Source organism: Argiope bruennichi, chromosome 1 (assembly GCF_947563725.1).
Source record: "Argiope bruennichi chromosome 1, qqArgBrue1.1, whole genome shotgun sequence".
Taxonomy (NCBI): Eukaryota; Metazoa; Arthropoda; class Arachnida; order Araneae; family Araneidae; genus Argiope; species Argiope bruennichi.
The window spans coordinates 86015500-86248901 of NC_079151.1; the positions used below are offsets into that span (position 1 = coordinate 86015500).

A 233402-nucleotide genomic window follows, 5' to 3' on the forward strand; every position below is an offset into this window, starting at 1 on the left:
AAATTTCCTTGATTTTGTTCTGTACATACAAAAATAAAATTGTGTTTGTAGTATATTTAAATAAAATTAATATTGATATATGAGGTTTCTAGTGCTTTAACCTCTTCGTCGTCCGTAACGCGCCTATTACGTTCAAGTAAAACTTCTGCAGGATGGCCATAACGTGCTTCAAGCTTTCTTCTACATTTTAAAACTTTTAAACATTTAAAACGATTTGTAAATGTTTACTTGTTTGGGTTTTTATTTTTGTTTGTTTTAAAACGGCGAAAAACAGAAATTTTCACTGAAGGAGAGGATGGCGAAATAGTTAACAAGAATGCTTACTTTTGAGACACCCTGAAAAAAAAAAAAGAATGAAATCAATATTCAATTACAAGAAGATATTTTCGTGAAATTTATTTTTACTTTTTACTAATTTTTATACTTCTGGATGTTGGAGCATTGGTAAATTAAGAAATATTTTAAATATTAGATTGATTATGAATGAGTGTTCAAAAATGTATTTAAATCGGAGAAGTAATAATGGTAACAATTATTTATAAAAACAAGTGATTCAAATCGAACATCATTTAGATGTTGTTATGTTCATTCTTTTTTTACACAAATGACAATATCTCAAAGTCAAGCATTTAAAGGTTTATAATGAAAGGTTAAATGATTTTCATCGAGATTAAATACAGAATGAATATTTTAAGGATAAGACAAGTGAGTACCAATTCTAATAAATGCATCATGACATTGATAAAAATAACTTATTTGAAACTAAAAAAATATATGAGTCACATGCTAAACGATTGTAATAGCAGCAGAATCCTCTAAAGTTTCAATGAGTATCGGGTTTTTCGTATAAATTTTCTTCCAAAGGTATATGTAACACTGTAACAAACCATCTTAAGAGAAACAATGCTAAAGAAATTAGATACTTCTATTTCCAAATGAAATGAAATTTTTGTCATTAATTATTTTTCTGAAAAAATTCGCAATATTTAATTACATTAACATTCTGTTTGGAAGCAACACAAGAACTATTTTAAGGTAGACCTCGTGATTTTGAACTATGGTAAGATGAAACCGGAACAGACCCCTGCCTATCTAATATGAATTTCACACCAATTGATAGGCGTTCGTCCCACATAGTCAGATTTCTGTAACAGGCCGGGGCCTCTGAGAAAGCAGTAAAATCGTTTTAGGAATTGCTATTTTTCTGGTGAAGCCCCGAACAGACATGAGTGCTCGGCGGATCTTTAGTGGAATCGGATTTCGAACTTTCAACATTCCTGCCCCAAATCAAGATTTTGTTTGGTGACTGTCCGAAGTCTGTGCAACGGAAATGAATTAATCCTTGTCCATAATACAGATATCGAAAGTACTATGTAAAATTTTGAGTGCATCCGTTCATTGCGCTGCACCTTTCATAAGTTATATATCTGGTTGGAGAGATGGTTGTAAATTTATGGATTGTCTTTATTTTTATTTATCTATTTATATTTTTCAGTTTAAAATGCGATTAATATTCTACTTTCATTTGTGCCCCTAGATTTTCAAATAAACATTATTTTAAAATTAGCGGAATACCATCGTGAGTTGTCTCCCCAAAACTTTCTCGCTTTAATAAAGACGTTATACCAGAGAACGCTTTGCATGGCATTGGCGTACAATAGTACCAAATATTTACCTTTGGCGTAATTTTAGCATTTTTTCTGAATCAATGTGTCACCCTTGGAGAGTTATTTGGCGATTAATTCCCGGCATGCAGTCAATAACATCCAAAAATCAAATAAATATTTTAGATGTGCTTGTGGTGAAGCTTTATAAGCCAGATAACAGCTACGAGACACGAGTAATCACTTTTATCTTGTGGCCGTGTTACTCGGCTACGAACCCAAACATTGCGAGTTCGGTCCTTGCTATCGTCAATCGCTACATGTTTTTTCTAATCGTTTGAAACTAAAATTTGCTTGCTAAGCTACACTTTTAGTCACAAAATCCCATAACAAATTTAATATATTTAACTTATTGTGTTTTTGAGTTACTGCTATTGTATGTTTCTGAAAATACAAGCTGACCGATGATCTCCCCCATTGGATTTAGCTCAAAATTTGACAGATGTCTACACTATAGATTGTAAATGTGAACTATAGAATTTTATCCATCTAGCTCTTTTCGTTTTATAGTTATCACATTAACTTATAATCGAACAGCTCGATAGTCAGACTTCTCTGAACGAATTTTGATCAAAATTTGATAGAAATCTACAAGTTTTGTGTAAAGATCGTACACCAAATTCATCCGCCTAACTGAAAGCGTTTCTGAGCTATCTTTGCCACAGACAGATAGGCGGATATGTTCCAAAAATATGTTTTTCGAACTTAAGGTGGTCTCAAAAGTGGAAATTCGACAAAATCTTGATTTCGAATTTTTTTGACGATAACTATATTTCCTTTATACCACGTGTACGAGAAAGTAAAAAAACAAAAGTATTTAAACTTTTTGAAAATTAATATCGGAAAAAGATTATTTCCAAACAGTTTTCAGATCAAATTTATAAAAGAAATCTGGCAATTCTGTAACAGTACGGCTTTTTGTTGACAAAAACTATTGTTTATTACCTTATCATTTCTGTTCTATTGGAACAAACATGAAAATATTTATATTGCTGAGAGGTTGAAGTTATATATAAATTATTTTTTATAAGTTCCACCTAGTATACTATTTGTGGTTTCCAGAAAAATAACAGTACTATAGTTTTCTTTTTCCTGATTTGAGCATATTTTTTAAATATATAAGGTTTTCATATACAAAGCAGAATATATTCGAGTTGTACAGTTTTAATAGGCATAAAATTATTGCTATTCCCTTAATATCAACTTTTGCTATCTTTAATATTTTATATAATCCTTTTACTAAATTGCAATACTGTAATATTAGCGTTCAAACAGTACTTTTTTTTTTCTTTTTCCCCAGATTCTATTATAAAATGGAATCTGGAACTGTTGCTGAACTGAAACCGTTAATGAAAGAAAATTTAAAAGCAACTTTAATGTATATCATAAAAATCGCGAACGGCCTTTGAGTGCCTTATTTATCAACTATTTAACCCGAAATTATCATCATCGGCTTTTAGATTAAAAAATATTTCCGTCATAAAAATTGAACTTGGCATATCGTATTTTTTAGTTTAGTTCTTACGTATTGTTTAAATATCATGTGTGGTTTTGTTACTTCCGATTTTGAATTGTAAATAAACTTTAACTGTCTCTTAGTATCTGCCATGTAAATGTTGTAATAATTTAAAATTATTTAAATGGGAGAATACAGTTTAAAATAAATAACAATTTTCTTGAATACAATATGCTTTCTTATTGTTTTCATTTTAGTTTATTGTACTTGGACCGAAGATGGCTTTGCATCGATCTAAGTGGCTGTATGCCATTGCTGGCAGTGGAGTTGTTTTAGGATTATTTAGTTATTTTCATAATGAGAAAAAAACCGTAAAAATGGCTTGGACTACTAATTATGAGCCTTCAGTAAAATGGGACCATAATTGGGACAGGTAATTCTTTTCTCCTCATGTTTTTATCTCTTAGTAATTGGTGAAAAATTATGCTTTTTCAAGTTTAACCATTCTTTGAAGAAATTAAATTAAAGTTATTGAGTAATTTATTATATTGTTCTATAACAGACGATTATCAAATCAAATCATGTTTTAGTTAGCTATACCGTTCATTTTTATCTGTGATATTTTTAGATAATATGCAAAATTTTATTTCTTATCTAAAAGTGAATTTATTTTTTCTTCAATATACTTCCTTGCCTTCTTGAAGTTTCAGATTATACTTGAGTATAATACTTGTTCAGTATAATACTTGTAATTTTATGGTTGTAAATTTATAATTTTACTTATAAAACTAAATATAATTATAAAACTTGTAATTTTATTGTTATTTTCAATATATAGTGATACCACATTTTTGAAAAAATCGAAGAAATAAATGATTATATTGTGATCATGTCCAAAACTTTTAGGAATTTCCTATAAAATTTTTACAGTAAATAAAAACCAATTGCAGGCACAAAATTAATAGGGTAATTTTAGATTTAAAAGTTTGTAAAGCATTTTTTTAGCTTTACAATGAAGTATTTTACCATAATTTTTCAATAATTCATTGATATTCATAAATATTATATATACAGGGTGTTTATAAAGTCCCGGACCCATTTTGATGTTTAATAACTCATAAAATAATAAAGATAGATTTAAATTAATAACATAAATGGTTAAATAGACTCAAAAAGTTTCATGACCCTTGTCAATGAACTTCCACGTGTGCCCCCTTCGTCGCACGGAGAATATCAAGTCGATAGTCAATTTCACGCCAGGTAGCGACAAGCATGTCGGCATCCACAGAGCCATTTGCGCACTTTATGGCGATTAACAATGCCAGAAACATGAAAGGATGCTTCATCGGAGAACATTATGCTCTTCAGAAAATCAGCAGCATCTTCTATCCTCCTTAGCATATCTGTTGCAAAGGCCATCCTCCTAGGTCTATCGTTCGGTTCCAAAACTTGAACAATTTGAATTTTGTATGTATGCAGTCTTAATTTTTTCTTAATAACCTTGTACACCGTCGAAATTGGCATATCCAATTCTGTTGCCGCTGATCTCACAGATATTCTAGGATTGTGTAAAAATGTCTCTCTGACACGCTCAACATCAAAATCACTTGTGCAAGGACGTCTGGAACGTTTCTTATCTTCGATACTTCCAATTTCTAGAAAATTCTTTTTCCACCGCAAGGTGCTGTTTTTGGATGGAGGATCTTTTTGGTAAATTCTTCTGTAATTTCTCTGTGCTTGCACTATCGATTTCATTTCTATGAACCACCATAAAATCTGTGCTTTCTCTTGTGGTGTATGCATTCTCCTTAATATCCACTCGAATAAAACATCACATACAAAAGTACTACATAGAACAAACATATCAAAAGTAAACATAACATTGCAATAGTTGACAAAAACAAAAAGAGAGAAAAATGCAATTAATAAGCAGACAATATTTAGAAAAGTACAGATATTTAGACTGGAAAATGAAATTATCTGAAATTACCCACACGCGCAGACGATACTTACAAAAGTAAAAATATTCAAACCTGAAAAGGAAAATATATGAGTTATTCCATCAATAAATGTCATAAGTGTGTTTATATCTTTATTATTTTATGAGTTATTAAACATCAAAATGGTTCCGGGACTTTATAAACACCCTGTATATATATATATATATATATATATATATATATATATATATATATATATATATATATATATATATATATATATATATATATATATATATATTAAACTTTATTTTATAGTAACTTGGCAAATCCTTTTCTTTATTACAGAATTTTAATATTAATTTAACGTATGTGTGTTTTGGTTTATTTGCTCACTTCCAATATTTTAATTATATTATTTTACTAATTTTTTTCATTATTTCATGCTATATCTTTTCTGTTATTTTAGTCGTGATTATTCTAGTCTAGTGAAAGCTGATGATGACACTAATCAAAATGAAATCAATGAAAAAAAGACCACCGTTATGCCTACTGCAAGAAGACATATTTTCCTTATCAGACATGGACAGTATGATATTACAGCTAAAGGTGATTCTGATCGACGTCTGACTACTATAGGTGAGTTTCCCCGTAGAAATCACCATAAATTTTGTAGAATTTAAATTGCCCCCTCCCTTTTTTTGCCTCTAATTTTAACTTTCAATATCAAATTTTTGGGATCAATATATTTTGAAGCAATATTTCTGCATGATACTTCATTGCTATATAAATATTACAGAATAATTTTAACAAGTGTCTATTTTGTATTTTTATTGCAGCTTTGTTTTTATTAAATTATATTTTTAGGTAAAAAACAGGCTGAGTTAGTTGGACAGCGACTGAAGGATTTGAAATTCAATTATACCAAGATGATTCGGTCAACAATGACTCGTGCTAGAGAAACCTCTGATATTATACATAAATTTTTTCCTGATCTACCTGTCGAAAATTGTGATCTGCTAAGAGAAGGATTTCCTGTACAACCTGAACCCCCTTCAAAAAGTTGGAGTTTTCCTGATGAGGTAACTAATCCTTTCTTTTTGCTCTACTAAGTAGATAATTTGCTCTATTTACTCAATAAAAAAATGTAAGTTTAAAACTCTTAAGGAGAGAAACAAAATGAAGGAATGAATTGAGAAATGAATATATTATTTGGCTTAACATACAATTTAAATTGAGCTGCCATTTTTTTTCCCCCTTTGCTGCTGTATACATCATTAAACGGCTGCTACACTTTTAAAAATTCCATATTTTTTCACTCTAAATATCTTTTTAATAAAATTGCAAGAATATACTTAAGTTACAAATATCTAGTAGATTATTTCAGAAATTTGTTAAATTAGAAAACAAATAGGAAAGACACAGTTTCTTTACTATCAAATTTTTTGACAAAAAATTCTTCTATAATTCTCTAAAATATTATTATTTTATGCATATTTTAATATAAAATTTCATTACGAAACAAACTTAATGATTTGTACTTAACATATAACAATACACCTATATATCACTTATTATGAATATAAATATTTCAGTAATAAAAAAACATTACTGTTCTTAGTACTTTGATTTCTGAAGCAGCTTTTCTTAAAATAAAACTTGCTTCTTTGTTTTTTAAGCAAGAGAGAGAAGGGAGGGGAGGGGGTGAAGGAATAAAGTACTTTAAATGTGAGAAAAGAAAAATCATGGCAGTGATAGAAAAAAATGAAGTGAAGGTGCATGTTTGCTTTTACATATATCAAGCTCAAGACTTACTTTAACGAATCAAGCTACATTATGAGATAAAAAGAAACACTGCTCAATGTATTATATAATGTCTGCATTTCAATTTTCCAATATTAACACATAAAGAGAACTGAATAATAACTGTAAAAACTTTCTTGTTTAATATTTTGGAAGAATGAATATATAATGATTCTTTTACGAATAAAACTAAGCTGTGTGATATAATAACTAAACTAATATAATTTTTTTTGCATTTTATTAGGAACTTTATTTTATCAAATTATCACTGTATTATTAAATTTTTATACTTTTATTTACACTTGTATTTTTTTTTATTTACTTTTTTTTTTTTTTTTTACTAAAAACTGTTTCTATAGGATGGGATCTGGTAAAAACCAACTGGCCAGAACATTTTCTTCTACTAAGCCTAATGCACCATATATTTCGTAAAAATTTACACATTATTATGCAGAAAGTACCCTTTGCATAGAAATTACATTTAAATATTTGACATTAGATATCTTATTTTTAATTATGATTAAAATATTAAATTACTTTATATTTAATATTAAAAAAATATGTAATATTTTATTGTTTATAATGTTTAAATTAATATTAGATTATTGATGCAAAATATAAAGTCTTAAGGAAAAAACAACTGCAATATTTTTTTTAAAAATTGTAATAATTAGTACTTTAAAGCCATAAGAAAAAAAAAAATTAAAATGCAGATCATTGTAGAGACCAACATTACACAAATTATATTCATAGGCAATTTATTGTTGGGTTTTTTTTTTGTTTGTTTTGAGTATACTATGCATTTCTAAGTTTTTAGTAATCTGTTTTACCATAAATAATTGAATATTTTGTTGCTGTCATCAGAAAAATTCAGATCATTTATACATTTACATACTCCCATCTACTCTATGAAAACAAGAGTGGTTTTGTAGCCATGACTGCACAAATGAAACCAAGAGGATAAAGCCCTTGCTAGAATAATTTCTTATTCTAAATGAGAGATCATTATAACAGTCGCTTGAAAATGAGCATGTATTTCTCTTTACATTAGCAAAAAATTTATATTTACGATAACCTACGATTCACAGATACTTGTCCACTTCCATTCTGACTTTGGAGAGAGAAATATTAATATATGGAACTAATCTTCTGGAAAAAAAAGAAGAAAAAAAAAACATGGATTAGTAATGCCATCTAAATAAAAATAATTTCATTCCAAAATCTCGATGCATCCCCCACTTCGTGTCGGCTTTTGGACAGTTTCTACTGAAATGCAATTGTTTTAAGAAGGGTCATGCATTGGGTTTTAAGAAGAATCTAACCCAAATGCACATATGTATCATTCATCCTGAGGGGTTTGTGGAATGAAATTCTATTGATAAATTTTCGAAGGTATTGTATTCAACTGGACTGTTGAACTGTAGTTAATAATTCAACTGGACTGTTGAACTGTAGTTAATTCTATAACATCTATTTACTTTAGCATTTTAAAATACATATTTCATGTAACTTACAAAGATGAGAAATTCTGATGCATTTAATATTGTCTATTTTTGTATACAATTGTCTTGACAAATATTTCATATAGCTTTTACAATGTTTCAATTATGTTGTTACATTTTTTCGTCCTTCAGCTTTATATTAAAGATGGATCACGAATTGAAGCTGCATTTAAGAAACATTTCCATCGAGCAGATGTGAACCAGACATCTGACAGTTATGAAATTATAGTCTGTCATGCAAATGTTATTCGTTATTTCATTTGTAGGTAAGTATATATTTTCATTTTGATATTTTGTATTGTGCTTTTACAGTTTTGCATTTGAAGTGTAAAAAGCTCTTCATATAGTCATCAATAAGTATCATTTTAGCTAATGAGATAGGTGATTGTATGCAAAATAATACATAAGAAATATGCTATCTTTAATATTGCATCATCATTAGGGTCCTATTAAATCAATATAAGTAATGTGAAACTTCAAGCATTGCTGGGCAATTTTGGTAATAGTTTAAGTAAATGTAACAAAAGAAAAATTTTCAGAACAAAGTTTATTATATTTCAAAAAAATGAAATAATAAAACCGTATAATGTAAGAATGCTATTAAATTTTGTAATAATGTTCATGTACAATGTTTTTATATCAGTTTTTTTTCTCAATATCTTAGAAAGTTTTTTTTAAATTTGTTTAATCACTTTATCAGAAAACTTTAATGAGATTTATTTGATTAATTCTAAGAATAGAAGAGAGGGATATGACTCATAATTAAAAGGGACACAGCATGCTCTGAGAAGAAAACTGTTAGATTTTTTTGGCAGTTAAAAAAAGTTTAAAAAATTACATCTGATGATAACGGATTTTTTTAAAAAAAAAGCATTTGTTAATAACTGAATAGAGCTTCTTTAGTTTAAGAATTTTGTCCTTTTTCATGTTCTATTATGAAAAATAAATTGAAACATCATTATTTTATTGTTTAGATTACTGCAGTTTCCACCTGAAGCATGGTTACGATTTCAGCTACATCACTGCAGCATGACTTGGGTTGTTATAGTTCCTTCTGGTCGTGTAGGTGTATATGCTATTGGTGATAGTGGGTTCTTGCCTGAAGAGCTTATGACAGGATAATTCATGGTGCATTGAATTAGTTATATATCAGTCCTTTTCCAGTACTTTTGATACAGAGATATTAAATGACTTTACTTTTTTTATAAAATAAAATATCTTATTTGAATTTCTAAAATACAAATATATTTTAACAAATTATTTTGTTTTCAATTTGGAGTTTTATTTGGCATGCAAAATTTGACTAAATAATTATTTATTAAATCCTACTTTTATTAAAAATTTTCCTTTCGCATACTGCACTTTTACAATGTGAGTATTACTACTAATTAGTTTAGAATTTGATATGAAAACCTGTTAATTGTGAAAAGTTCATTTTACTTCTAAGTTTGAGAATTCAATTTTCCATTTGTTTGTTAAAAGAATTTAATATGTTCTGCCAGGAAAACATTATGCTGAAAGGTAATTAAATAAGATATGAGTATGCTGTAATTAATGTCCAGTGAACTTTCATAATTTAGATTTTTCTGTCTGTGTTACTAGCTTCATTCGCTTTTAAAGCAATTAGATATTCTTTCTCATATTATTCAATATTTTCTGTTTGTTTATTTAATATGTGTATTGATAAATAACTTTTTTCGTATTGTAAATATGTATAAAGGTATCTATCATTTTTGTTTTCTAATTCCTATATTAATCTTTTTTTATCTGTATTAAGTTTTAGCTTCATTTGGATAGTTTATTAGCCTTGCAACTCAATTGCAAAAAAGTCTTTTTTATTGAAAGAAATTACAAAAGTTTGATATTGTTTAAAAAAATTTCAGAAATCTCTATTAATTTCCTGAACATGTAGTCTGTCAAATAGCTGTTTGTAATTCATCAGTTGTAAAATATTAAAGTTAAATTAAATAAAATAAAGTAGAATTTTATGCTGTCAGGAAGATAAAAACAAGTACAAGCATTTTATTTATTTGTTTATTTAATTCCTGTTCTCATTTTAATAATGCTTCTCTAATAATGTTTCTTTTTTTTTTTTTTTTTTTTTTTTAACGTCTTGAGAATAGTATGTAATATTCATACAGGATGGTTTGAGCAATTTTTTTTTTCTGTTGTTGTTGATATATATTTAAATATTGAACATAATATGTCAAGTGTAGCAGAAAACAGAGAACATTATTTATGAAAGTACGCTTGCGTATAAACTCTTGAATGTAAGCATTGTTGTTTTGAAATGTAAATTATTAATGAAATAAGTAAAAGAAATTGTTGAGTTTCATGTGGTTGTTATTTTATTTTATTTTATTTATAAGTTTATAAATTTTTTTCTGTTCAATTTTTAAAAAAAATCTTTGAAATGAACATTTTTTTTTTAATTATCTAGTTATTTTTAATGTTTTCCTAAGAAAATCAACATTATATTTTTCATTGAAAATTGGTTTTTATACTTTTAAAACATCAGGATGTTTAGATCATTAAAATATTTTCCCAGTTTTGAATTAATCAAAATTTTATTTATATTTGCTAGTGTGGAATATTTTTTGAATGTTAAAAAGTTAACCATAAAAAATGAATCATGCATTTGCCAAATATCTAAAAAATCTTGTTAGAAATCATTAGGTTTTTGAAAACTGTGCTTTTTATGTTAATTATAGTTTGTTAAAACCTAAATGGAGATTTTATTGCAAAAATGTGTAGATATTGATTTAAAAAAAAATTCATTTGTATTAATGTTGGAAAACATTAATATAATAGGTCATCATTTCCGTTCCCTTTTGTTCTATTTACTCGGGAACTTCGTGGTTGTGATTTATACAGATTAAACCTATAGATTCAGTAACCCTCTAATTTTCTAAATTATTTCACTTTTTAATATGTTAAAAATATTGTATCTGCTGTGCTTGGAAGATTAGATTGTCCTGATTTGGCAAAGTTGAGCATTTCTGCAGCTCATGTGTATTTGGATATATTGATTGAAGCATACCACATACGTTATATAATCAAGAATTCTTTGTTTTTCAAATATGACTGATAATGAGCACATTGAAGGACCATGCAATTATGTGCTGTATTTTATGAGATGTCATAAATCATATGAAAATAATTTTTTTATCATTCTTTTGGTTTTCAAGCAAATATGTTAAATGCAATCTAAAGCTGTTGTTTCTACTTTTTTTACTATGGACTTCTTTATGTAAATAAAAGATAAGTTTTCATGAGATGTCAAACAGTAAATGTTAAAAAGGTGTAACTTTAATTTTACTATTAATATTGTTATGTTATAAATAATATTTTATTTATTTCAAAAGTGCTGAATGCATAATAATAAAAATCACTACTACATTGTTCTCCCTCCAGCGATATTTATTTCATTTCTGACATTTTTCAATATATTTTGCATAATTCATATATGTAATAGTAATATTTCAAATTTTTAGTTATTATTTATGAAATATACTGATTATTTATAGATATTTATGATTTGTATGATGATTTTTTTAAAGTGTGCATGTTATTTATAAAGAAAATTATGTGGGTGCTTATAATTTAATATTTTTTTAAATTAATAATTTTAAATTAAAAAGTTTTATAAAATATATTTTGTTCTCTTTTATGCATTAATTATATTATACACTTAAAAACCCTCCTTGTGACAACTATACGAAATTAAAAATTGTCTTAAGAAATATACTAGGTGATTTGCAAAATAACACATTTTTGAAAGTTTGATTATTCTTTTAAAAAGGAACAAGTTGAAAAAAATAAAAAGATTACAATTTTAGATTGTGGGGTAATTGAAATGATAGTAAATTATTGTTTGGTTAAATTTTATAGATATCAGAATTATTGCTTATTGAGCTAACTGTGGAATAACTGAACTATGTATTGTGGCTTCAAAAACCTAATTGATTCTTCAAATGATTTATTGCATTTCAGTTGTTTTTGTAAATTATGAAACATATATATATATTGATATTTTATGTCCACTATAATCAAGTTAATTTGTATTAATTACAGATGAAGATTATCCTATTTAATTAATTTTCTGAAAGACAACTTGTTAGCATCAGTTTTTATTCTGAATAATTCTGGTATAATATAAATTTATATTACATCTATCTTCTTAATTTCGTGGCAGTATAACTTTACTTTTTTATTCATCTTGTAAATTACAATTATATTAAACAGAATCCTTTCTTTGTAAAATTCAGGAAAAACTTGCACAATTATTAAATTGATATCATTAAAATGACAATTTTTTTAAAAATTTTGATACTGTTTAAAGTTTATTTTGTGCAATTATATTTTTAGAAGTTATCATGGAAATATGTAGAAATTCAGTTTAATTTTTAATTGAAATTTTTTAAAAACCATTTGAGATACATATTTCTTCCTTCTAATGTATATATATGTACTGAATTTGGTAGTTGCAGGTCAAATGACCTGGCCTGTAGGCAGCACACAAACACACACTGACATTCTTGTTTATTATTAGATAATGAAGACATATATAGCTATTATCTTTGCAGCTGACATATTTGCAAACACATAAGATTATTTTGCTCATGAACAGGGATTAATATTACCATATAATTTTGTACTGCAACAATAAAAACTATATTTTTTGTAAATTTTATATATGTAGAAGAGTAATTGAGTGATTCAAATTAATACAAATAATCTGATTATTTAACAATAGGCTTATTTATCGAAACATGCAACTTGTTCTAGATAGATTTATGATTTTTTCAGGCATATTGCAATTAACTCACACACCATTAGATTAATTAGAAAACGTTCAATTGTTCACTTAAATATCTCGGTTCCAAATAATTACAGAACGGCATTACTAATTATAAAGAGACAGCTGGCGACAACTGAAAACTATATTAAACTAGCTGCCTTTAGCGACCAACTCATTCACTGGAAATATTGACTTTCTTGGCTGTTACACCATTAACATGGAATGCATTTATTTCAAATTTCAAATTTTTCTTTGATAAGAATAAAAAAATATAAATAGTTTACTACAAATGCTGCTTGTAAAATTTTTAAAAAATGTATATATTATGAAATCAAAGCTTTGTTTTAAATATTTAAAGAAATCAATTTTTATGTTAATTTTAGCACTGATAAAAACATGATTAAATGGTTTGATGAAATAATTAAATTCATTGAAATTACATCATAACAATTAGGATTATCTGCCAAATTAAACTTATTAAAATCAGAAAAAAATGTTTGATATAAAATTGCCATAATTTAATAATTCCTTTTTTTGAGTTAGTGTTAAGATAATTGATACTATGAAAGACACCCAAAAATTTACTTAACTTTTAATCAGTCTATCTTTGACAATGACCTTCTTGTAGAGCACTTGTGTTAAATTTGCTCAAAATCGAACAAAAACTATCGATTTGTATCAAAAGAGGTATAAATAATCATCTTGTATATAGAGAGATAGATATATAGGCAGATTATTTAAGTTATCTTTGTTACCTTTTTTTTCCCCCTTTTCAGCAGTTTTTTTTTTCTTTCATGAATAATAATTACACGATTGTTTAATAATAATTATTTGAGCATAGATTATTTAAAGAATAATCAATTATTTGGTGACAAATATATTGTAAAAAGGAAAATTAAGATGCAGTTTTTCTTCATATCTGAGTAACTAATTCAATAGTTTACTGACTATTAACTACTCTACAGTCTTAAACTTACAGTTACGATTTAAGTTCATTATAATAAATTTTAAAATATCACTTTGACCAGAAAGTCCTAACTGTTTTTTCAATAAAATTAAGCTGGAATGTTGTGATGTGATGTTATTTTTAGTAAGCTATATTTTTCAATAAACCTAGCGAAGAATTTTGCTTTTTTGAAATTACTAAATAAGTATTAAATTTTTTTAAAAACGAAATCTTCTTATCGATACTTCATTTGCTTTACATCTTACTATTATTATATAGCTATAAATTTCTATTTTTGGTGGTTATAATCCATCGATTCCCATGCTGCGATTTTAAAACATAAATGTTATTAAATTTTTTTTATGATTAATCAATTATCTTATGTTCTAAAATTCAACATGGCATTTTAAGACACGAGTTGTATTAAAAATTAACTATGAAATCAGTTGAACAATGTGAATCCGTTACGCTGCTTGAAATTGAATAAAATCATAGTCATCAAATTAATGAGCATTTTAGAGAATCTCATTAATAGGTATATCATATGAAATTATATATTATAAGCTAGATATATCATAAAATATTTGAAATCACAACTTAATGTTTGGCCAAAACGTTGTATGATAATTTTTACTCAAAAATATTTAGCATTCTTTGTTTTAAAATTATGTTTAGTAATTGCAATTAGAATTATTGGAGTATTGATGATAAGATAATGAAAGCGGAAATAAACTAATTCTATAAAAGAAACGCATTGTAACTTCAGATTTGAAATATATATTTTTTTATTTCTCAAGTAATCTCCGTTTAGAACTTTTTACGAAAACCAAAGTGCTTATTCTTGGTCTTCGGTCTTATGCACAATTGTTTGGTCCTTTTAATTAAATGAACAACTGTATTTCAAATAGAATTCGTTAAGTTGACTATAAGTACATTTTTACTTTTTATTGAAAACGAGCAGCATGGTCATTTATTTTTGCACAAACAATCGTCATCGGGGCTAGATATGTTTAATACAGGCGTCACCAACTATTATTGTGCTAATCCAATGAAAATAGCTAATTGAATGCGATAATCTAGTAACATCTCGCGTTGGTATGAAAACATATTTAGGATTTCATCACCATAAGATTCTTCTCAGGCATGTTTTCAATGGTAATATTTGACCAAAAAAAAATTTCAGAAATTCACATCCCTGATATTGGGTATTTTTTCATAATTCATCAAAACAATTAGTATGGCTGTGTAAGAACAGTCTCCTAAAAAGGATATGAAAATATATCAACCCAAATATTCACCGTTAACATTGGAATCGAAGTCGCAAATGCAGGCACATTTTGTCAGTTAATTGCAATACTAAATTTTATAGTTTAAGCTATAGTTCCGAAAGGAATAATGTCAGAAAAACAAACAAAAAAGTATGAAGCACACTGTGATCTCGAAAGCCAGAAAAAAAGGCTTCTGATGGTCTCGGTTTTGGTTTCAGAACCTTTTCCATCGAGAATTTGTAAAATGTAATGGGACCCAGATTTTGTTGTCGTCATCCATGACTGATTTAACCCTTCGCCCTCGGATGGTGTCTCTCATCCACCATTCAAGACGGTGCATCATTTTTATTTATTTACTTTCCAATTTTGATTGTTAAAAACGCCTACAGAATGGTAAAAAGATGTCGATTAATTTTTCGAAGAAATTCGCTTTGAAACAATTATATATATTTATTTTTCAGAGTAATAAGTTAATCTTTGTATTAGGTGAATAATTATGCATCGAATTATTTTTCCGAGTGCAAAGGGTTAAAATTACGAGGTCTGCAAACAATAGACCTTGTATAATATCGAAATGGATGTTAATCTATCAAATCAATCAATCAACCACATTGTGATGGCATATACGAATGTGCGCGCGCTTCTCACCTTGCTTATCATCACCTATTTATTGATCGATATCGGAAAGTATAAGTTACTGTGGAAGTTTCTTCTAATTTTCGCCTGATTAAATATTTTACAACGCTATTATGAATGATTATATGAGATTGGTGGCACATGCAGCCGCTAAGTTCACAGGCAATCCTGCTGTTCTGTCTCCTTTACTCGACAGTTATTGTGGATGGGAAAACAAGAAGAGCCGCTTCTGTAGTGAGCCAACCAAAGCCGATAATAGCGTCATCCTGAATGTAAGTGGTCTTGTTATCGAGGAGGTCAAGGTCGAGTACGACGGTCGCCTGAAAATCCACATGCAACATGACAGCAAAATTTTGGGAGAGGACAACTTCAAATGGAGCCGAGATTGCACTTATGAATACAACGTCGATGATCCACTTGTTCCCCTTCTGGCAGGCTACTGGACCGACGATGAATTTCTGATAATTCAGGCGAGAAATAAGGAATCTCCATTTGCTGCGGAGTCGAATGTAGAAAATCTTCAGAACTTTAAATTGATTCCAATAGATCTCATAAATGTTCTGGAACCGGCATTGAATGTCCCTTTCCTGAAACAGATTATGAAATCGGTTAAGAAGAAATCTAGCGATGTCTACTCCTATGTTTGTTCCTCGACCGAACTATCGGAAGCAAACGATGTTCTTTCTTTGTTGACGTGCGTTCCGCTGACGGAAGATAAAAAGACGGAGTTTGATTTCGAAAAGCTGCGAACGGATCCTGAAACGATAGCTGAACATTCATCCCAGGAAGAATCCGATAAAGGAACCGATCAAGATAAACAGTCAAAAAAGAAGCCATCTAAATCGAAATCTAAATCTTAAGAAACCTTTTTGAAATATGCTTAAAAAGCAAACTTGCCTTCCGATTTAACTTGTCTGTGTCTTATAATATTTCTGTGTACCTGGAAATCTTTAGATGCTTTTTCAACTTGACTGGGATCATTAAATTTTCTGCTTCAATGTAAATTTTTTTTTTTTTTTCCTTGATGCTTGTTGGCAAAAAATGGCAAATTTAATTTTACTTCAGCTTAATATCGATCTTTAAAGACTTAATCGTTTCAATTTACTTCTTGGAAATTATTACACTCTTCTTCAGGATTTGTAAAACATCGTTCAAAAGTCTTATAGTCTGAATAGCACCTCTAATCCACGGATTAAGCATAATATGGTTGCATGTGCCGATTTTATCAAGCTGCATTTAATTTTGCTGCAATTATCGTTCCAAAGCTTTTGCAAATATTTATTTTACTTTGTAGGGCAACTCAAGATGTTATTGAGGATAAATGTTCAATGTGTATTGTATTACTCCGGCTTATCAAGCTTCTGAATTACCAGGCGGACAATTCAGAACAATATGCTTAATGGATGCCATAGTTTTGAGATTATACGACGTTTTACAAAAAATTGTGAAGAATACCAAAGTTTCTGAATATTGTTTAGTTACAGAAAAGCAATTCTGTGTAGTAAAATTCTATTTCAAAAACGGAACAATTCACCTATGTCTATAATCGCGAAATTTGTAGAAGCACGAATTACAGGTGTACTTGCGAAGTTACAGCCGGTCGTATCGACTGTCATTCGTGCCTTCTTGCTTCTATCAATTTGGCCTCCTTGGAAGAAATAAAATGTAAATGATACTTTAATAACGTTCTTTCTGCCTTCAAAAATCTATTTTTTAATATATCTTTTCTAACTTTCCGGGTGTTATATTGTTAACTTTATCTTGGTATTGAAATTTCAAATCGAATAATAAATGGAATGCATTAAATCGTCTGGGTTTTTTTTTTTTTTTTTAAATTCGAGCAAAACTTCTTATAGTTGCTGCCATGCATTTGATTATTAAAACGGTTAACTATTTTGAAACAAATCTTTCATTTCGTTGTATAGATTACTAATCTGGGTAGAACTGATTTAGCTAGCTTCTTGGTTCCTTTCTGTAGTCTCGCAAACTTTTCTTTTTATATAAGATGTACGTAAAATTCTAATTCGTAGTTTATTTGAACCAAACATTTTTTTCTTCCGGTTATTACCACTGTAATTGTCTCGAAGCGTTTATTATGCATCTTCGAAGCGGAATTTTTAAATTGGGAGCGTGCTCACTTTAACTCTTTTGTACGCTGCCGCTTCTTGTATTTAGCTCCGTGTTTTTTAAGAAAAGAGTATTGATTTTGTTAAAGTATGTTCCTAGTGTCAAATATTGGACGATATATTTTGCCGAGTCCACTCCAGAATATCATTCGACTAACTCGTTGCATTTTATTGCGTTTTTGTCATCAAAAACAATATTTCCAAAATTGATTTCCTATTCTGGGAGATGCAGAACATGGAAATTAATAAAGGTAATTGACAAATTTCCAACTAGGTGACTGTTTAGGATCGCTAAGTTGAATGGAGGATCACAATTAAGAAACTTTATTTTCCTACCCGTGAAATATATTTTGTGGGAAAAAGTGTACGAATGATTAAATTACATTGGCATTTTAACGAGTACAATTGGCCAATTTCTTGTGTCCTATTATGTTTTCATATCGTTAGGATATTTATAATATCGAGCGTCTATTTCAGTAACATTGCCAGGGGTGTTTTGTGCTCCGGGGAAACCCCGGAATTCCGGGGATTTTGAACTTCGATCCCCGGAAATTCCGGGGATCGTCGTTCAAAAGGAAGTAGGAATAATAATGAATTATTTATTTTGATCTGGGTAATTTTGTTTGCTTTTAAAGTAGAAAACGCAAGGTCAGTGTGTGTGGTGAAAACTTTTCCTTTCTTTCTCCAAAAGCAGTGATAATGCGTGAAAAGGGGGAAAAAACTTCTTTTTTGTTCTTTCCTTATTGCGAGTTATGACTCATTCCCCCGGTTCTCGGACATTCTCTTCTGGATTCTTTTTGGCAAGTAGGCGCGGCAGAAAAAAAAGGGGGAGATTTCGTTCGACCAGATGTGCGATAACGTGACTCTGGGTTCAAAGGTCTTATCTCTACTGGCGTGGCGCCAATAAGTAGAGAAGGGGGATTTTTCGCCGTATTAGCTATTTGTCATTGATCTCTTCGGAACTTTTTTTTCTTCGCTGTGTAAAATTTTCGTTTCATTTATTGATGCACGTGTAAATTTTTCGTTTCGCTTATTGAAATATTTTTTTATTTATGTACGCAAGAGAATTTCATTTAGAAATTTCAGCATATGAAACAGAAATTACCCCTTAAAAATTCATATCGAATTAGTTTTACAGCATTAGATCCAGAGCTAAGAGGTAAAACCAGTACAATATTAGCTTTTGAAAAATTATCATCTTTTATGTCCCATATTTTTAGTGATAATGAAAAGTCAAAAGTAGAAGCTGAAATAAGGTTATACCAGAGTGATATTGATATCAAAAAAGAAATGCTCTACACATCTGATGAAAGTGGAAATCAAGTCAAGTGTACAATTGATAAATATTGGTCTAAAGTTTTTAATTTAAAAGATGATTTCACAAATGATTATAAGTATCCTACATTGGCTAAATTGGTCAAAGCCTGCCTTAGCTGCTTCCATGGCCCATTAGTGGAAAGTGCATTCAACTTAATGGATACACTTGTCACTGACTATAGAACCTCTCTTAAGATTGATTCCCTAGATGCAGTGCAGACTATTAAATATGATTTAATGGCTTCTAAAGAAACCTCATGTGAAAAATATGGCTCAAAAAATCCAATGACTGATTCAATTCACAAAGATCTCTTACTGAATATGAACAGAAGTTGGAAAACATATCAAGAGGACTTAAAAACATGTATTTCAGATGAGTCACCTATAAAAGTCTCTGAAAAACCTTCTACATTAGCAGAAAAGCAAACTGCTTCTACCTCTGCATGTGCAGTTCTCGAGGAAATTTCTTCAACTGTAAATGAGGAAAATAAAAGTCAACCTTCCTGCAATTATGAAGTTCACCACAAAAGAAAGACAAGCCCACAAACATCAGAAAATAAAAAAAAAGCAGCAGAAATTAGATAATTTTTTTTAAAAGAATTAATTCAGGTAATTTAAAAGATTTGCATAAAATGTAGTAGTTTATATGTTTGAAAATTTATGGTTATTAATTTTGCAAAAAAAGTAATTCATTGAACTTTTATAATTAGGTCATTCAATACTTCATAATTGTAATTTTTCATTTCTCCCCCCCCCCCCTTCTCGAAACTCCAAAATGCCGGTAGTAAGTCCGTAAAAGTTTCCGGGGATTTTTTGGGGTCCCACAAACACCCCTGCATTGCGTACAAACATAGATGCTGGGCAGTTTGGAAGATTGGACAAAAATAAACTCAATATGCTAAAAATGTGCTGAAATATGAAGCTAAATTGATCACCTTTAAATGAGGGACCTTATAATATGCACTGCCTTGGACTGCAAAATAACTAAATCCGCCTCTGATCAAGGCATAGGAATTGAATTTTTTTTGAACTTTGAATACTCCCAACACTTTAAATATTATTGTTGTAATTGAACCTGTAACGATAAATAAAAATAAGTTTGTTAAAACTGAACGTAGGAAACGCTTTCTCGCATGTACTAATCTGCTGTTTTTTACACCATGAGAATTTTTATAGGCCGAGTTTGCTGTCTTTAAACTGTTATGTAACATTCGTGGTAAAAAGAATCGTTCAAAACTCTCTACAGGGCAGATCACTGGACTTAAGATATTTGGCATGTACTTATTGCTTGGGCAACAGTGCTTTAAAAAAAACAAAGAACGGAGACCTAGATTTTGATTTAAAAAAAATTATTCAATTCGTTAGCGTTTGCTTTCAATAGATTCAGAGATATTATTTCCTGGAAATCGTTTTCAGGCCACTGTAAAATTAAAAAATATAAGTTTTCAGTAATGCGAATTTTCTCCCAATATAATACTGGCAGTAATTTTAATAATTTTTTTAAAAAAAATCAAGCCCATTGTATAATTTTTTTTTTTCGTTGCCGAGTTTAGATTTACGAGTATTGTGATGATATTAAACGCATCATTTTACTTGGTAATACGTACTATAGAGAAAGTATAATAATCGTCAAAAAAATTCGAACCCGATATTTTGACGAATCTCCACTTTTTAGACCTCCTTCAGTTCGAAAAACATTTTTGGAAGATGTCCCATCTGTCTGTGATAAAGATAACGCTTCAAAAACGATCGGAAAACGAAATAAGATCAAAAACGCTTTGTTCTAAATGGATAAAATTTGTAGATTTCTATTAAATTTTCAGCAAAACCCACCCAGAAGTCTGTCTGTCCAGCTGTTCGAATATAATTTAACACAATAACTACAAAACAAAGAGCTAAATAGATAAAATTCGATGCACAGAATTAACATCTATAATCTAGATCCTTTCAAATTATCAACCAAATATAACAAGGGATTGACCGTCTGGCTGTCTGTACTTTCAAAATCATGTAAACATGATGACTCGCAACGCAATGACTTACATATATGTAACTCTTTTCACTCGGAAAAGTAATTCGATGCATAATTATCCACTTAATACATGAACTTATCCATTGCTCAGAGGAATACATACATGCAATTGTTTTAAGTTGAGTTCCCCTGAAAAATGAATCTACATCTTTTTACCATTCTATAGATATTTTAATTAAATAAATAAAATGTCAATGTTTCACCGTCTTAAATGAGGGCTGAGAGAAGACATTCGACTTCAAAGAGTTAAATATGGTATGGGATTTTGTGATTACAAGGGCGGTTTTGTGTCAAATTTTTGTTTCAGTCGGTTTGGAAAAACGCATCTAATCCCGATTTTTGGGTATTATTAATCGCCAAATAACTCGCCAAGGATTGCACGATAGATTCAGTAAAAATATTAAATTCTAATCAAAGATTAATATTTAATAACTATTGCACGCCAATGCGTATTCAAAGCGTTCTCTAGAAGATCACTTTTATTAAGAGTATGCGAGAAAGTTTGGAGAGACCACTCTATCTGGTATATATGCAAGTCATAATATGAATATATTTTAAAGAATAAAATATAGATGGCTCAAATCTAAAACATCACCGTGCTATAATGTTTAGATCAATTAGTGGCTTGTTAATGCTTTCATTTGACAGATGCCACTTCAACAATTGGAACTGTCATGATTTAGAAGCTGAGTCTTTTATTATTAGTAAGTTTAAATTTTATTTTCGCTAGATTTAATTTTGATTAATAGTAAAAGTAATTTTTTTTATTTCTGTTTAATAATTTTCTGTTAGTAATTTTCTCATATGTGGAATATATAGAGAGAAAAGTATTATAATCCTCGAAAAAATTCGAATTTGAAATTTTGACAAATATCCACATTTTTAGACTTTTTGCATCCAAAAAATACATTTTTGAGAATTGTGTGTCTTTCGTGAACGATAACTAAAAAATGTTTAGGATGAAATTTGGTACTTAGTCTCTATTCCAAATTTGAAGGTTTCTACCAAATTTTAGACGAAATCCATCATGAAGGAGTATATCTTTCCGGCTGCGCGAATATATGTACAGGGTAGTTATAATTAAACTCCCCCTATAAACAGCATCCTACAACGCAAACGGATTGCAACGAAATTTGGTATATAGACTATACACGAGATGCGCTCAATGAATATCGGAAAAAAAAATTAGTTCCAAAATGTCCACCAGAGGGCGCTTTTTCCGGAAAAACATTAATTTTAACACAATAAATGGCCAAAATGGAAACAAGAAACAATATTAACATTTGTTGACTAGTTTTTGATCACCTTGTCATCGAACCATATTGAATAAAGGTAAGGAAAAATAACAGTACCCTGTTTGTGAAACAGTTCAGTTTGCAGAAACAAGAACAGATTAGGACGAAATTGTACAAGAGGAGCAATTATTAAATCATGTCGAGGACGATGTAGGGTTTTTTAGTTTTAGTTATATTAACGTCCCGTTGTAAAGCAACACTAGGGCTATTTTGGGACTGACCTCGTCATTTTGAACCGCGGTCAGATGACGAGGACGACACCTGAGCTGGCACCCCCCTCTCCACACCACTCCAGCGGGAGGACGTTTGGCATGACGGATTTGACGTGCAACAGACCCCCTTACACGACGGTTCTTCGGTGGAATCGGGTCTCGAACCTGAAATCCTACAACTCACAAGCCACCACCACTTACCACCAAGTCACCGCGGCCCAGGACGATGTAGAGAAAAGTGCTTCATGTGACCATCCTTATTCGCCTGCAAAATTTCAAGTCGATGGTCAAGTCAAGTACATTTTTTTTTTCAAACAGCTATTAATGTTATTTTTTCCTTATCATTACTTAATGTGGTTCAATGACAAAGAGATAAGAAACTAATCAATAAATATTAATATTGTTTCTTTCCGTTTTTGTCGTTTATTATGTTAAATTTAATATTTTTTCTGGAAAAGACGTCCTCTGATGAACGTTTTGGAAATATTTTTTTTTCTCTCGAAATTCCATTAGCGCATCTCATGTATAGTCTACATACCAAATTTCGTTGCAATCCTCTCACCCGTTTGCGTTGTAGGATACTGTTTATAGGGGAAGTTTAATTATAACTACCCTGTACGTTAGTATGGTAATTACAAAACTAAGAGAGATAGATGGATCAAATTTGGTACACAGATTTAACATTTAAATTGCAGGTATGTATCAAATTTCTAATTAAATACCTCAAGGAATTGATCGTCTGTGGGTTTGCAATTTCATAAGCATGCAATCGCGATAACATTTTGACTCAAAAACGCCATGAAATATATGAAATTTGGTATAAAATTTTGTGACTACAATTCTGTATCAAGTTTTGGTTTTAATCAGTCGAAAAAAAATACACAAAATGCACGTTCGAATTTCTCGTACTTCTGCATTAATAGCATTCTATCGATTAATCGCAAAAAAATCTCTAAAAATCGCACTCTAATAGGCTCTTTTGTGACTATTGTTGCCAGGTAGCATACGATTAATAATACACATTTATTTGAAAGCAGGCGAGAAAGTTTCTTGGAGACAACTTGCATTAACATTCCTAATAATTCATGCTTTTACTGCAAGAAACGAATCTAACAGCTCAAAAATATTTTGGCTGAAATCCACAAGAAATAATACAGAATTAAAAATCTGTTTCGATATTTGCAGCTAGAAATCACAATTTTTTTCCCACGTATGTTTATTAGCTAAATACTTTAACTCATATTATTAAAAATGTAAACCATTCTTTAGAAAAGCTGAGTTCAAATTATCACTTCTATTTATTTATTTGGAATTTGAGAGGATTAAAGATTCTGCAAGAGTAAAATAATTTGGTATATAGACAAAATACTTTTTTAAATTCAAAATTAATTGCCTATTAATGAAAAAAATCAATTTATTCAAAAATGCAATTAGCTCTTTACTTAAAACATTTGATATACTAAGTTTACATGAATGTGGACTGCGATCCCTAATAGTAAAGTCTCGATTCCCAAGAGAGAGGGTTTTGGATTCAAAATCCGACTTCAGTGTGAATGTATGCGTGGCTGGTTCATGTAAAATCTGATTTCAAAGGTCAAATATTTTTTCGTTGGTATGGTGTGGTTAAAATAGGGATTCTGGGCGTCTCATCATCCAACTATGATGAATTAAATGACGAAATCCTTCCTCAAAATACTTATAATGTTGGTTTAAAACTGGACTTTAATAACTAAACTTAACATTTATTTTAGCTGTCACTGTCATAATGACTGATATTTCAGTTTGAGGGTTAAAATTCTGTTTAAGAAGGAATTATCCCTTTTCACATTTGGTTAATTAAAAAAAAAAAAAAAAAAAAAAACTTTGAATTTTTTACCAAATTAATTATAGTGGTACTAAGAATTTTTTAAATACTACTTAACGAGCGTTTTCTTAAAGGATCTTTTAATTATACAGAGACTGCAGTGGTTTGGAGCTAGAATTTAGAAAAGTTAATGGTTCAAATCTTGATCCGAACATAGCCACATACCTTTTCCATCTACAATAATGAAATCATCAAAATTGAATGGAATAATTAAAGTGCAATTGATTCAGTATTTATATTATAAATAAATGCAAGAATATTTTTTTAGTAATTTGTTGAATTATTTCATTTTTTCAAGATTTTTATTTTATTTTATTTTTTTCATGTTTATTTGAGTTTTTGCTTCCTATGTTCCGAGTATTGCAAAATTTTCTGAACAATAATTTCATTAGAGTATTATTTTATTTACTTATTTATTTGTTTGTTTTATAAAATAACTATGTATAAATAATTACTTGTGGAGGAGAAACAATAATTTTTAATATCTTTGTTAAAACATTTACCACTAAAAATTAGCAATATTTATAATAATATTTAATATAAAAGTGGCAGTCGTATTTTTTTGCAACATGCTATGCTTTTTGTTTGTTATAAAAATGAGTAATTTTTTTAATTATATATTTTTGCCAGTAATGTATTAAACAATGAATATAATACTAGACTTCAAGATAAACAAGATTGTTCGTTTGGGGTAGAGTTATACTGGGTTCCAGAACAGATCTACATGTTCAAATCGGAACCATGACAGACCATATTTATGGCAACATCATTCTGGAACAGCATATTTGTTTAGGGATGCCATGGGAAACAAGTGTGTCCTAAACAAGTGTTTGTTTAGGGATGCCATGGGAGATTTGTGTTAAGAATGACAACGTCCGTCCTCACCATGCAAACATCGCAAAAAAAAAAAAAAAAAAAAAAAAATGGCTTCAATCCAGTAGAGCATGTGTGGGGGATGCTTGGCCAATTAATTTGCAGCCCGTCAACCTCATTTCTACATGTCTACCGGAACTTAGGTGAGCATTGCTTGCAGAGTGGAGTAATCTTCCCCAAGATCAGCTCAATAATTTGATACTCAGCATGCCTAAGCGCTGTCCGGACTCCATTTCAATGTCTTGGAGACATATAGTGTTTTAATCATCATATCAACTATGTGAAGTTATCTTTGTGTAAGGGAAATGTTTTTTTTTGTAATTGCTCCAGGGAACAAGAATCGTAGTTATTTTTAATGATATCACACATTTGATGATACCATTAAAACCATCTTTTCTTTAATAAAATAGCTTTATGAATAAGTCACATTTGTTTTGTTTTGGAGCTGACATTATCCTTAATTTATGAATATGAGTGTATTTCAGCTAATGATTTTTTATGATTTAATTAAGTCGAAACGAAGTAATTTACATCTACTACGCACTTTAGCGAATTCTTTCATACTTTTCTACATTTATTTCATTCGTACTTTTTTTAACAAAAGGAGAACAATACAATTTAAGTTGCGCCGTAAAAAATATAAAGAAAAAAAGGCGAATCTTAAAAATACATCTTAGCAAATTAATAATAAAAAGTTAAGTAATGTTTTCATTTATTTATTTTAGATAATTTATTAAGTTTTTATGTATTTATTATATTTAAAATATTTATTTTTCAAAATATTATTCTTTCTGAAAGAATCACTGTTGTCTTAAAACTTATTCCGTACTATCGCGGTGAAGATAAAAGAATGAAGAGCTGACCAATCAAGAAAATATTAAATCAATTTTTTAAATCATGGTGAAAACTTATCTTATGCTATCGTTATAATGTTTTCAACCGAATAGTACGTATCAAAAATTATCAGTGTGAATCTTTAGAAAGTCACAAAATAAATAATGATTCAAACTATGTTAGAATGTATATATATATTTTTTAATATGAAGAGATTTACTAAAGAAAAAACACGATTTTTAGTCAATAAATTTTATTTTACAACACGTCTCATCAGACTTGTTCAAGATACATAAAACATCTGCAGTACAATATTTGAACTATATACAAACTTTGCATAATTATAATATTCTGATTCATTACAAAGTGCTTTACAAAAGGATTCTGGAAAATAGTGCACATGCATATAAAAATATAAATCTCTTACTGTACAATATATAACACATGCAATAAACAACTTTTTTTTTGGATGAATGTAGATAGCTTTAATAATTTTTTTTCTTTTTACATTTTTTCTAATATTGATTGCATTAACAGAAATGACTGTAAAATCAGGCTCATTATATGAGTTAAAAACACAGACACACAAATTACATTTAGAAATGAAGGATTTAATGCAAATTTATAAAAGCATTTCACTGAACTTTTAAGCGGAAAAGAAACTGAGAATTTCCATTTGATACATTGGTGTCTCATTTGCTTAAAAATTTCACATTAATTAATTCTTTAAAGTAAAATTATTTACTTCAGCGATATTATATATATTTGCAATAAATCCTTTATTTCTTAAGAAACAGAAGAACAAATCTTATATCTAAAAAGCTATTACTAATTTTAATTATTTTTATGAAACTTGTAGTTGCACACACATTAGAGGGTATTATTATTATTTTTTCATTAAAAAGCAAAACTTATAATGTAAGGGATACATCTTCAACAAATAACTAAAACTTTAAACAATAGAACAACACAAATTAAATAAACATTTAAATTACCACATACTTTACAAATTTATAATTTGTTTACGAAATATATTCTTCTTTTTTACAATCTTTTTCATAAAATTTCTCTTGAGCAAGATATCACAAATAAGTAATTTTACGACCTATCATAAACAAGAGGTCACCTTGAATTTCAATATTTGTTTGTACAAAATAATCACAAATATATTCACAGATTTCAAAATCGCTGCTTGATATTCTAATTAAATAATTCATTCCGATAAACTATAATATTCTATAATTAAAATAATATGCCACAAAGAATTTTGTTTCTACGAAATTACATCACAGTGGTTTCTGAATTTCTAAAGTCTTTAATTTTACGTTTTATAGAGACATAAACACATTGTTTATCTGAACTGATATTGAAGAGATATTTTTTAATAAAAAAAATTCCTGAAGTAAGTAAGACATTATTTTTAAAAAACTGACTACAACACAAATGACCTAAATTTCACTCATAGCGAATAGAACTCCAATGACTCATTTTCTGTTTTATTCCATATATAAATGGCAGTAAAAAAAGAAGATTGACTACCCAACCGTTTGGATCACAATTCACTGCACCAGGCAACCTTCTTCTATAAAATCCATCGAATTACTTTGCAGGCAGGTGTCAATGCTTGAAATGATTATAAAAAGTCCTATGCAGCAACTGTTGGCTACGCTTGAGTCGTTTGAATTGTTTGTCCGTTCGTTTTGTCTTCGGGCCTTTCTCCATCATAAGTCTGAAACATATTTATAAACTACTATAAATCAGTATACAAAATCCAATACATAAGCCAAACATATATTAATTTTAATTGGAAAAATAATAAAACAGTAAAAAATGCTACTTCAGCATTTACTAGGACCAGATTAAGCTTTTTTTAACCTTTTCCAGTCATTGAAAATCAAGTATTTTTAATGGTCTTAATTTAATATCTAAACAAACAATTTTTAAGCAATTATAGTAAGCTTCATGAAAAAATGTATTTGAAAAATGTAATGTAATTAAGAGGAGTAGCTTCAGTATATCGAGGATAACAAGTTCGAAAATTCAAATTTCGAAGTGGTTTTAAACATAATAGTAAAAAGAAATAATTGCAAAACTCTTTAACGAAATCTAAATAAACATATAAAACAGTTCTAGGGTTTTGATTTTTAAATCAACCAGGCAGCTTCAAACACTGATTTGTCAGCGAATTTGAATATAAGAAAATTTATTTTAATTTGATTATGTCCGAATACACGATTCTTGTAAATCATGTATTCGAAAAGTACCAAATTAGGTTACTCTGAAAAATATCGCCAATTTGGGGAAATCCCAAAAGTTGCAGAGTCTTTTAGGCCTATTTAATAATCCGGCCTTCATTATTTTGTTTCAAATTAACTTGATTGTACTATTTCGGATGGATTTTCTTATTTCTTAAATGAAATAAATGATTTTTATATTTCTTAAATGAATGTGATTCCATTCGACGATTACTTTGAAGCAAATTTTAAAATTGCTTTGCTTGTTTTATTCATAGTTTCTGCCCTTTATCTTTAGTTTGTTCCATTCAAATCCATTGCTGATGTTCAAATCAGATCGACAAAACCGTGATTGAAAAATGAGTTAACGGCTTCCAAGGGAATATTTCTGTTAGTGTTTTAAGTTTTGTTAAAACTGGCTACGAATTCTCTAAACAATAAAAGTCGAAAACTAGTTTTCCGTGACATAAGAATTACTCGAAACAGAAGATGGCCTAGTTACAGACTGTTACTTTTTATCCAAGTTGACTAAAACAAATGACAATTCCCTGTTTTGTTTGAAGCAGGAATTGTCTCAGTTTCGTTTAATCATGCATTTCAGTTATTTGTTTTAAATTAAAGAAACAATATTGTGTAGTGATTCTTGACAGTAATATAAGTTATTCTTGAAATAAAAGAAAAAGGCGAACAGAAGTTATTTGATATCTATTAATTATGGCATTAATTGGAAGCAGTGGATACGATTCTTGTTACTATTTGTACTTTAATTCATTATTTCAAGTTTCAAATACTACTTACTTTGTATGTAGGATTATCATACGCAGATTCTGAAGGGGTTCTCGAAATTGGAGCTTTTGCCGAGGCCTGCCTTCTCACCAAAAGAACCAACAGCAGGATGAAACCGAAAGCAGCAACAGCGGCCACTACAGCCACTACAACCAAAGCAATAAAGTAGGCTTTATTTTCTTCTTCGGTGCTGTCCTTACTTTGAAGCAATTCGGCCTGTTTTCCTGGAAGTTTAAAAAGATATGTAACACAGTTTTCTTAATTTGTTTTAAATTTCAAAATATAGAACATATTTTAAAAACAGTGCTATTATATATTGAAGGATCCACCATATATGGGGCGGTCTGTTATATGTTAAATCTACCATCACGGGACAAATGTTCTGGCATGGAAATCTAGAGTGAGTTGCAGAACCAAGTGTCATCCTCATCGTCTGGTTAAGACTCAAAATGATGAAATTCAAAATAGCACTCAAGTAGCTTTGAAACTGGATGCTAATCTAATTAAACTAAATTGTAAAAAATGAAAAATGAATCTGTTGTATTCATTAATTACATTTTTAAATGATGTTCTGTTTATGGTTTTTGATATATATTACATTAATTTCTTAATATTAGAATTTATCAACTAATTAGAGGCACAACATATTGAGATATTTATTTTTATTTCAATATATATAATAATGTAAAAAATCACTTGCGATTTTAAAGCTTATCCGAGTTATATTTGTCTTTTACTTTATTTGCTATTTTGAAATAATTACGCAATTAAGTATTAAAATTTTTTAATTCTACGCATTAATCAGATACACTGTAGCAGATGAAAGGGTTACGGAAAGATACACATTAAATTCACAAGATAGAAAATTGATTTAATTATATAGAAAATGCTTCATTGAAAGTAAACTCTAAAGATTGCTTACCATTTCCATGACTTTCATGACTAATTACATTATCTGATACGGATACATTGACTTCCGGCTTTGCTGGCTTTGTGATGAATTCTACCTCATTCGATGTCAAAGTTTGACCATTCGTCAAGTATAACTCTAACTGAGCTAAATATCTGAAATTTCAAAATAGCACCAATTAAAATAATGTGATCATAACAGGTTTCATAAGAGAAATATTAAAAGTCGAGAAAGAGATTTATAGTTAAAATATTTTTATTTGAAGGTGCCTACAATGAAAAAATATAGATATGAGAAAAGGTTATTTATCAAAGTATATTAAGGTTAATTTGCTTCGCATAATTTTATATATTTATTTGAATTATTGCACCCAATCAATCCAATATATATTTTGTATTAATAATAAATATGCAAAAAGGGAATATGAAGCAATGATTTTATTTTAGCAATACACTCATACTAAATTAATTAATTTAATTAATTATATTTAGAACGATTGTTAACGCTATTTAAATCGATGAATAGGATTGTTAATAGCCGAATGAATGGAATTATTAATAACCAGATATAAATGCAAGATAAAAAATTATTATATTTTATAGTTTCGTAAATTTGCAGTTTGTCAACTTTAATAGATAATTTCTAAACAATTTAAGATAGGCATATATTTTTCAGTTAAAGAAATAAAGTAAACTGCGCAAAAAAATTATATAATCGCAAAATTATATTAGTTAACACTTTGTTTTTGTCAATAAGTAAATTGTTGGAAAAACAACAAAGTCTGCATCTTTATTCAATTCCCAAGTCCTATCAACCCTATTTTATAAAATATTTTTGATTCTAAGATTTTAACCGAACAACTCCCACATTTTGCGACTAAACCTAGTTCAGTTATGAAGCTTTGAATGTTTTACATTATTTTAGGCCATCTCTCCACAAGGAAGATTTGCCAATCAAAAGCAGTTCTTGCAGGTAGCTGTAGTTGATTCGTTTAAAAGAATTAAGGCTTTATAATTCGATCCATTTTGTCGCAGAAGTGTGAAACATTTAAGATTTAAAATGTCAACGTGTGAAAAATATTTTATAAAATATAGATAATAGGACTTGAAAGCTGCTTAAAATTTAGAACAATCCACTTAACAAATAACATTTTAGCTACAGTCCATTTACTAACTCAACAATCCATTACTGATAACAAAAACAGTTCATTTACTGTCTATTTAACCGATCAACAGTCCATTTACTGACTATTTAACCGATCAACAGTCCATTTACTGACTCAAACAACTTAATTATTTACGCCATTTAAAGCCTTTTTTCAATGGGAACTATATAGGCTTATCTCTAATGGTTTAAAAATTTACTATTGAGTCATTATTAGAGTATGCATTCTGCATAAAAACAGATTTCTAAAGAAACAGGGTTTTTCTTTTACTACTATGTAAATGAAATTTATCTAAAAAGTACTCACTTTTTGCCTGGCTTCAGATGATCCAGCATTATGTGGTTGGATTTTGGAACTTTGAAACTGTAAGACTGCTCCCCATCGTTGCTTTTGTACATGATTTTTATTACATGCACGTACTTGGTGACGGGTTCAGGAATGCCAGCAAATGAGAATGAAGATTTGTCTGTTTCAATCTTATTGTCTTCAACAGCAACTTGTAAATGATAGTCTTCTACATGAAGAAATATGAAATAGATATCAGATGAATATCCAACGCAAAATAATCAATTTAATTAAATTATTAACAAAAGCATCATTTATTTTTCAGAAAAGAAATTGTGAAACATGAAGCATAATTAATGAGATAAATCTGAAGCTTGTGAATATGAGCTATGTATTTTGATGGTAGTGAATTAGCAGACATTTGCTATAATAGCAAATTAACGATAAAAAGTAAATTGAATGTATGAAGTCTATTCAATAAAGAATTATCATATTTTTTAAGGTGATTAAAAGATAAAGAAAAAATACATTTATATTATATGTGTAAAAATATAAATGAATAATGGACAAAGCAGCAGTAATGACGTCATTGCTGCTTTGGTAGTCAGCCAAATGTGCATTTTTTCAGTTTCGCTTAAGCCAAAAAATGTAACACGCGGGAAATACATTGAAATTTTATTTTTACCATTAAAAATCCTCAGCCGAAACTTGTATGATGCTGCAAGAAATTTATGGGTAGTTTTTCCTTCTCTACAGACTGGAAGGTGTTTTAAAAGGGAAGACAATCGATTTTAATGAAATGCAGCTTCGGCCATAATATGACCGCTCTATTAAAAATAAGCAGCATCTTGGTTGTGATAGTAACGGAAGATCATTGAATTCCATTCAGAAACTTATCAAAAAGACTAAATATTTCATTGAGAACAACTCACACATTTCTCACAATAAAATTACACACGACACATATTTGTGTATGGTGATATCCGAGACTATTCATCATTATTTTCAAATATCAACGTTACACGTCATCTCCATTCTCCTTATGACCCTGATTTAGCACAATGCAATTTTATTAACGCTTTAATACCAACTGTATTCAAAATTGCTCAGGTAAAAATCAGCAATTACCTTTCATTTTTTCTGCTGTCCTGAAACTTAAACCTTTGGTGGAAACTATCTTCGTCGGCAAGTCTTTGGGTGGGGTGAAAAGCACATCCACTACATAATCTGCAGATGGTTCAAGATCGTGCAAGAAGTAAGAAGTCACGTCTCTGTGAATCATCGGTGTTGTGATCCACTTGTCGTCAGCCTCGTTTTTCATCTTGTATTTCAACTGCAATGCGTAGATGTATTTCTTTTCTTGAGGCTCGAAATTCCTCCAAGAAATTCTCACAGTCTTCGAATCAATGACGTGGGCTTCTGCTTTGGGGTCGATCATCATCATGGGAGGGACTGTGGTTGTAGTGGTTGTCGGTGTAGTAGTAGTTGGTATTATTTCTAAAAGGAAATAAAGTTATCAAAATTATGATTAGATATGAAAAGAAAATTTTTCCAGTCTAAAGTAATGCTTTTGGATATAATTAATATATTTATATCAAGCGAAATATTTTTAACTTTTTTGGATATTGAAATGATACAATTTTATAAAAAAATCACGAGTGTAGTTATTGTAAGATAAATATTTATATTTCCAATAATTTCACATACAGTAATTTAACTTTAATAAAATTAATCCGATAGAAGTTTCAAATACAAAGGCAATACAGTTTTGATCCAAAAGCCAAAATTATTCTTTTCATAAAATATAGTCAAATTATTAATTTTAAAAGTACAAATTAGAACGTATTACTAAAATTCAATTTCCTAGTTCTCAAAAAACATTTATAGTAAAAATAAAATTAAAAGAAAGAAATTTATTTATGACAGATAATTGTAAATTCTAGCAAACTAATCTCGTTAGAATATTTTTTTTCTAATTTCAGTCAAAATATATCAAATGATATTTACTTTATTATTCATTAGACAAATTAAACTATCATAACGTTAACGATTGTTGATGAAATAAATCAAATGTTATTTTCAATTCCAAAAACTACGATCAATAGAATTTTGATATAAGCATGTGTAAACAATTTTAATATATTTTTTTTTTGCATCACAATATTTTATTTGTGCAATAAATAAGTGCTTTCACAATGAAAGTTCACATAACAAAACACAGCTTACCCTCTGGCATAGTGAGTTTAAAGAGTTCACTCTGAGGTCCACCTTGCAAAGCATCTATCTTAATCTTGACTTGCAAGAAGTAAGTAGTGTTGGGCCTCAAAGCATTTAGGATGTATTCGATGTTGGCACTATCGAAAAGTCTCTTGGGGCGGGAGAATTTCTGAATATGCCATTGGCTGGGAGGAAGAGTTGGGTCTGTGGTAAAGTGAAGTTCAGCGTGGCCGATGAGACCCACCAAGATGTTGGACAACGAGAATCGAACACGAACAGCAGTGGAATTCAACGCTACTACGTTCACATTATAAAGATCATGCCCTAGATGGATAGAATATACATATTTTAGAACAACATTTATTGGAATCAATATCCCATGTTAAGTAATTTAATACTCTCTGTATAATTCTAAATGGGCTATGTTAATGTATTACCTGACACAGTGTTGTTGCAGACCACATAAGGACACATGAGAGGATCCTCAGGGCTCACAATAACAGGTCGCAGACACTGTTCAGTGGGTTGGAGGAATTTTTCCGGAATCTGAGGACAGTTTCCTCGGCATTCGACTTCAGGGCTGCCCACTTCATTCAGACGACAGGAACAAAGCTTCTGTTGGGTGCCTTTTTGCACTTCCCACTGTTCGGATACTAAATATCTTGAACCTTGAAACATGCAGTAATCTAAAAAAGGCAAATAAAAAATAAGAAAATGTTCAGCTTTTCAAGGAAAGGGTGTTTAAAAATCGATTGTGTGTCACTTGCGCTCACTCATTAACTAGTACTATATGAGCTAAAGCATTAAAATGGCTGCTATATTATAAAGTTTATCTTTGTATATAAGATTTGGATCATTAACAAAGAACGACACCAGATAATCAATCAAAGTCAGTAATCAAAAATTGATATCTCGTGTCTCTGGTAATGGAATGGAACTTCCACGGAAAATGCCGATTTCCCTAATGAATGCTTTTTTGAAATGATACCGTCTTTTGGAAAATAATAAATAAAATTAAAGAAATTGTTCCTAAAAATTTATTAAAAAATACATCTATAATCTCGCCTTACCGAACATATTTATATAAATTGTTTTGATGTGCATAATATTAATTTAATCTAAAAAAATGGAATATAATTTTTAAATTTAATCTTTAAATCTCTTTCAAATTTAATTTTTATAACTTGCTTGATTTATTTAACAGAATGAAGCCCTTAAGAATCGATATCTTTTTAAATCATAAATTGAATTAAAGTATAATAACTTGTGATAATAATGTTATATCAATCTTAATCACTTAGACGAACATACTTGGAAAGTACCCAAACAAAAGCGGCAAAAATTTCTACTTGTGTTGAAATTTTTCGAATTTCCTGATTTGATATTCTTGCGCCATCTGGTAGTGTATTTTGTTTGCATGATCGATCGACAATGTTTTGATATAACTGTATCAATCAAAACAGGAAATTCAAAATTTTTCTATTTTGATTACTATATTTTTTTTCTTTGAAAAGCAGTAAAAATGCTCAGTAAAATATTATAAAAAGAATGATTCGATTTTATTTATAAGATTGATGATGGTAAGAAAGAAAAATTAAAACATCCGAAAAAAACATTTATTTTCTCTGAAAATTAAAATTTAATTAGATTGATAGTTGACATAGATTAATGTTATTAATGCAATGAATTTGACAACTTCATTAAAGATGATAAATTTAAAAAAAGAGTGATAAATAGTCACATCAGTATTCAGAAAGATTGCTATTTTCTTGTCTTGCTTTCGACATTTGTTTTCTGAACGAAGGGAGTAAATAGAAATATTTTAATTCTTTAACGAACACACAAGAATTCTTAATGAAAAAAAAAAACATCTTTTATCCGAACAGAAATCATACATTGTTTATTGTCTTGTGAATAAACCACGAATACGAACTGATATTGGTAATGCAAATAATAATTTTATTAATAATAATTCTATAATTAATAATATGTCATAGTTAATATGTCTATAATTAATTTTATGTCACTAAGACAATGCGATTAAATCTTATGTCTTGTTTCAGCTATCATTTTCATTTATGTTTTAAGATGACCTTGTTATTTCAGACTATTACATAAACCTGAACAATTAGGAGTATCATTTTATTTTATTTCAACATAATTTAAGGATTTTTTTTAGAATGCATCTTCTGTATAAAATGGGCTAGACAACAGTCTTTCCTAAAACTAAACAAGTATTTTCATGTAATTTATTTAAAAGGAACTTGATTTTAAAACCGTGTTCTAAGAAATATTAATGATTAAAAAACATGATTTAATTTATGATATGTTAATAGTTTAAAAACGAATTAATAAAACAAATTTATAATTTCTCTTACTTGTTTTCAACGGTTCCTTGCACATCCATTGTAAACAACAAGTGTCTCCATCTGGATGACCTTTGAAGGCAAGATTTGGTGAACAAGGTAGATTGACAGGAGGTACATCTTCTACGGGCGGACACCTGTTCTCACATGTCACATTGCCATTGACGCACACACATCCTGCACCGCATGGAAGGAGTTCGGTAGGTATCACTTGAAAGTTTTCGAATTTTCTGTTGCTGAACATGCAGGAACCATCTACATAAAAAAAAAAATCATTTAATATGAAATAATATTTGCAATACAATCATATTTTTTGAAATTTCATCACTATAATTGTTTTTGATTACCCATTATGTGATGACTTTTTTACTTTGCATATATATGCATATATATTACAGTCCACTCTCGAGTATCCGGCCTAATGTGGTGGGAGAGCTGTCCTGATAGGCCGGATTTCTACGAACTCATTCCTTTGCCTACCAATACCAGAAAACAAAGTTTTTATATCAAAACACGCTGTTATAATACGGATTTTCTCACTTCTTATTGAGTACTAAGCCCTCTAATTATCTCAAGCCATGTAGAATGTGAATCGGTTTTCTTACTTTTATTCCATTTCCATTATCATGTGCAACACGCCACTTTCTAATTTCTGTCCGATTTTTTTAACAGTCTCCCAATGTACTTTTCCCAACTCCTAACTCCTAAGTTATATTTTTTGCTGTTACACCAGAGTCTAGTCACTGTATAGAGTGTAATTTCTCCTCCATAGTCACTGCTACTTTTTTTCGTTTATCACCCATTTTAAAATCTTCTCTGTGGTGCACACACAGAGAGAGAGAGAGAGAGAAATTAAGCATACCCCAAGAACAATTACTTAAGTACTGGGCAGTTAATCAGGGACAGCAGCAATAATTGAGGTTCATTACACACTGACGAAACAATGGACAACGAGCAGAAAGTTGAATTTTTCCTGTCACAACATGTATTTTGCACACGACACGTAGGAGGATCCTAGCAGACGCCCGCTTCACATGCCTTGGCAGTGTTGTCAATGCAACATTGCCAAGGCATTGCCATTGCTTGTCTTCCTCATTTAATTGTGATAAAAGAAAACTAGGCCGGGTAGTATGGAAGCCGGGCAGTCGCAAGCCGGATACTCGGGAGTGTACTGTACGAATAAAAACAAAAAATAATCACCATTTTTGCACTTAGCTGGAGCACAGCAGTGTGGGGGAATGGGGAAGAAGTTGGGGTCAATGTCCCACTCCAGACAATTGCTGAATTCGGCCGAGAAGTGGTACGGACATTCAATGGGTGCGCAGCTCACATGAAGATCCTGACCACAGTGGCAGAGGGCAATGCAGCCATCGTGGAATTCTTGACCCATATCATACCTTTGCCCCTTGAACTCACATTGAGGTCTTGGCGGTTGTACGACACCTGAATTTCAAAGTGCATTTGAAAATATTAATAATTTATAGATGAGGTTATTTGGTGCTATAATATCACATTTACTAAACTATATGATTATTGTTTTTTATATTATTATATTATTTTGTTATATTATTTAAGTATGGTGTGTATTATATTTTTATATTGATACATTCGCTGAATATATTCAAGTACATTCAATATATTATATATTAGGCAGATAATCAAGTTCAACTGAAATCAGTCGCACTAATTAAATATGCATATAAATTAAAAAAATAAAAATTGATGGTATGTTTTTATCATTTAGATAACATTTGTTATAGAAAGAAATTAATCGAAAAATCCTTTTTTACATAGAAATACAAAAATTTTTGGATCTAGAGAACGAAAAGAAACAAATGTCAAAACATAATCAGAATTAAAGCAAAGATCGCAGTTAAAAAGAAAATGGATTTCAGATGAAAATAAAAAGAACATTAAGAACTTTCAGTGAAGGACTTTTGATTAGGCAGCTGGGCTGAAGAGGAATCGCAGGCAAGTTGATTAAATAATTCTATTTGTCTTGTGCCAAATAAATAAATTTGTGAAAAATATTAATGCCATGAATTATTAAGACTATAGTGCATTTATATTTAGTTATCAAAATCATTAATAAATGAACTAAAGGAATTTAGCATTATTATATAACTAAAGAAAAGGAAATTAATATATTGGAATACTGATTATTCATTTAAATGCTTATGCTATATTCTGCTTGATAGGCTCCGCAAACTGCTAATTTTCAATGTTATATTTATTAAAAATTTATTATTTCCTAAACATTATCATTGTAATAAAAGGCATTTCCAAGCAAGGAAATCATTAATAATTATGGCGAATTTTTCAAAGATTTTCTTAATCTATTTTTTTAATACTTACTTATAAAATAAATAAATACATTTTTACAAAATAATAATAATTTTTTTTAAATAAACCATTAATAAGTCATAAGTTTAAGTGTCTTAAAATTATTGACCAGATTATTAAAACAGGGGCCTCCTATGGGCTAAACTAGGGTCTGCCTGAAACCTCAAAATGCCTAAACTCGCCACTATTAGTGCGTCAGTAATCTGAGATAAACTTATTTACTACCAAACTTTACGTTTTTGGGCATTTTTATAATATTTCTTAAATATTCTATAATATTTTTTCTTCTATAATGGGTATAAAAGAAAATGTAGGAAAAAAGAATAATGAAAAAAAGAAATTGTAAAACTAAAAGAAGTTTAAATCTTAAAGTAAATCGTTTTTCAACAAAACTTCGATTTAAAAATCAATTAGTTTACTATCAAAATTTTCATAATCAATATAATTTTCCCCAAAAATAAAGTTTTTTTTTTCCTTTCCACAAAATTTCAGCAATATACACACAAACTTTTTTTACTCAAAAAAATGATAGGAAAATGAACAACAGTACAAAACCAGAAGGGAAACTTACGTCTTGGCGGTTCGTTGCAGACCACATATGGGCAACTGCAGGGTCCATCAGGCTTGATGAGCATTGGATGAGGACAACGTGCTGTGGGGATGTGAGCATTGGGGGCCAAGGGAGGGCATTCACTCTGGCACTGAATGCTAGTGCTGCCGTTGGCCAACAAAGTGCACCGACAAATTTTGGTCCTGCAACCGTCGCCCGATTCCCAAATATCGCCAACTCTGTACATTTCATTATGGTCAACAACGCACATATTCTCAGGAGCTCCTGAAAAGGTGGAAAATAGTAAATAAATTAGTGATTTGAATCTGAAGCCAATTACAATTTTGCAAATAAAAATTACAGAAAAAAATAGAATAATAATTATTTAAAGTTTTTTTTTTTTTTAGCTTCAGAATTTTAATTTCTGCATTGTAAAATAGAGATATTTTTTTCTTAAAATGTAACATCTAATGGTATAAAATAATAGTAAAATTAAAGATCATTTTTTTTAACTATTGCTAGGATAATTACTTGGATACTGTAAGATTTCTTGCCATAATAAAGAAGAATCTGTTTATGCTAATAAGAAAATTATACACCAGTTTCACAAAGAGATTTTTTTTTTAAATATAATATGATGGATTCAAAGAAGAAAAGAAAATCTACATACTTTAGATAATCTTTTTTAATTCTTAAAGAAAAAGCAATAATATTTCGTAATTGCTGAAACTAAAAGTTTATTTGTAACTTCTGCTATTTACAAAATACTATATGACACTCAGAAATTCTGATACACTTACATAGTTATTACATTATTGAAACATATTACCCATATTAATACTTACGTATAGATTAAAATACTTATTTTCAACTTTGTTTATATTTTATTAGTAGAAGGGACAGGATTTTAATCAAACTTATAGTGGTACAAGCCACACATATAAAACAAGAGACCTTGCATTCGTACCTGTAAAAGGCACACGGCCATCTGGCATCAGAGGTATCTTGCGGCGATTGCACATGGGGATAGTGCAACAAGGATCCTCTTCAGATGGTACCCAGTCACAGCCTTCATACCCAACAGTGTCGATATAGATCTCGCATCTGTCCTGGCATTCAATGAAACCTTTCTCACGGCAGATGCATTTGTGTTCGCATCCCTGATAGAAGATTTCACCAAGACTGTAGGACTGATTGTGATGGAAACAGCCTTGGAAGACTGTTTTCACCGCTGTAATTAAATTCATCGAATAAGTTTCAAATAGGTGAATATATATACAATGTTCTAATTTTCAGTTGAAATTCTAGAATTAAAATATGAGTTTAAAATCGTCTTTTCAGGATATCTTAAAATGCATAAATTTTTGAGGTATTAGTTAATTTGAAGAGGCATTTACGATTACTACTTCAACTAATTTGAAAGAATTTAAGAATAATTTCAGATTTTTTTTTTCAAATTAGGAGTTATTTAATTATTAATATTCCCATTGAAGATATGGCTTGATCCATTAAAAGGAAAAAAAATCTTTTGTGGCACAAATAATAAGGCGAATTAAATTCGGAATTATAAAAGAAATTCTCCCCTATGTTGCTGATGTTTGCTATTAAAACATAAAATTCGAAAAAAAGCGAATAATTCATTGTCATTCAATCATAACTGTGTTTTATTTAATTCAGTTGAAGTCACTAATATTGAAAAGTAAAGAGATCGTTAGAAAATTAACTATCCCTAATGCCTTGCATTCTTAACAAAAACTAAGAAAGAAAATTATAAATATCTGCATTTTTGTTGCCTGTTACTATAGTTCTACCAATATTAAAGTTAAAAGTATGTAAGCAGTTAGCTAAAATAAACAATAAATTTTAATAAATGTATTAACTAAAGAAAAGTCATGAAAATATAAAATTAAGAAGACGAATACAATTTTAACAATTAATTTGAAAGGCATCCATAAAATAAATCCTTTATATCAAGTCAGCCCAATTCTTTTTAATAAACGTCGCTATATGGGGATGCTGAATTTTGAAAAGACTGGCTGTTAAAGAGTTACAAATTATCAAAAAAAAAAAAAAATGAATCCATTGATTCATCAAATGAGGGTATTCTTTAAGAATGCACGTGAAGAAATTAACAGCAGATTTGCCGTACAAGAAATGACATCTGTGTTAATGAACAAGTATTACTGATTGGTTTAATGAATGATATTTGTGAATGAAGAGCTTAATAAATTAATTTGATCAGCTAATAATACAAATAAAATTACAAAATTTATTTTAGAAAAAGAATAGGCTATTAATGCAAATAATAGTATTTAAAATGCCTTGATTTTAACAGATTTTACAGTTTAGAGAAGTTTTTTTAACAACATTCAAGAAAAAAAAATTAATTTACTAACCGGCAGGAAACGTTTTAACATTAACTGTGTTGCTGAATTCAGCAATGTTTAAAGTATCAGATCCTTGATTCGCTTTTCCAACTTTTATGAAATAGTCGGTTTGGGGCATGAGATCATTGATGTCAAACTCAAAAACGCCTTGTTGCACTTCTGTCAGCTCATTCTGAGACACCAGCTTCTTATTCCATTGAGACAGGTCATTGTCGCTGTCAGAGGATTCTCGGTACCATACTTCAAATAAATCTCTTCCTACCATGGCGGGAAGTCGAGACATGGACAATGCAATGCGCACCCGTATGGATGTGCCATTTTGAGCAAGGGCAGTCATAATTTTCACGGGCAAACCTGTTCAGAAATATACATTAAATCTAGATGTGACACAGTAAACAGCTATAACAATATATAATAAAAATATTTCTCATTCAAATACTTCCTAGATAATACTGAAATATATTTTTCATTCACAATACAAACAATAAGTAAAAATTATATGAAAGCAATATTTGAATAATATCCTGCAAAGTTTATAGAAGGTAAGTTTCGTTAATAACATAAAACTAAAAGAATGTTGTTTCATTTGCTTTCTGCTTAGAATCGACCTCCAACTCAAAAGAAAAGGAGCAGGAGTCTTCAAAAATTGAGGCAATTAATTAAACAGTAGTAGCAACAAACACTGAAACTGAATTTTAAAATTAAAATTTATTTTTCAAACTGAGTTTCATCAAAAAATTTTGAAAAATCAACCGAAACAAAAACAAACAAACAGAAAAAAGAGATAAATATATAAAGAGGTACTTTTTTTCTAATTTTTTTTTTACTTTAATTCTTTTAATATAAGCTCAGACAAGTATTTTTTGTATGAAAATCTATTAATATTAATTTAACTAGCTGGCGCCAGTTTGCATCATATTGATACACAACAGGTCTTTTCATCCAACGATGCGCGCCACCGATAGCTCAAATCCTTTCAAAAATATAATTAAAAGAGCCGCTAAATGGAGAGAGGAAAAATCTCAAATGTTTCTCCCTGCATCAACGTGTTACACTCTTACTTTAACTTCAAAAGCAATATTGGAAAATAAAACATCAACTTTGAAGCATTTAGAACCTACCACAAAGAGGCAGCCTAATTGAGCCTTAAAACAGCTGAAAAGAAAAATGCACAGAAAGCATATTGATAAAGAAATAATTACCATCAACTTCTTCTTTTTCGGTGCTACCAGGAAAACTGCAGACCATGATCTTACAGCAATGATCATCGGGGTCTTGTACTTCTTTGCAGCTGGGTCCTCCTGCTGAGAGGATGGTGCACCGTGGCACACAGGATACATGTCCTCGACCTTCACAGGTACAGCGAGCCTCACACCCGTCCTCGAACGCAACGCCTCGATCGTAAGTAACATTGTTGAATTCACAACCGTCGAAAGGTATGGGGGCATCTGTAAAAAATATCAGATCGATATGATTCCATTGTGTAAATTTCTAGTCGATTTAATCCTCCAGCTGCTTACCCCGCGATTTCCGCGGGCTGCCACTCCGTCCATTCTCTGTTGCAACCCGCATTTTTCGCAGTTTAGAATGTTTATTTTTGCGATTACATATTTTTATTATATCATATTATAGCCGTGCAGCATACAGTATCAGTTCGCTTTGTTTAAAAAATATTTGAATTTATTCGCAAACGTCCCATCTAAATACTGATTTTTTTTTAAAAAATGAGTAATCAAAGGGTTAAATGACACATTCAGTGACATTTACAATTTACATCTAAATGAGAAATATAAAGAGTGAAAAGAAAAAAAGAATCAAATATTTTTTCTGTTGATAGTAAGATTAAACAAAGTATTAAAATCGAAACAAATGGTGCTTCATATCAAGTAAGAATTACTACATCATAAAACTGTATAAAAATGTTTTTAAAGTTCAGATTCACGAAAACCATCGAAATCTTTACAAAAAATTGAAATTCAAAAAAATTATATGTTAATTAGAAAAACTTAACATTTCGTCTAAAGGACCACCAGCTGATTCATAATATCAATGCGAAAATTTATAAATTAAATCTATGTAAAAATATGTTACGAAGCGATATTTTTTTAACAAATATTGATATTTAAAAAAGCTGCTGTTGATGGTAAAATTCAAAGCATATAAACGTTTATTATCAGGAATAAGTTTAAATTCTTAGTTAAAATTCTTATATTTCATTTAAACACGAAGTGTATTTAAAAGTAATTGAAAAAAAATAAAGAAAACTAAGCACCTTATTAGTTGTAAAATAGTATCTATTAGTAGTAAAATAGTATCTTATTATCAGTAAAATAGTATCGATATATAGCATAAAATGAAGTCATCTGAAAGAGTCTATGTTTGAAAGAGAAAAACTCGAGAATTACTTAACTGATATTGGAGATATTTGTACTATTTTTTAGGGCATTTATTGGGAAGGTTTTAGTATATTGAAATCATATCAAAATTAAAAAAAGTCTAAATAGTTTTGAATGTGTTTTATAAAAAATTGCTTTATAGTTATTTTTGATGATTTATAAATAAATTTTTATGTTTGTTTGTTGCGTGGCATGCCCATGTCACATTGAGTGGAGGCTAAACTTAAGTTTAAAGCTAATTTTTCCTCTTGGATGCTATGCCACGGGCAACGTTGTGCGGGTACTGCTAGTCTAAAATAAAATTCTCATCATATCAAAAGAAATGAATAAAAAACAATACCATAATTACAGCATATAATTATTGAATAATTCAGTTAATTATTATTTTTCTCAACATGGATTGGATTGGATTTGTGGGTTTTAATGGCGCAAGAGCCAATTCTGACCATACTGCGCCATTTTTTTTTTCTCAGCAGGTATTCCAATAAACATCATGAAAGATTTTTAATTACCTGAAGTTTGATTCCTCATTTCTCTACCAGATATTTCTTCAGTTTTCTCATCATCTGGTTTCATTTCATCTGCTCCGACATCTTGAGGCCTTCTATAATGGAAGTTTTCTTCGTCATCCGGCGCTTCTCCTTTCATAGTAGTAGTTTCTTCTTTCTCCTCCGGGAGTGCAGTTTTATTAGAAAGATCCAATTGGAAAGGAGTTTCGGTTGGAATAGCTTCTTTTGCGGTGTCGTGGCTTTCAGTTTCAAGTTCATTCTTAATTTCAGAGCTGCTGGATTTATCTTCTGGAGTGTTGGCAGTACTGTGGTTTTTCATTTCGGTGTGTTCTTTGTCATCTAAGTTTAATTCAAAGCCTGATCGGCTGCTCTGCGGTTCAGTGCTGTTTTCGGTGGAATTAGCTAAAAAAAATATATAATATCATCAATGAATTTATTCATAGACTTTGTGCTCATACTATAATGCTATGTAATGACTATGATAAATGTTTATATAAAATATGTATTGCTATGATTTCAGAAAATGAATGTTTTAAATATATATGGGAAAACACAAAACCATTAAAGTTTTTAAGTACAGTAAACTCTCAGTAATTTGGCGGATATCAAACTAGAGGTCCGTCAGAATAACAAAATCTCCTCATTAGTAAATGTTCATTAAAAAAATACATTTTAAAAGCAAAGCCCATGATTATTACATAAAATAATGTGTGAAATTATGCTGGGAATTATATATATTATCATAAAAAAGATTAACTTTTTTGTATGTATAATTACTGATTATTGTGGTTAATCAATTTATCACATTGACCAGTAATCACATTACGTAAGATATCGATATAATTGCCAGTAATAATGATTAATTGATTTATCCCATTTTCCAGTTAATGTGAATCCTTCTCGGCAATAATATTTCATTGGTTTATCAAATTATTCGGTTACTTTGAATAATCATTGGCAATAGTGATTAATCGATTGATCTCATCAATCGGTTAGTATGAATAAATGCTGGTAAAAATGGTTACTCATTATTGTATATTGATCGGTAATTGACCACTTAATCACATTGACCATAACATATATATTAAATTTAGCAAAATATTAATCAAAATAATAATTTTTATGTATGGTCCTAGAAATCAGCACGCAGTGACTTGATTTCCCTTCCAGAATTCCCATTTTCACTTTTAAAAAGGACGGATAACAAGAGGACGGATTATTGAGAGTAAACGAACACTATGAAGAATAGTAAAGTAGTAGGAATAAAAATGAATTGAATTATTTTTTTGTAAATGATAAAATGAATTTTAGATTTTAGAAGTAAAAGAAGATAATTTTAAAAAATTAATATCAAATCCTATTATATAATATGTGAAGGGTTAATGTGAAAGGAGAAATATAGAAATTTGAAGTCAGAATTACCTAATATGCATCCTGTTAAGAAGTCGTGAGGATTTCCTTCATAACCGTCCGCACATTCGCAAGACATTTTCTCTGATACACAGACAGCATTTGGTCCACAGTATATGTGTTCACAGACATCTGCAAAAATGGCGAGAATAATGAATATTAACTCAGAACAAAAAAAGTTTATTAAACATTATGTATATTCACTTCTCTAGTAAAATGCTTTTTTGTATAAAATGTAAAAAATATAATGAGTAAAATTTAAGTTCAAAAAATATACCGAGTATGAAGTTTTTGACAGGTATAAAATAAATAAATAAATAAAAATTACAATGACTACCATTTTATCAGTTAAAATATCAACATTCTAAAGCTTCTTCTTTCAGTTTCTAACATTACTTGAAACGGGAACGTAGTTGAACAATCATTAGTTATCAGAAATTAGAAATAAATTTGTTTAATAAAGCAAATTCTAGTATTTTAAAATATAAATAGGAAACACAAGTTTCAATGTATATAAAAATGTATAGGATATATTAAACAACCAATTTAGGAGGCTGTGAAAGATTCTTAATTCTAATTATGGAGTTTTTTTAAAAGATTAATATTAATAACAAAAGAAAACACTATCTTTTTTTAAAGAAAACAATCCCAATTTTTCTTATTAATTTTTCATTTAATAAATATAAACACGTGATATGAAATACTTATAGTTCAAATTTAATTTGAATTCCTCTGAATTCTCTCTCTCTCTATATATATATATATATATTAAGTTTACACCTTTTGGATAAACTGGATAGGCGTGGGAAATTTGAAAAATAGCTACTACACCATCAATTCAATCACAATGCAGTAATTTATTTCGAAATTGCAAATTTCGAAAATACAATATTTAAAGTATTTAAAATTATTTCTTTCTATGAATTATTTAAAAATATAGACGATTGCAGATTTATTATGTATCATTGCTCAATTCTGAGTGACTCAAAAATTTGTTCAGTAAGCTCAACAGTGCTCCTTCTGATTAAGGGTATCACAGTTCAAGGAATGGTTTAACTTCAATTTTAATACTACATTTCAGTACATCTCACCTTCTGGCATCAGTGGATGTGCACACACAGCTCCACCACACGAACTTGGACAACACTTCAGATTACCACTGCAGTCACCATCATGGTCACAGTCAGACAAGCATTTGGATTCAGCTTCGGAATCCTCAAAGATTTCCGGACATTCTCCTGATTTGTTTTTGGATTCTGAAAAGGCGAAAGCAGAGAACTTTATAGGATAAGTCAAAATTATATTGAGATATTATTTTAATCCAATACACAAAATAGAAACAAAATTATTTTTGTAGCCGTTAAATAAATATAGGACCAAATAAATGAATTTTTAGTTAATTATCCAATTATCTGGATATACGTTTATCGGATAAGGTCTGGTCCCAATCAATCTTGGTAACTGAAATTATATTTTACATAAGCTATACATGATACGAAAAGTTTTAAATATTACTAATTATTTTTTTATATACAAAATAAATATATTCGTTTTTTTGAATAAACAAACCTCCATTATCACCATAAAATTTGGACTCTGTGCATCTGATGGTGACACAGCAGGGATCTGATGGAAGAGGTTTCTCGTAACACAAGGGATCTGCATCTTTGGATCCAATCTTCACGTAAGGTGCGTTGCAGCGGGGAGTGCAGGAGGTCTCATTGTTTCCGTTACAGACGCAGCGAGCATCGCACTCGAGGAAGTACTCCTCTCCAACATTGTACATTCGATTGTCTTTCACGCATCCATCTGAGAAAAGAAGGAAATGGTTATTGTAATATTACGGAAAAATATGTTTAATTGTATTAAAAAATTGTTAAAATTCGTATAAAAATGCTTGTTTGATGTACACGAATTCGAAATGCTTTATATATTTTTTTTCAGGTTCTAGTCTCTTTTATGAGGATGGGCCATTGATTTTTAATGGTTATGCAATTTCTCTTTTTTGAAATAGCAATACCATTAGGATATTGTTATTATTGATAAAGAATAGTTGTTTTTTATTCATCTCTTACAGTCTATTCAAAGTAAGTCCATGAACCAAGAAATCATAAGGAAATGTAAGTTGGTCTATTAGCTAAAGGACTATAAAAATAAAGGTCTGACTTAGTAGTATCATATGAGGTTAAGATGCTTCCCTGAAGGACTATCAGGGGTAGCTGGCGTACAATTACGTTTCTATTGGAGGAAAGTTAGAAAAACCTCTAAAACATAACAAAATGCAAGCAATTTGTTGTTAACGCTCAATTCAATGCATAACAGTATTCGAATAATACTGACTGAAAATACTCAGGATCTATATCATTCAATCAGAAATAGTGTAAATCCACTAGGCCAGTGATGGCTGCTTTTTTATTGGTAATAATTAGTAATGTCACATGCAGTTTTCAGAATCATATAATTTACTCGCTTTTACATGTCGCATGCATAAAAACAGAAATACCTGCGGTGTATGCTGTGATCACTTCAGATGGCAGTTCTAGTTTATCATCTTCCCAAACGGCTACTTTCATGTCATACGGTGTGTTGGGTTTCAAATGCGTCACTGTTACAATAGTTTGAGTTCCAGCCTGAAAAAAAATATTGAAAAATTAATACTGAATAGTTTTTCTGGGTAAATTAACCAAAAGTTAGAAACAATAATGATAATTTAAGATTACAAAATACTTTGAAAATATGGTAATAAGATTAATTTCTTAGATATCAGAAAAATACTATTTATTCATTTCTCATTTATACATCATTTCACAGAAATCTCGCCTCTTTCGTGACCATTGTTTGGTAGTTTGTTTATAGAATGCTAGGCATGGATTATATATCCGATTTTATGCGAATTTTGATAGCAATATCTTGCCTTAGGAAATATCCACAATTGATGAATTAATAGAAGACAAATTATCTAGAGCTATTTTAAGAAATGATGAAAGAGAAAATGAAGAAATTATTCCTATTTCCGTTAAAGACACTATGGTCTCCACTGAAAAATTTCAAACTTGTTTGCCAAAGCACTATTTAAAAGAAAAAAAAAACCCTCACAAGCAATCAACACAACAGGCAACGATTTTTTAATTAAATGCTGCCTATCTGATTTCGCGTCAATCGTTGATTAAAATATGAAAAAATATAATTGGTATTCAAGACGTTCTCAATTTTAAAACAAATGCTTAATTCTAAAATGTAATTGTTCTTTTCAATAATATGTAAAATTATACTAGTATCATTTTTAAAAAATTAAATTATTATTTTCAAAGATTTAATGTTTGTAGCATTCAATTTTTATGAATCAAAGTTGTGTATTAAAATTTCTCTTATCCATCTTTCAATTTATACGTCGTTTTACATCATTTCCTTGAAATATGTATAAATGTTGTTTACAGAGTATCATTATTAAACTTTGAAATTAGTAAATCGATTTTTTGTTATACATACACATATTATTATAAATATATATATATTGGTATACCTATCAAACGAATGAAGTATCGAAATAACTTTCTACTTTTTTTTATAAAACCCTTATAATACAATGAGAAATACAAATGAAATGTGCTCATTTATTTGCATAAAATGTGCATGAAGACAAAGAAAATAAGTTATAAGAGAAAAAAACTGCTTCTATTTAGATTAAAACCGTTAAATTTTCAAAAATTATTATTAAAGTAATGATGCATTATATTGCTTCAAATTTTAGAACGAAGTATATCAGTCGTGACTCACTTGAACTTTCGTCCAGTCTTGGCTACTGTCACCCGATGGTTTGTATTCCAAGATATATTCTGAATGATAGCTGGGTAAACGGAAATCGTCCCAGACGACGGTCAGGGTGGTTTGGCTGCGTTGCTTGACCAAGATCTTAGGCATATTTCCAATAACATTCTCTAAATAATTTTTAAACACACGTTATTTTTACTTAAAAATCAACATATGTAGAAGGAAAAAAATTTAATGCATGAAAATTATTTTAGTTCAGTTTTTATTTCAAATTCAATATTCATTGTCTGGAAAGAAAAATGGAAAATTAGTAAAACTGTTAGTGAATGAGAGTTATGTATTTACTAAATGCTAACGTTATCGATGAAGTGAAGTAGAATATAGTATTATACACAATAAATAAAATGGGCAATTATATGTATAAATATATAATTATACGATGTTACTGAAAAAAATGGGAAATTGAAAATATTTAACTAATTAAAACATAAAGAATGTCGAAAAAGGAAATTGTAAGAATTTTGAAAATCGTATCATTCTCAAGGATGTTGCAGAAATTTGAAAATAGTAAAAAAAAAAAGTTGCACAGAGCTTGTAGATGAAGTTCTTTTCTTTAAAATCAGATTAAGAACTTTAAGTATTCACAACCTTCTTAACTTTCATCAATAATAAGCAGAAAAATCCGATTTTGTTTCGAAATTCGATACAGAAAGGATTAATTTTTTTTGATAGCGAATGAGGTAAATGTAACAGAAATCAATAAATCATTTGTGAAGCTCTTATACTGTAAATCTTCAATCATTCGAGTTCCAGCTATCTGGATCGCTTTGGTGGGGGGGGGGGGAGTAGGACTCAAACAATTTTTTTCTGAATAAAAGAGAAACAACTGATTTGTAAGCATTAGAATAATACGATGTAAGCAAATTTTAGTTATTTTTTTAATTGAAAACCTTATTTTTATGGTCTTTTTACCTCTCACTAGTCTTAATGAGTTTGGATAATTGAAGTCCAATTATTTATAAACATCGACATTTATAGATAAATGCTTTTAATAATTTTCGAAGAATAAAATTTACTCACAAATTTCGTTTATTTAAGAAAAAAACATATAAATGACGCAAAACTATTTAAATATGCGATTTACGAATCAATGACAATAAAGTATTGAAATTACTGAAATCTATTGATTTACATATAAAGGATAATCGGAGAGAAAAAAGCTGATAAACGTCACAAAAAAAACATCATCTTTTTTTTTTTTAAACTCATAAATGAAAATAAGGAAATTTGATATTAAAAAATACCTTTGGTTGTGAAAGTTGATATTTCTTGCTTTCCATCTTCTTCAACTTTCACGTAATAAGTTTTTCCTGGAAGAAGATTTTCTAAAATAGCAGGCTTGATACCCTACAAAAAGAAACCACAAATGTAATATAGTAATATAAATATTTAGAGATAGATTTCAACAAAATTCTTTTTTTAATCTTATTTGAAAAATATTAATGCATGAATTCTGTGCAATATTAATTCATGAATGATTGCTAAAAATGATTTTATTATGTATATATATTTTTCAAAAAAGTATATATATATATATATATATATATATATATATATATATATATATATATATATATATATATATATATATATATATATATATATATATATATCTTGTCCGAAATTAACAAACCATAATACAAACTACAATACAATACAATAAACTACACAATGCAATTAAAAATTGTTATTTTCTTAATTAAGCCATCGCTTATTCTAAAACAGTCACAAGTTAAGTCGTCTTCGGGATTGTCTTATAAGAATGGGGGGAAAATAAAGGGAATCATCTTGATTTTAAATATAATTTAAAAAATTGCATACCTATTTTAAAATGAATTAGTTTTTGATAATTATTCATTAATACTCTTTTCTTTTATTTACTTGTCATTTTTAAGGTTGCATTTTTTTTCATAAACATGTATTTAAAACAAATATTACGAGTTAAAACAGTTCGAAAAATTTTATTCTAAATGAACCACCAAGAATTAACTCATATTGTTAAATTATACAGTAATAGTCATTCTGTTTTATAAACACCAAAAATATTTTTAAAAAGCTTAAAAGACTTGAAAGTTTTATAAGAAAAATAGCTCTTTGTGAAAGAATCAGCTCATATGTTTTTTTATATTTAATCTCTACTTTGCCTGATGGTAAGTTACAATGCCATATGCTTTTTTTTTCCATTTTGCCAAAAATTTGTGCAGATCATCTGACGTCCAGCATTGGCATGAATTGACTCAATTAAAGTATTTTCTTTTGCTTTCACAGTGATCTGTCATGGCTGTCACTGTAATAACGTCTATAGATATATAATTGAAATTTTCAGCATTAAAATACGCTGTTCTGAAATAAATAAACAAAATATGAATATGTAAATACTTACGATAACTTTATCCCACTGCGTATGGATACCTCTGAATGCTGAAGTGTAATACACTAAAGCTTGTGGCTGGAGCTCTGATTCAGTTGATCCCCATCTTATTTTAGCAGAATTATGAGTGACATCGAAAACTTCGATAGATAATGGACCTATAAACGAATTTAACAAATTAATTTGCTAATTTAAAATGAAAAAATAGATATATATTGAAATTATGCACACTATTATGTATGAAAAAGCGAATCATATAAATCTAAAAAAATATAAATAACTAAATCACAAGCCTTAGAATTTTATTGTTTTGCTTGCATAATTTTCTTTTATAGAAGAAATAAAATAACGGCATATAAATAGGTATTTCCTTTTCTAATTTCATAAATTTATTATAACATGCATAGACCATCTTAAGATTATGTTTGTTAATTAAATTGTGTTTAATGTATTATTAACTTAATCATAATAACATTAACGTTGAAAATAACCATGCTCCTTAAGAAAAAAGAAAAATTTGTCTATCATTAACATACAAAAGATTCAAAAGAGAAATTGTATTTGATTGAATAATAATCAAGATGCAGTGATAACAATCAATGCTATCATTAATGAAATAAACACAATTAGATATAATGTAACAAACAAGCGACGTATATATATTACCGTAGTTTCCATACATTTATATCAATTACAAATAACCTCCTTTTCTTTACCGTTCTTGAATGCCCCAAATTTAAAATTTTAAAAAAAGTCTTCGAAAGTATCAAAAAAATTAAATCTTTGATGGATTTGATAGATATGTTTAGAATATCTACAATTACTTTTCACAAGGTCAATGATTTTTATGACTTAATTGTTGATTTTTTTAAAAAATCTCTGCTTCCTTTCTTTAAAAATAAAATTTTCTCAATATTCAACTTTACATTGCTAATTATTAATGAGGAATGTGGAACATTAATTTTGACGTAATCATTAGAGATAAAAACATAGACTATAAATTAATTTTCTAGATGGAAAAAGAAATTGGAAGAAGCTATTCATGGTCCAAAGCGTGTCTCTCACAACATATCGTTTATTTTGCACATTCACCAACTGAAAGTAGTGTAGGATTTAAATTTCATAGCGACTTTTAGGAAATCTAACTTTTGGAATCTCATCATTCCTTTCTGCAACTTCCAAAACAAAACATTTTTAGTAATTTTTATTTAATCTTTATTTAAATAGTAAATATGATAATGAATTGTAATTATCAAACATTTGACTATGGATCTAATTTACCAGAAATGGCTTCAGAATCTAGCGTATAAAGGCGTATAATCCGTTTCTAAATAAAAAAAAATATATAAAGTTTGTAAAAATTTTTTTAACATAGTACAAATATTATTAAGCGAAATTTACAAGGACTGTTGAATTGTGAATTAACATTGGTCAACAAACTTTTTATGTTACTTAATGCCTTCAACGATCCAGAAAACCTAGAGATAGGAAAATATGAAAAATAGTGAAAAGAATATTGCTCTTAAATTTAAACGGCACTTGATTTTAATTTGAATATATTCATAGTTATGACCTTATAAAATAAAACAAAAGTGCAGAATTAAAACTACAGTGAAAACATAGCAAAAAAAAGTCTAAAAATAACTTTCTCCAAAAGTTATGGGATCTCTAGACAATTGTTAACTTTGCCTATTTGATAATCCGGTTATGAGTGGAAGCATTCCCCAAGATGCAAAACAGAAAAAGAAATATCCATAGAGTTCTGCAAATATTATTATGATACAGTAATCTTAACTATATTATAAATGACAATATGAAATCCATAATTTATTTTCTAAACGAAATAATTTTTTTAAAAGTATAGGAATAATATTTAAACTAAATAAAAAAAAAAAAAAATAGAAAAAAACTAAAAAAGAGGTAGAAAAGTTAAAAACTTTCTTGTTTGTTGAACAGTTTTGAAAAATCTCGATCTGCCTTCCTCCAAATCCACACAGTAAAAATAGTATAGTGAAAAAAATTGTTGAAATTGAAAAAGCATGAAACTGAAGGATACAATCTCATAGTTTATTGTGAAATTTTAGGAAGATTTTTAAGAACTGTTGAATTATAAATCAGCTCATAGTGAATTTATTTTTTTATGAAATGTTTAAGCTTAAAATTCCAGACAAATAAGCTGCAATAAAGTGGGTACATTTTTTCTTTAATTCATTGTTTGATTTGTAAATCAAGCCTTAAAAGCACAACCTTTTATGTCAGTAGTATACAATTATATTGATTCACATTGTATTGAGCATTATAATTTGATTCGTGTTCCAGAAAAACATCAAAAAAATGTAAGTAAAATAATGTTATAAAGTGTATTGGAAATCGAAATGAAACAAAACATCTTTTCGTAAGTCAAAGGAATAACAGATGTAATAAGAATATAATACAATATAACCTAAGAAAACCTTTGTTCTATTATATCTACTTATTTTATCTGATTCTTCGCTTAGGCAAATAATTTTTTTTCTCTTTCTTTAGATGTTATCAAGTCTATTACTATCTCATGTAGCAGGAAAAAAAAGTCCTAAGAAGGGTTTTTAACAGATTTAAGATTGAGTACTTCTTTGTTTTACAATGTTTTGTAAGAATTATCTAAAGTTGAAAAATCAACGAAATCACTTTCGTAGCTTTTATCATGTCAAATTTGACTCAAATTTCTTTGCACAAAGCCATAATTGTTTTTTTTTGTTTGTTAGTAACGCTATAAAGCTTAGGGTTCAAAAAAAGAGTGAAATACGGAACAATAATAATTTAACTGGTAACATCCCTTGCAGTAATTATATGTATTTCCAAAATACTATAATTTCATTTGATATAATGCTTAAGGCACATTCAGTCAGGCATATTATGCACAGTTCCGATTAAGTGCCTCATTTCTATACAATTTGATAGACTTTAATAATATTAATTTCATTACTTTTTAAACCTTTCTTCCCTAGTCATTAATTTTTATTTAAAAGTTTCATTAAGAAACACTGATATTTTACTGTATAAATTGTACATGTTAATGAAATGAAATAATTTAATTACAATGTTTTAAATTTTCATAACAGAATGGATATTTTAAATTAAATGAAATCAATGGAAGTGGCAAAAGAAAAATTGTTTTTAATGTACCAATAAAATTCAAGTTATTTAGATAATAACTTTCTGAAACAATACTCCAACTTAAAAGGTACGAAAGGTAAAGTTTAACGCGAACTTTAGATAGACAAGACTCTGTTTAAATCAAACAGTCCTGCCTGTCTATAAACAGGGCTCTGTTTAAATCAAACAGCCCTGTCCGTCTATAGATAGGAACTCTGTTTAAATCAAACAGTCCTGTCCGTCTATAGATAGGAACTCTGATTAAATCAAACAGTCCTATCTGTCTATAAATAGGGCTCTGCTTAAATCAAACAGTCCTGTCTGTCTATAGATAGGACTCTGTTTAAATCAAACAATCCTTTCTATCTAAATTTCGGGTTAAATTAATTACGCTTTATTTGATTTAAACAGAGTGAGCTTATCTTATATCTTCAGAATTTATTAATGTAATGAAACTTGTAGGATGTATATATACCATACGGAAATTTTGAGTCTACATTTAATTGTATGATTCTGATTCCTCCAATATTTAAAAAACGATAATCGGTTTTTAGTTGCCCTTTTTACGCTAGATTGAGTGAAGATATTATAAAGGGGGGGGGGGGATTGATTTTCAGAAATTATTAAGCTAATGGAACATGTAGGATGTATATGTACCATACGGAAATTTTGGGCCTACATTTAATTGTATGATTCTGATTCCTCCACCATTTAAAAAACGATCAACGTTTTTTAGTTGCCATTTTTATACTAAATTGAGTGAAGATATTATAAAGGGGGGGGGGGGAATGACGTAGATAGCAATTTGCTTTTTTTAAAAAAGGGCTCATACAAATAGACTTCAAGGTTAAGAGAAATGGTAGCAAGAATTATTAAAGAGATCTCGCCCGGACCGGATCTGAATGTGTAATTAATTAGGGGAAACCAAATATGCAACGTAATTTATTGAAGAGGAAAGAAAGAATTATAGATATGAGGATTTCTATTCCACACACACCCCGTGTCTAGTTTTTAAAATATTTGAAAAACTGTTTGAGTGTCGGTGGTGGGACGGTCGAAACCGCTGTCGTTTGCCTTGAAGACCAGCGTACCTCATTTCCAGAACTGTCACCAAAATGGGCGAGAAGATGACTGCCATATCTTAAGTTATTCAGCAGAAGCAATTAAATTCGCCCTTGACATTCTGCGAAAGACATCGGAGGATTAATGAACTTATGGATTGATTGACGAGGAAAACAGAGCGCTGTAATTATATTTGCTGGCTGGGGAATACATGAGTTAACAGACATGAGCCAGTGATGAGAGAAAGGCACGATAAATTCGGTTCATTCAGTAGCTTGCACAAGTAGGCAGTCATGGCCTTCTTTTGTATGAAAGGATCGTCACAAAAGAGTGAAAGGACCTTTTGAAATTTGCGTATGAAAGAAGCGAAATTTGAAAAAAGGAGGTTGAACAACCTGTTGAAAATGATTAAAATGATTAATTAGTGTTCTTTGAGGAGTATCGCTGTATGAACTTGATTGATATGAATCTAGGTGAAGAAACGGCACGTCGTTGTTTTATCAAAATGTTCTTTTGATTAGAATATGAAAGATAACTTCGTGTTTTATATGAAGTATAAAAAGGATAAAACTTAGGAAATATCGTAATTCGTTTTCGAGATCTTTAATAAGGATGATCACATGACATTGAATTTCAAACGATTATTTATCCAAAGTCGATCTAAAGATAGAATAATAATAAAAAAAAAGATTAAAAGAATATATTTAAATTAAATGTATTTTTTAAGTTATATATTTGTTTGTGCAGGATACATTTAAACTCAACCTGCATATATATATAAAAAAAGTTCTTCGTTCAACTGATTTAAGTCGCCTTATTGGAATAAAGAATTCAAACAAAAACTCAAATGTTTTTCTTTCTAAGCTTTAATTACAAAAATTTCTATCAGTTGACCAATTACGATAATATAAAAAAAATGTTGTAAGAAAATTACGAAAATATTTCTAATTTTATACAGATTGTAGAATGCGAAAAATTAACAAGATACCGAAAAAATGGAATTAAACTATAAAAAAAGTATTAAAAAAATACAATAAAAATTCCTGAAATAATTCGATGAAAAATGTAATGCAATTTTAAGTAGAAGCAATAATTTAAAGTCTTAGAGTCAAAGATAATATTTCTCTTTTAACCATAGTGTTGTTTTTCCGGATTAGAAAACTTCTTTTTTTTTTTCGAAATAAATATTCTACAGAACAAAACATTTTGTTTAATGGTTGAGGATTTCAAAAGAGAGAGTTACAGTAATCCTTTTGTTTTTGTTGTTTTCTTCAATAAATTTTAACTCAGATTATGTATTTCAATTTTGACACAAGTAAATGAGAACGATAGATATAATCTTTAAAAACATTAGACATTTTGATAAATCCTTAGATATGTTTTGAAAACTATTTTCATTTCATGCAATTTACTATATATTTTAATCTGTCTGATTTTTTTTTCTTTGTGTCTGTGTGAGTGAGAGAGAAATATTAAAATTTTGGTATTAAAATTTTACATCATGAATGCACATTTAAATTAAAAATTATTTGTTTTAATAAAATATCAGATTTAGAGATTAAATTTCTTATAGTTATCTCAAGTTCTTGATATAAATTTTTCTTTAAATCCCGGTATAAAGAGATTTCCTCCCTTTACATGATCACTGCTTTTAAAAGTAAAAAAAGTTTTTGTATATTTTTATTTAACTCGATTGGCTTCATGCTTATAGAGATGGCGTTTTTCAATTTATTTTTAACTCGTTTCTTATGGGACAGAGTTTTAAATTTTTGTACATAGTTAGGTATTTCAAATGACTTACACTTTTTAAAATATTTCCATAACTTAATTATCAGTCAAATAATTAATTTTATTAAATTTTAGTTTTGCCACCAGTGTCTCCATCTGGTTGTGAATTTGAGAAAAAGTATTTCTAGCAACCTACACTTTAAAAAATATTTTCGTAACTTAATTGCCAGTCGAAAAATGTATTTTATTAAATTTTGATTTTGCACAAGTGTCTCCATCTGGTTGGGATTTTAAGAAGAAAAAAAAATGATTCCAAGATAACATAATATTTATAAAGATGAGTTTTAAGTTAAAATACTAAAAAGTGAAAAATAGTTTTTTAATATAAAAACTTTACATTTTAGCAGTTTTTAATTGTTTCATGACTTTATTTGTTAAACATTCTTTTCCAGTTATTGCATCAAATCGATCTTCCCATACATGTAAAATAATCCATATTTTATTTCTTTGTATTTGATATTAAACTTTTTGACTACTTTCTTTTCAGAATTACAATCCAGCCAGCCACTCAGAAGTTTCGATTGAGTAATTGAATTTTATCTCTGACTAGAGCGCCTCATCTCCAATGATGGTCGGTTGATCTTCAAGCAACCATTGCTGGTTCCCATCAGTATGATGTGCGCGGAATATCATTCGCCTTCAAATTGCTTATTCATCAAAAGCTCTGCGCCTATCTTCTACGGCTACCGAAACCTTAATGATGGAAAGGAAAAAGTGCAACTCTATTCATTTCTCATTTACTCATTAGTAGTGCAGGTCATCGGCTCTGGAGGCCCGACGCTCGGAGGGGGGAGGACGTTTGGATCCGGTTGGAAAGGGTGGATGAGCAAACGATTCCCGGGGCGATTCGAAAGTTCCACCCGGGCGTTTTGCTCTTTCTTTCCTTCTTTTTTCTATACCTCCTCGATTCATGGGTGATTCAGTTAGACTTTAAAAATCGACAGTTGAACTCGTAAACGCAAAAGAATCTTAATGAAGGCGAAGTTATTGCCATCTGCCTATGTTGATTCTCGATGGTAATGAACACGCACCGAGGAAAGGGAAAGACTTCCTGCGATTTAAGTAGGAAGTTTATGGGTTTCCCTTGGCAGCATGGAAGAAGGAACGCTTGCTGTGCTGGCGGCTCAGGCAAGAAAAAACAGACGGTTTTACGCTAAATATTCCGGAATGTTGGTAGATACCCTGATGGGAAGTTGACTTTCAAATGGCACGGCAAACAGCAATTCACTTTCAAACGGTTTATTGAGCGTAACCTTGACAAATGCTTTTCTCATGAGCTGGCACGTGTTCGTAAAATCTCAAAATTGTTGACTACAATCAATTTAACGAAGATCTTAAAATACTGCTTTTACCTCTAATGTTTAGAGTAGAGCTAATTCATCTAATATCAAATTGCATGCTGCTTTATATTGCACAGTAATAGCATGCTCTTTTTCTATCTGCAAGATCAGTAATGAAATCCAAAATTAAACTGGTGCATAATTGATTTTTTCAACATATTTGCTTCATAAATTATATACCAATAATCATAAAAATAAGACACACATAAATTCTTCTTTCATGAATTGTATGAAAATGCGTAGATTTTAGATTAGGAGAAAAGAAATGCATGCGTTTTTATCTCGCCTGCCTGTAATACCTTTGTACCAATGCAAATTTTAAAAAAAGAAAAAGAAAAATCAATTTTCCATTGCTTAATTTAATTAAATTTACGTCTATTTTTAGCAGCTAAAGGTCATTTTGCATTTGAATTTTCGGCATATCTGGAAATACGTCATACTATAAAAATTCTTTTTCTTAAATGATGTGGCAGAAAAAGAATTGCTACTTGTTACTGTACATACTCAGCATAAGGAAAGCCAGATTAAGGAAATTTGAAGTCATTTTTTTTCATCCGTTTTAGAACCAGAACCGTAACTAACACTAGGAGTGGTAGCGAGTGAGGAGAAAAAGATATATCTTTTTTGTTGGCGGTGGTGACTTTATATTAAAAATTGAAAAAAATTAAATTTTACTAACGATATTTACATTTTCCCCTTTCAGCTGAGAAATTACTTATTCGAAACAAAATTTATTGTTTCGAATTAAATAGATAGTATAAAACCAATCCAAAAAATTTAGTTTTGATAAATTAATAAATGAATTTGTTTCTTTAGAAATTTGAAACAGATATTTTTTTTGTAATTAAAGCATAAAAATAAAGTATAGAATTATTTTCTAATAAACATTTTACTTTTATTATATTGCCTGCGCTTTATATTACGCTTTGATAGATACGTCAAAAAGCTTTTGATATTTTTTTACTTTCTTTTGGGCTTTAAATAAATATTATAATATACACCTCAAGGAGAAATTTAATTATTAATAAAATGATCAATTGCAACTGTATTTTAAAATAAAGAGAAATAATAAATAACTATATTTTGTTTGGAGAAACAATAAAGAAGGGGAAGGACATTATCAACTGTCGCCTCTGGGCATTTACAGTTATGACTCTATTCTAAAAGAAGAAAGATATATCATTTCGCTAAAGATTAAAATCGTTTAATGGCTAGTGGTGTTAAATTGATAATCTCAATATTACTTCCAAATTTAAATAAATTAGCGGTTAAATTTATACATTAAAAAAATTATGAGCTCTGCAGTGCACTGTACACTCCAGCCAGATTACATTTAACTAAATCTGCAATAAATTTTGTTTCCTAATTAATTAAATAACTATTTTTGACTAAAAAATTACAATAAAAGCTTTTTAAATTGAAATTACTTTTTAAAGTATTAATTTGTTCTATTTTAAGAACTTTTCTAATACGAAAAACATAGAACATTTCTAGAAAATAATTCGCTTGAACAACTTTGGCTTCTGCAACGCAGCTTGACTTGCGTGACAAAACATCGCGTGCGATCGTCCCTTGATTATATTCGGTGTGATTCGATAACAAAAAAATAACAAAATTATTAACTCTATCGGAATGTCTTCCAATCATTTTTGCCGCGAATAAATGTATTAATAAAAAAGAAAATAATGTTTTCATATATGACCTTGATTGGTGATAGGTCGTACGCTGAAGAACAGAAAGAAGAAAAAAATGAAAAAGAAATTACACCTGACACACTTTAACAAGGAATCCTTAATCCCCAATCTTTTTACATTTTTGTTATTTTGGCGAAGAAATTAATACTTTGCCATTTAATAAGTCATTAGTTGTCCTACAGCCTATAAATTAAGGTTTCAGACCTGAACCCTGACCTTGAGCGGAATTGGGGATTTTCTTTCTTATCTGTCATGATTACTTGTGTAGATAATTACAAGACTGCCATTAAAATTGTCAAAAACGACATGGTCGCCCCTTTTTTATGTTCGTTATTCCAGGATGTCCTGAGAGATTACTAGTAATTACGAACCGTTCGTTTATGCGTGGAAAATTACAGTTAAGCTTGGACTTTTCATTTTATCCTAGAGGTTTTATAAATTATCAAAAAGAAGAAAGAAAAGTAGATTTTTTTTGCAATTTCTCTGATTTTACTTTATTATAGACAAATGAGCTTTATTGAAGCATTAAATAACCGTTATGTTTTATTTAATTTATTTGTAAATTTACATTTAAATACAAAGATAAACTATTCGAAAAATTTATAAAGAATCATTTTAATGCATATACTTTTTTTCAAAAAAAAAAAAAAAAAAAAAAAAAAGATTACCTGAATGAACTTAATTATAATTCTTTTGAAAAGCAAAGCTAATACCTGCATACCTTACAGGACGAATAAAAAGACGAACCGCAAATTTATCTTTCTAATAGCTCTATGATGTAGTAGAATTTATCTCCATTAGAAACAGTCGAGCACACAATGAAGCGAACATATGTAAGATATATCACAACTTTAATTCCTGAGAACTTGGTGGATATGAAAATAGGTCTAAACGATTTTACCGAAGTTAAGTTGTAACCAATATCCCCTACAACATTAATATCCAGTTAATAGCCAAAGACGACTAATAAAATAAATATAATAATAGTAATTTAATAGTGCAAATAACGAAAATGCTAATACATTATAGCATCAATAATTTAAGAGCAAATAGTACTTTCTTTTTCAACATTAATTTTCTTATACTTATATTTTATATTTATTATTTTCTTATAATAGATAAATCTGCAAATAAGTAAAATTATTCAATTAATTTGAATCTGTGAATGGAAATTGTCGAGTCTAAAATGACTAAGTAAAACACTAATGATTCTTTATGCATATGAAAGTGCTTAGTGAGTGATTTAACGTTCTTATGAAATAAATTAGACATCATGACTCCATTTTAAATCGAAATACTGAAAAGAAAATCTTTAAAAAAAATAGGCTAAATAATATATAAAAATAAATAAATAAATAAAAGCTGAAGGATTTAAAATCAACGTATAACGGGGGGAAAAAACGAAATATATGTTTGAAGTACCTTTAAAAATAATATTTGTCACTTTTTTCACAATAAAAGGATGTTATTCAATTCTTCTTTTTCATTCTTCTTTGTTCTATTCAAAAATAGCATTTAATAGCACTAAATATCTTATTTCACGTGTTTTCTACTTTTAATATCTTCATCCTATAAATTTTTCTTCCTTGATCAATTTCAAAAATGAATAACATTTTCATTTTACATTATTACTCAGCAATATCAAAATCACATGACATTATACACTGCCATTGTGGTTGTATATCGATTCCACTATTTTTACTTTTTCTTATAAAAACGAGATAAAGAGAAAGTATTATAAACATCCAAAGCTTTGACCTCGAAATTTTGATAGATATTCTCGTTTAAGATCTTCCTGATTCCGAAAAATACATTTTTTGGAATTATGTCTCTTTGTCGGTCGATCTAGCAATAAATAAAAAGCGTAGTGTGCAACAGACCTAGATTTCATACGAACCTTTTCACCAAATTTACTGATTTCTATCCAGCTTTAAATAAAACCCACTTATGGAAAGTGTGTTTATTCACCCATCTATGTTTTAAAATCAACAATGCAGATGGCTTGATGGATAAAATTAAACATATAAAATTCATCATTAGAATTATAGATCTGTATCAGATTTTGGGACTAATCCCTTTAAATGTTGAATATCGATCGATCTGTACATTTGCGAGCATATAGGCGTGGTACCTCGTAGGCGCAATGAGTTAGACAAATAAAATTTAATGCATATTTTTGTACTTTACCAAATTTGGATCCAATCAGCGGAAAGGAAGATAATCGAAATCCAGACACAATTTTCCTCATTGTGCTGTGAAGAACCAAACTTGGCTTATTGTATTTGTATACGTACATTCTCTCAATGCTGAATTGAAGCCATGCAGTTGTAAAACTGAAATTACATATCCTGTTTAAAATTCTAAACTTTTATGTGTGTGTGTAATAATTAGTAGATGTGTCAACTTGTCAGCAGCCAAGTTTCTGAAATTCTGTTATATATCTTTGATTTAATTTTATGTATATGAGTCGACGTTTTCTGCTTGTAATTTTTTAGAATAAAATTAAAGCTTACGGCTTCAACATCCTAGAAAGTCAATCCAATTTCTTATTAATATGCATTGAATCTAATTATATAAACCAAGAACATCGATAATAAATTAATAGCACAATAAATTTTCTTCAGTTCTCTAAAATTTATTGATATAAAGGTCCGTGGTATGCTTTGAAAGAACTAATTCAGTTTCCAGCCCTAATATAATTTAAAAGTTAATTAACAAAACGGTAAGACTAAATTAATGATCTGCGAAAAATTAGTTATCCAATCTCTATCTTTAATAAAGCGTTGTATCCAATAAAAGTAGAGTTTCTTTTTTTATTATTATTGTTACTATATCCATCTTTCAAAATCATTTACAGCATCGACAAAAAGTATGAAGGAAAAATTATTATTCTAGTTCGGATGGGAGAAAGTGGGAAGGGAGAGTCAGTAAAGAAAAACTTGGTCATTTGCAAATAAGAATCCCATCAAATCCCGGACATGGTTTTGACAAATTGCAAATAGAAGGCCCGGCATTATATACAACCAGTAGCTACATCAATCAAGCAGGGGGGCAAAGAAGGGAAGGTTCATAACTGGTTACCGATAATTTTTTTTTTAATCTACTTCTTTATCTTCGTTCTTTCACAAGGTCAAAATAAATGAGTATCGAAGAGCAAAGGATGTTGGGTAATAACAAGGGGGGTACAATCTATTTGGAGAAGGGATGTTGGTAAGTGTGAGAGTGGTGTCTTCTTATTGAAAGGTCTGACGGTTCCGTAACCTATAAACATTATTCTTTGATTTGGCACATTGTTTTGCCAGGAAGCTGCAGCACAACCAAGCTTTTAGCCACGCACTGGATGATGGTTTAATTGCAGGATGAATTAAATGCTTTTTGTTTTTCGAAATTCCTTGGAAGAAATGAAGCATCACGACGAAAGTTGTGGTTTAATTGAGTACCAACTGTAACTAAGGATAATTCAGTTAAAAATAAAAGGTTAAAATGTGGAACAGTGAAAGATCCAGGAAAGGAAAGTTTACTTAGAACTCTTGCTACGTTTTACGTAGCATGAGTTCACTAAAAATATTAATCAGAGACTATTCCATCATAATGAAAACATCCTTGTCTGTCTTTTCTTATTTCTTAACCAGCCGCCTTTGCCAAGCAGCAGTTTGCCAATCCTTAAAGCTCGTTAAAGTTTTCATTTAAATATTTTAACTTGTCTTTTAATAGCTTCTTCATCAAAATATTTTTAATTTGCAAATTTTGATAGTCATATAAATTCATATTATAATTCATATAATCATATTATAAAGATCTTAAGCCGTAATGTAATATTTGGCGCTCTAATTTTCTGTCAGCTCTCGTAAAATTTCAACTTAAAATTAAAGTGTAAATGATTAAACTAATTAATATAAAATGCTTTTTTTTTTTTTAACTGAAACCAAGCTCTTTTTTTTTTAATAAGAGTACTAAGAACAGGGTCGTTCAGCATTTAAGTCTTATGCATTTTATAGAATAATTTTCATAATTTATGTAATATCTCAAGAATTATTCAACAAAAATTTCACAGATTCGTTATAAAATTCAGATTTTAGCTTCATTTTCTAAAGTATTTAAATGACGTGAATAACAATATTTTATTTTGTTTCTGTCTATAAACTTATTTCAAAAAATTATGGTCTAAATTTTATAAGTCGTTTGGTCCTAAGAAATCATATTCTGAGAAATATTCTTGACATTTCAACTTTTAAATAAATAAATGAACGTTTCTATCTTCTGCTATCAAATTTGATCGATTTCTGAAGTGTTGAATAGAATAGTTTAGAAAAATCACCATTTACATAACCTTAGGCCAATCAGTCTTGAAAAACCTTGGGCGTTGATTGGGGTATACTCTTTGAGACGGTCGATGAAGTGATCGAAAGCGCCTGTTTTAATTGAATAGTGATATTATTATAGTGTTTTATTGTCTGCTTTAGCTGATTGGAGTGCAACTCTTTTTATTTAAAATATTGATGTCTCCTCAAGAATTTTCTGTTAAGTATGATTCACGGAGCAGAGGGTCTAGGTAAAAACTAAATATTCGTAATTTATTAGAGCATTTATTGATTCATTAAATATAACTATTTGCTTCATTTAGACCATTTCAACATATGTATTTCTATTATTAAAGATTTACAAATTAACCATTGTGCGCTGAATCGAAAGGATATATATTAAGCCATGTTTGCCTTAAATAAAGCTGATATATTGAATTAATAATGTAGATAATTGACATTAGATGACTAATTTGGCAATCGAGGAAAAATAGACACCAAGTTATAAATCATTACAAATTAATGACCTCTCGTAACATCAAATCGAAAAAAATAGTAGCAGTGAAAATTGATATTTATTAATAATAGTGAGCAAAAAAATTGTTTAAATACTTGAATTCTTTTGGTGGCAAATAATTAAAATAAAAAATAGTCTATTTAAGGTTATAATTAACTTTATTTAAATCCAGTTTTAATAATAATTATTTCGAAGTGGACAAAAAGAATTCGGAAGTTTCTTTTTGTGCTCAAACATATTATTATTATTAAAAAAAAAAAAAAAAAAACGCAATTCATAAAACAAAATATAAAAAATTCAAGTTGCGAAAAAAAGAAAAAAAAAAAAGAAAAACTGGAATTAATTGAAAAAGCCCAAATCTTTCATTTCTGAGGAAATAAACAACTTTATTGCATTTAAAGCAATTATTAAGAACATAAAATATTCATCAAATAACTAATGACTTAAAAAATAAAACGATTTTTTTTTTAAATTTTAAAAGCTTGGAGAATTTAAATAATAAACATTGAATATTACTTTAATATCACAAGAACGTTTCGCCTTTATGTATTGCATTCATGGTGCAACATGCAGCTACGCATATTACAAGTATTATTATTGTACTACAAGCTTAAAGAGAACTTTTTTACAAATTTCATGAATTTAATAGTTTTTAAATAAATTTTCATTTTCCCATCACTTTAAGTGTGTAAGAATATTAATTCATTCTTGAAATTTAGTGTAAGTCATTTCACGTCATTTAAAAAACTTTTTCTTTTTTATTTTATTTACGAAACAACAAAATTTCAATAACAAAATTTTAAATACGAATTACGATTTTATACAAGAGCACCATGATATTAATATTTTCAACGACATAAATTTTTATAAAATTAATTTTTTTAATTAAAAATCATTTGTTGCGTTTATTTTCATACACTGAAATATTGTTTACAGAACAAGGATTGTCGAATTTTCTCTCCGTTTCTTTGAAATTGGTTTTCCATAATCGAATGGCAGTGTTTACATCAAACTTATTTTTTTATTTTAGAGCAAAAATCGAATAACAAAATTACGTTTATTTATATATTCTTTCTTTTTATACAAACACAACGTATCGGTGATCAAACAAATGAAAGACTGAGAAAACAATTTCTAGGAAATAATTTTGAAAATATCGTCTGAAGAATAAACTTTGGAAAACGAATAAAAACAAAATGGAGAGAATTCTTCCACCGAAGCGATCCAGCAACTCAACTAACGATGAGAATCAAAAAAAATTTCTTACGCTTCAGCGGTCCGTGTCCAGTATGGGCTTAGCATCAGTGGAATGTTTTTTTAACCCTCTCGTCGCCATTTCCAATCAAAAACGCGGTATATGGTACTTTTTGGCGGATAAATCTATGTAATCGAAGGGAAAATCAAAACAACTGAAACGGCGCGATGCAATTTCCAAAAATGAAAGAAATAGTAGTTCGTAGATGGCAAGAAAAAGTCTGTAATCAAACACCGACTAAGTCTCTGTATTTCGTATCGTACCAGTTTTAAAGTTTTACGAATTATATTTTTCTTCTCTGAAAACAATGATTTGACACTAATGTAAACATTTTTTTTTTTTTTTTTTTTTTTTTTTTTAGAAAATTGATTTAAATAAACATCATCCACAATTGCTTTCTATTCCGGTTAGTTCATGATTAACAAATATGGCAATCCAACAACTTAAATGAATTCGATATGGAACGAATGATTTAATTAAACATTTAATAGTTTTATACATATTCATCAGAATTTATTTTTGCAGATGTTGCGAGAAACTTTATTCATCCAAAATTGTTGTCAGACATCATATAAATGTGACATAAATTATTATTCAGTCTGAGTCTGAAATTTCCACTTTTTTTGATGGCATGATTGATTAGTGAACCCTGTCACATTTGTTTTTGTTCGTATCAAAAGATTTACTAGTTCTTTCTCTGGGTTTGATAGCAACGAATAATTCTTTTAAGTTCATGTTCTGATTTGCAGTTTTGAAATGGGAATAGGATATCTTCCTTTCTATGCGTTATGATTACTTTTTATTAAAAAAAAAAATCGTATGATAATTTGAAGTGATTGGATAGTCATCCCCCCCCTTTCAAAACTGGATCAAGATTGAAAATATTTATACTAATTACACCGTAGTAAGAAAAGTGGAAAAAAATGATTTAACCCATTTGGTAAATCAAGGTTTAATTAGAAAAGGTTATTACTATGTTCTTTAAATTTTGTGGACTTACAAATCGGAACGAGATAAATTTATTAGGTTCCATATGCTTTAAAATTCTTGCCTGAAAACAACATATATATGCCCATACAAGTAAAAATAAATATAGTTCCATTACAAAATAATTTGGCATATTATAGTATTAAATAATAAGGCAAATTTTCATTTTCCATCTTTGAAATTTAAATTCGAAGGGCAAGGACACGAAATGAATTCATGTGATACTATGAATGGGTGACGAATGCGAAAAGAGTGAAAAAGTTCATTTGTGCGTTTGGAATCTTGGAGAATTAATGAATTTCGCAATAAAAAGGTTTTTTTTTTTATATAAAATTTGATTAATCGACCAGGCGGAGCCTCAAAAATGGGTGGTTAACTCTCGTCGCCCTCATGCGTACAGAAATGGTGTGGGATTGGCTATCCCCTACTGATGATGCGATACACCTCCTATGGGAGGGGTTGTATCGTGACCGCTGGTGGCCCTTAGGACTCATCTATAGTTCCCGCCAATGCTGTCTCGGTGTTTCGGTCATTCAGATTTTTCCAAGTGCCGTGGAGAAGTATCTGTGTGGGGGAGGGAAGGAGGGGGGATAGAATAATGTTTTGTGGTTGCAATTCCGATTTGAAATACAGGATGAATCCGTGTGAAAGGATTAAAAATAGTAAGCATGTACTAATCAAAGATAATGTTTGAATTACTACGTTTAACTTTAATGTAATTAATCATATATACTTTATAGCTTATTTATTAGTTATTCGCAGTTCTTAATAATTTATTTTCATTTAACATTATTCAGGTTTGTAAAAATACTTTTTTTTTTTTTACAGTGTCATTTCTTCTTAATCAAGATCATTGTTCTTGCAGAATGCACTGCTCAGTTTTAAGTGATACGCCATAAGAATGGGGATGTTGTAAAAGTTGTTCTTATATAAGCTTTATTTTTATTTTTTATAATTATCTGTAAAATAAAATTATCAAAAATAGATGATATGCAGTGTATTTTAATTCTCATTATCTTTTATAGCTAGCGAAATTTTATCTGCATCAAGTAAAGGGAATACAAAAATATATACTTACATTCCAAGAACTATATTATTGCTTTTCAAAACATGAGGCATGAATTGATTATTGTTTTAGTAAGTAAAGAATATTGCTTAGTATCTTCTTAATCTGAGTGAGATAAATTAAACACGGGAATACTTTGTAAATATTGTTTTACTTGAAAGAAAGAATGGATTCCTTGAAAAATGAAAAAGTTTGGAGTTATGATTTATAATGTTTTCTTTTCAAATACCAAGTGAATCTAAACAAACAACTGTTTAGTAAAGAAGCGAAGACCCTATCGAAGGATGTTTCATCCTCTGTAAAAACAATTCCATCTGGAAATCCTTCACCCATTTCTGGCCCAGCTCTTTCTCTTTCGGATAGGCGTGATCTGTCAACACATGATCGGCATTGAAGAATTGCCTTGAGCTTGCCATTATCTATATTTGATGATGAGCATCAAATAAAAAAATAGCCTGTAAATAGGTGAACAACTGCCCTAAAAAATGTTAGAAATTATTGAAGATAAAAATGAATGTAAACTTTTACCGATTGAGAAGAATGAGCGAATTCAATAAGATTGATCAAGGTCTTTCTTCTTTGTAAAATAAAATTTATTAGTAAAGAAGACCGTTTCAAAAATTGATGTATGGTTACATTTCAAGCAGCAATACAATTTCTAAAGATATAGCATTAAAAATTCTTAATACTATTGAATTTCTATATAGGTTGGTTGCCTGTAAATTTTAATATTTCTGTGAAATATGGGAGCATTTTTTTCGATTAATCGATATTTGCAATTCAAAAATACAAAGTTTTTGCTTATTTGAAATTTTATTTATCTTTTTTTTTTCGTAATTATCAGTAAATATTTTAACTTACACTGAAGCATGCTAGTTATTTTTCTTTCATTCTCAAATTTATTTAAATTGAACAAAAAAGTTAATGGCATAAAAAAAATGAACTAAATGTAATTTGAATAATTTTTTGCCGTATGAATCCCTTCTTATATTTTTCGTTAAGCTAAACCTCATTTGTTTCATGTTATGAAGACGTTAATCGCAGTTTGATTTATTTATACCCATTTATAACGACAAATTAGTTATTATACTGTTATTCAAAATATCAATTTGACACAATAAAAACATTTTTTTTATCAGTTTACAAGAAACAGCTTACATATTTAATTTCGCTTCCAACAGAATGAGAGATCTCAGTGACAATGAAATATATTGCTCTGTCATATTTAGATTGTCATAATTTAGATTGGATAAATTTCAATTCATAATTTAAAATTAAAAAAAAATGTAAAATTGATACAAGATTGGAACAATAATTAAGTATTCCAAGTTGAGGCTGCCGAAAACGTATTCCAAGCAGCACAAGGATATTAAAGGATATATTATGCTTTTTCAAACAGAACAGTATTTTCACAGTTACAGTCAGTCACAAGGCACTGAATCATTTAATTGATATATTTTTTATCAAGAAAAATTTTAAATGAAATTGAAAGTTATATACTTCCGGATTATTTTTTTTTTCAAGAAAAATTCTAAATAAGAAATTCTGTTATACGCTCCATCGTAATAATAAGTTATTCCAAAATTATTATTGCTTTCGGCTTTGTTTTGTCAGTTACAAAGTCAATAGACCGGTAAATAGGGGCATTTCTTTGAACGGTGTTTATCATAAAATGCAAAATAACTGAAAACAAAAATAATGAAAGTAAAGGAAGGCTTTTTAAAAAGTGCTCCATTTCAAATAGCATATCTGAATGTTTACGTTTTAAACTTCTTGCATTTCTTGAAATATTTTTTTACAAACTTCCTAATGTTCGCTCTTAAATATTTCAAAATTGTATTCGCTTAAAAATAAATAATAGCGGATTGGTGAATTAAATTCATTTTGATGACTAATATTCAAGTTAATGCAGCTGGCAATTTAAGTATAAAACAAACGATTTAACTTCCAGAGTGGGGAAAATATTTTTCATGACTTAAAAAAGACTTTTTAAAGTGATCTTCAAAATTTAAGTATTAATATTATTATTGGTGCTCGAAATTAAAATTTCTTATGCTAAAATTTATAAATATGTGATGAAATTAATGAATCTAACCATAATGCACGTCAAATGTTTAACACAAATTTAATTTTGGTATGTACAGAGCATCTTGAAGAAAAATAACGGATGCAGTTTTCATGACTATAGTGTGAAATTAATTGATGTCATAGCAAATATTTATTCTCAAATAAAGTGATATTACTTTTCAAATTTATCTGGTAGTATCGACACTGATTTACTTGGTAAACAGAACCATAGAGCTGATGTAAACAGAACAATTCTTTTCGCTCTTAATAACTGAAAAAATTGAACTAAATAAATCAACGCTTAACATATTCATTTGCAAGACACGATCTTCTTCCTAAATTCTTTAAATATTCCACAAATAAACGCAACAAATGATGTCAAGCAAAACTACTGCGAAAATCATTAATAAATCATTTGAAATCTTACCACACCCAAACAACTGCACCGCCAATGAAAATGCCAAAAAATAAGAAAAACAGACTGTTTTATAAACAGTTTTTCCGAAAGCATTTTAAACGAGTATTTAAAACGGTGTAGGACGTAATTTAATATTAAAATAATCGTATAATAAGCATAACAGTTTTAAAGAACTATATTAAAGCGCCATCAAATCTCTTTACACAAATAATTAGATAAATACTGTTCTTCAGAATAATAACTAGCTTATTGGGAAAAAAATTAATCGTAACTGTAATATTAAGGCAAATAAAGAATAGGCTGTCTTTTCGTGGGCTAAGTATTCAAGTGTCATTTTTTTTGTTCTTTTATGTGCAGGTAATGAGTTGTTCGAGAACTTGTAACTGAATGACCGATAAATTGCCATAGTTCCCGCCTTTTATCAGTCGAATATCGATGATGAGAATGGTGCAAAGAATGTTCAATAGCCTTGAAAAAAGCAAAGGGGACAGTGACGCTGCAAGAGGCGAATAAAAAAAAGTTCCAGTCGGATGATGCCTATTGCCTTTCGGCTAAAGATTTTCTAAACGTGGGAAAAGACTCTTTAGTCATTAATAACTATGACAAGAAAACTACTTTATTGATTTGATGAAAGAGCAGTGTACAAATCCTTCACAATGTCGAAATTATGGTCTGCAAAACGGATTTGGATTTTTTTCTTTTAATTTGCTTCTTGTTTTTCTTTTTTCGAATTCGTTTTTTTTATTAAGAAAAGCAATATTTAAGTATAGAAGTTAATAAGCGAACTTATTATATTTTCTGTGTAATGCATTTATCATTTAGTCTGTGTCGGCTTATAATTGATGTAATTTTGTTGCAAGTGCTAATTAAAGTGTCTAAATCTATCATAGATATGTCAGTTCAATAATTTAGTCATACATATTTAAACAAACATTCGGATTTTTTTCATTAAAATTATTTTCTTTAAAAATTCCACTTTTTTTTATTTTGAACAAATAAATATTATTGTAAACGAATTTTGGCACTGTTAAATTGCTATTAAATATCTAAAACATTTAATTTAGTAGCGTTTTAAGAAATTTATTGTTGAAAATCAAACACAAACTCAACAAAATACAATGAATAAAAGTCTGATCCTAAAAAAAAAATTCTAAAAGCAGCAAAAAAAAAAAAAAAAAAAGCGCCAATATTGATTAAAATTTTATTAGAAAAAATGAAAATATAATATTACTTATTTTGTTTTATTTGTTCATTAATTTTATTTATTTAAAGACAGAGATTTTTATACAAAATATAACCTGAAAGGAAAATTTCCGTCTTGCTTACTTTAAAAAATAAAATTTCACCTATTCGCATTCCATTTCGATGCAAAGTTAAAAGTACCGAAAAGAAAAGATTCGTTTGGCAATTTTTTTCCAAAATACGATATTTCAGAGCAGAATATGTATTTTATAAATTTTTATATGCATATTGCTTCAGGAAAAAACTGAAGAGTTTTTTTTTAATATTTGTCATTTAAATTTTAATCTTATTTAAAAATATTATGATGCAAAAAATTTGTTAAAATATCAAACGATTTTCGTCTTTCGTAAAACCATTTTCGTCATTTCCTAAGTAATACGAATTTTTTATTGTAAATGTTAACTATCTGGCTTTTAATTTGACTCATCAATGCTTTTATTACAATAAACTTTCATAGAATGAATATGATTTACATTGAGGTCAAATTAATTTCAATAAGTAGTATAAAGTCCATCAACAGTATTTTTGCTTTGCATAACTAGCATAATTTTGAATATTCAGATATTGATGCTAGTATTGTTTATAGCAGCAAACATCAAATAGATTTATAATTAGACAGATTTATAATTTCAGCAACAAAAGAAATTGAATACTTTATGCAAATTTCTATCCATTATATACAATTATTTCATCGTAAACTGATTTCAGCTTAAAGATGGTAACTAACAGACATTTAAAATAAAGGAAAATAGGTTTAGATAGGAGAATAAAAGCAGAAGATGATTCTCAATAGACTGTTACTGTAATTGTAAATGTGAAAAATAAATGGTTAATAAAATTTTTGCTTTAAATTGAGGCAAAGTAAGCTGGTTTCAAGCCTTGAAACATCTTGATTAAAATCCATTCTCAATATATTTGTAACCGAGAAAGGTTATATCAAAGGTTTTTTAAATCTTTAATTAAAAACTGTTGTCTAAGATAACATAAATTTCGTCTGTTTTTAAAATTCACAATGCAAGTTTGTTTAACCATTTATTTATACCGTTAAAAAAGTCTGAAGCGGAACCAAACGGAAGTTTTCCTAATCATATCGAAAACTCATTAAAAGTAACGCAATGTTTTTGGCAGTTTTCATTTCCCCCTTACTACCTTTATTTACAGTTCCCATGAGCAAGTATTAGCTGTAATTAATGATACAGCAATTATGATAAAAATACCAATCAATGGTCCTAAACAACATTGCAAAATTGCTTTTATATAAATCTTAGATCCTGTTGAAGAAAGTCCTCAGGTGAAGCAGCTAACGGGCAACTCAGCACAGCCTTGCAGTCATTAAATGACAGCGTTCCATGGAGGTTTTTGATGGCCAGCAATATAATTGCTTAAAAGAATGTCAACCGTTCGAAATGATTGCTATCTGTTCCAGAAGATCGTCGGACCCTGTGTGGGCCCCTCCGTGGGCAGGAGAACCTACTTACATACGCTTAAAGATGAAAAAACTCTCGCTCCCTTTTTCATAAGTGATAGTGTTGCCATTTTTTTTCTAAATGTGGCAGGTCTCTCGCCAGCATTATTGATTCTGCTCGTGTGCAGATATGTCGACATTCAGGATCTTCTCTAAGAGGAAAACCCAACTTGTGGTGTGATTTTGATCTATATTAAAGACGAATTTTCCTCTGGTACGTGACAAAAAGTAAAGTATATGACAAACGAGTTTTTTGGTCTTTTTTAGAAAGTGATTAAGAATGATAGAATTGAGAACGTTTATCTTGGTATTAAAAGGATAAAAAGAGTCTTCAAATAAAACATTTCGGATCATAGAGTTCACGTGATATTTTAAACATAACTTTTAAAACCTAGTTTTTACAAAAGAGCTTCGAAAGCAGTTGACAAATAGATACTAACTAAACAACTTTTAAAACCTTATTTTAATTTATTTCTTGTGTTCTTATTTTTTCTGATTATTGACTCTCTTTTGAATCAGCATCCTTAACCACGAGCTACTTTTCGGGTAAGATAAAAATCAGTTAGGCATTTGGCAGCCCTAGAGACCACATATTATGAGGGAATTCTTTTAATAATATGACTAGTTCATTCACACATTTTCAGCTTTAAAAGAGTATTAATTTATTTTAGGTTGTTTTTTTATGTTAGTAACTTTGTGAAAACATATAGGCTTTTATTTACATATTTATTATGACTCATGACTACACAGCATCCATATTTGTACTCAATAGTTTTCAAGCAGAAGCGGAATTATAAATAATACTGTAATTACTAAGTGAACATATAGGAATGAAACAGATAGAAATCTAATCAATTATACATGGGAATGTGTTAATATTATCCTAATATTTTATAAATCATAGAATTAATATTTTTACATTATAATTATTTTAAGATTGTATTATTTATTTGCCAACTAGGCTAATTATATTTTATAATTCGAACTTGTCTGCGCCTCCTCCCCAGAGATCCTAGCCAGTTGCTTGTTTTATCTAGTCGAAATCCGCCATTGAGTGAAAATTTTCTTATGCCCATAAGATCATAACTGAAATATTAGCGAATAAGTAACATTAAAAATTTTCTTTCCTTTCTTAACTTTCGACACATTGTTTGGTAATTGATCTTGATGAAAGCACCATTCTTCAGTGAGGGGAAAGCTGTTAAGTTTAAAATGGAGGGCAGTATCTCGACCTGGTATCGTGGAGTATTTATGAAGAACTTTAAAATAGCCTTATTGATTGTTACTCAAACATCAATACATAGCAATTAATCTCAATCATACTATAGAAATTAATTTCTTACTTTTACATTGAATTAATTAATTCTGGGCATTGCATTCAGCAGTGGATTTAAAGCCGAGCACCTTTACAGTCTCTAAATAAGTGTTCAATCAACTACATTTCAAAGGATTGGTATAAAAATATTATTTTATCATTTGGTGCAAGGCAGATTATAGGTCAAAGGCCTCGAATGGAATATTGTAGAACACTAATAGAGTCGCGAAGGCTTTTAATCTTATTTCTTCATAATTAATATTTGTAAGTAAAATTGGCTAGAAAATCGTTTCTATATCTATTATTTGATTAAAATTTCTGAAATAATTAAAAAAAATTAATGTCATTTATTTTAATTTATTATAAATTAACATTATATTTTCTTATCTATTTTTCTTTTTGTATTTAAGTACTAGTTTTTATTTATTTATTTATTTTTAGATTCACAGATGGGTCGCGAAATAGTTTTTTCCTTACTACAGTTAGCGATTAGAAAAATTAAAAACTCCTGATTTAAAATAATGAAAATTATCCATCAAAGGAGTATGAAACTTATTGGTCACCAAAAAACGTGATAACTATTTGCTAAGTACCAAACTGAAGAATAATTAGACAGGTTTAATTAGAATTTTATTAACTGCATTCGTGTTAAAGGTGTGTACTTAACTATAACCGAAAGTTGTTATGACTTCGCAGACAGTTATGTAAACGCAAATTACTCTTTCTCAGGGGTTTTTTTTCCATTTAAATCATACTTATTTTTAGTAAATCTATCCATTTTGGACGAAAATCATTCTATTTTACCCAGAATTAATTAAGAAAATACGCATTAGATTTCTGTTAACACAAATGCAACCGTGATCATTACTTTTCAATAAATGGATTACAGCACTTATCAGTTTTGATATCAAGGTAAAACCACACTATATCCAACTCAAGAAAAATTATATTTATCGCCATTAATTTTTCATTTTCTGATATACAGATAATTTTCTCTTCCGCTATTCCACGAGGATAACTTTCTCCAAGGTGTTGATTTCACTCCGGAAATCATAAAAATAACGTTCGGGATCACTAGCCACGACTGGTAAAAGCGCTCGTGATTCCCTCTCAATATTTTCAACGGCTTCTCGCTTCACAAAGTTTTTCAAAGAGAAGCAAAAAAAGACAAAAATCGCGAAATCAATAAAATTGCGAAGCTTTACCCTCGCACGATTGCTGATCTCAAAAGAACAAAGCGCATTTCTTCTCGTGGCCGTTATTGTTGTTTTGTCCCAGATTCCTCTCAGAAACGACCACAAAAGAAGTGGCGCTTTCTTTTCCCTTTCGGCCTCCAAATCACTCAGGTGGAGGAATCTTGATCACACCTGCTTCGGTCAGCCTCTAACGTTTTATGTAGTTCTGCTACATCAAGCACTGATGAAGGCGGTACTGGCATTTCAGAGGAATGCGATAAAACCCGTGATCAAAATTAACTAATTCTTGTTGAAATTCATTTGCATATTCCATTCAAAGCGTGAAAAAGTAGTGAAGCAATACCTTTTTCATGTCGGAAACGCTTACATTTTTCTTTATATTTTTGTTGATAAAATTATTGATTTGATAAATCAATCAAAATGACACAGAATGTAAGAAATGTTATTGTATCCAGGGTGTCATATAGAGGGGCATTTAATTTTAATAAATAAAAATTCTTGCAAGAAATGTGAGGAAGCTGAATGCATAAAAATACTGTTTGGGAAAAAGAGAGGCCAATTATTTAGAGAGAGAAGCAAATCACAGCAAAATGTGAAAAGTTTCACATGAAAATGCAAAGGGAAAAATTCAAAAATGTATAATAATTTGAAATAAAATGCAAAAATGAGGACAAACAATTAATTCTGGAAAAGTCTGATAACAAAAGACTGGTCTTATCTATTCTTCGGAATCTTTCTCCAGCTGTATTTTCTTAAATTGATGTATCATACTGCTTAATTTAAAGCCTCAATGGTGTCGGGATATTATGATTTCAATGCATTAAAACAATGACGTGCATTGGGTAACGAGGAGCATCATATCTTTTTTCTGTCTCTAATCCTCCTTATAAAAATGCATAGGAGGCTTTAAAAGAAAACAGCAACAAGAACATGGTATTATGTTGCGTCCCTTCGTCATATTTTAAACAGAGGTATACACATGCTAATGCTTTGTTTCCATGACATTAATTCTAGATATTCTTAGGGATCTATAGCATTCTCATTAATTCCCATTCATGCGCCACTCCATTAATAATAGATGAATAAAACGTTTATCACTGCTCAGTTTCATTGTACAAATTAAAAATTAAAAGAAATCCATTCTTCTTATTTATTTATTTATTTTTAATGAAAATTTATAAGCAACCACTTATTTTCTAAGAACTCTTATTTGAGATTTATTTGGAAGTGACTGATGGCTGTTCTAAAAATATGTGAACTCTGAAATTTTTGATTCAGCCTTTCTAAAAATATATAAACTCTTCAAAATTTCTAATTCCTAACTGAAAAATTCCTGTGCTCCGGTAAAAACTTTTCCAAGTACCAATTTTTTTTCATTTAATTTAATAGGCAGAAATAAAATTTATTTTACTTTTACTTGCATTTAAGAATAATGAGTTAATTTAAAGGAAAAATATCAGAAAAATTAATTTTCTTTGCTGTTAAATATCAATTTACACTGTTAATTTCGTTGGGAAAATACGACGAAATAACACAAGGAAAAAAAATTGAAGGTGGTTTTTTTTATTTTATTATATTAAACAAATTTCCTAATGAAATAGATGCTGTTTGCAATGGTACGATAAAATCATAAAAGTAATATCAGATAATTAATATCTAATGGATTATTTTTTTATAATTATTGCAACAATTCCAAGAAAGATATGAAAACTAGCATTTCCCTGTAGACAATATGACCTACTAAAATTCAATGATATTTAGAAGATACAAACGGAACGAGTTCAAAATCTGCTCAACACTATCCCACAAAAAACAGAGCAGGTGGGGGAAAACTAGCGGTTAAAATCCTTCCTTCACTTTAACCATAACGTTCTGAGATGAAGTCCCTTGACACTGATACCACCGAGATGGAACGAATGAGAAAAACATCCCCAGAGGATTGTTCTCAGCTGCAACAAAATGAGGTGATCAAATTAATTATTGCGAAACTTTTCATCGCAGAAACGAAGCCGAAGTGAATGGACCTGGATACATTGTTTGTGGAAAAGGAACCATTGAAGATGAGTTTGTTGAAGGTGAACGCCTTTACTGCCATTGCAAAACAATCAGCTTTCTAATTTTGCAAAGAGTAATACGTTTCGGTGATCAGGAGTGGACATTGTACGAAAAACAAAGAATGCAGTTTTTATTTTTCTTCGTGACACATGTTTTTCGAAGAACACCTTGTCTTTACTTGCTTGTATCTTTATCTGTTTTTCAATTAATAGCAGAATTATTGTTAAAAACTTTTCACTTAATCTTTAAATTTTCAATCGAAATGTCTTTCTCCAGGTCAAGCATGCGTATATAATGTAAAACATATATTTTTGAAGCCCAGTCGTGACCGAAGAGAGAGGAGACACTTTGAATTTTTAAACTTCGCTTTTATTCCATCCCGGGAGGAATACTCTATGTACAAGCAAGAAGCGACGAGATACGTTAATCTACATCACAACATAAGAAGAACGAAATATTTATTCCCATGATTATATACTGTGAGATTCTGGTAGGGATTTCTTTACATGTGTCAATTTAGGTAAGGGAAGTATAGAGATCTTTCTAAAAAAATGTGTTTATATAGACAAATTTTTATCCCTGCACTCGGAGTGTGGGAATCTGTCGATTTCAGAAATTTTACAGAACTTCTGTTGCATTAATTAAACAAACAAAAAAGTGGAATCGAATTAAGAAGTAAGAGAACATGTTAGAATGAAGTTAATATGGGCTAAATTAAGATAAAAATTATAAAATTAATTAGGATTTAATTTAGATTTATAGACATCATTACATGTAACTTTTAAAATGAAATTATAAGGGAAATATAGAGAGCTAAGATACAATTACTTTTTTCTGGTTGATTCAATTGCCGTTGATATTTTACGAATGAAACGGTTAGTTATCAAGCAAAAAAGAATTACGAAATCGGCTATTAAAAATATGGCAGCGATTATCGTATTTTCAGAAATATGTCACTATTAAATATAAAAACGAACAGCATTCAATTCCTGTATTTGGGTCATAGCCCATTCTTTGCAAAACCATTTTGATTGATAAAAAATTTAAATTTTTAATTTCTGTACAATGAATCCATAGTGATTGTACGAACAATAGATTTTGTTCCAGAACAAAGTCTTCGCAACGATAAGTTAAAAAAATGCATCGATGCAGTGAAATAAATCAACAAATACGTCCATATGTCAGAGTCACCCCTACCCAAAATAACAGCAAACGAAAGATAAATAGCCAGAACAATAATTCAAAACGAACACGAAAAGAAACTAAAACCCGGAAATAAGCAATCGCGTCCTTGGAATACCTAATTTGCCATACAGTAAATCACGGGCCGCTCGAAAAGATGGCGTCCATCTTGGAGTAGGTGGACGGGGACTGCTACAGAGAGCAACAGCGGGGGGTCCACTCAACTCAACAATACCAGAGGAACTAAAGAGTTAAGTTGGGAACAACAACAACAAAACAGAGCACATTCTTCACGTGACCCGGTGAACGCTCGAGACGCGTGCCACTGACGTCAGTCACGATTTTGTAGCAAGTCGTGAGGTTTCGGGATCGGGAGTTTTATGCTAATGATTGCGTCACTTAAAAAAGGAGGAGGGGGGGGGGAGACAAAACGTGAGGCGGGGGCTGCAGCCCCATATCGTGACTTTTAGCAAAGAAAATGAAGGATATGATATAAGGTGTTCACGAGCAAAGCGATGTATGATTGAGACCGGGTAATTTCTTTTCCCGCCAATAATAAGTGCGTTTGTCGTGTGCATGATTCAATTGTACAAAGTTAGTTATAAACAAAATAATAAGAAATAAAAAGTGTTATTTTAATTCCCGATTTATTTTTTTCATCCTTTCACACACACAAAAAAAATGTTTTCATTCATTATAATTTATGCTAAATAGAAAAAAAATTATTTTAATTATTAAAATTTATCAAAGAATTGTAATAATTAAGTAGACGATTTTAAATATCTGATATATTCTTTCAAAAGAGTTCTTATTTGTGATTATGCAAAATAAAATAGCATATACCATTTTTACGTAACAATGACGTTATGAATTTAAATACATGATTTACTATGTAACCAAATTTCTAATAATATCAAGAGGGAAGCAACGTGGGAACTGCAGATGAAGTTTGATTTTTTTTTTTATGGTATTAAAAAGAGAAACGATGATGACTTATCTCAACATTCTGTACCAACAAATTTAGTTCTAAAAGAAAATTCTCAAATAGTTTATTAAAAAAAATTAACACTATTTCTATTCCATAATAATTTTAAACTATTAATAGAAAAAAGGTTAACTATTTATAAGGTAAAAAGTTTAACTTTTATAAGGGGAAAAGTTCCTAAAATATTTTTAGAAAATGTCAGAAAAACTTTAATATCGCTTTTTTTTTTTTTTCCCTGGCTAGCGGGGGGGAAAAAACTTACCTTTCATTTTGCTTTTATGTTTATTGTTTATTTTGCAACCTACTAAATAGAATGAAAAGCAAAGACGTATGAATAATATGTAAGCATAAAGAAAAATTAATGACAAAAAATTATAATACTAAGCCTGCAAGGAATATGTCATTTACCAAAATAAGAAAAACAGTCGAATTCATCACGAACAGAGTGTTTTTACTTCACGCAGCGTAGTGAATCTTTCCTACTGTAATTAAAGAATCTTGTAGCAAACAAGTTCCAGAAATAGACCAGCTGGATGAAGACACGGTAAAGATAAAAATTAATGACAGATGCCTTTCAGTTATTTTTAAAAGGAAGTTGAAAGGTGCTGCAGAATTTATTTAAAATTATGAGGCCACTCTGTTGATGACCATAACACTGAATTTCTCAAAGCACTCGATTGCGGGTTCAGACTCGTGTTCGTCGTTGCCAAGTTACCAGATTTCTTTTTAATGTTTTCAGAAGATTTTCTTTTATCAGATGTAACATTTTTGACGGAGTGTGCTGGTTAGAGTTTTATGAGAACACCTGGAAATGAGTGAAGGTCAAAGAATAAACAATTTTCAAGTTGTCTCCTTTTTTTTTCCATATTGACCTTATTAATTTAAAGTAAAACCAGTTAAGGTCTCCGAACTCATGGATAGCACTTCATATTTAAGACATTAACTATGGATATATTCCTCTGTATTTTAAAAATCTCACTTACTTTCAGATCTAGAGGAAGTAAAGTGAATAAATTACTTCGTTCTTTTAAAGAGCTCCTCAGTTTGTTTTTTTAACTGTCATATATTATATGGCCTTTTAAAAAGAAGCAAATAACTTACACGAATTTCCAATTTGTAAAACATGAGAGGAAAAACTTTTTGTAAAAAGCAGTATTTTACTAGTTTCGTTTCTAAAATGCATAATCTACATCTCGAATAAACTACATCCTATTAAATTATGAAAGTTTCTTTCTTCCTATAGAATACTATACTTCGTAATCCCTAAATAATTATTATTTTCTTGAAATCAACTTTATTTCTTGAAACAACAGATAATTAATTGCCAATTTTCTTAAAATTCTAAGCCATGTTAGTGGGATCAATTTACGCCTCATGATTCACGTTAAATGTGCAATTTCAATTTAGAAATCCATTGAAGAACAAAAATCCGATCTTGCAAAACAAGCGAAAATGGTCTTCCTGTAGTTTTCTTGTATGCTCCATAATTATACTACATATTATCCCCCCTAGCATAAAATTCGATGACCTCTAGCAAGGTCATGAATGTCTCCTGCTCATATTTTAATTTTCAGACTTCTGCACATGAGTATTTTGTGCTTTCGAAGTATGAGAAAGAAAAACCACATGTTCATTTTGCATGCCTTTCTGAAGACCGATTGAAACCAAAATTTAATACAGAGATACAATTTTAGTAACAAGATACCATATCAAATTTCATTCATTTAAGTCATTATGTTTTGGAGTTGTTATGTTTTTCATATACACGATTATGCAGAAAAATTACGCTAACTACTGCAAACCCTTGACAGGTATGGTTCAAAGTTCTATGCCCATTTAGCTACATTCCACATGGTAGAATTGTGTACCAACATTTACACATCTAATTTTTTTTTTTTTTTTTTTTACGTTTTATAGATAGATTTTTTCTTGTACTCGGACAGATAGTCGCAAATTTCCAGTGACTGGATATAATTCAAGAAATGTGCTTATCGAACTCGAGGGGTTTCTGAATATGGAATTTTCGAAATCTTAAGCATGGAAATTTGTCAAAATCCCGAGTTGGAAAATTTTGTTGGTTACAATGTTTTTATTTCTTTTCCCTGTGTACTTCGCACATCAGAAAATAAGAAAGCATGCAACATCATAATACTGAATTACAATGCAAGCGAAGTTGTAATACACAAATTACACTGAAATATTTATTGATACATACAAAATTTTGTAATCTCATCGTTTTGAAACATTAAAAAAAAAAAGAAATACAAAGAAATATCTCCAAAATTTGTTTGATAAAATTTGCCTACTTTAAGTTAGCAATTCTGTTTCTGAATTTTAGAGATTTTTCTAAATTCAAACCTTACTGTTTCACCCTTTAGGTGAAATATACGCAGTATAATTAAAAAATCACAGCATAAGTTTGTGTCAAAATATGACTATCGTTTATTATGATCTTATTCCTTTCCTTTGCTGGATCGATAACCGGCGATGTTTAGAAAAATAAAATTTTAGTAGCACTGAACAGTTACAAAAATCCAATTACTATCACTATGATGGATAGCATACTCCTAGAGTTAGTGGTTGTTTGTAATAATACTCCTAAGGTTAGTAGATGTTTGTAATAAAAACGAGTATCCAAATAATGGCCGTCGCTATAGCGGTTGATATTTAATTCAAAGAATAGTGCAGACAAATGGCGGCTGTTAAGACGGGTGAATGCTGAAATAAAGGATACACCTAATTCTTACGTAAGATAAGCTTAGTAAGAATAAAACGCTTTAGTTTTTTTTATAGGTGCCGCTTCAAATGTCCGTTACCTGACATCAATTATGGATTAAGAAGGTTAAGTTAATTTTTTCAAGCATAAAAAATTATAATTATTGTCCAGTAGTTTTATACGAATATGATTTTAATTTTAATTGATATATGACGAAAGAAAACTCCTATTGGTTTCCAGATAAAAGTTAATTTTTTTAAGCATTTTAAATAAAATGTTTAGCAAATTTTTGTAGAAATCATTTATCTCAAGAACTCTACTTTTAATTCTGAGTATATTTCCCAACGGCACATTATCCAAAACCTAAGACGCAATGTTCGTCAATTTAGCCATGGCCTCTTTGACTTGCTAATGCCATGATAAGGTTTTTGAAAGCTGTCCAGAGCTAATTAAAAATTGATTATATATGAAACAACAATGACAAACCGTTAAATATATAACTATTTTACTGTTTGAAATACAAACACAATGGGTATTCATTCTAATAACGTCCTTATAGCTAATTTCGTAATCGTTAAAGGTAAGTATATGTTCTCAGGTAGAAAAATGCTTTAGATGACGCAAAAAATTATTTTTGAATAAATAAATAGATCACCGAAAAACTTATGAAGTCTGAATTTTTATACTGTTATATATAATGGACATCTTATATATATATATATATATATATATATATATATATATATATATATATATATATATATATATATATATATAAACGATGGTAAATCGATGTAAAGAAGGGGGGGGGGGAAATGCGTTGAAATATATGAAAAAATGTGTGGGGTGATATGTATATATATGTATATTTCAACTCAGTTACCATTTCATAATAATGATTTACAGTTTATATACATATATATGTATATATATATATATATATATATATATATATATATATATATATATATATATATATATATATATATATATATATATATATATATATATGTAATGATATTTTAACTCTAATTTCAATTTAATTAATTTTCATAGTAACTTCATCTTAATTTAGCCCATAGTAACTTCATTCTAAAATATTCTCTTATTTCGTGATCCAATTCCACTGTCTCTACTTAATTAATTCAAGAGAAGCTTTGTTAAATTGTTGAATCAGCTAAACTCTAACTTTCCCACACTACGCGTGAAGAGATAACATACCGCTGATGAAGCAAATTCTTTTTTAAAATCTCCCTTTGTTTCCCCTACCTTCTCGGCGCCTGTAATGAAAATCCCTATCGAAATCTAATAATACATTAGCACTGTGAAGAAATGTTTTCCCTATCAAAATCATAGGTTATATAAGACCAGGGATAAAATGTCCGAGAGGTCTTCCCTCATTCCTTTCTGTGTCGTTCTGTGTGCTCGTCGCTTGTACATATGCTTGCTTCTTCAAAATGAAATAAAACGACGTCACGAAATTAAAAGTATCTTCATTGCCTTCAACTGCATCATGCTTCACCACAAATAATATTACATATATATATATATATATATATATATATATATATATATATATATATATATATATATATATATATATATAAACGATGGTAAATCGATGTAAAGAAGGGGGGGGGGAAATGCGTTGAAATATATGAAAAAATGTGTGGGGTGATATGTATGTATATGTATATTTCAACTCAGTTACCATTTCATAATAATGATTTACAGTTTATATACATATAAATATATGTGTGAGTGTGTATATACGTAGGTATGCATGTATATATATTTAAGTAAATGAACAATTGTATTTATACCACATAAACATAGAAATAAATATTGGCCAATCCGAAAAATTCAATCCAGATTCACAATAATTTCACGTTGTAAATTACTTTTTAGTAATGTTAATATTGATTTACTTTTCATGCATGCTATTACAAAGAAAGTAACTGATTGCTGATTCAAGTCTCCATCTCTCTCTCTTTGCCACTTGCGGTTTAAATAAGAATAAAATAGAATTTTATTTACTCAATCGATCATCTTAAACTTCCTCTGGCAGACACCATCTCGCCTTCAAGTGTTTTTACAAGCCAACCTTCTGAGTCAAAGATGGCTTAAAACTGAAGACGGGGAAGATCCACTCCCTTTAAAACAACAAGTTTGAGGATTTTCGCCTTGCCCCAAAAAGCAAACAGAAAAAAGAAGAAAAATGGAAAAGCCTAAAGAAAAAAGAAAAGAAAAAAAAAAAAGAACTGCGGTGGGGAGAGAACTTTTTGCACACCTGAGGCAATAGCGCCGCAAATATTAACTACACCCAAGTCACTTGTCAACCGGTCCACCTGTCATTTGGAGAAACTGCCGCTCATGAGGGGAGGAGGAGAGTGTTTTTTTCTCTCTAAGAGCCCCGAGACAAAAATTCCATCCTTCAAAACGCCTCTCCCCACTTTCCAGAGATATTTGTCACAACGGACTAAAAATTCTTTTTCGGGAGGTGGCGTTCGAAGGTGACAATATGAAACCGGATGTAGAAGACACATTGCCATGCCTCCCAAGGTTGGAGTAGAATGATATTAAATTATTCTGGTGCAGGACACCTTGTCTTCGAGCGGCTAGGAAGACGCTAATAACAACCATGAAGATATATGATATGTAATGTAGTTAATGAGACTAATATGAATTTCAAAGTAAGACTTTGCTGCATTAGGAATAAAGTAGAAAATATTGATGAGAATTGGACTTCTTGGATTTCGCAGGTGGCATGCTGTCAGGACTTCGTTTAATTTGAATTCCTAAAGGTGGCAGGGATAGTGAAAAATTGAGAAATGGCAAAACATCAAAATGGCAATAAAGGGAATATCATTAGATATTTAATCAAATTTAAGAGATCTGTTCTTCGCCACGAAAATAGTAGTTATTTCGATATTTTAAAACGAATTAATAATTTATTGTTTGTAAGCAATAGTTTAGGTGTATAAATAGATTGTATTCCTCTTGAGAACCAAGAAATATTAAAATTGAATTTTAAGCGTTTAAACCAATTTTATATTATTTATATTATTTTAATTTTTATTTACTCAGAAATCCTACAGAAAATCTTAGAATTCAAAAGGTTTTTAATTTTTATTAAAATATTTACCAACAAAAGGGGCTTTTTTTTAAAACTTGCAGCAGAGGAAAGAATGTACATGGATATCGTATGGAATGTGTATGGATTTTATTTATTATGTAGAAAACTGAATATAAGCATTTCTAAGATAGCCACTTGTAAAGAAATGGTATCATAGCACATATGCTTTTTTTCGAACAATTCACATTCCAATTAAATAATTGTTTGATAGAGGCGGAAATGATAAAATGGAACGTTTTCAAAGTTTCAGTCAAATATCGCGAGAAACGTTGGAATGAATTTTTTTTATTTTAGTTGGCCATTCCTCGAACAAAAAAAACAAACAAAAAAAATGCCTCAGAAATCTCAAGAGTAGGAAAATATTAAACCTTCTGTTTCATTAATAATCTCATCTGTCAAAGAAAAATGTAACATATTTTTATATATGATTTTTTTTAAAAAAAGCAAACCAGCCAAATCGAGCTTTTAAAGATGTTTTAAAGAGCATTCGTTCAGAAAATTAATATAGCGTTTTGAAGAAGAAAAATAATCACGAACAATTCTTCCCGTGGCAACAGAAAAATAAATCAAAATTCCAGGAAAAAAAACCCTACACGAAACGATCGTGTACAATTAAATGGCGTTGAGGACACAAGTTCAATCAAAGCGTTGTTTGATTACAACAACATAAACACGCCGTTTTTCTCGTAGTGTTTTTGAAGTGGGAATTTCTCACCAACTCACGCAAATATTCGTCACCTGAGGTCGAATTATCCAACGCATCCAAAGAAGTGAGTCAACGGAAATGCGGAAGCACGCCATCGGAAGAGTTCAGACTTGGGAACTTTAACTTTTAAGGATTTTAACTCTTTCAGTGCTCGTTGTTCCAGAGGTGAATCCATAATTTGAGATTCTTTTCCACCCTCGTTGCAGGTCGCTCCTACTTGTATTGCCAGATATGGCGACAAATCGCCCCAATGATTATTCTGTTGTTCAAGATAATAAATAGTTGAAAAAATAATTTTATTAAGCATTTGTTTGTAGATGCCCAATTTTGATATGATTATATATATATATTCTAGAGACAATGGGATGAAAATCATCCTATTTCCATTACTGGACTTTAAGTTCAACAATATTGATCGACTTGCCAAAGCATGTTTGAAATGAAATTTTCTCTAAATATTCTCTCAGTTGGTTCATTCTTCAGTAATAATGGCCGATCTTGTATCCAGATACATTATTTATTTACAGGTTTGCTGGTCTGAAAAACTGAGGACACAGCCGATAGCTAATAAATGAAATGTCATATCTGACATTAACAATCCATTGTAAATTTGAACAATGAAATAATTTAAAAAAAATTTCAACGCTTTGTGTCATTGAGAAAATAAGCGAAATCACATACAAATGCCATTATAAAACCATATTTTAAAAAGCTCATTGTTTATTTCAATTTAATACGTTCAAAGCAATTTGTATGATTTAGAAGAAAAAAAATTATGTCAAAATGCAAGTTTTTTTTTTTTTTTTTTTTTAATCTATCTACATCAGTAAAATGAAATTTCCAATTTTCTTTAGGAAAAAAAAAAAACTTGACATGAATCCGAAATCGACTAAAAGTAAACGCATAAAACAGAAATAAAGACAAAACTAATTTTTCTTTTAAAATTTGTAAAAAATTGTGGTCAGTATTTTTAATGGTAAATCGTATTAAGGAAAGAAGATGGAATGAGATTAGAAAGCTGTGGGCAAGTATCTTAAATGTGATATTTTGGCAGGAATTTTCAGTTGCATCCGTATTATCTGTTTAGTTATAAGAAGAACTAAATACAATTTTGGTTTTAGAATGTATTTTATTTCTTTTTATTACTAACTTTTTTTTATGTTAGGCTTAACAAGATAAACTTTTTTTCCAAAATAGCAATTTTTTGTTTGGAAGTGTAATTCTAAGCATTCTAAATTGATGTTGATTTTATTTCTAAATTTAATCAAGATGTTCAGAAAGAAAGAGCTGCACATATCTAGGAAAATACCAATTTTTAAACACAATTAGATTTAAATTATTTTGAGCATTCACATTGGCTTGTTTCTTAGAATCTTCGAATGATATATTTTTAAACAATTCTGCATTCTAAATAATTTTAAATGCCAGAACCAATGGGCAATTTCATTTTTTGCTAAATTGTATGTTGATTTTTTTAAATGTCAACAATATTAAATAAACTGCAAAGCATATTTTTGCAAGATTATGAATTGAAGATTGAGATGAAGATAAAATGTGCATTTCAGTTTTATGTAAAGCAAGTACGAGATGCTTCGAAACAAAGTCAAGATGCCCAAAACTCATTTCTATTAAATATATCTTATGAATATCTGAGTATAGATTTCAAATAAACAAATCTCTATCCTAACATTTTCGGGTATATTTAACAATTCAAAGGTTAATAATTTTTCTTAATCTTGTTAGCATTTAAAAAAAAGAAGAACCAGATTGGTTCATGAAAACCGTAATTCATTCTTAATAAACAAGAAAACATAAAAAAAAAAAAAAAAAAAAAAAAAAAAAAAAAAATCAAAATCCAGATACATTCATTTACATTAAAATCCAGTTAATGTCGTTAGCCTGGTTAGAGCAGCATCATGCCTGGGGTTTATTTCAGGATTAAACTGTCAACAAATTCGCAAATGCTCGTGCGAAGTAGTCCAGTTCTACTTGGTAGTTTTTCCCTCTACAAATAAAACGTCCATTGCTGTTATTTCTTTTTGTATGTTTTTATTTTTATTTTCCTGGGTTGTTCCAGTATTCTTTTAGTGAAGGAAGTTTTCAGACATCGAAGGTCGACACGAGGGATATTAAAAAGTAGGTGCCAAGGTAACTTGCGGATGCCCGTATGTAGGCCAAAACTAAACAGAGAGAAGTTTCTAAATAAAAAGATAAAATAGCAGACAAAGCCACTTTTGGAGTGGATTTCTGAAATTTAAAACACCTGACGGTGAGAACTTCGTGAGCTGAATGGCAGAGAGAGAATGGAACGTTTTATGCAATCTCTAAGCATTCCATCTCTCAATGGAGATATCAGAATAGTTAATGGATTTTTGCTTTCTGCAAAAATGTTTTGAAGGTATTGTTATTTCACGTTTGCAAATTGGGAATTCGAAATACTATTTGGAATTCATTTTTGATTCTGTAGGAATTAGAAAATACAGTATCATAATATAGTTGATTTTCTTAAAATAACTTAGATTTATTACATAAATTAGAACTAATTCAATTTATTCTATTGGCAACAATAGTTCGGCGTGGGACAGGGGGAGTCATGAATATCATTTTGAAGCGCGTGTATTATAATAATTTTAAGTTTATCGCACTTAAGTCAAGAATTATGACAAGAACAGGACAATATGCATTTATACCTAAGCTGTCATTTGTTTTCTCTACACTGATAAGCAGCAATAATTTTTAGCTCTTAGCCTTCGTATTATTATAACAGATTTCATTATTTATTACAGAATCTTATTAATGCATTTTAAATTTAAAAAAAAAACACTTTGGAAATCTAAAAGCTGTGTATTATTATTATGCAAGTAAATGCTCTTTTGCTTTTTTAATGGCAGCATTTACTATACTGCTTCGAATTCGAAAGCTTTTTGTAATAGGACCATAATTTTTCATAATTAGACGTAATGTGAAATATTTATTAAATATTTATATCTAGTTTTTAATGCATTATTATAAATAAGTTTTTTTTTTATTTGTAAAAAAATATGCGAATTATATTCATGTTTTTATATGATATGAGGAAGTATCAGATCACATCGTTTATTTTTTTTATTTTCCTTTTAGTTTTAAAGTAAACTTTATTAATAAATAGGCAATTAATATAGCAATATAGTAAGCTATATAATAAAGGAAAAGCTATTAATACATAGCTATTTAATTGTTCCCTTTTATATTTTATATCTCTTTACTAAATTTTGATTCTAAAATATGTAAGATTTTGACGCCATTTTTTAAGTTCATTTATTTTTTATTTCTTTATTTCTGTTCCTTTCTACTATTCGCTTGTCCCTGGCCTTCTGGTGAGCAACCCCAACTATAAAAATTCAACAGGTTATGAGCGACTGCTTCATAAGGTGACATTAAATTCCGAAATAGCCCTCCATTCGGAATGTGTTTTTATTATGACTTTTCTCATGGCACTTTTTTTTTTATCCATTGTCCATTTTTTCCCCTCAGTTTCGAACATTACTCTTTCGTGCGTACAAGGATGTGTGTTACTTTTTAACGACTCTCACACCTCTTTCACGGCTTCTGGACGCAGCCATTGAAAAAAACGATCCTCCCATTCCCCGAAATGGAGCTTTGTTATTATCTCAAGAAGAGTCAAATAATGAAAAGTTGCTCCTCCGAAAAATCTTCAACAGGGAAGGTCGGATAAAAAAAGCTTAGAAAAGAAAAATAAAAGGCAAACAATGACAATAAAAAGTTGATGGCAAATACTGGGCTACCAGACATCAAAGCAATTTTCCTTTGTTTCAAGTTTTTACAAAAAAGAGAACCGAGAAGAAATTGAAGCGGTTGCTCAAGACTTTTTCTTTCGTTTTATTTGATGGAAATACATTTTCTGTTTACCTAGACATAATTTCATTTTGATGAAATGGAACAATCTGATTAAGCATCTTCTTCAGTGGAATTCAAATTGATCAATCATGGATTTAAAGGAGTCTTTTATTGTTATTTAATACATCGAATAAGTCATTCCAAATATAGTATATTTTATGAGCAAAAAATGGCTACATATGAAGGAAGATGCACAGTTTACATTGTTTAATTCAATGTTTTTGGTTGCCAGAGTCATTACCATTAGAAATCTTTGTTTGCAGGTGCAATTCGAATATTTTTGTTTAATTGATTGTTTTAAAGTGCGTTAAATGAAAAAATGAAATACGAATTCATATATTTCGAAGGAAAATTGCATACAGTTTTCAATTTATTGTTCAAGTTATTTACGAAAATTTTTGTTGAAACTATTTACGAAAAAGAAATCAAATTTACTCGCGCTAAAAATGTATATCATTTGTTAGATTACATTTACACTTTAGATTAATTATAATTTTATTAGTTAAAATTTCACCTCTATTAAAAGAAAGTGATGCAACTCTAGTGCAGGTAAGTAGCCATCCGAGAAAACCTTAAAAGAAAATTTAGCATTGAGCATTTCTTAGAATAGAGAATTTGAAAGGCAGAATTGCAAACTTGCATTAAAGAATAGCATTATACTTCAATCTTAGAAAATTGAGAATAAAAATTGGTTAAAAAATAAAGCACACTTACTTCAACTAAAATTAAAAAAGAGAGAAAGAAAATTTCCTTTCAATTTCATCATATGAATGACTAATATATTTAGAGAGAAATTCCTTTCATATAGCTTAATTCATGTAGAAGTTCATTAAAACTGAAATAGTTTATAAAAATTTAAAATATTTTAATAACTAATATAATCCTCATAATAATTAATATTAAAATAATTTAAATTTTGATCGAATGTTATTTGTATGTGAAATAAGTTCAAGATTCCTAAGTGTTCCATTCATGCTAAAGCATATATTTAACTTCCCAATTAAAAAAAAAAAAGGATCTTAACATAATTATTTACGCAGATAATTGCAAGTTGCATCGCTTTTCTTTTGCTCGAGTTAGTGACATCAACAATTTTATGAACCTTTCGATATAAAATAGTCATTTCGTATTCAGAGAGCTATTTCGTCTCTTCATGGGACCGTAGTTATCATCTTCATAAAACATAAAACTGAAAAAATAGTCTGATATGAAGGGCCTAATTTACATCTCGCTTCCTGGAAGAAAGGAAGTTGATCTTGAACTGATGTGCCAATCTTACATGAAATGATTTGACACGCAACCGCGAAATGCGTCGATCATTACACAGTGATCTCAATTTTTCAGGAAAGATGATCAAGTAATAGGTCCGCTGAATAATAAATACGAATCCATCGATGCCGGCCAATTAAAAGAATACTGAACTTGAAGGAAATAAATCATGGGTCGCGTGTGTGGTCATTTTCTTTTTAAAAAGAAGTTTAATAGTAACAAAATCGATTTGAATCATATTTGTAATTAGAAAGCGGATATTTCTTCCTCTTTTAGAAGGAAAAATTCGATGTTTATAAGACTTAGTAATCAATAAAGATAATTAATCAAGATATTATCATGCCGACGTTTATTAAAAAAATTCACTTATTTCATCAAGCAATTATCGGAATATTAATGACACAAGGACTCATTTTAATTCGAAAATATTAAATTCTCATATCATCTGTGTCCGAGGAAAATACTAATTTATCGTACACGTTTAATAATTTTTCATTGTCATTTAAATGAATTTTATAACATGACATTTTCATCTTATTTAGTAAAAAACAGAAATTAGACGAAAAATTTTGCTTTCTAATCAGTTTTTTGATGCCTGAGGATGCTTTGTAAATCAGACCTTAAATGCTTGAAAGTAAGCTCATTTTTATGAAATCTGTAAACGGATTGGCTACGTTTGTATACATTTCGGTTACAGGCAAATAACTGTATTTATATGCGTTTTTGCCAAAATCGGAACGAGACTGTCTGTTAAGTAATCCTCTTTGTTGCAAAAGTGATTGAAGGAAAGAGGAGGTCATTTATATTTATTAGAACAAAACAGCAAACGGAACTAAAGAGAATAATTTTTTTAATCTCGGCACTGCTGCTGTAAAAATATTTTTTTTTCTAAGAAGGGGAAAAAATCTCAGACAGTAACTACTTTTCATTTATTTAGTATTATGGTAAAACCTCAGTTAACAAATTTACGGAGCTCAGAAGTCTTCTTAAATCGAAAATCTGTTAGCTCGTGAATTGTGATCTGAATCATGTTTAAAACATGAGATTAAATTTAAAACTTTGACGTTCAATTTAAATTTCAAATAGTCCGTGTGCATCCTGGATTAGTCCTAAATCTAAATCCTAATCTACATATAAAATATATGTAGATTACTAGAATCAATAATGAGAATTTAAAAGATTTATGAACATTTAAATTAGATTAGGAATATGAAGTTCCATAGCTAAGATTTCGTGTCTATAAATTACAACCGCATGTTGGATTCGTGACAAAACAACAATATGTTTGGGTTATTCTATATAATTTAATTGCATATGATAAAGCAATGAGTTAGCAAACAGGTTTTCTTTTTTCAACAGATGCCATCTACCACAAACCACAAACCTCAAGCTGACATCAGTCTCAAAAGGGAGGAGGGGGAGGGGGGTATCCAGTGATTCGTATCCAAGACTACACGAAAAAATGTGAAAGAAATTCTGAGAAATATATAAGATAAATAAAAAATAAACATAAAAAAATAATATTTGTCGAATAATCTACTTCCAAAAACTACCATCATCTTTTTCAGATCCCCCTCCCATCAAACAATCTTCAAAACACTCCCGTTTGTTGTCATACCTGCAATTACGGGGGCCGGGGGGGCATTCTGCAATAAAGGGAGGGTTGAAGTTGTTTTCTCTGTTGTGGGACATCTTCAAGAGGAGGGGGGAGGTAGTTATCTCACAGAAGGGGGCATCTGGAGCGTCGCACGGTAGCTGCGAGATTTTTTTTTTATTTTTTGCCTTATTACTTTCCTTAGTTCTTTTTACCTGTGGGCATACTCGCACCTGGAACTCACGCACAAGGTCAAGGTAATTAGGTTGGCGAGAAATGCAGGTATTTGGCGACAACCACCTAAAGAATTGATTTGAGTTTCTTGGATTTATTTCGTTGATTTAAAAGATTACGAGTAACATAATAAAAACAAAATGTGAAGACTTATTACTTGAAAATATCATGTCAATCGATAAAAATAATGTTTAAAATTAATATTTTACAAGAAAAGAAATTTAAATTGTTTCATACTCTGAATTTAATTCTTGTGGTCATACTATGGAGAATTAATAATTGTAATTTTAAGTAGTTATTAAGTTACAAATATAATTTTAGTATTATCAAATTTTATGTTTAAAACCTCGCCAATGTTATATCAATTGTTTTCTTATTTTTCTCTCTTATTTAATGATAAAAATTATTATGATAGAAATTAAAATATAATTTTAAGAATGAATTATTTTTATTAAAAAAGTAAATAAAAAAACACAAAGTACTTTTAATGATTTTGAAACAGGTATCGGCTACTTATAAAATGTTGATTATACATATGTAATAAAACAGCAGCATGTGTAAATTGTAAAATTCTATGGGGAATATGTTAAATCATTTAGAAACATCGTTTTCTCTTAAAATTAGAAATTTTGTCTTAACAAAAAAGAAACCGCACAAATTTTACTCTAATCAGATGTAACTGATAAGGCTCATGCTATTTGATTATAGAAATTTCGTGTCAAAATTTTCGATAATTTCATAATGTGAAAGGTATGAAAAAACCAAACGAAAATTATTTAGCATGTTCTGCGAAAACATAAAATCATTTTGAAATTTTTGCATTGCTAAATGAAAGATGAAATCATTTAAAATAATGTTTCAATTACTTCTATGTTCACTGCTAAAAATGCAATGATGGATAATTGAAAATTAAATTAATGTCCAAAGGCTGTTTTATACTTCTTTAAAATATTAGATTATAGTATTTTAACATAGTTTTGATTTCTCCGTTCATGAGTAGTTATATTAAAATCTCATGTTATTTATTTATTTTTAATTTAAATTCATTAATTTTTTTCCAAGAAAGGAATTTTTGTACCTATTTAAGCACTATAACTACCTACTTAACTTAGCAGGCATTATATATTTTTACTGTATTCGGAAAAGATTTTTTTTTCAATCCTATGAAATTCAATTTTTATTGAATAAAGGAATTCAAGTAATTTTTTAAGATGCTGGAAATCTGCCTTTTTATTTGATAATAACCACTTTTGATGACTAGATGGCCGCCTGAGATATTAGTTATCTTTAATTTTTATTAATTCCCTTATGGACTCCCTTAGATTTTTTTAACACCTAATTCTGATAGATATGAAATCCATGCTTTTTTAATAACCTTACACTTATTCTATTTTTGTAAACATGAATTTTTCTAAACTCATGAAGCCATAGAGCTACTAAAAATTTAATATCTGAGTATTCTATTTCAAGCTACACTTTGTTTTTTGTTGTAATATAATTTCACTTTCTGATTCTTAATATGATAATAAGCAGAATCTTTCTTCCTTAACTTTTAACAGTGTTAAAAAAAATCATAAGATTAAATATTTCATAAAACAGTGAAAGCGACTTGAATTTCGTTGCAACAGAACGATTCATTGTTAAAAATTATGTAAAAAATATTTCTTAAAATATTCTAGAATTCAAGAAAAATTTGTGCGACAGCTAAATAAGTATCATTACAAAAATAACTCCGAGTTTTGAAAATGATATAAAAAAAATCTATTTTGTACAATAATAATTTCGAAAAATATTATGAAAAAATGCCGATATTTCACTTAATTTTTAAAAATTATTCGAGGTGCACGTTTTAGTGCTTTAGTGTGTATTTGTCCTAAATTATTTGCTATAAACGAAAGGATCTGTATTGTATAAAGTTAACATGCACATTCTTTTCTATTTTTAATCAAAATAAAAGTAAAACCTAAGATTGAAAAGAAATAGAAAATAGGCAAAATACTAATGTCGTACGAAGTACATTAATTTCCAGTGTGAAAAAAAATATTTAAAGAGAAAAAAAAAATGGAAAGAAATGAAACTTTTCCTCTACACGTTATTGTTATATACACGTTCATTGTGAATGCACTTCCACCCCACCCCCTAGTTTGAGTTAAATGAAAATTTTTAAAATTAAGGACAAGGTAATTTAAAACATATCTGAGTTGTTGCACCAGATAATAAATCTTTCTTTTTATTACGCTTGAGTAGCATCACGTGAAATATGAGTAGCGCGTGAAAGAATGGAATTGCATGGAAATTTATTTCTTGAAAAAAAACATTTATTTTTAATAGTCGATAAAAATTAATTGATTTCGGCTTTAAAAAATTCAACAGAACGGGAAAACGTCATATTAATTGGTTTTAGTTTTAAGCAGTCACTTTTCTAACACAATTCTTTTAAAAATAGAATTCAGATTTTATCATAGATGACATAAATTAAAAATATTTATTTTGTTAAAAAAATTGCAATAGATTTTAGGAGTGTATAATATTAATGCTACAAAAACAGACATTTATTTTAACAGAAGCTGTTTATAAAAATATGTTTTACAACAAAAGAAATTAGATCAATTATCCTAAAAGATAAAACTTCCTTTGTAACCTTTCTTAAATGTATTTCTTTGTATCCTTTCTCTTTCAAAATGACTTCTCTTTTAAAATTTTGTTTTGTGGTGCACAAATTTTTGTTACAGTCATAAATTTTTGATAAGCAGGTTTTTAATTCTTATTAATGTTGCAAAATATAAAAAGCTTGAGAAAGCCTGCAGAAAAAAAAAATAACAAAATATTAAAATTTATGATTAAAAATAAAATTAAGTGAAATTTCAAAATTATCCTTCTCAAAAGAATACAGTAAAGACGACATTTTAAAAATATTGCTGATTCTCTGATAAAAAAACAAAAAATACAAATTATTATGAGCAACATAAACTATTACGAAGAAAACTATGTTGCAAGTAAATTTAAGAATAAAACAACATTTATATTTCATTATTTGCATTTTCTAATACATTAAATGGTGAAATTTTAAAAATCAATTAGTATAACTGTTTATGATAAAAATTATAAATATTTAGAGCTGAAAAGAAACGATACCAAACATTAGGAAACTTTCCACAATTTCTTATTTCTAATAAAAATTTGTTTTTATAATTTACACTTTACGTAATGATATTTAAGCAATCGAAAGTCTGATGTTCTTTTTCATCAAATTTCCATCATCTTGATTTTAAAAATAATAGCACAAATTCTGAATAATGTAATAATAGTTATGCAGATATTTTCTTCTTCTTTTTATTTGAAAAGGATAAACAAAGGGGTAATGCGAATAAAATGGTAAAAAGGAAATTATTATTGTCTTCGGTACTGAGAAAGTTCGAAACAATAAAAATGGGAAAAGAATCGTTTGAATTTAGCCATCGATGTTATAAATATAAACAAAAACGTCTGTTTGACGAAAATGAAAACTCCAGACTCAACATATCATTGTTTTTTGCTTTATAAATATTTTTGTATTCGCATTATTATTGGACATAAAAAAAAATGATTCTTTTGAATTTAATGCTCAACCTTTGTTTTGGAAAAAAAATAGATAAGCAGCAATTTCGAAAATATATATAAAATAAAACAGAGGCAATTTTCTGAATAAAAAGGAACAAATATCGTAAGTTTCATTCCGCGGTTTTTATGCATTTAAACAGAAAGGGGGGGGGGGGGAAAGGGAGCGAGAGGGAGAGGGGGGAAAAAGACGATAGACTTTTTCCGTTGTAGTGCTTGCTCATAGAACTAGTAAAAAATTGTAAGCATCTGAAGAAAAGAAAACATTTAAAGAAAGAAGGGGAAAATTTTACAGAAAAACATTTCATGAACAAGTATTTTGAATTAAAATGCATGCATTAGTATATCGTAATAAAAATACTTCTGTTATAGTTCTTGATTTGACGTACAATATCCAAGCCTAAACCTAGTTTCGAACTTTATAAGAATAATCTTACTGAAACCTGATCCACTCTCCGATTTATTACGACGAATAATCAAAATGGAAAGTGCAAGCAAGTAAAAGAAATTTAAAAAAAAATGTTCTATTAAAATTCGAATTATGTGCAGTGAAACATGATATGAAATTAAACGCACGCATCCATCTTTTCATCGTGGCGACTTTTTAATCTCAAAAAAAGGAGGAGTCAAGCAATAAGGCTAAACATGGATTAGGAGCCCCGTGCCTTGCGAAATGCAAATCCTCGAAAGTAGTTCTTGCAGAGCAATCAAGTCCAAGGCTGGCCGCACCCAAGCCCTGGTCCCTCTCGGAGGGTGTGCCCCTTTTGTTTTGGAGGGCAGAACTGCAACATTTGGCTGCGCTATCCCTTGTGAAACTCTGTCTACAATAAAGTGAACAGTTTTGGACTTAATGTCAGTTTTATCAGATTCGCTGTTGAGCCAAGAGAATGGGTAAAACAATGGCTAGTGAACTGAAATCTAGAGGACAAGGCGTGTGCTTTCTGTCTGATTCAATAAAGAAAGTGATGTATACGGAAAGCGTTCACTCGTTTAAAGAATGGGCATTTCTATCGATAGCGGATACAAAATTATTTAAATCTTCGAAAAATGTCTCGATCTAACTAAATAGGTCAACAGATTACTATCATATAAAACAATATCATAAATAAAGTACACTGCAATGTACATATAACATTTAAGAAGTTCGATGTGTGTTTTTTAAAAAACCCATAGTGTATCTATTATTCAATTTCTTTATTATTATCGAATTATTGATTTTGGAAGAATTTTTTCTCATTACAAAAAATAATGGAAATAATTAAAATAATTGTAAAAAATTCTATGTCATATCATTTAATTACCAGAAATTTCGAAATTTCCCCTTTAGTATGGAACTTCTTTTATTGTTTCATCAAAAGATAAATGATTTGTCTTTATCGCAGAAAAATTAAAAGTCACTGGAGAAATTTTATTCACAGCAAATACAAATCATCAAGAAGTCAGTCCGGTCTTTCAGGTCACCATTTTTATGGATCATTGCTTGTCTTTATACTGATGGAGCGTATCGTTTTGTCCCATTTATGATATCAAGATATGGTTGAAATAATTATTTACCGGTAATTTGTTGTTTGTAGTTAAACAATATGAGATCTAACCTTGGGAAATAATTGATCGAAAGATGTATAATTCCGAAATTCATTCAGGCTCGAAAAGTTAAAAAATGTCAGATAAAGCTTTAGACATAAATCAGGAAGAGCATAGTCCGGTTTTTCAGGCCACAATTTCCATCGGTCTTTGCTTATTTTTGTACTGATGGTGCATATAATTTTTTTAATACTTAGATAACTACACCAATTTTAACTATAAAAAAATATAGTTGAAATAATTGTTTACACAAATCAATAGTCTCACAATAGAAGTGATCAAACCATGAAAGATAAGTGATCAGCAGATATACAATTCATCGAAATTCCGGGTTGCTTTAGGCTTGTAAGGTTAAAAGTTATCGGATGAGGTTTCAAATGGAAGCCAGCAAAGAATCTGTTCGGTTTTGAGAATTATAATTTCTTTGAACCTTTGCTTGTTTTCGTATTGATGGTGATTATAGTTTGGTCACATTTTTGTTATTAAGATATAATGAAATTGTTTATAGAGGTTCTGTAATTTCATAGTATTAGTGATAAAACCATTGGAGTTGTTTGAAAAACATGAATATGAAGTATTACAGTATGAATAATCAAATTTTCTGGTTAAACTGGGTTTTCCAAATTTTAAAAATAGATATTAATCAAAATATTTATAACAATAATTCTAACAGAAAAATATAAAAAAAAATAGCTATTTCATTTTTGAAATCACTATGTGCTCTAACTTGTGAAGTGGGGTCGCGCAGGTGTTGCTAAACAAGTAAAACAGACCACCTGTTGTGCCTCCACAGCACAACAATGAAGGAGAATTAAAGAGGAAGAGAAAGTGGAGGGAAGGGGAAGTTTGGGACCATTGTGAAGAAGTAGAAGTGCAGCGAAAAAAATGCCCTAGTGCACAATAGATGAAAATTTGTTCAGAGGGGGTGTCGAACGCAGCATATTCGTAACCGTTTGTCACACACACAGACGCAAGCACACATAAAAAAAAGCTTTTGCAGGAAAAATAAAAAAAGTGTACAATGCAATAACGGTTGCGTCCCATCTGTTAAGCAATATACACAATGCCACAATGCAATTTAAGTTTCTTTGGGTTAAAAAAAATGATAGTTAAAAATGTATTTCTGTAGAAAAAAATAAATTTTAATCGTGGTTCATTAAATTACATTAATTTCTCAAATTTCGATTTTTTTTATTTTGCACTTCCCCCCCCCCCCTTATTAATAAGAACGGATATACAAGTTTGATAAAATTAGATTTTAAAATGAAGTACAAGAAAAAAAATCACTTTTTATAATTTAAATGAATCTAGAATTTCAAAATTAAAGCTCAATTCAAAAACACAGTGGTCTCTTCAAAGGATTGTGCGAATAGAATGAATTTCAGACGAATATTTGCAGGTTTTCTAGAAAACCAAAAATGCAAGTAATTTATTGAAGCATTAGTTGAAACAATTTCTACACTAAATTTAAAAAATAACTTATAACTGTTTTTCTTTTGAAAAATGCATATTTAATGAAGTAGGGGAGAAAAATTGATTGCAAAAATAAATTGAATGAAAAATTAAACTGTTAAGGAGCTAAACGACTTTAAAACAAAGGAGAAAGGAAAATATTGTCACACATAAAAAGAAAGCAAACAAGTAAAATAAGAAAATGCATCCAGTTCAGAAATGGTAGGCAATAAAATATTTAGCTGAGGTTATCATTAAAATAATGAGAATAATCTCACTGCTCTTCAAAGATCAAAACTAGTTCAACTTTTTTTTAAAAAAATTAATTTTTTTTGGCAGTTATAATTTTTATATAACATGTTTTTCGAAAACCATAAGTTTTTTCATTAACTTTCGACAGAGAAATATGGCGACATATACAAAATCTTTTCAGACTGATTGGTTTGATTGCATGTGAAAGGTCTATATCTTGATGCATTTATTTTTATTTTTTTTATTTTTTATTTTCTGATTCTACAACCTTTATTTCTTTCTTGGTAAAAGAACTATGAAAATGTTTAGAATATTATTCACTATACCTTCATCTTTAGGATTTAAATTCGTCAAAGCCTCGATTGGTTATGGACATTCATGGACATCTTCATTGGGCTTTGCTTTTTAACTTTTGACTTGAAATGTTCTTTGGAATATATAACAATCAAAATTCTTAATTTCTAGACCATCTCGGTATGCTTGTGTTGGCAGAATTTTGCAGCAAAATAGCTACTCTCGCCAAAACACATTGCCAAACATCTCGTGCAACCCTCTTGAGCAGAGACGCGAGGCCGAAGCGAGCCGGGGGCAAAGCATGGAGGTCATCGGCGTTTTGAAGACCCTCCCTTACCAGTTCACCCGATGTTGCCTGGAATTAGACCTGCTGGGGTTGAAGGAAAAAAACACTCCCGGTAGTCAGCGAAGTTCACTGACCAAAACTCCAAATAGTTGGCGAGTGAGAAATCATACAAGTCGATTGGCAGAAAGAAATCGCTGAGAGAGCCCCCTTCATCAACCTTCCTTGACAATGCATAATAGCTTCATAAAATTGCACGCTGCACTTTCTTCTTTTTTTTTTTTCTTCCTATTCCATTTTTAAATCATGATTTCTGGAGAATAATAATAATGATGAAGGGTCTGTAAACAAATATCTGTGCACTTACGTATGTGTGCTGAAAATATGTCCATTGCTGTATCGAGATTGCTTTAAACATTTTTTGTGGTTTGCATAATTTTGAAAATTTTTTGCAGAAACAGAATGACGTAGCTATTGTCTAAAATCCAGCTATCATTTTTCAGAAAATTGAAAGAATCCATATAAAGTTATCCAATGAAATGTGCGCAGTTCTTGGAAGATTCATGGTCAGCAACACTGCATTTGACTCACTTTTGATGAACATTTTTTAACCTCATCATCCAATTAATATTAAATTCATTTTATTTTCTTACTGTACATTTCATATAACATCTGAATGTCAAGACATTGTCATCTTTAATTAAACATACAGTTTCACAGATGGATTAATTGGAAGCTAATAATAAAAAATGTTGGCCAATAAAAGATATCAGTAGGGAATTATAACCAGAATTTACTTCAAAGAAAGATGCGTTACCAAGAGATTAAAAAAATAAGCTGAAAAGTAAAATGAATAATCAAATAATTTACTGCTCTATTAAGATGTTTGAGCAAATTAAGAAAATATGTCATCACCAGGCATTTGTTATGGTGTATATGTCACTTTGTTTTATTTTCAAATTGAACAACTGTATTTTCTAGAACTGTCATTTATAAAACAGAATATATTTTATTTCCCATTTATTAAGATGGGTTTCAATTTTCCTACAAGTAATATTTCATAGTCTTAATAACTGCTTTTATTAAAAGTATGCTAGTTCAAGAAAACATGAAATCTGGTCACGCTAATATCACAAGACCTACGCATAACGTGCTGTCATTTGTTCTTGTAAGGTTACGAGGCGTTGGTCAGTGCCAAGCAGTTTTGCAAGGTTCTTGCGTCATCCTAACTTATTTTTCATCATGCAAAACCTGTAGAAATATTTTTAAAGCGACCTGGTCGCAGTGATCGACATAAACACCCAAAAAGTACCGCTACAATTTGCATTTGAACTTCCTTTATATGCGAAGAATTTGAGGAGGAAGATTCTTGCACTTTTCCATTCCTTAAGTTTTATTGTAGGAGGAAAGTTTAATTGTGTTTTAATTGTCTGAGAATGAGAAATGGTGGAATGCATTGATACTTATGTATTTACAGTAGTATTAATGACTCTATGAACAACTTTTTAATTATCAATATAACCCTAGTTTATCTTAAGGCCTGTTTTAATATCATATTTTTCTTGGAATCGTTACATTTCTCTTTTAAAAAGTGTATACATATAGATTTTTGACTTTTAGCATAATAATTCTTAAGTTAAATGTTATTTTTAACTGATATTTGTATTTCCTGTTTCAAAAGATTTGTCTGAAACGAAAAAATAATTAATTATTTTTCCATTTTTATTTTAGTTACATTTTAAAAATGATCACAAGATATGAATTTATTTTTTTATTTTTAAAAGAATGGAAACATTACAGTGTTGAAATTTTGCTCTCATTCCACAGAATTTTATTTATTTCATGTTTAAAATTAACTTTCTTGTTGGGACATAGAAATTCACTTTTTTTAGTGCAATTGATCACGTCAGCAATCTCAAATATTTATGCCAAGGAATTTTACTCTGGATTGAGAAAAACCACAAAAAATTAATATGATCGCACAGTTTCCATTTTTGAGTGAACCTCATTTCAACTACCATTCTCAGATTTTAAATTTGTTGAAAACTCATTTGAAAAAGATATGTGATAAATTTAAATTAAATTGCCATGCATATTTAATTTTATTGCGCTGCGCACAGTTAAATCTGCAAGTTTCTACTCAGAAATTCATAAAATTTTTGATAAAATTCCAAATTTACAAAATAATAATAATAATAATCTTCACGTGATGATTCATACTCAAATGAAAGTAAAAATGGGTTAAACTTTTGAAACTAAATAACAAAAGAAAAATATGCACTGTGTTTAATAAGAGTTATCCTTTAAAAGACACATCTCTTTGTAAAGTAATATAAAATCATATTACTTTAATTTTCAAGTAAGAAAAATTGCATTTGGATTGTATCAAGGTTATCACTGTATTGGAATTGGACTATAAGAACTGATAACCATTTCACTTCTGAAAGATATACTCAAATGTGCACTGCTTGCCAAATAAATTTGAAATGGCTACAATTCCTTGCAGATAAGATGACTGTAATTCCTTGCAATAGTAAAATTTAAAAAGTCGCGCCATCAGAATTTTATTTGCAATGACTTTTTTTTTTCGAGGAGTCACTATATGCCAAAATGTGTACATTGGAATTCAATTTTTATTGCATAATTGCGTTCAATCATTCTTTTTTGAGTATCAACTCATGAAAAAAAATGGTATTGTATATTTCATATTGTATTTTGTATTATAATTAAAATATGATTCATTTGTATATATTTTTGAAATATTTAAATTGCATTATTTTATTAATTGGGAAAAATACTTTCAAATGTTTAAAAGGAACCAGATTAAATCTTCTACGTAAGCAATGAAAACCTAAAGGCCTAATTTGTCCCCCAAATTTCAAAACCAAATATTTTTTTGTTGTTATTATTTCATTTTTTACATTAGTAGTATTAAGTAGTAAGTTTTGACAAACAGAAATAGCAAAGTGTTTAATTGCAAGTCACTTAAAAAAAAAACTGGTTTCTGTGTGCTACGTATGAAAAAATATGCAACGGAGATTTAAAAGTAATTTTAAAAGAAATAGTAGAAAAAAGCAACAAATCTTTATTTAATACTATCTATATAATATTTAATTAAAAGACCGCTCATTTAATATTACAAAACGCCACATTTCTTTTAGAATTTTAAAATAATAAAATATAAAACATGCAAAAGGTAATTAATTTAAAATGTTGCTAGAATAAAATTCCAAAATTAATTTAATCAATATTTGATTTTAATTTGAAAAAGTCCATTTACAAGACTTTTGTAATAAATTTAAAGTACATAATTAAAAAATTTTAAAAATATTTTTAAAAAATTTCCAGGCCTCTCAGTTTACCAAAGTTGTGAAAAGCACCTAAACATTTGTCTGTTTTGTCTATTTTATAATCCGGCCTTGTATTTGTGCATCAAACTTTACTCTTGCTTGAATACATATTAATTAAATGTTGAAAAACAACTGAATATTTATTAAATTATCTTGATTCGAAAATAATTTAATAAGCAATCAGTTAAACTTCTCTCCCTTTTATTAAAATAACAGTGAAAAAAAAAAACTCCGACTTGTTTCATCTGTTGCATCTTTTCATTAACAAAAATGAATGTTCTTCCACTTCCACAAAAAGGCCTTTTCAGCCCAACAAAAAGTCCAGCTCAAAAAAAAAAAAAAAAAAAAAAAAAGACCTCCGTTAAAAGCATTATGGAAAGAAAAGGTTAAGTTGTGAAAACAAAAAGAGAAGGCAACTTATCTCTTTGCGCACAAGAAAACGGTTCAACAACAGGATATAAGTAACCTCAGTCAGAGAAGAGGTTGATTTCCAACCTGTCAGTCCGGATGGTTGGCGATTCAGAAACTGGGGCACACAGATGGAGGTGGCAGGATTACAAAATTCCCGTTTCTCGGGATTTCTTCTTTTTTTTGGTTCCAGACTTTTCTGCAGCATTCAAAACAAATGGAAGGCATTTAGCGGGAGTATCAAGTTGAATGAAGTGACGAAGAATGTTTTGGGAAAGACGTGACCTTTTCTTAGAGGAAGATCAGAGTGCAGAGTGAACCAGAAATCCCGACACATCTATACTTCTGGATTTAAATTTTTTTCTGGAATAATGCATGGCTTGATAAAATGATAAAGATATAACGGGTTAAATGATTCCCAATCAGAAAGAAAGCACCAATGTCGCCTCCCCTCTTTTTTTTTTTCTTTCTTTTTCGTAATGATTATTCACTTACCAAATTGCCAATAATGTAATATTCTATTTATTTCTAAATTTATTCTAAAGAATTTTATTATACTTGATGAACTACAATAGTTTTCTGCATACATTTATTGAATTTATATAAATAAATCGGTTTAATGTTTAGTAAAAGATAAGAAAGGAGGGAAAAGAATGGAAAGAAAAAGGAAAATTGCAGAAATTTAATGAAATACGATTTTTGAAAACTAATTTGATTAACGAAATTAACGATTTCGTTATTAAATTGTATATGCACTATATCCATATAATTCTATCAAAATAATTAGTTTCTTCAAAGAACATTCATTTTCTAGACATTCAGAAAGAAAACGCCACCCCCTCCCTTTTTTTATTCGTAATGATTATTCGCATAGCAAATTGTTAATAACATAATATTTAATTTTATCTGAAGAATCTTCTGAGCATAAACTATAATAATTTTCTTCATGCATTTATTAAATTTATGCAAATAAATTGGATTAAAGTTTAGGAAAAGATAAGAAAGGATGAGAATGAATGAAAAGGAAAAGAAAAATCAGTAAAAATGTACAGTTAACAATTTCGTTATTAAACCGATATATTTGTACCATATCAATATTATCCTATCAAAATAGTTAATATTTTCAAAAAACAACATTTTCTAGAATTTTTTTTTTCATTTCAACATTTTTTAATTAATTTTTTTTTTATTTATTTACCATATCTAAAGGAAAGCACCATTGTTATCATCATTTGATTTAGTAATAATAATTAACCGATAGAAATTAGGAAATTATTTGTTAATCTATATAATAAATTCTTCCTCAAAACGCTTCTAATGTTTACAAAGAAGAAATTTTATAAAGGATAAAATATAGGGGCATTTCCGTTTCAAATTTAGAATTAAGAATTGCTTTTGTGAAATTTTAGATTATTTTTTTTTCTTACGTCGTTTTTCACAGTGGAAGATTCATATTTTAGATAGATTTCACATGGTTCTGTAATGAAATGTTTTGCAGATTTTAATAATAGCCTTCATTTCTTTAACTGCATTTTGCCATTTCAAACCAATGGTTGTCCCTACAAAAACTAGTTATTAATAGCTCCAAACAGTTAAAAAGGTGAAAGAATTTTCATTGCATCGCCGACAACGTGACGCTAAGCTCAGCAAATGGTAATGTGGACGCGTGCTTCAGTGCACATTCATTATGCTATTAACGACGAAAGCGAAGGCCCCAAATTAGAGCATTTGGTGATATCGCTCCTGGATTTGTAAAAATTTGTTGTTTATTAACACCAAGAGGAAAAATATCTGTTATTCCGGTATCCTTAATGATAGGTAACGATAGTTTCCAAGGTTGATAAGTTTCTCAAATGGAAGAAAACAGAAATTATTCGAATTTTTGTTTTTTATATCTTCAAAGAATTTTTGCCCTTTTTTTTCCAAATTTGTTGAGAAAAATAAAATGTTCTTGATCCTCTTAAGCAGATACTTAATTCTGAACCAATTTATTAAATTCGATACAATTAAAATAATCTTTTGGATCGATGGTTTTACATAATTTAACACAAACGAAATACATGATATTTAATTAATTGGCATATAATAAGAAAGGCCAAGTTTTTTATTCTTATATAAATAAAAACAGAGTATTTTTTTTCTATTCTCATGCAAATAAAATAGTCATAGAGAGTTTCATTATCGTCTAAAAAAACGAAATTTTGAAGATATGTTTATATTATAAATAAGAGAATGAATAAAGCAGAAGATACATTTTCTATACCTTTTATTAGTAATTAGTTCAAACCTTTTAGTATACGTGTAAACAAAATTTACTGGACCGTTACAATTAATTGAAAGTCTAAAAAATTATAAAAAGTTTGTAATTTATCCAACAAACACAGTAAATATGAAATCTTTCACTAACAGTTTTTTTATCTTTCTAAATTACCGAATTCAGAATACTGCTTTTAAATAGAATAAGGTAGACATTATGAAGAAATTTTTGAAAAAGGTAGGAATTAAGATATCGGTTGTTTGTAAAGATACATATAAACTTTTCAATCTTGGCATTAAAAATTTTCATTTAGGTTTAAATCAACAGCTCCGATTTGATTATCTGGCCATTCATTTGTATATTGAATTTGAATGTCCCTAATTTATCTTTATTTTTTTACATAAATGACAAAATGTAAGAAATGTTTATATTCCTTGATATTATATTTACTGAAAAGGAGCATTTCATTAAAATAGAATTTTTTTTTTATTGTGATAAAAGAAAAAAAAAAATTGAATTTTTCGAGCTAAATGAGAATGCTTCTAAATTTAGAAGCATTCAAGATTTAATACAGAATATAAAAGAAAATACTGAAATAAAATTTCTTTAAATACAAGTAATGGCATATAGATATTAACGACATTTTGAGAAAATGAGTTTTCTACAGGAACGCTTTGTGTGCCTGAAGGTCAAATTTTCCCAAAATCATCAAATTTAGCGCCAAAAATCACTCTTCCAAACAGAAATCACCAAACGCCAAATCACTAACTTTAAAGACAGTCAGTCACAGGTCAAAAACTTTCAGTGAGCCATGAATTTCGATCTAAAACAAAAGCTTCTTGAACCCACGCTGTTCCGGTAAATTATGAACAGGCTTTCTTCTACTGTTCTTTTAAAAGAAGAAAAATTCTCGTATAATTACCTGAGTAGGAAGTGTGTTTTGACGAATGCCGTTGACATTAGAAAAATTATTTCCGTTCATTGCACTGGGTCTATCAATACAAACAAAATTGATAGAGTACTGACACAAAAACTTTCCTGGAAGTTAAAAACACTTTGACGTTTGAGATAACTTTAAGTTCTTTAAAATCTAAATAGCTTTGTATTTTGTTTTTTACAATAGGAAAACAATAGACGAATTTTTAGATGAAAGAAAACAGCTGATTTATAACATCTATCCAAAGAAATTGAAAAAAAATTCAATTGTTTAACGTTGGCTCTTCAATAGATATAATTTTTTTAAAACATTGTCTCTACTTTTTATCTATTATCAATCGTTCTGAAATTTTTGTGTTTATTTTGAAAGAATTTTCCCAGCCATAATGAGATTGAAACATTTTATTCTTGAAGGATTTATTCTTTGTTCGTCATCTAGATTTCCAATTAGACAAAAACTGTTGTTGTTTATCGATTCTAACCAGAATCTTTATTTCTAGGTTTATCGAAGAAATGCATTTGTTACTTTATTAATGCGTGGGAATAAAGTAGATTTCAAATTATATATGTTTTTTATGCGAAGAAAGGACATTTTTTTATCGTAATAAAATGCAATTACTGTGATTAAAAATAAATATTTAAATTAAAGAAGAAAAAAATAACGCTGAATATTTTTTTAAGTACAGTTCAATATTCTAAGACTATATTTAAATTTTTTGCTGAAAATCGAATGTTATATAATCGAATGTATCCAAAAGAATGCCACAACACGGGACCATTTTTATTTTCAAATTATTTTTAGATAATGCTAGTATCTTGATCATTGCCTATATAATATTTAATGCATATGTGAAAAAGCCGAAGCATTTTTTCAAAAATTCTATAGGTAATTTATTTAAATAATACTAAAATGCATTTGATAGCGTTTTGCAAAGATTAATGTTGCTGCAATGAGATATCATTTTGCCACATTTGTTTTGCGTTCTAGAAATTTAGAACGAAAATGTTAAAATTACAATATAAATAAAGAAGAAAATCTTAAAACTACAATACCATTGAACACTAAAATCTTCATTTGTATTTTATTATACAATATTTCACTAATCTTGGCACTTTACTTTATTTGGGAAATTATTTAACTTCCCTATAAATTTCATTTTACTGTGTTTCTTCAGCAAGAGCTAATATAGTATGTAAAACACAAATGCCGGCGTCCTGGCATAGGGGTAGCGCGTCTTCCCCGTGATCTGGGCGTCCCGGGTTCGAGTCCCGGTTTGGGCATGGTTGTTCTTCTGTTGTTCTATCTGTGAGATGTGTGAATGTGACCTCCTGTAAAAAGGGGTTGTGCAAGCGAATGAGTGATGCGTGAGTGGCAAAGTCGTACTCTTGGCCCTAGTTGGCGCTCCTATAAAAAATAAGAGACGTTCCCCCTCAAGCTTAAATCGCTGTCTTCGTAACAGTGGGCTTGTCAGTGGCAAGTGCCATAAGAAACAAACAAATAAACAAACAAAACACAAATACGGATTCTTTTCTGAAATATATTTCAAGATATATTATATAATTCAGGAAAATATTTCTAAATATTTGTGTATATTAATACTTCTTTTCAAGAATTTAAATACTAAAATAAAAATGCACTGTTCTGTGTTTACGATCGGAAAATGTTTCAGCACAGGAACACCATCATTTCATGTTTTATTTAGAATAAATTTTTTTAGCAGACGATATTATTCATCAAGATATTACTTTTATACATACAGCTGCTAACTACTTAACGCTGAATATTGACACAGTTATACGAAAATGGCGCATATTAAAAACGACACCTGGAAAAAAAAATGCAAAATTTTATGTAACAGCTGGAAGCAATAACGGCAGATGGTATTTGTAGCGAATATAGCTAATGTATACAGTAAAATATTTTGATAAATTCAGCAGACGATATTTTTATACGATATTCTCCAAATCCATGTATAATTTTTAAAAACTTGAATTAATTTTTCCAATTACAAGCATTCAAAATTATTTTACTATTATAAATTATACTTCCTTTTTATTTTTATTCCATTCAATGTGTATTCTGCCTTGATATTTTATCAACGATAAAGTTCGAATTTCTTCTCTAAAAATTATAATGCATTTTAATTTTTTTAAAGTCCATAATACAACTTTTATGTATTTTAATTGACCAAGTCGGCTAGCCGAATTTTATTATTTCTTTGGCCCTAAATTTAAGCAAAAACGTCGCAAAATTTTTCGAATTTCATTCTTTCACAGGACTGTATAAAATATAAGTCAAGAGGGGAATTTCATTTCTAGCAGACAATGGCTGTGGCGTAAATTTCTATCGTACGCGGAAACAATGTGAACTAATCCTGAAGCTTTCACTCAGAGACGTGTTAAGGAAATAATTTCCAGCTCTTCGTCTCGGCATGGAATTCTGTCCCTTGCAATTGATGGCCATTGTTGATTCATCTCGATGGAAGCAGCTCAAGCGTATAAGAGCGATTCGCTCAAAGAAATATGAAATTTGTTTCGTACATTTACAAATTTAATTGTTCAGGAAGCACATGTGAGCATAATAACCACAGTAATTTGAATTACTTTTCCTGCTGGTAGAAATGTAGGGTAGTCTCTAATTTAAATTAATGCTATTAGTTCTTTGTGCTTCTTGCTTTACGCTGCTAAAAAACACAATTATAATTATAACTATTAGTTTCATTTTAATGTTGAGAATAAGAAAAGTAACTGTTAAGCAATAGGTAAGAAAAATTAGAAATTTATTTACATTCAAAAATTTTAATCTTTTAATCTCTGTTCACGCCTTGCCATTTTTTCGTAATTACTTCGTCAGTTGTTTATTTTCCTGCCGATAATGTATCAGTGCCCTTGTTCAACTCTTCTTATTTTCAATATTAGATAGAAAATATAGATTCCTTTGAATACAAAAACAATTAAGCTGAAAAATTAAATCTCTACTAACAATTAAAGGCAAAACATTTAAAAATTTTAAATTCTTGGCCATTTTTAGCTTCTCTAAATTCGGTAAAAACTTGTCACTGCCATTTTTAATCTATCTTGAATTTTTAGAAGATTTTAAGACTATAGCTGAAAAAATGTTTTGAATAAAATCTTTTCTTTTATATTATAATCTCTAGGTAAAAATTCGTGAATAGTCCTTATGGAAAATTCATGCATACATCTAATCTATATTATGAAGAGCAAGTAAATTTATAGCAATAGAATCTCATTCTGTCTGTCATATCAAACGACATAAAATCCTTTACGCCTAACTATTTGTAGCATAAATTCGTAAAGAAATTTTTTAAGAAAAAAATATGAAAGCATGGTTTTATAATTCATGCAAGTTACTTAGAAGAATTTTATTTTTATGCACATTTATCCTATAACAAACGGGTTTTTTTTTTACTTTGTTTTCCTGTTATAGCTCAACTATCATAAATTCGCAAATTGTTTCCGATGTCTTTTTTTTTTTTTTTTTTAATTTTAACAACGTATATTTAAAAGAAATTTTACTACATTGAGTATTTTCTTATCTATCTCAAATCCCAGTCAAACTAGTTAAATAATCAGAAAGAGGGAAACAAGTTTGTTGAAAGAAATTATTCAAGGTTTCATTTATAAAAGCTCTCTATTGTTTTGCTTATTTTTTTCCCCTATTATAGCCTATATTGCCAAGAGTTTTCTACAAAATCATTTTTGCTATTTAAAAGAATTAAATACACACGCAATAATTCCATACTACTTCATGTTCACAACTTTTTAACTTTCTTTTTATGTAATTTAGGGCTAAATAAAAACGTTTGTATTTGTCATTCTTAAAATACAAAAAGACCAAAAACTTCCTTAAACAAAAAATTAATTATGCTAATGTAATTTTTTACATCCTTTTTTAAAACTGGAATCTTAATTTAATTTTGTACAATAGAGAAAGCTGTTCTTTTAAGAAACGAAAGGGAAAGATCTAAAAACAGAAATCAATTATCAATTAGGTTAACATTCATTTAAAGAAAAGAATTAAACTTTATACAAAATGTGGATTAATTCGATAGTGATTATCAAATCCCTAATAGCAATTTAAGAATAACTTCAACGGTAACTGTTAACAAATGAATCGTGCGCACTAAATGGCTACTTAATTTGTTATTGATAAAAACAAAGAATTAAACTGTTACTATTTAGAAACTATTTAGTTTCTACAAAGTGAAACTAAATACTTTTTTATACTAAAATAAATTCAAATTAACCGCGAAAAGGGGTCATCGTAATGAAAATAAAATAAAGCTAAATTAAAATATTTGAAGATAAGAGTGTGCGTTAATAGGCGAATTAAATAAAATCGCGAGACATCTCACAGACATCGGTTAATGAATCGCTCAATGAGGCTTGAATGTGAGACATTCTGATTGTCGAACGAATTTCTATTAGGTTGTGAGAAATCGATGTGCGTGCAGGGAATGTGAAGCGTTTTAACACTTCATGCGTTGGTGAGCTGGCACTGCACTGGAGCAGAGAGATCACCGCTCGGTGGTAAGGTAATCGACTTCGACAGGGGGAAAAAATGAAATGACGTTTTAAAGAAATTGATTAGAAGCCATCCTTTCTTTATATTTTGATAAATAATTGCGCAAACGATTTATTTTTAAGACGTGTAACTAAAGCTTAGAAAAAAAAAAGAATATTATGCAAATGGATTAAAAAAGTATCATATTTTTTTAAATGATTTATTAAAAAGTTTCATTTTTAATAAATAAAGACAACTATATTTATTTAAAACACTTTTTAATTTCCTGCATGGAAAAAAAATATTTTAGAAAAATCGTCTGCCATTAAAGTGTTATTCAGAATTATCAACAATTAGAAATTCTAAGATAATTTTATTAGAACGGAAAAATAACGGTAGAAAATTATTTTGAAGAGATGTTAGGAAATCAAATTCTACGAATATGAAATTACATTCATTTGAGAATGACACAGAAACACACAATAAATATAGATGTGTCATTTAAGTCCATAAATACAGAAAAAAATAATATTTTGAACATTACATTATTTTTATGCAATTAAAAATTGAAATTTTAAGTCTTAAAAGAGCGTTATGCAATGTGTTAAATAAGTACCATATTGTATTCAAAAGTTTCTTTTTTAAATAAATGAAAGCAGCAAAATTTTATTTTAAACGAATTATTAATTTTTCCCATGAAAAAGGACATATTGTTAAAAGAACTTTTACCAGCGAAATGTTATTCAAAATTGCCAACAGTTAGGGACTCTGATATAATGCTATTAAAATTAAAAATTGAAAAGAAAAGATAATTTGGAATAGATATTAGCTGAGGATATGAAATTACATTCATTTACTTGTGATAGAGAAATGCGCAATTAATATGAAAATGCGTCATTTAAACCGGTAAAGACAATCGAAAAAAGTGAATTTTTCGTATTAATTTAATATGTGATATAAGAAAATTCTATTAAAAATCGTTTTCTAGCTACACCATATTAATTCAATATTTTCTACAGAGAAAATTCTTTTCAAAATTTTCTTCTTTCTATTTTTTAAACGAAGAAATGTTTATTTATTTATTTGTATTCTTATTTGAAGATGTAAGGAAAGTACTTAAATAGAATCAATAAATTTTTTGGCAACATTTTCGTGACACAGCTTTTAAATTTTCTTAGCTGTGGGGAAAATGATAATGGATCGGACGGTTCAGAAATAGAAGCTTAATCGGATTCTGCCAATAAATAATAACAAGCATTCAAGTTTATTTTCAGAAATGAAATTATAAATATGACGGCTCATTTTTTGAATTTAAGGATTATATTTATAAACAAATCCTTCATACTTAAAAACCAAAAAATTGCATATAAATTTTCTGCCATTTTTTTTTTTTTTTTTTTTTGCTGACTTATTAAAATTTGGATTTTTTTTTATTTGTAATTTTGCCTTTTAAAGCATACAAATCTGAGTTCTTGACTGATTTTTATAAATACTATAACATCTCAATGAATTGAAACTGAAATAAAATATTTTCGAAGACTTCATCAAGTGATATTGGTGAGAATTCTTATTTAAAAACTTTTTCATAAATGAATATTACCCATTTTTGGTGTTTTATGATTTTTTAGATGTTATAAATACTTTTCAATATATATGATGTGCAAAGATTAATGTATAATCGACTTACCTTGACAAGTACTATTTTGCAGGCTGCATCTTAGACCAAATTCTTCGTCACAGGGCTCCCCTGGGGAGCATGATTCTCCTGATTGTCTAGCACAGGTGGTTCGGCAAGGGCAGTTTGGGTCAGGCAATGTTCGGCCGCCCACGCAATTGGCAACCACCTTAGGCTCATCGCAGAGGCACGGTTCTTCCGTATTGTCGAGATCCATTTGTTTATGTTTGCGAGAGACTGGTGGAAGAGTGGTGCTGTCCATTATCATTTCAGTATGGACGGTGGTCATCTTGTCAGAGAGATCATTATTCAGATTATTATGGTCGCTGTTTATTTCTTCTTCTTCGGCAGTCGTGAATGTGTGATCGGCCTCATTTGCAACTGTGTTTTCTTCCGTCTTGTCAAAATTCTCGGATTTCATCAATACTTCTGTCACACCGTCTTCAATCGGCATTGTATTGATAGCAGTGGTTGTTGGCTCATTGTTTTCAGTGACAATTAAAACTTCAGGATGAGTCGTTGTTACTGCTTCTTCCTGAGGGCTTAGTGTTGTCTCAGCCATCGGCGGTCCGTTTGTTGTGGTCTGGGAAGAGTTTGTTTCTGCCATTGTTTCGTGCATTACATCGGGGTTCATTGTTGTTTCGAACAAATCAGTCTGAGGTGTCGTCTCTTGTTTGTCGTTTAACATATCCCCTTCCATAGTCGGCATGGCGGCTTCTGTTGTTGTCATATCAGATTCATCTCGAGCTAATCGCATTGAATCCGTATTTAAATCTGTCTGAGGCATTTCAGAGGATTTCTGACCAGCTGTTGTTGTCTCATGAGCCTCTTCCGTTGTCACTGGAATGATATGAGTCGTCATTACAGTTGTCACACTATCGGTCAAAGCCTCGGTATCAACAGGCTTGGAATTTGTTGTAGTCTCCATAATTTTCATTTTATGGTCATGGTGCATTTCCATAGCTTCTTCATCATCTAAATGCTTATCCTTTTTCTTGAAGTTATGCTTATTTTTCTTCTTCGAATCCTTTTTAGGGTCGATTTTGTGGGTGGTAAATGTTGGTGGAGGATTCGACACAGTCATAGGTGGCTTAGTGTCTAAATCTGTCGTTTCTTTTGTAGGAACAGTCGTGACTGATTGACTGCTTTCATCGTTCAATAGAGTGACATTAGCGTCCACTGTCGTTACCGAATGCTCACTAGCTGCATCCACAATCGGTGTTCCCGAAGATAATTTATCGTCCACAACAGTCCCACCGTAGGAATTCAAATTTTCTTCACCAAACCCTTTGTCCTCTTCCACCATCTTATCCTCTAGCCTCTCTTCGCACATCACCAAGACGGCGCACAGTACGACAAAACACCACAGTCTCATCATGGCCATCATCACTTGTTTGTTTAAAAAAATTATCACAGTTATGTCTGAAAAAGAATACAATAAATTACTCACAATGGAAAATACTTGACTCAGAACAATCGAAGACACATATCACTGGGTAATCCCAACCGCGTGAACAGGTCCGTGGCCCATTAGTGAGGAATGAACGCAAACGACGGAGACATCTCTACTGGCTGAGAGAGCTCGTTGCACAGGCTGCTACTCGAACTGGTTACGCGGAGCAAACTGAGGGCATCTGAGCAGGCGAGGCCGTTACACAAACCCTGGGGCCGGAAACCAGTGCGTGTGACAGGTTTACCTTTGGCTACTGCAGGTTTCTTGTGCTACCTACCTTCAATTTGGGAAGTTTTTCTTCTTCGCACTGCTGCTGCATCCCCCTCTTCTTCACTACTCTATTATCCGACCCTCCCCCCTTCAGGTATTTTTTTTCGCTCTCCTCTTTTTGAAATACTGCCTTTTTATTATTATTTTCTTCTCGCTCGCATGTCTGTTTACGTACGGCGCTCGGGGCATTTCTTCTGGCTCGGCGCATTGCCTCCTGCTCGTTAAAGATTCAGTCCATCTAAATTTGGCGAAGATGAGATAATTTTTTTGGCGGAGATGGACGATCGCTTGAGGGGCGATGTTGATTTCGAGAGCCGATACCGGAATTAAATGGATGAGGAGAAATTATTTGCTGAGTGATAGGAGTGGTGCAAAATGCTTCTCGAGATCGAGACGTGAATCTGGAGCATTATATCAGCCAATGCACTTTGATATTAAAATTCAAGAAAATTCAAGAAATTTTTATGAGATCCACGGAACGGAGATGGAAAGTTTTAAATAAAAATACTTTAGCTCTAAAAATTCCTGTATTAAATCGGTATGTGGTATCGGTTACTATCTGATAAATGTTATTTGCATGGGAATCAAAATAATGAACAGTAGCAGCATATATTTAAAAAAAAAACTATAAAAAAATTTAAAATTTACCTTTAAGACTATTGTTAAGACACATAAAAGAAGAAAATATTTTCTGTACTATTTCATAAGTCGCAGAAAGCAAGGATTTCTTTTAGCTTCAATAATTGTGCAGGAACTTCAAAATGAAAATTGTAGAGCAGTTTTTTCTAAGCTATAATTCTTTTTAATGTGTTATAACATCTATATGAATATAATCGTTTGATTTTTAGTTGAAAATAATATTTATTTTTATATTGAAACTAATATATTTATTTTAATTTAATTAATTTTTAGATGTTACAGCAAGCAACTTTTTTAGAGGCTTGGTGTAACAGAACTAGAAATTTTTGAAAAAAGAAAAAGAATAAAATTCTAAAAATTCCTTAAATATTATTTTTATTTAATTTTTAGGTTAAAAACATACAGCAGCTTTAGAGTAGCTTATACACAAGATTAAACTTTGTCGAAGAAGAGTTTATTATCTTTTTTTGTTATCATGATTTTAAATACATACATGCTCAAACTTTTCATAATTAGCGTTCAATAACTGATATCAGAAATGAAGCCTTTTAATAGTTGAATTTGAAGTTTCTTGGTATTTGTGTCGTTTTATTAAATATTTTAATATTTATATGTTTTCATGGCTTGCTGAAAGTTACTAGAATTGATAGCATGCAGTGTAAAAGCTCTCAAAATCAATTTGCATCTGCGTACATATATTCGTTTTAAATTTGTTGTTAAATATCAATTCAATAACTTGACACAATTTAAGAGCATTTCAAATTGAAATATTTTTTATGCATGATATGTGCACATCATAATCATGTAAATAATTTTTTTCTACTTATCTTACAAAAGAAATTACTTTGACTATAAATACTGTTTTATAATTCAATTTCCTCAAGACTAATTTAGCAAAAGCCATATTTGAATTTTTTTTCCTTAGTGAAACTAATGTACATTTCTTGTTGACTCTAACCAATGATGGAAGTACCAGTTACTATTTTTCATTATAATGACATTAGGCCCTAAATTTTGATCTCAAGAGTTTCGAATTGGAAAAATTGATAAAATGAGTCGACTTGATTCTTCAACAGGGAAAGGCTTCTGTCACATCATGAAAAAAAATAATAATGCCTATAAAACAAAACCATAAGTGTAGTTGAATGCTATGTATATTGCAAATACCACAAGTTTTGACACATTACCTTTAGAAATTTCAGAGAATATTTGCTAAGAAGCTATGAATAAAAAGGAAGAACAAGGGTTGGCGATGTAAATTTTTATTTTATTTATTTTTGATATATATATATATATATATATAGAAGTAATACGAGATTTTTTTTTCCAAAATAATTTTATTTTTAACACTTTTATATGATTTCAGAGAATTGCATGTTTATTAATCATACCATTAATAGATAACATGTAGGCAGAAATTATTTTTTGCTCATGAACTCAAAAGATATGATCTTTTATATCTATTTTGTCAACTTCAGGAATCCATTACAATTATAAAAATATGTCTTCCTTCAGACAATAAGAGACAATTAAAAAGATGAAACTATACTAACAAAAAAAGGTGATAAAACGATTGAAAAACAGAAATAGCATTTACTATTCATGAAAAGAAGTTTCAACTTAATAAACTGACAACAATGATAGACAAAAAAAATTTTTTTTTAGATATTAACTGCTTGATAGTTAAATTAGATAGTAAAGAATAATCAACTTTTGAAAGACTGATTATCAAGATGACATATTCTGTTTTTGGAATCTGTAATCATTTTAACGCAGCTAATTCGACAGCATGTCTTTTTAAACAATGGGTCTCAGACTCAAGAGAGGTCAAATAGTGTAAATTCAAGGATGCATTTAGAGTCATAGGGCCTTATATCAGATTCTACAATGTTTGTTAGGAAAAAGAATCTTGATTTTCATTTTTTTTTTTTTTTTGTAATTTATAAAGTGATTATTTTATATGTTGATGTTCTTTGAAACATCACTAAAATATGAATGTTTCTTTTTCTTATTTTCTTTAAAGCGTTGGGAAAAACAAAAAGATTATCAAAATTGTAAAATTTTTAAAAAGTGGAAGAAAATTCTTTAAAATTTGAAAAAAGTGGATATTTTTCAAAACCTTAAGAATTTCTGGTTTGTTGGATACTTGAGACGTTTGAGAATTCATTATATTTTCCGTATAATGGAAATTACCCGAAAGCATTATATTTTTCTTAATATTTTATTTTTCTTTTCAATATGTATCAAATAAAAAGTAATAATTTCAAAAATTCTGTTAAATTCTCAAAACCTTATTTGCAAAGAGGAAAACATATTTTTATACTAAATTGGAAAACTAAAAGCTAAATAATACTCCTTATTCAATAATTCTTGATACATTCCACTGGAATTCTTTAATTTTATTTAGTAAATGAAAAGACCAAATAACCATCATAATATTTCCTTAAAAAATTAGATAGCAGCTGCACTGTAAAAATTATTTACTTAATTATTTACTTATTAACTTTCTTTTTGCATTAATCAAACCGTTTTAATTTTTTTTTTTTTAACCAGCGTCCTGGCATAGGGGTTGCGCGTCTTCCCTGTGATCTGGGCGTCCCGATTCGGGCATGGTTGTTCTTCTGTGTTCTATCTGTGAGGTGTGTGAATGTGCCCCCCTGTAAAAAGGGGTTGTGCAAGCGAATGTGATGCATGAAGCAGCTAAGTCGTACTCTTGGCCCTAGTTGGCGCTGCTGAAAAAATAAGAGACGCTCACTCAGCTTAAATCGCTCACACATAACTGTCAGCTGGCTAGTAAAGTGCCATAAGTCACAACACAACAACATAATTTTTTTATCACAATTTATAAACATTATTATTTAAATGTTTAAAATTATTAATAAAAACAGACATAAAGATTTCATCTAAAAAAAAGAAGAAATAGCTAAATGGTAAATAATAATTAGAAAAAATAATAATATATAATATAATAATTAAAAAACTAAATAAAGTAGTCAGGATTGCCAACACTGATTTGTCAATGTATAGAGTGGTAAAGATTTAATAAATCGATTATTATAGAAACTGCTTTAAGGAAAACTAAATAAAATATAAAATACGAAACAAATTTCTTTCGTAATTGTTTTTTTTTTAAATTTCCAATTTTTTTTCTTTATATTTCTGAAAAATTAGATATTTTCTTAAAGAATTGATGATGCAGAGAAATTGAGATTTATAAATAATAAAATAATAATATTGACTTAAAGGTGAGCTTAAATTTTTTAACTTAATTGTTTACTATTTCATTTTAACAATATATGACTTCTATAATATGAAAATAAAACAAAATCTTTATAAAAAGATATGAATGACGATCAAATTCGATCAGTAGGTCAAGGTAAAAGAAAAAAGTTGAAGTATTCCAAACGAATCAATGCCAAATATTTTTAGTCTATTTAATAACCTACAATCACGTATTGACCATTTAATAATAATTTACCCGATCAGAAAGAATAAAATAATAAATTAATAGTAAAATCCCCATTCATCGACTTTATCAGAACGGGTTCTTTTTATTTTTTTTAACATAATCCCGTTGAAAAGATAGTGAGAAATAATTAGAAATTCTTAAAAGTTCTTTGACATTTATCTTCCATTCTTCTCAAACAAAATAATCTCCTTATAGATGAAAATGATCGTTTTTAAAAATCACAATTCAAAACAGGATACCGGAGTTCCTTTTTTAGACAAAGTTTTTAAACACCTGGTAGTAAAGTGCAAATGAAATGACCAGCTATATAAAGAGTCATTCTTAGTATATTTAATTTGCTGGATCATAATGTGGCAATATCAGTTTTTCGCTGATCTTTAATGTTTCTCTGGGACAATTTGTTAAGTATTTTTATAATAATGCTGTACAATGTAATCGTTTTAGAATTTGTTAATTATGTATCATATGTACTTACTGCATCTGTTGTTTAATTTTACATGTTTGCATATTGAAAAATAGATCTCAATTTATTTTTCAAAACAATGAGCAAGAAAACAATTTTATGAGCGGTTTTATTAAAATAACATTTAATGAAACCATGTCTGTCTTGAAGATAATAGGGTTAATTATACTTGATAACTACTGAGTTCTTAATAAAAAAGTTCATTTTCAGAATACGATGTTTAGAGGCTAGAAGGAATTTCGTGCTGATCTAATTTGATACTTCTGTTTTTTTTTTTTTGTCAAGAACATTCAAGAACTCAGTTCATTTCTAATTTTCGTATTTATTTATTTAACTTATTAAAAATAGATTTTCTTCAAATAAGTGATTTTTAGTTTTAATACGTAAAAACTCTTAAGAATTAAATAACAGCTAATTAAAATTCTTAAATGTTTCATTATTTTATTCTGACGTTATTTATTTTAAATTTATACGATTAATTTACATAAGAAAAAATTTTATGTGATCATAAGGTAATGCTCCTAAATCAATAAAATTAAATATATTTAAACATGAAATTTATTTTACTGAGCATGATAATATCACTAAAGATTCTTTTAATTCTCTGAGACATTGGTTTATCTAAAATATTAAAATATAAAGAAATATTTATCACATAAGTGGCTTCAGAAATTTTTGTGTTGTATATTAAAACGATACAAAAATATTTTTATAATAGTTTCTTTTTTAATTTATAAATTTTAATTGTTCGTTACATGTGAATGCATTATTTTTTAAAGCCAAATAATTACACTAAATTGTTTTTAAAATTTTTAATTGACAGCCAGTAAATTTCAAAAAAAAAATATTTCGATATTTATGGAGAAATAGAAATCTTACTTATAATCTTACTTACTAATTTCTTACTTATAATGTAATATTTCTTTTGTTGGAAATTATAAATGAAAGGCATGAGTTTTATAGAAGGGTCAATGGTAAAATTTCTCCAATCCAGATTAATTGGGACCAGGCCTCATTCGGTTAATTAAAAATCCGGATAATTCAATAATGCAAGAAAAATTTATTTCTAAAAAATGAAATTTGCTCTATAATATATTAATTAAATGACTATAAAACAATAACAAAGTTGTTTCTATCTTATATATTTTTATAATGCATTAAAATATCATTGCCCGAACTTATTAGTTTAATTTAGTCTTAATATCTTTTCTCGTTTTTGCTCCGAAGGATTTTATGCTTGTCCTGAAATTTTTATTATCCCCTCCACCCCAAAGTTATCCGGATAACTGGAATTCAAATAAGTGGAGTTCTGCTGCATTTATAAATATCGCTTAAAAAAAGAAAAACGATTTTCAAGAAATAGGTTAAAGGAACGCTGTTTTATGTTATATGACAATAATGGAAATTATGTTCAAATCGACTATGGTACAGAAAACAAATGGATGTATTAAACTTATTTTTAAAAGTCTATTTAAGAAAGACCGAGTAATTATCCCCAACAAAAAGCTGCTAATAAAAACGATGCCTTCAACAACAATATATTAAAGACAATCGGGATATAATTCTTGCCCTTTATTGATTTATCATTAAAATGAGATTAAATCAATACTAAACTATATTAGGGATATGTTTTGAAAGCATTCAATAAGCCATTAAATATTTCTTAATATGACTACTAAAAAAAAACATGTATTGCTCTCCTTTGTCTTTGATGTTATTCAAACATATTCTGCTTATTTTTTTATATTGGGAATAGCTTTGTAATTGACAATCATTAAATCTGAAGAAAAATAACCAATTAAAATAATAATAATAAGATAATATAATCTGAAAAATTAACATAATCACATCTATAAAAACTTGTAATTAAAAAAGTCGAAAAACTTCTTCATATGGATCCTTCTAAAAGAAATTTAATGTAATTATGATATAAGTGACAATTCATATTTTTAATACGATTCTTTTCGTAAAACAACTTATAAAAATTTATCATTTCAATTTCCAAAAGATAAATAATTGCATTATAAAAATTATGTGGCAAATTGGCGTCGATGTATTTTTATATCCACATATAAAGTCCACAGAAAATCTGAATCGTCATCTGACCACAGCTCAAAATTTCGAAATTTATCCAGAAATAGTTTTTGGTAGCTTCAAAAATAGACGCTAACATAATGGCAAAAATGTGTTTATTGAACTCAGGGAGATCTAAAAATGAAAATTTGTCAAAATATCGGGTTCAAATTTTTTGATGACTATAATGGGTTCTCTACATTGGACAAGGGAAAAAATAAAAATGAATTTTAACTTTTAGTAAATAATTCACAATTAATAAACGAACAGTTGATATTTTAGTAAAGTGGTGTTAATAATGATTTAAGAGATTTTTGAAATTTAAAAAATAATTTCTGATTATAATAAAGTGAACTTTTTTTAGTTCCATTTGCTGGCTCTCTAAAATCCAGCCTGTCTGAGTTAGAGCTATAATTCAGCAGAAATATACGTGCGCACTTCGGAAATATTTTTTATTCCATTCAGTTATTCCAAGCAACATTTCGAGCCACAACTCCTTATTAAGAGAACGAAGCAGTAAGAAGCACTCTACTAGAAATGTGACTTTAAAGCATTATCGAACATTGTCCTCCTTTATGAAGAAGCGATAAACACTCAGTTTTATTGATTTTTCTCTTTGAGCATATCCGTCTCGATCGCTGCAATTAAAGTGATCGAATCTTTCCTCTCCGGGTATTCCTTGATTGGTATCTCCCACTGCAAAATGGGGTCTGTCGAACGATTTCGAAAGAAAGAATGCACCTAAAAGGTGTTTACGGGAAGACTGGGTACTTCGCAGTGTAGTAAAAAGCCCCAAGAGGGATGATCACCAATAAGATAAGAGAAGACGCCCAAATGGAATGTCGATTCTCTGATGTCTTGTCACTATTCGAAAATGCTATAGAAGAAAAATCAAAAGCCTATAAAAAGTAAAGTGATATGGCAGAGTTCAAGTTACAGACTTTTTAATGTTTCAACCTTAAAAGTATAAAATATTTTAACTGTTACTGTGAATAACGAAGCAAAATTCATTAAATTTTATTTCATTATTCTTGTTAAAAAAAAATTCTATTCTCTGTTCTGTATAAACAACCTGGTCTGATAGGTTTAGGCTACATAATAACAACAAAAATATGGCTTATATTATTCCTGAAATATTTCAAATGTTTAATAAGGCTGGCATACTGTTGGTAAATTATGACATGTATGATGGAAAGAAAAAAAACGTTCAGAACGTTCTGCAACACATATTTATAAAATCTAGCAAATAAATCGTTTCTGGTGAAGCAGGGAATTGTTTGCAGATATTTATTTTTAAAAATAAATTTTGGAGCAAATAATACATAAAAAATTAATCTTATTTCACTTAATTTTTTTTAATTTAGGGTTTTTAGAGATAGTTATTTTATTCCATAGATTTTAATCTCTAATCTTAATAAGTTTTTAAAAATATTTTTATGCATATTTTAATACAATACTTTTCATTGTTTTAAAAATTGTTTTGTATTCACATGTGCTAAGCGATATTAAACACTTTTTTTTGTGCACGTTTGTTATCGCTGTTTTAATCAAAAGCAAATTTAAAATAATTAACATGTTATATTGTATTGCACTAGAGGTTCGATTTTCCTGTAAAATGTTCCCTTATTAGCTTTTCAGCAATTGTGTTTAAATTAAAACGATTAATTATGATGTAGAAGTCAATTCGTATTCACGTGATACATGTAAGGTGAGAATAGTAACTTTAAATTTGATATCTATTAATCAATTGATGCTCGTAGCATTAAAAATAATACTTATGTAGCTTAAATTGGCTATTTTTGGTGGATTTTCTATGATAATAAATTTCTATTTTTGGTATTAGAATTTTTATTACGTTTTTAATATTTGAAGTTTATAGTCTTTGAATTATTCTGAAATTTTGATTATTTTATTTCATTATTAAAATGTTATTATTAATTCATATTATCTCTTATATTTTAATATTATTATTTCATTTACCATCAATCGTGTTCGTCAATATAGTTGTTAATGCAATTGAAATAATTAAAAAAAATTTTTAATTTATGTTCAATTATAAAGTAGAAAACATTGTTATTCGACAGGCTAATTTTTTTTTCGAATTATCGTCAAAAATTTCAATTTCCTTTTTTTTTTTCTCCTTCTAGAAATTTGCAAAAAAAAAAAAAAAAAAAAAAAAAGAAAGAAAAGAAACCGCTAGGTAAAATTTTGACGATAGATGAATACCCATAATCTAATTACCGTGCGATGGGCAATTGCAGTTTTTTACGTGATTGTAATTTCATTCGACTTTACTTCATTAATGTATTTCCTCTTTAATAATATGAATAATATGTAACAAATTTTCTAACACTCACTTTTTTGCAATATAGTATTCGCAATACTTATTGTAAATGTTTTCCTCTTTTTCTACTTGTAATACAGCGTGAAATGAGACATTTTATATGCTTTTTTAATTCAAGAAAAAGTAAATGATTGTCGTAGAGCGAGTAATTCGAAAATGTAATTTATTTAAATTTAAAACTTTAGTCCATAGACACATTTTAAAGAATAATCCATTAATTTTTAATTTTATCCATTAATTTTTACACTTACCAGTATTTATCACTCTTGTAAAAAGTATTGTAAAATTGGAAAAAATATTACATTTTATCTTCCTTAAAGTCTTTCGATTTTATTTATTCGATTCGATTTCGATTATTTATAAATCAGATAGATCTCTTTGAAATGATAAATATAACCTGTAGTTTGAACTTTTTTTCTTTTGTATTCTAAATAAGAATAAATTAATTTTAAATGGTAGACGATATATTAAAAATAATAAATTTTATATCAGTAAAATAATAAATCTCCTGTTTAAGCTTTATAAGTTGTTTGCAAACGGCACAGCAAAGGTGGCAAAAGATAATATTTTTTTTTTTATATATTCTAAATTAAAATTTGTGTAAGTGGCAACTGGTTTGTAAGAAAATGCTAAATATTATACATTCTATATTTCTGATTGTCTCATAGAATGTATTCCTTTATACTGATCTTAACGGATTTTTTTATTGAAATTCGAATTTCACGAACAATTATCTATAGAAGTTTGTTTAAAAAATAATGTACGAAACTGCTGAACTGAGTCATGTATACGGAAATTGCGAATGTACTGATTTTATGAAAAAATTTCCAAATTCCTTGAAGATTTTTATTGGTGGTGATTGCTAAATATTAGTTGAATTATGAAAGAAGAATTTAAAAAAAATTCTTGCTGTTTAAAATGACAGTTGAAGGTTCCTGACTTAATACATTCTTTGCCATTCTATCAAATGGCACGAATAAACTGTAAATTAGTGAACTGATACAATCTTAGAAACTTTGAAATTTGTTATACCAGCCTTTCAGCATGTACCACTTACTTTTCTCAGCTTTGAAAATTTCAAGTTGTGGACAGATAAAAGGAAAGGTAAGAGTTTTTCCATTCAAAAATATATTTATGAAATATCATATTAATGCTCATGTAATAAGAATGAATTACGTAGAAACAATTATTTATTAGATTACATGGGCAATTTCGTTTTTCATGTGATTTTAAGTTGCTTTTAGTGACGATACCGTTTACTGCAGATATTACATAAGATTTAAGTTAATTAATAATCACCATCAATAATATTCGATAACTTATGATATACTAATTTTATTTAAAACTTTCCTAGCAAAATTACTTTATATATTCGTAAATAAAATTGTAAGCTTTGTCTCCAAGAAATATGTTTTCCACAATGATTTAATATTTGGGGAAAAAAAGTTAACGATCTTTAAGAAGTTGATATGTTGTTAACAACATTTAGGAATCTATACGTAAATATATTTATAACATAGCATGTATCGAAAACATGTTTATGGCGAATTCAAAAACAAAATTAGAATTTATAAATAAAATTTCATCTAAGCAAATTTTAATTTACACTAAAATTGTCATCCCTTAGTTATCACTTAAACCGCATAATAAAGCTAAAAATCTCATAAATTTATCTTTTGGGGGAATTTGTTTCTATTATAAAAAGTTTTAGTTAAAACTCTTCCATTGAGTTTTCGATGAAAATTTTCTTTTTGCAAAAGGAAAAACTTGAAGCTATCACATTTTAAAATCACAAATCTTCTATCTTTAAAAATTAATATTTTTGTTCTGAAGAATATTTTATTTTATATTGAATATTTTAACAATATGGCTATATTATTTAATAAACTACTTAAGTAATTTTTTTAATTAATAATTTATTTCAACATTGTTTTAAAAATCTTTTTTTAACAGATGCTTATGTATTTATTGAAAGAATGAAATGTAAATATTATTTTTTATTTGTTTTATCTATCGTTTTCAAATATAAATATAACAAAAATATCGTTAAATTTTTGTTATCGTTAAAATTTGTTTTTATATTTATCAAATATAAAAACAAATATATTGTTTTCTTTTCATGTAAATGAAAAAGTATGATAATTCAGGAGGCGAATGGAACAAATGAAATTTGTTTTCCTCAGTCAAATACTGGTTCACGGAATAAAGAATAATAATTATTTCTAATAACATTAGATGAATAAATTTTTCAGCATGTTAAGATAAATAATGAAGAAACAGTTTACCCGTCTACTGGCTTGGGAATCATAAATGCGTCCATATTTGTCAATAGGATTTTACAGTATTTTAAGTTTAGCTTATAAGTATCTAATTAGGTCATCATGAAACTTTTTAAAAATTTCAAAAACTCTTGATTCTTAATTTTATTTACAATGCTTATCAAATTCTCTGATGCAAAAAGAAAAAAAAATTGGTAAAGTATGGAATTTTCATTAAACATTTGAACTAGCAACCTATTTGAACATTCAAAACAAAATGTTAGACTTTCACTTTATATACATGTAGTTTTTAATATTTCCATCAACCTATCAGAAATGTCAAAAAATTCTAAAATTTAAAAAGTGCAGACGTGATATTTCCCTTAAATGGTTTATCTACACATACCGAAGGGAAGTGTTCTTGAAATGTTCCCTTTTCAAAGATCGTTTGCTTATTAGGGCGAGACGAAGTTGGGGCATACACCTATCGTCTGCAAACGACGATAAAATAGTCTGCAAATTAGTCTAAAGTAGTATTTGGAGTAAAAAAAAAATATCATTCTTCATCTGGAATTTGAAATACAATGTTTCATTGTTCCTTTTCATTAAACGATTTCTAATTCTTTTCTTTTTAAATTTCCATCGGTAAAATCATTCAGTTGATAAAAAAAATATGCACTACTCATTTATTTTTAAGCAGATATTAGAAGCTGGATATTGTTAATTGAAGCAATTCTTAATTTAATTAAATTTCAATTTCATATTAAGGTGATGAAACTTAATGAAGCATACATTTATAGACTACTTTCAAGTAATTTTTAAATGTATGAGTAAAGTAGTAGTATGCTTGAAATTTTTTCAAATTAAAATGTCAAGAAATTTTTATTTGCGATTTTTTTAATAATTTTTATATTAAAAGTGATTTATTTCTCTGCATTTAGATTATATTATATGCCTTTCTAGTAATGCCAAATGGAATAGCTAAAATAGCGTATTTCATAAATAAAAGTTCATTTTATTTTTAAAAGAAAAGTTGTGGGGTAGATTTTATTTATTGAATGAAAAGAATTGCTGAAAAATAAACACAAAAAAATTCCACAATAATGAAGAATTTTGAATAGTTAATCCACAAAATGAAAAACAAATTAAACAAATGTAATATGTAGACTTCCTTTTCTTGCGTAATGACTTCTATTGTGAAACTCTAGAGATCTTTACATGTCCTTTCTGTCCTCATTGCAAACTAGGAATATATTAGGTAGTTTATTGATGATATGATTGACCATATCATCCATCAAAAAATCAATTTTTTAAAAACTGAATGAAGATTAATTCACATTTGGGAGACAGTTTTTCGGCGTTTTATCTAAACATTTTGTGATATTTCATGATGTTCAATTCGTATATTATAAGAAATAGTATATTCCTCTTGAAATGATTATTTCAAATATTCTGTCTCGATTTCGGTAAAAGTACACATAAAGGAATAGTTCCTTCTCACTTTAATCAAAAAATATATATAAAAAAATAAGAATTTCACTCTATAAACTCTTTGATTTTGAATCTTATAAGACTGTGGCATCTTAATGATAGTTTCTTTTTCTAGTTAAAAGCGTTAGAAATTTGAGATATGATTTGACCGAAAATTGATTGATTGATACATAGTAAATCTGTTGGGGTTAAAATTCTCTCATTTTGATTTGAAAAGTAGTGTGCCTAGTATATTAATGCGTCTGGAATCGTCCTGATTTCAATATAAAAAATGTCAGTTTCATCCCAAAACATTTTTATTCTGAAAATCCATGCGTATTCTATCCAACTATTGAAAGTGAGATGTTAAAGTAGCGAATCAAATCTTAATGTGATCAAATAAAAACAAATTTTAATTGTAATCAATTGAAGCAAATTTTTTGAATAAAACATATAGTTTCGATTAATCAGATTTTGAGTACTGGCTATGGACGTTCGTTTTTACTGTTTTAGCCAGTCATTTTTATGTTAGGTGTGAAAGACCTAAATGCAATATATAGCTTAAAGTTACCAAAAAATAATAAAAGCAAATTGTTTTCTTTGATTAAAAAAATAACAGAAATTTTATCATTTAATCGTTTACATTATAACAGAAATTGTGGTGCTTTAACTTTATCGTTTACATTATAACAGAAATTGTGGTGCTTTAACTTTATCGTTTACATTATATACAGGCTAAATTTTCATTTAATGTTTATATTTGTATAAGAAATGGAAAAAATAATTCGCTTATGATAAAAATGATTTATACGTGTAAACATATTCAGCAAAATACGTCTTCAATGAGATCTGCACTGAATAGTTCCACTTTTTTTTTAAAAAAAGTATTTTCACGGAAAAAAAATTATTGACTTTAAAGGCGTGAACGTTCGACAGTAAGTATTTTATAGCATAGAAGCAAAAATCGTTAAAAATCACTCCAGACATATTTAGGATAGGGAAGAGAGGTAAACAATTTCTAGTAAAAATACATTTTATATGGTGTCTTAATAATTCATATCATGATGATTCTTTGCAATTACAAATTAAAGATGTAAAAAAATATTAAAAATTTTTCTAAACAATCAAATAACTGTTTTATTAATGCATTCGGAATAGAAAGTTTTAAGATAAAAATAGGTTTTACCAAGTAAAACAAACTGCAGACTAAAAAAAAAAAGAAAATTTTAAATAGCTATTTAAATTCTATTTTTTTTTTAATTTTATTTATGAGCTTTTACCGATGTAACACCACTTTTGGCACAAACCTAATCATCATCAGAAACTGCAGACTAAAAAACTAATTATATGCTGCGGTAATTGTGATTATTCGAGATTTGCGAAATTCAAGGAGAATCCCCAAAATGTCAGGAAAAAAACTCAAATCAACCGAACTACGCTTAATTTTTTTTTAATTTATAGTAGAAAAGGCTGCACTAACAATTATAACTCAATGAATTTTAAATTTCTGTATTAAAAATTGTTAATTTCTTTTTACAATTTTTTTGGGGGGTTTTATAACATTTTTTTCTTTATTTGCTAGTTTTAATTATATTTTGAGATTAATGTCCCCGAATGCTGGCGGACAATCGGGAATTCACCTTTTCTCATTTTTAAAGCCTTGATGTATTCGTTTTATTTTGTTCTGAAGAACTCCATATCGTGTAGTTATGGAGGGCTAAAGTCTACGTCTCTTTTCCTCTTCACAATATTCTAATAAGAGATAGTTTTATTCAGAGCATTTTTTTTATTTATATTTATTCATCAACCGGCAATGGTATTTGGAAATGGAGCAATCTTCTATGAATAAAAGTATATCAATGTATAGCTGATTGAAATATTTGCTCCAGAAAACTTTTTAAAATATACATCTTGAAAGATGTATAAACCAGTATATTTCCAGATGTGACATTTTTAATTAATCTGAGTAGGGTATGCTATTTTATAATGAGATTCCTAAAAAGGAAAAATACAGTCACTAATTTTTAAAACAATAATTTGTTTTCAGGGCCTTACATCATTGAACTTATATACTCGCTGAAAAGATGATCATTTATTATTAATATTGTTTCATAGAACAAACCAAGAGAAACTGCTGAACGCATAGCAAAGCTTTCTGCTGAAGGACAAGCAGTTAAACTGTTTTTGTTTTTTCTAAGCGAGGCACATGAGCGTGTCAGTTTCTCTTAATGTTTTTTAAAAGCTATCTAAACATATTCTGGCTATATCAGACTCCTATCTAAGTGCTCTGAAGTCGTTTTAACCAGTAGAAGATACAGTATTTCCATTTTATCATCAGTTCTTGACTAGAATGCAACACCAGGCAAGACGAGTAAAATTATTAAAAGGTAGCTATAAATTAATACATAAGCATCCGTTATCCGCAAGCATATTTTAAATTTAAACTAACTGGGCGAATTTATAACATGCCCGCTTTTAAAATGATACAGTGTTTAGGCTGGCATACTATCTGTAAATTGCGTCATCAAAGTTTATGATCAAAGTTTCGTGCAAAATACTCTGTCAGACAGAAGGTTGAATTTAGAATTTTAATTAGAAAAATTGATAATAATTTTAATGTTTTTTCTTAATAATTTCAGAGTATATTATTGCACAAAAACCATTTTTACACCACTTTAATATTCGAAAAATAAGCTTTACAGTGACTATATTTTCGTAGTTTTCTTTTTCTAATTTTAATAAATTCTTCCAGATGTTTTTAAGCAAATTTCACAAGAATAATTTTCATTGTTTTGGTATCGGGGTTCATATGTAAATCGGTTACAAGAATGTTAAATGCCTTCTTTTTTTATTGCACATTATCACTATAATTGGAACCAATTTTTAAAATAATTAACTCTAAAACAATATCTTGATATTTTATTTATATCTTGCTTTTTAACAATATATTTTTAAATGCAAATATCAAAGACAAAGGTTTTCGAGACACGTTTAAAAAATATTTGCTAACGTGTCATACTGCAAGAATTCAGAAATATTTTTATTATTTAAAGTAAACGAATTTTATGATGAATGTTACAAATTAAGGTATCAAATGATTCATTTAGTTGAAACTGAACTTTAAAACATTTCAGTATTCTATTTAATATTTGCATGCCTTTATATTATTATATATATATATATATGATTCCAACGAACTCATAAAAATTTTGAATGCTTGGTCACTAGAGTGCACCATAATACATATGATGCTGCAAGAATAGGAATAGAAATGATATTGCAAGAATAAGAATAGGAATGATACTGCAAGAATGTTTAGAACTATCTAAGCTTCAGATTGTGAGAGAAAGAATAGAGTGGAAAACTATAAACCTTTTAAGATCCAGACATAACCTAAGTTGTATGAAACGAAAACCGCAAAACGGTCTATTTTTTAATGCAATATACGTATACATATATATTAACCACTTGCTAGTGAAATAAAGGATATACTCTGTGCCTGACGCCCTGAAGATACAACAAAAGAAAAAAAAAAGAAATGCTCGGTAAATTTACACATGCCCATAAATCTTCGACATGCTTCATCAGAGAACAACGAGTTCGCGGGTTATGAAAATAATAATAATAAAAAGAACAGGACCCTTTTCCGTGTAAAGTCCGGTTGGACCACTACGAGGCACGCGCCTCTGATATCCGGGAGATGACACGCCCTCGCTTAAGCCATGCCCACTTTTGTAATAAAACGCCACTCACAATGTGATGGAGTGAGCAGAAAGGGGTATCTTTTTTTTTTTACTAGCTGCCTTCCCCCTGTATCACAGCAGAAGAAAACTCCTTGCTTTGAAGTGAGTTTACTCAACACTTGATGGCAAAGGGTTTTTATAGACCTTGCTTTATAAGGATCCATAAACATTTAATGGCGTTTTAGATATTTTCGGCTTATGGAATCCAGATTTAGTAATAGCTAATAAATTTTATGTCTATGAAATTTTTTTATATATATATATGGCCAGTACTTAAAATTGATTGCATTGTCAATGTTAGTAATCGCTTACAAAAGAGAAAAAAAATAATCAGTCACAGGTTCTTAAGCACTGAAAGGTCTGGAGAAATCCAGAGGTTAAACCTAATTCCTGTATGAGCTTGTACAGGAATACAGTATTTAAAGTTAAAATTTCAGGTTTAGCTGGTAGAATAGATTTTTATTCATGAATCAAAGTTCAGAATAAAGAATAATGTGAAAAATATTTTGTTTCAAGAATTGAAATGGGCGAGTTCAGTTAATTTCATATTTTCAATGAAAAGTGTGAAGAGTGTATCAGTGGATGAAGAATAATTAATCGATCTAAATCAACGCATGAAGAAAAATTTAATATTTTGTAGAATTTTATGACTAAAAGTTTAAAAGAAATGCAAGAGTTTATGTTTGAATGTTTTAACAAGAAATGAGATAAAAAGTTAAAATAGGTTGGACTTTAACTTTCTAAAAAAAGTCTGTTATGCTTCAAGGTCGCTCAAATGCAGATTATGAAAAATCATAGACCCAGGTGCAGCAAAGAATAATTATTAAAAATGCTGGACCGATTTGTTCTTTCAAATGATATTAGTAGTTTTACTTGTAATATATTTTTTTCTTTTAACATCTGTGAAATGGCAATAAGATGAACTATGAAAGTCAAATACCATTGCACGGATGGTCCAATGAAAAATATCAAAGAAAAATGCAATACTTGTGCTTCAGAAAATTCTGTTTCAAACGAAGTGCGATTTTACCAGTGTTACAATGTATTATAACACAATTACAAATAGTATGTAAGGTGGAAGTGCTGTCATAATCTATTTACGCGTATCACAAATAATGTATATATATGCGATGTGAAAACATTGTCTCGCATTAGATAAACTTTTTTATTTTTAAATTTTCTTCCAACAGTTTGACATGGATACTGTGGTGAAAAAAAACAACATTTTATTTATATAAATGATCAAGTTCTGTCCGTCATTTCTTTTAAGATGAACCAATTATTCAGACAGGGAAAAATTCTTAGAATAAAATAAACAGGCTTCAGAGTTGCTTTGTGGAAAAAGAGATCCAAATGAATTGTAGAATAAAATTGTATTATAGCATTATGAGTCTAACTTCAAAACATTTTTTTCACCTATAATGTGACCGCGCAAATATTAAATGTTACATGTTTCATATAGTCACAATGATGAAATTTCAGTTCGTAGCATTGATTATAAAAACTTCAGAAAAATATAAATCCTCTTGCTCATAGATATGCGTTTGTTCTAGCAGCTTAGAGATTTATATTGCAGCATTTCTTGCGTCTGAATTAATGTGTTTTAAGTGCACAAAATATAATCTACACAACTTTATTGAAGTTGAGGGGAGCAAATATATTACAAAGTTTCAAATCTGTCTTTGTTCGAATTCTTTAATATTCCACCTCTGAGATGCATCCATAAGTTTGGAAATGTCTAAAATAAAACAATCGGAATTTGCTGGTTCTTAAAATGAAAGATGACTTTAACTATTTGTAATATTTTTCCAAATACTATTCCTTTCATTAACATTACAAATTACGAATCCTATAAGCAATCGCAAGAAATTAAAAAATACAATCACTGCCAGATTTAAACAAGAAATAGCTAACATCTTTATAACAAAGAATATGTATTATAAATGAGTAAATGCATGAAAACTGTTTCGTAAGTGCGAGATTCATTTAATTTCAAATAACAAGCTTCGATTGAAATGCTGAAAAGGAAATTACTGAAGTATAAAATTTATAAATTATTTTATATCTGAAAGAAATAATTGTATGTTGTTTGGAAGAAAGGGATTGAAGTGGAAAAAGATGTAAAATAAAACCAATTAAATTTCTATTAATTATTTGTAAAACAATGTCTTAAATAAAGCAGTTTTTATTTACAAAAAAAGGGGGGAATGCTATTTTACCGTTAAGAAATTAAAGTTTAATGAAAATTTTATAAATAAGGAAATAAGTGACAGGTAAAATTAATTGTATTTTGTAGAAAAGAAATATCTCAATAGATGTAAATATGAGTGGCGAAAAAAAAAAAAAAAGTTCCGTACCTCTTGTAATAATGAAAACTTATTTGATACAAAAAGCAATATCTATAAAAGTTTTATATTTTAGATGAACAGGGAATGATATGTTTCAAACGCGATTAAATATTCGTAAGGAAGACATTTTAGGATTGAAGATAATTATACATCTTATCTATTATATCTATTTATATAAATAGATAATATATTACATGCTAATTATCACATCACATAAACACACTCCTTTTAACAGCCAGATGGTAAAATAATTTTGCAATACATTTAGAAATAACAGCGAATTCCTTAAGGTGCATATTCCATAAATGCAAATGAATATGTTTTTTTAATTATTATTTTGATCTCTTGATCTGTATAACATTTTGTTGATAATGGATTTTCTTTCTTAAAAGTGTAAAAATTCCTCTTTAAATATCATAAAATTATCTGAACTTAAAATAAGAATTCTGGAACAATTTAAGATAATTGTAGAGTAATTAAATAGATTTTTCTATGATGCTGTAAAAATGAAGAAGCAGAATGACATCGGTTTTTTTGTTTCTTTTGCTTCACCTAATTAATACTACATTATTTTTGCATACATATGAATTTGGAAAAAAAGAGCGATTAATTGATTATTAAGTAAACTATTTTTGTTGAATTGATTTAACAAATATTACATAAGACCATCGCCTAATAAGTGATAAATGATAACACAAATAATTGCTAATTATTGACCTATAAAACATCAGATTTGTAATGTCATCCTGTGAATGCAAATGATTTAAAAGCAAATCGGATCTTTCCCTATCTAGTTTTTTTTTTTTTTTTTTGTTAGATCTCGTTCCGGAAAGAAAATAAATTTCATGCCATGAGGTAAAAATAAATAAATAAAAATTTAAATATAATATGAAAGTGACAATAATAAATTTCAATATAAAAAATATGAATCTGAAAAGCGGCATATTCTCGAACTAAATTTTTCTTTTTCTGAAGCATTACAGTGTTGCAGGCCAGTACTGTTTCTCCAAATTTTCTCCACTTGTCCTTATCCGGTGAAATAGCCTTCCATCGGTTCACTCTCCTCTACTTCAAATTATGAATTATTCTATGAATTAAAATCATTATCTATAATAATGCCAATACTATATACAAGATTTAAGTTTGAAATGATAAAAACTTTAAGAGACTAAATTTCTAAATATTTAAGTAATGAAGAATATTTGTATAAGCCTAAATTTTAATCGAGATATTAATAAATTTAGGTGACAAAAATTTCTGAGGACTCTTATTATCTCCGATTTATGTACAATCATTTTAAAAGTGAAAGATGAACTGACATTTGTGCAGTGAGATTAAATTTTCTGTGCTTTATAACAAATACATAAATTCTATTTAAAATACTTTAAAAACTTTTATTTATTTACAAAAATTTATTTTAACATAATATATTACAGAATTCCAGATTATCGTTTAGAGGAGTACTATATAATTTAAGCTATATAATATAATTTATAATTATAAACTATATAATTGCATATGAACTAAGCATTAATGCGTGAGAAATGTAATAGAATAAAAGAAATTTTGTCGAATTCATCCGTTAACCACTTTGATCATCAGTTATCAAAATTAATGTTTAGTGAAATTTATCAATTATAGACATTATACTTTAATAACAACATGTACCTGGATTTCATTGATTTATTTATATTTTGGAATCGTACCACTAGTTTCATACGATTTTATGATACATTCGTATTCTACAATTACAAAATTATATACCGAAAGAATTGGATAACCCAAACTCGTTGAAATTTGATTTTTACCAAAATTATTTATACAGATTTTTCGAATTTACAGACAATTCAGTGTATTTCATAACAACAGATTTATTGTAATTTCAAAAAAAAAATCCTTTTTATCACTACAGGTGTACCATAAAGGTTGCATTCTAGGTAGAGTGGAAATCTAAGTTTGGAGAATAAAAAAGAGTGATCACAAAATCATATTTTTACATTGTATAGTTTTATATAAAAATAAGAATGATGGTACCACATCCAGTGACTGGAAAATAATTTTTATTAGAGAGTGACGTTCTAATATTTGCAAATGGTAAGATATTTATATTGAAAGGTAAACTAAATGTTTCCGGACACGATGAGACACGAATGGGGAGACATACAATCGCTAACTGTCTATGGTCCATCAACGTATTGTCCTTAAAAAAGAAAGCAGCATGCTAACGAGAAATAAAGCTTTTTTTAAAAAAAATTATGGAGGTACAAGCACAGCACAATATAACAGTTCCTTCAAATAGTGTCGTATTGGGAAAAAAAACCTACAATAATCAAACCTGATGGTAAATCGTGACATTCTTCGATTTTTCATGATTCTAGCAAATTTTTAATAATTTGTGTAAGCCATGATAATATTTTTTTTCGAAAACATGAATTGTGGGTAATAATATAAGAAGACACTACGGGATCCTAGATAAAATTTCAAGAGCAGGCTCTTAAAAGTAAACTTGTCATTATTACACAAAAATGCTTCATTTTTTGAGATGTTTAACCATTCGTTTAAAAATATCCATTGATTTTGCTTAATCTTATAATTTATAAGGAAATAATTCCATAATTATATGCATTTTTATTCCATAAAATTGTTTTTATTATTTTTTTCAAAATAAATTATATTTTATAATCTTAAATAGTTTATTTTTAGTTTTTATTTCAGTAAAAACATTTATTACTTTTCAAAATCCAAAGTTGGGATCTAAGGATGTACAATTGATAATATTTAACACAGCATTCCTTTTTTAATATATTTATTAGTTCTAAAGAAAGAACAATAATAGTATCTACGTAACAGCAGTACCTCGGATTGGGATTTCCTAAAATAGTAATCCGTTGGTTTTTTAACAGTCTTAAAGTTTAGTATCTGATGGTCGAGGTATGGTCTTCCGTCAATTTTTGTGTACTCCGAACAAATACTTAAGTTCCTTTTAATAAAAAAAATCTGCCGGAATATACAATATAAGTAAACAAAACCTGTCTTGATTTCTTGTCCTTTTTGAACCTGCGAGTTATTGTGTGTTATTATAAATTACAAATACATTCATTCCTTATATGGAGTCTAGCTTGAGAATCGGAAAGTTTAATTCATCATAAGAAAAAAATTATTTTCACTTAAGTATGTAGGAAAGAAAATCTTAAAAGCTTTCTAACAGATAACCAGAAATACAATTGATAAGTATAACGCAGAATAAGTTTAAAATGTATAATAAATTCTCAGAATTAATAAAAAATTCATTTAGTTTAATTAATTATTGTTTTTTAATTAATTTAAAAACAACAAATTCTTGAAATTAAAAGTATTAGGTTTGAAATTTCCTTTGAGTGCAAATTTATCCAAATAATCAATTCATTTAAACTGAAATAAAACAAATTGCATCTACCTTGCAACATTCCAATGCAGAACTTTCAATTATTCCGCATATTTAAAATGTTAATGATTAAAATCATAAAGCATTCAGAATTATAATGAATAACATTAGCCCTTTATCACACAGTATTCACATAATAAATAAAAAACACATAATAAATTCTCAGCATCAATTAGAAGCAAAAACTCTTAAAATTTACCCATTTGAATAAAAAAGTTTTTGCAAAAGTTTTCCAAAAAAATTAAATCAGTTTTATAACAATAAAAACTAGTTCTGTACATTCACTTAAAATTAATAAGCAAATGTAGTTTTTCCCGAATTCAGAATTTTTTAAAATCCGATATAATTGTTTGTATGTAATTGTAAAGACAATCACAATGTTATTATGAAGCCAATTTATTCCTTTTATAATTAAAAATTTTTTTTAGCATATTATATTTAATTGCAAAATCTTGCTACTAGAGTTGTGCGTATATTTAAAAAGATTTTTAGGTAAGAGTGTGTGTATGGGGTGGGGTGGGGAGGTAAACGATAGAAGAAAGCACTTTCATTTTGCAAAAAAAAAAAAAAAAAAAAAAAAAGCACATCGAATTTCTTGTCACGAAAGTAGAGCAAAAGAAATATTTTCTCCTCTGAAGTCCACCTGTGGATTTCTCGGTAAATTACAATCTCGTTTATTTTTTGAGAATGCAGATGTTTCAGATATGCTTTTTCATATGTTAATGAACTTATATGTTTGAACGTGTTTCAAATACTATAAAAGATAGGAGTATTTTCCTGCATATAATTTAAATTTCTTCACATCTCTAACGATAGCCCATAGAAATGTGAAATTGAATTTTTGGTTAAAGACAAAAAATAATAATGATGAATGAATAAAGAAGAGAGATTTAAAGAAATTAGACTGATCGCTTCAATGTCAGGAATCTTCAGATTAATTCATTTATCACCAAATAATGATGACAAATACAGCTTTAGAATACATAAACAAATTACACTGAAGGAACTTATACAAATAGTTTATAGAATTGTGTATGAATGATGTTTTAATAAGCACATTACGCTTGCTTCAGTTGAAGTTTTTTAAATGATATTTTCAAAATTTTGCATACAATATCACCCCAAATCCCATCTATTAATCAAAGTCGGATTATTAAATAGGCAAAACAACAATTGCCTGTCGGCCTTGCAGCTTTAGAGAAAGAAAGAGCGAGACCTTAAGATTATTTCCTCGTAATAGTTTCAATTTTCGTTCCGTTTTCAACGACCGTACACTCGAATTTATTTAAGCTAAAATCATGTATCATTTAAAATTCGGAGTATTATTTTTAAGATAATTACTTTTTGCAAAGTTTATATTATGCTGTTTCATAAATGCTGCTTCATAATTTAAAAAAATTCCAATCCTGTAATTAAATAATGTTTAGTTTGTATTAAAAAAATCTTGTGTCACATTATTTTGCATAAAATTTATTCTGAATTTTAATTCTGAATGTCTTATACACGAGATACTGAGACAAATCTCTTGATTGTTTTCTGAAATAAAAAAAATCTGGTTATTTCAATGGATCAGAATTGGATGCTTAAATTACTTATAAAAACTAAAATCATTGAAAATATATATGAATTGGTAGGGGAACGGGGGGGGCGAAGTTTGTACTGAGACTCAGTATTGTATTGCCTAAGGCACTTGAAAAGCCGAATAGAGCCCTTGTCAAAATAAAGACAAGTAATCACGTAAGTAGTCTGAGTGCGCTGTTGTTATTATTTTATTGGAATGGAGCAGTTTTTATTAGTTAAATTCATTTACTGCGCACTCAAATTTTCGACTTCATTTATTCGCTACTTTTTTTTATCTTTTAAATTAGCCCTATCTAAGCAGCAATCGTGCTTAGAATAAGGAAATAAGATTCTTAAGGCATTTGATTAATTAATTCATTGTGAGCTACTGGCAATCAACATATTTAACTTTTGTTTCATTTTACGTGACACTGAATTACTTCATAAATCAAACACTAAACATCGATGTAATACTAAAAATAATAAATGCAATAATTACAATGGATTCCAAAGTTAAATTTTTTTGGTTCACTCATTTGAACATAAATTGAAACCAATTCCTATTTTTAAGAAATTCAGTAACTACTATTGGTTTTACATTTTAAATTTCCAGTCATTAGTATTAAAAGAATGTTTTTAAAATTTGAAAATGCTATAAAAGTTAATATTTACTTTTGTATAGGAACCTAAAATCAAATTTATCAGCAATAAAATCAATGTAGAGCGCCAGATTGAAGATTCTCTCAAATCGAATTATCATTATCATTATGCAAATTAATTATAATTTTTAATGTATGCTAATTTTATTGTTTATTCTTACAAATAGGGAAGAAATTTTTAACCTGATAATAATAGACTGCCAAACTATTTCTGAATTGCGTAATGTAATGCGAAATATTTAAAAAAAAAAATCAAATCTCTCAACAGGTAGATCGTTGGATGTAGAGCTACCAAATTTGCCGCATATTTCCTTTTTTCGGGAAATAGAAGCAGATTCAGAAAGGATTTTATTAAATTTGATTAAATTTTTATTGAAAAATTAATACAAATTTTTCCCTTTCAATAGCTTGAACGCATGTTGTTACAGAAATACTATTTTCATGCCGCATTAAAACTTTAACAATAAGCTTTTCATTGATATTATATTTGCTTCTATACAATCCTTCCATTATTATAATACATTTAAAAATATCTATAAGTATATTTTGCAGCAGTTTCTTTCATGGTATTAGAAATTGCATTTATGTTTATTCGTATTGCGATAATATTAAATGCATTTTTTGTCTGTACCTTAAGGATGTTATATAATTAAGAATAAATTTGAAAACGAAAATGCAGATAGACGAATTAAGCTTAAGACATTAAAATGCCACGATATTTCGGACTAGAGATTTAAATGTTTTGAAAACGACAAAAAATTCACTTATTTTGTAAAATCAATGAATTTTACTGGCATTATATCATCTAGATAGCTAGATTTAAGACGAGGAACTTCAAATCTCACAAGCGAAATAATCATCCGTCTAAAGTAAAAATTGAACTGAGTTTGCACATAGATAGATGTTGGGCAGATACAATGGAGAGCACGGATTCTGAAAAGTGGCAGGTGAGGTTGCGAAGGCCTCTGTCTCTGAGTAATCGGGGCGGCGGCACACACCGCTTTCGTCACGTACTTCGAAAGTAGGCAACGTGGGCAAATTGGTGACACTCGCCGCTTGTTGGCGAATCTCTGTAACTTTTTTGTTTTCATTTCTTCTCGAGAATGAAATACAAAGCACAAATAAAAATTCAACTTTCCCTTTTCTGGAAATTTTTTTCAAGGACCTTCGGAGGAAAGAGGCCTTTGGTAAAATGTACTTTATAAAAAAAATGATGGAAATAAAAAGAAACCAGTCCCAATTCACTTTAACTTCACTTTTTCGTCACGATTAAAAATTTAAAAATCCTTCAAATTTTTGAAGGTCTAGTAATATTTATAATTTTTATTAAAAAAAGATTATGGAATTAATTTATTTGCTCATAACCAATAGATTAAAACAATTATGCATGTCATTATGATGATCACATGTTATCTTATGTTGTGCGGAAAACGAATTATTTTCCCTCTAGAAAATTCTGCTGTATACAAAATTAAATGAGCTCAGCTTGCTAAACATGTAAATATGATTTCGTAGTTGATTTTTTTAGATATTGATGCTTGCTAAAAAAAATTCTATTACACATAAGAGTACTTTAATATTACATATAAGATTAATTCATTATTAATTATTACTCATTTTATTTTTATGCATTTGCAGAAAAAAAACAAGTTTCTAAGAGGATGCATAATATTTTGAGAAAATATTTATGTGGATTTACACTGTATTTCTAAGCATCTATATTACATAACCTGAAAAGAAAGTATTTAATTAACTTTTATAATATTGTTAATAACTGTAACTTAGTTACCAAATAATTTTGAACTTTTTTTCAAAACTTCTAATTTAAATCACATGATAACAGGTATTCATCAAACAGCAGTAATTTAAAAATTTAATAAATATATTAATTTCATATTTCTTAAAATTTTATGCACGATAGGATTTTGTAAAAAAAAAAAAAAGAGTCGAAAGTATTAAATATTCTTTTTTTATATCAGACATGCAACTACTGCAATAAATTAATCCGTGCAGCGAAGCCATAAACTAATAGAGAACTTTTTTAGGATGCTACGTAATTAAGTAATCTTTTGAGTGGATTATGGATTTCAGAAAGGTACGGTGGTCTTAACTAATTTAATCATCTGATGCTGATTCTATGTATTATTTATAAGATTTGATTATTTATCTATTTTAAGAGGAAAGGAAAACTATCAATCAACATGATCTTTGGCAAATTATTTTATATCAATAGTTCAGCATGTCATTCAAACAATCCATTTCATACCTTCTAAAATGTATGTACATGTTATGAAATATTTATATAAAATAGTTAGCATCATTTATCAAAATATAAATAATAAAAGCATTAATTACCTACGTAGTGCGAGAGTCAAAATTCTAGTGAACGGACGGTATAAGTGAGTTGCATTCTGTAATCTCTCGGAAAACTTTTGGGATGAATTTTAATTTTAATTTATTTTATCATGGGAGCCATAATCTGTACAAGGGAGAACCATTAAGACAACGCGTTTGTTCACATCGGGACATAAAAGCAAAGTGGCAGAAATATTTTCCATCAATGATTTTACTTTGAAATTCTAAGAGAGATTTCTTTGACACGTATGACTTAGGCAAGTGAATCTTAAGTATCTTTGAATGGAATGAGTAAGTTTTAGGGATTGTTATCTCTTCGCTCGGGGCGTGAGAATTTATCAACCAAGCAAATTTTTTTAGAGCACGTTGTAGAAATAATTAAATAACAAATGTCGATTTTGCTCCTAAAATAAGGGAAATTTTCGACATGAAATAACAGGGGCTAATTTAAGATAAAAAGTAGGAAATTAATTAAGATTTGAATTGAAATAAGAGATATCGTCTCTTTCTCTCTCTCTCACTCTCTCTGTCTCACACATACACATACACACACACACACACAAACACACACACACACACACACACACACACACACACACACACACACACACACACACACACACACACACACACACACACACACACACACACACACACACACATATATATATATATATATATATATATAGAAAATATTTTTGGAAATAAAAATAGAAAGAGAGAAATTGTTTATAGAGAGTGAATCCGAACATGATCTGAACTTATATGTTTTTATTGTTTCAGTCAATAAATGTACTACTGAAAAAAACTGTGTAATAAATGTACTGCCAAATCTATATTTATATATAGTAATAGTCATATTCGGTAAAATATTTTTGATACACTGCTATTGTAAACAAAAAAGAATTTCTGTTCTTTTCAGACTAAAATTGATTAAATTATGAAGCTTTGAATATTACCATTTTAGATTATTTTCAATGGCTGATTTGCTTATCAAGCAAGGCCTTTCCTCAAGTGGTGGTTGTTCGGTCTAACATAAGAAATGCAAAGCTCATAATTCGAACCATTTTAGCAACAGAGGAATATGCAAGCGATACCTCGACCTAGCCATAGGCCATGCGGGATCCACAGAGGAATAAAACTTTTTTTTAGATTGTTAAAGCGCCAAGAATGTTTTCATAAATAAACGAGGCACTGTTAAAGAATGTTTTCATTAATAAAGAAGAATGGATTCATTAATAAACGAGAACCCAAAAATGTTTTCATTAATAAACGAGGCACTGTTAAAAAGTTAAACTTCGCAATTCTTTCAAAAGCATATTTTTAGTTTCAAACAACATAAATCACAATTCTTTAAGTCATTAAGGGTATTTTTTCAACTGAAAATATTTGCCTATTATTAACAGTTTAGAAAGTAGCTATTGTTCCCCAATTATGGAGTGCACACCCTGCTTATCTTTTTTCTTTACATTGAAATAATTTACGAAACAAAGCAATGTGATTAAGATATGCGGAATCCAGATCCACAAAACACAAAAATTTAATCTAAATTGCTCTAGAATTTTTAAAGTCGTTGTGGTATATCTTCTGTGCTAAAGTCTGGGAATTGTAATATAATTGCCCAATTTAGAAAGTTTAATCCACCGTGAAGAACAAGAAGATGCCTTGTTAGAAAAGCACTGACTTGCTTCGCTATGCTTTTGTAGTGCTGAAAATCGATGAATAATTTTTTTATGATTACTTCCATGTCAAATAATGGATACAAATGTTTAAACTTTATGAATTAATATCAGAGTGAAAGCGGCTTCAACATCAAACGAATGTTCTTCATTTTTGTTTCTAAAAGAATGAAGCAAAAACATTTTCCGTCCGTCATGGAATATATAATAAATATTTTTGGTCCTATTGACAAAATTCTGTTTTTTCTATTTTTAATTATCATTTTAAAGTTGGAATCATCGTTATTCAATAATTGCGATTTTATTTTATTCTCAGTTTAACTTTTTTTTTAAATGAGTTTTAAGTTTAAGAATCTTAATTTAGTCGTATCTGCCAGTATTTATGTAACCTTTGTCGAATTTGCTTCATCAAAAAAGAATTAGCAGCAACGAAATATGGTGGGAAAATTTACCAAAATACATAGAAAATATAATGTACAAGAAAAAAAGTATCATGGAATATAATTATGCAAGGAACATAAAATAATATACAGAATAAAGCATCAGTATTTCAGAAATTTACTAAAAATATATGCAGTAGATACAGATTTTCTTAGAATAATAATAGACTACTGATCTAAACAAACTACTAACTATGTGGTAAGTTTGGTGGTATTTTTAACACATCATACAGAAAAGAATTTAGATCAGATACAAAAATAAAAAAGAATAGAACAATTGCTTTACAAAAACAACACTAATTTGTCCTAATGTTATGTAAATCAAAGCAAAGCATAAGATATCATTACAAAAAATACGCAAGAGAAAAAAATCCTTCAACCAGCGAGATTACCATTAAAACAATTCATTTAAAAACTGAAGCCATCTATCTGTCTTTAAAAAAACGTTGAAGTCGTTTCATCGTATATTGGTTTAAACAAAGAAATGGTCTAGATAAATGAAAAATGTCTTTTTGATGATACATCTAGCGAAGAAATTTCCTTGCGCATTTTTAAAAATTTTTTAACGTATGTTGCACTTTCCCAATTGCACGATTTTACTAAAAAAATATTTATATAAATTCAATCGGCTTTCTTTTTATTTTTACATCTTTATAATCACACTAATATTTATGAAAGAAACAATCTAATTAAAGGCTTTGAAATTTTTTCTAAAAATGGATTTGTTCTACTAGATTCAGTCATCGGCCTTTATATTATTGTTAAAACAATTATTTATATTGAAATTATGACAAGTGCACAGAAGAATGCACATTATATTGTTTTAACGTGCTTGTATGTAAAAACAGTCACTGACATAATAAAAAGTATTATTGTAAAATTGAATCAAAAATATTTTTAAATATTTATTATAATTCTGAAAAACATGGAAAGAAAATGAAATTGCTATTATTGAAAAATCATTTTTGAATTTTAAAATAGTGTAAATTTTTTATGTTAATGTGTTTTGAAGCTATTGAGGAAAAATATTAATATTTTTATAAAATTAAATTAACATAAAATTTTACCATTTCTATTTTAATTTAAATTCTTATTAAAGCTTTGAAAAGTTTTTTTAATAAAACCTACTACTGAAGAAGTTACATGCCACATTTAATAGTTGCAATCAAATTTAGTAGTAGTACCCGTTTTGTGATTATATATTATAACACGCAATTTATAGATAATATCCAGACTATAAACCTTCATTGTTATAAAACCGGAACACCGGCTTCGATTGTTAAATAAAATTTATTTCCAAATAACTGAGACTCAACAGTTGCTGAATAATCTTTTAAAAGGATGTGTCGTGAAATCATTATTTAAAGTGAATTCCAATTTTTCTTGAAATATTTTTTTCCTACTTCTTACAGGATCTTTCTAATCTTCATCAAGTTTCCATTAAATTATTCTCTCCTATCAACAACTACATATTTACTTATACAATTCAGGTGATTAATGCATTTAATAAATTTTATGTACTTTAATATTTTTTCCTAAATCCACGAACAATCTGTAATCAAACAGATAATTGAAGCAAATAAATTCAGAGTTGTAAACGCTAGTGTTGTCACAGTAATGCTACAGCTAGTGTTCGGAGTGATAAAGGCAAAGTGAAAAATTCTAGAGCCAATCTAGAGAGGCGTCGCGAAAAAATGTTTAATATCGTATATAATGAATATGAAAAATATGTCGTTTACTAACTAATTAAAAATCATATTTACTTGGTTGGTAATCCGCCACACAACATTTCTCAAAATTATTAACATCTCTAACAGCTGGTTTGCGCATTTACTTTCTTCAGGACGTTGAGAATTACTATGTTATATGCGTTGCATTGTAATAAAAGATAATAAATTTTTCAAAAAGTTTTATTTTTAATGACATTGCGATAATAATAATTTCTGTCATTACCATAAACACAGCGGTATAGCGTAGCGTGGGCGGTGGGGGCAGTCTGCCACGAGCGGCACTTTTAGGGGGGGGCGGCAAAATTTCATAATTAATAATAAAATTATCTTCTAGTCTGAACTAAAAATTTGATCCTTTTCTTTTTATATTTTTGTGGCACTTAAAATATTTGTACCAATTAAAATGACTACAGAACTTATTTTATTTAATCTCTAAGTCATCCCCTTTCTTTAATTAAATATATTCAGCATCAGATTTCCAACTAGACAAATTAGACAGATGTCTAAAGCAGCTGGAATGATTATGGGCTGCTATCAAATCAATAATACAACTTTATTTCCTTGTTTGCCAAATAAATAAGTTTGCGAAAAATACAAAATAAATGATATCTATGAATGATAAAACATTAAAATGATATTAACTCTATATCAAGTATAGACTGTCTGAAAAGGATATAGGATAGTTTTATCAAAAATATTTTCAGGTCCTTTGTTGTGATATTAAAATCTTTAATACACCAAGATTGAGGTAATACTGCAAAGTTTCTTTTTACCTATTTTTGCTAAGAATCAATATGACACGGCAAATATTTTTTTTTTTTTGTTACCAATTGAAATTCAAAGTTTACTACCTGCAACTTATGCAAGCACTCACTGAAAAATAACAAAGAGCTGTCTTCATTGTAAGCATATTGAGATTTCTGTAAAATGCCGATTTTAGTAACAGTGCAATCTTCAGTCACGAAGCGTCCTTCCATATCAACAGGCGTAATGTCCGAATCTTGGATTCATTGTGTATACAAAAATTCTTCAAAAGTGAAAGCCTTTCTCTGCCATGCGCTGAAAGAAGTTTAATGGACCGTTTGTCTTTGCAGAAAAAACAGCAATGGAACACTCGTATCTAAATATGCTTCAGTTGTAGTTGGTATCCCAACTTGAAGAGGATTCCCAAGATTTTACAGGATGGAGTTCCAGTGTACATCCACAATGAATGTACCAGATTATCTGAATCAAAATCTCTCACAGCATTGGACATTGGATAGGTGGCATTATCGCTGGCATGTCAAACACTGTTGAGATGACTCCCAAAGTCTCCAAACAATACGCCATTCGATTTTTTTTACAAGTCTTTATCAAAGACAGAGTTTGTGTTTCACCATTGCCTCAAGATATGACGGTCTTGTTGACCAGAATATGGGAAGAAATTAATAATCGATTTCCGATATTTGCTGGGTAACGAAGGGCAACCATATGAAATCTTTGTCAAGAAGATTTTTAAAAAAAACTTACTTTTGCAATAGAAAGCATTCTAATATCACATCAGGAGGGTTGTGAATATATTTTTTAAAACGGTGCATTCTTTTTCATTCACCCTGTATAATTAATCGAGTTTCTATATGTTTCATCCGGTTCACTTAATTATTAGAATATTTATAAAACTGAACTTTTGTTTCTATAATAGTATATACAAATATAGAAGTCTAAAATAATAATAGATAGATAAAAGTAGATGCATATTCACGAAGTTAATAAAAATTATTAACCAAAGATAATTAAAATATTAAAAATGTGCTGAAATTTAAAACTAAATTTACCACCTTATTAAAAGAGAAGCCTTATAATATGCATTGCTTAAGACCGCAAAATACTTAAATCCGTTGTTGAGTGTAATCATCTTGCTTGTTCTAGTGACTTCCAGTAACGTCAATACTTATCAGTTACCTGCAGTAATTCTTCTTGTTTTAGTTTGTACTCCGTTTGTTCATGACGAATATTCAACTTGAATTAATTTTTAATATAAAGGATTTAATATTGTTTAATAACACCTGTAACATCAGTTGTGTAATTCGCTTAATTCAATTAACTTGTTACAATTCATAATTTTCTTTAAGTACGTGTTGTGATTTTGAATCGCACGATTTAATTTCAATTTAACTGCATATTTCTATTATACAGACGCTAAGACACAAAGTAATTACCAATACGAAAACAAAAGAAGGAAGGAAAACACACTCACATACAAATAAATCCACAAATATTTAAGCTTTCGCATGAATGAATTTGAAATCAAAGATTATATCCCTAAAATTTTGAAAGCAAGAAACTGAATCTGTTATAGTAACAAAATTTGGAAAATGGGAAACCTTGCCCAACTACGTTCTGTTTTTCACTTTCCTGCGTAATTATTGCTTTCTTATGACAAAAACCTGATTATGTAGAATTTTCTTAATGCATTCTGCCTTATTCATTTATTTAAATATTCGAATACAACTGACTGAAATCGCTGTTATCGTTCAACTGTAATCTCAACTGAAAGTTGTATTAAGAAATGTGTAAATTTTTCTAGAAAATTCTTGCTTGCAATTTCAAGCACGTTGTAAATTCTTTTCAATCTTCAACCTGACAGACGTCTCTAACGCTTTGCTTCCAAGATAAATAACTTGATACCTTTTGAAGGGTCGCCGCAGTTCAAAAACCTTGCTTTTGCGTCTCCTTTTGTACCTTGTTTAAGTAGCTGGTTTGGCTGGTAAACTAGTTACAACTATGTATCGTCAAGATGTTTACTTTCTACTTGCTTTTTCAATTCAAAGATTCGACCATACAAAATTGTGAGGAAATGGATTTTATTTCTTTTGAACTATTAAGAGAAAAAAAAAATTGGATTAGATCTCAAACATTCATTAACATGTATCAGCGTGTAAAATTCTTTCTTTTGAGTTGGTTTAAATAACATCTATCTTGTCTGAGTTATGTACACTAATTCAAAAGAAATTAATCCAGGATAATATAATTTGATGAGATTTTTCCATATTTTTAAGTACAAATATTTCTGAAAACTAATCACAGCATTCTTTGAGAATAATAAATTCTTCACATTCTCCTGAATATCTGAAAACAAAGTATCTGTTCATCCACCCAAGACCATGTGGCTTGATGATATATTTTGAGTATCGTCTAGGGAATTAATTTTAGGGTTGAGAATATATGCCGTGCTGATTTTCTGATGCTAACTTCATAATGTTAATGTGGTACAACAAACGGAGCCTGACTCGTTTGTCATTCTGATAGTATATCAAAATACTGTGAAATTTTCCAACTTAATACTCATATAGCTCCAAAATTATCTGTTTATTGGGTTAAAGTCTGACGAAATGCGAATCATTTTAATCTATGTTATGTGAGAATAATGTAGTCTAAAGCTTTATAACACAATTTAGAATATGATAAAACCTTTCAGAATTCTAGACCATATTCATTAATACTATTCGTTCTTTTTTTGTATCTAGAATTATGGCTTGTTATACAAAATCTCCAAATTCAAAAATCACAAAAAGATTGAAAATGAAATATATAATATATTATGAGATGCATATGATGAGGTAAACAATAGAAAAGATGCAAAAAGGGAAATAAATAAATAAACAGTGGACACATTTTATTTGATGTTTGTACACTTATACCCAGCTACGGTTTAAGAACTATTGAAAAGTTTTCGAAAATACCCTATACTTTGTAAATATTTAAAGTATAAATGAAGATTATTATTTTGTTGTCTATTCACCCTCAGAACAATCATTAACTGTTAAGCAATCAAAATGATCACAATACGCTTGTCGGAACTTATCATGACCAAAGGCAGCACTGGCGACCAATGCTTTTATTCATCCACCATCTTGTTGGTAATTCTGACCACATTTCCATATGTTTTTATATGTGTGTCTGTGTTCCCTACCTCCTTTAGCAGTCTAAACGTTGAATTTCGAATTATTCTAAATCTTGTATGTATAAAAGTTCTAGAGTTGTGAGTAAAAAAATGATGCAAAATTGTATTTACCCAACACAGCAACTCTCTAACAAATCGACACCTTAACCGTATTGTTAGAATTTTAATTACTTTTATTTGATGACACTCTTATCGTAATTTCTTTATGAGCAAAACTTAAATCATTAGAACGATACAAAAATTAAGAAAAATCTTCAAACATCTCAATTGATCTATGATACAAAACTATAGCACATTTCTAAAACTGTATTATGAAAATTTTTATTAATACAATTGCCGGTTATAAAAGTTAGAGCATACGTTTCGCAAAACATGTAAAGGAAAGGAAATTTAAAAGCTTTATTAAGAAATGCTCTCCCCCCTTCCCTCTTTTTTGAAACTTAAAATGAATTGTTTAGTTTCAAGAAAATGTTCTGTTTTTATGTATGTAATTATAATCAACTAATGATTCATTAAAACTGATAGTAAACGGAGCATGAAGTGTATATTTTTTTAACTAATATACTTCACAAGGAATTTGGAGTATAAACAACAAATAATTCACTTACAAGAGCTAAAAAACAAATTTTATTCATTGAGAAGGGTAGTTCTAGTCTATTTATTGTGTATTTTTCGGATATTTGATTTTCCTTTCTTTTTTCCATCAATCTCTGGAGTTAAAAATATTTATTATTCGATGAATTCAATATGTCAATTCCTCTAATTGTTTTGTAACCTCTTGCACCAACAACTTCACTTTTACATTTCGCTAATGAGTAGATTCAGATAATCAGTAATTTATATTTTTGAATAATCAGTAATTTATATTTTTAAATATTCAGTAATTTATATTTTCAGATAATAAGTAATTTATATTTTCAGATAATAAGTAATTTATATTTTATGTAGCACACAAGTTTAAGGTAATGTTATCTGAGTTTACTTGAATCTTGCTTAAGTTAAAATTTATAATAAATTTATAATTTTAAAATTATAAATTTGCTGTCTAAAATTTTAAATAGAGCTTACCGATTATGGGCAGGAGTTTCAAAATTATGAGCGAAAAATATGAACTTTAATTCAACTTGATAGAGAAAATGTTAGGAAAATTTGTTCTCCAATGAAGAAAGTAAACAATTTTGAATGTATGTGCATTTCCCTGTGAAAGATTTTAAACCTAGATATCGTTCTATTTTTACAATGAATGCTAAATGTAACAGTTTATTAGTTCAAAGGTATTAGTTTAAAAGTTATTTTCACTGAAAAATAGAGCTTCTTTGAGTCGTAAAAAATTTCAGTTCTAAATTACATTTTTTAAAACTTATTTTCGTCATTTTATATATTAATTACATTAAGAATGCTTTTCAATAACTGAATATAATCTTAGAGAAACGGCTAACTAAAAACCTGGTGTTTCCTGGTGTTCTCCTGGTGTGTCGGAGAACCTGTAGAGTCCACAATTTTCTCCGAAAGGAATGAAAAAACCGTTGCAGCGGGCGGCGTAGGTCAGTTTTTTAAATAATATAAATCTTAAAATGATAAACAACTTATTAAAAAATATTTAATAATTGGTAGATTTTTATGACTACGTGAATAAAGATGAATAAAAGGAATAAAACAACATCCTGATTTGACTGGATATAACGACTTATAACTGATTACTATAATCATGTATTACTGTATCAAAATGTACCTGGAATGTTGGTATAAAACTAAGGATGTCAATTTATTGATCAAAATTCACTGTATATCCTTCAAAGTACATTGCAATGTACTTCTGACAATGTCTCATTCAGTCAGCAAACATGGCTTAAAATCCTTTTTGTGAAAACCATTCATTTATTGAATTAATAGACTCAAACCGACGACCACAAAGAAGCAGTTTCAACAAAAAAAAGCAAGAAAATGTCGCATTGTACCATATCAGATGAAATTAAGGCTTGCTGTGCAAGATTTTTTCAATGTTTGTTTAAAACCTCATGAATAATAATTGCACCGTGAAAAGGAGCATTATCATAGAGTAAAACCCGTGAATTTCCTCGCCACGTTTCAAGCCATTTTTAACGAATTGCTTCATGCAAACGGAATAAAATATTCAAATATTAATCTTTATTAACTGGTTGGCCGTTTATTAGGAATTCATAATGCACTGCACCATGACAAATAAAGAAAACAGATAACATTTCCTTGCTTTTTGAGAAACTTTGACGCATTTTTTCAGTCTTACTTCAACTTTCAAACGCCATTCACTTGATTTTGAGCTTTTCTGTATCAAAAGCATATATCCAAGTTTCATCAACAAAAATAATGGGTTTTCAAAAAGAATCGCTTTGAGAAGCATCTCTTGGACCTGGTGAGCACCTTGTTGTTTTTGAAATCAATTTAAAGTTTTTTCAACAACTCGAGAAGCGATATGTTCCATACTTTGCATACGTAAATACTTCACAGGAACTAAATGATTTAACAACTTCTTTAATAATCTCTCTCTTTTTTTTTTTCAAACGACTAATTACCGAGCATCAATTCTTTGATCTTATCTACATTTTGATCATCAATCGAAGTTAATGGTTTGTCAGATCACGAATAATCTACGACGGATTCTCTACAATCTTTAAAATTTTTATACTAATAAAATACTTTTATTTTGATAAACAGTCGTCTTTAAAAACTTTTTGTGATATTTAAAATACTTTTGTAGCAGAAATGGTGAACCAAAATTTAATGTATGTTCTTTACTCAATAATTTCCGCTATTTCAGAATATCAACTGAGTGAAAAACTCTTACCTCATTTAGAACAAATTTATTTTAAGATAAAAAATGAAATAAATTCTTGATTGCTGCAAGATATTTATAGAAGTCATAAAAATATGTGATAAAAGTTTGTAGACAATATTTTCAATAGAATATATTCTAAATGAAGCATAAATGAATGATTAAATTACTGAATGATTTAAAATTTGCCCCAAAAATTTTTCATTAATAATCCTCCTAGTGAGCGAAAAAAAAATTAGAAAAACTTTTCTTCAGAGAAATGTATGCAATTAATCTTGAAATTCCTTTTGAGATCATGAAAAATCGATGCAAATTTATCTTGGATTATGATATTTTATTTCCCTTAAAAGTAAGAAAGCCATTTATGTCAGCTGTTTTAATCCTATTTGAACGAGAGTGTCTGAAACAGTGAAAAAAAAGTACAGATTTATTCTTGACATTTTTTTTATGATTGTTCTGGAGATGATTTGTCGATATTATGGCGACATCCCAACTTTCAAAAATTAGAACTAGTATATTTCGCATTCGTTCATTGTTCTTTACAGTTGAAATTGTCATAAACCTTGAAAATAAATTAATTCAAGACCATAACGCGTGAGATTTTTCTCACGACATACAACTGGTGAACTCGCCGGTTTCATCGTAAAATCACTAGGAATGAAATTTTGAATGCAATTTAAAAAGTCAATTTCCTGTATTAAACTTTCCAATCCATTCAACTTCTTTTTTGGGTGGATTTAAACAGGTTCTCTTAATTATAATAGCTCTGAGCTACAATTATTGTCTACAAAAAGAAAATTCAGAAAATATCTTTTTTTTTTTTAATTCCATAACTATGCCATTTGAAATATTCGAATTTATCAGCATTCGCTAATTGTAAGTTAATTCAAACGTGAAAATGATAATCTGTTAAATGAGTCAATTTTGAAATAAAGATTTTGCATGCCTTATTTAAAATAATGTATTATTTTTCATTTATTTTAATGCCCAGTAAACATTTTCGTCATTTCGTCTTTTTGCTTTGAGGGCAATAAATGGTTTGATAGTGAAAAATTTATTTTCATGCCTCATAGAATTTTTATTTCTAAATATAAACAAAACATAAATTCTTTAAATTTTAAGATATTTCTCCAGCATTCTAACGAAAATTTATTACTTCCTCAAATAATTTATTTTCGGTAAGAGTGCTCCATAGCAATGTAATTCTACATTGGCTAATAAACAACAATGCTTTAGAAAATAAAAATTTCTCAGTTTGGTAACCAGTATATTTTTGGAAATACTTCAAAATTTTCATTCGAGGTTCATTAACTCTCCAAAATATTATGATCAAATTTATAAAGATTTTTGTAATGCCTATTAATGCAAAATTTGGATCACCGATTATTGAGTAAGAAATTTTTCATTTTTCTATATTCCAATTACATATAAAGCTTTCGAATCCAACCAATAGGTTAATATCAGCTACCGTAATGAATAAAGTGAATAAGATTTAAAATATCTTACGCTTCATATATCTTTCTCATATGGAAGTATTTTATTTCATGAAAAGGAATGAATATTTGTTTGTGTGTTTGGGCTCTAAAGGCTAGATTGTTTGACCTAGAACTACAAAACTAAGCACATATACTTTGAAGGGTGGGAACCTCGGAGTGATTTTCTCTAAATTTTTATTAGAATTTTAATTAATAAATGATTAAGCGTACTTTTGACGTTTCACTGCAAAAACATCCGAAAATATTACAGAACAAAAAATGCATTTTGCATGATCTTTTTAATGATATCAATTTTTTAACTCATAGATTTTAAGTTGAATTTTTTAATCAATTTAAAAAATAATTTAAACATATTTTTACATTATTTATTTTACACAAAATAAAAATAGCCTTTAACTTTCTTGAAATCGTTGCGCTCGCAAGGGAAAAATGAGCTTTTATCAAAATACTACAATCATTTTGGCAAAAGCTCAAATTAAAAGATTAAGTTAACTCATACTGCAAACTAAATTTAGAAAAATGTAGTTTTCAGTACATACCTGTACGAAATGAAATAAACATGAAATATAATATTTTTTATAATTGTAACTACAAGAAAAATGTTTTTAAGAACTTCTAAAATATCTATATTATTAATTCCAAGATTTTGTAGAATTTAAGGCAAACCCACTCTACTCAGTTACAAATAGTTAATTTCTAAACAGTTGGTATTAGACATATATATCTAATAGGAAAAATTGTTTAAATGAAGTAAAGAATACTATTTTATGCATTGACAATCAATAAAAGTTCTGATGAATTGTGAATTTTATACTTTTACACAGATCTTTTGCCATATGAATTATATTTAGTAATATATTCTTGAAAAACTAACATTTTAAATAAAAAGATAGTACCATTCTATTGCGACTAAAACTGAACGAGTTATGAAAATATAAATGTTATTATCTTATAAAAACGTACGATTTTAGATTTGATCCAATGATTATCCTTTATTTACCATCTCAAAGAAGATACGCCAATCAGCAGCCGGTGTTTCCCAAAGGTTAATTAATAAAAAATTACGAAATTGTTAATTGTCCAAAATTAGTGATATTCAAAACTTCATAAATCGGTTAGATGTGGTTATAGAAGATAGAAATATTATTTTATTATTTAAACTTTGAAATGTTAAGAATATTTCAATGAGTATGATTCCTTAAGATCAAAGAACGGTATAAAATTTAGAATTAAAAACTTTTTTCAAAATTGCATTTATTGACTGAAAATCACAAAATATTATGATTTAAATTCTTTTAAAAATAAAACCAAAAATTGAATTTTATCAGAAAAGTTTTTATTGAATAATTCTTTGGGACATTGTATAAATTATAAAAAATATTCTGTTGTGCACATAAGACTTTAATGCTGAAATATTCTATTTCGTGTACTCATATTTTTTAAAAATATGTTTTGTTTTAGCAAAAAAGTTTTTGTATTAGTTTGTTTGTATATAATCCCTTTCACTTCAATTTAAAGTTCAAATTTTAAGGAAGTTGACAAAGAGAGAGAGAGAGAAAGAGATATAGAATAGTACGAGTTATAAAATTATATTAAGAAAGAGAATACGAGTTATATTAAGAAAGAGAATAGTACGAGTTATATTTCTATCAAAATTTGTGACGTAAAAATACTTTCCTGAAAAAGTTATTAATTCATAAAGTTTAATTAAATATCTAATTAAAAATTTTAACTAGCAAAAATCCCATCGAGTCAGCTGATCACCAAAGACGGCAAGTAAGCAATAATTCGATCCTCTGGTTTCTTAAAGATTATTTTGGCCTTCTAAATAATTTATCTGAAACTCAGACCGCAGATAATTGACAGAACAAAATAGCAGCAATGCTAAAACATCTCTAGTAAAGATCCACTTTGGATTGATTTTCTTGAAAGAATATGTTCTGAGTTTGGAATGGATTTTAACATTGCTAATTTTGCAATGAATTTCACAAATTAGATTGTTCTTCTATCTTACATATTGGATTAATTTCAGAACAAAAGTCAAAAAGGAAATATTTTAATGTCTACAAATCTTGGTAACATATACCCAAAGTCTTTAACCCAAAACCTTGCTATTATATTCTATTAGTTTTCTGAAGTTACGATAAATTCCAATATTAGGAGTTGCAGATTAATAAGTTTGCAAAAATAAAACCATCTCAACAGGATACTTCCATGTTTAAAAATTGAAATGTCGCATATAAAATTGAAATTTTCGCAACACTGCTGTGATTTCTCTAAAACATATTACGATCCAAGCCATAGTTAAATAAACTGTCTATTTCGAAAAAAATTTCAGTCGTTTCTTTTTTTTTCTCAATTACATTATCTTTAGATTGTTAAAAACAATAACAAGGATTATGATAATGAAATAAGGCAAGTGAGGAAAGTTCAAGGCGGAATATTTGTTTCGCACCTAATGAAGGTTTTTATGGAGAGTAGTTCAGACAAAGCAAAGAGAATATTCTAACAATGCATTGCGCATAGAATGCACTTTCATTTAAACCTTCACCTGATTGGAGCTTTCTAAAATAGGTAAATGGGATAATTCTTTCTGACATTATTGTTTCCACTGTTTTTCAAAAAGTAGGGGAAAAAACGTATATAATTAGAATTTAATAAAGGTGGCGTATATTAATTGATTACATGCATCAGAGGAAACTGCAAAAAAGAAAAATTACTGTCCACATTAGAATATTTGGAAAAGGGGTAAAAGCCTCTGTTTACAATTAGCCCTTCTGTTTCTTCTTTCCTTTATCAGAAACTAATTAACAAGAATAAAAATTATAATTGGTAGATTAGAAATTACTTTTACATTCTAAATAACTCTGTTTATTCTTCCTTGTGCATTAATAGGGTTAATCTAATTGGAATAATTTTCCCTGATCAATTAAGAATCTTATCGCGTTTATGATTCTTTTGTTAGAAAATGAATTATTAAGGATTCTTTTGTACCAAAGACTTTCTAGCGAAAATGAGGGTTTTTGGAGGTGCTATCAAAGAGTATGATGGGATCTTCATCAATCCATAATAAAATTCAAGAACAGATGATATTTCTTGCATTCTCTAGACCCTTGATCTTATAACTCAGCATAAAAGAAAGTGGCCACAGGAAAAGTGTTTCAGAACGAAAGGCCTCAACACGCTATGTTGAACTAAAGATCGAGGCTCGGTGAGTTCAAGGCGAATCCATGCAAATGGACCGGCATTTCCCAAATCAAAACGAATACATTTTCCGCTTGGATACACTGTAATCGTAACCCACTGCTTCATCTCTTTGTTCCCTTGCCAATTACACGAGAAGCCCACTCGAAGGATCTACGGCCAAGAACCAGAGGAAATTGTCCTCCTGAATAACAAACACGCTCTTGGCATTGGTCATAAAACCACCAATTGGAGCCTTCACTTTGGGAAAAATGCCTTAAAATTATTTCCCCGTTCTTAGAAAGGCAGTGAACCTTATATTGCCTGCATTTAAGGATTCTGATCAGCATTTTTTTTCTTTCTTTTTTTCATGCATTTGAGGAAGCGTGGGTGAAGTGACATGTTTTGAGTATGCTAGTTCGATCGATTTGCCAAAGGCGATAGTGAAAGTGCGGAAGTAGTACTTTGGGTGTAATCGGCCTCTTGGAGATTTTCTCTAAGGCGCTCCTCGAAAGTAAAAGTCAGCAACAAAAAAATAATAATGCAGAAGTTTAAAAGTATTCATAATATTGATAAATAAGTATATGGACAGTGTCTTTGAAACCGTGAAAAATCAGAATGATTGGAATGTCGGTTACTTTCAATCCCTCCAAGCGTATAGATAATCCAATCTTGAAGAATGTGCCAGTATGATAGCCAGGAAAAATATGATGCAGGATATGGATTATGAAAATAAGTCGATTCTTGTATATTCTTTTTTTTTTTTTGCATACAAAACGTTTTCGATTTGCAGTTAGATAAAAAGAATTTGTTATCTTAGATCACACGCTGTTGAAAAATATCATATTTTAATATGTTAATATTTCTATTGTACTCTTTTAGATTCATTTTTTAATATGATAGTTGAAAACATAGATAAATATTGTGATGATATGTTGTTAAGATATTTTGTTAAAGACAAATTTATATGAAAGAAAGAAATATTTTTTTTAAAAAAGGCAGAATTTTTTTTTAATTTTCAAGATTTATCTCACGCCTTTATCTGGCGGTTATTTAAATCCAACTGATTCGTTATTTCCATGCCACTTCGGTATTTCTTTTTAAATAATAAAATGGACGCTAAAAGAAAAAGCTCAAACATATCATGGATTTTGCAACTAAAAATAGATAGAAAATATTTTTTAACTAATTATGAAGGATATTTACTGGTGCTAGAATTAGTTTCTATTGAAATGTACTGCAATATAAGGACGCAGCATTAATTTTCTGAACATTTCAGAAGTTTTCTAAATACGAAAGCTAATTAAAATTTTTGAAGTCCTTGAAGAATATTTGTTTGAAAGTCAACTTCATTCATTTATAATTAAGTCATTTTTTTAACAGTTTTGACGAGTTTTTCATATTTTGGACTGTTAGAAATCATTTTGTTAAGTTCTTCTTTAATATGTTGGTTGAAGTTTTTGATAAAGTGGCTACTAATTCTACAAATAAGCTGTGCATAGGAAATAAGTGTCACTCTATTCTCGTTTGAGTTGGTTTAACATCATTTGTTTATAGCAAGCATACAATCTGAAATTGCTACGTGTAAGATGAAAAAAAATCTCTCAAAAATACTATAGGATAGACTGCTGGCCTTAGAACTATCAAATCTGGTAGTAGAGACTCATTAAAAAAGGAGTTTTCAAAATTTTAATTAAAAAATCTATCATATTTTAATGTTTTTCCTAATAATTCAGTGGACATTATCACATAAAAAGCATTTTTGCAAGACTTTAAAAAAATTTAAGAATAAGCCTTTCAGCGATAAAAGTTTATTTCCATGCAATTTTAATAAATTTTTAAAAAATATTTTTTTACATTTTGTGCATAGAATTTTTAATTCACTGAATTTATATTCGTTCTCTTCTTTTTAAAATATTTAACTGAAATGAAGTGTCGAATCAATACCTCATATTCAATTTAAATATTAAACAAACTGATTTTAAATAAAGCAAGAATATCCATCAATTATTTACATTTTCTTATCATTTATAAGAAAAATATTTTTTTACTAGTGTCATAAAGAAATTCGTTCTGTAACTACAAAATTTTCTATTTCCAAATTTTTCATGCCTTTAATATTTTTTTACAGTAAATTATATGAAAATAAAAAAGCACCGTCACCAGTATTATACACTATCAATGGCAAAAATGGATCACCACGAAAAAAATTAATTTCATTGTCTGTCGATTGTGAACATCTAACTCTGGACGAACAACTCGAATTATTTACCGTTTTTAAATAGAGTATGATAATGCTGCATTCGATGTCTACCGTGATATCCGAATATTTTCTCCTTATCATATTTAAAACAATACATATTTGCATAAAATAATAAATATGCATGCCATTATTAATAGTTGCCTCAGTAGATACTCAGAAAAAAAAATACAAAACCACTTTGTAGTCTACGATCAAATGATAAGGAAACATATAATTAAGCAAATAATTGTTTTTAATGAAAGATTTCATCTTGTATCAAGATTTAAAGGAAATCTTCATTGATATTCAACCACTTCCTTTAAATTCTACCGATAACATAATGTGCAGGTTATCCTACGCATACTTTCGAATTTCAGGAATCTCTTTTGATATGGATAGCGAATATCTGTGTCAAAACAGGTCGAGAATAAGTTAATTTTTTATGTTTTTATTCAAGTTGAATTAAAGTATTACTTTCCTTCGAATTCCCGCATTTGACTGGCGTGGGATTTGCTGAATTATTGAAACTTTTGTTAATTTGCTATGCATTTTGTAAATAAGCTGTTTATTATTATTTTTTTTCTGAAGAAGAAATATAAAGTTGGGCAACTTAAATAAGATTGATTAATATATGTATAAACAATTAAATGTGTAATTTTGATTCGAAAAAAGTTTGGTTGTGAATCTTTCGCAATTGTGATAGAGTAGCAGATAAGGTTTGAAATATATTTGAAATCTTGGAAATATCTCGCAATAATTAGGTATTAATAAAGAAAAGAAGTATATAGTCATACAACGAATGTGTAAAAATTTCACTTCTTGCGAAAGAATTTCGTGAAATTTCTCCATAGTGTGCAAAAACGAGTAGTTCAAACTGGAGGATATGGATTTGATAATTCAACTTTTTTGAATTCTAATTTTTTTCGCTTGTTAATGAATTCTTTAAGTAGAGTTCAGATTACACACTGCATACTGCAAAAAGATTGGAATGAAATATTTTATTTGTGTTGTTTGTTGAAGTATAAAACTATACTCTTTTTCGCTTAGATAATATTTTGTTCATTTTTATGTTCTATTTAAGAACAGGGAAACTTGTGTATGGCCATAAATAAAAGCAGTGTCTGCAGCGATATACCAGCTTGTCAAGATATTTTCTTTAGACCCACGAAATTACTACTTATTCAATGCAATTCGAATCTGTCGGAAATGATAACTTTTTTATGTACATCTGTCTATAACAACAATTTGAACTCTTTCAAAAAAGCATTTTACCCTTGGGAAACGACAGCCTATAGAACTAGGATGTAAATTGTTGGAAAATTAGGGGGAGGAGGCTTGAAATCTGAGCTGTTACCATCGAAGGAATATAGGGAAGATAAGAGATTGAAATGTGCAAAAAAAAAAAAAAAAAAAAAAAATGTCCTAGTTTTCAGGCGGGCGTTGTAGCACTTGTTAATTCGCAGTTAGCACCTCGAATTTACCATTTGTTCCTTAAAGTTTGCTTTCGATGTGCTAAAAAAATGTATATACGGGTTCGCGGTGTAAAATATTTGCACCTTAAGAAAAGATATATATTTGTGTTTTAGAGAGTAGAGGGCTATACAAAATTAGTTTGTATAGCCCTCTACTCTTAGAAATTTTTTTTTTCTTTTTAACCATCGAAAAAAAATTTGCAAGGGTAGTCAAAGAAATAATATGTAGAACAACACAGTTAAAACTTTGATATATCATATTTTTACTATAAAATTAAATTGGAAGTCTTCCAAAAATATATGTATTAGGAACTATATTTATTCAAAAAATCCTTGTACAAAAAGGAATCATTATTAATTAGCATTCCAAGAAAATATAATATCTTAATTTTTGCCTCTATAGTCTTATACGTTAAGCCTAGTAATTCAAAAATAACTGCACTTCATAATCGCCTATTTAATGTCAGGCAACATTATATAAAAGTTATATATTTGAGATTTTGAGTTTTATTTGTACTGGATAAACGAAAGGTCCTTTAATATCAAACGATTTTAATCCTATATCTATCAATACGCAGTTAATTTTTCACTATCATCCGAAGTTGAGTTACAAATTTTTGATATTACCAAAACTTTTGTTTTTCAAGTAAATACTAAGGCGGGTCTTAAACCGATTGGAAAAATTTTATTCAATTGAGACTAGCCCCTAATAAATGCAGTCTTCTTTTGCCTATATTCAGGTACATAATTAGAGTTAGGTAGACAATACACATAGCCTATTCACTATTACAGAATTTTAAAATGGGTAAGAATTTAAAATAAAAATTATCATTACATCTTCTTTTTGGTTTGAAATTCTTCGAATCATTAAAAAAATATTGCCAGTCAAATCAAGGAGAGAATTAAAAAAAGCATGCAGTACTTTTTTAAAGCTTGATCTAGGATCCTAGTTAGATAATGTTTTCTATTGAAATGTTAAATAAATTTGAATTGAATTCAAAATTTTATACAAGCAAATTGCATTAAAAAATAAAATGATAAAAAAAAAAAAACGTGGCCTTATTTTCAAGAATCATAAATATAAAGTATGTCAAAGAAAAATTCAGTCCGTATTATTTTTCTTTTTCCAGAAAACATTTTTAAAAATTATTCCAAATTTAAAAATGCGAAAAAAAGGGGGAAGGGCATAAAACCTTTCGGTGTGCTTGATTTCAGAGTGATTGTTTCCACATGTCGTCTAAGTCTGACCAGTGAAAATGTGTTAATTTTTTTTTAATATAATCAGTATTGTTATGCATTAAACCAGCCTTATTTGTGTGAAAAAATTTTAGGCATAATATTTAAGATGTTGAAATATTTATGAATCAAATTTTTCATGTTAGGATAATATATGAAGAAATGTCGCCAACTTTTCAAATTATTTCAGAAATATTCAGCAAAGATGTTACTCGTATTGAAAACGAAAAAAAAAAAAATTCAATTGCTAAAACAAAGTTAGATTATATTTGGCTTTTTAAAAAAGACTTGATTATCTTAATCCAAAAACCATGAATGTCATTACAGTTAAACATTTATAAAACTTTCCTAGTAGAATTACTAAAATTAGTTTACAAACTGATGTGCATTAAATATTATTATACTCACATGACAAGCAGAGATAGAAGTAATAAAATGCTAAAAGAAATAATAATACTTAATTATCTTGTAACAATTAAAAATCTATAATATGTAAATGCTTAATTGTCAGTAAGATGAAGCATAGCAAAGGCAAACGAATAAATGAAGTACATCTGCATTTTTATAAACTTAATAAATAACATTTATAAATTTCCAAACGAGTTATTTTTTTATACAATCATCTTCTTTGCAAATCATTATTTCATATTATTTAGTGACCACCACGCACCGTAATTAGTTTTAAATGCATAAAAGTCAAGTAAAAATTTATTCAGCTAAAGCTTTTTGTAGAAAGGTGAAAGCATTATATTACATCAAAAAATTACACGAAACTCATAAAAAGTTTTTTTCCTAATGTCTGTTTTTTTTTCTGTTCAGGTTATAGCTGAGACAAAATCTTACATTAAATGCATATTCGCTTTGTCTGTATTTGTCGTCATTTAAAAGCGAGGAAAAAATAATAAAAACAATGGGAACTTCTAATAAAAAGTAAACAGAAGCTCATTATTCATTTTCGGTTCCACTCGTCTGGCTCGAAAATTTAAGTCCCACGCATTGCAACTTCTGATATGAATTATTGGCGACTGAAAGACGACGAAGGTGACCCTCTCCTGTTTTGTGTGGGAAAAAAATCGGAATTTAAATGACATTCATCGTCTCTAAACACGAATTCGGATTTTCCACTTTCCCCTACGTGGTAGTAATTGCCATAAAAAGAAAAGTGTAAGATATTATGACATAATAGTAATTTGATCATCGTTTCCTTTAAAAAATAATTTTTGTGTATAAACGCTAGTCAAAGTAGAATTTTCCTTATAAGATTGTGGAAAAAAACTATTTACTTTGAATTATGTTCAGTTGTATTAATTCCTTCCTAAGCGTTAAACGGATTTCAAATCCTTACTCGGAGACATTGTGACAGAATAATGTTTCAGCCTTTTATTATTTTTAATTATATTATTTTTTAAATTATCATTATACGGTTTTAAAAATTACTATATTATTAATGCTTATATTATTTGTCATATTTTTTAAAAAAATATTATATTGTTAATCAGTATATTTATTATTCCTTATATTTTTTTAAAATTACGTTATTATTAATCGTTATATTATTTAAAAAATTTATTTTTAGTTATGGCAATAGTAACTGAATACAAAAATAAATTTAATACCATTGCAACATGCGTATACTAAATAATAAGAAATAAACGATAATAAATTTTTAAAGCTTTTTTACTGAGTACATTCTATACAAGAAGTAATTATCTGCCAAATTTAGGTTCTTTAAAAACCACCCATCTATAAAGCATTTTAAACTATTATTAATCATGCATGTGACATCATGCGTGTCGAAATCAACATTATCAGGTTAAATTATTCTGATGTAGAAACGTTATTCTAAAGCGATCTTTTACCGTAGGAATATGAAAGAAAAAGTAAGTAACGATCCTCGCCGTGTTATTAAATTAAAAAAAATAACAAAAGAAATATTTAGCATCCATTTAAACGTTTACATCTTTGAGCATCTCTGTTATTACAGAATGACAGAGGATTGAGCTTGTTGTTATTAGTTACTATTCTATTTTTCTGGGATTCAATACCTTTAGATGAAGGCTTGAACGTAGTTATACAACTGTAAACAAAATTCAAAACACGTGAAATAATTTAAATTTATTTGTGCTTTTAAAATAAATTCTCTTTATTCTTTCAAAACCTAATTATTGCTATTGCTTAGATTGATTTTTCACTATCGGTCAATACGATAGATGTTGATCTAGCAATTCTTTGATTTCATTTTTTAAATGAAGTAACTCCCATCCGATACAAGCTATGGATGTGGTATCACTTAATTTCTTTCGACTTTGATCATTTCATTGGTGAATTTCGTGTGCCGCTTTTCATAAAAAAGCAGTCATGAATTGGACATTTTAGAACTAAAATTACTCTTATATCTATTTTAAGTATATACTTCAAAGATAACTAGTCTTCCAACAAACTAACTTCCGAACTGAAACGACTGACAATTTCTTTTAAAGAAGTCTATTATCACTACTGAGGTCTTTATTTTATACAAAATTTTTGAAAGATATTTGCTTTTACAAAAAGTTACATGGAAAATTTAGATATTATATTTATCCAAAACAAATTATTTATCTAAAGAATACTCCAATATTTATCAAAAGAATACTCAAAGATTATTTATAAATTATGAGAGTATGCCAATCAAAATAGAATACGAAAACAAATTGTAAAAATTTGATAGTATAAAAACAAATTTTCACAACATAGCAAGGGGTCGAAAATACATAGCGGAATTATTGGTCAGTATATAAAGTAAAATAAAAAAAATAGTATCTCATAATATTATTTTTTAAAATTTATTTATGAGATATTATTAAAAAAAATATTTTAATAATATCTCATAAAATTATAAATTAAATATATCTCATAAAATTTACTACGTCCCGATTAAATGGATAAGCAAATTTATAAAAGCACAACAATCAAACTATATGAATTTAACTTGTTTAGTAAATTCTGTAACTTGTACTTACTTTGTTTTGTAGATAAGATATTTTTCAATACAAAATTTCAAATAACAATAAACATTTTTTAAAAATTTCGTACTTATTTACGAATTGCGAATCACACATAAAATTTAAAAATAGAACTCTTAAGTTTAAATCAGATCAAGTAAATTGAGCAATAAAATTTCACAACACTACCAAGAAATCCTTTCTATATGATCCACACTTTTAACGAACTATTTACAGAAAATTATTTAAAATAATAAAAATTAGACCCATGCGATATATTATTACGAAATTGGAATTAGTATTCTAAGCACTGTAACTAATTGCAAATGATTTTGAAAAATATTTTTGAAAGAAAAAGCAAAAATTCTTCGAATTAGGAAATATTTATGAGAATAGCATGATTTAAATAAGAAGCATTTAGATTTCATTTTCAAATTTAAAAGGGCTTCATAATAATTTTGAAAAGTTTTCCTAAAAAAAAAAAAAAGAACACTGCTCAGTTTCAATGACGAAACATTTCATTTCCATAAATTAATTCCAGAGGATTGCTTTTAATGCCTATTTAAACGATGCCAATATGTACTCTAAAATCTTCATTTGATTTGCAAAATTTTCGAATGAACTATCATTGCTTTTTTTTATTTGATTGATTTATTAATAATACTGATTACTTAATAATATTGAAATTGCAAATATTATTGTTCGAAACATTTGAATGATTATTCGATAATCAATTTAGCTTTATTTTTTAAATGATAAAAAAGTTGTGCAAATTTTCACCAAAACATTGTGGAAAAATATATATGCGTACATGCATGTTTGCTATAAATAAATATATAAATAAATAAAAAAATAAAGAAGTGTGCAATTAAGAACGATAAATGAATTAACAGATGAAAAATGAAATTTTATGTCTACAGTTAAAATTAAAGTGTACATAATATAAACTGCAATCATTTTTAATAAATGTATCATTGTTACATTTTAATGGCTTTATACGCCATTCTAATTTGTATGAAGAAGGTTTCGCTCATAAATCAAAATATGGTCGGCGTGTACGCAGTAGACCTTGGAAACAAGTATTTTGTCAAAATTTTCTGTTTCTTGCTTCAAAAACATCGTAACCCCAATGAGAAGTAGAAACGAAGGATTGAACTATTGGTAATGTGATACGAGATATAAGTCTGAAGTATAGCAGATCTCATTATCATAGTTACTGGAACAAAAATTTTTTTTCTGTATGCCATTCGTAACACAAGGGAAACGAGACAAAAAATAATGACGATTGAATAAATAATAATAATTGTGTAGTTTTACAGACAACTTTCTGATGCTGTCGTGTAATAGAAAAAGGTCAAAACCCCCTGCCAATGTGACAAATGTTTTGAATTAATAACTCATTCATATTTCCCTAAACCAAAAGCAATTTCTGCTTTTTCTAAAAAACAAATGTAGGAAAGCGGCATATTACTATAGGAAAGTTATACTCTTGTTACTTTGAATCAACTTTTGGTGAACACTTTACGCCACGCCTTCTCTTTTATTTGTTTGTTTGTTTCTTTTTCAGCTGGGCAAATGCATTTATTCAACCATTATAAAAAAATGAAACATGTTAAATTATTATGAAGTGATAAAAATGTCGCTTTCTCACGCATGAGATTTTCATCCTTTGATACGTGTCTACTTTCGTAGTTTGGATTATCAAGGTGTCGCCTAGCTCTTGACACACTCCTGATTTATTACCTCTGTTATAATGCCCGAAGTTGCCATTGTTCTCTTTTTTTTTTTTCTTTCAGTTCTGTTTTTTTCCCGTTCATTCTATTTGAGCACTTTAAGCTTTCAACAAAAAGAAAACTAAGCCACATTGAATATCATAGGAATTTAAAAATTACAAATATGAGGAAAAATTTTAAAGATTCGAACCTCATGTTCGAAAAAGAGGATAGAGCTTTTGGCTTGATATGTCTGTCTTTATTTATAATATGTTCTCAATACGCGTTTATATAAACTCAATTCTAAAAGAACGACGAGTATTGTTGTAAAATATACTTAAAATTATTTATAAAAGTTTATTCAGAGTAAAGAAAAACATTATTGAATTAAAATTGATATAACTAAAATGCTTATATTTTTGAATTTGGAAAATGATCTTAGTATGATAATATGCTATGAAGTTATTGAAAAAACCCTGAATTCATCTTCAATTTTAATAAATAATTAAAATTTTAATCACCCCTACAATTCTTAGCAAGTAGTTACTATCCAAGACTCCATGTCAAATTTGGTCCAACAATCTACTTTGAAGAGCGCTTTGAAAGATTTTGAAACAAATATACATCACAAAGAGCATATTATATGAAGCCATTTACAAATAGTATGCCATCCCATAAACATTAACCTGTTATCTTTAAATTAGAAGCTAATGGATATAAAATATATATACTCAAGGATAATGCAAATTCAGGAAAAGAAAGAGTCAGAAGTTATAAGAGTTATTTGTAAAGCCTATTTATTAAACAAAGGGTAAAGAGCAAAAAATGCTATATCTTGATATCATTAATGAAAATTGTGATTTTTTGCTCCCTGGAGCAAATTACAAAAAAAAACTATTTACAAAAATCAATATTACATGGTTGGTATGATAGTTAATACATAGTATGTCTCCCAGACGATGCACTACAGTCCATAAAACGCCTAGGCATGCTGAGTATCAAATTATCGATCTGATCTTGGGGAATATTACACCATTCATCAAGCAATGCTCACCGAAGTTCCGGTAGACATGTAGGAGATGGTTGACGGGCTGCAACTCGTCGGCCAAGCATGTCCCACACATGCTCTACTGTATTCAAGTTCGGTGAGAATGCTGGCTGGCCAGTCCATACGGGTGATATCTTCCGATCGAAGGCATTCGTTTACGACGTTTGCACGGTGAGGAAGGGCGTTGTCATCCATAAACACGAATTCTGTGCCCATGGCGTCCCGAAACAAACGTACATGTTGTTCCAGAATGACGTCCCGATAGATTTGCCCTGTCATGTTCCAATTTGAACATGCAGGTCAGTTCTGGAACCCAGAATAATTCCTCCCCAAACGAGTAATCCTGCACCACCGTAACGGTGTTATTCAATGATGTTCTCTTGGCGGTAAAGGGTACTTGACGCTCTCCATATGAAAGTCCGGCGAGAATCAGACTGCAAGCTAAACCTGGACTCGTCGGAAAACATCACACAAGCCCACTATTGCAGTGCCCATAATGCATGCTCTCTATTCCAGGCTAACAGCAGGTGACAGTGAGTTGCAGTAAGTGGAACACATTTGACAGGCCTACGAGCATATAGACCAATCTGCCCTAAGCTTCTGTACATGGTCTGCCTTGAAACTGCCTTACCAGTGGCTGAAGAGAGCTGACGAGGCAGGTCTGATGCTGTGCTCCGTCTGTTTCTTTTGGCAGTAACTGCCAAATACCAGACCGCATTCGGCGTTATAACTCGGGGGCGACTTGTGCTATAACGTCTACTCACATTACCATCATCTTCGAATCGTTGCCAAAGCATGGAGATGATACTCTTGGCTATTCCAAGTTCCTCGGATACTTCCAGTTTGGTACGCCTACATTCCAGACGGCCGTTAATTCCACCACTTAAAAAATCATTCAATGCGTCCTTTGTGTCATAACTATGAGGTTATTGCATTGAAAGGCTTATAAAGCGCTTGCGAACAATTTTACTTATTTGCATGTATTCCTTATACATCACTCTCTTACACTCTCGCCATTGTGACGTACCGTGACGTCATCCGGTGGCTTCCTGCACTTTGCATATGATTTTTGAAGATGTGTGTAGTCATTTTAAGAGTGATATATGTATTTTAGAATTCGATTTCCGCGTGACTCTAAATTGTCCTTAATTTATGGACATGAGTGTATTATTACATGTTGTAAAACTTGCAACATGTTCAGCTGTTTAAAAAGATAAAGAAACGAACTCACTATTAGTAATACAGGAACTTTTATTAAATTATAGATATTATTCATAGGTACACTATGAATAATATCCTCAGTTTGAAACTGAAAGTTTGACAAAAACTGAATTTGAAATTTATATGCCTATGGCAAACAGCATGTTAACAAATTATCATTGTTGAAGTTCAAAATCATCAAAATTTTATTGAAATAAATTTGTAAGCTTAAAATATTGTGAGCATTTCTCACAATGCATTTCATTGATAAAGTGCATACTAAAAATGAAAGTAAACTCTTTTACTGGTGGTAAAACAATTTATTCATTCACTGTTATATTTTACTGTTTTAGTAAAGTATCGTTTTATTGCTTCCTAAAGCTATATTTATTTACTATCATCTCCGTTTCATTTCATCATAAGTGAATCCTCAAAAGCTTGCACATTTAAATGTGACACTAAAAAAAATATGGAAATTGATTGTAAAAATTTATTTGCATTTTTAAACATGCAATTCCACTGCCTATTTCTCTTTCCCCAATTATTAGTCCAGCTCTTATGTTTTTTGTAAACTAAAATTTCTCATTACCAATTAGTAGAAAGTAAGGAACGCGTAAAAGGTGCATACATACGAATGAAAACATTGTTTATTTAGGCAGACATGATAGACTATACAAAGAAACTTAATAAAAACAATTTTTAAAAACAGACTTTTATTAATGTACTATAACAACAGAAATATTCATTTCAATTAATTTGCTTTTTTTAATCCTAAATCTATGTTTAAGTATCTAAAACTATGTTTAAGTTTACCTAAAACTATGTTTAAGTTGTGGGAACGTGGAATCAAATTTTCTCTAAATTATTATTAGGTGGATACAATGTAATGTAATAAAAACTGCACTAAATAAATAAGTTAACTAAATTGAATTCTTAAAATGACAAAATAATAAATTGCGATTATCAACATGTAAACTATACTGTAACAGGGAGTAAAAAATCATTTTTGTAAAATTCTGAATCTACAAATATAAAAGTGGAATAAAAGTGTATAAAATTGCAGAATGACATTCTAATGTCGCATTGTACCTAATGTTTGGACAAATAAGTGTACAGAAAAATCTTGATAATTACCATGAGAGGGTGATTTATTATATACTCTTATCGTATTGTACTCATATAATCATGAGGACAAAAGCAGTAATATATCTGACGGTTATACAAGTGTTACTAATAAGGCTATTTAGCCGTTAATTTTAAATTCAACAAAAAATACGCCATTATGGTTAAAAGTTTGCAAAGCAGATGCTATTATAGATCGTCAAATTGAATTGGTTCAATAAGCTTTCCAGTGGATGAAGAAATCTGCGTTTGTTTGTCTGTCAGTGTGATTGTTATTTCCATCTGCTAGATGTGTATTTTTATGTTTAGCTATCGAATTGAAGAAATATAATTTACAATTTTATTTTATATGGTTTTCAGTTGTTTTTCATCAATATTAGATGAACTTTCTCACATCATTTCTTCAACATTCAACAGTGAATCAACCTAGCCAACTGAAATTAGGCCACTAATGGATGTATTACCTGTATGCTCTTATTCTTTCAAAATTTACGAGTTATTTTGTTTAAATTCGTCTTTTCCTTCATTGCGTTTTTAAGCAACAATTTTAAAAATTTTGAGGCATTTTGCAATTTTTTTAAATTGTTATCGGATTTCTTTTTATTTGTATTAAAACATATCAAATAAAAATAAATAAATTTCCTTTATAAAAATAATAAAGTTGTGCTTTTTTTTATCATTGTTAAAATAAAAGTCAGCAGAATTGGATTTATTCAGAAAAATAGGAAAGTGGTCGGACACCCTTCTCTCCTTATATTATTTTAAAAAAATATTCTGATAGATTAGAAATTTAGAAGCAACAATCAAAACTAAAAACAAAAATTATTTTTAAGTGATTAAGAGAGTAAATAGAAGTATTAACCCCAGTTTTACAAATTTTCACCCTTCCACAAGACCATAATTTTAATTTAAAATAAGAGTGACAGTTTTACCCTCAAGCACCTTACTGTTAGTGGTGTATGGCTTTAAGATAAGTAAAGAAAGAATCGAATGTATTGACTCGAAGACAAAATATATAAAACAAAATGACAACGTTTTCCAAACGAGAATTTGATTAAATGTTGATGAATTACATTAATAATTTAATGTAACATGAAAAGGTCAGAATCGGAAATGTTCTTGACTATGAAAGACGTAATAAGATAATAAATATAATCTTTACAACCATATTACTTTTTCAAATTATTTTCTCAAAAAAAATAATTAAATTCTTTTTTTCTATTGGCAGACAATGTAATTGTCTTATTAATCTTTTTGAAAATGCCAAAATAAATTGGAAAATCCGATGGAGTTCATCGAAAATATTCGTCCATTCCAAAATGTGCTTTAAACAAGCAGTTAAATTTGCTATACAATCAACCTGAAACAGCTTTACATAGTTTTGTAGAGAATAAGAAATCTCGCAAAAAATCGCAATACGAAATGAAGAAATTATGCATTATTAACTCTAAGAAGCATAATCTGAGGAAGGTAAAAATAGCTTCTTTAAAATCGATCTTTACCCATTAACAACAAAAAATTAAAAAAATAAGAAACTGCGATAAAATGTATTTTTATTTCTATCATTCTGTCTTTCGATAATAACTATCTTAGTATTAACAAAACTAAATACGAACATATTCTAATGATCCGATCTGACTTCTGTGAACAAAAGGTATTTAAAAAAAACAAGAATACTGAAACAATTGCTATTCTGAAAATGAATGTTACATAAACAAAAGAAGGTTCAGTGAATGCGAATTTATAGGAAAAAGGAAAAGTAATATTCCAGAATTTTGTACAAATGTTGCGTTATCATAAATATTTCTACTGCTTTTTGAATTTTTCTTAGTGGCTGGGGTCAAATGAGATTTTTAAAAGAAAGGTTTTAAAATGAATTCTTGAAACTTTTTTTGACATGAAAAAAATTCTCTCCTAGAGAGGGAAAAGTAAAACGAGGAAACGCGAAGGTTGTATTGTTTTGAAAAACACACGTTGGTCTTTGCTCTGGATTTCTTTTCCACAAACAAAATTAATTCAAAGATTTTTAATGAAAAAGAAAGAAAGCACAGTTGAACGAACTTATCTACCAATATGCATTAGCTAAGAAGGTGAGTACTACAAACTAATGGAATGTAGAATGCTTCATTCTTGATGATTAATCATGCCGCCCCGCACGCGGTCTATATCAGAGTCTAACAAAAAATAATAATAAACAAATAAAGTATTTTATAAATAGGAAAAGAAAAAATATTTACCTTCAGCGCCTTATTAAAAAACATCAACAAAGAATACTAGCGTAGAAATCATTTGTTGGCCCATTTAGAAAGATTCGGTTCCTGGAATAAATGGTGCAAGTTCGAAAGAACACCAATTTTTTTAACTTCATTTTCTGAAAAATGACGCAATGGGAGGTTTTGACTGTTTCCTAGAGGTTCGAATAAATCAAGCGATCTGTTCATCTCTATTCGAAATAAAATTTGGAACGATTCATAATGAAACCTGTTTTTGTTGCCTGAAGACAAGATTCAACTGTTTGTCGAATCTTTCAATATTCATTTTCTTTCCAAATTTTTTCGGCATTATTAAATTATTATATTTATTGAATAGTGATGAAACTCTCGCATTCTAAACAAAAACAAATATCCGATGCAAATCATTTGCATTCTATTCTTATAATGTAAGCTGTAAATAATAGCTTTGACGGTTTATTCAAAGTATGAAGCTCAATTATTCTTGCAATTGATATATCTATTTCCAGATGCATAAAATAGAGGGGATCTGATTAAACTGCTTTTCATGCTAAATATGAAGAAAAAAAACTAGTTTCTATTTCTGACAATAAATATCTTTCTTTTCATTTTCCATGCAATTTACCGTTAAAGGGCAATTTCTTAGCATAGAATACGTTTTATTGTCGAGATAAACTGGAGAAACTCCTGATGGAGTCAATCGCATTTTAATTATATTGTTTTACATTAATAATAGCAATTATTTGGCAGAATGAATATGAATTGTTTAATCATTTAATCTAATTTGTCTACGATACATGCATCATTCATCATGTTTCCAAACTTTTAGAATTTAAATTAAGTCACTCTCAGATGTTTATAATCCTATATAAAAATCACTGAAACCGTTAACTATGGAATCTTAATTGAATGAGAGCAACAATCAATTTTCTGAAATTGGAAGTTTAATTTGATTTATTCCTGAAGAAAATGAAACAGATAAAAGCATAGTCAGAATTGATAACATTTTTATTTCGAAATTCAGGTTAATGAGCTTCCACTTTTTGCCAAACACGCCTCTGTAGATATCTCTAGTAAAGAGTAATCGAGTTGAAATCTTTTTATACATAACATAACTCAATGATATCTATTTGCATCAATTATATTTTTGACTTTTTTAGTTAATTTTAAAGAATTTCCTCGTTAATTAGTAAAATAATTTGCACTTTTCAAAATTTACTTTTTAATTAATGATTCGTTGCTTTTTTATTTCAATTAAGAAAGTTTTTGGAAAGTTAGCGAAATTAAACAGTTGAAATTTCTAAATAATTTTTTTTTAATTTAATATTTAAACTCAAAATTGTTTTTGGCATCATAATATCTATAATTTGGTATCTGTAATTTGCATTATATGGAGTTAATGGTGCAAAAATTGTTCAAAATGCTTTACAGGATATTGAGTTACAAATTTAGCAAGTACACTTGTGTTCAAATGTTGGTACTAATTGATAGTCACTTGAATACTGGAGGAAGTCTAGGTCGGAATGGTGTGAAATCCGAGTTTTGAGCGTAATTTATATTATTTAACAAAACAGTTTTAGAGAAAAGTGGACATAAAAGAGTTCACATTTAGTTAAAAAATGTAATAAAAGACAAATACTGCAGTTTAATAAAATGTATGATCCCCTCTGGTAAGGAATATGCTGCACGATGATTTCACCATTCTTATTATGACATTGTGCATGTGTTGTGAGCTCAAAGAGTTCTAAACAGCCGAAAGGCTCTTTTCTATTTTGAAACGAAGCTTAGTGGGTGTTATAGAGCTGAAAATGTCGCCTGAGTTTATTTCCCACATACTTGATAGTAGACCACGATCTCATGATTGTATATTTTCCATTTGAAGAATATCGTCGATCAAACTTGCATAATGACAAGGCGCGTTGTCATTCGAAAATATGCAATATCATGCTTGAATACACAGTTATTACTCTTGACAGAAAAACCATGTTTTTCGGCTGTTTTTCCAGGATGAAAACAATTTCCTCGAAAACAATTCTTAGCAGACAATTAGCTGATAAGAAACAGTATTCATATTAGAGCACGATCATTTAATAAACATCATATTGACCCAATGTCCGAAACACCAGTATTGATACTCTAAATTTTAGTTTAAACGAGTATGTTTATGGGTAGATGTGAGAGGATTACTGAGTTTCTTGTCAACAATTTGAAAATTCATAGTTATGTGGTGTCTGTGAGCCCTGAAATCAGTTCTCTAACACATCAGTCCCTCTGACGGAGTCGCACAATTATTGTCCGATATTAATGACGAACAGTTGTAATTCTTAGACGGCTTGGTATAGATCATCACCCCACCACACTCCTGCACGCACTTTGAAACCTCTGGTGCAATCTTGGGAATCACACGTTTAGAATTCAAGACATTTCTGTTTGGAGTCTTCCGAATTCAAGCATTCCGCATTTTTTCCCGCACAAATATGTACAGTCAGTGGTCATTAGATCATTATTCGTTTTATTCAATCGTTAACATAAATTGCTTATGTCGAGTAAACCTGTTTACCTGCGTGTCGACATGCGCAAATATTTCGCATATGAAAATGTCGACGAATGTTTTGTATAAAGTCAAAGTTCTCTGCAAGTTATTTCGAACAAAATCACCAATATTTATGTACTTACTTTTAACATTTTACGAATTATTCTTAACTTTTGAACATAAGTGCATTTATTTCTTTGGACAGTAAAATTTCTAACTAAAAAATACAAGCTTTTGATCTATTTTACGTTCGTAAAATTTTTTCTATAGTTTTAATAAACTTTTAATGCTTTTTATTTTACACCAATTCTTATGCATATTTTGTATACACGTTATCTTAACTAGGTAATTAAGAGTAAACTTTACAATAAAAATAAAGGTTAATTAATCAAACCTTATTCATTACTCATGCTATGATACGTTTCCGACCGCATTTTCATATTATAAATCTTTTTCGTCTTTTTAAAGTCACTTTTCTTATAGACCTTATACTCATTAATAAAATGAATTGCTGTTAAAAAAATATATATGTCGTACAGTTTAGAATTAAAATAGAAAAAAAAAATACTAATGATTATAATAAGAAAAATTTGTGAAATTAAAAAACCAGTTTTAATTAAATCGAAGTTAATTACTATGAACTACTTGTTATATAGAAAATGTGCACTATTTGCCCCTATAAATAGATATTTAGATAGCTTTTAAAAAATTTTTAAAGATCTGTTTAGATAATTTTTTAAATCTTTTATTACAAGATCCAATTAGATAATTTTTTACATCATTTTATTATTTGATTATTTATTCAAAAACTTGTAAAAATTTGAATCTTGTATTAACAATTTTGTATTAAATCCAAAGATGTAACATGATAAGCCTAATGGCGTTCGTCCCATTATAGAAAGCTGTCAAAATAATCTGGGTTGGTCAGATGTAATAATGACCTATTAAATGCTAATTAAATAAATTCAAGACTTTTATTAATAACCTACATTCAGAGTGAATAGATTTATAGAATTTTTTTTCGCGATTTCTTAAATCAGTACCTTATCCAATGAGGATGCAATAGTAAAAGCTGATGAATGCAATAAGCTGTTGACAATAAGCAATAAAATTAACATAATAGTAAATTGCATCATTTATTCGCAATATTAAGTCGTCGTATTAAATAAGGCTTATTCGTTATCTTATTATTAATTTTTTATTAGGAACACAAAAATTCCTTGGTAGTTTTTTTTAAATCCAGGTTGAAATTTATAAATATAGATAAATTTCATTTTGCACTGACTGTGTTTCTGCTTTTCTCGCATGTTAAATCTGCTGTAAGTAAAAGCTTGTAATGCGATCCAGTCATTTATCTACAATGGGTTATAAAATAAAATTAAGATTCACATATTAGATTTCTGAAATTTAGACTTTTCTTTCTGAAATGAAACATTTTAAGTAAGATATTTTAAGATCTCCAGCTTAAATAGTTTAAATAGTGAAGTAGTAAGAGATAGTCGATACTGGAAATAGAGAATCGTGAGTTTAAAACATTATGAGTTAAAGTTATTGGAACATGATGCAAAATTACTTCGAGGCACGTATAAACGGTTAGTCTCACAACAGTTCTTGTCATCTGATCACAGTTCAGAATTACAACAAAAAAAAATCCCATTTTAATGACCGCAAATAGTTTTAAAATGGATAAGATTAATTGAACAACACATTATATGTTCTGACTGTAAATGATCATAACAAAATCCTGAAATTCCAAATATAACTATCTCTTCTAATAATTAAAAAGAATGCAGTCTGTAATTATAAATATATGCCTGTTGGCACTCTACAAGCCATACAATTTGAGCTCGAGTTACCATTTTTTTTAACTATTTGAAAAATAAATTGATTGCATTGTTTGCATTATTTTAATGTAAATTCCATGCTCATTACATAGGTCCTTTCTTCGAGCTGCTAAACAAAAAATTATCCTTAACCTGAAAATTGCATTCAAAAGGATTTCATAATAAAGCCATAAATTGTAATAGAATTTATATAAATTACCATCAAAATTCTTTTGCCCTCTCGATTTATTGAGAGGAAAAAAATGTTCTTATTCAGAAATAATAATATAATTGAAAAAATTTCCTAGACAGCTCGCTGAAAAATTACTAGCGTCCACAAAGTTCATAATATCACAAAAATTGTTTTGAGACCAAATATTGACACTATTTCTTAATGTAATCTCGAGACAATTTTTAACACTTTAAATTCAAATAGATTTTAATTTAAATTTGTTCAAGAATTCGCAATTAATTTTGACATTTGAATAGCTTATTTTAAAAATTATAAATGGCTCAAAATTATAAATGGCTCAAATAATGGTGCTGAATTAAATGCCCGATGTAAGTTAATAAATAAAATATTTTTAGAATATATATTTTATAATTATTTATAGAAAAAAAAGCATTATTTGGGTTCTAGGTAAAATTATATGATTTTCATTGAAAGTATATGAACTATGCGGATTTAAAAACCAATTAAATATATCTAATATTTGAAATAAAGCATTAGATTTATAAGAAAAAATGAAAGGTAGATTTTTATTAAAAAACATTTATTAATTTACTTTATTAATTAATTTTTTTTAATTCTGGGAAATTTTACTTGCATTTGTTTTGATTCTAATTTCGATTTTAAGTAGTTTAATATTATAAACTAATTACATTATAGATCGTGAGAACAGATTTCGAAAGGAAGAAAAAATTTATTGTTAGCCATTTTCGAAAATTTATTTAATGTTTTATAAAATTGAATTTTTTAATAAAACTTTCCACTCCTTTCTTAACGCACCAGATTTTGGAAATTTTATTCTCTTGTGTTCCTTTTGACACTATAACATTTAATCATTTCAATAATTTTATTATTAAGCAGTTAATTGCATTTTATTTAGTTTTTGTTATTACACCTAAGAGAAGCCATAAGAGTAAATATCAGACAACTTGATAAGAAAATACCAGAATAATTTTAATTATAAAATAAAATATTTTAAGTAGAAAATTATAACAATAAAGTACTCTGAAAAAGCTTTAGAGGGTAAAAATTATCATAAATTTGAGCATTAAAGTATATATTTTAAAATTGTGGTGAGCTTAGAAAAATATAATAAGGGAATTAAGCCGTAATGAATGTTCAAAAGAAGGAAAGTTTTTAAACATTCATCAAAAATCAAAATATATTACTATTTTGATTAAAATTCCTATTTTCTTGAAGTGTTTACGCCAGCGTCTAACACTTTATTATTATTACTTTTATTTCCATATTTTCAATTAAAAAACATTTTTTATTATTATTTCCTTTGATAAATATTAGAAAGTGATCATAAGGAATAATATACCTATTAAAATTAATGCTTTTCATAAAAAAGTATGTGTTTGAAGGAAGTAAAAGTTGAACAAATATTTGTACTTTTTCAATTGCTTCCGTGATAATTTTTTAAGATATTTATTTATTTGTCTGTTTATATTATGGTTACATAAAACGTTTAAGTTAATAGCTATTTTCAAATAATAATATCTTTCAATTCATTCGGAAATAAATCAGAAAGCAAGAGGAAATATAAATAATTAAAAAAATTTTAAAAATGCTGTTCTTTTTAAATATTCGTCGCATTTAAAAAAACATTCAAGCGTGAAAAGAGTTAACAATTCCTATCTCGTACTTGCTGAGATAGAAAAAATAAGATGGACGCGGTTGGACAATTAGAGACACACAGTTTCATCTTTGAAACTATATGTCCAGATTATTTATTAAAAATATTGAAAGTGGAATAATTTCTTTTAATTTGGATTGACATTAACATGATAAATATATAATGAAATTATTTAGTTATTTCATTTCTTGCTAAAGATTTGCCTATCAAAGATTTTTAAATAATTATCAATCAATAAATGATAAACAATTTTGATAAAATCTCCAGATGATAAGCCAAGTGTAGTTTAAACAAAATAAAATCCTTTCCCTTTGTGTTTTTCACATAGAACTTTGCCGCAAATAAACCCCAAAGTTTCGCTTAGTTTTGAATTAATAAAAATTTCAAGAAAAAAGTCTCTGAGATGTAAATTTCCATCCTCAAAAATATATATTTATCAAATTTGATAGCTGAAGGTCAAACGGTTTGGCTTGTGAGATGCCAATGCATATACACAAACACATAATATCATATTCATCTTTATTATTATTAAAGATAAAGATAGCCGCCTTTGGCAACCAGTTGGCTCTTCTGGATAAATGACTGCTATAATTTTTAGTTAAATATTTTATGTAACTTGATCTCTAATGACATTTTTATCAAGATATTTTAAGCTTCAAATTTTGATAGGTAGAATTTTCATATTTACAAGCTAAATAGTTTTAAATATAATAATAGTTTTAATGGTTTAAATAATATATATAATAGTTTTAAATAGTTTAAAATCTGTATTTCCTTTATTTTTGGTCAGCTCACCATGAATTCTTAAAAAAATAGATACACGTTAACAATGTAACCTAATTTGAAACCTGAAACAATATAACATTTTTTCATTTTTCTTCATGTTAATAGTATTTTAAATCTTTTACAGATTATTCCCAAATTTATCTAAGTAAACGTATAGCTTGCTTTCCTGAAATCTGTTTTGCCAGTAATGAACAGTATAGTAATTCGAAATGGGAAATAAAAAAGAAAATATATCAGTAAGTTTATTAGTGGTTTTATCTACAACTCTGATCTTCTTTCAGAATTTTTTTTTCTTTTTATATTCGTATTTTTCTTTTTATATTATATTCGTATGTATTATATTCTTGTTCGCGATACCTTTAATTTCATTCAGAATTCTTACCATTCTTGTCGGGAAATATGCTTATATTTCTTTAAAAAAATTATTAAATGTCGAAGAATATTTTTTGAGTAAAAACATTCATATCATTGAAAAGATAATTTTTTTTTTTGAACTTCAGGATAATACAAAAATCACTTTTGTTCTATAATATTTTCGGAAGTTATCGCGGATAAAAGCCAAAATTTTATAAAATTTTTGATTAAAATTCTAATTGAAATTTCCAAAAATATTTCTAAGGTACACATTACCACCTTCCAAATATATATATATTTAGAGTTTGGTAGTTCTAGGTCAAACGGTCTGGCTTGTAGAAAATTAAAACTCATACAGGCCCACATACATTCATCTTTATTCTAAGAAAAAGTAGCAAGAACTTATTGTTGATAAAATTCCAGGGAGAATTTTCAATTCCCTTTGCATCCCTTAAAGAATTTCCTTTAATGCCTTTTAGATCATTTTTTAAACTCAGTAATGATTTATTTCAAGAACTGTGAGTAGAAAAACTGAATTTGACTACATGACTTTTTAAAAAAATAATATCACAGTTCTTTAAAAGCTTTTACTTCACCATAAAATGTAGTTTAACAGTAATTATGAGCATTATCTTGAATAGTTTTAAAACATAAACTGTATTAAAAAGGAAATGAAAGATTTTGAAAGCAAAGTTTCATTTAAATTTTCTTTAAAATCCATACAATAAGCACCCCGATTTAGAAAATTCTAATTTAGTTATTTAAAAAAATTATATCCTTTTATAAAGCCGTGGAATCATGAAATTTATTGACCTTTGAGACAGCTCTTTCTTTTTTAAAAAAATATATTACGATTTCATTTTCAATGAAAGAATGAAACAATAAAAAATAAAATAGCTAATGATAGTCATAATAGAAATAATATGCTTGATACAAATCACCAACGAACATTTTTCACAATAGATGTCAAAAATATCGAGTAATAAACAAAAAAATGTTATCTTAATACGTAATTATTTGCGTAAAGAAATTTATTTTTGTGGAATCTGTTTTCTTGATCTCTTCATTTCTTTCATATAATATTTGCCATGCTTTCTTTTCTAAATTCGTTCTCCCTTCTTTGAAAAAATATTTGTTTACGGAATATAAATTCAAAGTAAACATAGGTTGAATTTTCTAAATTGGGACTTCCAGTGGCTGCTAATAGCAGTTTTAAGAAACTGAAAAAAAAGAAATACGAAACGGAACGCTTAGAACTTAATGCAAAAAAGCGGACGAAACGAAGAAATTTTCCATCCGAATAAATTACATCCAGATGTAAAAGCCAATTTTCTAAGGCGAAAACAAGATAAAATTGCAAAAGATTTCATTTATTTCTTGCTAATCTTTTCGCAGTAGCAGGATGTTGAACAAACTGTCCAGGTGTTTTTCAAATTCTTTTATTATCTGTTCCACGAATTCTTATTCCTTTTCTTTAAAAAAATTCTATTTCATTCTTTGCTTTTCTTTTTATTTTTCATTATTTTAAACAGCTAAAAGTAGGAATATTAGCTGTTGACAGGGTCATGCCCGAAATGTTATTCGCCGCATCCAGCTCATAACAATGAAAGACAAAAAAATTTGATCATTTTTGAAAACGCGAGAAGAAAATTAAATTTAAATTTCAGAAAGGTTATTTCATTAAAACAATGGAACGAAAATGAAGTTTACAGAAAAGTTTCTTTGGCCTTAACTTCTTAATTTTTAAACAATAGGATGAATTGTTGGTAAAGTAATAATACTGAAATATTATATAGAAAACGGCAAACAAAAGGAATAATCGAACTCGAAAAGTTAATTTACATATTTTCTGATTTTCAGAAGATATTTAGATAGGTTCAAAATCCTTTGAATGTACCTACGCATATATTTTACTTCGGAAATGTAATGAACTAAAAATATGTAACAACAATTCCAAAACTAAAAAAAATTTATGCCTTTTCTTAGTGAACCAAATTGAATTTTTTCAATTTTAACTATTCTCTATTTTTAGTTTTAATTAATATTATTTCTGAAAGTCGCTACCATGTGACGCCACTGATACAGAATCGAAATTTAAATTAATGCGTGTCTAACTGGTAATCAAGCTCTGAAAAGATAAAAATAGTGCATTGCCACCGCAAATACACAAATGATATAACTATTGAACTGAATATAGAAATCACAATTTAAAATTTAAAAATGAAATTAAGAATGAAGAGGGAGTTTCAAACACATAAAACAATGACATTCGGTCTTTTAAACTAATCTACAATCAGTTCAGAACCAATTAGCACTTTAGAAAATGAAATGAAATGTAAGCTAATGTGAGTAAAATTTCAAATTTTCTAGTTTCCATGTTTTTATACAATTTTATACATTTATTTTTAAATATTTAATAACATTTGAAAAAGTTATAGAGGATTAAAGTAACGTTTCATTTTTAATTAACAAAAATTTGAGAAATATGTTACCAGATAAAAGGCAAACTTAAAAAAATAATAATTTTAAAAAATTAAAAATTAGAATTTCTAGTATTATCGATAAAATAAAATAAAGGGCGTCCTAAAAGTGCACATAAATTTTAATAACCAATAAATTGAAATCGGTAACTAAAAATAGAAAATATTGTAAATACCGATACCAGGTTATCGCAACGAATTGCGCACACTAAACATAGAAACGTTCTCATGTATTTTCATCACATTTACAAGATATTTTCAACAATATAGTAAATAACCGGGCACTTCTCACATTATAAAGCATTTCTCATTTATCAATTTAATGTCAAAATAAGTATTTCATTTCTAAGCACTTACAACTTTTAGCACTTTTAGCCTTCAATTAATATTAAAGGTATAAAGACTTTATACATTAATTATCATTGACATAAGAGATAATCGATTTTAGATTCGAATTTGTTGAAAATCTTTGGTAAAACTTAAATAAAAATAAAATTAGAGAGGAGAGAATTGTCTTTTCCACTATTTAGACATATCTCAGCCTGCTACACAATATTATATTATATTATATTATACTAGCCGCCTTTGGCGACCAGTATTACCGCTCGCTATAATTTTCAATTAAACATTTTATGTAACTGGTCTCTTAATAGAATCTCAAACAAAACATTTTTAATCTTCAAATTTTGATAGTCATACCAAACTCATACTGTTGTTTAGATCGTTTCGTTCAATTTACTATATATATTTTCCTAATTTGTTGTCATTTCCGGTAAAACTTCAACTTTAATTTAAAGTGGAAATGATGAAATTGCAATTAATATAAAGATATTTTTTAATAAAACCAAGAGTTTTATTTTATTTATCATCTTTATTGTTATTTATTTACTATTATTATTATCGAATATGAGTGTTGCAAACAGAATCGCTCGGTATTTAAGTCTTATGTGAACTTCAAAATATTTTTCATAATTTATGTAATATCTCAAACAATAATTCAACAAAAATTTCTCAGATTCAGCATAAAATTCAGTTTTTAGTTTTGCTTTCAAAAGGATTGAAATGAAATCAATAATAATATTTTGTTCCGGTTTATAAATATATTTCAAAAATTATGAAGTCTAAATTTAATGCAGTAAAGTATCATATTCTGAGAAATATTCTGGACGCACCAAATTTTAAATAAATGAATGAATGTTTCTATTTTCCACGATCAACTAAGACTTATTTATGAAGTTTTGAATGTTAAAAATTTTGAAAAACTCAACATTTTCATAATCTTAGGCCAATTAATCTTGAGAAACCTGCGCGCTGATTGGCGTATTTTCTTTGATGCGATAGATGAAAAATCTAAAATTATCCTTTTTTTATTGAATAGTGATATATAAATTTTCATAAATCAGTCAGTTTAAGTGATTGATTTAGTTGATTGGAAATTAACTCTTTTTATTTAAAATATTAGTGTTTCCAGAACATTTTGTTATTCGTGATTTCCACAACAGAAGCTTTATGTAAAATAAAAAATTCGTTATTTATTAGAGCATTTATTGAATCAAGTTACATAAAATATAATCATTTTCCATTTAGACCATTTTAGCAGATCTGTGTCTTACTAAAGGTTTACATATTAGCTGTGTGGCCCTGATTTGAATGAAAACCCCTTTCATATTAAACATAACTTGCCTTAAAATAAAACTGATTTATTGGATTAATAATATAGAGAGTGCAAAAGATCATAAAGTAATTTTTCTTGAATTTGTTTTTTTTTAAAATAATATTTCATATTTGTTTAATTTCCTACAGACACGTGCCGAAAATTATATTTTTGCAGATTTCATTTCCAAAAAAATTTAATTTATTTTTAGTTGGAGCTTTAATCACTGTGATGGCAACACTTTGAAAAAAGCTAATTTTTCCCCATGAATGTCAAACGTGCTCATGCAGCTTAAATTTTATTTTTATTTTGTACAAAAAATTGTTGAAAAATATAGTTAAAATATTTATTTAAAAATTCATTAAAAATAGAAATTTAATTTTTAGGTTAAAATATTGGTATCATTTAAAAAATAAATTTTTGATCTTTAACTTCATGTAAAAATATTTTTTGTGCGGTAATATTTTTGGAAATTATAGCAGAAACACGCCAAAATTTCGCTTAATTTTTAAATACATAAAATTCCAATTAAAAATTCGAAAAAATAACCCCCAGGTGCACATTCTCGGCCTCCAAGGTATACGCGTGCCAAATTTGGTAGCTGTAGGTCGAATGGTCTGGCCTGTAGAGCGCCAACACACACACACACACACATTGAGCTTTATTATAAGTATAGATATTATTTTTTTTAAAAATGAAACGAAAAAGGGGGAAAGTTATTCTATAAAATTGGGTAAAGCAGATGTTCTGTCTTAGAAATTTCTTTTCCCTTTCCAGCTGTGTTGCCATAGAAACCAGCGCACAGCTCTTTACACGTTTATGTTTAGCTATTCAGATTTTATAATGTCTAATCAGAGTAACGGTGAATATCAGTGTGTTCGTGTTCGTCAATAAATGTTAATTTTTTTAATAACATGATTAATAAAAACAGAGTCACTGAGCATTTAAACCTTATGGGTACTAAAAAATATCTTTCTTAATTTATGTAATATCTCAAGAATTTGTCGACAGCCGGTTCGCAAATCTTAATGTTCGTTAAAATATTTATAATCAAATATTTTATGCAATTTCTATTTTAATAGCTTCTGTATCAAAATATTTTAAAACTTCAAATTTTGATTGTCATATAATTCATTCATAATATTATAAAGGCCTTTAGTCATAACGTAATATGTATCTCTCTAATTTTCTATTAGCACCCGTAGAATTTATGCTTTAAATTAAATTGGAAAGAATTAATCTGCAATTTAATATAATAATATTTTTTACTGAAACAAAGCATTTTTTTATAATCTGGTTACTGAAAATAGAGTCACTCAGCGTTTAAACTTTATGGGCACTAAAGAATATCTTTTTTAATTTATGTAATATCTCAAGAATTTGTCAACAACATTTTCTTAGATTCATCATGAGCAAATCTATTCATTAACAATGTTTAATTTTAAATGCATCAAACACTCAGAAAATAAAACGAATAGTTCAAAATAAACGGTTGAAAACAGGTTTTAATATTTTCTTGAGAGAGCATTTTAAATGTATACTACCATTATACTAAATCTCATCCCGAAATGAATTTTCAACCTCGTGCCCTCCCCTTGTTATGCCTTCTTGATTTCGAAAAACACATTTCTGGAAAATGTCTGTTCGTCTTTCTATGACAAAAATAACTCAAAAACGTTTTGACCTAGTCGGTTGAAATTCGGTATATGGTCTTAAAACTAAATTTGAAAATTTTGTTCTGAGGGAGTCTGGCTGTTTGGCTTTAGTTTAGTTTAGTTTAATTATATTAACATACCGTTTGAAGCAACACTAGGGCTATTTTGGGACGGACCTCATAATTTTGAACCGCCTGCAGATGACGAGGACGGCACCTGAGCTAGAACCCCCCCCCTCTCAACACCACACCACACCAGCGGAAGGACGTTTGGTCAGGACGGATTTAACGTGTAACAGACCCCCTTCCACGACGGTTCTTCGGTGGAATCGGGTCTCGAACCTGGAACCCTCCGCTTCCGAAGCCGAGACCTTACCACTAGGCCACCGCGGCCCTACGGCTGTTTGGATATAAGTTAACTCGATAACTACAAAACTAAAAGAGCTAGATGTATAAGATTCGGTGCACAGATTTAACACCTGTAGTGTAGACATTTTGAAATTTTGAACCAAATTCAACAAAGGGTTGATTGCCTGTCGGTCTGTACTTTCAAAAACAAGTGAACGCGTTAATTAAAAAAAGCAATGATTTAAATATATCGAATTAGATATGGGATTTTGTTATTACAATTGTAGTTTCGTGTCAAAACTTTGTTTCAATCAATTCAGAAAAAACATATCTAAAGCACAAATTTGATTTTCGAATTCTATTAACCCCGTACTAGGAATTAATCGCTAAAGATCTCATCAAAGATGACACGATAGATTCTGGTAAAGATGCTAAATTCACACCAAAAATTAATATTCCGTACTATTGTACAGCAAAATTCATGCAAGGCCTTCTGTGCCATGACAAGTTCTTTGGAGAACGGAAAAGTTTTGGAGAATCCAAATTTTGAAATTGTTGGAAGAAAGCTGTTTGTATTAGTGTTAGATGGTAGCCACAAAGTTGGTGACAAACATCTAACAAGCATTGCAAGCATTTCAAGGTAATACCAATGTTATATCAGCTATAGCTATACGATCACCATTATTAAATTTCTAAACCTTGTAATCTGTAACAAAAAAAAATATTAACTGACAGTATTGAATTGCTTACTAATTGGCTAAAGAGTTAATACCTAAGCTCAGAAGCAGGAGCAATCTGTGGTTGAAGGTTACACTATTAAGCCAGTGGTAAGAAAAATGTGCAATATCCCGTTAAATAATTTAGATAAAATGTTTGTGAAGCAAAAGGAAGGATGGTATTCAGATTTTTAAAAAACTTATTGAAAATGTAAAAAAAGAGCTAAAATTCGCTAATCTGAAAATCTTGCAGAAACACTGATATCTGTTAAGAAGCGTTACTCAAATGAAAAGATGGGAAAAAACAATTTTTTTAGAAATTCTGTATTGTTATTTAGCATTATTTTTGATGAAGTATGCTTTATATTCATTGCTTGAACTCGTTATTTTGTAATAAGCTTTCAAACAGAACATTTGTTTCATTCTTTGAAAACAATTTGCATTACGTCAAACACTATTTTAAAGTTTTAAAATATATTAAAATGCAGCATACTTTTTTTCCTTGACATGCATGATGTTGCCTTTATTAAAAGAAATTCTCTCAGCAAGCTGGAAGGCAAAAGTATTTAAATTAATATTTTCAAATTCTTTTAAATCCTTAAGCAAAAACATTGAAATTAGCATATTGCAGTGACTATAGAGGATGTTTTTATCAATATCATATAATTCAACATTTATTGAAAAATAAATATTTAATATGAGCTGAATTGTCACATTTAAATAAATGAATAATTATAATCAAATACATTCAAAGCAATTGATATACGCTCAGATTCTGAAATGTTCTGAAGCAGACCATTTTTACATAATAAAGCCAAAAATATTATTGCTGATTTATTTGTATTTAATCTTTTTCTTCAACCTTTAGTTCATGTGCATTTAAACAATTTCAAATTAAGGGAAGACGGTAAGAGTAGAAGTTTTTTTTTAATTTAAAATATATTTAAACGTGACAATTCAGGTCATGTTAAAAATAATCAAAAATCCCTTTTCATTCAGTGAAACTGTTCAGACAAATCAACCGAATTCAATTTTTAATTTTTTTTAATATTGTAATAAGGCAGGAAGAAACAAATATAAATTTCAGATTAGAAATTGGATTGATTTCTGAATTCCTTCACAAAATTTTCAAAAATTTTAAAATCTTCAAAAGAAAGTTTTTATAGGATAGACGTGAAATCATTGATATGCTTTTCGAAGTTCATTGTGGATGTTTATACAAAATGCTAAAAAGTTTTAATCTGAATTTTTCATCACCTTTTATTTTATATTTTTTTCAAAAATGTAAAAGATTAAAAAGTAAAATATTGTACTTTAAATATTGAGATTATACTCAGATTAAAAATTTTCATTTCAACAATTGAGGTATTAAAAAGACAAAAATTTAATTTTTTTATATTTAATCTATAATTTATTTTTAAATATATTTATAACCATTGAATAAACAGAATGCCTCCAGTGCTACTTGTTCAAATATTTTTTTTCTAAAACTATTTAATAAAAAATGTATAAGTCAAAAAACGGAACGTATACCTTTATAAGAAAACGCAAATCTTTTTTTTAACTTATTATTAGAAGGAAAAAGTGTGCAAAAAATTAATAATTAAAGGAAGAATATAATATTTCACATAACGTATACATTTTTTTTTTCCAAATGCTTCTTTTTTTTATTTTTAAAATAAAATGCAAGAAACACAAGTTGCATTCCTAATACGTTGAATTTTTAGTGAGCTATTCTTTTTCTAAAAGTAAAATAATTAATATAACAATCCTTGACTCACGTATGTTTTACTCGTGTTCCAAAAACTTTTTTGCCATGTATCTCCTTTAAAAGACATTAAAAGTTCTTATTTTAAAGTAAAAAGTTGTTTATGGAGTAATAAAGCTAGCTTAAGCTTTTTATTTAAAAACGCTTAATGCATATATATTTAAAATCTTAGCGTGTTTGATGCAATCAACCACACTTTATATCCTGATTTTTTTCAAAACGTTTTAGACTAAATTAGTTATTATTTCGGCAATTTCGGCAAATATATATAGTTATAGTTATAAAATTGGGAGCATTGACATTGCAATGTTATATCATGACATAACGTACCTGTGTGATAAATTTTTTTTAGGTTTCTTTCTTTCTTTCATTTTTTTTTTTTTTTGTCATCCTTTTAAGTATAAATTCAAACAACTTGCTACTTTTTCACGAGTTTATATTTTCTTCAGAATAACGATTGTCAGGATTAGCATCGAAAATAATAATAAAAATAACCTCTCTTTTTTGGAAAGGGGGGGGGGGGGGTAAGAATAAAATCTTTCTATTAACACAACTTTTTCAGCTTGAATAGAGGTGTGTATCAGATAAATACAAATTTTTACTCTCCACATTTAAGGGAATCGTATTCTAGTATAGAAATAAATGCAGAGTTAGAAATGTCTATTTTGAAATTTTATTACACATTTGCTATATTTAAAACATTGTATATTATTTATTTATTAAAATTAGTTATCTGTATATTAAATTTATAATTTTAGAAATTATTGAAATTTTTTAATTACATTTATTATCAGATATTATTAAATTAGAATTAGTCACCATTTATCTATTGGTCATGTTTTATTTTTTAAAACGTTCAAATGTTAAAATAAATCATCATTACAATTTTTAACTTAAAACTTTCTCTTATAGTTCTCATTTTTAGCTCTAGTTAGTTTTAATTACAAATTTCGGATAAACCGAATCTTTATCTTGGTCCTATGAGTTTCGAATAAGTCAAGCACCAGTATATCTCACATAAACAACGTAATGTCTTTCGGTTTTCTCTAAAACAACTTCCAAAACAAAATTATTCTCTGAAAAAGAAGAAAAGAAAAAACTAAAATTTGAGCGGTACGGAAAAGATAAGCTGGAATAGATTGATGAGAATGTAATAACAAACGAAAAAAAAAATCAGCTACTCTCCTGTAAAAGAGAGAGAGAAAAAAAAACGAAAAGATGAGATGCTTTTCTAGATGAGATTTTTCTCTGTTGGTTGCTCAACCGTGGCAAGAAGAAACCGGGGTTTTGAACTCGCTTCCAAACCAGTGGCACTTTCCAACAACGACCTGATCGTTTTCGTTTCTTAATGTCTCCGTCCACAACCATCCGGTGATGCCATTTCGAGATACCTAAATGATGGCGCTACATTGGACCAGCACGGTCGCGACGCCTCCTGTTTAGCTGACCAAACAAACGCATGCAGTTTTATCATAGCCCGACAATCCATTTCGAAGGCCTAGATAAGAATCGCATTCATGAACTGAGAATTTTTTTTTTTTAAATCTCATTAGATTTTCACGCTTAGAAGTCTTTTTTTTTTTTTTTTTTTTTTTTTTTTTAGTACGTGAGTTAGAGTTGTTCCGCTGTGAATAAATTTGACTTCTACACGTCAAAACGCAAATCATGATGGATGGCCAGAATATCTTTTAGCCGTGATTCCTCTTGAAAAATCTCACATTCCTCATAAAAATTTATAACATTTGTACGTCAGTCTTGACAATATTTAGACAAAAAAAAATGTAATTATATTTGTAAGGCTAACAAAATGATGAGTAAAAAATTAAATACATTTAACGAAATGTGATGACATTTTAAACAGAATTTCACGTTTACGTATTTTTTTTTAATTCCTAGCCTTTTTTTGGCATTAATGATGGCAAAAAATTATGATTAAATTTTTATATGCAATTTCATCTTAATGGCTTCCTCTGAAAAAATACATTTAAACTTTGATAAATATGTAACTTGTACTATGCCTTACAGATCACTGTTAATTGTGCAATGTACCTCCTTAAATTTCCATCATATCACTTAAAATATCAATTATATAATAGCCAATAATAATTTGAAACAATGAGTGATTAAAATTCAATTTATCTAATAACTTTCAAGATGAAAATAAGTATGCTTATAAAAAATATAAGGATCATAAATTGAATACTCCGATTCGCACTAAGCCACACAGATAAAACTAAATGACCAGACCACCTCGACAGCAACATTGGCAGGAATTGTGGCTGAGTTTTAAGGGCCATCACCGTCCACGGTACAAACCTTCCCATGGGAAATACGTCCCTTCATTAATGGGAGGTAGCCAACCCCCTCCTTTTTCTGTACCCTATAGAAGGGCGAGAACCAACTACCATACCGGAAACTTCTCATCCTCATTTTTGAGGTGCCGCCCGGTGGGAGAAAAGCATAAAGATAGAAAGTAGAACTATTCAGCATCGAAGCATTTTATGTGCGTTGACATATGTGCTTGAAAATTTCCGAAATATATCAAAACATTATTCATTAAAAAATTTTGGATTAAACAAAAAAAAAATTATGGCATTGCAATAAGAGAGTGATTTTCTAGCTAAAATAATGGTTATAAATTTTTATACTGCTAATTATATTACAGGAAAGAGAAGAAATGTGTCAAAAGAGAAAGAACCTTTCCTCGTAAATAACTTTTGAAGTTAAAACTTAATTTTAAATTCATAAAAACTTTAGAAATTCTTTGTAAAGCATTTTTGAACCGATTCGTACCATACTTTTTCAGTTTGGAAAAATTAGATCAATCTCCACACTTATATAATCAATAATAAAATAAAATTTCTTGATGAAATATGAATTATGAAAATGATTTGAATTTTGTTACAGCAATTAAATATATTGAGGTAAAATGCATTCAAAAATATTATCAAATATCAATTAAATATAATCAAAACAATTGCGCGCAGCAACTAAATTTGGTATCATTGAAACGATAATTTTATAAATCTTTGGATGGGGTAAAAATCCTTTTGGTTTCGTATTATTTTCAAAATGTATAGTGAGAAAACTTCAAACTTTTGCTCAGTTTTTAATTAATTATAATTCAAATTAAAACTTCAAAACAAGTAGCTCCAAGGTGCACATTCCCACCCTTCAAAGTATATCTATCTGCCCTGTAGAGCGCCAACAAATACTCTCATTTAGGTAGGTGACATTCACAGTATTAGTAAAGGTAATTACTTAACAGATCTAAACCAATACTAACTACAAAGCTACTAAACAGATACAGATCTAAACCAATTTTGCATAAATCTATTCGATAGTATTAGAGAAAAAAAGCATAAGATTTTTATGATTTTGCTTAAATTAATAAAGAAATATTTGGCTTGAAATTTTGAGAAAGTGAAGAGGAAGAAAATTAAAACATACAAAATTTAAGGGCTCCTAGAGGGTATAATAGGGCTCTAAGTACACTAAATTCCGACGAGAATAAATTATAGTCCCCTAGTTTGTTATGCGTTTTGAGAGGGTGGCGCTGGTTTAAATGCTAACCTTGATATCTGAACCTTGTTCAGCATTACGATATCGAATTATTTTTAAATCGGACACTGAAATCGACTCATTTTTCAATCTCTTTTAAATATCCATCGAATTCTTGAATTGGACGTTAATATCATCGAGGCTTAACTCTGAAAATAAAATAACGGAGGTCAAATCGCACATCTAATCAAACATATGAAGAAGAAATAACAAGAGGGGAATAAAATTAATTTAAAAGGCAAAACTTCTTAAAGTATTAAGTTAAAAAATTGGAAAGCATTTGTAATTTTTTAAGTTTTAAAAATATTCCACAAATTTAAAACAAAAATAATAAAAGCTTTACTTTTTATAAGATGTATATATATTTATCATAAAGGAGCGATTTAAATTCAACAAATGCCCTACTAACCACACTTCTCATTTTACAACGAAATCAAAAAGATAAATGCAAATCTTATTTTGCCATTCCACTCATTACTCAAACCTCAAAGACGCTTGTATAAAATGACAGGTTACAGTTAAACCAAAAATATGCAAATACTTCCGAGAAGATGTCAAAAAAATGCCATAGCCCATAGATAAAACCACTTTCAGATTCGTCGAAACTGACTCACGTCGCCTAATCCCAGCATTCATTTGAAAAGAATGTCGTTCGGTCTCTTAACTGCTTCCTGGCACGACACTGTCGAGTTTTTTCGAGACAAAGGGAAGATCTTAACCTTGGGTTAATAAACACCGTTCAAATTGCGACAAGTGAACCTTGACTCGATGTTCTTAGAAGTGCGTTCATTAGGCCAGTATTACACTGCAGAGCTTGTTAAGCATTTTAATGATAGGTATTTAATTGAGAATGTGGCGATAACTCTGGATTACTTCTTTAAAAAAATAATGGACCATTTAATATATAATTTATTGAAACTATAATTAATTACTTAATTTTTCAATAGAAAGATATTTTTAAAATGATTATTTTGTCGTAGAAATTCATCATTTGCCTCTTGAAACTTAAATCTGGAAAAAGAATTGTTAATTTTAAAGTTATAGTTGGCAATTAAATCTAGTATCATAAAATATAATAGAAGGAACTAGAAAAATAGAGAAATCAACAGTTGAAATTTAAGCTAGCTTGTTTCGCTATCCGTCGATCGTTTTTCTGTATTAAAAATCTCTTAAGCTAGTTGATATTGAACAGAAAATTTGCATTTTCTTTGATTCATTGTCTTCACTGAAATTTTTTTACCAAAGGATAGATTTAAAACTGCAATAATCTTAATCCTATGCTTCATTCGAATTATTATTAATGTTCATTAATCAACAAAATAATGTGATAAAATATGTAGATAGTAACCTTATACATATTAATGTTAACATTTGAGGAATTTCTTCTTAATAGTTTTCTTCCTTGGGGATTATTGCTTAAAAATTTCTATCACTAGTTGGTTTTATTATCAGTGGAGGAAACTTCAAAATATGCAAAATTCGATGTTTTCTATTCAGATAAATGGTAATACCATTAAAAATAAATCTCGCTTTTTTATTTTAAAGCATAAAACATTAGACAGTCCTGTATAGGCAACTATTTTACGTATTTTACAGAAACACGCTTCGAAAGACTTTAACAGATTATTATTCCATATTTTAAAAATGAAATTATTGTTCTTAAAATATTAATTTTTTTTAACCATTTAATGAAATAAAATCATTTTTTTTTCAATTAATTCCTGAAGTTTTCAAAATTAATATATTTAAATGATAAAGATTATATCTAATCCAATATTTCCCTCCCTAAAATTCCACACCTCATGAAAATGCACTAGAGAAATATATTTTCAATATAAGTTTTCATATTGTTGAAAATAAACAAATTTTTAAAAAATGTTATTACATTTTTTTTTTAAATATGGTCAAAAGAGGGCTAAAAAATAAAATATAAAATAAATATATCAATTGATATGAAAGAAACTCTAAATTATTTTTTATTTACTGAGTAGTTATTTTTATAAATACATTTGAAAATTCCTAAAAAAGTCCGGGGTCGGTGCAAGAATTCTTGATGCCCCTAGATAAAAAAAAAATCATCTAATATATTCTTAGTTAAATAAATAAAACTGAAACCTACTGATTCATTTTTGGGTCTAACTACTAATTAACTGTGTACCTTTAAGCAAAAAAAAAAAAAAAAAAAAAAAAAAAAATGCACCCAATCAGTATGTTCATATATCTTCATATACACAGCAAAATATAAAATAAAGAAAAAGTAATACACAGCAAAATATAAAGTAAAGCAAAAGTAATACACAGCGAAATAAAAGTAAAAGATACGAATTTTTTATAACTAATTGAACCAAGTCTCAATTACAATTAAAATTTTTTTCAAGAATTTTTCATTTTGATTCTGTAAACTTCTCTAAATCATAAGCATCATTAATAATGCATTTACACTTATTGCACAACGTAATGTATTTTAAGATTTATAATAAGAAATTAATTCACGATTTTGTTATTGTAAAAGACCAAATAATATATCGATATTTAAAGGAGAGACAGTTTTCTTATCATAAGTCGACAAGCTTTAATTTAATCGTTAGTTGACCATAGGTAGTAGCCAAAGTTATTTAACCATAAGACCGTCCCTTATAACTGGTATACTTTAAAATCCAAATTATTAAATAAAATTCTATGTTTATAAATACTATGAATTATGCGAAAGGATTTAGGGAATATTTAGTGACAATTAAATTTGTTATCAATTAAAAACTACGTCTTCATAAATTAAAAAGATTATTTTATCTTTAGCATTGTGATTCCTATTGAATGAAAACATTACAGGTATTTTTAAGCATTTCGTGTCTTTACCTTCGAGTTGCTTCGCTTAATGTTTATTTTTTGAGAAATTATGGGATTTGAATACATTTTAACCCAACTGATATTCACATTTTAATAAAAATAAGTGTATTTGGTATGAGGATCTTAAGCATTCAGTATTCATTTAAAAGAACTTTTTCATTGTATGTATTTTTTAAAAATAAACATGAAAATTTGCAGTCAGATATATCTATTAATTTGAAATTAAAAAAAATTTGTTGCCCCAATTTTGTTGATATAGAAAATAGAGGAAATATATTCCTTTTGGGATGAAAAGAAATATATTTGAATGATTCTTTTTTGAAAGCAGAATTACTCGAAACTGGGTTAAATTTTGCAAAAATTTATCAATTATGCTAGAAAACACTCGAAATAAACTATTAACTTTATGTCATAATAAAATTATTTCCATGGGAACAATCGTTTCCAATTGAGTTAATTTTTGAAAATTAAATGCAAACAAATTTTGTTAAAGTAAGAAAGTTAGTAGCATTACAAAATACAAATTGTAAAGGGAAAAAAGTTAATTTTTATAATTATATATATATATATTTCTTTTTTTACATTGAACTTCTTTCATAAAAAAAGAGAAGATTCGAATTCTAGTCCGCAAATCATAGAATGATAATGATCTAATGATTTACCTAGACCCGTCTGTCTTTATTTTATTTTTAAAATTTACTCTTAACTAAACGACAGTGATAAAGCACACAAAAAAAATGCATTTAATATCCATATAAAGTGTCTGAATATAAATCTAATAACTAAAACATTTTGTAAGATATATTTAAAAAGCTATTAAAATTAGAGAGGGAAGCAGGAATTTACAAAATTGAAACGGATGTCACTGAAAGACATATTTTTTTGAATTTTAAAGTGAATTATATGAAAAGGGCTTTTGTGTAATAATATGCTCAAAAATATTGAGAAAAAATTTAAAATAAAAAATTTAAAATTTAAATAAAATTTTAAAAAAACTAAAGTTAAAGTAAAATAAAAAAAAACTAAAGTTAAAATAAAATTTTAAAAAATAAACTTAAAATAAAATAAGAAAAACTAAACTTAAAATCAAATAAAGATGCTAAATGTTTTTGATTAAAAATCTAATAATAATATAGTAAAATCCCTTTTTTTAGTGATCACCCACCCATTAAGAAGTAACTACAGGCTAAAAGCGGTAGTTTCAGATCCTATGCTCTGATGTCTGTCCTGAAAGCATTTTAAGTGATATTTTTCATCATGTATACGTATCACACAGTTTATAGATAATATGCAAACTTACAAAAATTATCGAACTGAAATAACTGTTAGCAAGCCGAGTAGCAAAGGAAGATTTCTTGTTAAATAAGTTTCCTGGAATTCTTATACAAAAGCAATTATGCATTGAAGTTATTTGGACGAGCATAAGAATGAGAAATGTATAATTTGATGAAAAGCGTAGAAGAATAACATATGTTAAAAATCAATACACTAACCATCTAGTACCTAAAATGGTATTCTGCGATGAACTCCTGATTAATAAAATGTTTTAAAAATAGATAAATAATTCAGTTTCGATAAATTATTTCATTGAAAATTTGCTTACATTTCATCACATAAAAAATGGCAGGAAAATCAAATTTTCTCTCTCTCCCCTGTTCTGGTATTTCTATCTCTAACTTCATGAATACTGGAGGCATGAAGATAAAGGAAAGTTTGACAAGGAAGAGAAGAGCTGACAAGAGCAATCCAACGAGATATCCTAGGTAAAAAAGTTATTGAAATTATGATTTGAAAAATCACTTTTTGATTCTTAACATTTACAGAGTTGCAGATATCCAAAAATCCTACAGACAAAATTTGATGAAGCGATAATTCACCTGATTTAATTTTTTATCCTCAATAGTAAGAGAATTTTTAAGAAATGAAAATATATCTAAATCTAAAAAAAGTTCTTGTAAAAACTTGATTTCTATAACACTTCTTTGCTATTAAAGGATCTCATTTAAATGCTGCCCTTATCTTTTTTCTGAGTTTCACATATTCATTCTACAAAATAGAACACCCTTTTATTATAGAGACACTATGATGTCATAGACACGAATGGGAACGCCATAAGCAAAGCAGGTATAAGTCTATTAAGTTAGCATTACAAGGTCTCCATTCGATGCTTAAAAATATTTTGTAGAGGTAGCATTGGACATCAAGTTAAGGATGAGATTTAATTGAAGCTAAATACAACTAATATGACCTGCAAAACAGCTGGTTGCTAAAAAATAAAATTTTGATTAACACACTCTATAATAATATTTCATAATGCACATAAAAAATGTTTAGAATAGAATTCTATGAAATCAAACAAATTTTTTACTAAAATTTGATAATAAGTTCATTAACATTAATAACACGTTAACACGAAAGAGAATTTAGATCAGAAATCAGAGCAATAAACAACAAAATCGAAAACACAACACGAACAACAATAATTCACATCTAATATAGAGTACGTAAAGCCAAAGGCAATCACAAAATATCAAACCTTGATTTATAAAAAAGAAAATCATTCTCCAACTAGCAGTAAAAGATAATTGTTGTTTAACCAATATGCTCATCACAAATGCCCTTGGAAATCTGAAATGTTTTACAAGCAAGGTCGAGATTCACGATTTAAAAAAGCCTGGACCACAGTAAGAACTAAAATTGAATTAAAGATGTAAAACTCAGTGACAATTTAATTTCCTTGCCCTTCTCCAAACATACATAAACAGACGCAATAATTACCACAAATCGGCACCAAAAAGAAACTTAGCCGAATTTCTTTCAAATTGTGTAAAAGAAGAAACTGAAAGACATCTTAGAGGCCATCAACCTCAGTAGCTTATCCTTGATGACATCCCTTCGGTGTTATTTTGATAGAATCATTGCACGTCGGCCTGATTTACATTTGTTCTAACGACACACACGCTGCGGAATTCCAAGGGCCCCAGAGGCATGCAATCCATTTTTGGGCCAGATGGGTTGGCAAATCACGAGCAGATGCTTTTAATGGTGGTCATTTGGAAAGGAATGATATCGGGAGGGGTGTAAAAAGACTGGCAAATAAAGAAATTTTTTGGATTGATGGAATTACTTAATACAAAGCAATCAGAATTACCCCTCAACTCTTGTGCTTAGATGTTAAATACGTTATTCGAAGAAAATGTAAGGGAAATTTTCTTCTGACAGTTCTAAGTCTCAAACGATATTTTATTTGAAAAATTAATTATTTAATATGCTATTCTTTCTCAGAAAATAGCTCATTTAAAAAGATTTTTTAAAAATCAATCAATGATAGGTAGAAATTATTTCAAAAGTTATTTTGTTTTAAATATTATTTATCACATAATTGGCAAATTAAAATGGCTTATTTGAAAAGATTTGTTTGTATTGCCACGAACAGATAACAAAATTATTCCAAAAGATATTTTGTGTGAAATATTAATCTTATGTCATTTTCTTCAATTATGAAAATTCCTCATTTGAAGAGGTATCATAATCATCTGCTAATGAATTGATAGAATGGTAATTTTAAATCGTAATCAATTAAAATGCATTCAGATTTCAAACGACTTTTTTTTGTAAAGTATAAAATGGTTAGCACTTTTGACAAGAAGCGACTGTCAAATCATATATCTGTAGAGAAGATTTTTTTTTTTTTGAAGAAAGTTAAATAAAATGGGGTTTAAATTCTTTGTTACTGTAATGAATCATTAGAATAAGGAGAAAAATTGAATTTAGAAAAAAATGCATTAATGTGATAGCTCCAAGCACTCTAATTAGTATTTGCCTCTGTATAATTACGTCATTTTTTTAGGAAAATGAATTATTTGTGTTTTATGTTGAATCCTTAATTCTCCGACTGATGTACATTATTTGGAAAATTTTTATTTTTATTATCCATTTTGAATATTTAACATATATCAATTTTCTAAATCTAACAAATTATTTGCATCAAAAGAGTCTAAGGGAAACTGAATTTCAAGTTGAAACATCTACTTTTTGAACCAAAGAATTTAAAATTAAAGTGAAGTGCAAACTCCGTTTTCAAACATTTAAAATAATGAACAAATGACAGCTATTTGACTAAACTTTTTAAAAACTAATATTGGAAATAATTTTTTTAAATATTTATTAAAAAGCAAAAAGAAATTCTTCATTTACGGAAGCATATAATTAAAAATAGAATAGATATATAATTTATAATTATTATGCAAGAAACTTTTATATGAATTTTCATTGAAAATAAATTTTCATTATGGCATTGCAAAGCAGACAGGGAAAAAAATTTATTTGCCCGTATTTCGGTTAAGCTCTTGTCAGAATATTAAATTATTTATTTATATATTAATTTTTTAAAGCATAATTACTTTAGTATGATTAGTATATTTAGTATTCGCGTAAAATAATTTCTTTATTTAACTTTCTATGATGGATGATCCTTGGAAAATATACTTTGAATAAAATATCTATGAAATCAGATTAGTATATCTCTTATAAACAATATTTAATTCAAAACGCATAAATAAATACTGAAGGAATGAAATTCACGAGAATGCAGACGTAAATGAATTTGCATGATTTAAACTCAATGCTTTTTTTAAAATACGTTTTCCTTAATGTACAACCTATAAAAATAAGCCTTTAGAGAAAATATTGGTATTCAAAATAGAGGAAGTTCGATGCATATCAACAATTAAGAATTCAGTGCTTGAATACTTTGGCATATAATCTAAGATTATAAATTAGAAAAAAACTTAGACTAAGTTGAAGATAGCATATAATAACGGTATGCGATGGTATAATTGCATTCAAATACTATAACCGTGCTGAGATTTTTAATTGCTACGCATGATATCAGATGTTTTGAAAAGAAATAAGGGCTTATACGATTTTAAATCAAGAAATAATAAAATTAGAGATAACGTTTAGGATAAAAAGTTTATTCGGTTTTTAAAAAGATCACAAATATCGTTTGGAATGCCAAAAAAATTTATTCATTTGATAAAATTATAATTTATCAAATTTGATTTTTCAGGAATGAATATTGTGTTTATTAAATAATTTAATCCTCTCAAAAAGGAAAAAAAACTTCAAGTATGGGAAAGAAAATAGTTTAAAAACAAGGAAAATTTTAAAAGTGAACAACATTTTGATGGATTGATTTGTAAATTGAGAATTTTATTCTAAAACTTGAGAAGAATTTATTACATTCATTCCTTTCACAAGATATTTGATATAGTTGTTCTCAGAAAACATTATAAAAAAATTTGATAGCTCTATTGCAAGATAGCATATTAATAATATGGTGAAAAAGGTTTAAAAATGTATGTATCTGTATATTAAAAAGCAAAAATGATTTTTCTATCAATAAACAAAAAAAAATAATAAAAATAGACTAAAGTACAAGGCTTGAATGTATTACCATGAGAAAATCTAACTATAATGAATAGCATAAAAAACTTCATAACCATTCATTAAATTTAGAGATATTTTGAATGTGTGCAAAATTCCAACTTATTTAGCAGTACACGCGCTCACGGCATTTTTTTTAATTTGTATTCATTCTGCTCTTTTGTTGTAACAATATTTACTATAAAATGTTGTCAAATTTTTTCGTCCAACAATGTCATCAATTATTGTGTGTGTGTGTGTTTTGTACAGATAATATGTCATTTTTAAGCGCTATCATATGAAAAGTTTCCTAAATTTTGACAATTTTTAAAAAATATTTTTTGTCCAACAATATATTACATTGTTATCCTGAAATTCAATCATTTTTCATTCTTCTATCAAATATTTAATCGTGTGATTTTCCTCTAGTGTTAAAAACTGAAGAATAAAGATTATATTTAATATTTGTCTAGTTTACTAGACGAATTAAAAAGCGAAGTTACAGTACAGTGAAAGTTAGAAGGTAAATGAACTGGACATTGACATTTTTAATAGCACGTTGTTGTCATAAAACTCGTCTCCATCAGAAAGGCTCATATATACAGTAAACAGAATTTCAATAATATAAATAAATAAATCTTGGATAATTTCATGGACAAGAAGTTATAACTAAATGTTTTATCGAAATCAAACATAACTAATATTCTCAACGAACCAGCTGGTCGTCTGAGACGATTTCTAATATTATAAATGACAAGAGCAATCAAGAGAATCGTTATTATGATATTCAAGGGTAAAAAATTTTAACATAAACTTTAGAAAAACACATGCCTTAATTTAGCATAGTTATATTATTTTGAAACAACTGAAGATTATATTAAGATGAACGTATTCAGACCAAGCTCAGATAACTCTATCGTTACTCCTCTTGTCCAAACTTCACACCACACAGAAAAGAGCTTGAGTTTCGTTATCGGATTCATTGCGCATTACATCAAATTTATAGCGCGAAAATTAAACGTTATGAAGTATTGAACCTAAAGCATTTTCATTCACCAAAACCTCATCACTGGCTTCTATAGCGAAAAAATCTTTAAGCAATATTTATGATTATTGATTTAAAATGCAGCTATCTTAATAAACATGGAAATATGTACTTTCTAAAATAAGATATTTTTTATTATTTTTAGTCAAATTAAAAAGAAATATAAGAAGAGATAATCATCTATGTCTTATTTGTCTTGTCTCTCTGCAGGTGTGAAAGTTGAATTAAAAATAAATTTTATATTTTGTTTTGCTCATTGTATCCATACGGTTCTTTTTATATGTTTTCAAACGGTATGGACTGAAACACGTTGCGTTTAAATATAAATTTGTTTGCGGAATGCGAAAGTGCAAAAATTGTGAATAGCGTGCGTATCGTTCGTAGAAAAGACCTTTACAGGAAACAAAAATGATAAACAGTGCGTACTTATCTAAAAATGGAACTCTTTACTAAGGAAAGTGCATATTCAGATAACAAAGATACAAAACAATTCTTATGCAAAAATGTAAACAGGAACACTGGGTGGCTAATTTATGTGCTGACATTCAAAAAGCAGCTGGCTCGTGGATTTTTCAAAACATTTATATACCTCGCAGGTGTTTATTTCGACTTTTTTTTCAGTATCATAGCATGTATGACAAACTTATCAGATTTATTTTTAGTTGTTTAAAATAATTAAGATACTGGAGGGAAAGAAGAAAAATCTGCAGGAAGAAAATCCTCCCGATTCTTCAAGAATTCATAATTACTCAATGTCTTTTTTTTTTTCTGCTCTTGACTGACTGAGCGTGACAAAAATTATGGAAATGTGCAAAGGAACTTTCAGTTTGGACGAGTGATGATGGAACGGAACTGATGATGCTATTCAATTTAGTTTTTTAAAATTTAAATATAGGCATAAAAGCTATTACTGTTCGTTGAACTCTACAAAATTTCAAACCGCAAAGTTTTCTGAAAATATTCCTTCCATGCACCATTTAAAATTATGATTTCCATTTTATGGCCAGTACATCCATTATGCTGAGCTGTGTAATTTTTTTAAAACTAAATTCATGAGAGTTTCAAGTACTTTTTGTCTCACTTTTTTTTTTACGTTTTTGGTCTTAATCAGCAGTGTATCAAACAACATAAGAGAATTAGAAAAATAACGCATTATAAAATTTATTTTCTGAGTACAGCTCTTTTTCTTCTTCTTTAGCATGTTTGCTGAAATTTAATAAATACTTACCACTCAAAACAATTATTGCATTACTTTAAAATTCAAAATAATACTAAAAATAAGCTTTTAATTTAAGGCAATTTTATTTGCATACAACTTTTTCGAAATTTTATTATTTATTCAAGGATATTTGTAAGTATATGTCACTGCAAGACTTTTATTTTTTTACTTATTTACTTTCTGGATTATACCAACACGCGTTGCGATGAATTAAATGCATTTTTTTGCAGATGCGCATCATCATCGCAAAAAGCAAAATGAAGATCGACAATAAAGTCTAAAACATCATAATATTATTCTTTTTCAATCTAAATGTTCGAATCTCCTTTAATTAGTATTTTTCAACAAACAGTAAAATCTTTCAACTTTCTCACTAATTTTCCTTTGAAGTTCGAAATTTGAGATATGTAAGACTGAGACATTGAATTTTATTATAAATAATGAATTTAGTTATAATTTTTTTTGAAAAATTTTCTTTCAACTAGTGTGATTTTAATAATTAATTCTGTTTAATAGACGAGTAATAAGTGATGTTCTCCTTTTGCACTTCTTTTATGAAAAATTAAGATATTTCCTTTTACAGGTTTTATTTTCATTTTCGAATACTATTAAATTTCATGCACTTCATCCATTTAGAAGAGAATAATTTTAGTTCTGTAATCAATATTTTTACATCCTTTCAATCACATTTCTGATGGTACTTAACATTAATTTCATATTTACACTTTTATGAAAATCATAATTTATTTGCTCGAATTAAGTGATACGAAATCAAAGCTTTTCGCATTTTAAAATTCACATTTTTTAGAATAAAGACATTTAAGCCAAGTAAACAAAAAAAAACTTCAAATAATGGTTGAATAATTGAACTAATAGAATGTTGACTCTCATCTGGCTCAACTGCTAATTTATAAACCATTGGAGAATGTACTTCAGAAATATATGTACTTCAGAATTGAATTTTTTCGGAATGATATAAAGAATCATATTTTATTTTGAATCAATAAATGTATAGTTGAAAAAATTATAAAGTCAAAATTTTTATATAATCTCTCTATACTATATATTAGTAAAATTAATTATTTAGATAAATATGATTATTTGCGTTAAGAGAGAGAATTTATGTACTTAAACAATATAAAATATAATTACGCTTTTCAGAGCATTTTTTCGATTGAAAATATATACTTATCTCTTAGGGCATTGAATTAAGCTATCTGACTACGATTGGAATGAATACTGGTACTTTAAAACGTGATAAATATTTTTTTTATTTTTGAAAATTTTAATTTTTTTAGTTAATATTAGTGTGAAACTATATATAGGGAATATTATAGGAAACTATATAAACTATATTATAGGAAACTATATATAACTTAATATAGGAGAAGCAATATTTTTTTACCTGGGATCAAATAAACAAAATATTATTTCTAACTGGCAAATAAATGTCCAAACTTACGAAATCTTTCAATATCAAGATTAAGAGAACGCAGACTCCATTAGTCTATGTATTTTAAACGAGACACTAAATTTTCTCGTTTTGGAATATAAATCCAAGATCTCTATAAGAGTATTGTGATTTGAATGGCCCGCATGGAAAAATTTAAATAACTGACTTAATAATCATATGTGATTTGCTGTTTATTTATTTATTTACCTATAGGTATGTAAATAAATATTAACCGTATATTTAAAACGTTTATCTACATTTAGATATTTATTTGAATCGTATATATAATGCTATTAAATTATTACCACAAAGGCTAATAAACTCAGGTGGTACTTTTACAATAATAATTAAATTCATTTCATTTTTTTCCAAACTAAGTTCTTCTTTATTCTTCAACAGCAGAGTGAAAAAGCAATTAATAGTCACAAGCGACATGATGCAATATGAAAATTAAATTTACAAAAAATTTAAACTGCATATTTTATAGGGCATTATTTTGTTTTAACTGTCAAAACCGCTGTTCCACTTTAATATCAAGTCTACAACACTCAAGTAAACGGTATCGGCAGAATTGTGTCAACAGTATCGAAAAGCTTCTTATTTCTTCATAACGATCGCAGGATCATTTTGCTTGCTTCTTTTGTGAACAAATAAGAATTAGTTTCGCCTTCAAGAAACAAATGTTTGGTGCTTAAACCGCTTTCCTTTTCACGTTAGTTCACGATTATTTGACATTAATATCCACGAATTTGACATGAAATATTTCATCGGTTTTTAGAATTACGAAAACACAATAAAACATGTCTGCTCATCTCTAACAAGGCATTTTTATGTTCTTCACGGTGGATTAAACTTTCTAACTTGTGCGATTATACCACAATTCCCATAAGAGGACTTGTCAAAATGGTTGGAAACTTTTAAAGCATTTTAAGCTAAATTTCGTTTAATCATCCTTAATAGAGCTTCCATTTTCGACTTTAAATACACGCTTAATTCTGTAAGCATGTCACTGGGAAAACTGGTTTCCTATTCAACTTCTTATACTTTAAAAATGTGTCTTTTTTCATTTGCTTTTTAAAAATAGAATATATAGGATATATTCCATATATTAAATTAATATCATAATTATCTTGGACAATTATAACATTTTTATTACGTTTCCATTTGAATAAAAATAAGTGTTTTTTTTCTACTAAACAAGGTATGATCTGTCTTGTCAAATGCTTTTTTTCTCATTTATAAACTTTTCCTTCTATCGTACTAGCTTTGAAAGAGTTAGAAGGAAATTCTCCGTCTTTTTTTTTATTGCTTGAAATTATTTACTAAATCTGTCTATAAAATCACTGCCGAAAACAATTTTGTTATTATTTAACAAAGAATTATTTAAAATTAAATTCGTAAAACTAATTATCCTCAATTATAATTTTCATGAATAAGCTCCTTTTTTTTAATTGTTTGCAATCGGAAAATTATTTTGGTGCATAACTATTCAACTAATACAAGGACTTGTTTTATATTTATATAATTGTTTTAAGTTGAACTTCCTCGAAAAATTAGTCTACATCTTCTTATCGCTCTGCAGGTGTTTTTAACAGCCAAAATTAAAACACCAAAATGACCATCAAATGACCATCTTGAATAATACTGAGAGGAGGCATCCATGAAAAAAAGGTTAATATTTGAATATATTTTTTTTTTCTGTATTACAATTATTTTCTGTATAACAAAGTTGATATTATCGTACTTACTATAAATAATTTATATGCAAAAAAATCTGTGTGCAAAAGGTTACAATTTATGTGTATACTAATCTATATGAAAAAGGTTAAAAATGCTTTGTTATGCTGTATTTTTTCCTATAAAATTGGTGGGTGGGAATGTATAATTATTTCGAAATGGTTTTAGAATAAAATGAATTCTCAATGTATCATGTTTTTTGTAACTTATATATATCCTCTAAATATCAAACCTCTATTGAATTTCCAATCATAAGCCATCATCAGTTTTAAAATAATTAAATTTTCCTAAAAATACCGAGATTTGTAATCACTGTGAAATAACATCAGACTTATAAATGAAGTATAAATCTGTATACAAAATATAAGTCTGTATAAAATTTATATATACAGTCCTGTATACATAAAGGCTGTATATAATTATTCATGTATTAAGAGTTCTCTAACCCTAATATTTCACTGGAAAAGTGAAAAATTTGGAATCAAGCTTAATGACAAAGTAAAGATGACATTTATTGAAATATACTTAATGGCAATGTTTTTAAAATTATAGAACTGGTTAATCAATAATACTTGTCAATTTGTAGAACACTAGCAACCATTCTTTGAAATCTAATACTCAACAATTAAGCTCTGTCAATTTTTTTAAATATTTTTTTTTTTGAAGACGTGTGGTCAAATGGCTTCTCTTCAGTTCTCTTGAGCTACCAGCAGACAAGAAAAAAATGACTGTTTGAAATCTAAAAATTGATAATTAAACTATCAGCAAATCGATTTTCTTAAAGTTTTCTTAAAGTCATGAAGACAAAGAATGAAATATTAGCCTTCAGGTCCAACTAAATTATTTGCAATTAATTGCAATAATATTTCTGGTCTATGCATTTAGTAATTCGTAGAGGGAAAAAAAAGCCCAAAATAATGGAGTTTTGACGACAGTGGTGATCAGACATAACAAAAGTGACTATTAATAATAACACATTCTTCCAACCTTTGCAATAAGTAATTCCTCCTGAGATCTACATATTTCAAGAGTTGATAACTAAAGAAACTCCAACTTTCACAGAAGCTGCTCTGTCAAGACAATGGTATACTTGCACGAAAAGAATAATAATGCTTTCTAATAAATAACGTAACCAGTTGTCCAGCAACGAAGCAACTCATCGAGAATTCGGAGCTCATTCATCAGAAGGTGTATCGTAACATACGGAAGCTAATAAAACTTTTTATCACCTGTAATGGAGTTTTTCTCAAATGTACTAGAAATATTATTTAAGTGCCTCAAGATTTTAAGAAGATTGATCAAAAATCTATTTGAAACATTTTGCAGTGCTAGGCCAATGCAGATTTTACGATATGAGGTAAGAGGAGGGGCCCACAAGATAATTTTATCAAAATCAACAACTTATTATGCAAAATGCAAAGACATGAGCATATTTAACAAGCCATCCGTAAGAAGATGAACCTCATTGATCCGCACATGTCCAAAGGCTAACCCTCTTTGTGAGCAAGGAATTACAATTAAAATGCCAAGCATGCAAGGCAAAACATCCAGTGGTGGATTTCCAACTAGGAAGACTAAGCAGCTGACTAGGGCCATTAGGATGAGAGGAAGCCACAAATATATCATTAAAAAATGTTTTTTTTTTTAACTGGCATATGAATATATTTGTAAAAAAATAAAAATTCTACGAGTGGTAAAATAAAAGGATAACATTAACACTTTATCAAGTACAATTCCTATCTATTTCATAACGTTCATTTTATTATTAGAATATTTATAGAACCTTGCATCTGTTTCTATAATACTGTGTGTGTAGACTTGGAAGCTACGTACGTCAAATAAATTGAAACAAATGAATATTCACGAAGTTAGTAAAATTTAAAATGTTAACCTAAATAAATTATTAATATGTTATAAAATATGCTAAAATGTGAAACTAAATTGACTCTCTTATTAAAACAGGGGCTTCTAAATGTTCACGCCTAGGGTCATGACATTTCTGAATTCGCTACTGAAGCAATCGATACATTAAATAAAAATAAATAGCATTTTAAAGGGGCAGCATAACTTAACACTCATATGAATAGTAATAGATAATTGATATAACCTCTAAATTAATCTTATTTCCAATGTGGTTAACGCATGTACTGCTCATAAAATTTCAAATCCTGTTCCCATCCTCAATCAATGCAACACCATCAATTATCACAATGGCAATTAGCTCTTTCTCCTCCAGGAGCAATTCATTGTAATTCCCCTTCCTCGAATTTCTTAATAATATTTCGCAATCTGTCTGGGGTCACTGCACCTTTAAGAACTTCTTTCAAATCTCAAAATCGATTAATCGCTTTTATGATAAAATTTCAATTGAATTGCAAAGAAGTGTACAACTAACTTTGCATCACTTTCCACGAAAGAGACTTAAAAATGAAAACAACTTGAATCTGATATTGGCATGAAAAATGATATTTGCAATAAAGAATAAAGCATTATAAATATAATAGATATAAATATTTGAAATTCCACATAAAAATTCATTGAGACATTTTAACTGCTATCTATTAATTGTAAGTGAGTAGTCAATTCGCATTATTACCAAAATTTTCATATATACTAAAGTTTGATCATAATGGCGATATTTCAACCATTTTTGGCTTAATCTCTTTCCTATTTGTATTAAACCATATTCCAAATTATACAGATTTCTTGTGAATAGTTATAGCTATAGAAAGCTTTGAATTGGCAAACTTTTATTGTGTTCTAACTATTGATATGAAAACCATTTAAAAATCTGAATGGTGGATTTTTTAAGCAGAAATTAAAATTTTGAAATGACATGAGTAGTAATCTAGTCATTAAAACACCATCAAAATTATTTTTTCTTCCATTTTCAAAATAAACTCATGGTATGTTGACGGAACTCTTAACAAACCCAATTTTATTTCTCTAAAAGATGTCAATACTTTAAATTCTACTTCTGCAAACTTTGTTTGTATATCCTACTGTACTAATTGGATCGTTGAGATTGCGCTTGTAACCATTCAGTCCATTTGTTCGAGTTGTACTTCAGAACCACTTCCTACTGAATTATTTGAAGTTGTTTAACCACAGAGAAGTGGAACACAAATGGGTATCTGCTCTTTCTGTAGACCTCCATCTGAGATGGGTGCCCTGATTCGGCGATCAAATAAGAGATATGATTTGGCTTTCATTACAGTTGAACGTTGTTTTGGAAATGCCGTTACTTGGACTTATTATTCCATTGAGCAATGCACATTATTACTATTATCTATCGCTATCAGTTGACCTTCATTTTCAACTTAGACACTACAAAATATATATGTATATATTACACTGAGTTCCTGCTTATTCGTCGAATTTATTCCTTTTATATTCAATTTAATCCAAAATTTAATCATTGGATTACCATTTTAGATACCAGAGGATCTCAACCAGCCGAACGTGAAAGCAATATTGGTAATGAAAACAACAATAACATAAAGGGAAAGCTAAGGAATTAAGAGTTATAGAACTTTATTTTTCTAGATTCATGAAAAGTAAAAACTATGCAAGTTTTAATCCAACTTAGTAGTAGTAAGATTCCCAAGTATGATATTTTTTCAATCCCCATTTGAATCTGATTTTACAAAATTCAGAATTCCTTGAAATAGGCCTTTTTTATCCCGTACTGAAACTCTCATCAATTTGAATAATTTGGAAGCTACAATGATTAATTGTTAGCTTTCAATTAAAGTTAAAAATAAATTATTTCAATAAACTTTTTCATGTATTAAGAAGTGAAATTATTCCTGTCATAAAAATAAAAAAAGATATAAAATTAAAAAAAATCAGTATGTGTTATTTTATTAATTGATTGTATAATAGATGCACTCAGTCTTAGTTGCGGTATTCATTCATTAACTAATGCCATTTGCTTTCAAATTATAGGTTTATTGAGCTTAAATACTTCTGGCAGGAAAACACGGCAAACATTTAGACGGTTTGTAGAAAAAGTGTATTTTTCATTCTGATAAAAGAATGAATGAAGGTTATTTTTTTAATGGAATAATCCCACCCTTTTTTCCCATGATAAAATTGATAATTTTCCTTTGAAAATGATGGTAACTAGTTCAACGCTTGAAGAATTCATTAACACTAATTAATGAGTTGGTACAAACGCGACTGAGGTGCATCTACCACTATTATATCATTACCAAAAGGATGGTTGGGGGAGAGGTAGGTATATGATACTATAATAGCATCTCCAGTGTTTCTGCAAAATTAAACGTCAATATAACTGAACTAAAACTAAACTCAAGTTATATATCTAGTTGATAAATCACCTTAAAATTATGAATCAAAAAGTTTGAATATATTTTTAGTAATAAAAGTCATTTTATCATTTAGAACAACATTTCTGCAGCCGGCGCCCTGGCATAGGGGTAGCGCATCTTCCACTTGATCTGGGCGTCCCGGTTTGAATCCCGGTTCGGGCAGGGTTGTTCTTCATCTGTGTTCTATCTGTGAGGTGTGTGAATGTGCCCCCCTGTATAAATGGATTGTGAAAGCGAATGTGTCTGTGTCATCTTCATATGAGCTAGAAGTCCCCTTCTGCCCTCGGGTGCTCAAATGTCTTTACCCTCAGTAGCTACCGCACCCCCTTTCCGTGGTAACGCGGACACAACATCATCAATATTTCTGCAGCTTCCAAAATTGGTTATCCGAATTCAATTAAGCTTCTTTCTGTTCATGAATTGTTAAAATTTTAACCCTCTCACTTACTAACCCACCCATGAAAGTTCTATACTGGAAAAAATATATATATTCTATATTACTTCTATAGAGGTTAAAGGTAAAAAGCGAGGGCACTCGTGATAATTCGCTCTACATCTTGGGCCGCTCGTTTGAAATAGAAATGGGCCCGCGGTAAAGAACGTGCATGACCGAATTAATATTGAAAGGGTTAATGGCAATTTTGAAAAGAATGGTAATTTTATTTAAATACCAAGTACGAAATCTACATATCAAAACAAAACCAAGCTTTTATATCTATATAATTAGCTTTTTAATTAATAATATACTTGTAAAAAACGAAGAAGAAAAGAAAAATTAGGGAAATCATGTTCCTTTTTCCCCCCTCACATTTTTTAACTGATGATTTAATCATCTTCATCTCGCTTCCCATTGTAGATCTAACACTCGTTACCTCGTTCTCTTACCATTGTTTCCACAACAAGCCCAAACAAGCGAATATCAGCATCACATTACATTTTTAACTAATGTAGTCATTTTTTGGTACTAAAAGTTCCTGTTCTTATCAGTTAACGCAAAACACTCGGCGCTTTTGATGCAACGGACGATGCTATCGCGGGTGGAACTCGTTCACAGAAGAATGGCACTTTTCAATTGATTGGCCGGCCGGCCTCTTGCTTCTGAGACATTGAAAATTTGACGTATTCACACGACGGGCCACAAACGTTGTTTCGAGGTACGATTCGTGAGAGCGGAGAATTTGGGTCGCGAGACGACCTGCAGTTTCGTGCACACCGGGAGGGAATCTTCTTTACAACTGGGTGGAATCCTTTCTGGATGAAGATAAAGGGGTGGTCAGAAATGCAGATGAGTTAACTTCACTTTGATGAAGAGATCCCCGCAGATGTGAAACTAAGTGCGATGTGAGACACCAAGTAACTTCCGTGTTGAAATTTATGTTCTTTCAGAAGGCTGACGGTTTTGTTTCCATTTCAAAAATAATAGAAGTTTTTTTTTTTATTTTTAACCTCGAATAAAATAGGGCTAAGAATAAAATAACTGAAAAACATTTTATTTGTAGTGAGAACGATAAAGCCGCAATCCGTCGTTTTTCGAGAGACTTCTTGTGTACAGCCAACCCCACCACCACTGTACGACAGGTACAGTGGTGGTGGGGTATCGACAGGTATCGACAGTATCGACAGGTTTTTTGAAGGACTGAGAAAGGAAAAGTACATGGGGAAATGATTGATGAAGTTCTATGAGAAAATTACGACTAGTGTGTTTAAAATATTATAATATGTATACACACATAAGTTAAAAATGTAGTAAGAAATTAACTACTTATTAACTTATAAAAAATATGCAAGAAATGAAATTCTCTATATTTAATGATGAAGATCGATTCATTAAAATAATGAGCAATATAATATAATTTGTATTATTTCCCTTTCCTACATTTCTTTTCTTTTGAAACTGATTTAATACTTTTAAAATCATCTGAAATTATAGTGATGCTACTTTTAAATTTATTTTCTTACATTAAAGTTCGATTTCGAAAGTAATTAAGGGTTTTGATGCAAACATTTCGCAATTCTGATTTGTGGTCAGATTCCTAAGATTTGATTAAAAAGGTATTTCGCTTCTCCAAACTAACACTCCAAGCCAATGACTTTAAGGAACCATTTCTATGTACAAAATGAATTTTTGAAAGCATTGAATCCAAAGCTAACATTCAGGCACAACTGACCAGGAATGCTGGTCATAATTGATGTTATCCATAGAGGAAAATCTTTGTGTAGTCATGTAACTGAAGTGACAACAGATCAAATTCATTCAACTCTTTTATTAAATGACACTAATTAGAACTTAAATGCACAATTTTTTAATCTCAACTCTTCCAGCTTTCCTTTAACCGCTCCAAATATTACCTTAACAACCGCTAATTAGTTCCTACATTATTCGCTATTTTTAAATAAAATAGAAAATAATTAATCATACTTAAAATCTTTGACCATGATTACCCTCTTCTCCACGCAGTTTAATATTTTTTTCCCAAGAAACTTTTTGATCAGTATGTTCTTGATAGTAATTGTTTTTGTATCTTTTTCACTCCAAATGTCTAATGTCTTGTGCTGGATTGTAGGATAAAGATTTAACAGGACCTTGTTCTATACTGTTGGAACAACTGATTAATATATTGACAAATCGATCGAGAAAGATGAAATACATTCTTGCATTGTAATTTTTAAATATCTGACAAAAAAAGTAAAAGCAAGTAAAGATGATCAGAGGAAGAAACTTTTTGTATTGGAAAGTGTGTCCAAAAAATTGCAAGTTGAAACAGGTAATTAATCAGACTTAAAATCTTTGACCATGATTACCCTCTTCACCACGCAGTTTAATATTTATTTCCCAAGAAACTTTTTGATCAGTATGTTCTTGATAGTAATTGCTTTTGTATCTTTTTCACTCCAAATGTCTAATGTCTTGTGCTGGATTGTAGGATAAAGATTTAACAGGACCTTGTTCTAGACTGTCGGAACGACTGATTTATATATTGACAAATCGATCAAGAAAGATGGAATACATTTTTGCATTGTGATTTTTAAATATCTGACAAAAAATTTAAAAGCAAGTAAAGATGATCAGAGGAAGAAGCTTTTTATATTGGAAAGTATATCCAAAAAATTGCAAATTGAAGCACTAGAGAACGCATATAAAATCGGTACTTGAAAGTGATTCTCTTGCAGTACAATCTTTAATGGGGTTTCCAATACATTGAAGTACCATATCTTCCAATCCTGTTACTATTTATGGCCCTTATAGAAGTGGACGAGTTGGATCGGTTCCTTGTCCAGTTGGAATACCATATTCGACTTTCATAGATTTGTTTTTCCAGGTATATTGAGTTAGTCATTTACGATGTTAGAGAAATAGAACTGAACGCAATTCCATTTCCAGCAATTCCTTTTCCCATCCATTTAGGTCAATCATTCACCAACATTTAGCAAACTTTCCCTCCCAGCAGTGAGTCCCTTTCCAAATGGGAGGTCGAATTATATATTTAATTTCCCAGTACACGCCATGCCGATTTCAATATATATTTCTTCCATTGAGTATCGATTTTGGAGTGCCAACACTCGACTAGCGGGTCATTATGAAAGCCTAGTCTTTGAAAGGCTGTATCTCTTTAAAATAGATGAAACTCTTGTTGTTAGAATGTCAGTTACCACTGCAAATTTGAACGAAATGCTAGCAAGAATTATAAGTTCACAATAATGTAGTTTCTTCAGTTGTGTATCTTTCAGTGTTATTTGTAAGCACTTATCGTAAAAAAATTAAAAGGCTTCATCAATATTAAAACGTTTCTTTTGACATTTTAATATTTAATATTAATATACAATTTTTATTATTTAACTTTGTTCATTTTTTTTTACTTAGCATTATTTGTATGAGCCATTTCAATCCACATCTAGCGCACAAAATAATCAATTTAAATTCTTGTAAGTGACTTATCATCAATTGTATGAGCCATTTCAATCCACATCTAGCGCACAAAATAATCAATTTAAATTCTTGTAAGTGAATATGTTACAGCAAAAATTTTAATAAAATTCTAATTAAGAACAATAAACTTTATCGCGACCGTTCACAGTACAGTTTTCCTGAAAGTAATAAATATTTAAATTTATTCATTTGCTAACGGCACAACGAGCTGAACTTAACTTTAAAACAACCTTTTATATCATTTGACCTTTTGGTGTTAAAAAAAGTGAACTTCGAAGGTTAAGAGCACGATGATCTGCGGTCTGTAGTGTACTAGCCTGAAGTAGAGTTTCCGTCTTTGGTGCTTATTTGAAATTCTCACACCGTACAGGATGAGGACAGCTGCCGCATCTTTTTGCTTTGTTTCATTATTAATAATGCAGATGCTACATTTGATAGAATTATTTTCACATGTTTTTTTTAACCACACTCAGATATTTCGCGGTTATCTCGAAGAATGAGTGAATGCTTGCTATGAATGTTGCTTCTGCGACAACAGCATACATTGTATAAGAACATTTAAAAACATGCAGACATGGGCAAAGATATTTATACAACGTCCATAATTTAAACCAGCTTGAATGGTCTCCCCAAAACAATCTCGCATATTCTTTAATAAACTTGCAATGCCTGAGAACGCTTTGCATGGCATTGGCGAGCAAAAGTTTCGAAACATTAACTTTTGGCATAAATTTAACATTTTTACTGAGTTTATAGTGTCTTTCGTGGGAAGTAAGTTGGCGATTAATATTTGGCATGCGTTAATAATATTCAAAAATCGAATTTGTGCATATTAGACAGGCTTTTCACAACCGATTGATACAAAAAAAATTGATACAAAATTGCACTTGAAGTCACAAAATCTCATACTAAATTTGATATATTTAAGTCATCACGTTTTTGAATTATCAGGTCTGTATGTTTCTGAAAGTACAGACTGACAGACAGTCAAATGTAGTTGGATTTATCTCAAAATTTGGCAAATATCTACACTATAGATGTCAAATCTGTGTACCAAATTTTATCTATGTAACTCTTTTCGCTTTTAATTATCGTGTTAACTTCATTCGAAATGCCTTTGAACAGATTTTTCTCAAAATTTGATAGAAATATGCAAATTCGATATAAAAACCGCATACCAAATTTCAACCGTTCAGCTCAAAGCGCTTTTGAGTTATATTTGTCACAGACACGGACGGACGTTTTCTAAAAATGTATTTTTCGAAATTAGGGAGGTCTAAAACTCGGAGATTCGTCAAAATCTCGAGTTCGAATTTTTTGACGATTACTATTTTTTCTCTATATTACATATATCAAAAAGTAATAATATTACTTTGTTTTTGTTTTTCCGTATTTATTGTACAAAAGGTTTTTTTAAGACGTTATAAATAAAGTTTCAAGTATTCAGGATTAATACCAAAAAAAAATTGTAATAATTGTGGGTATAGAAGAAATTATAGGAGAAATTTTATTTACATTTTTCTATTCATATAAATTTTAATTGATTTCACGAATGTGGAAATTTTTAATGACGAATGTTGTATTTGTGTAATTTCCACTGAAGAAAATGTTTTTATAAATATGAAGTCGCACAAAAAATTAATTTTTGGAATAAAATTTTAATGAATATTGAAAAATAAACCTAAAAGCTTTGATTTAGAGTAAAATAATTTGTAATAGGGGCATATGATCCTTTCAGAGATGAAGTACTACTTCTAGGGAAAATGGCCCTCCATACCGGGAGCAACAATATATTCATTCAAATTATTTATTTGATCAAAGCTAATATTAGTACTTATCAAAGTACAATGGAAAAAATATACTCTTGACTACCACTTAACCACTAATCTACAAATTAAATTAGGATTTTATTTTCCGTTAGAAGAAGCCTGGAATTCTGAAAATAACAAAGCGTCTCCGACTCCTTTATTTTCTCATTACTAAATACCTGAGTCTTACAAAAAACATGAGCTTAAAGAAATTTGAGGTTATATTAACAGAAGAATCAAACAACAACATTTTTTCACGCACTTTCTTAAAGCTGATAAAATTTTAGGGGCGGATATTATCTGTAAACTATGTTATGCGCAATACAAAATTCCTGATAGAAGGATAAGCAAACAAGCAGCTGCCTACAAATAATGTTACAGACAGAAATTCTTTCTTTAAATTGCACAACTTAAATATTGTTTCGCACAGAGTCCAATTCCTGACACAATCAAGCCAGACGAAGGCAAATCAGACGAATAAAGTATAAAGCCTTATCATGTTACAATATTTTGATTAAAAAATTAATTAAGATCAAAACTATTTTATTTTAAGTGAAGCTATAGCATAATTAATAGCATTAATTTAGACATGTTTACCCACTTTCATGAACTGCATCTCATCACAAAAAAAGAAATCATTATTTTAAATTCAACTTGAAAATAAATGTAGAATTGGCTAACAAAGGCTCAAAATTGGGAAAAAAGTTAATAAAATCAGTCCACTTGTTAAGGCTGTAAATTTTGCATTAAGTTAAGTGTGTGTGTGTGTGTGTGTGTGTGTGTGTGTGTGTGTGTGTGTGTGTGTGTGTGTGTGTGTGTGTGTGTGTGTGTGTGTGTGTGTGTGTGTGTGTGTGTGTGTTTGCGATATTCTTTCTCATGAAATAGAAATAGCTTTCTCATGAAATAGAAAGACTTTAAATCCACATAATTGTTATAACTGAGAAACTTTGTAGAAATTTTTCTCCATAGGCAACGTATAATGATATAATGAACTTTTTTAGAAAAATGAAAAATGAGTGAGTTCCGCAAACATAATGATATATAAGGTAATCATAAGATTGGAAATTAAATAAAAATAGGCAAAATCAAATTAATAATTAGAACTGGGGGATTGACTTTTTAAATTTTCTCAATTATTTTAAATATGCTGATTTTTTTGTTGTTGTTATTTCAGATAAAACAAACACCATTTACGTATTTAAAAATTAGAATGCAAAGCAAACACATCAACACATTAGAATGCAAAGCAAAATGTTTGCTTTCTGTATCTCAATAAACTTTTCCACAGCTGTCTGCATCGGCATCGACACGACTTCAGTCACGTAATTAGTTAGTTAGAAATGAAACAAATAACAGAAAATAAGAGAGCCTCCTTCCAGAAGAGATATTCCTCACTCTTTAATAAACGAGGATTGTTCACCTACTTTATCCCGCGTTAAGTTTTCTTTTTTTTCCTTTCTCTGCGACGAACGAGCCGCGGGTTACGAGAGTAGGTTAATCGGAAGGATTTTTCTTCCTTTTTTCAGTTCTGGTTTCTTTTCGGAGAGGTGTTTTCGGACAAAACCGGAAAACGAAACGCTGCTGACCGCGAACGGAGGATGCGCGATCATTGGGGTCAATGGGGGAAAAATTAGCATGAATCCGAAAGAATTCTAAACGGTTACAATGTAAAAACTGCAGGTGCCAGGTGTCATTGAATCGAAAATGCAGGGTGGTCTCCGAGTCCTACTTTAAAATATTAACGGCGGGGGAAAAAAATGACGTTCAACGTGCGGGTGTTTTTCATAAAATTAGCACACAATGGGCAATCGCGCAAATTAAAATGGATCAAGGTAATCGGATATATAGGAAAAATTTCATTCATTCACAATTTAATTTTGATCTTGAAATTATTTCATTTTGGTTATAATTTCATTTATCAATTAGTTTCAAGTAACCAAAATAAAAATAGTAGGTTGGTAAAAAAATAATTACGTTTTTCTCTCTATGAATTAAAGCACTATGAATGAATTTTCATTAATGATATGCGTTTCATTTTTTTCAATAAAAAGTGTGTTTTTTTCAGCTCGATTTTATCACATGCACAGAACTTATAGTCTTTATCTACAAAATAATTTAAACCAAGAGTAATCTCACTGCATCAATTTCACTGTGATTTCTGTGAAGTCCGGACTTCATAATGGTTGCAACAACACTTTTCATCTAAAAGAGAATAAATTTTAAGAGTAGATATGCATAATCTTCAATTGTCACGAGAAAACATATTATTGAACAATCTATCAATCCAACGCTGGCTATTTTATATAATTTCACAGGTTTTTAACTGTATTATGTAATGGAAACAATTAAAAATACACACTAACCTGTCGGTGGTAGATTTTGGTATTTTGCTGCCTTAAGAGCACAAATTCTGAGGCCAGTCAATAAGTTGGTCAATTTAGTTTCATATTTTATCACATTTTTAGTATGTTAATAATTTATTTGGATTAATATTTATTTTATTTGTAAATAGTATTTTCTTTTATTTATCTATTATAACCATAAATTGTTCAATATCCATATTTATACTCAATATTATTGAAGCAGATATTTGATTTCATAAATATTCTAATAGATAAATAAAAATAAAAGGAACCTAATCAATTATACTTGATAAAGTATCAATATTATTCCAATATTTTATCATTCATAGAATTTGTATTTTTATAGGAAAAATTTCTATTTTGCAACTAGGAAAATAATATTTTTTTTAATCGATTCACCTGCGGCTATCTCTGAGCCAATTGATCCTAGGCAGCTGCCTAGTTGGAAATCTCCCAATGTATATGTACTGAATTTGGTACATAAACTTGGAGCACGCCCTCCAAGTATATGTACCAAATTCAGTACATATCCTCAGCACCTCAGAGCGATCTTTCCAAAATTTAAATTAATTTAAAAAATTAGTTTATGCTATTTTTTCGCGATAACTTCTAAAAATATTCCCGCACAAAAATTATTTTTACACCATTTTAAAGGTTAAAAAATTTTCCTCAATAATACCAATTTCAAAAAAGTGCCAATTTTTACTGAATTTTGTTAATTTTTTTAAAAATATTTTTTTTGTCTGATTTTCTACAATATAACTAGTTGATCATCTGAGACGACAAGAATGTCGTTGCATATTTCTGATACAAATGAATAATTAATTTTAATTAAGTTAATTAAAAATTAATGAATTTCTTTGGTATTTTTCATCTATATCTTCAGAAAATACTATCCCCCAGAAATTATTTTTATCTTATCTTAAAACTCAAAAATAAACCTCTTAAATGTTACTCATTTGATTTTTATACATTTTGTTTTTATTTTTGATATTTTTTTATTTAGTTTGATTTACAATCTGCTGCAATATGTTTACTATGATGACGAAATTCAAATCAATTTTATTGTTGTATGAAGCTTGTCAATCCCGTGCTTTTGCCAGCATTAAAATTAATTTTTTTAATGCTACCTTTGGATCATTAACGTCCTTTTTTCTATCCAGTAATAGATTCACTTTTTAATTTGCTCGTTCATTAATTTTTAATAGACTGATTCCATTAAAATCATATTTTTTCTTACCATATTGTAAGGGAAATTTTCCAAAAAATTTCCCAAATTAATACTTTAAGAGCCACTAAAGACAATATTCCGGAAGAACAAATCGACAGAAAATAGATTCCAAAATATACATTTTGATATGTAGCTATTTTAAAACCGCATTCATTCAAAGCTAATTGCTTTATAACTAGTCTGTTGTGCATTGAAGTGCAAATAATGCAATTTCAGTCAACGAACTGCACGTCGTCAGATCCTGTTATCGACGGTGAATTCATTAAATGGTAGCAAGCTCCCGATTGTATAACTGTGTAAATTCATTATGAATTTGGATACTTTAACTAATGATTAATAAAAGTATTTAACAATAGAATTTTATCTCGAAGGAAAAAATGTTTTTGATAAATAAATTTTAATCTAGCAATTATTTTTTTAAGTATGGAGGTTTCGAAAATACCCATTCGGAATTGCAGGACTCTCCAGCATTTTTCAGTGCAAAAAATTCATATATTTAATTTTTCATGCAGTATTTTAACCATCAACAATATAATAGCATTCATTATAGAGTTTTCAATATTCAGGAGAAATGCAAAGAAAAAAAAAAGGACGCCTTCTTCTATTTCCAGAGATGAAACTACCAAAATTATATCAAAATCTATCATTGCGCCCAAGCATTAAAAAAAAAAAAAAAACTCTTTACTCCAAAGAATGTAAAGTGAAGATACTGCAGGAAGAATACTGTCAATTTCTGACAGTATTCTTCCTACAGACACAGTAAATAAGCACATTCTTTCTGCTCCATACTTTGCAATGGAAAGAAAATAAGTTCAAAACATAATTTCTTGCATTTAATGCCACAATAGAAGAGGAGTTTTAAACGTAAAAAATACTTCAATAAATTTATATATATATATATACGGATTATATATATATATACAATGGATTTTATATATATATATATATGCATTATACAAAAAAATATTTTCGATACTTTAAAATATGGATAAAAAATAATTAGATAAATAAGTATTGAAAAATAAAAGCATTTAAAAATATTGCATCGTTTAATTTTTTCTTAAATCAGCTTCTCAGCTTCATTATTTATTTTTATTGCTCAAATGCATTTGAATAAACATTTATAAATTACAAAAAAAAAATCCAAGTAGAATAATCGAAAACATTTATTTGAAAATTGTATTTTTAATTAAGACAAAATGCTGATCTATTCATTTTTTTTCGTGAATAAATACGAAAGAACATGTGTATTTATTTTAACCTCGCAATTTCATGGGCTTATTTAATTATTCGGATGCGTATGAATAAAGCTTTATAAATAAAAATAAGAATTCTAAGAAAAAATGATCGAACGAATTTATGTTAAAATGTTATTTTTCACTAAAATTCTATTTTAATTTAGACAACATTTAAGTTATGCCGAATGGCATCATTAGCATGGGTTAAAGCGTCATCATAGCTGCAATACAGATCTATTGTTTGCCAATGGATTTTAAAACCCTCCGCGCTTTTGCACATGCATTAGGATGGGTTTAATTCGACAAAATGGGGGTAAGAGGAAAGAGGAAAGGAAGAGATATTTACATTTAACAATAAAGTAAATTCCGAAAATATGCACACCCTTCCACGTCTCACCCCTTAGTAAGATAGAATCGCCGAAAAGTAGTCGTCTCAAGTTACTGAAACCAACACTACACTACTTTTATTTAAACATAATTGTAAGAAATCGCGTATTTTAGGTTAAAGACGGTTTCAATGTAGGCAAACCAAATCACCCTACAAAACTTCAAACTCCCCATCAGCTATACAAAGAATTTAAATCATATCAAATCATTCTTTTAATCGAAAGTGAAATTCTAAAAAAAATAGAGAGGATACAGAAAAAAAGATCCGAAGAAAATACAAACAAAATCAAATATACTTGCCTGTCACTGAGCCATAAATCATTGATTTAATGTCTTTCGTAAAAGCGATTGAAACGATTCCGTGGGTGATTCACATTAGTGTCGTGAGTCATCTCTTGTCGCATCTCTACCAAACAGGATTTCACTTGTAAAAATAAATCACTGCTGGGAGTGACACGTTGCTTGCTGGCTGGCCCTCCGTGCAACTGAAAAATTATCAGAAATCTCTAGACTGGAAGCAACACTCCGGGGATTAGAGAAGCAAGTCGCTCATTCGGAGGTGTCTGTCAAATGATTTTCGGGTGTAGTCCATCCCCATGGATGGTGAACGCCCTTTCGCAGAAGATAAATTAAGGCTACTAAAGGGCTGTTGCTTCGCGTACCAATAATAGAAGTGATACGTCGAAGACTATAATTAACTCATATCTGCTTGGATGTGTAATTTGCGTTCTATAAATTATATGAGCCGTTCTAGAACAATCATTTGACATTTACGCAGGAACTAGGCTTCACGCAAGGAACTGATATTCGCAGTTTGTCGTAAATCCTTAATATCATATCTGCTTACATTAAACAGTTTGCAAAGAAGAATACAAATATTTGAATATTGTCTTTTTTTCTGAAACTTAATTAATACCACATACAGATGACTGTAAGTTTTTAATATCTGTTTTTTTTTCTCTGTTTTTGCATTAAACAGTTTACAAAGATGAATGCGAATATTTAAATATTGCCTTCTGATACTTGATTGTTACCACATACAATTTTGCGGTGAAAGCAGATCCAATCCAATCACAAAAAAAATACAGAATATCTCAAAATGTTTTTTGAGATTTTGTTTAAATAAAAACATGAGTGTTAACATCGTTATTAGATTAAATTCCATACTAAGCAAGTTATTTTTTTTTATAATATGTTATATGATAATCTCATATTGATGTAGAAATTTTTTACTTAAATACAAAATAGGCAATACTTTAGTAAAGATTCCATTTCCTAAAAAGTTTTAAGGTGCCCGAATTACTTTTTCCAAACCATAGAGGCCAAGAACTCAAAAATAAACTCTTTTTTTTTTTTTTTTTTTATTGACCTGATTTCTAATGAACTTTCTTTGCTATTGTATATGATATTTTTATTCCATAAGTTCCCATCATGTGGGATTTGAAATTTCAAATAATATGCAAATTACCGCATGAAATGCTCAAAATAAATTGGAGCTCATATTGGTGCAATCCAAAGAAAGCACTATAAGATGATATTCTAATCTATACGTTATCAACAAAATACTTTTTCCAGCGTCTTGTTAAAAATAGTGTCTGACTTCTAAACAAGCGTCTGAAAAGTTGTCAGAAATCCCTAGAGTGGAAGCAATACTCTTGGGATTAGAGCATTATTGTAGTAAGCAGTTATTCCTCACCATCCACCCAGCACTGAAAATCTTGGAATGGCACTAATGAAATGAACAATGAATCTATAAAAATAAAAGGCACTTGAAAGGTGTTTAGACTCCTAAAAACTAAATTTGGTAATGCAAAAATATTTATAGATTGCAGAGTTAACCACAGAAAGCAAACAGGTTTATATATTAATAAATGTGTACATTGTTTAATAGTTGCCTCATAACATATAATTTTAGAGATCATAAAAAGAGAAAGAGATAGAGAAAAAGATCATAGAAAACTTGACATCAGTTTTATAACTCAAATCCACTACTCATACTGAAGATGGTCAGACACTTAAAAAAATCATTTTTGGTAATATAAGAATACTTTCAGATTATATATTCTTCGGTCAGAATCTAAAAAGTTTGCCCATAGGAAAATGGATGCATTGAATCAAGAGTGCCAAATTCGCTCTCCACAGACTGCATGTGAACCACCAAACATGACAGCATTTAAGAAAGTTTTCAATAAAAATTTCATAGATAATATTTTTTTAATTTCTTATTGTTAGTAATTAATTATATTAAGCAGTCATTAACTCCTTATTATTAGCCATATCACAGCGCAGTGGCCAATTACTAATAGTACTGCATCGACATACAACAATCCAGTACCAAACCAGCGAACCAATGCCAGCAAATATTTTAGTAGTCGATACCTACCATGCTATTATTGTTTAACTGGTGCAGTGGAATGTTTCAATGTATGGAGGTATATAACGAAGGGGGCAGTTATTTTCTTTATGAAAAGAAATAATTCTCTTATGAGGTTTAGAACTACTAAAGTACATCTTGGATCGAATTTAAAATTAATCTTTAGATATCTTCTAAATAGGAATGATGGTAGTAGAGAAAAGATGCAAAATACCAAGAAAAAAATCTAACTTGATCATTATCCTTAATCTATTTTATATACACAATTATTTCCATAAAAGTGCAATCATTTTGTACGCCATCATATTATAAACTGAATTCACACAAACGACTCAGTTGTTTAAAATAAAAATTTCATACACTTGCGGCTCACGTGAATTTAGACTTTGTACATTTGGTCATACAGAAGATTTGAATTTCACACTTTTGCGTTGGATTAGAAATTTTAATTTATAGAGATTCTAGAAAGTATGAAACCAGTTATGTAATTACTGCTAATACATTCCCCAAAATATAATATTCTTGGTTAATTTATGTCTATGCGTATGATCTATTAAAATTCCTCACTAAGAACACACCAAACAAAAAGCCGTCATTTCAGTCATTAATTTTTCATTAGCGACTGGGGATTAATGTTTCATTACAAAACATAAATTTACTCTCTATATCCCGACTGACACGAAAAGTGTTCCAGCTTTTAAAACAATCGAGAGTTACGATTCGAATAAACCATTTTTAATGAATCCATTACGAGAAATCTTGAATGAAATCCCTGTTTGAATAACAATTACGTTACGTGTTACCTCAAACATACAGAGGCAACTGCAAGTGTCAAACGCTGGCGATGGGCATACACAAAAGGCTGGCAACCTCAACAAAGGAGGCAATCATCCCCAGCAACGGAGTGCAGCAAGATTCATTGTTTGTAATGATAATTAAAGGACATCAAAGAAAGGTCCATCCGGCTCACATTCAACCGTTCTGACCCTACTAACCCCGTCTGTGGACCTTTTTCGGTAATTGCTTCTGGCGTAAAGACAATCGAAGATGGCTGGAAAATAATCGCTGCTTTTTTTTTCTAAATAGAAATCATTGCAGCGGAGAGAGATATTTCTTCGTCGGACAATGCAGGGAACGAAAGGGAAATTAAATTCAGTTACTCGATTAAGAATACTCTATAAAATGTAACGCAAGACAATAAAAGGGTTTCTGTATTTAGCCGACCATGTAATTTCACCGGATTTCAGACTGGCGGGACGCAATGGCGACTATGAAAGAGCTGTTTTCTGTTAATGGTTTACAATTTCGGTTCTTTTCTTCGGATATTCTAAAATAATGATGCGTCCATCTGTGTTATGGCTGTTTGATGTTTTTGTTATTTAAGAGAGGTTTTTTTTTTCTTGTATAAAATTTTAAGAAATAGCAACTAAACAATGATATTCAAAATAACAGTAACTAAGGTGTTCCAGAAGTATTTCTTTAGAAAATGTTGAGGTTATTTTAATTATTTTTATTAATAAATTACTCAGCAGGGAAAGATTTCCTTTTCGTTTTAATTGAAAATAATTTCCTGAACACTCATGTGCTTTCAACGTATAACTAAACTTTATTATAAAAATTATTTCATACAGGAGTTCTTATATAAATGTGGGAGTTACATCACTAATACATTCTGCTAAAAGAAAATCGCATTCTACAATGTTAATTTTCTATGAACAATTTTTTGGTATGTTTCAAATTAAGAAAATGGGCTTAAATTAAACAAATCTAAATAGTATCTTAATTAAAAAGAAAAAAAGATAAACAAATGAATTTTCCATGGTTAAACAATATTTTTCAAATTTTTCCTTATCATGGATATTTAATGAAAAGAGTTTTATTACTACTTAATAAATGTACATATAAAAAGAATTACATTATTTCTTTTAAAAAAAAGGTGTGATATTTTACTAAGGGCAAGGTTTTAAAAGCTTCGCTTTAAAGAACCCTTTTAATGTTTCTCAAATGCTGTCCTTTTCTTTTTTCGTTCAGACCAGTTTCAAAACAGTTGTTGGGCCTTTTTTAATTTGTTTAATTTCACGTCAGTTATAGGTGATTTATCTTCACTGTCGACTGCTGTTACAAGGTCATCCGATTCTTCATTCGTCATTTCTCGATTAATTTGACTTCTTCAATATCTGAAAATATTTCTCTTGCAATTATTTAAGCAATTTGTGCGATTCATTTGACTTTTTTCGATTTGGGAATTTGATAATTTTTTTGGGGATGGGGGGAGGGGGAGAGCTTAGCGTTCATCTCCATCGACAAACGTTTATTGCATTATAATAAATCCGCAGAATTTATTTTATTATTGGGACGTATAATAAAATAATAATATATATATATTCTGCTGTATACATACAATTTCAATGTTAAATTATTCACTTTATTCTCTTTTCAGCTCTCATATTTTTAAAAAACATATTTATTGCTTTAAATTGTTGTATTAATTGAAATTTAACCATTTCCGTTTTAAATTAAAGTTCAAATTTTTGGGAAGGCAGCAAAAAAATTAGACGGAACAAGCTAAGGTCATACAAATAAATATGAGTTATATGATTGTGTAAATCTGTAGCTCAAAATATTTTGCAGAGAAGACCAATAAGACCACGTTACATAAAAATATGTAACTGAAACTTTTAGCGACTATTAATCCTAGCGAACCAGTTGATTGCCAAAAGCGATTAGTATTGAATGTAGTGATACAAGAAATATCTATATACGTAACAAAGAAATGAATTTTGCTTTTAGTCATATATTTAATCTTTGAAATTCAAATACTTCAAATAAAATTAATAGAAGCAAAATTATTAAACAAATAATTAAGAACTATGTACCAATAAAGATCATCGGTTCAAACGAAATTCTGAGGTTTAATAGCTTTAAAATGAAGCAGGGAATGAAAGAATTCCAATGTTTGCGTAGTCAGTGGAATAAAAAAAAAAGCTACCCTAGTCAAAAAAAAAAAAAAAAAAAAAAAAAAAGTTCATTTTAATCATTTTGGTTTAGCTGGCCTATAGCCACTTCCAAATGGTTAAATCTAGTAACTTCTATCATCTTGTTCTCAAATGATATGTCATTATTATTTTATGCTGAAAACTCCGAATACTTTGATTTATTTAATTAAAATTGACATCTCAATGTTAAAATACAGTTAAAAACATTTTTGTCTCCCCAATTCTTAAGTACCTACTCTTTGCACATACTGTCTAAGCTTACGACTATTTATCTAACTTATAAGTTATTGATTTCAAACATATAACATTAATAACATATAATACAAAAAAAGTTTAGATCAACCAAAAAATTGTCAAGGAAAGAATCAATAGTGAAGCAAGATGAATATTGACGGCATGCACGTCATTTACTGTTTCCAAAGCACTACAAAGAACACACACACACAAAAAAAAAACTGTCTTGCTTGGCTTATTGGCTTATATATTCGCTTGAGTGCTAGTGCCAATGCCTTTTTCTTCAATCTGAATGTTAAACAGGGCCTAGTGAAAACTGTGAACACTAAGCAAAATAACATTTGACTACAATTACTACAGAAAGGACTAAGCAATTGGCTACAGATGTCGGTAAGTTTAATAGTCAGTTCCGTATTCGCACAAAATATCCAATAATATTATTAGGATATCTTTCATGACATTGTACAGCATTCAGAATATCGAATAATATCGTGGCGATCCACAATATATTGTTTAGAAGTTAAAGGTTGATTAGTTTTGAAGTTGCAAAGATTTCAAACAAAAGAATTTAACTCAGATTATCTTAAATTAGAAAGATTTGAGAAGAAGGGATTATATATGATAGTATCTTATAAATGCGCATTTTCATTGCATTGTGGACAAAGAATTGCTTGACAGTAGATGATTGGCTCTTGATCTGGCTGAAGAATTTCCTAGACAACTTTTGAATACAATTTTCAACTTTCATATCATCATGAATGGCACTATTTTCCACATATTATCGCGCATTCGTCACAATATCTAAAGTTCGAATTTTCGTTCTGCTCATTTCTGCTGTAAGTCTGGGATTTGGATTGTTTGCTTCTATAAAGCAGGATAATGAGAACGAGAAGTTCATGCCATTGAGAGAACAATCAAATAGACTTTGATTCAAAAATTTATTCGCACTTTAAATAATATATTTTTTACAAGTGGAAATGCTAATCTAATTATATCATTTTTTGTGCTTTATTTGCAGGCAGTGTGCTTAGAAATTCCGGATGATTCAGTTTGCCAGTTTCTTTGCTTATTTGAAACGGCGAAGATTGCACTAAAAGGTTGGATTTTTATTCGATTATTTAGTGATATTATTTAATTTATGCATTTTAATTTTTTTCTTTTCTATTATTTTAATTTAATCATTTTATTTTATTTTCATTGCATTAAATTTATTCAATTTTCTTTAAAATTTTATTTGTGTAATTTTATATTGAAAAGATATTAATTTTTAGTTTATGGCTAAAATTTTGTACGAAAACACCGCACTTTATGTTATTCCATTAATTCGTTTACGCTGACAAAGCGCCGGCGTCCTGGCATAGGAGTAGTGCGCCTTCCCCGTGATCTGGGCGTCCTGGGTTCGGGAATAGTTGTTCTTCTGTGTTCTATCTGTTAGGTGTGTGAATGTGCCCCTCTATAAAAAGGGGTTGTGCAAGCGAACGTGAAGATGAGGTAGCCAAGTCGTACTCTTGGCCGTAGTTGGCGCTACTGAAAAAACAAGCGAAGCTCATTCGGCATAAATCCACAAGAGCAGAGGTGAACGCCTCTTGCTTGAAGATAATCAGCAGAATCAAAACGATTCGAAGTGCATTGCATAGTTAAATCGATGACGAATTCTCGATATTACAACCGTATTCCAAGAATCATCCAGACCGGGAGAGTCTGGTTGGTAAGGCGTTCGATTCACATCCCTTGGGTTGTGAGTTCGAACCCGCCAGCGACAGACTCTCCGTGTGTGGTGGTGGTGGTGGCTGGCGTGCATATAAATCTGTCGTGGTCACAAAGTCCTTCATATCGAGGGGGTACTGGATTAGAAGTCATCGTTCTCCTCTGGTTCAGGTCTGAATTAAGATATGTGGTTGAATGAATGAAATGCATGAATGAAGTCCTCACCGTAGAAAGGGTTGTGATACGTGAGTAGTTAAGTCGTACTCTTGGCCCTAGATGACGCTACTGAAAAACAAGAGACGCAAAAATTTCGGCTTAAACTCGCTGACAAGTGCCATCAGAAACAAAAGCAATGCAAGAGTCATCTATTCTTCACAACAATTTTAAGTTGCAGTCAATCATTTCCAAAAATACCACTGGATTTTAACACCGAATATACATTTGCGTGATATATTAAGAATTATTTTCTTGTATTTCTATAAAGTGTCGGAAAATTAAACGCCGGGTTTTTGAAAAAAGACAAAAAAAGTCTTTGGAACAAAAATGTTTTGGAAAATATTGCAGCTAACACGCTACTTTGATCATAATTCCTAATGAACACCATAGAAGTATTATTCACTAATTAATGAGTGTCAAAGAAAAGGAAAAGAAAACTACTGCCATATTGGCACCTATTTAAATGGAGATGAATCTAAATGATTCTAATACATCTAAAGAACTAATATTTTAGTAGAATTTAAGGACTAAAAATCTCTGCAATGAAACTCAGTTGTTAAAACAAAAGCTATCTGTTGTTAAACGAAAGGCTATTTAATTTCATAAAACTCTTTCAATGACCTTAAGATGCATAAAATGTCTTATTACGCTATTCATCGATGGTGCAATCGATCATAGAAAGTGGTAAATTATTATAACTCATGACTGGGCATCCTCTACGTTTATAAGCAATATTATTTATAACACTGCAATAATTGTATGTGATGAATCAGATATTAACCTGAACAATTATATTTCTCAAAGTGTTAATTTTATCTAAACATTTTCTTATTTGATAAGTTGTTAAGTTTATCCTAATATTTTCTATCTTAATAACGTGTTAAGTTTATCCCGATATATATATTTTTTTTTTCTTGAAAAAGGGTTAATTTTTTTCCAAACATTTTAAAATTCATAAAATCTGAATAGTACAAATTTATTTAGAAGTTAAGTCAATGTCATTTTGTAATCAAAGACTAGGCAGTTGCCTAGTTGGAAAACCGCCACGGCTGATAGCTTTACATGAATTGTCATTCTCTGTTGGCACTAACTACAGAATAGATAAACAAATTTTCTAATCAGTTCATATCTATCACATCTGTCTGAGAGAAATGTTCAGATATGACTCCTTTAAAAAGTGAAAGCTAATGTTTCTAATATTAGAACTAAATATTTTTAACCTTAAATTATGTTCAAGAAATAAATGTGTAGGTAAAAAAAAAACAGCAAGACAACTTGTGTACTTGCTGTGTTCTCGTTGTTGTTAAATTTCCTCATAGATGGCAGCACAAAATGGTTTTAACATTCCTACTTCATTACTACAGCAAGTTGGTTTGAGTCATTTGAATATTTTAAATTAAAGTTACCAAAATCTTAGATATTTTTGGAGCTTTTTGTGCAGATCTTAAAAAATAAAACAGTCTGTAGTGTCTTATTTTTTCACCCTTATTTTTTTTTCTATAATTTTCCACCAACTGACTTTAATTTATAACGTATGCACAAAAATATTGAAAATTGATCAAATTATAAAAATCTCAAACCGTTTCAATTTAAACAGATGTGATATTTGCTATATTCCGAATCTTTCCAGAAGATCCAACAATCATTATGTATAGTTATGGGCGGATTAAACCTTCAGAGGACATCAAGACTATGTTTTTTTATTGATCTTATCATTTGTATTAATTTTGTGTACCATATTCTAATAATCTGATAAAACATTTAATTATATGGTACTTTCGAGAGAATCGGCTTCAGTATTTCGCATTTTTAAAAAATCAAGGGGTTCAAACTAAAAAAAAAAACAGTTTTTAAAAAACATTTGAGAACAATGTAAATATTATTTAATAAAAGAAATGGACATTTTTAAAAATATAAAATGATATATTTCTTCAAAAATTTTAAACAATATAATATAAAACTGTAAAAGATAATTAAGAATATCAGAAAAAAATTAACATTTAATTGATTTCAATTCGTTTGCATGATCCTTAAAAATTAAATGAAAGCAAAAAATTAATATAATCAGAAAATATGCAAAAGAATTTATCGAAATTCCAGAGCTCCAAATGTTAAGAGGCCCCTACGTAATTGCTTGATTGATAATCCGGCCTTGTGTATAATAAAATTCCAATAGAAGGGAGGGACAAAGGACTTATAGATGCCGCAAGTCTTTGAGGCAAAAATGTGTGTGTGGGGGGGGGGGGCATGAAGACAAAATGCTTTTGGATATAAGTCGGAAAATCTGGTGGGAAAGTATAAGGAATGCTTATATGCTATTCAGTCTCTCTACGATGCATCTGTTCTTATAGTTTGTTAGTGAAATTATTAAATTAAAAAAAAATTATCGAGGCCATAATCGATTTTGTTTCATGTACTTTGAAGACTAACATTCTGCCGAATTTTAGATACAGAATTGTGCTTTGTTCAATAGCAAAAATTACACCCGGGGCATAATGGGATTTTTCCGCCCTTAACCTTCATCATTGGTTTAGCTCACGTCTTTGAGGGTGAGGTAAACAATGCCAGGGCAGGACATGATTTCATTCCTTTGCCCCTCATCATATTTAAGTGTAGAAACTTTCTTAATTTCAATGTTTTATTTTTCTGATGTCCCTTAAAAGTGGCAACCATAGAATTCCTATTATCTTTCCC

General features: G+C 28.8%; 2 protein-coding genes across 7 annotated transcripts; one reads left to right on the forward strand and one right to left on the reverse strand.

The window, feature by feature from the left end:
- The first annotated feature begins 2574 nt into the window (after nucleotides 1–2574).
- LOC129977740 (serine/threonine-protein phosphatase PGAM5, mitochondrial-like) lies at nucleotides 2575–12628 on the forward strand. Of its 2 annotated transcripts, none has more exons than XM_056090583.1 (6): nucleotides 2575–2663; nucleotides 3378–3553; nucleotides 5530–5699; nucleotides 5928–6142; nucleotides 8498–8631; nucleotides 9340–12628. In XM_056090583.1, exons 2-6 carry the CDS (start codon nucleotides 3399–3401, stop codon nucleotides 9485–9487), a joined length of 822 nt encoding a protein of 273 aa, XP_055946558.1. In that variant the 5' UTR covers nucleotides 2575–2663; nucleotides 3378–3398; the 3' UTR covers nucleotides 9488–12628. The 2 variants fall into 2 exon arrangements, with proteins under 2 accessions (XP_055946558.1, XP_055946557.1); XM_056090582.1 differs by having other exon boundaries at nucleotides 2582–2736; nucleotides 9340–12627.
- Nucleotides 12629–26812: 14184 nt separating this feature from the next.
- On the reverse strand, nucleotides 26813–223656 carry LOC129963327 (uncharacterized). Of its 5 annotated transcripts, none has more exons than XM_056077661.1 (23): nucleotides 223482–223656; nucleotides 115577–116986; nucleotides 52342–52487; nucleotides 51203–51305; nucleotides 49905–50065; nucleotides 48631–48757; nucleotides 47697–47936; nucleotides 47219–47383; nucleotides 46140–46259; nucleotides 44721–45119; nucleotides 43015–43260; nucleotides 41822–42166; nucleotides 40393–40656; nucleotides 39447–39710; nucleotides 37733–37975; nucleotides 36545–36787; nucleotides 34604–34852; nucleotides 34176–34490; nucleotides 33078–33446; nucleotides 31971–32178; nucleotides 30512–30654; nucleotides 29602–29813; nucleotides 26813–28316 (listed from the first exon to the last, which is right to left on the reverse strand). In XM_056077661.1, the coding sequence occupies exons 1-23, from the start codon at nucleotides 223501–223503 to the stop codon at nucleotides 28233–28235; spliced, it is 6078 nt and encodes a 2025-aa protein (XP_055933636.1). In that variant the 5' UTR covers nucleotides 223504–223656; the 3' UTR covers nucleotides 26813–28232. The 5 variants fall into 5 exon arrangements, with proteins under 5 accessions (XP_055933636.1, XP_055933619.1, XP_055933628.1 ...); XM_056077644.1 differs by lacking the exon at nucleotides 223482–223656 and adding an exon at nucleotides 198615–198723 and having other exon boundaries at nucleotides 47709–47936; XM_056077653.1 differs by lacking the exon at nucleotides 223482–223656 and adding an exon at nucleotides 198615–198723 and having other exon boundaries at nucleotides 26813–28298.
- Between the last annotated feature and the right edge of the window lie 9746 nt (nucleotides 223657–233402).

Coding starts and splice junctions, on each gene's coding strand:
- LOC129977740 (XM_056090583.1), top strand. CDS start 3,399: ATGGCTTTGCATCGATCTAAGTGGCTGTATGCCATTGCTGGCAGTGGA. Junction 6,143..8,497: donor GTTGGAGTTTTCCTGATGAG/GTAACTAATCCT, acceptor TTCGTCCTTCAG/CTTTATATTAAAGATGGATC. Junction 8,632..9,339: donor ATTCGTTATTTCATTTGTAG/GTAAGTATATAT, acceptor TTTATTGTTTAG/ATTACTGCAGTTTCCACCTG.
- LOC129963327 (XM_056077636.1), bottom strand. CDS start 198,708: ATGCCTCCAGTATTCATGAAGTTAGAGATAGAAATACCAGAACAGGGG. Junction 116,987..198,614: donor CATTTTTTATGTGATGAAAT/GTAAGCAAATTT, acceptor ATTCTTTTTCAG/ACATAACTGTGATAATTTTT. Junction 51,306..52,341: donor CGCAGTGGGATAAAGTTATC/GTAAGTATTTAC, acceptor TTCTTTTTGTAG/GGTATCAAGCCTGCTATTTT.